Here is a 288,358-nt window from a genome sequence, read left to right as displayed (position 1 = left end):
ATTTAGACAATACATAGGTGTCTTTTTGCATCAGGATTATTAGAATGTAAATAGACTGTGAATAAATAGACTGTGAGTAAGGACCAAAGCAGCAATTTTCTGAGTAGAGGAACTATAATATAGTGCTCAAGAGGCTTAACAGTCTTTCAGAAGATCTTTTGCTTAGTTCTTTGTTCTCAGTTGGGTTCTGGATAGATAGACTGTTAAGAGGCAGAGATAGAAAACAGCAATACATCATTAAAGCAAGAAAAATCAAACATATTCAAGTACAACTTGAGAAAAGAAGTAACTATCAAATAAAATATATAGATGGTCCCCTGCTTTTGCAGGTAATGCGGTTCTGAAAATCTATAAGAGGGCTAACTGTGTACATTTTCAGAAGGCTGAAAACTACAAAAAATCTTTAGGTACATCTTATTGGTGTAATTTGAAAAATATGTCTAGCAATATGTATCAGTTCTTTATTTTTATTTTCCCTGATAAATGAACCTCACAGATAAGTGAACAAGCTAAAACTAGATAGTGTATTATTAAGGCCAAAATTGTGCTATTAGGGACATGCCTGATAAGTTTTACTTTTGTTAAATCACAACTGTTTATTAGGCCTATACTGTTTGTTTCAACAGAACTTTAATTTTTCTAACACACCGCTTCATATATATAAAAATTTTATATCAAAGTTCAACTGAATAGTTAAATTGTCACTATTGTTCAGAAAAAGAAAGCAATGGGGCCAAAACCGAGTTACTGGCCCTCTTCCTCTAATGGCTCAAAATAATCTTTTTCCAGCTGCTGAATATAACACCACCTGTGTTATTTGTGAGTGTCAATTACTGGCATGGAAATTATAGGTTTGACATAATTTCAAAAGTTATGACTTAAGGACTACCTATCATTTGAATATTTGAGAAGACATGTAATCATAGAATTTTGACTTTGCTTTTTAGTATTTAATGTGTTACGTGTTTAAGAGGTAGAAAAGAGCTGGTTAGTATGTACAGAAGATCTAAAATTTTTGCATCTCCAGGGTCTTCCATATCTCTATTTCCGGCCTGAATTCTGTTCTACACGAACTCTATAAAAAGGGTTTAGCCATCAGGGGTTTACTGCTCTTTCTCCATTCTTTTTTTAATTGGAGTTTAGTTGCTTTACCATATCGTGTTAGTTTGTGCTATTCTATAGTGAGTCAGCTGTACGCATACATATATCCCCTTCCACTTCGACCTCCTCTTAGACCACCCCCCACCCCCCCATCTAGGTCACCTCTGAATTGAGCGCCCATGCTGAGCTCCTGTGCTACCCAGCCGGTTCCCACTATCTGTCTATTTTACACATGGTAGTGTATATATGTCAAACCTAATCTTCCTGTTCATCCCACCCTCCCCTTCCCTCCGAACCCACGTGTCTGCTCTCTATATCTGTGTCTCTACTCCTGTACTGCAAATAGGTTCATCTGTGCTATTTTTCTGGTTTCGACATATGTACATTAACATATGGTATTTGTTTTTCCCTTTTTGACTTACTTCACTCTGTATGACAGGCTCTAGGTCAACCCACACCTCTACGAAGGACCCAATTCCATTCCTTTCTAGGCCTGAGTAATACTCCATTGTATATATGTATCATATCATCTTTATCCATTCATCTGTCAATGGATACTTAGATTGCTTTCATGTTCTGGCTGTTGTGAATAGTGCTGCACTGAACACTGGGGTGCATGTGTCTCTTTGAATTATGGTTACTCGGGGTGTATCCCCAAGCAAACATCTTTTTACTCTTAGTTTACTTGCTATGAGATGAGAATTTTCCAAATGTATTTTTAATAGGAAACTAAGCAGGGCAAAAGCTTTTAAAAGAAGCACAGAAATGGAATGAGTTTTACAGGGTAAGGACTTTCAACCCAAATCTAATCAAAATTTAGATACAGCTGAATCAACTCAAACATTGATTATGTACCCACTACATACCTAGCACTTTATAATGCACAAAGGATAATAGTGGGTCTTCCTTCTGGAAACTTCTATTCCGATTAGAGAGACAAACTCATAAATAAAGGAGCTGCTGTAATGTAGTAATGCTAAGATAGACATATGCACATAATACTGGTTTGCTAACAGGCTTGATGGAATATTTCATTTAAATCTACTAATTTTTCTCTCTCAGCCTTAATGTAATTACTATCCAGTTGTCAACTTCACTTCCCATTCCTGAAACTCGCTCTGTCTTTCAGACCTAGATCAGAAAGGTAAATGCACAGCACTTGTGCCATCACTCATATCTCCGGTGCCACTGCAGTTATTCTTTCCCCAAAAGTTCTCACAAGCTATCTTATATAGTGTACCAGGCAGCCATGAAGAGTAACTGGCATGTGAGATGTAATCTATCTGCTACCCTTATCTAGTTTTACTTCCACTAGTACCCTATTGGCAGAAGCTATTTGAAACTTTCAGCATGGGGTCTAATTTCTTGCCCAGTCAAAAATACATACTCTTTCATTTCTGTTTCAGCTTTTTGAATTCCCTTTGGGCCAACCACAAATTTATTTCCCATGTGGGGAATCTCAAGGTCCAAGGTTGTTTGGAGAGCACAGATAATTATGGTTTCCTACAAGCAATGAAAAATCACACACATCTTATGTGAGATATGTATTATATGAGACTGTACTCATATAATAATACTAACTAATATGTTTAATAGTAATACTAATTAATAGGTGCCAATAATACCTATATTTTGCAAATATGATAACTGAGGATTAGAGAGAGCCAGGATTGAGAATCAGGCAATTCCTTCTAACCTTTTGCTTTGGAGAATTAACCTCTCCAACAAGAACAACTTGATCAATTGGGATAAAAGCAAAGGACAGCAGCCAAGACACTCAGGTTAAATCTGGAGGTGAAGTCATATAGAAATCATAGAATTTTAAAGCAGGAAGGGGTTTTTCAAATTGCCTAGTTAAACTTGCTCATTTTACTGATGATGAAATCAGAGACTTTAAATGAACTACCCACATTTCTGCAGTCTGAGAAGAGCAGAACTACTCATTTCTTTTGTATCCCAGTTTATAGCTTTTATCATTCTAACTTTTTCAGTAAGTGACAAAAAGCCAACCCAAGATGGTGTATGAAAAAAAAGATGGGGGAGAAGTGGCATTATTGTGATAGATATACTGGAAAAAGTCATACAGGAATAGCTCAACTTTTGGAGTAGTTAAAAGCTGGCCTTAAGAAGCTCATCTCTCAGTCATAAATTCTGCAGGACAGACTTCATTCTCAGGCGCTATAAGCTGGTTCTCTTGTAGTTTCAATCTCGTATCACCACACACCAATCCTGTAGACAAGATCTCCTTTTCCTACAGTACAAAAATCCCAAAATTTAGTTTCACTGGCCTTGTTGGACTTGACTGGGGCCATGTGCATATCCTTAAACCAATTCACTGTGGCCATAGGAAGTAGGAAGGGTAAGATGCATTTGAATTACCTAGTGAAGTTCAGATTCCCCACTCCTGGACCCAAAAATAGATTCAATTTCTCTGAAATCACAGACTGAGAGTAAAAGAAGGTTAAATAAATAATTTTTTAAAAGTTGCAGTACTGTTAACATAAGAAGTAGGTACAGATTCAGTTCAGTTCAGTTGCTCAGTTGTGTCTGACTCTTTGCGACCCCATGAACTGCATCATGTCAGGCCTCTCTGTCCATTACCAACTCCCAGAGTCCACCGAGTTGGTGATGCCATCCAACCATCTCATCCTCTGTCATCCCCTTCTCCTCCTGCCCTCAATATTTCCCAGCATCAGGGTCTTTTCAAATGAGTCAGCTCTTCACATCAGGTGGCCAAAGTATTGGAGTTTCAGTTCAACATCAGTCCTTCCAATGAACATCCAGCACTGATCTCCTTTAGGATGGACTGGTTGGATCTCATTGCAGTCCAAGGGACTCTCAAGAGTCTTCTCCAACACCACAGTTCAAAAGCATCAATTCTTTGGTGCTCAGCTTTCTTTATAGCCCAACTCTCACATCCATACATGACTACTGGAAATACCATGGCCTTGACTAGATGGACCTTTCTGCTTTTTAATATGCTATCTAGGTTGGTCATAACTTTCCTTCCAAGGAATAAACGTCTTTTAATTTCATGGCTGCAATCACCATCTGCAGTGATTCTGGAGCCCAAAAAAATAAAGTCTAACACTGTTTCCACTGTTTCCCCATCTATTTCCCATGAAGTGATAGGACTGGATGCCATGATCTTAGTTTTTTGAATGTTGAGCTTTAAGACAACTTGTTCACTCTCCTATTTCACTTTCATCAAGAGGCTCTTTAGTTCTTATTCACTTTCTGCCATAAGGATGGTGTCATCTGCATATCTGATCAATAATCTTGATTCCAGCTTGTGCTTCTTCCAGCCCAGCATTTCTCATGATGTACTCTGCATGTAAGTTAAATAAGCAGGGTATTACAGCTTTGACTGTACTCCTTGACATCAAGGAGTCTTGAGTCAAGGAGTATTCCTTGACTCTGACTGTACAGCCTTGACGTACTCCTTTCCCAATTTGGAACCAGTCTGTTGTTCCATGTCCAGTTCTAACTGTTGCTTCCTGACCTGCATACAAGTTTCTCAAGAGGCAGTCAGGTGGTCTGGTATTCCCATCTCTTTCAGAATTTTCCACAGTTTATTGTGATCCACACAGTCAAAAGCTTTGGCATAGTCAATAAAGCAGAAATAGATGTTTTTCTGGAAGTCTCTTGCTTTTTCAATGATCCAGCAGTTGTTGGCAATTTGATCTCTGATTCCTCTGCCTTTTCTAAAACCAGCTTGAACATCTGGAAGTTCACGGTTCACGTATTGCTGAAGCCTGACTTGGAGAATTTTAAGCATCACTTTACTAGCGTGTGAGATGAGTGCAGTTGTGCGGTAGTTTGAGCATTCTTTGGCATTGCCTTTCTTAGGGACTGAAATGCAAACTGACCTTTTTCAGTCCTGTAGCCACTGCTGAGTTTTCCAAATTTGCTGGCATATTGAGTGTAGCACTTTCACAGCATCATCTTTTAGGATTTGAAATAGTTCAACTGGAATTTCATCACCTCCACTAGCTTTGTTTGTAGTGATGCTTCTGAAGGCCCACTTAACCTCACATTCCAGATGTCTGGCAGATAACAAACAGCAAAATCTACAAATTCTACATCTATCCATAAATAATAGTTGAAAGAATAAAGGCTAAGAGAAGACAAAAACTGCCTTTTTAAAAACATCCAAAAGACTGTCTTGAGGGGAAAAAAAAGATTAATCAGTTATCTTGTATTTCAAGAAAGAACTGAAGCAGTAGGCAGAGACAAGAATACGGATTCAATTCAGTAGATGTAAAAAACTTTCTAACAACTAGAGAGATCCAGTAATTGAACAGGTGGCATCATGAAGTAATGAGTTTCCCATAGTTGGAAGCCTTCAAACAGAAGGAGGGTGACCATCTGTTAGGAATGTTATAGAAGGGATCCCTATACTGGGTGGGAGGTTGTTCTAAACTGCCTCTTAGATTCCTTCCAACTCTAAGATTCTAAATTATTGAGAACAGCATGAATAAAAGATCCAAAAGTCCATTCAAGAACTAAATTATTCAACAAAAGGTAATAGAACTTTCAGCTATGAAGTCAAATCAACCAGACTTTTCGTGCCAGCCATCCAATTTTACAAAGAAAACAAAAACAGATATATAAAAATGGTTATTTTTAAATTACAACATTAAAATAAATTTTACAAGGAAACACAAAATCCAGAAAGCATTTTTAAAATTTCTCTTATGAATTTTATCTATATGTTCACATAATTTCACTTCTGTCAGATTTATCGCCTAAGTTGAACAGAGTTAAGTTCCATATTACTCTTTTTACCTTCCCAGCTCCTGAGATATAGGATAACTAAGTGGCTTTGTTACTATCAGGCTGTGCTTTTTCACTTAACATTATATTAAATATGTTTACCACAACGATATAAAATCTTCATCATTACTGTTCTAAGGTCTCATACATTTGATTGTTGGTATACCATAGTTTTGGAGAAGGAAATGGCAGCCCACTCCAGTGTTCTTGCCTGGAGAATCCCAGGAACAGAGAAGCCTGGTTGGCTGTCGTCTGTGGGGCTGCACAGAGGTGGACATGACTGAAGCAACTCAGCAGCAGCAGCAACAACAACATACCAAAGTTTTCTCAGTCATATCCCTATTGGAGGGTATTTAGGTTTCTCTCAATTTTTCACTATAGTTTTACCTTGAACATCAAACAGGTTTTTTTAACCTCTTTACAATTTTTTCCTAGGTCTGCACTTGGGCAAAAGGGTATGGATATTTTTATGATTCTGAATATGTTCCACATTCAGAATCATAAAAAAGAATACCATCAGTTTGTGGTGAACTAGCAGCAATTGATTTAACCATTTCCCCAAGACATTGTCCACATTAGGCTTTATTCAACATTTTAAAAACTGCTAACACTTATTAAGTAGCATTTTATAATTGTTTACATTTTGATTTTTTCTTTACTAACGAGTTTGAATAGCCTTCTCAACATTTTTTTTTTTAATGAAAACACAATTCTTAATCTACAATGCTACTGTTAGGAGGAAACTCATAGTACATGTGGATGCAAAGAAGCCACATCAGAAAAGCCAAGTAAAACAGTTAATGTAAATAGATTAGGTCCAAGATGGAATCATTCATGCTAAACCCTACCTTGGCAAACCAACACTTAACTTCTTTGATCCTTGGAAAAGGAAAGCTTAGATCAACTGATCATGCTTACTTGTCCAGCACAAGTTACCTCACCAGGCTCCAAGACACCTTCCTTTGCTCCATATAAGGGAATAACCCTGCATTAAATGGCAACCCACTCCAGTACTCTTGCCTGGAAAATTCCATGGAGTGAGGAGCCTGGTAGGCTACAGTCCATGGGGTCACAAAGAGTAGGACACAACTGAGAGACTTCACTTTCACTTTCAACCAATCAGCAAATGCCCCGTATAATTTTCCTGTTCCTGCTCACTTTGGTCTATAAAACCCTGTTAAATTATACAATTCTCTGAAGCTCCTTTCTATCTTCTAGATTGGACGCTGCCTGACTCATGAACGGCTGAATAAAGCCAATGCTTTTGTTTTTGTTTAGTCGCTAAGTTGTGTCCAACTCTTTTGTGACCCGATGGACTATAGCCTGCCATGCTCCTCTGTCCACGGGATTTCCCAGTCAAGGATACTAGAGTGGTTCGTCATTTTCTATTCCAGGGGCTCTTACCAACCCAAGGATAGAAACTGTGCCTCCTGTACTGGCAGGCAGATTTTTTACCACCGACCCACCAGGGAACAAAGCCAGTAAAATGTACTCAGTTGACACTCTTTAACAGAAGAAAGAATAGAAATTAATTCCAAGAAGAAGGGCAAATTTTTCCCTGTCCCAAACAGAACATCCTCTCTGGGATGGCTAGAGAACATTGAGAAACCATTGTTTCCACATATTTCTGATATAGCTTCCTTAAAATAAAGGAACAATAAAGGAAGTGAGTGTCCTCTAGCAAGTTCCTTTTCCTTTAAACTCACATGTTATCCAGAAAACATAATTTTTCCCGGGATTTTAAGATTCCAAACATCTCAAAAAGTATTCCCTATAGTGAAGGCTCTGCTAAATAGGAAAGAAAACAAACTTTAAAAATGAAAGGCCGAAATTAAAGTATAGGAAGCATATAATAACATCATAGTATGTCAAAATTAAACTGAAAAAATGAAGTTTGGCTCAGTTTCTACAAATAACTGCACTTGCTTCTAACACTATATTACTAAATGAGTACAGATTACTTTGATTCATTTTTCTCTCTAGAAAGATGTACACATGAGTGGAAGATTTAAAATAAGATATTAAAGGTGTGAAAGTGAGAGATTCAAAGTCCTTGTTCCCACAGCAACTGCACAAGACACATTTGCGCTATGCAGGCTACTCCTGAGAAAAGAATCTGGTTTTTGCCACTTACTAATCCCTAGGAAAACACAAGGTAAATACACTAATAAAACCACAACTAAAAACATCTATTTCTGCTTTATTGACTACGCCAAAGCCTTCAACTGTGTGGATCACAATAAACTGTGGAAAATTCTGAAAGAGATGGGAATACCAGACCACCTGACCTGCCTCTTGAGAAACCTATATGCAGGTCAGGAAGCAACAGTTAGAACTGGACATGGACCAACAGACTGGTTCCAAATAGGAAAAGGAGTACGTCAAGGCTGTATATTGTCACCCTGCTTATTTAACTTGTATGCAGAGTACATCATGAGAAATGCTGGGCTGGAAGAAGCACAAGCTGGAATCAAGATTGCCGGGAGAAATATCAATAACCTCAGATATGCAGATGACACCATCCTTATGGCAGAAAGTGAAGAGGAACTGAAGAGCCTCTTGATGAAAGTCAAAGAGGAGAATGAAAAAGTTGTCTTAAAGCTCAACATTCAGAAAACTAAGATCATGGCATCTGGTCCCATCACTTCATGGCAAATAGATGGGGAAACAGTGGAAACAGTGTCAGACTTTATTTTGGGGGGCTCCAAAATCACTGCAGATGGTAATTGCAGCCATGAAATTAAAAGATGCTTACTCCTTGGAAGGAAAGTTATGACCAACCTAGATAGCATATTAAAAAGCAGAGACATCACTTTGCCAACAAAAGTCTGTCTGGTCAAGGCTATGGTTTTTCCAGTGGTCATGTATGGATGTGAGAGTTGGACTGTGAGGGAAGCTGAGCGCCGAAAAATTGATGCTTTTGAACTATGGTGTTGGAGAAGACTCTTGAGAGTCCCTTGAACTGCACGGAGATCCAACCAGTCCATCCTAAAGGAGATCAGTCCTGGGTGTTCATTGGAAGGACTGATGCTGAAGCTGAAACTCCAGTACTTTGGCCACCTCATGTGAAGAGTTGACTCATTTGAAAAGACCCTGATGCTGGGAAATATTAAGGGCAGGAGGAGAAGGGGATGACAGAGGATGAGATGGCTGGATGGCATCACCCACTCGATGGGCATTAGTTTGAGTAAACTCTGGGAGTTGGTGATGGACAGGGAGGCCTGGCATGCCTCCCTTCATGGGTCGCAGAGTCGGACACCAATGAGCGACTGAACTGAACTGAACTGAAACTACGTTACAATTTGAGACCAACAGGTTATAGTTGCCTAGGTAATAAAAAAATCTTATATTTCCCATGGGAAACTGGCACTAATAGCTTTATGTATTTATTATTCATATTATGCAACAGAGTAAAAGGTCCCCCCCAATAAGATGCACTTGAAAGTATGTGATCTGTGACGCAATCTGAATAATGTCTTTTGTATAAAACACTACTACTGGGTTTTTGGGAAAGAGATGAGTCTCTAAATCTTTAAGAAAGACCAAAGTCTTTATAAACAAATGAATAACAGTTCAAAGAGGAAACTCATGCACTAAATAAAGAATAGCTAGTAAGAAAGAAGGTTCTGATGTCAGTTCTAGGCAGGAATCAGAGAATTCTGCCCAACTTTTGCTGAAAATTCTTGGGTTTTGCCAGGAAAAGGAGCATAGAATTCAAAAGAAATAAAATGGAAGCTTCATGAGAGGAGGATCCTAGACCCGAGTCTAATGTCTAGAGGTGTTCAATAAATATCTGCGAAATAACTGAAAGAATACACTTGTCAAAGAATCAAGAAGCCCAGCTCTTCAAAAGATCAGACATATACTCTAAAGCACTTTAATAAGACTTGTCCCCTAAGTTGAGCAGAGCTAAACTGTATTATTCTTTTCTCCTGGCATATACACACCCTGTGCCTTCTGAGTCCTCATGTATACCAGGAGTTTCTGCTCACTCTGTAACCTGACTGAAGTGTGCATAGCTGCTTGACTTACCAAGTTAAGAGATAAAAGTCAAAATAGGGTGAACTTCAAAATGTGCCTTAAGCTCCACAGAGTTAGTAGTAAAAGCTGATATTCTCTGTACCACTACACATACTCCTAAAGTTTTCCTAAAATATATAAAGTCATATTTTTTAATAAGAAGCACTACTAAGAGCCAAAGCAAAATTTTCAGAACAGAATGGCATGAGAGGAAAGCAATGAGGGCCATCAGGGAATGCTCTTGGCTTCCCATGGTGACATTTGTTTCTGATAACATTAAATACTTTCTTCCTGGAGTCTAAAGGCTTTTAAGAAAGGAAATAAATCAGATACATTTTCTTTCTAATTTGTGATATCCAAAGGCATATTTCCTGGTTTCTGCAGTCCTGACTACCAAAGCCAGAAAACAGGTCTTTAAAATAAACCTTTAGGTTCCTGCCTATTTTAATTCCCTTCTCTGGGCCTAAAGACATTTTAATAGAAGATATCAAATAACTCATTTTTCTCCATACCTAGGCATATTTACCTTCCATTGAAAGATAGTCTGCTATTATACCTATACAATAGTATTTTCTCAAAGTTCAGATAAGAGATATACAAAATTTGATATGGGATTTAAGTGCCCTTTCCTTTAACAAAATGGATAGGGGAGTCTAATGTGTATTTTTCAACCCCACTAAGCAATTGATGAAAATGAAAGAGGAGAGTGAAAAAGCTGGCTTAAAGCTCAACATTCAGAAAATGAAGATTATGGCATCCAGTCCCATCACTTCATGGCAAATAGATGGGGAAACAGTGGAAACAGTGTCAGACTTTATTTTGGGGGGCTCCAAAATCACTGCAGATGATGATTGCAGCCATGAAATTAAAAGACGCTTACTCCTTGGAAGGAAAGTTATGACCAACCTAGACAGCCTATTAAAAAGCAGAGACGTTACTTTGCCAACAAAGGTCTGTCTAGTCAAGGCTATGATTTTTCCAGTGGTCATGGAAAAATGACATGGATGTGAGAGTTGGACTATAAAGAAAGCTGAGTGCAGAAGAATTGAGTTTTCTAACTGTAGTGTTGGAGAAGACTCTTGAGAGTCCCTTAGACTGCAAGGAGATCCAACCAGTCCATCCTAGAGGAGATCAGCCCTGGGTGTTCATTGGAAGGACTGATGCTGAAGCTGAAACTCCAGTACTTTGACCACCTCATGTGAAGAGTTGACTCATTGGAAAAGACCCTGATGCTGGGAAGGATTGGGGGCAGGAGGAGAAGGGGATGACAGAGGATGAGATGGCTGGATGGCATCACCAACTTGATAGACATGAGTTTGAGTAGACTCTGGGAGCTGGTGATGGGCAGGGAGGCCTGGCGTGCTGCGATTCATGGGGTTGCAAAGAGTCGGACACGACTGAGTGACTGAACTGAACTGAAAGCAATTAACGCAGTTCTGAAACTACCTATCTAGAGACAAGATCACAGATCTCAGAGGCCAAGGACTCAGTTCCACAAAACTGCTGCCCTCCTCTTCCCCTCATTCCAACTCCACCCCACCCCCACACACTTCAGAGGTCAATTGCAAGTCCAGGTTGTAACTTGTGCTTCTATTAATATCAGCCAGCTATATAGTGAAAGTTCCCTTGATCACCATCTTTGGGTTCCATTATTTTGCTAGAACTGCTCACGGAACTCAGGGAAGCATTTACTTAACTATTTTATTACAAAAGATAGTACAAAGGATATGGGTAAACAGTCTGATGAAGAGGTACCCAGGGCAAGGTGTGTGGGACAGGATGCAGAGCTTCCATGCCCACTCTTAGCTGCCCCTCTCCCCCCATTTCCACCTGTTCACCAACTCAGAAGTTCTCCACATCCCTGTCCTTTGTTTCCGCAGAGGCTTCAGTATGTAGGCAAGGCTGATTAAACTCTTGAGCTTTGGTGATATACTCAACCTCAGTCCTGCTGCCCTCCCAGGAAATCAGGGGGTGTGATCGAAAGTTCCAATCCTCTAATCGCAAGGCTGGTTCTTCTGGGAATAGGACCCATCCTTAAGTTACAAAGGTGCTACCAAAAAGTTGCCTCATTAACATAACAAAAGACATCTTTATCCTTCTCACCACTTGGGAAGCTTCAAGGTTTTAGGAGCTCTGTGCCAGGAAAGGGGCAAACGCTATATATATATATATATATATATATATATATATATATATATATATATATATAATTCTTTTTATAAATCATAACACCACAGATAGAAAGAAAAAGAATTATAAACTAAATGTATCCCCTACACTGAGAGTGACATATTCTTACCCATTTATAGAAACGGACACAAAAGCAGATACACTACCTGTGCTCCCACGGCTCTGACAACCAACACACACCAGGGAAGCACTCAACAGAGGGACACCTTCAGACCTTCGGAGAGACACGGAAAGGAGGCAAAAGGCACGCAGTAGACATAGAATGTGTATTACTTGCAAAGGGTGGACAGGCCGCCAGCAGCATACGCAGGCACACGGGCAGTGCCAGGCAAAGCCAGAGGGGTCTCGCTGGAGTGTGGAACTCGGTGTCTGCGGGTGTTTCCCTCTCTCTCTCACACACACACCAACACACGCCGTCCTCTCTCTCTCCCTCACAAACGCACACATCCTGCCTCTCTCAGCCTCGCTCACGCGGTCCCTGTCTAGCAGGCTCTCACACGCAGTCTCTCCTATGCACACACCATCTCTCACACACAGTCTCTCACGGTGGTTGCACTGCACTCACACACAAAATTTCTCTCGCATAGTCTCTCACACGGTCTCTCGCGCACAGCTCCTCTCTCGTACACAATGTCACACACACATAGAGTCTTTTAACGTATACAGTCTCACACACGCTCCCCCTCCAGTCACCCTCACACGCGCGCGCGCCCTTGGCCCCGCCCCTCCGTGGCCCCGCCCCCCGGGCAGGCTCCGCCCCGGCGGCTGAGGGCGGGGCGAGCCCGTGACTCGAGGGGCCGAGCCTGGCTGGTACTTGTGGCGCCCCGGCCGGCGGGGCGCGCTCTGGAGGCGCCTGTCAGTGGCGAGCGCGGACGACCCTACGGCGGCCCTCGGGCATTCGGTCGCTGCCTCCGGCTTGGCGGCCGTCCAGGGCGGCAGAAGTTGGCGGTGGGATGTGCTCGGCCGGGCAGCTGCTAGGCGGCGGCGGCGGCGGCGGAGGCAGCGGCGGGGAGCGCGACGAAGACCGAGACGCGCTGGCCGAGCGAGCGGCGGCGGGGACCGAGCAGGAGTCCGGGGCGAGCCCGCGGCGGCGCGGGCGGCGGCCGCCGGAGGAGCGGGAGCAGGTGAGGCGGGCGGGGCAGCGCGGTCCGGCCGGTTTCCCGAGCCCCACGCGGTGGCGGAGGGAAGTGGCCCGGCGGGAGGGCGGCGCCGGGGCTGCGGTCGGCTTGGGGAGCTGGGCTCCGCGGCGTTCGGGGAAGCCGAACAGTTGACCCCGAGAGCAGTTGACGGCGCGCTCGGGGCGGGCCGCAGGGTCGCGTGCCTGGCCGGGTGCGCGCCGCCCTTTCCCACCCGTCTGGCGGAGAGGATTCTCAGGCCAGAGCCCAGGGAAGTGCCCTCCATAACGGTCACTTATCTGAAAGCCTTACATGTAAACACTCTTCCTCTTGGAATCGGTTCCCCGGGGCTGTGTTTTGGGGGCCAGCGACTCCCCTCCCGCCTTCCATCTTGGCATTTCTGAACACACCTAGCGCCTCTGTACGGTGTAGGTGTATTTCTGTAGCCATGCAGTCAGTGTCTGAAGGCATGTGTAGGAGCGACTGTTACAATGGATGTCTTGACGGGGACTCTCCCAGAGCAAGTTTTTCACAGGAACAGAAAGGAGATCTAAACTTCATTGAAAAACTGAAAAAGCCGGAAAATTGCTTTCACTTGTTACCAAAGGGGGAAAAAGCATGAGTCCAGTCATAATAAAGGAAAGAGAAGTTGGGCAGTTTTTGATACTCTGAATTTGCTTTCACTAAATAAAATATGGTGATAATAGGCATTATAGCATTTATCTTCACAATTAGGCAAGACGTTTAATGAAGGAAATTGAATTATCCCACATAGTGGGATGCATTTTCACCATCAAATACGGTAGACCTTCAAAAATACCTGAGATTAGTTTACCCTCAGAATCCCATTGAAGCGCATAATCCCATTAAAATTATCGTTTGCCTTTATTACAGGGTATACTGTTGAGATCAATTGATACCTGTCTCCTCTCATTATCCTTCAGCATCTTTTTGTCACATTTCACAAATTCCAACGTCACTAAGTGCATTAATAGATAAAGTATAATTTCTCTGCCTTGTGTTTAGGAAACAGAAATAACCGTGTGGCAGGCACAAAATATGCCTTAGCATTAGGTTTGCTCACCATGTGGAAGTGTAGTTTTTCATTCTTTTGACGATATAGGAGATGGTATCTGAAGCATATAATTGGTAGCTTTGAGATTTTCCTGACTAGTTTCCTAACGGTTTTCCCCCATTAACTGCACCATGACTCAGTAGCTAAAGGGCTGTTTCTTTTCACTCTAGTTGTTCAACTGGCAAAGTGAAGAAAACAGCAACAGAAACTCCCTGGGGCGGGGAAAATATATTTTAACTGAAGGTCCCAAAGTGATTTTCAAGTGGTTGTAAGGGAGTATGTAAAATACTTCATCTAAGCTTTTGTGGATTTTTCAGCAGCAGCAGCTCTGGTCTTAAGAGAATTGCTTATGGTACACAAAAAGGGATGAAACAAAAAAAGAATGAAACATATACCCTAGGAAACAGATATACTTTGCATACCTGCCTCTATCATTGTATGTCATGGAAATTTATTTCCCTATACTCCTGTGAAAATGTTATCATTTTATTTTTGTCACATAATTTATTTATGTACTCTAAGCCCACATACACAATACTTGAAAATTACACCTGAGATATACGTTCCCTCCTAATAATATATATACACCAAAGAACTTCTCATAAGTAAGTCAAAAATAAACGAGAAATTGATACAACCCAACCCATTGGGGTAAGAAACAAGCTTTTGTGATAAATCACTTCTTGGTAATGAAAGGTGTTAGTCTCAGTCGTGTCCAGCTCTTTGCAACCCCATGGACTGTATCCTGCCAGGCTCCTCTGTCCATGGAATTCTCCAGGCAAGAATACTAGAGTGGGTTGCCATTCCCTTCTCCAGAGGATCTTGCCAACCTAAGGATGGAAGTCTCCTGGACTCCTACATTGCAGGTGGACTCCTACATTTTTGCCATCTGAGCTATCAGGGAAGCAATAAATGTAACTTTTTTTCAAGTGCTGAAAATGAAATTTAATATGTATGTATATGCACTGTCTTGTAATGACAGTAGAGACATAAAGATATTTGAGGAAGAGGTAGATGAAATTAACAACTGTAAAGCATAACCTACGGAGTTGTTTTAATGTACTTTTCTTTAGGCAGATAGTGTGTGTGTGTTTGCTGCTTTAAGGACAACATGTAGACTCCAAATTACAAATGGAGTACTTTTGAAAACTTGGTTTGTAAACTTGTTGTTCATATTTAGAATTTGGAGTGAACTTTTCCATAGAAACAATGATATAAACAGAAACAAAACCAAAACTAATTAGATGGAAATGAGACAGAGGCCATCTCCTTACTGTCCTTTCTGCTTGACGAACTCAGTATTCCAGAATCTGAGTAGCCTCATGGACTTTAAGAGAGAATGGGTAGCAGCCGCCGCAGTAGTAGCTGAGCCTGCCTTATATCTGGACCAGGGTTATGGGTGGTGTCTTCTTGAGTGCAGTAGCTCCAGAAGGTGCCTGACTTTTGCTCCTCCAGCTCTTTCAAAGATTTCTGTCAGCTCGTAATTTTCTGTATTAAACCACTTTCTATTTCTAGTTCCTTCACAGTTTGCCCTTACCTGATAATTTGATGAAGCACGTTTCTTCCTTCGGCTCTTTCCCAGGCTAAAGTCTCCTCCACATACATCTTTCAGTTCACTGATTTTTCTTTACATTGTTGACTCACAAGCTCTTGCCCTTCCTTCAACCTGGAGGGCTCTTACATCAGCTTTGATTACACAAAATGTATCTTTGGCTCATTGTTATTATGATACCAGATAAAAATGGTATTTATTTCCTGTAGTACCAAAATACTTGTATTTATATAGGTGTTTTCTCAGTAGCTGAGATCTTGTCAGCATTTTTTTTTTTACAATTTATCCTTAAATCCTACTCCATCTGAGAGAAAAACTAAGGTTCCTCTGTCCTTCTGACCTGAATCTTTCCAGGTAGGATGACTGACAAGGCAGCCTGTGTCCTGGGAAAGGAGGACTTGAAAGACTGGATCAGGTTCCCCAGATGAAGGAACTGTGTCAAGGAATTTGGCCTCAGAGAGAAAAGCCAGGAGACAGGCAAAATGCCCAAGGAACTGAAGGGACAGGACACAGCTATCCCCAGTGTGTGTTGGTAACTGTGGGCATGAGAGATGATCAAAATAAGTTCTGACTCTGAATGCCAGGTCCCTTAGAGTCTCTGCTCTGCTGTATACCTAGAAAGTTAAAGTCTCCAGTCCTTTTATTACATTTATGTATGTAATGTGAGTGGCATCCACTTAGACATGTCATTCACAACCTGAATAACCTAAGATGTCCCTGCCATCTTAGAGCATAGGAAGGTACCGCTATTCTTGGATTGACTTTAGAATCATTATTTTTAGCTTTAAGGTCTTTATGATTATGTGTTATGTACTTTGGAAAGTGTAGAAATATAGAACAATCTAAAGAAGAAAAGAAGAGCATTTGAAATCTCACTGAGTAATATTGTGCTTGCTGTAAAATATGAAAATTTGGTGTTACTGCATTCATATATCTGTGTGTGTGTGTATACAGATACACACACATTTTTTAACAGGTTTTAATGTAATATTTGAATGTAGTATCTTGTTTTATCTGCTTATGTATATTGTGCCATTTTCCAATTTTATCAAAAATTTTTTGCAAAAATTATTTTTAGGGCTACTTGTCATTCCCCTAATACTACATATTTAATTTGCTTCAAACTCTCTTTTATAGATAACACTGTAATAAAAACCTTTGCTTATTAAGCTCAATCTTGTTGTCACAGTTCCTCACAGTTCTACCTTAGAATAAATTTCTAGAAGTGGAAGTCCTAGGTCAGTAAGTCAAACGCTTTGAAGTCTCTTGAAACATCCTAAAGAATTACATTCAGGAAAGCCTGCACCAGTGTACACTTCTGACATTAGTATGTAAGAGTGTCAGTTAGAAGCCATCCATGTCAGCAATGATTTAATTTATAGATTAATCTTTGCCAGTTTAGTAGGCAAAAATTATCTTATTGTCATAAGATATTGCTAGAGAGGTTTACTAAACCATTCATATATTTATTGAGCATCTGCATTTTTTTTCTATTTTAAAAATGTTATTTATTTATTTTTGGCTGCGCTGGGTGTTCCTAGCTGCACACCAGCTTCAGTAGTTGTGGCCCACAGGCTTAGTTGCCCTGCAGCAGGTGGACTCTTTCCATACCAGGGATTGAGTTTGTAGCCCCCTGTATCGGCAGGCAGACTCTTAACCTCTGGACCACCAGGGAAGCCTTGTATTTCTTTTTAATCATGCTCTTTGACCATTTTTTTCTTTTGGCATTATTGTAAGATATTAATGCCATATCTCACATGGCTTATAATTATTTTCCCTGCTTGCTATTTACTTCATAATTTTATGATGTTTTTGATTTAGAAATGCTTTAAATTTTTATTAGCCAAAGGAATACTTTTGGTAATTTCATACACACATTTTACACCCTCACACATGCACACACACACATATATATTTATATATATTTCTTTAGAACATTTTATCTAATCCTAGTTAATTAAAATATCCACCAATGTTTCCTTTATGTGTGTGTTTATAGTTTTATTTTTATTTTTTTACTCTCTATATTTAATCTCTTTACAATGACTTCATGTATTGTGTGAGGTATGGAGCTAATCGTTTTTTCCCCCTAATCACTGAATAATCCACTTTCTCTTTGGGTTCACAATCCTTTATAGTAGTTACAAATACTGAAATAAGCTTTTACATTTTTCTGCTGGCATTCTGAAAGGGATTTCATTTTCCACATCACATTTTTGCTGCTGGTTTTTAGCTATTGGTTTTTATATATTTAGTTTTAAACTAGCTACCTTTTTGAATTCTTTTATTAATTCACTCTTTAAGAGGGTGTTCGGAGGATGCAGCATGTTTCATATTATTTATTTATTTGGCTGCTCTGGATCTTAGCTGTGGTGTGTGGGATCTTCTGTCTTCATTGCGGCATGTGGGTTCTTCAGTTGCAGCAGGTCAGCTCTTAACTTGCAGCGTATGGCATCTGACCAAGAATTAAACCTGGGTCCCATGCGTTGGGAGTGTGGAGACTTGGCCACGGATCATCAGAGAAGTCCCTATTAATTCTAACACTAATATATACTAATATCTCTTAGACTTCTAGGTATATAATCATCCACTCTATAGATAAGGTTGATTTTGCTTTCTTGCAGATGGTAACACTTTATTTCTGCTTCTTGCCTTTTGCAGTCCTGGAACTTTCAGATAAGTGTTGGCTTTATAGGTATTTAAATAAATAAATGAAGGAACATGCATAATAGCATTTATCAAAGAATGTTCCACAAGATCATCTGTTTAAAAAACAGTGGCAGCAGCAGAAAGCCTTATACCTGCTCTTTGATCTGTCATTAAAGATATGATTAGCAGTACATATTCTAGATCCAGAATACCTAGGTTTGAATCCTCACTCTGCTACGTACTAACTATAACTTTGGGCAAGTTAATTAACCTCTTTGGCCCTCAGTTTCTTCATCTGTCTAAAGGGGAAAATAGTTGTGTCAACCTCACAGAATTGTTATATGTTACATACATACATGTATATATGTAATACATGTAGAATGTTAGAATGAAAGTGAAAGTGAAGTCGCTCAGTCGTGTCCGACTCTTTGTGACCCCGTGGACTGTAGCCCACCAGGCTCCTGTCCATGGGATTCTCCAGGCAAGAATACTGGAGTGGGTTGCCATTTCCTTCTCCAGGGGATCTTCCCAACCCAGGGGTCGAACCCAGATCTCCAGCATATAATAAGCATGTAAGGGTTAGCTTTTGGACCTAATTTTCAACTAGAACCCTAACTAAAAAGAAATCTGAGAAATGTTATTTGTAAGTTTTGCACACTCCGCTGTTAGAAAGCCACCCTAGGAAGAAGGAGGAATAGAACAGTGCTCCTCAGCTTTAATGTGCAGACAAAGCATCTCTTGTTAAATACAGGTTACGATTTCATTGTTCTGGGATGAGGCCTAAGACTTTGCATCTCTCCCAAGCTCTTAAAGTGAGGCTGATGCTATGCCCATGGACCACACTTTGCGTCGCAGGGAGTAATAAGCATGCCAACCCACCATACTTTCCCTTCAATATAGTATCAGTAATAGAAATGTATGGTAGTTATTTTACTTTTTAGTATTTCCCTAGATGGGTATATTTGAACTCTAGGTAAACTGTAAGAAGCCAACAAGCCTTGGTTTCCCAGGCCGAGTGATTCACTCTCAGTCTTACAACCGTCTCCTCCTAGAGCACACCAGAACCCAGGTCTCCAAACTCCAGAGCCGGTTTTGTTTTTGTTTTCAGGAATAAGAGCCTTCACCCATGATGGAAGAACAGTCTGATAAATCTGCTGCCCCCCTTTAGATTGTGTAGTACAAAAATGGATATCTGTTTGTACCCACTTCCTTTCACATCTTTTAAAAGCAGTCTGCAAACAATACTGTAGCAAGTTCCTTGAGTTTAGATGAACTTGGCCCTGAATGTAATCTAATTTCTTTCCATTGGGCATCTAGTCACTAGAGTAACTCCCAGAATAATTTTGTATATGGTAGATATCTTTTGTTCATTTTTGTCATTATTCAAGAATGGAACCTCTAAATCAATGGCTCATAGGGCAGTTAGACTCACAAGGGACACTTGGCAATGTCTAGAGACATGTTTGAATGTTAAGACTGAGGAGGTATAGTACCATTGGCATCTAATAAGAAGAGTCCGGGGATCCTGCTGAACAGCCTATAATGCACAGAACAGTCGCCTACAGCAAAGCATTGTCTGACCCAAAATGTCGCTAGTGCTCAATTGAGAAACTCTGCTCAAAATGAATTAGGGTTACAGTGGTTTGAGTTGTTGAGAATGCTCTACTGATGGATATTCCAGTGGATATGTAATAATTGTTTATTTTCTTGACACCTACATTCCAAACACGCAGTCTCCCAACAGATCTTTTCTTCCATCTTTTCTTCAAGCAACTCCTTATATGCAACTTTCTCCAGTTTTCTTTCCCTCTCTCTTGGAGGATGGAGGGAACACAAGGTGCCCACCAAACTAAGAAGGTATCTATAGAGACTCAAAAATGCAAGGCAGGCTGTTTCATGTAATCAGTGGATCACTGTATTATAGGGTGACTTCCTCACAGGGTGGGATTGAGGAGACAAGGATATGGGAGCATTTGCAGCTGCACTCCACACTGCCTCGGGGTCCCTGAGACAGTTTGACAGTTAACCTAGGGTATGAGGGTACACGCTTGGAAGCAGGAAGTGCCTTCCTAAGTCAATGTTTATGAATAGATAACTAGTCTTGTGGACACAGGGAATAAGTCAGTGAAGGTTTTCATCATTGTTTGGGGGCTACAGAGCATGAGGCCAACCTGGCCCTGATGATTATTAAACAATGCTGATTAGCTCCAAAGCCCTTGACAACAGAAAAATGACTTACTGCACAGTACAGTCCTGGGTGGGGTCAGCAGAGGAACCCTGTGGGCCCAAAATGGAGTCAGTTATGACAACAGCCACGTACTCTCATGTTCTTTCTCTGCCCTTGTTCGCTACTCCCCATCTCTTTTTCACCTCTCCTTACTGAGTGTCGCATTCTCCCCTTGTCTTTTATCCTTCCTTACCTCCCATCTTAGCCACTTTCTCTTCATCTCCATACACGTTCTCCACCACACTGCCTCCTCTGTTCTATAGACGCTGACGTTACAGAGCAATGGAAAAAGTATTGGAGTGTGACTGCTCTAAGTTTGAGTCTTGGCTTTACTGCTTTATTGGTCTTGTCATCCTAATAACTCAATCCCTCAGAGACTCAGTTTCCTCATGTGAGTGGTATAATTCTGTCTACTTAAAGTTCTTATGAGGGTTCAGGAACATTTTGTGTTATGAAAGACCAACCATATAGTAGGCCCTCAATGAATATTAGCTACCTGTTTTACCCTCATCTTCTCTCTCATCTTTTTTCTTTGGTTCCCTTCTTTTACTTCTTATCTAACCACATCATAGAACTATATTTTTAGTCTCTGTGATTTTCAGATGTATAGAATAAGTGTTATTTATTGAATAAAGTATTAAGATTTCCTAATCTGAAAATCAGATAAGTATTTCATATTTCTTTTTTTAAAAAGCAGATAATGTTGCTTTTTGTATAGATCTCTAGTATGATTTTTTTTTTTTCTTGTTGTGTATCACTGATCCTTGATGGGAAAAATACCCACCCTCCTGTGTTCATGGTTTTCTCAATTTACTGATCAGGAGAGGTGGCAAAGCAAGGCTAAAGGGAAAAACCAAAAGTAGTACTATGATATTAACCTTGCACTGAGACCTAAGTAGACTATATCTTTTTTTCATATTTCCTTTAAGCCTTAGCCACACTATCTTTAATTTCTGTGATCTCTGAAGTCATAGTCTTATCTTGCAGTAACAGCCACATATCTTCAAAAAACTTTGAGTCTCTACTAGTCATGTTTCGCTTCCTTAAGAGTGTGGTATGTTCATGTGTCTGTGTGTGTTTAGGGGAATTAACAAGATAATCAAAGGGTAGTTTCATTTGGACAGAGAAACTGAATTTCTAATTAAGTTAATGCAAAAGATACTTTCTGTCTTCTGATCTAATTTTTCCCGGATCCAGGGGGATTTTTGTTTTTTGTTTTTCCATTTAACGTCATTGGCAGCTATGCCTTGTCTTGGCTTAGGAAGAGGAAATGGTTGGCTTTGTTTGTTGCTGCTGTTTTCTTATGGCAAGAACTAGAGCTTATCTGATCAAAGGGAAAGCATGGTCCAAATGTTTTGAACTTTATGGAAGACAAAGGATAAAATTATTATTAATACTTTATATCTAAACATAGTGTTAAGCAAATTAAGTTTCCATTTGTGGTTTTTACTATATTCATTTGATATAATTTTTTCGAACGTTGGTGAGATTTTTTTTTTAACTCCCTCTTCCAATTAATCCAAAAACTTTGATTTTTGTCTTTTATCCTCGTCATCAAAATTTTACTGGGATGTGTGCATACCACCTACAGAGGCAGGGAATTTAAGATTGATTTCCCATGGTTGGCAAATTTCATCAGTTTGATTGAATTAATTATTCCAACTTATTCCATGGTTTTCAGAGGTAGTAAAATCTAACAGAAGCTGTTGTCATGCCACAAATTGAGAATTGAGAAAAAATTCATTTGTAAGGAAAAATGTTTGATTTTGGCTTCTTTAAATAAGCAAACTATTCCATCTGTGGTAGTAGCCAGCATACTTCCCTATATGTACAAGGTACTCAGTAATGTCACCAGAAACTTCATTTCTTTAAAGAAAAAAAATAGATTTTAGGGAAAGTACAAAAGGTAGAAATTTTTAACCTGCAGCTTGAATCAGTCATACTCTTCACTTCATGGCCTGTTATTATCTATCATTAGTTCATGCACAGCATTAACTTTAATTTATTTATTTTTTATTTAATTTAATTAATTTATTTATTCATTGCAGAACTGTTCTCTTCCACTGCAGTAGGCAACTCTTTTAATATACTTGGCAGATATGGCTGAAATTCTGTGTATATTTTTTAATACTTGGTGGTTTCATTTGTCTAAGTTTTTAACTATGATTTTAAATACTGAATTCTGTTGGTTAAAATGACAATGAAAGCAAATTTTAGTATTTCTCCATTTATAATAATTTCAAAAACTAATTCAAGAACTAGCTGATATTTTCAATGATTTGTATCCATCCTCCCAAATGGATACAAAAAAAATTTTTTTTCTCCTTTATTGGTTATATGTAGTTTAGTGTAAGATAAGTGTAAATAAATGTTAAAACTTTGCATTTAATTTAAAAGTGACAAATTATAAATGTAATAATAAACAAGTTATAAATTATATATGCTGCAGCTAGGTGACACTTTATATATTTAGTAAAATTTTATATTTAACATACTGTTTTTGTATATTTGTAGGAAATAAAACCTGCAGCGACATTTAGTATCCAGTAAGGAAGAAAACATGTCCAGCCTCACTGGAAATAAATGCAGATTAAAACTATTAGGAATAATATTTCACCTATCAAGTTGATAATGATTTTAAAAATAAATAATGTGGATTTAAAGAAACAGTTTATGAAATAACAATACACTGAAGTTAGAAGTAAAATTGGTTTGGTCTTTCTGGAAGGAAATCTGGTATGAAACCTCACGAGTTTGATCTACTGCTGTTGCCTCCCACTTTAAAGGTGTAAACACTGCAGAACAGGTAGGCTAAGTAATATATTGAAAGGATCACAGCTAGTACATTGCAGAGCTGAGATTCAAACCCATGCTAAATAACTATCAAGCTAGTGTTGGTTCATGAAATTAATTTAGTGAATTGTGAACAGGATAGAATAGGACAGACGTCATCAGAATGCTTCACATGTAGTATGAATGTCATTTTGTGGAACTTTAGTTTATATGTATTGTGGCAAGAAATAAAATATATTCCTTATTGTGGATCACAGTCAAAATCACTGCACTAGCCCAGACAGCTCAGTTCTGTCTCAAAGCCTCTGCCTGGGTTTTTTTCCCCAGATATTCCTTTGGCAAATCTTCATATCATTGGCTTAACTATAACCTCTCTGAGATCCCAGCTCTGCCTAATGTATAGAGAGAACCTCCAGTCCAACCCATCTTCCTCTCTGCTGTTACTCTGTTTTATTTTACTCATAGCTCTCACACTACTTGAGATTATTTTATTTGTTTGTCAATATATTTATTCTCTGCAGCTTCCCCACCCTCCCCTTCACAGGTTCACACAGGAAACATCTCCATGAGAGCAGAAATTGCATATGACAAATGCTTCAGACAATTATTTTGGCATCTGTGAGGTAGTATAGAGTCTATAAAATTTTCTGTCTAAAATGACACTGCTGGTATAAATGCAGTTGATGTTTTTCTTGAAGCAGTGTGGCTTCCCAGGGGAAACTTTCATAACAAAAATTAGTTTCGAAGAGAGAGAGAACTTTTTGTATAACAGGAACATACTCTATTGTCAGAATCAACAGAAAGGAAATGCATAGCTGTGCATTGAGCTAAGTTCAGTTCAGTCATTCAGTCGTGTCCAACTCTTTGCAACCGCATGGATTGCAGCATGCCAGGCCTCCCTGTCCGTCACCAACTCCCAGAGTTTACTCAACCTCATGTCCGTTGAGTCGGTGATGCCATCCAACCATCTCATCCTCTGTCATCTCCTTCTCCCACTTTCAGTCTTTCCCAGCATCAGGGTCTTTTCCAGAGAGTCAGTTCTTCACATCAGGCGGCAAAGTATTGGAGTTTCAGCTTCAGCATCAGTCCTTCCAATGAATATTCAGGACTGATTTCCTTTAGGATGGACTGATTGGATCTCCTTGCTGTCCAAGGCACTCTTCTCCAACACCATAGTTCAAAAGCATCAGTTCTTCAGCACTTTGAGCTAAAGATCCCTGTAAAACATTTGTAACTTAGGCAAAGATTGTGTTCCTTGATGTGCTGTATTTAAAAACCACAGTATCAAGAAGGTGAAAGGTTAACAAACAGGATCTTGGAATACTAACTAGCATTAATTTATGTAAGTGGTCAGAACTTGCTATTTTGTTTTTAATTTTTCTTGAACTAAACAGAGGAAAGACAGTAAATGAAATGTATAACTAACATAGGTTAAAATTCAGATCAGCCATTTCAATAATAGCAAAGGATAATTTTAAAAAAGAGGTAAAATTATAATGCACATTAAATATAAAATAAACACATGTTAAGGAGTTTATTTAGCTCATTAGTAGTGAGGGAACCAGACAAATGTGAGAACTGCTTCAATGGAGAAATCAGTCAGAAATGTATATGGAGAAAAGGTATGTTGAAATGAATTTACAAATGGCTGAGAGACTGACCTTTTCCATAGGTGGGGTGGGAAGACAGTTGAACCTCTAATGGAACAGAATTTGTCTATTAATAAGACTTATTTACATTGCTGTTGGTTATTTATAATTTACCAACTTCTAAAATATCTTGAAAGTCATAAAGGCTAAACATTCTTTTAAACGATGCACAGTTTTCCATGGAGATACCCGTGAGTTTTTTTACTTATTCTTAATTTTCTTATAGTATAAAAAAAGTCATTTCTAAAATGTGCTACACAGAGTAGATTAATTTGTGTATTGTGAGGGCACTTGAACTTTTCCTTTACAATGTCTCATGTTCTTGTGCTGCTGTAAAAGATTAATTCTAGTCTTCCATGGTAGTACTGTATAATATACATTGAAAGTACATGTGGAAATGCATGATTTATATGCATGTGAAAAGCAAGGATTGATTTCTAGTTGAAGTTCTTTCTGCTGAGTTATATAACTGAAATTAACCTGACACTACGATAACTACTGGGGCTTTCCTAGTAGCTCAGCTGGTAAAGAATCTGCCTGCAATGCGGAAGACCTGGGTTCGATCCCTGGGTTGGGAAGATCCCCTGGAAGAGGACATGGCAACGCACTCCAGTATGCTTGCCTGGAGAATCCCCAAGGACAGAGGAGCCTGGCGGGCTCACAGAGTTGGACACAACTGAGTGACTAAGCACAGCACAGCACAAGATAACTACCAAGAGCAAATTTTGATAAGAACAAGACGACTGCTCCGAGGATTCCATATTCATGTCTAGTTTTTATTCAGCACACAGATCTCAATTGCTTGCTCCTATCATTCTAGCATACTTTCTGCATGTGTTGAATGGTTATTGGTTTCACAGGTGATTATGTCTTCTCAAGAGTTTCATGGCAGTGTAGATGTTCATTTAGTTTAAGCTTTTAAATTTAAAGGAGGTCAAGAATGAAGTGATTTCTTCATAGAGAATTAGCCAGTTAATTATAACCATTTCTGGTATCCATAAAAATACTCAGTGGAAAACACATGAAAATAATACATGAAGAATAAATTAAAAGAAGACACTAAACTTCCTTTTGATTATTCAGTATGTGGTTTATTTAACAGGAGCATCATGAAGATGGCATAGTGATTCTGCCATTTCCGGAGGACAGTGTTTCCCCTTTGGGATTTAAGCGATTAAGTATTTGGAAGTCAGTCTTTGAGCACTCTGTATGAGGCTACTAATTTAAGACTTCAGTTGCTCCAACAACCTCACCATATACTAAAGACATTTTCATTACTCATTTGTATCATATGGAACATCAATTGCTTTAGCAACTGGTAATAGTCATTGTATTATAGGCAGTTTTCTGTATTATTTGTTTGTATTTCTTATTTGTATTTATTAAATATTATTTATTATTTGTTCCTTATTTTCTTGGTAGCTTTTAATTCATTCATTTAAAACATTTAATGAGCTCCTATTCTTTCCTGGGTAGTGCTGTAGACATCCAGAATACAAAGAAACAAACAGAAATAGGCCCAAATTAAAGAGGGACACAAAGACAGTGGATCAATGAACAAGTACATCAGTGAGTTATAATGCTATGGGAAAAAAAATAAATGGAAGGTTGGAAGGCGGGTAGAGAGTATGCATATGGGATAGGGCTGTTATTTTAAATAAAATGATCACAGAAGGGCTCACTGAGGTAATGTTTGAGCAGACACTTCCAGGAAGTAAGAATTACTTGGCTGTACCACGCTTGCTTTGAATCCCTGGAGGATAGAACCAAATTTGAGGATCAGTGTTGATAATCATGGTTACATCATTCCCCAGTCTAGACTCTCAGTTGTTTTTTATCCATCCCCCCTTCCAGGTTTCTATATTTTATTACTGTTTTATTCATTTGTTCCTACTATAAGGAAATTCAACTCCCTTGTAAAAAGATGAGAGGAAAAAGTAAATTAATTATGAACTTAAGTAAATTAATTAAAGACTATATATTTTTAAAAGTACATTTCTTAAGTATTATATAATCACACCTTATAATGCATTTGTTTAAATATTTTGCTTTCTTCTTAATACCTGATTCCTTTGTACTAAGGTCTTTAGAGATTTGTAGTACAGTTTATTGAGAAGAGCTCAGAATTTATGATCAGAAAATTCCTGTTTTCCAAAACTCAAATTCTGGCTAGTTGTCTACTTCTGAAAAAGTCACTTGACCTCTAGAGTCTAATAATACCCACCTTATGGTGTTTTTGCGAGGTGCAGATACTCGAAATATGTGTATTTAATAAGTTTATTGAACAAATGGCTAATAAGGAATAAAATGGGGATAGAATTTTATTTTTAAATGGGAGAGAATCAGAACTACAATTTTTTTCTGAAGACATTAAAAATATTTCACTAATAATTTTCTCCTAGCAAGGGTATGATTTAAAAGGAAAGAGTCTTCAGCATATGAACTATATAAGAATTAATAAAATCCTTAGAGTACATGAAACCGCCATCAAGAAAAACTATAGGGTAAGAAGAGAAGACAGACTACCCATAAGTTCCTGAGAAGATCCAACACAGACTCAAAGGGGAATGAGCTGGCAAAAGTAGACCAAAAAGGACAAAGGTGATGAAGACATCTAGAATAACTAGCAGTCTTCTTGCTTGTACTTCTGGGTTGTGCAATTTACTGACGTAGTGGACCTGTGGAGGAAAACCAATATTAAGGCAGACTATGAGTTTGGGACAGGGGATGCTGAGTTTCAGGTCCTCAGTGAAGAAGAACTAAAGAGCCTCTTGATGAGGGAGTGACAAAACTGGCTTGAAGCTCAACATTAAAATAACTAAGATTATGGCATTCATTTCCATCACTTCATGGCAAAGAGAAGGAAGAAAAAGTGGAAGCAGTGACAGATTTTATTTTCTTGGTCTCCAAAAAGTCCCTGCAGACAGTGACTGCAGCCATGAAATTAAAAGATGCTTACTCCTTCTAAGGACAGCTGTGATAAACCTAGACAGTGTATTAAAAAGCAGAGACATCATTTTGCTGACAAAGGTCTGTGTAGTCAAAGCTGTGGTTTTTCCAGTGGTCATGTACAGATGTGGGAGTTGGACCATAAAACCTGAGCACAAAAGAATTGATGATTTCAAATTTTGGTGCTAGAGAAGACTCTTGAGAGTTTCTTGGACTGCAGGGGGATCAAACCAGTCCATCCTAAAGGATTCAACCCTGAACATTCATTGGAAAGACTGATACTGAAGCTGAAACTCCAGTTCTTTGGCCACCTGATGTGAGAACTGACTCACTGGAAAAGACCCTGATGCTGGGAAAGAACTTGAAGGCAAAAAGAGGAGGAAATGGCAGAAGATGAGACGGTTAGATGGTATCATTGATTCAATGGACTTGACTTTGAGCAAACTCCGGGAGAGGAGCCTGGCGTGCTAAAGTCCATGAGGTCACAGAGAGTCAGACACAGCTTAGCGACTGAACAACAAGATCAGTTCAGTTCAGTCCCTCAGTCATGTTCAACTCTTTGCAACTGCAGCACGCCAGACTTCCCTGTCCATCACCCACTCATGGAGCCTGCTCAAACTCATGTCTGTTGAGTCAGTGATGGCATCCAACTATCTCACCCTCTGTCATCTCTTTATCCTCCTGCCTTCAATCTTTCGCAGCATCAGGGTCTTTTCCAATGAGTCAGTTCTTCACATCAGGTGGTCAAAGTATTGGAGCTTCAGCATCAGTCCTTCCAATGAATATACAGGACTGACTCCTTTAGGATTGACTGGCTTGATCTCCTTGCAGTCCAAGGGACTCTCAAGAGTCTTCTCCAACACCACAGTTCAAAAGCATAAATTCTTCAGCACTCAGCTTTCTTTATAGTCCAACACTCACATTCATACATGACTACTGGAAAAACCATAGTTTGGAGTAGAGGGACTTTTGTTAGCAAAGTAATGTCTCTGCTTTTTAATATGCTGTCTAGGTTGGTCATACATAGCTTTTCTTCCAAGGAGCAAGCGTCTTTTAATTTCATGGATGCAGTCACCATCTCCAATGATTTTGGAGCCCATGAGAAGAATCTGTCACTGTTTCCATTGTTTCCCTATCTATTTGCCCTGAGGTGATGGGACCAGATGCCATGATCTTAGTTTTTTGAATGCTGAGTTTTAAGCCAGCTTTTTCACTCTTCTCTTTCATTTTCTTTAAGAGGCTGTTTAGTTCTTCTTCGCTTTTTGCCATAAGGGTGTCATCTGCATATCTGAGGTTGTTGATGTTTCTCCCAGCAGTCTTGATTCCAGCTTATGCTTCATCCAGTTCAGCATTTCACATGATATACTCTGCATATAAGTTAAATAACAATATAACAAGGGTAACAATATACAGCCTTGACATATTCCTTTTCCAATTTGGAACCAATCTGTTGTCCCACGTCCGGTTCTAACTGTTGCTTCTTGACATGTATACAGATTTCTCAGGAGAGAGATAAGGTGGTGTGGTATTCCCATCTCTTTAAGAATTTTCCACAGTTTGTGTGATCCACACAAAGGCTTTGGCGTAGTCAATAAAGCAGAAGTAAATGTTTTTCTAGAACTCGCTTGCTTTTTCGATGATCCAGCAGATGTTGGCAATTTGATCTCTGGTTCCTCTGCCTTTTCTAAATCCAGCATGAACATCTGGAAATTCACGGTTCACATAATGTTGAAGCCTGGCTTGGAGAATTTTAAGCATTACTCACTAGCATGTGAGATGAGTGCAATTGTGCCGTTGTTTGAACATTCTTTGGCATTGCCTTTCTTTGGGATTGGAATGAAAACTGACCCTTTCCAGTCCTATGGCCACTGCTGAGTTTTCCAAATTTGCTGGCATATTGAGTATAGCACTTTCATAGCATCATCTTTTAGGATTTGAAGTAGTTCAACTGGAATTCTATCACCTCCACTAGCTTTGTTCATAGTGATACTTCCTGAGACTCACTTGACTTCGCATTCCAGAATGTCTGGCTGTAGGTGAGTGATCACACCATTGTGGTTATCTAGGTCATTAAGTTCTTTTTGTATAGTTCTTCTATGTATTCTTGCCACCTCTTCTTAATACCTTCTGCTTCAGATATCTACATAGAAATGTTGAATATGCAATTGAGCGTACAAGTCTAGAAATTTGAAAAGTTGCCTTAACTGAGAAAAATAAGAAAACTATGAATCTTTTATAAAAAGTACAATTCATTTTAATTGTTAGGGGCAGCTGCAGCTGTGTTTGAATATGGTGATTTGAGGACATATCTTTCCTTGTATATTAAGCATCTTAATAGCAAGGAGGGTAGACTATATGCTTTCTGTACCTCGCAGCACTTACCTTGCTCGTGGTAGGCATCCAGTTATTATTTATTGAATTGAACTGAATTGACTAAAGGATTTATTTTGCAAGCCAGATTATTGTGCAAGTCAAGGACTGTGAATTATGAGAGTTGGAGTTTAGTAATCAAAGATTAGTGGTACTAATCTTTGTACTCAGGGAAGACGTGACACACACCAAGAACAAGAGTGTGGTTTCCTGAAAGAAAGCAGCTGTTGGTCTGGCAAATCTTTCAGATCTGTGCAGGCTTGCCACAAGTAGGGCACAGCACATCTTGCATAAAACACAGGTACAAAATAGGCCGAGAGAAGATTGTAACTTTAGAACACGGCTACAGGCTTTATAACAGTAGGCAGAAAACCTGTCATTTTCATTATATTACTATTTACCCAAGACTAAAATAAGTAATACCCTTCATTATAAAATAAGGTCGCTTATGTAGATATATATATTTTTTGTAAACCCACATACTTTTATTTACAAGAATAAATTCCTACAAATTCTTTAGTGTCATAAATAAGGAGAAGCAGTTGAATTTTTCACTACTTAGTCCAAATGGTTGATTGATAACACAATAGACATTTATTTCATAAGAAACTGCACAGAAGTGGTTATTTCAGAATGCAAGGAAAAAATATCAGCCGAGTCACTGAATCATACAAAAGTGTAGTATATAAAACAAGAAGCTGTTATTATACAGAACACAATAAACCACTCACAAACATTGTTATGTGAGTGGCATTTTCATAGCTTTTTAAAAAACTGTCCCATTTATAAGTACTCTTAGATTTTCTGTGAGACAGAAATCCCATTATAGATCTTAGTAAGAAATTAATGATAAAACGCTAACCGTAGAGGAAAGAGGGAACTTAATTCTAACAAGGACGGTCCATATTTTTGCCTAGTTTTAGTGTACATAGTAGCCATATTTATTTTTAACTCTTTAAATATAATATGGAAAAGATACATAATAGCATAAGCAAGTAGAATTTTCAAACTTTCATAAAGCTATATATTTCCTTAAGCCTAGGATCAAACTTAAAACTCTTATGATAAAATTTAATTTTAAAAGGGGGCATTCCAAAGTCATAAATATTGACGATTCTTTCAATAGGAATGGTCAAGCAACTGGGACAACACAGTGGACCCAGTGGTTTTGAGAATCAGTCCTCACCTACTTAGTGCTTCAGATTCTGACAAGTGTCTTTTATTTTATAATGTCTTTGCCTTTCTTGATTTTGTCTTGGAAGGAAGTGTGATTTGCCTGATGCACAAATGTTCCAGTTTCAATCAGGATCTCCATATTGCTTCTTTTGCTTTAGGAATTAAAGTATGTTACAGTATAATCCATTTTTGTATTTAAATTTATGGATGCAAACATTTGGCATTATGAATCTTGTTTAACCTTAAAAATAAATAGCAACACCTCTAAGAAAGAATGATAGAGTAGGAAAGATTTGGAACAATAAATATTTGGAATTAGATGGATAGTTACCAAGAGGTGACGCCTTCCACTTGTGTAGGAGTACCAAGATGCTGAGGCAACATGATTTTGTAAGGAGGCATCTGAGCACAGTTTTTACCAACACCACCACCACATAGCAGCTTAAAAGAAGCAGGGAGACTGGAGGTTGCTGGAAATCCGAGAGTGCAGGAGAACATGTAGCTTATGAATTTGTGGGTGAATGTAGACTGTGGGTTCCACAAGTAGAAAGTAAATGGCTAAATCTAGAAGTAACCCAGAAGCTTTTAAATTTTATAGCTACTTTCTTCTGTCTATTTGTTTATCACAGTATGATACTGTCTCTTGAGGTTTTGCAAATGTGAGACTCCTGCCCATTTAAAAGAAAGCTACAAGATATTTTTCAAAACAGGTCTTTCTCTTGAGAGGTCTAGAAGGATGGTGAGGTGGATTGAGAGAAACAAAATTCTGATATTTTGGAGGAGGAGACATTTCAGGCTAAGTGAAAGTGAAGGTCGCTCAGTCGTGTCTGACTCTGTGACCCCATGGACTACACAGTCCATGGAATTCTCCAGGCCAGAATACTGGCGTGGCTAGCCTTTCCCTTCTCCAGGGGATCCTCCCAACCCAGGGATCGAACCCAGGTCTCCTGAATTGCAGGCAGATTCTTTACCAGCTGAGCCACAGCTGGTGGCTTTTAGTCTTTCAGTCTAAAATCCCTCTGAAACTGACTTCCAGCTTGTTTCTGTTGTTGTTCTTGCTGCTTCATTTTGCCTCTCCTTAATTACAATCAATCAAAAATCATTTTATTTAGAAAGCCAACCTTTCTGTGATCATTGGAGTACATCCTATTGTATTAGAAACTCATTGTTCATACTGTGAGGACAAGAACATTTCAAGGGGAAAGAAAAGGTGTTTATTTTCTGTCCAAATAAAATACATGTTTCTCTCAAGTGGTGGAATTAAGAATTCGATGTTGGTTTGGTTTTTAGTTTTAAAGAAAGAAAAATTTTAGTCAAATTTTATCACAATGAAGACCAGTTGCTATATTGTACAGTGAGTCAAATGCAAATTGCTCAGAGCTACTTTTAAATGACATTATTTTTATTGAATATAAATTAACCCAGACAAGTATAACTTTGAACTGCTGTTAAAACTGATGCATTAAAACAAATAGAATGTGAGTGATTACAAGAGTGATTTTATATTTATTTATAAGAGAGCTTACAGTGTAGGGCTTTAGAAGATGGGCTTTATGGCAGACTGTCTGAACACGTGTGTTAACTCTACCAGTTATTAGGAGATCTTGACTAAGTTACATAATCTTTCTTCAGTTTCCTTTATATTTTGAAGATTGAAGTACTTAAAACACTACCCAACACATAACAGATATTCAATAAATATTAGGGCTTTAAAAATGAATAATATGTTGTGAAATTCATTAAAAACTTCATTTAAGCATTATTTATTAAGGTATATATATCAGAGCATCGCCACAGAGGGCCTGCCTTTGAGATGAAAAGGAATAAAGAGGGAAAAAATCAGTCTCTTCAGGTAACTAAATGCTGAGGTAAAGATGTTTTAACCATGGAGTCAGTTTATAGTACATTAGTGCTATAAACCACTATTCTGTTATATAATAAGACAAAAGCAGTTAAACATGCTTATATCATTTTTAAAGACATCATCTAAATATTTGAAAACATTGCAGTCACTTTTTCTTGCCAGTTCTCCTGATTTAATTTTTTTTTTTACTAAACTGACATTTTGTTATCTAAATGCCAAGCATTTTGCAACTCTTAAACACATCATATTTTGCCTTAAAAATCTAGTTATTTTTATATAAATATTAACCTTTTTACTGAATTGTTAGCTTCTTGGAGTTAAGGGTATAGTCTTATTTATCTAATACGTTTTAGGTATCAGGAAAATTTTATTGAATTGGTTCTCAAAGCAGAAGTGTTTTGAAAGTAAAATAATTTTAAATGTTTTATTGAATAGACATGATAGCTTAAGATAGTCTTATTTGTTCTTACATATATTAATATGTTTATTTCTTTGTTTACTTTTTTCTTTCTGGACTGTAAAGATTTAATTATGATATGGGGAGTTAGAAAGGAGGAGATGATTTTAATGCTCACAACGCATTCTTGATTTACTTCTGACATTTCTTCATCTCTTACAAGCTTTTCCAGAGGGTTATAAATACTGCTAACAAAGAACAAAGTATTTTACTATGGTAAAATTATTTTAAAAAACAGACTTGGGGGTACAAAATTTAATGTATTGGAAGCAAAAAGGGAAAAGCAAGACTTTTCCTCTGAGATTGGAATTTCCAGTTAACTTTCCTTAGGCTTAGTTTTTTTTTTAATGAATCAATTACCAACTAAAATATTTGCTAGACTCTGCTGAGTAAAGAAGGAAAACTGCCTCTTTAATGGTTGATATGAGAGGAAATGAGAAAGAACAAGAAAGTCATTGTTTTTATTCATTTAGGCTTTATGTATAAGTAAATATTTAAAGTTTTTTTTAAGTCCTTTTAAAAAAAAATAAAGTGTTAGTGGGACCATATGATTAAAAGGGAACTTCAAGAGTTGAACTTTTATACCCAGAATTTGACTATCACGGCATATGTGAAAAATAAACACTCTTCAAAGTGCTTAACGTCCTACAGCTAATTCCAGAAAATCTGCTGAGTACTACCCAGGATCCCCTGGCTTATCCTTACAGGAATTATCCTTCAATACACCATCAAAAGTAATTAACATCCAGAAACAACCATGGCAGGACTTCCACAAAAATGGAGTAAGGAACTCAGCAGACTTTGTCCCAGCAAAATGACAATTTAAGAGGAGAAAATTAAAAATAAAATATCTTTTAAAATCTTTGGGAATCACCCTAAGAGCATACAGCAAGTGAAAAGCATTCATTTAAAAAAACCTACCATATCTAAGTAAGAACAGTAAGTATTTGAGACATTGGAGCCACAACCTAATCTATGACCGCCCCATCACAGTGCTGTTACAGAAGCTCCATCCCCAGCATGTGTGGCCAAGAAGATGAGGTTCCCCTGTCCCCTAACTCTCAGTCTAGGGCTAGGGTAGGGCTTCTCATCCCTTCCCCTATCCCCTCGCAGTTCCGTGTTACAGGAAGTCTGTTCCAGGTCGATGTGGCCAAAGTCTGTTCCAAGTCTCCCTTCCCCCCAAGCAACCCGCACCCTGAGCCCAGCCGCTGAGAACGCTGAGGCCCAGTTCCCCTGGCCCACATCACTAGAGAGCAGAGGTCCCACACCGAGAGAAGCAAGCCGGCCGAGAGCTGCTCCCCACCGCCTGTGCCTGCTTACGGAGCAGGACTGTCACTCTAGGGGACAGAGGCTCTGCCCCCAGCTGCCATGCAGTGGGGCAGGCGTTCTGCCCAGGGGAAAGGCAGGTAATAGAAATAAAGAGGTCTTTGGATCTGCCTGAGAGGACTGACTTCGTTGGGAAGAAAGAGTGGAGAACTCCATGCCTAATGGAGTGTTGAAACACCACTAATGGTGGTGTTGAAACAGTACAGATCTTGCTGAAGCGCAATTAAAAGGAGTCTGGTAGCCCCATAATACATGAAAACAACAGAGCAGCCAGAAGTTTTACAGAAAGAACCGGGGAGAGTCAGCCATGAAGAACCTTCGTGGGCTCATAGTCGCCTGTGAGGATCAGCAAGGCGAGTGTGCATGCGTGAGGCTGCACCTACCTGGGAGCCCTGCAGCAGGATGTGGGGCAGACTTGAAAGCATTCCCTAGGCTGCACGCAGACCCACCGACATAGGGCAGAAGCCTCAGTAAGAACAAGGGGCTTAATTACGACCTGTGACCAAACATTGACGAACGGCACACCACGCTGACCCAGGGACAGCTCCTAGGAAGCAAGCCTCAGGAATTTCACAATCCCCTGCGGCAGTTCGGAAAATGTATACATGCCCAAGGCTGTACCCTCTCATGAGCAGTAAGTGTAGGCACCTCCACGCTACCAGTCCCTGGCTGAATGTAGGGCAAAGAAGTAAAGTCTCTGAACTATAATGGCAGTTTCCAATACAGCCAGTGGTGAAGAATAAAAATAATGGCTAAGGAACCATAAGCACAACCTCTAACCAATAAATGGCTACACTACCCCAGGGACAGCCTCTAGGTAATGAGAGTAAAAGATGAAAACAAGGGAGAAAACATGAATAGGAACATCAGAGGCTGCAGAAGTAGTTCAGCCAAGTCACTAAACGAATAAGCAAACCACCACCACCACCACCTCCAGAGTAGTGGTAGGGGTCAGTATCTAGTGCTGCAAAAATATATCAGAAATGTCCAATTATTGAAAAAAGATTATGAAACATGGTATAAAAACAGGAAAATATGATCGATCCATCTATAGGAAAAAAAGTCAGACAGTAGAAAATGTCTTTGCTGGGGCCTAATGATATACTTAGCAGACAAAGACTTCAAAACAGCTCTTAAAGATATGCAACAAACTAAAGGAAGCATGCTTAAAGAACTAAAGTATGATGACAGTGTCTCATCAAATAGAGAACATTAAGAGAAATTGTTTTTCTTTTTAATTAAATGGAAATTCTGGAGTTGAAAGTACACTAGCCCAAATGAAAATTGAGTAGGCAGAAGATAAAAATCAGTGAATTTGAAGTAGAGCAACAGAAATTATGCAACCTGAAGAATGGAGAGAGAAAAGAATAGAAAAAAAATGAATAGAGCCTCAGAGAGTTGTGGAACATGATTAAACACATCAGTATACAAATAATAGGAATATTAGAAGAGAAGAGACAGAAATATTCTATAGAATATAAGAAATATTTGGGACTTCCCTGGTGGTCAAGTGGTTAAAACTCCATGCTCCCAAAGCAGGGAGAGCAGGTTTGATCCCTGGTCAGGGAACTGAGATCCTACATGTCGTGTGACATGGCCAAAAAATAAATAAACAATAAGAATGGTAAAGTAATTTTTTTAAAAAAATATAGAAAAATTCTAAGATATAATGGCTTAAAATTTTTTAAACTTAATGAAAAGCATTAATCTAAACATACAAGAAATAACAATGAAATCCAGACACATTATGGTCAAAATATTGAAAGAGCATGAGAAAGTCTTGAAAGCGGCAAAAGAAGAACAACTCATCACATACAAGGAAACCCCAGTAAAGTCAAGTCGATGGCTCATCAGAAACTTGGAGGACAGAAAGCAATAGGACAACACATTAAAAGTGCTGAGAGTAAAAACCTACTCACAATCCTATATCCAGAAAAATTATTTTTCAAAAATAAAAGTGAAACACATTCTCAGATAAAAACAATGTTTTGCCAAAACATCTATCTTATAAGAACATTTAAAGGAAATTATAAGGATGAAAGCAGTTGATAGTGACAGTGCTTTGAATCTACGCACACAGATAAAAAAAGGATTGGTAAAGGCAATTATGTAAATAATTACAAAAGATAGTATAATAGCACATCTTCTCTTGACTGTTTTAAAAAAGCAATTGCATAATGTGTATATATATAGTTATATTGTTGAGCCTATCACATACTGAAATATGTTTGACAATGTCAACACAAGATACAAAGGTGGAAGTAAAGTTGTATTGGAATAAGGAAATGACACCAACTGGTAGCTCACATCCACAAGAAGGAAGAAAAAGAACCAGAAAGGGAGGTGTTAAGAAGGCAGACTGTATACTAGCCAACAAAGAAGAAAGGTTAGAAAACTATAAATGCCTGAAATATTTAGGATTTAAAATCAATAGAACCCATTGATAAATTGGATACAGGAAATTAGGAAAAAGAAGGCTTTGCAGATCATTCTTTGAGTTTCTGACTTGTAGAAATTAAGGATAGATTTTATCCTGAGACTCTGTTCATTGAATGAAGACCAATTTTGAGCAGGAAAATCAGGTTTGGCCTTGGTTGTGTTGAATATTAAAATACATTCAAGGTAAGTGCTGCTGCGGTACAAGCTGTGTCGGTCACTCTGTGCGACCCCATAGACTGCAGCCCGCCAGGCTCCTCTGTCCCCGGGGATTCTCCAGACAAGAACACTGGAGTGGGTTGCCATGCCCTCCTCCAGGGGATCTTCCCCACCTGGGGATCGAACCTGCATCTCTTAGGTCTCCTACACTGGCAGGTGGGTTCTTTACCACTAGCGCCACCTGGGAAGCCCATATTCAAGATAGCCAAATGTAAATGTTGAGAAGGCAGTTGAATATATGGTTTTAGAGTGCAGAAGAAAGGTCTGAGCTAGATATAGTGTTTAAATAACTGATGTACTGGTGGTAATTGAAACTGTAAAATTTGAATGAGCTTATTTGGGAAGAAAATATGGAGAGAAAAGAAAGCTTAAGACCAGATGTTGAGTATTGATATTTAATAGCTAGGTTGAGGATGGTGAACTCACAAAGCAGACTGAGAAAAACATGGCCAGAGAGATAAAAATAGAACCGGAAGAATATAATACCATATAATTCAGAAGAAAAGAAAAAATTGTTGCTGTTCAGTCGCTCAGTCATACCCAACTCTTTGCAACCCCGCGCACTGCAGCATACCAGGCTTCCCTGTCCTTCACTGTTTCCCAGAGTTTGCTCAAATTCAAGTCAGTTGAGACAGTGATGCCATACAACCATCTCATCCTCTCTTGTCCCCTTTTCCTTCTGCCTTCAGTCTTTCCCAGCATCAGGGTCTTTTCTAATGAATTGGCTCTTCACATCACATGGCCAAAGTATTGTAACTTCAGTTTTAGCATCAGTCCTTCCAATGAATATTCAGAATTGATTTCATTTAGAATTGACTGACTTGGTCTCCTTGCTGTCCAGGGAACTCTCAAGAGTCTTCTCCAAAACCACAGTTCAAAAGCATCAATTCTTTGGCGCTCAGCTTTCTTTATAGTCCAGCTCTCACATGCATAAATGGGTACTGGAAAAACCATAGCTTTGACTATATGGACCTTTGTTGGCAAAGTAATGTCTCTGCTTTTTAAAATGCTGTCTGGGTTAGTCATACATAGCTTTTCTTCCAAGGAGCAAACATCTTAATTTCATGGCTGCAGTCACCATCTGCAGTGATTTTGGAGCCCAAGAAAATAAAGTCTGTCACTGCTTCCATTGTTTTCCCATCTATTTGCCATGAGGTGATGGGACCAGATGGCATGATCTTAGGTTTGTGAATGTTGAGTTTTGAGCCAGCTTTTTCACTCTCCTTTTTCACCTTCATCAAGAGGCTCTTTAGTTCCTCTTTGCTTTCTGCCATAAGGGTGGTGTTATCTGCGTATCTGATGTTATTGATATTTCTCCCAGCAATCTTGATTACAGCTTATGCTTCATCCAGTCCAGCATTTCGCATAATGTACTCTGCATATAAATTAAATAAGCAGGGTGACAATATACAGCCTTGACATAACTCCTTTTCCAATTTTGAACCAGTCCATTGTTCCATGTCCAGTTCTAACTGTTGCTTCTTGAGCTGCATACAGATTTCTCAGGAGACAGGTAAAGTGGTCTGGTATTCCCATCTCTTGAAGAGTTTTCCACAGTTTGCTGTGATGCACAGAGTCAAAGGCTTTAGCGTAGTCAATGAATGAAGCAGAAGTATGTTGGTCCTTTACTGGACCAGAACCTGGTGGTCCGGAGTCGACGATGAGAAAGTGAAAGAAGGAAAAAGGCTAATATTCCCTGGGTTACGCAGCTGGCCTTCGCGCTCCAGGGAATCAGCCAGAAAGAGAGAGAGAGAGAAAGACAGACACAGGGACCCAAGCTCTGATGGAGCAAAGGTGTTTTAATCAACTTGGTGTGGGCATATATACTATCTTACAAGGTAGTTATTCTCAGCCAAGATAAAGATTAAAATTCCAGACTAATAAAACATGAGGCGATCCATATTAAAGAGAGAGAGTTGTAAACAGTCACTTTTACCGTATGGTTCATAAGAAGGAAGATGGTACTTATCACCATATTGAAAAACTAACGAAGGAAATACCTGGATTCCTCAGCTCCGGGGAAAGGCTTGCCTTTCCTCTTAACTCCTGAATATTCAGGAATTAATAAGGAACAGAGGATTCCTGACAGATCCAAAACAGCACACAGGAAGCCTCCTGTTAAATGCTTCTTGACAGAAGTAGATGTGATTCTGCTTAGAAGTTGAATCAAATGAGAACTGAAAAACTTTGTCTTGTTTTGTTTTTTGTTTTTGGCCATGCTGCACAACTTGTCGGATCCTAATTGCCTAACCAGGGACTGAACATGAGCCCCCAGCAGTGAAAGCACACGGTCCTAACCACTGGACTGCCAGGGAATGCCCCCTAAAAAATCTCTTAGTTTATTGATATGGCAGTTTATTGGTAATCTTTACAAGACCTGTTTTGGTGGTGTAAAAGAACAGAAGCCAACAGAAGTTGAGGTCTGATTGGAAGATTGTTAGGAGCAATTCTCCATGGGTCTCTTGCATTGAGAACTTTTGTTAAGGACTGTTTTTCAAAGATATTTGCTAAATGAACAGACTTGGAAGATAGGAATAGTGTCTCCTTTCAGAGTAGAGGACAGATTGTTTGCGACCCAGTGTAATAAAGACGATGTCTCCCCCGGGACAAACGTCAGGCAGATTTGCTTACAGCCCATTATAAAAGGTGAGAGTTCCCTAAGCTCAAAGTCCCTCAGCTGTGACAGAAACACACTCCATGCCGCATCTTCTTGGCCACTCTGTCACCCTGTGGGACTTAAAGAGAACTAACGTCAGCATGAAACTCAGGCTGCTCCTTGTGGCATGAGTAGTGAAATCATTTGTCTGTGACCCCGGAGATTTGTGTCTGACACCAAGATGGGGATCTTGACTTGTAGGATGAAACAGGAATCCCCAGTCCCAGGCCTGAAAATGGGAGGTGAGCGGTGGGCCAGTGAGTGAGGCTTCGTCTGTGCTTACAGCTGCTCCCCATCTCCTGCATTATCAGCTGAGCGCCGCCTCCTGTCAAATCAGCAGTGGCATTAGATTCCACAGGAGCATGAACCCTAACCCTGAAGTCAAGGCAGAATATCCCGAGATTGCCACAAACTAGAAATAAACCTCACAGTAATACAGTGTGCTTGAATCATCCTGGAACCACCCCTTCCCCCACCCCAGCCCTGGCCCATGGAAGAATTGTCTTCCATGAAACCAGTCCCTGGTGCCAAAAACATTGGGAGCTGCTGGGGTAAAACATCAGTCCCTTCACAGTTCCTGACAAAGATAAAAAAATGGAAACAAGCAGAGTGAATTGTTCAAACAGCTTGGTTATGAAGAAGAAAAGGCAAGGCAGAGCTAGTGGCATTAATGGAGGAAAATCTAAGCATGTATAAATACTGATGAGAAGGAGCCAGCAGAGGGAAAGACTGAAGATACATGAGACAGAGGGGTAACGGAAAAGGAGTGCTTCCTTATTTCTTTATTCCTAACAAAAGAGAATAAAAGAAATGGACATAAACTTTGGTAGCTGATACATTTAGTACCACAAAGTTAAGGAAATTCTCTGACTTCTCTTTCTCCTGAGAAATAAGAGGTCAAGTAATTTGCTGGAGGAGAGGAAGAAAGAGAGAAGTAGGAGGCAGTTGAAGATTTTTAAAAGAGATCTGAAATAGCCCTGTGTAGAGAGCAAAAAAAAAAAAAAACGTTGAGCAGAGAAATGAAATAGGAATGTACTTGAAGATCTGTTTAGGGTTGTCATAAACTGTTGGTACCCTATGGTGTAACTTTCTCTAGCTCCACAGGCACTCAGGTACAGATAGAGAAAATAATTCTTACTTCAAGATTAAGGTTTCCCTGTGAGACAATGGAGTTTTAAATTTTAAAGAGATTTGGGTCATAGAACTCAAGCTGAAGGAGAAAAGTGAAGAAGGAAGAAAATAAGTGTAAGTGAATGTAAGTGAAGTCGCTCAGTCATGTCCGACTCTTTGCGACCCCATGGACTATAGCCTACCAGGCTCCTCTGTCCATGGGATTTTCCAGGCAAGAGAACTTCAGTGGGGTGCCATTTCATTCTCCAAGAAGGAAGAAAGCTAGTGAATTAAGAGAAGTTAGAGACCAGACTACAATCCCAGTAAAGTTGTAAAGAAGTCAGTGGGAGTACAGGTAGTCCCTGCTTTCAAAAATTTGCTTTGCACCACTTCACTTTTGTGAAACTTTGTACCTGTTTTTTGATGAGCAGAGAAATCCAAAGAGGATTTTTTCTTATAAGAAAAAAAAAAATGTAAAGCAAAAACAGCATTCAGCTTTTGTTTGTAGTGAACTGTTAGAGGCAGCACACATCCCAAGTAGCTAGAGTGACCACGCCAAGCTCCTTCCTCAGGAGCTACACTCAGCATCAGGCCACCAGGGCTTTGAATTGTGTCTGTGAGCATCTGTGCTTTTTCTCAATTTGTTTTGTGTATCTGTTATTAATACCAAGATGTGCCCTAAGATAATTGCTTCTTTGCTTTACACCACTTCAGTTTACTGAAGGTTTCATAGGAACACTCTACTTTTGGATAGCAAGGAAAACCTAGAGTTGAATAAACAGGTGAAAGAAGAGGTTGCAGCAAGATTTAGGAGTTGTTCATTCATTCGTTCATTTCTTCATTCATTTAATAAGCCTCAGTTCACAGGTTACCATGTGCTATTGGTCTAGTGGTTAGGATTCAGCACTCTCACCACTGTGGCCTGGTTTCAATTCCCAGTTAGGGAAGACCTTCTTCTGAGTTTCCCTACTGGTTCAGCCAGTAAAGAATCTGCCTGCAATGTGAGAGACCTGGGTTCACTCCCTGGGTTGGGAAGATCCCCTGGAAAAGGGAATGGCTACCCACTCCAGTATTCTGACCTGGTTGCAAAGAGTCGGACAAAACTGAGCAACTTTCACTTCACTTCATCCAAAAATCATTCCCCTTTTGCTCACTGTGCATTTATAAGTTTACCTTCTCAGTTATGATTTCCATGGACTTGGGTTATTGAGGCTGGCTCTGCTTGACAGCTCGGGAAGGTTAACCTAAAGTACCAGAAGAAATTAGCATTTTAGTCTTTACTCTTTATTCTTTTGTGTTATCTGAATACAATCACCATTTACCCATTTTTATTTATTTATTTTTTAATTGGAGAAAAATTGCTTTACAGTGTTTTGTTGGTTTATTCTTGTGTAGGTTTTAAAAACTTTCAGGAAGCTATATCTAAAATTTTCTACTTGCCTAACCCCATTATTATTTTTTAATATTATTAATATATTCTTCATGTTAATTATTGCTAGTAGCAATAAAACCAAATTAATGAGGAAGTTCTTGAGCACTATAATTAAGAACACAGGGCTTTGAAATTAGCTAATAATACTTATTATAATAAATAATGATTAAATAGCATAATGAATATAAAGCACTTAACACAGTATCTAGCATATAGTAAACATTCAGTTAATGGACGCTATTACTACTTTTCTTTTTTTTGCAATGCCATGAGGCATGCCTGATCTTAGTTCCCCAACCAGGGATTGAACTCATGCTCCCTGCTTTGGAAGGGTGGAGGTTTAACCACTGGACCACCAGGGAAGTCTCTAATGGTAGCTATTACTGCTTTTATCATCATCATCATCTAGTCAGAACTCTTAGTTCCAAGTGACAAAAATTCAACTTTTACTAGATTTTGCAAAATAGGGATTTATTGGCTCATGTTATTTTTAAAAAACAAACAAAAAACAGAAGTAGATGCCCTAGCTGGATTCAAGTATTCAAACAATATCCACTATGTCATTTCTTGGCTTTATTTTATATTGACTTCATTCATAGCAAGCTTCCTCCTCATTGTAATAAGATGCTCTACACCTTAGCAGCTAACCAGTTGGGGATGGGGGGATGCCTGTTTATCAGTAGTTGCAGCAAACGTCTTAGGTAGAACTCTCATTGGCCTGCCTTGGGTTATATGCTCATTCATTAACTAATCATGTGCTCAAGGAAATGAAATCTTCTGAGTGACCAGGCCTGGAACTTGGGGATGGGCACACACTCCACCAGAACACAGGAACCAAGAGTGGGTGGGGGAGGGTTTTCCCAAAGTTAAATCAAGATGGTATCAATAGAAGAAAGCAGAATAAAAACCAGACAGGCAAAACCAGCAGACTTCCAATATTACACTCAAAAAAAAAGTTGAAAGTGAATCTTGAATTGTTACCCACTCAGTGAAAACCTGTTTATAGAATGTAGCTTGTACTCTTCTTAAAGTGAATAAGCAGACTCTGCCATACTAATGTGCACAGATTGTTCCATAGATAAGGGTGTGCCATAGGAAACATCCCACCTCAACTTCTGTATAATTAAATTGTCATAACACATGAAGAAAAATACAACTGAATTTAATTATCACAAGAAAGATGGTCACTAAGGTATTAGGCAGCATGTTACAGTAGAGAGAGAACAGAAGTAAAAACAATCACAGGACATAATTTCTACCAAAAATGTAGTAATAATATTAGTTACCGTACATTGAGTGGTTTTTGTATGTATTCTAAAGTTTATCTGTTTCCTCATTATCACGCTGTATGAGATAGATAGTGATATGCTCCTTTTATACCTGGGGAAACTGACAGTCGGTGGGTAAGTAATTTACCTTGTATACACGACAGAGAAAGATTTGAATCCATCCTGCTTGCTTCCAAAGTCTTTGTTTTTGGTTAATAAAGCTATGTGATTTAACCTCTTATTTCTTCTTTTTGAAGTAAGAGACTTTAAATTACCTTTAAAGATTCTTTGCGCTCAAAAATCCTATGATTATTTCAGGGCTCACCTTTAATTTCTCATCACTAATTTTGCATATTTTTAAGAGATTTTCAGTCAATTATACACTCCTATGTCATTAATTATGGACAAAATAATATCACTATTTAATGTGCATGTCATGGTCTGTACTATTATATGATCATGAAGTAAACTGTTATTTGATAAATGTTCTTCCATTGGGACCTCACATACAAAGAATAAAATTTGGCAAAGACACAAAGTGATTATGTTAGAACGGGGGTAAATGCCATCTACATTTTCGTATTGGTGTGTTTTATGTGTGAAGTGTTTTGTGTGTGTGTGTGTGTGCGTGTGTATTTGGTTGGTTGGTTTGGGTTTTTGCCTTACTGCAATTCTGCCAAGCATATCTCCTCATTCTTGCTTGGAGTCTCTTTTTTTCACATTTGAATCTGAATTCTAGTCAATACTGAATGGACTATAAAAAGATTTACTAAACTGCTGCAAGTAGCTTTACCTTGTTTAAATTTTTATATAAGACAAAATTAAAGTTTGAGCAATTTTATGCTTGATAAGACTCACCTTCAAGTATGCTATAAACTGGAAAAAGATGTAAAGCACAGAAAGACACTGATGTTCATTTCACTCTGTTAAATGTGCTCTGTGAAAAATGACAACGTGTTTACATAGTTTTTCTTTTTTCAGAGATCAAATATGTAAAATTTCTCTGAAAGCTTAGCAGCGTTACACAGATGTTAGCTATTACTAATACAATACCTGGAGGGAGTGTAACACAGGGATTACTGGTGTGGTCGCTGGAGTAAGAATGTCTGAGTTCGTATCATAGCTCCTTCAGTTACCAAATATAAGTCAACGGCCAGACATTTAACTCCTCTGAAACTTAGTTTCCTTATCTGCAAATGGGGAAGATAATAGTGCCTCCCTCACAGCCTGTTGGAAAGAGGAAACAAGAAAATGCATGTACAACACAGTGCCTGCCACGTGTTAGCTGTTCTACTATGCCACTGATAATGCTACCGCTACTGCCTTACTCCGGAAATTAGAGACCTCTGAATTAAGTCAGGGACTTCAGAGTTCAGCTGTTCATATGAGCCTCTGCTCTTAAAATACAGTTGTTTAGGAATTGAACTAAGCATGTAAATTTTAGCTAACAGCTATCATATTTTACAATCTCTCTAGAATCTATACATATTTGAACAAATTCACAGATGTACTCATGGGGAAATAAAATAATTGATGTTGTTTATAAATTTTGTTTTTATTTTTGAGGAGTTTTTTGCCTAATATGTCATTATTATAGAATATTTCTGTTGTTCATTCAACAAATATTTATTATGAGCCTGCTAAGGGCCAGGCACAATGCAGTATAATAAGCACTCTTGTTCGAACTTTGGTTCTTGTCTTCAATGGCCTTACCCTTCCTATCATAGATAGTGACAGGAAATAGATATATAAAGAAATAATTTTAAAATTAAATATTGAGGTGGGTAGAATAATGGTTTCTCCCCCCTCAAAGATGTCCACATCTTAATCCTTAGTACCTATAAATATGATATCTTACATGGCAAAAAAGATTTTGTAGATATGATCAAATTTAAGGACTTTGAGATGGGAAAATGAACCTGGATTATCTCAGTGGACTAAATCACACGGGTCCTTAAAAACAGAAAACCTTCCCCTGTTATTGTCAGAGGAAACAGTTAACTACAGAAGGATGGTCTGAGAGTTGCATTGTTGCTGGATTTGAAGGTGGAGGAAGGGGACTAGGAGACAAGCAAGATGGACACCCTCTAGCAGCTAGAAAAAGTAATGATTCTCTACTTGAGCCTCCAGAAAGAAACAAGCCTGCCAATTTTGACTTATAACCTGCAAAACAAGTTAGAAAAAAGTGACACATTTGTGTCATTTTAAGTCACTAAGTCTGTAGTAATTTCATATGGCAGCAGTAGAAAGCTAATTCAAATATAATAAATTCTCTTTACTTAAGGTCTATCTATGGAGAAACAGTTCTTCTATTTCTCCTAAAGTGTTAAGAATCACTTTCCAAAGTTGTATCAGAAGAGCTTCAAAGAATTTTCCCCAGAAGACACTCAAAAGTCATCATTCCAAAGTAGATTACATGCCCTTTCCAAGGCCAGCTTCTCATAAAGGGCAGGGGATTACTCTTAGACTTGTCATTTCTGAAGCTATAGATGGGGTTTTCCTCAGGTAAAGAATGTGGACTAGATTAAGGTTTGGACTGGATTAAGGATTACGGAAAGAGTAAGTGGATCTTAATAACATCCACAACAAAACATACTGATAATTCCATAAAAATCTATAATTGCTTTGAGATTACAATTCTAAATTATACTTTGGAAAAAATAAGTCCATCTTTTTGTTTGGCAAGAAGTGGAGCAGGTAGAAAGTCTATCAGGATATTGCTCTAAAGCTTGGCAGTCACAAGATAAATTCTCCCCATTTATTCAACAAATATTTACTGATACAGAAAACCCTGCAGTGAGATTGACTGTAATGTCAGTGATTTAAGAATGTTGCCTGTTTTCTTTCCCTAGGGTTATTTGAAACTTTATCCAGTTCTTTGCTGAATATCGTTGATGTTCCCACAGAACTTTATTTGTGAAGATATGCCACTTTTAGGCATTTTTCTAGTGACTTTACTTTTTTCTTCTCCTTCAAATTGCCCAGATTAAGAAATGCTTCAGCAAGGTGGCAGATTTTTAGTAATTATTTTATCTGGTTGATAGGTACTTAGGGGTTCATTGTACTATTTTCTCTAATTTTGTGCTTGAAATTTTTCGTATTAAAAAAAGAAGAAGAACAAGCAGGCTGCCACAGCCACAGCCCCCCCAGGCCAGTCTTTCTGGGCCTCCCATTTCTAGTCCCCATCCCCCTAGCTGGTCCCCGGATCTCACACTGCTGCCTCCACCTGGGCTTGAGGAGTTAACTGAGCAATGCAACACCTACTTCTTCCCCTGAAAAACCCACAAACAGTTTGTAGAAGAATTTAAAATGAATCTTCAGAAAGAACTGTTTTAGATTAAGGTACTTGCTTTGTACTAAAACCACAAATATACTGAAAAAGTTTTTAAAAGCTTCAGTAACAGCAGAAAACCCCCAAGTACAATAAGTGCATAGGTTAAAAGAAATTAGAGGTGATAAAAAAGAAAAAAAAAAGCTAAATAAAAAAATAAAGAGGCCAAAAATGATACCAGCAATGCTAGACATTGGAGTAGAAGAGAAAGTTGAGGGACCAGAAGAATTACAAATTAAATCAAGAACTCTTTGAGTTCTATCCTAAAGAAAAGAAAGATCCTTAATCTCAGGTAAGACCAAGATTTTTGTTTTTCTTTTTTAATATAGTGTATTATCGTGGAGCACGTTAAAAAGTATGAGAAGCTAAGAAACATAAAATTGATCACAGCACATCAATGAAGGAAAATATAGTTCAGAAGTTAAAATACAAAAAATAAGGAAAGGTTAACAAATAAATTATAATTCACAAGTATAATTCATGAGTATATTATCAATATCAAAAAGCATTCATATAAATCCCATTTTATGGATTAGAAAACTGAAGCTCAGGAAACTGGAGTAGTTTGATCAAGGTCAGTCAGTTTAAGTGTTGGGAACCTAGGTTTGAACTCTCCAGATATCTCAACAACATTTTGCTCTTCTCATTCTTTTTTTGGTAGAAATTACAATTCAAAAGTAATTTATTAAATTATGTGTATATATTAACTCAAAAATAATTCTGGCTTAAACTTACATACATTTAACAATGATGCCCCACTGAGTCTCATATTTTCATTACATCAATGATACTGTGTTCTCAAAATAAATTGCTATTATATGGGAAAACACTGCCTTAAAGTGAAACACTTTAAGTGAAACCCTTCAGTGAAACACTGAAAATCATTTTGTCTTACTATTGCACATAGAAGTTAGATTTTTGCATTTTTTCCTTATGTAAGCTATTATGTAGAATAAAAAGTAAGGCATTTTTAAATGAAAAAATATTTTTATTTACTTATTGATTACTGGAATGATTAAGTTTTGGTTTCTAATAAAGGAATCTAAGTTTGATTCATGTGTTTGAAGTGTGTCTCAAGTTAAGTTAATTAACTACTTTCTGGCCTAGACAGCCTACTTAGTAGCTTTTAATACTTACTTATTATTATATGAAACGCTATACCCAAAGTCATCTTTTTAAACATGAGTAATTTTCTATCTTGCACCTACTATGAGCCAAGTATATGTTCAATAAATAATTACTGATTTGAATCATCACGCCTAAAAGAGATTAGGTTTAATAAATTATAATTACAACTATGTCACTGTGACATAGTTTTTCTTTTGTGACCAAATTAGGCGCTAGTGAAAAGAGAGAAACTATAGCAATTATTTTAGCAAAGAAAAGTTAATACAAAGAATTGTTAAGCAGGCATTGAAGAACAGGAAAGGCAAAAACATGGAGGCAGTGATAATCAAAAGATGTAAAAAATACCAGCATGATAAGCATTACCTGGAAACTTGTTAAGAAGTGCAAATTCTCAGACTCCAAGCCCCTATTGTGGCTTACTGAATCAGAAACCCTGGCCGTGGGCTTTCAAAGCCCTCCAGGGAGTCTAACGTAAAAGTTTAAAAACCACTGCACTAAGGTAGGCTAGAGTGCCACAGATAGTAACACCAGGAAGCAGCCACCACTCCTGGGCCTGAGGAAGCAGAAAAGAGAGAGAGAATTACTAAAACTGAGAAAACTGGGGAAGGCCCCATCACACGCAGCTGAAACTCAGACTTCGAAGAACCAATCGCTGCTCACCTGGTACTGGTGTTTCTGAGCTCAAAGGAGGAACACCATAGACCCTGGGAACCAGAAATCTGAGGGAAAGGAACCCACAGGTTTGATCTGGTGTCTTGGGAAGGCACATTGAGATAGTTTCTGCAGGTGTTGGGAAGTCACTAAAGTGAAATCAGTGGCTGCTGCCAGAAGGACCTACTACTGCCTGAGTGAACTGTCACTGGAGTGAGACCGAGAGGCTCCAGAAACCCATGAGAGGCGAACAAGAAAGAGCAAGTCCCTTCCCCCTCCTCTTGGTGTGCAGTGCCTCTGGCTCCTCTACTGGCAGAGCCTAACAGGGAGCCAGATGTGTTTGTAGAATTTCACAGAGTGGGGTTGAAGCTGGGAGATAGTAGCTTAATATCTGTCTACTAGAGATAGTAGTATAAAGACCCTAATTGTAGTAAGACTGAGAGGTAATAGAAATAGCACATAATTTTTGGTATGTGTAATTGGGTACACATGGACATTTTCTGGGGAACTGATACCTAGGTAAACTTTTAGGCTTACTATACAAAACTATTCCTTTGTGGGAGTTTCTCCTGATGCAATTAATAAGCACTTAGGACATCAAGGACCTACACTGAATTCTTCTTAGCTTCCCAGCCAAAATCAAAAGATCACAGCCATAATAGCTGAGAATTGTTCAACAGTAGCAGCAAGCTCTGTTCCGGAGAGATGAGACTGGGTCCTTGAAGTCTTAGTGTCAAAGGAATGGACTAAAAAGAAGCTTACTTATAGCAGGACAGAGCAATCCAGAGCCTGCCTCAGAACGTGCGATTGGTATAAAAAGGTTGTTCTGTAATCACAGTCATTGATAAGAACAATACGAACATGATTTTTCACTTAATAAGTTTTGTGCAATTCCAGGGAACTAGAAAATGAATGGAAATGATCAGCTACTTCCTTCATCTTGTAAATCAGTGTTCTAGTAGTTGAGTGTCCAGTCAGTGTCAAGACCACACAAATCAATAAATCAGTGCTTTCCATATTCTTGAAAAGTGATCACAGTCACAGCTGTTCTGGGTGACAATCAAAAGGAACATTCCCAGGTATTATTGAATGGTTATCAGAAGTATGCCCAGTACATACTCTGGAAGATAAAGAACTATGAAATGGTCATTACTCTTAAAAGACCTTCACCTGTTTCTCATTTTATGTTTATATTTTGTCTTGTTTTTGTTTTCCAAAGGATATTGAAGAATCACAAAACCACACTGGCGAGCCTGTTGGAGATGACTACAAAAGGATGGGGACACTTTTTGGTGAACTGAACAAAAGCCTCGTCAACATGGGCTTCACAAGGATGTATTTTGGAGAACAAATTGTAGAACCAGTAATAGTCATCTTCTTTTGGGTTATGCTGTGGTTCCTTGGCCTACCAGCCCTTGGACTAGTTGCTATTCTTTGCCTTGTCATTATTTATGTGCAGCAGTAAAATATGGCCAAATGAACTATCATTTGACATTTGGTAGCCAGATACATAATTAGTGAAGTCATATATTTCACTACATAAAGGCTGAAAAGTTTGCCTTGTTTCAAATTGTGTGTTGTTGTTTTGCAATTAAATTTGTAAGTTGATGTTTAAAATTAAATTCACTCAATTTTAAGAGGGTTGAACATATATATAGTAGCTTATTCGTAACTCTTGTTTCACTACTGTGATCTGTGCCCACTTTTAAATACTCCTATTCCCATGCCAAACCTTAAATAACACCAAAAAGTGAGCAGGGAAAGTAGGATACAAAATTCAAATCAGACAATATAGATCTTGTAAAAGCTCTAATAAAACATTTTAGAAAAAAAAGCATGAAACAAGGAGCAAAAAATTTTAACTGGAGAATTGCTCCTCACTTATCCCAACCAAATAAATCCATATTTTCTGGGAAATAACTTGAGTTTCCATTGTCCCTGCTCAGCCAAAACTAATGTAAATGACAACTTCTATACACTACCTTAATATTTTGATGAAAATCAGTAAAGCTAGCACATTTTCTAAAGATTGAAAAGAAATATATTTATTATAACTGAGGAAACTTCCCAAGTTAAATGTAACTTTTTTATAATGTAATACTTGGGCTTGGAATCACTTCAGTATATCATTTGGAGTTTTAGACACTTTTGGTGCTAATTAGTTTTTGTGAATTTTTAAAGTATCATAAGCCAGGTCCATAGTTGACTGTACCCCATAGTAATGAATATTTTCCTTGTATTTTTTCCTAGATAAACATTTTCAGTGTATTTTTTTCAGAAATTTACATTTTTATAATTCTTTTATAGCAATTAGTCTAAGATTTTAAAAATCTATTTCCTATCTTGACATGGATTTTCCCCCCAAAATTGATTTGTATTATGGCTAAAATTCTTTATTATTCATTTTTTTTTAAAGAAAAAGCTCATTTTCTTTAATATCTGTATTAGAAAGAACAGTATTACAATATAAAACCAAATGCTTAAATTTGGAACTCAGCAGCCAATTGTATCATATTCCTCTGATGCTAAAGTCAAGTCAGTAATTGGCCAGGCATGTTATTAATGTGTCTTATTTCAACACTTTGGGGTTTTATATTGAAAAATAGCATTTCTTTAAACATATTTAGAAAATGAAAAATGGCTTACTGATACTTTGGATTTTGTTAAAAAATCTAAAATCTTTATACTTTGGTCTAAAAAACTTTCTATGTAGACAAAGGATAGGTAGTTGAGATAATTATCTAGAAATTTCAGTTAAATAGAGGAAGATAGAGCAATGGGTCATTTTTATCTTTGGCAGGGTAATAAAGTGTGTAAAATGTTTACTGTTCTACTTTATAAAGTTTTTACCCAATCCTGTTTTTAAAATTTATTCTGTATGTCCTCAGTGTCTTCTATCCTGAAGCAGAAAAATGATGAAAATGTTCAATTTAGATTTCTAAAATTAGATTATCCTGAAAAACAGTACCAATCAGAGGGCACTAAAAAATATTATTCCTTTGTGTAAATACAGATCTTTTTAAAGTTTGACTTTGAAAAAAGACTTTGTACTCTATCATTGTGTTTTTACTGGGTTTGCAATATTTTTAATAGTAACCTTTATGAACCTGGCATAAGTGCAAGTTATTTGAAAAGGTGTCATTATTCATGTCCAGTAGAGTTGCAAGGTTTTCAGTAGAAGTCATGAGATTTTGTATATCTGCATTCAATATTAAAAAGTGTATTTCTTTGTAATACTACTAGAAGTTTTAATTTCCTTTTGGAATGTAAAAAAGAAATAGTATGCATAATAATAGCTCTGGTTCCACCAGTGCCTAATATTGAAAATATTTTTAAAAGTAATTTTTAATTGTCAAATACTATGCATCTGTACACTGCTGTTAATAGGATATATATTAAATTCTATAAAGAAATGAGATATTTTGATGCTATCTTTTCTGCATATATTATTAGAAGAGCATACCAACAAATCATTTGCTTTAATAGGGAAAAAACAAACTTTGCTCATTTGATGGAAATAAAGTATTTTCTTTTATGAAAAATATTAGAATGCAAATTATACTGATGTCTTGAAATAAAAAGAAACTGGTCATTTCTTTGGTTCATGGTATAAGGAATTAATTCAAAAACATTCTCAATCATTTCAATCTCAGATACAAGCCAATTATAGAAACTACTATTGCTATGAATAAAGAGATAGAAATTATAGTGCTATATTATTAGATTTGTGTATGTATATATCACTCATACCTCAATTCAAAAGGAAAAGGTCAAGACCTATAAGTAAACTGACTGTAGATGAATAAATCCATTTTCACTAAAGGAAAAACTTAAGTTTTGTAGAATTCAGTTGTCTCATATGCTGAACTGTTATATACAAGGTATTTTTCCATTCTTGGCCACCAGTCAGATCATTCTTAGTTCACTAGTGTGCTGGAGCCAGCTTACACTGACTTGCAAAAGCCAACTGTATACATTTAATCCCTCTTTGCCTTCAATGACATCAAGTTGGTAGCCTGACACTGAATATGAGGGGAGTATTTACGCTATAAAAATTGGCAAACACAACAAATCAGGGCTCTTTTTTTGTGGGAAGCCAGTTGTTAAACATGTATCATCAGCGCATCACTGATTAGCCACTCTAGAGGCCACATTTCCATTTCTGCTCCTACAAACATAAAGGAAGCATATCAAGGCAAATCCCCACAGACCCATCCAAAATTGCATTTGAATCTTTTCTATGTGGGTACTATGGACGATAGTTGTCTTCTGACCACAGTGTGTCTCTATTTAATCACATGTTTTGATCAGAGAAAATCTTTCTGGGCTATCACTAAGCTGCCAATCCATTAAAGACCATCCAAATGATCAGGAAGTAAGAAACAGTTATGGAACTGAGAGGGCAAATTACAGCAGAAGGTCTGTTGTAAAGTATTAAGCTCAAAATAAAGCTAGGTATTGAGCGATCAAGGGCTGTTTATCTGGTTTGTGATTCTATAATATAATTACATATTTTAGTTATTTATAGTTATTTTAATTATTAATTTTAATTATTTTACAAATGTTTATTGATTTCAGTTTATTTTAGAAGTTTTCATTGTGAATTAATGGCTTGACAGGATGAAAGAAGAATTTTAAAAATCGGACTTTCAAACCTGTTAGTACTTCTAGTACTAGAATTGGCCAAGGAGAATATAAACTAATGTACAAACTGTGGCTTCAGGATTATTGCTGGACTGAATATTTTCTAAGTCCTATTTCTCTGCCATACAGTTGTGTTCATTTCACATGCTAGTAAGGTTAACAGTCAAAATCCTTCAAGCTCGGCTTTAGCAGTACGTGAACCAACAACTTCCGGATGTACAAGCTGGATTTAGAAAAGGCAGAGGAACCAGAGATCAAATTGCCAACATCCGATGGATCACAGAAAAAACAAGGGGATTCCAGGAAAACATTTACTTCATTGACTACACTAAAGTCTTTGACAATGTGGATCACAACAAACTGGAAAATTCTTCAAGAGATTGGAATACCAGAACACCTTAGCTGTCTCCTGCGAAACCTGTATGCAGTTCAAGAAGCAACAATTAGAACCAGACATGGAATAATGAACTGGTTAAAAACTGAGAAAGGAGTACATCAAGGCTGTATATTGTCATGCTGCTTATTTAACTTCTATGCAGAGTACATCATGAGAAACGCTGGGCTGGATGAAGCACAAGCTGGAATCAAGATTGCAGGGAGAAATATCAACAACCTCAGATATGCAGATGATACCACTCTAATTGCAGAAAGTGAAGAGAAACTAAAGAGCCTCTTGATGAGGGTGAAAGAGGAGAGTGAAACGGCTGGTTTAAAACTCAATATTCAGAAAACTAAGATCATGACATTTGTTCTTATCATTTCATGGCAAACAGATGAGGGGGAAATGGAAACAGATACTAATTTTATTTTCTTGGGCTCCAAAAAATCACTGCAGATGATGATTGCAGTCATGAAATTTAGAATACACTTGCTCCTTGGAAGGAAGGCTATGACAAACCTAGACAGTGTATTAAAAAGCAGAAACATCACTTTGCCAGCAAAGGTCTGTATAGTCAAAGCTATGGTTTTTCCGGTAGTCATATACGGATGTGAGAGTTGGACCATAAAGAAGGCTGAGTGCCAAAAAATTGATGCTTTTGAACTGGGGTTGAAGAAGACTCTTGAGAGTCCCTTGAACTGCAAGGAGATCAAACCAGTCAATCCTAAGGGAAATCAACCCTGAATATTCACTGGAAGGACTGATGCTGAAGCTGAAACTCCAATACATCAGCCACCTCATGGGAAGAGCTAACTCATTGGAAAAGACCCTGATGCTGGGAAAGATGGAAGGCAAGAGGAGAAAGGGGTGACAGATGGCTGGATGCCATCATTGACCCAATGGACATGAGTTTGAGCAAACTCAGGGAAATAGTGAAGGACAGGGAAGCCTGGTGTGCTGTAGTCCATGGTGATGAAAAGAGTCGGACACGACTTAGTGACTAAACAATAACAGTTTCTCTGCCCAACCCTTAATTTTTGACATTCCAGACTGTTCTTTCACCGGTCTACACATTACCTTGGGCAATACCACCACTCCCATGGCTTCACTTACCATTTCATACTAACAGCTCTCGAGTCTGCACCTCCATTTCAGAGAGTTCTATGCAGGATATTAGATTCATACATTCAACTGCTTGCCCAACATCTATCTGTTCTTGTTTATCCCTTAGTACCCAAAATATAACATGTCCAGAAAAGGAACTCGGCACCTTTTTCCCAAACATTTTCCTCTTCCTGTGTTTTTAGTCTTAGCACAGTCCACATGTAACCTATCACTCTTTCACCTTGTTCTTTTAGCTCCTAGAAAGTGCAAGTGAAAGTTAGTCTCAACGGTTGTGTTTGACTTTTTGCGATCCCATAGACTGTAGCCTGCCAGGCTCCTCTGTTCATGGAATTCTCCAGGCAATAGTACTGGAGTGGTTTGCCATTTCCTTCTCCAGGGGATTTTCCTGACCCGGGGGTCGAACCTGGGTCTCCTGCATTGCACACAGATTCTTTACCAACTGAGCTACTAGGGAAGCCCTTAGTGTTTTACCTCCTAAAAATACCTTTAATCTTCCCACTTTTCTCCATTCACAGTATCACTAACCTAGTCCACACTGCCATCCATAGATTGCTATCTTAGAATCCTCACTGACCTCCTGCCTTCATTTTTCCATGTTATAATCAGAATAATTTTTCTAAAATGTGACTGATGTCCTTGGCCTAAATCTTTTCAATGACTTCTTATTACCACTATGATAAAATGCTTAGTCCTTAGTATAGGTTTCATGAACCCCTCGTGAACTGGTTCTTACATACCTTACCTCTATGCATCCACCTTGCCAAGCCTCACTCCACTGATTGTGTTTTCAGCTGAGAGCTGTACTTTCTTCCAGAACTCTTTTACCTTCTCTCTTTAGCTCCTCCCCACCAAATTGACCAGCACATCCACAGCTTTGAGGCTTATTTAGATATTGTGTCCCCTGGGGAAATTTTCTCTGCCTCTTTTAAATCCTGTTTTGGTATTTCACAGGGCTTCCCTGATAGCTCAGTTGGTAAAGAATCTGCCTGCAATGCAGGAGACCCCGGTTCGATTCCTGGGTTGGGAAGATCCGCTGGAGAAGAGACAGGCTGTCCACTGCGGTATTCTTGGGCTTCCCTTGTGGCTCAGCTGGTAAAGAATCCACCTCCGATGCAAGAGACCTGGTTTGGGAAGATCCCCTGGAGAAGGGAACGGCTACACACTCCACTATTCTGGAGAATTCAACGGACTGTATTGTCCATGGGGTCACAAGGAGTCGGACAGGACTGAGCAACTTTCACTTTCATTTTTCACTTTGATACTTAATGTGCTTTCCGAGAACCCTGTGTTTCCCCTGTCCACCTTTGTCATGTTATATTGTAAAAGTTTATGGTCAGCTTCTTCCATCAAACAATAGGCTTCACAGGCAGAGACATGTCTGTCATGTTCATAATTGCATCACCTTACACAATGACTGGCATACAGTATGTGCTCAAAATCTTTGTCAACAAATAAATCAGCTTCATTTATTCATATTCTCCCTAGAGGGCATTCACAAAGAAGACCTAGAGTTGGTTGTACTTTAAAGTTTTTTGACTCCCAAAATATACCCTATTTGCATAAAGAGCATGGATTGATTTATATGTTATCAAGAGCTGTTTATTCACTTTCAATTGAAGAATATTGCTGTTTTTTGCATACATATACAGTATTGCTACTATATGCTTACATTTTTAGAAGAAAAATGTATTTTCAGCGTTGTGCTTGATGAAATCACTATTTCTCCAGAACACAAATGGTAATTCATGCTACCTAAATTTCTTTTTTTTCCAGTATTTTTCAATAGATCTTTATTTACTAAACTTTAATGTTTTAAAAATCTCAGAAATGTGAGCAGGAATTCTCATGTATCTAAGCTTGGTATTTTAGGCTCCTGAATAAATTCACAACTAGAGTGACCTAGCTGCCCAGATTATATATGTTAAATAACATGTGTATAAAATACTTTGTTATTCTTTCTAATAAATAATGCCCTTTCACAGCCCTGCATTCTGAGTCTCCCTTCTGACTCCTTACATTGTTTTCTACTTGTCAGTTAATTGCTGCCACATCAACTGTGGGTATAGTCACCTGAAAGTAAAAAGAGTGTGTTTTCCTCATCCTTATTGCTGGAGCAGAAAGCCAAGGCCTGATGGATGTACAGCTTCCCAGACAATAGAGTACCGGGAAAATCCAAATCTAGATGAGCCAAGCTGTAGTTCTTCTTTAAAATTATTGAATGAACTCAGCAGAAGCCAGCTAAGATCCAAAACTTGGTCATTCAAATGCTTATTAAATTTGAATCATTATTTTTTCAGCAAAGTTCAATCACTTAACCTTTCATTGACTTCATCAGCTGGAATACAGTGATTTTTACCACAAGACCATCAACCTTTTATGTTATGGGTTTACCCCTGTATTACAAGAGGCTAGTGGATGGTATATTTTTTAATGGGAGATTTTTTTAAGGAAAGAATGAAAATTCTATATACAGTATACTTATTTGTACCATAGTTGGTTCAAAACAAGATCTTCAGAATTATTTTTGTGGGAGGGGAGAATGAGATATATAAAAACTCAATATTTGAGACTATGTGCCATCTACAGAACTCCCTTCTCTGGTCTGTCAATACATTTTCCTAGTTTCACATATATATCAAAAATATTCATGACTATCATTATTTTCAGCTTTAAAAGGCACAACAGTATTATGTGTAAACACACCATACAAATAAAGGTGAAGAAGAAACAATTAGGAAAACACTTAGATGTTGGTTTGTAAAGATTAACCTAAATTAACCCTGCACAAAACCATAATGAGGATTTTTCATATAAGGTTTAATATAACATTGTTTAATTGTTAGACCAGTGGCTTTCAAAGGTTTTAGTTTGTTTTGCTTCAAGGGGACTATAAGTAAGTGATTATGATAAAGCTTAGCTTTATCTACATAAACATAAATGATAAAAGCAGAGCTGTTTTAGTTGATTTTGCTGTAGGACCCAGTTCCCTGGGAAGTTAGTAAGCAGGAAATTTACTAGGGAGTGCTCTGGAGAAAGATTCTATAAAGCGAGGAAAAGAAGTAGGATGGGGCAGCTCAGTACAGTCACAGCAAGGCCTCGGTGAGTCTACTGGGTGTTCTCAAACAGGAATGATCCTTCAGGATTGACCTATAGTTGGGACGGCGGAGCCCTCTTCAGCCAGAAGAAACTGCCAGAGAGGACTGATGCCTGGCGGTTGTCGGCTAGCCGCATTCCAGCAGTCATCAGAGAAGACTGGGTCTTCAGAACTTTGGTTCTAAAGGAAGGATCTGAGCAGCACACACCATCCACACACACTCCCTTCTTTTCTCACCTCATCTTCCATAACCCAGCTCTAAAGAGTACAGTATGAACATGACTCATTTAAATCAAACTCACTGGTCAAGATACTTTTAAATATTTTTCAAGGGGGCTTCCCAGGTGGCTCTGTAAAGAATCTCCCTGCCAAAGCAGGAGACATGGGTTCAGTCCCTGGGTCAGGAAGATCCCTTGGAGAAAGAAATGGCAACCCGTTCTAGTATTATTCTTGCCTGGGAAATCCCATGCCCAGAGGAGCCTGGTGGGCCCCAGTCCATGGGGTTGTGAGAACAGAACACAACATGGCAACTAATCAGCAGCCTTTTTAGTCTGCTGAGTTGCCTGCTTCTGTTATGAGATTTGGCCGTTAGATTATGACAGTTTTAGTTGGCTAAACAGCATGCCCAGGATTCAGAAAAGGCTTGAGGTTGCTACGAATAGGTGACAGATGATTGACAGAAAAGCTCATTACTTAAAATCAGGAGAAGGAAATCCATGAAATTTTGTGTGCGTTACTGCTTACACCAAAATTTATGCTAGTAGGTCCCCCAGGTAGTGCGTCACAAGACATCAGGACAAACCATCTGGACGTGTCTTAGGAGCCGGGTAAGTTTAAGCCTAGACGTAGGTAAGTGCTTTCCGCTTTCTGGCCCCTTTCTCAAGTTAAAGCAATTCTAATCCTCAGACTTTTGGAGCAAGTTGAAAATAAGATTTCCAATGGTAGAGCAGAACTCACTTGTAAAGAAACCATATTCCCCTTGCCCCCAGCACACTGCTGCAACTGATTTATGACTTGGAGATTTGGCCCTAATCATGGCTTTTCTATTTATTTTTAGCACAAAAGGTATCCGCAGCCAAATTTGGTAATTCAGTAGGCATGAACTTTCTCCAGTCTTGGCTCAGAATATTTGGGGTGCCCCTAAGAGTATTTTTACTTACTATTTTTATCCCTGGAATTTTTGGAGTGAGCAAGATCAAGCAATGCAGTGGCCCCAAGCTGGTTATATACTGAAACTATAACATTGTTTAGGCATGATTTCCCCCTTTGGTTATAGAAAAATATATTAGAACAACGTACAAACTTTCAGAATGATCTCTTTATGTTAGACCTGAATTTAAGACTTGGTTCTGCATTTATTGTATCTAACTGTACAATCTGTGTAAGTCATAACCACATCTCTTTAAACTCCAAGATTCTCCTCTGTAAAATGGGGTAACTTTATGTAAGACTGAATAAATTATTGCATATCTTATCATAGTACCTTACACGTAGCAAGCTTTCAATAAATGCTAGTCATTAAATATAAACATCCACATATAAGACAGGATATTCTTCACTATCCATGGATATACTTGGAGCCATAAAAGATGAGTATTTTATTGATGCCAAAAGATAGCTAAATACAAGGGAATTCTGTTACACTGCTATTCACAGTTCCTCATGATTAAAATCTTCAGCGAATTATCTTATAAACTTCAACTATTAGTGCTTCATGAATCAAAATGATCACAAAAATAAGGAATTTAAAAAAAAAGAAGTAAAGGATGCAAAGACTTGAATAGAAATAAAATATGCTCTGTGCAACCACACCTTCCTTAATGAGATGTCATTTTCTCTAAACACTTATTTACTGCAATACCATACATGTTTTGTGCTTCTTTGCCTTAGTAAACTTAGGTAGGGAAACACACTCACCAGTGCATTCACAGGTCTGCTGTGGATCTGAAGAGTTTACAAAACGGAATCAGTTCTAAAAATACCTCTCTAAGTTTTACTCCACTGTATAGGCTAGGTGAAGTGAAATTGTTAGTCGCTCAGTCGTTTTTGCGACTCCATGGACTGTAGCCTGCCAGGCTCCTCTGTCCATGGAATTCTCCAGGCAATAATATGGGTGTGGGGAAAGATTTCCTTCTCCAGGGGAATCTTCCAAACCAGGGATCAAACCCAGGTCTCCTGCATTGCAGGCAGATTCTTTACCATCTGAGCTACATGGGAAGTTTTTTATAGTTTATAGAATTGCAAACTATCTTGCTTTGATTACAAAGAAATTTCAGGTTAATCTGTTGGGGCTTATATGTTATATTATGCTTTCAACGTGCACCAGGAATGCTGTCACCAAGGTAAATATACCTGAACCCTAGTACTCTCACATGCTTCCCGGCTGGCTCAGTGATAAAGAGTCCACCTGCCAATGCAGGAGACATAGCTGACGCAGGTTCGATCCCTGAGTCAAGAGGACCGCCTAGAGGAGGAAACGGCAGCCTGTTCCAGTATTCTTGTCTGGAAAATTCCATAGACAGAGGAGCTTGGCAGGCCACAGTGCATGGGGTCACAAAGAGCTGGACATGATTCGGCAACTGAACACACACTCTCACATAAGAAAACTAGTACATGCAAATATACATGGATACATTCTGTGCACAGGCTAGTGGAAGCCAGTAAAGATTACTAGTGTATAATGTTTAAAAGAGTATTATTAATTTGTTCATAAAGTCTTATCTTTTTAGTCTGTAAAAACACACTAAAGGCTTCAACTTATTGTTCCATCCTGGGTTTCTCTTTCCTAGTTCCTTTTCTTTTAAGCCGTTCTCCCTCCCTGAAAAGTGAACATTCCTCAAATCACACATTTATGGCTGTGAATGTTTTATAATAAGTTATGGCATATCTTTAGTGCCATCTCCTAGTGTATTTCAAAACTGGTTCTCCCACATTTCCCTTAACTGTCAGTTTACGCTTTCAGATATTTTTATAAGATGCTCAGATAGAGCTCATGTTGGCAAAATACAGCTCTCCTCAGGCATTTCTTCCTTTTTCAACTTGTAGGAAACATTTCTTGAGAGCTGCATGTCTAGCTACCTGAGCACCACAATCTTCTCCCTCTGTAACAGAGATACGGAAATTTTCCCGTCCTGCCATATCACTGACGCCCAAGTCAATGACACGGGTTTTTTCTACCAACTTGGCAAAAGACCTATGCTAACAAAGGAGACATTATTTTTGTAATGCAGAAAGAGTTAGACATAAAAAGACCTGAACATTAATACTTGTTTTACATTTCGGATGCCTTACTGATACCACTTACTAGTGCTAGGCGCTGCTGTTTCGTCTCGGCCAAAGAAAGATGAACTGCTATTAACATGATCCCTTTACCAAATGAGTCACTTCTCTCTTCAGCAAGGCCTGTCAGAAATGGTCATACCAGGAAAAAGATGATTCTAGTAAATTCTCGAAGTATATCTAAACTTCGTATTTAATCTCTTCACTACCATCCAGTCAAAGAGCAGGGCTGTCGCTCCACCTGCCCGGCTTCTCTATTTCTCCTAATGCTGACTGTGCCTCCAGTTCTATGCAGAGTTTTCTGCCTCCCAGAACCATGTTTCTCAACGCAGATTGCATTGCAAGATTAGATTAATCTTCAGAGGAGGCCTAGAGAATGGACAATGATTTTTTTTAGTAGGTTTGGCACATGGAATCAGAGCAAGACTAAAAGGAAACTTTCTGTGAGGCACCATCTGCTGCCAAGCTTTTTCTTTCTGGAACAACGAACATCATCAGCATGAATTCATGTTTAGCCTAATATAAATACAGATAAATAAAAACAGATAAAGATAAATAAATAAACAGATAAAGAAAGAAGTATAGATATGAGTACATACAAGAGGTTACTGTTGAAAGAGTTCAGGTCATGCCACCCCTAAAATATATCACTTGTGTACATTGATTATTTTGAGCTGAAAGCACTTACAAAGCAGCCAATGCTAAGGAGGTTTTCTCTGAACTCCCCTTATCTGCCTAAAGACAGATCCTCTAAAAGGAACTCAGTTGTCATAAGTTTCCTTGACAGGAGTTTCATCAACCAGGGAACACTGACTCCTGTCAGATTAGTGAACCTGACAGCCAGACAAGCTTTGAAACATACCACCAAACATATGTCCCATCTGTCCTTCTAAAAGCCCACTCACCCTCCCTAAAAATCATTTCCTCAACTGCCTGCATCGCTTTCCCCTACTAAGATGGCATCACGCGCGTGCTGAGTCGCTCGGTCCTGGCCAGTCGTGTCTGACTCTTTGTGACTCTGGGTTGTGGCCCGCCAGGCTCCTCTGTCCATGAGATTTCTCAGTCAAGAGTACTGGAGTGGCTTGCCATTTCCTCCTCCAGGGGATCTTCCCAACCCAGAGATCTAGCCTACATCTCCTGCGTCTCCTGCATTGCAGGTGGATTCTTTACCTGCTGAACCATCGGGGAACCCCAATTAAGATGGCATGTACGTTCTCAAATCTCACCAATTTAGGGGCAAAGGTATTCAATTTTATTTTCTGTGTGTGAAATATTAAAGTATAATGAATTTATATACCTTTATCCTGTTAGTCTGCCTATTGTCAGTTTATTTCACAGACACATATTTCCAAACTGAGAGCACCCAGAGGTAGCAACACCCCAGTGGTAACCACTGCGATAGCACACCTTTGTTTCTGAGGTCTTCCTCTCAAGACACCGGGGAAAATATTTGACAAATTCAGATTAAGGATCGTTCTAGAACATATCTGACTGGTACTCCTCACACCTGTCAAGGTCATCAAGAACAAGGAGATTCTGAGTAACTCCTCCAGACAAGTGGAGGCTAAGGAGACATGATTATTGAATATATGTGGTATCCTGGAAAGGATTGTGAAAGAAAAAGAACATTAGGTAAATAAAACCAAGGAATTCTGAATAATATATGTATTTCAATTAATAAGAATTTATCAATATTGGCTCATTAGTTGTGACAAATTACTATACTATAAATATAAGATTTTAATAGGAGAAACTGGATACGGGATATATAGGAACCATATGCATACTCTTTGCAACTTTTCATAAATTTCAAGCTATTCTAAAACTAAAAGTTTGTTTTAGGGTGGGACGCAGAAAACTGGGAGGGAGGCTCACAAGGGAGCGTGTATATGTATATTTATGGCTGATTCATGTTGTTGTATGGCAGAAACCAACACAACATTGTTGTGCAATTATCCTCCAATTAAAAATAAACTTTTTTTAAAAGTTTGTTTTTAAAAAAAAGCAATTTAACACATTCTACTAAATCCTTAGTCATGTCAGTAACTGTGTATTATCCCCTTTACTATAAATGTAATTTGTGTTACCAGACAACATGAGTTCTTAATAACTTCTCCTTTTGTCCTCTTCTTTCCATGTATTATTTTATAGTAGCAATACAAAATTCACAATAATTCACTCTTCTTTGAAAATTTATTGATTCATTACTTTCCGTGTATTTGACTAATGTTTAATAAGTTTCCAGGGGAAGGGCATAGGAATCTAAATGTTCTCATACAAAGCAATGAGGTCGTGCCCAAGAGAGCCTTTGGGTTTGACATATACTCCTGTACTTCTAGTGGTTCCTGCTGGGTGTGGGGTATACCTCCAGAAGGCCCTGAGAATGGACACACTGCGACTGTCTCAGAGTCTGCTGGCTCAGGGGTCCTGAAGAGCCTCACTCCTGTTGAGAATTCTCGCCTGCTCAGGACACAGCAAACTGGAACATCATCTCCTTCCACCACCAACCCCCAAAGAACAGCCTGAATCTCAGAGCTTACCCAGAAGAGAGTTCCTAGACTAGAACTATCTTTAAAACTCTTTCCAGAGAGACCTCCCAGGTTCATATTGATTTGACTCTGTGGCCTGAAGGAACCTGGAGAGGAAGGATGCAGGGATGGGTCCTGCAGCCTGGCAACCTTCTTTTGCACTCATGACTACCCGTGGAGGCATCCTCAATATATCTGCACCGAGAGGCCCTCCCAGGGGAGGATAACAGGTGCTGGGTACTCTCTCTAGTGTAAGGCTTTCCCAGGCTTGATAACTGCTTGTGACAGCAACACCTGTTCTTCTCATTAAGCTATCTGTGCTTTTTGAGAAGTCGAAACTATTTCTGCCTGAATATCTTCAGTATACTCTCTACCATTTTTTGAAAAACCTTTGAGAAGTATAGAGTCAGCGACTCTAACTATCCATTGGTGATTCTGGAGACGATCTGTACACTGAACAGGTGAAAAAGGAATTTTGCTTGCATATGTTCTTCCCTCCTGCCCTCAAGGAAGCCAGCTGTGCCTGGATTATTCTTGTTTGTCAGTGTAAGTTTAAGCACTCAAAGGGATAAGACATTACCAGATAAGGTTTAAAAAACATCTTGACCCTAGTTAAATTTAAATTAATTGGGTTATAGTTATATATTATGTATATAATTTATTATGAATATTTATTATATTTATTTAATTTTTAAATACATTTTCCAGAAGACATAGTAAGGTGTTAACAGTGGTGACCTCTGAGTGGTAGGTGTGTTCTTATTTAATCATTTTTGCTTAGTTTATTTTCTATAATGCAGTCCATGTCCACTAAAAACAAAAGGCTATTGTTTTTAATCTATGCTAATTTACGCATTTCTTGCATTAAATTTTTCTACCTTCTATCTGCTCCCTGGCTGACAGAAAAGTGATTTCTTTAAAGGATAATCTTTTAATGAAACAGAAAAGCTGCAAAAGTACATACCAAGAATGCTAGTAAACTGAGTTTTTACTCATTAAAAAAATGCTTCTCAAAGTTTTCCATGAGGTACTGGCCTTCAGGATGGAAATTTCCAAACTGTTTTCACTTACTACTATAAAAATTGCATGAGTGATCAGGCCTGAACACAGATGGGGAAAGTTGGCGATGCTTAGATGACAAAAAGGATAATAAGGCCCATACGCTGAGCTGTTTACTTTAGACTGCACCTGGTCCAAGCAGCCCCAAAGTGCTCCAAAGCCAACGTCATAATTGGTTTGTTGGGAAATGAGCTTAATGTCACAGAAAGGTCAGTTGTAACACCGAAAACCATCTGAACTGAGAACTTCTTAGCACTGTACTTTGAACACAATGTTTATACAGTTATTTTGTTCAACTGTTTGCATTGCTGTTGTTTAGTCACTAAGACATGTCTGACTCTTTGCAGGCCCATGAACTGCAATACACCAGGCTTTCTGGCCTTCACTATCTCCAGAAGTTTGCTCAGATTTATGTCCATTGAGTCAGTGATGCCATCCAAACATTCACCATGAAGTGATGGGACCAGATGCCATGATCTTAACTTTTTGAATGTTGAGTTTTAAGCCAGCTTTTTCACTCTCCTCTTTCACCTTCATCAAGAGGCTTTTTAGTTCCTCTTCACTTTCTGCCATAAGGGTGGTGTCATCTGCATATCTGAGGTTATTGATATTTCTCCCAGCAATCTTGATTCCAGCTTGTGCCTCATCCAGCCTGGCATTTGGTATGATGTACTTCCCTGATGGCTCAGATGATAAAGTGTCTGCCTGGAATGCAGGAGACCAGGTTCGACTCCTGGGTTGGGAATATCCCCTGGAGAAAGAAATGGCAACCCACTCCCGTACTCTTACCTGGAAAATTCCATGGACTGAGGAGCCTGGTAGGCTACAGTCCATGTGGTCGCCAAGAGTTGGACATGACTGAGAAACTTCACTTTTCACTCTACATATAAGTTAAATGACCAGGGTGACAATATACAGTCTTGACATACCCCTTTCCCAATTTGGAACCAGTCCATTGTTCCACGTCTGGTTCTAACTGTTGCTTCTTGACCTGCATACAGGTTTCTCAGGAGACAGGTAAGGTGATCTGGTATTCCCATCACTTTAAGAATTTTCCACAGATTGTTCTGATCCACACAGTCAAAGGTTTCAGTATAATTTGAAGCAGAAGTTTTTTGGAATCCCCATGGTTTTTCTGTGGTCCAATGAATGTTGGCAATTTGATCTCTGGTTCCTCTCCTTTTGCAAACCCAGCTTGTACATCTGGAAGTTGGTTCATGCACTGTTGAAGCCTAGCTTGAAGGATTTTGAGCATTACCTTGCTGGCATGTGAAATGAGTTCAATTGTATAGTAGTTTTAACATTCTTTAGTATTGCCTTTCTTTGGGATTGGAAAGAAAACTGACCTTTTCCAGTACTGTGGCCACTGCTGAGCTTTCCAATATGCTGGCATACTGACTTTAACAGCATCATCTTTTAGGATTTTTCAAAAGCTAAGCTGTAATTCTATCACCTCCACTAGCTTTGTTCATAGCAATGCTTCCCAAGGCCCACTTGACTTCACACTCCAGGAAGTCTGGCTCTAGGTGAGCGATCACACCACTGTGATTATCCAGTAATTAAGACCTTTTTTTGTGTAGTTCTTCTGTGTTTTCTTGCTACCTCTTGTTAATCTCTTTTGCCTCTGTTAGGTCCTTGCTGTTTCTGTCCTCTATTTTGCCCATCTTTGCACAGAGAGAGTATGTAGTTAATGCATTATAAATAAAGCTCATGTTATATTAATTTGGCTCCAAATTTCACTTGACTAATTTTGGAAGTTCTATATAAGGATTCTAATTCTTTTGTTTGAAATTTTTTTTCTCTATTTCATGAATCAAAAGAAATTCAAGGCAAAAGCAATGTGACAGAGACTATTCATCATCATCAAATATGCGTGTGCTTCTGCTCATGTCATCGCATTCCCTATAGTCAGGTTGGGGCCATATATCAAGTTCTAGTCAATACATTGTGAGTAGAAGTGATGAATGAAATAGTCATGCTGAGATGAGATTGTTAAAAGTCGGGTGTCCTTTTCAAGCCCTCTTTTCTCTCCCAAAGCAACTTTGAATAGTACATGTTCCAAATCTATAAGAAGATATCTCAATCATTATTGAACTATGTTGTGAATGCAAAGTAAATATTTATTGTGTTAAGTCTCTAAAGTCTGAGGATTAATCTATTAATTAAGCACAGCAAAGCAAAAAGTGACTAATTCATACTGCTGATACTTCAGTTAAATATTTAAAAGTACAATTTTTATGTCCTAAATAAATTATCTTTATCCTTACTAGAAAGTAAGCTATTTCAATAACAAATAAAAGCAAATGATACTAGAATATTTAAATCTAGTCAATGTAACATCATACTGAACCTCAGTTAATTGTGATCTAATGGGTAAGACTTAAAGAAAAATAGCTTCAAGTACAAAAAACCTTGAGGAAAAATTAATGAATGCAAGTCAAGCTCAGAAAAATCCAGGGATTAAAAGAAATGATAAAATAAGTTCATGATTTTATGTGAAATTCATTATCAATTGATGTTTTCTAAAGTTAAATCCATAACTTAAAAAATAATTCATGGAAGAAAAAAGAAAATATTCAGTATTTAAATAAGCACATTCCTAATTTTTGGAGGCTAAAATCTGAGATAAATAATGTTTTACACATGGCAAGACTTCGTTATGTACATACTAAATAATATAAAATTGGATTTCTAAGTCCAACCATTATTTTTTAGACATCTTTTCACATGTGTCTTTTGGGTTGGAAGATTGTTGAATAAGGGAGGTGAAGAGGATGAAGCTGTCGAAAGAACAAGTGAAAAAAATGGGAATTAAGAAAACTAGCAACAAGGAAAAATCAGGAAAAACTGGTAAAGCAGTGGAAAAAAGAAAGAGCTAGATTATTTTATTAATAAATAAAGGGGGAAAAGTGAGTATTGATCACAAATTCAATCCCATTCAAAAAGAAAAAAGGCCAGTGAATATGTTATTTTATTTTTTGCCAGCAGGTGGCAGCTCTCACTAAATGTATAACGGAGATGTTCTGCGTATTATTGTACTATTCTCAGGCAGACAATCCTGAGAATTTAATACAGGCTCTCACATGAAAATGGAAAAAAAGGAAGAAGCCAAAATTTTATATCAGTCATTTCTTTATACAGCACTAAAATAGGACTTTTCAAAATTGTTTAATTGTAAGAAAAATATAAAACAATTACCTTCTAGGGGTACAATAGAAACAAAATAATATTTCCTCTAATAAAACAATTTTCAGTTACTTCTTTAATTTCTTTTTGTTTTGTTTTGTTTGTTTTTGTGAACTTTGAGTTGTCAGAACGCATTGGTGTACTCTAGGTCAGATCATGAAATGCAAGGATTGGATGGATGGGACTTAGCATTATCCTAATCACATAAAAAGGGTTAAACACACACAAAAACTACTGTGTATTTCTCAAGGGTACATATATCTTTAAATAAGTATCAAGAAGGAATATTGAAAGGACATATATGCATTAGTTCTAATGTTTATGAAGGAGAGGGAATGGGATTAAGGATAGAAGATGGAATAAAATAAAGTATATTTCGATTTATCCATAAATATGTCATAGTTTCTGTTACTTTAGTAAACAGCATATTTTTATTACACTTCCAATTGCTTGTTATGGTACATACAGAAATATGGTTGATTTTTGTGTATTGACCTTATAGCCTGAAATTCTGCTAAATCCACTTATTGACATTAGTATTCTTTTGTAGATTCATTCAGATTTCCTATCTACAGGTTCATGTCATCTTTGAATAAAGACAAGGATTGACTATCATCAATCTGTATATATATGACGTCTCTCTCTCTTTTGTCTACTTCACTGTCTAGAATTTTCAGTTTAATAGAAATGGTGAAAGCTGACATCCTTGCCTGTTTTTTAATCTTAGCAATAAAGTATTCACTCTTTCATCATTAAGTATGATTATAGCTGCAGGTGTTTTATAGAGTTTCTTTATCAAGTTGAGAAAGTTTCCTTCTTTTCCTAGTTTGCTGAAAATTTTTATAACAGATGTTAAATTTTGTGAAGTACTTTTTTCTGTGTCTTTGGAAAGGGTTGTATGGTTTTTCCTTTATAGTCTGTTGATATGGTGAATTACACTGATTAATTAGCCTGAACCAAGCCTACAGTCCTGGGAGAATACAACTTTGTTATGATGTTTTATCCTTTTTATATATTTCTGGATTTTATTAGCTAATATTTTTTTGAAAATATTTGCGTCCATGTTTATGTGACATAGTGTTTTCTTGAAATGTCTTTGACCTGGTATCAGAGTAATGCTAGTCTCATAAAGTGAGTTGGGCAGTATTCTTTTCTCTTCTATTTTCAAAAAAATTTGAGTAAAATTGGAATGTTTCTTCCTTCTTCCTTAAATGTTTGGAGAATTTACCAGTGAAGCCAGCTGAACATGGAGTTTTCTTTATGGAGAAGTTTTTAACTACAAATTCAATTCAATCTATTGATAAAATATCTGCCATCCAACTGGGATGTTTGAAGCATTTATATTTAATGTAATTATTTATGTGAAGTGTGGAAGTGTTAGTCACTCAATCATGTCTGACTCTTTGCAACCCATGGACTGTAGCCCACCAGGCCCCTCTGTCCATGGGATTTCCCAGGCAAGAATGCTGGAATGGGTTGCCACTTCCTTCTCCAGGGCATCTTCTTGACCCAGGGATGGAACCCATGTCTCCTGCACTGGCAGGCAGATTCTTTACCCCTGAGCCAGCAGGGAAGCCCCATGGTGGAATGAAGAGGGTTCTTATTTCTCCTGCCCATCCTGAGCCTTAGGCAGGCCATGTGTGCCCGGGGCCTTGGGTAGGCTTTCCCAACCCTCCCAGCTCTTAGAATCAACCTCTTGAGAGTCCTGCACTAGAGAAGGTTTTCTGCCCCTCCTCCATCATCATTCTGCTCCTCTTGTTACTCATGGCAAAATTCATGGTCGGGCAGAGGGGTTTCTTGCCCTTCTCACTGTAGCACGTGGCTTTTGCTTCTGTCTCTTCCTTAGGAGCACTGTACCTTTGCCTGGGCCCTGGTAGTAGAATGGTTTCCTGCTCATCTCCCAGGGGTGTATAGCTTCTGCTTTGGATGTAAGAAGAGTCTAGAAAATGCAGAGATTTTCACTAAGGAGCATGCTCTCGGATCCTCTGGTCTGTACCCAAGATCATACTCATAGTCATTTTTGTGAACACCAGGTAGAGACCAGTGGAAAAGAACTGATAAATGAACGACTCCAAAGTTCCCAAAGACCCTAAACTGCCACTGGACTTCACACTCAGCCTTTAAGGATTTGTTAAAACTTCAGTTGTTTTCTTTTTCCTGCTTTTATGACACCAACCTCTTCCATCTGTGATCTGTGAAAGGTGAAACAGATCATACGTGCCATCTCTCCTTGGAGACACTTTAGAATTTATCTGTTTGCCTAGCAACCTCACTCCTTTGATAGGTTTGATAAATTAGGATATTACCTAACCTTTTCTCATGGTTAGGATGCAAGTGACATTTGTGTGTGTGTGTGGTAGGGAGATGTGCTAGGAGATAGATGGAACAAGACTGGCAAGATGTTGATAATTGTTAAATATGAGGGATAGCAGATGGAGATTAATACTTTTTTTTTCTAATTCTGTATATGTTTTAAATTTTCCAGAATAAAAATTTTTGAATAGTTGCTTGAAGATTGAAACACATTAGAGATTAGGCTTCATATTCTAGAAACTGCTTTGTAATTAATATTTATTCTAAAATAGAATAGTCCTTGATAAATTGGGTTTATATAGTAAAGGATTTTACCTCTGATAGCAGAAGAACGTTAGAAAGAATGGTGAGGAATTTGCCCTAATAATTAACTCATAAACTCTGATTACTGCATTTCCATCCCATGATCTCTACACTTAGCAATCTTCTTGTTTGCCAATGTTGTTAATTTCACTCAGTGTAAAGGTGTTAATTTTATTGTCAACTGAACTTTGAGTCTTTTGGTTACCAGCTATTACAGATACTTGCGAAGATTTCAATCATGGGAGAAAGGACCCCAATGATGAAAACTTATGAAATACTCCAGCCCATAAGAAAAAGATTCTCCCACCCCTCTTTTTTTCTTTTTTTAATTGAAATAGAGTCGATTTACAAATTTGTGCTAGTTTCAGGTATCCAGTTTGCAACTGCCACACCCGGCACCTGAGTTCAGGCCTGCATTGTTTAGCCTGCATTGCTGTTGCAGCACTACAGTTGGTCCCCGTGACTCTGGTATCTAATATATTGCTGTCAGAATAAGCTTCTTACCATGCTGCTCTAATTATGTCACTACAGAACATGATTTTAAAGTTCTGTGTAGCTCCATTGCTTGCCAAATTAAATACAAACTTTTCAACTAGTTTTCAAGACCATCTAAAACATCCCAAATCTTTCTAGACTTGCTTCACCCTAATCCTTTATTCATTCATTCAATAAATGGGCAGCAGTAACTATGAAGTACCAAGGCACTGTGCTGGAATGAACCAGTGATCTAATAAAGAAAATGTCTTTTTGAGTTCTGTAAACCACTCTGCAAATTAATCAAACTGAAGGAAGAGGTCATGGGAGCCTTCATTATATAACCGGTTGGTCAAAAGCACAGATAACAACCTCAGATTGCAATGGGCATAGGAAGCAGGGAGGGATTGGGAAGTCTTGTGCAACTAAGCCCTTGACTTGTGGAATCCAGTGACATCTCTAGGTAAAAAAAAAAAGGTAGAAATATAGAATACCCAGCTGGTGTCAAAGAATTGCTTGTTAGAGGTATGGGGAATCAAACTCCTCACCCTGCAACTTAGTATTGGGTGCTCAAAACTAAAAAGAACCCCTACTTTACAAACTGGAAAACTGAGGCAACAGAAAAGCTAAGTGCCTCGCCTGAGGCTACGTAAGTGGTAGAACCGGCATTACAAACCAAAGCAACTGGTTCAAGAGTCCACACTCTTAACTATGGAATTAATAGATGAGAAGGTAAGAGAAAGAATTACAAGCAGATGAAACAACACATGAAAATACCCTGTGGGCTTGCTGAGAGTGGGGCCTCAATGTCCCGGGTGGCTAGAGCAGAGAGGGGAAGTGAGCATGAAGATGTCTCTGAGAGGAAGCAGAGGCTCATCGCGCAGAAGCTTCCAAACCAGGCTGTGGAATACTGTCTACTCTGAGAACAATGGGATGCCATTTAAGTGTTGTAAGTAGGGACTAACAGGAGTTTTGAAGATATTCTGGTCTCAGTGTGGAAAAGAGATTAGAGAGAGGACTAGAGTGGGTGTGAATAAACTAGTTACTGCTGATGTTCACATGAGATACGTTGATAGGTGGACTATGATAAAAGTCAGCTGGAAGAAAGAATGGCAGGTTGGAAATACATGCCTTATTGCATAACACAGAAGTCCTTTTCTAGACTTTTGTACTTGGTCTAAATATTTCCCATAAGAACTCATCTCCAATCTTATACTGGAAGTCAACAGGAAAATAAATTCCTACTTTAAAGAGATAATATTAGATATTATGTTTTGTAGCTACATTCTGCTTTTACAAATGAGAAGAGGCATCCAAGCAGTGGTGTTAATACTTTAATAAACAATAAATAACTTGGAAAGTACTTGGCAGAACATGGCATGTATTAGTCACTCAGTAATATTTATTAGTTTTATAGTTAATGTTGCTATTTTTTACAACCATTATGTTAACAATAAGAATTCAATAGATGTTTATTCAGTGAGTTCTATGTGTCCGATGTTGGCCTAGATTTGGAATATAAAAATAACTAAAATACAATCCTATGTTTCAGCTCTTATGTTCATATCCTACTGATGATTAACTTAGTGAAAAGCTACATTACAACGTGGGAGGTAATTGCAGCATAATAAGGGTTAAAGCATTACTTTTAATTGTGTGAGAATCCAAGCCTTATTACACTCAATTGGTTTTAACATAGGGATTTTCATAGCATATACACGGTAAAAATCAATACTCAAAGCTAAAAGCTTCTGTGGTTCAAAGTTCAATAAAATAGTTATGCTTTTATTTTAAGAGCAATCTGGATCCCAGAGAAAATGTAACCAGATAATAGGTTATAAAACCGAATTTTATTTGGATTTTTATGACTGACTGGGAGAATCCATGCTTACAAGGATTGTTTTTGTTTAGATTAAGACCACAGCCACTTCATATTAAGTAAGCATGCATATGTGCTCAATAGTGTCTGACTCCCTGTGACCCCATGGACTGTAGCCCACCAGGCACCTCTGTTCACAGGATTCTCCAGGCAAGAATACTGGAGGGGGTTGCCATGCCCTCCTCCAGGGGATTGTCCCAATCCAGGGATCGAACCTGCATCTCCTTTGTCTCCTGAATTGCAGGCAAAATTTTTACCCACTGAGCCACCTGGGAAGCCCCACATTAGGCGTAGTGTTAAATATATTAAACCTGAGAAGGTTTTCTGATATATGTGGTAGAGGACATTTCCTTTCTGCTCAGCATCCTTTCCTTTGGATTAGTGTGGAAGTTCATCCATTCCATATTAATATTTTCAGTCCATGCAAAGCAGGTAAGACTGTCATGACTCAAACAAAATCAATTAAAATATCTCCAGATCATCAGAGATTTCATATCAGGTCACTAGGAGGGAGTGTGATGTTCTCTTTTTCTGAACAAATGACTTGTAAAATGAAGTAGATTTGGAGCAACAATAGGCATCTTTTCGTTATGGTCATCTCTTTCTAAGAAGGTCAGGCAAAGATGGGTAATCTGAGTGATGGAGAGAAATAGAGTCCTAAGGACATCATTTCAACCCTTGTATCTATCTGTGCCTTAAAGTTCTAGCTCTTCCCATCAAAATTTCCACATACATGAACCAAAACAATATGCTTTCTACTTCAGCTTGTAGGATTTGAGTTTCTTTTGTTTGCAACCAAATGATCCTGACCCCTACATGCTGGTAGTACATAACATTTATTGCTGTTATTATTTCATAAGTATTCAGCAGCAGTAATCATTATGCAAAACACTGTACAATATAAAATAGTTTTAGCACCACAATTCCTATCATCTAGGAACTTATTTAAATTAAGTCATAAAAATGAGAAGGCTATTCATTTGCCAGGAAAGAAGATGAGGTAAACAGAAAGGGAAAGATTGTGATCTCTCTGATCACTGATCTCTCTGATGGGCTTTTCCTTACATATTGCTCTTACCCATTCAGAGGACAGCCTGCAGTTATTTTACTAGATTAAATCAAGAATGAAAAGGTAGAATAATGTCTAACAAGAAGATAACTCAATTGCCGTATACTCATAAAACTAGAATACAATAGCAGTAAAATAAATGAACCACAGCTTCACACATCACATTGATGAATCTCGAACACGATGTTGAGTGACAAAGCCATTTCAGAAAACTATAAATAACACTTAACATACCACTAGAAGTATATACAGATAGAATATAATGAAAAGTGAGGAGATAATAAAACTAATATTCAGAATAATAGTTACCCTTCGTAGGAAAGGGGAGAGACGTTATTGGAGAGGCGCAGACAGAGGCTCTCAGAAGCATGGTTAATGTTCTATTGCTTAATCTGGGGTGAGAGCACACAGGTGTATTGATTCCTATTGGTGCTATAACAACATACGGCAAACCTAGTAGCTTAAAACAATAAAAGTTCATTATCTCACAGGCTGAAGTTCAGAAGTCTGAAATGGGTCGTATGGGGCATAAATTAAAGTGTTGGCAGAGCCGAGAGTTTTCTGGAGGATCGAGAAGAGAATATATTTTGGGGCTCTTCCAGTGTTCAGAGGCTGCTGTGTGTCTTGATTTCTAACCATGCTGCTCCAGCCTGCTTCTGTGATCACATGTTCTTCTCTGATTCTGACCTTCCTACCTCCCTCTTTATAAGAACCCTTACTATTGCACTGGGCCACATAGATAATCCAGCTATACTGTACACAGCTATAATCTATCCACACAAGTGAGGATTTATATGGCTAGGGGAAATACATTATATGGACTGGCAAGCATAGACAGATGTTGCCTGGAAGCACTGAGCCATTTGGTTTGGAGCCAGCCCTAGTAGGGGAGATTGAGACCACCACGGACTCAGAGACGGGGATAAAAGTCCATTATAGAGTAAACACTCATTTGTTGGCAAGTCTGTAGTGCAGGATAGGTGGCAGACATTTTTCTGGAAATCTAGCCTTGGCCTAAAAACCCAACACAATTTTAGAACTCACTAGGTACCTTGAACTGCAAGTAACAAATCCAAAACCTAAAAACTAATTGAAAGACAAATAAAGCAACCTACCACCTAATATCAGGAAAGGTACTGTTTTAGACTTGCTCCTTAGTTTCCCATGTCCAGCCTGGTGTTAGCCTCCTAGAACAGTGAAGAAAAAAGTGCTTTTGAAATTATATTTGGACCTAAATCATAACTTTGCCACATTTTTGTTTTGTGAGCTTGGACAATGCCTAACTATTTTAACTTCAGCTTTCTCATTTGTAAATCTAATTTCCTCACTGAGAAAGAAAAATGAAATAACTAATTTAAACTTTAAGATTCTAAAAGGCTATGAAACTATGTTTCTGTCCTTAATGAAACTGGTGTTGATGGTGAGGGGTTGACAGTGTTACCACCTTAACTATAATCAATAGAATAAAGACATTAAAAGAAAAAGAAAATGCTAGAACGGCATCATGAAAGAGGAGTCTGGTGGAGCGGGCCTTCTTTCCATTCAATAAATGACTAGCAAAGACAATTACATTAGAAATAATATTAATATTATACTAAAGCAATCTACCTTCTAGGCAGTCATCCTAGTTAACCAGTGAATCTAGCCCTTCTTCCCAGGTGCATAATTCATAAAATATGTTAATGCCACAGGAGACAGTTAACCAAGTCATGCTCATTCTCATATACACCAAACAACAAAAAACATGAAATTACTAAGTCGATGGTCTCAAGATTATGTTTCTAATAATTGCAGGCAAAACGCTAGCATGAGTTCACTTCTTGTCAAGGCTGTTGGTCCAAAGGCATGACATTATAGGAAAGGAGGAGAAAAGAGGCTAACTTAGAATATTATGAATGAGTCAACTAGTTATCAGTAACCTGAATTCAAACAAATGAACAATCTTACATCACATAAGCCACTTTTTTTGGCTGGGCTTCAGCACTTACAAATGCATTCATTACTCATTAGTTTGTTTATTCAACAGATGTTTCTTGATCATATACTAAGTGCCAAGCACAGCTTTTTTTTTTTTTTTTTTTTTTTTAAATATTATTTTATTAGTTGGAGGCCAATCACTTTACAACATTTCAGTGGGTTTTGTCATACATTGACATGAATCAGCCATAGAGTTACACGTATTCCCCATCCCGATCCCCCCTCCCACCTCCCTCCCCACCCGACTCCTCAGGGTCCTCCCAGCGCACCAGGCCCGAGCACCTGACTCATGCATCCCACCTGGGCTGGTGGTAAGCACAGCTTTAGTTGCTAGTGATTCAGTGGTGAGCAAATACAGAAATAGTTCCTACCCTCTTGGAGTTAACACTAAAACTTGTTTCACTTTGCAAATCAACTATACTTCAATTTAAAAAAAAAAAATAACAAAAATCTGTGTCACTGAATAATTGTGAGAAAGAACAGTTAATATACTCAAAATATTTGTTGTAATGGGAGAAAACAAAAGCTTCAGTGTCTACCATCTTTAATTATTCAAGCATTTAGAAAAGTATGGAGAATGACATAAACCTACTCCAGCTCTGGTTGATCTTGCCATTTTGTCTTGCTTTGTTTCTTTCTTTGGTTTAACTCTCCTCTGCCTGTATTTTTTCCCAATCTTACTTTGCTTCCTTCTTCCTTACATGTAGCTACTATCCTCAATGTTGTGCTTAACATTTCTGTGTGTTGAAAAAAAAAATTACTATATAAATTAGTACATTACGGTAATATTGTATATTTTGGAATTCCATATAAATTGTATTACACTGTACATATTGTTCACCAGCTTGCCTTTGTTTCATTAAAAATTTTATTGGAGATTTTTAAAAATATTATCATAGTACTAGTTCATTCATTTTCAGTGCTGTAGAGAAAGGACTGGCAAGCTTTTTCTGTTAAGGGCCAGACAGAAAATATTTTAGGCTTTGCAAGCCATATGGTCTTTGTGGTGATTACTCTGCGCTGTGGCACAAAAGTAGACATAAAGGACACACAACAATGAGGATGACCATGTTCCAATAAAACTTCATCTACAAAAATAGGCAGATCTGGGCGGTAGTTTGCCAACCTCAGCTGCTGAGCAGTAGTCCTCAACCTTGACAGTAATTAATATTACCCGGAGAGCCTTTTCAAAATACCCATGCTTGGTATTGAGGCTGAGCTTCCCAGGTGGCTCAGTGGTAAAGAATCCTCCTGCCAGGCAGGAGACACAGGTTCAATCCCGGGGTCAGGAAGATCTCCTGGAGAAGCAAAAGGCTACCCACTCCAGTATTCTTGCCTGGGAAATTCCATGGACAGAGGCACGTTGCAGGCTACAGTACATGAAATCACAAAAGAGTTGGACACAGCTTAGCAATTAAACAACAACAGGTACTGAGACTAATTCAGTTCAGTTCAGTTGCTCACTCGTGTCCAACTCTTTGTGACCCCATGGACCGCAGCACGCCAGGCATCCCTGTCCATCACCAACTCCTGGAGTTTACCCAAACTCATGTCCATTGAGTCGGTGATGCCATCCAACCATCTCATCCTCTGTCGTCCCCTTCTTTCAATAAACTCTGCGCTAAACTGAGAGTAATTGGGTGACTTAATAGTCTTAATACATAAAGAAGTTCTCTTTATATTGCTACCGAGCAAGGGCTCACTGTCTGACATGCAGAGAAACCAATAATATTACACCAGCCCTTGAGCAAAAAAAGGAGCTTGTGTGCAAAGTCAACTGGCATGGCAGGAGGCAGGGCTCAAGTCTTTCTTCCCAGTCTGGGGTTTGGTTAAACTTTTTTTGAATTACGGACGACAGGCTGGTATGTAGAAGTGCCAGCGGGGTAGTTTCCCATTGGAGAGCTTTGTGCTTAGTCGCTCAGTCGTGTCTGACTCTTTGCGACACCATTGACTATACAGTCCATGTAATTCTCCAGGCCAGAATACTGGAGTAGGTAGCCTTTCCCTTCTCCAGGGGATCTTCCCAACATTTAGCCATAGATGGTAAGGTACAGAATGGTGGCTTTTAGCACCGGATCTTCCAGGACAATGGAGCTCTCATTTCTGAAAGGGTTCCAGTGTTCAGGTTCCAAGTGGAGAAGATGTGGGTTCTGAGTGTTACTTGAGGGAGACTTTCCTTATCTGCAGATGCTCAGGTTTATGACTTTCAGTTTTGGCTCTGCTGTGTCTGCAAGACAACTAGACATCCATTTATCTATCGACAGAAAAGGACCAGTTTGAGCTGGTCCTGAAGTTACATTAACAATTTTAACTGTTAAAATATTGACTTATATTAATTTTTTCCCAATTCTCATATTGCCATCTAAGATTTTTACATAGTTACTAAATCTATTATCTCTTACTGGATTATCATACTTAATTAGGTTACACCTAATCCTACAATCCAGAAGAAACATAATATTGCAGTGATCACAACTGGCTCTGTGTTTAAGCTTCCTGGGTTCAAATCTCGATTCTGCAACTTAAGTTTTGAATATCTTCTTTGTGTTTTAGTATTGCCACTTGTAAAATGAGAATTGTAGTAATAATTCTATGACCCAAATGTGTTAATGCATGTTTATAATGCACCTGGTACAGAGGAAGCGGTATAGAATTTAGTTCTTATTTTTATTATAAGAACAAATGTTGTGTGCCTATGATGGAGGGTGTAAAAATGGTTTTAACAAAGTCTTCCAATTAAATAGAACTGAAAATAAATAGGGTAACAAAAGGGGCCTCCTCTGGCTTCAGACCACTCATCTAGGTCTGCTTAACCTCTCTGGCCTTGTGTCTGTCACAGAATGTCTTATGCTGGAAGAACTTGCAGCATCTGAACAGGGCCAAAGGTGTCCACCATTACTGCTATCAACTGATTTCTGTTTCATCAGAGCTTTCTCAGAGGCAAAGTCCTAAGGAGATCACAGTTTCTACAAGTGGTGATTCAAAGGTGAATCCAAAGGAGTGTCAGCCTGCAGCAGGTGGCCACAGCACTGGGGAGAGGGCCAGACTGGTGCTGGGTGTTTGTCCCCCAGGATACAAGCACTGCTCCCAGTGGGAGAGATGGCACTGTGGCCTGGAGAACGCTGCATAATGGGTGCTGGCACCCGGGAGCCACAGACACTGCACATACTGTCAGCGGTACCCACACGGGCCCCCCACCACAACCAGTGCGGGTGACGGGCTCAGGCAAGGAATAGGCCGGTCCTTTGGAGGCTCTCTGGGACATCCAACGGCAGTGCCTGGGAGGCAGGATTTGGCAGATGGGCAGGACTCAACTAAACAAACTAGAAACCAGTCACAGGGCTGGAGCAAGGTCCTGTAGCCTCTCTCTGTGCCAGGGATTAAGCTTTTAGTTGTTAGATTTTAGAGAGACGGGAAGGAAGGCTCTGAGGGACACTCCGAGGGCTTCTGTTGTGTGTGTGCTGCCCTGTCCGGCCCTTTGTGACCCCAGGAACAGTAGCTCACCACGCTCCTCTGTCCATGGAATTTTCCTGGCAAGAAAACTGGAGTGGGCTGCCATTTCCTCCTCGAGGAGATCTTCCTGACCCGGGGATCAAATCCACATCTCTTGTGCCTCCTGCATTGGCAGGCAGATTCTTTACACTGCGCTTCCTAGGAAGCCCCCAGAGGGCTTGGAGCAATAGCTATTTACCAATCAACACGAAAGTACCCCAGTATCTGAACAACAGTTGTGTGATTTTTTTAATATAACAAGTATAACAGCTCTTTTTATTTTGCTATGATTGCTGAACAATGTTTTATTTGGGTATTGGCTTATTTTCTCCCAGCACTTTGAGTATATTGCTCCATGGTCTTCTGGTTTTTATTGTTGCATTGAGAAGTCTTTTGAGGGTCATTATTCCTATAAATGTAATACGTTTCTTCTTTGGCATTCTTTTTTATTATCTTTATGATGCAGGTATTTTTCAGTTTTTGTATGATACGTCTAGACATGGATTCTTTTTTTCTCAGGAATTCTATTTTCCAAATTTGAGGATTCATTTCTCATCAAGTATTGATAATACTTCAGCTATTATCTCTTTGAGTATCAACAAACCTTTCTTTTCTTGTTTCTCCTTCTAGAACTCCTATAATACCTGGCCATTCTATTTCCTACTCTATTAACTTCTTTTTCATATTTCCATCTTTATGTACTAAATCCTGGGCAACTCACTCAGAATTTTTATTAATGCATAAGTTCTCTCTTAAGAAAATTGTTTGTTCCAAGGTAATAGTTTAAAGCATCAAAGAGGCAAACACTTTAATATTTTTTACTGATCCCTTCTGATATGACTTTCATATCACTAAATAACATGCTTTTATTGCTAGTTCTTGATTTTTCAGATATATAGGTATCGTATCTATTATCTATTGCTGCACAACAAACCACCCAAAATGTAGTGGCTTAAAACAACTTATTATCTTTCATAATTCTGTAAGGTGACATGGTGGTTCTTCTTCATGTGATAACAACTAAGATACTGAAAACTGGAAGGCTTAGATGACTCACTCTTGAAGCTGGCGATTTGTCTGGACTGCCAGTTGGAAGCTCAGCCAGAGCTGTGGGCAGAGCACTTCAGCTCTGTTTCATAGGATCTAACATGGTAGCCAAATTCGCAGACTCAGTTATTAAGTACATGCAAAAGTTAGGGCTTCCCCGGTGACTTGATGGTAAATAACCCACCTGCAATGCAGGAGACACAGGACACATAGTTTCGATCCCTGAGTTGGGAAGATACCTTGGAGGAGGGCATAGCAACCCACTCCAGGATTCTTGCCTGGAGAATCCTCATGAACAGAAGAATCTGGCAGGCTACAGTCCATAGGGTCACAAAGAATCGGACATGACTGAAGTGACTTAGCACGACTTAGCACACACGCCACGCACAAGTTAGGATTGCTATGTCTTCTTGATTAATTCAATTTTACCACAATTAAAACACCCCTCTTTACCACTGGTAATGTTCCTTGTACTGATATCCAATTTGTCTCATATTAACATAATCATACCTGTTCTATGGTTTAATTAGTGTTTGTATAATTATCTTGATCCTTACTTTTAATCTATTTCCACATTAAAAGTGCATCTCTTGTGAACAACACATAGTGTGATTTTTTTTTTAATCCAGTCTGTGAAAAAAATTCTTACTTTTGAATTGAAATGTTTAGCCCATTTATGGTAATTATTAATATGATTGGTTCTACTATCTTGTAATTTGTCTTTCATTTGTCCCATCAATTCTTCCTTCTTTTTTCTTACTTGCTGCACTTTTTTGGATTGAATTCTTTGTCTATTTCCTTGCTTTTAATATTCCTTTTTACTTCTTCCACGGACCTTATAGTTATTACTATGTGGTGTGTGTGGGTGTTTCGTTCATTGTGTGTCTTCCAATGATGGCCCTTAGGGCAGCGGTTCTCAATAGGAGGCAGTATTATTTCTCAGGGCACACTGGCAGTAACTGAAGGAATTTGGGGTTGTCCCCCTGGAGGTCATGGATACCATGCATCTGGTGGCTAGAAGCCAATGATGCCGCTAAACATCTGTAATGTACAAAACAGACCCCCGTGACAAAGAATCATCTGGTCCAGTATGTCAATGACGCTGAGATTAAGCAATCCTGTTTTAGGAGTTATTATATGCATCCTTAATTTACCATAGAAATTGAAATTATATTAAACTATTTCTCTGCTAACAGAGGGCTTCCCAGGTGGCACAGTGGTAAAGAATCCACCTGCCAATGCAGGAGATGCAAGAGACTCAGGCTCTATCCCTAGGTAAGGAAGATACCCTGGAGCAGGAAACGGCAACCCACTCCAGAATTTCTTCCCTGGAGAATTCCATGGACAGAGGAGCCTGGTAGGCTACAGTCCACAGGGTTGCAAAGAGTCAGATAAGACAGCACACACACACATACTGCTAACAGATGAATCTTACAACCGTATATTTCTACGTAGCCTCTCCATTCCTTTGTGCTACTATACAGATTTAACTAGTGCATGCTATAACTCCCACAATACATTGTTGCACTTTTTGCCTTATAAAGTCAATTTTCCTTTTAAATATTTAAAGAAAAGAACCAACGGTTTATATTTACCCACATTTCCAGCACTCTTCATTCTTTCTTATAAATCTGCATGTCCATCTGGTATCATTTTCATGCAGCCTGATGAGCCTGATGAGCACTTTTTATAGTAAAAATCTGTTGCATTAAAAATTGTTTATCAGAAAATCTGCCTTCATTTTTGAAGGATATATTCCCTAAATATAGACATCTAAGTTAACAGTTTTGTTTTGTTTTGTTTTTTCCCTTCTTTCAGCCCTTTAAAGTATTCCATTGTGGCTTACACTCGTTCTAATAAATCAGATGGAGTTCTTGCTATTGCTATCCTATAATGAGTGTTTTCTCCCTTGATGCTTTTTTTCTTTTTTTTTTAGATTTTCTTTTTATCCTTGATTTTCAGCAATTTGACCATGATATGTATAGGTATTGATTCTTTGTATTTATCCTGTTTAGGGTTTGTTAAGTTTTTCTGGATATATGGTTTGATGTTTTTCATCAAATGTAAATAATTTTTTTTGCTATTATTTCTTCTTCAAAGTTTTTTCTACCCAATTCTCTCTTTCCCTCTCTTTTGTAACTCAAGTGCAAATAGGTTGAACTACTTGATATTATCTCATAGGCTGTTGACAATCTGACTTTCCCCCCACCTCTATCTTTTCTCTCTTGGGATTAGTTAATTTCATTTTAACATTTTCAAGTTAACTAATCCTTTCTTCTACACTATCAAATCTGGCTGTTAAGACTAATGGATACTTTTAAAGAATATTTCCGGTATTGTATTTTTCAATACAATTTTTAGTTCTAAAATTTATTTTCTTCTTTTTAATATTTTTCTCTACTGAAATATTATATAGTTTCACCTATTGTATATATGCTTTCTTATATATGCTTCCATATTATAGTTGTGTTAAAGTTCCAGTCTATATAGTCAAATAGGTGGGTCTTCTCTTTGCTGCTGTTCAGTCACCAAGTTGTGTCCGATTCTCTGCGACCCCATGGACTATAGCATGCCAGGCTCCTTTGTCCTCCACTATCTCCTGGAAATAGCTCAAATTCATGTCTAGGGTCATCTCTAGGTCTACTTTTATTAACTATGGTCCCATTTTTTCCTGCTTATTTTCACATCCATTAAGAAATTAACTTAGATATTTATTTTAAAAAACACTGAAGACTAAAATGTAATTTGTTTTGTTTTGATTATGACCAGAGAGTGCTAGCCCATTCCTTAGTTAAGATGAGGGTGATTATTCAGATTATTCCGAGTTATGTTAAATACAGTCAAGCCACAGGATTTATTTTCAAACTTAAATTCACTCATAATAAGCCTAACTCCCCAACACATTAACTCTATGTCTTTGATTTTCTGTTTTTAAGTATTTGAGTTGGGAGGAGGTTGGGTACTTTCAGATATTTTTGGCTCATTTTTAGATTCAACTTTGATAAGGCTCAGAATCCAAACACTGTGAGGGTGTAGAGGAGTGTGTTTTTCAATACCTATTTTCCAGGCTTTACTACTTATTGCTGCTTCCCTGATAATATTTGAGTATAATTGGCATGTAGAGAGGGGAGAACCATCAACGTAGGTAATTTACTGTCAAATTTGGAGCTTATTCGGTTATCTATTGCTTCATCACACATTACCCCAAATTTAAAAGCTTAAAATTTGATATACTGACATTTGAACTGAAATAAAACAATACAAACTGAAATAAGACCACTGTATTATATTCAGGAACCATGTGAATCAGGCTGAAGGTAACCTGTCTCCAGGGAGCAGGAATCTTCTACAGATGGCTCCAATCACGTGCCTGCTGGTTGATCCCAACTGTTAGCTGAGAATTAAGCTTGGGATGATTCCAAACACCACCACATGACCTTTCCTCACACCATAGCAGCTATGGACTCCTTACCCTGCAGTGGAAATTGCAACATCGTGTATCCCAAGAGGGCCATGTAGAAGCTATAACACCTTCCACAACTTAGCCTCAGCATTCACATATCATTATTTTCACCATTGTCACAAATTTCACCAGATTCAAGGCAAGAAACATGAATACTACTACTCCATGGAAGGAATGTCATTGTCACATTGTAGGAAAGATTCTGCAGGATGGAAGATACTCTTGAGGACATTTTTGTTGAAAACGCAATCTACTATAGTTTTCTTCCAAATTCCTGTGCATCCCACAAGCCCACGTTATTGTCTAAATCTTGGTTGGTTTCTTCTCATCTCCATCTTTGACAAGCTAATTATCCATCCACCTGTATTTAGTCGGTCAGTCAGTTCAGTCACTCAGTCGTATCTGACTCTTTGCAACCTCATGGACTGTAGCATGGCAGGCTTCCCCGTCCATCACCACTACCGGAGCTTACTCAAACTCATGTCCATCAGGTCAGCGATGCTATCCAGCCATCCCATCCTCTGTCGTCCCCTTCTCCTTCTGCCCCCAATCCCTCCCAGGATCAAGGTCTTTTCCAATGAGTCAACTCTTCGCATCAGGTGGCCAAAGTATTGGAGTTTCAGCTTCAGTATCAGTCCTTCCAATGAATATTCAGGACTGATCTCCTTTAGGATGGACTGGTTGGATCTCCTTGCAGCTCTAGGGACTCTCAAGAGTCTTCTCCAACACCACAGTTCAAAAGCATCAATTCTTCAGCGCTCAGCTTTCTTTATAGTCCAACTCTCCAGGTGACTACTCCCAAATGGGAAATCACTGAGGTTTTCTGTGTATTTATGAATGCCTCATTTCTCCTTGAAAAGCACTGCCTCGGGGCTTTCTTGCATTCTTCATTCCTTGCTGACCTCATTGAAAAATATGACTTTTTGTTGAGGTTTTTCTTGTTGCTATGATTTGTCTTTCACGTCCTTCTACATCTTCACTGAAGCAGAAGTTTCTCCATTAGCTTAATTTTATTATCTTCATTTTTCAAGTCTATTGTTTTAATTAACTATTCTCTTGTATTCCTGCCTTCTTTTTATGACATTAAGTATTTTAAACATATCTTATAGTATCTGATTGCTTTATTACATTTATTCTAACAGGAATTTTTTCCTCTGCTATCCCTGTGTCTTGCCTATGTCATGGTAGTTTGTAATATGTGACTGCAGGTTCATTTTCAGTGTGGTTTTATATTTACAGAAGTCCTGTGCAAACTAGATGTGTTATCTCCCCCCAGAGAGAATCTGTTTTTAATTTGCAAGAAATCTCAAGAGTATCATTGCATCAAAACCCACTTTTTATGTTGATGTCTTGGCCTGGCATTTCAAGACTCTGAGGTTACTGTAAATTCCAGTTCCTTAACTATAAGATGAAAAGCCTTGTTTGGTTTTTTTTTTTCCTAACCCAGATCACATCAACATTAAAAAACTTCCTTTGTATCTCCCACCTTTCTTTGCCCTGTTTTCTGATGCTACAAATCAATTTTGCAGACTACTTTTCTCTTTTGAAGGCAGGTTCTATGTTGGGATCTTTTAATAAGAGTGCTGGAGGAACACCGCAAGGAAGGAAGAAGCAATTCATTCTTTTTCTTCTGTTCTATTCTCCGTATGGTGGCAAGCAAATCAGCAGGAAGGAACCCTGGGAGTGATCACCATAGTGGCCACCACCCTCCTACTTCAATGCCACAGAAATAGGTTCACAGGCAGACATGTCCCATGTAGCTTCTAAGTTACCACAGTAATGGGTAACATGTTTCTATGGCATTCACACTGTCTTCTCTGAGGTCTGAATGTCTACCATGTAGGGCCTTCCTCTAAATACCTAAATTTCTTCTTCATTTTTCCTCAGTCCTGGGCCGGTGGTGGCTCCCTGTAGTACCTACATCTTTTAGACCTTCGAGTTTCCTTCTAGAATTAACCACTACTTACCTACTTAATGATGCCTTCTGTTAAGTTCTCCCTGCTCAAATTACTAGTAGTTTCTGAACAGGCAAGAGAGGTCTGAAACAAATTACCCAATGGAAGCACTCCATATTAATCACATAACTGCTCTTATTAATCCCTCACTTTGTGAACTGTAAATGTTGAATGAGCAAAGAAGGAAGGAAATCACTCAATGTGCACTGTACTCAGTCATACTGAGCAACTAATAAAGCTCATTACACAACCAAAAGGGAGAATAAATGGGGCATTGGTGATTCAGCCAAGAGTTAAGTAATTTCCCCTTCTAGTTTTCCTTTTATCTTTAAGCCTGTCTCTGTATTTCTTTGTTCTTGGAAAAATCACTTAAAGGATCCATTTAGCTATTTACCTCTGCAAAAAGACCACTGCAGAAATTAAAGGCATTTAAGAAGAGTGATTTTAAGGAGCTAAGCCTCTCTTGTATGATAATGCAAAGGTGGTCTGCATTGTAGGCAGAGCTGGTTCACTTGGGCTTTTTTTGGAGAAATGTTTGAAGTTTGAAGTTAAGCTGTGAGATGCCTGCAAGAAACTAGCTTTAGTGCAACTTAATTTTTCACTTCATAATGCAGGTAAATATGTACCAAAAAACTAGGTAATGCTGGGTTAAGTCAAGCCTGGACTGGACTATTGGTCTTTTTACATAGTTAAGAACTAATGGACTTCCCTGGTGGTCCAGTGGTTAAGTGGTCCCAGTGGTCAATGCAAGGGACATAGGTTCAGTCCCTGCTCTGGGAAGACCCCACAGGTTGCAGGGCAGCTAAGCCCACGCGTCACAGCTACCCAGTCCATGCTCTAAAGCCCATGCTCTGTAACAAGACAAGTCATCACAACAAGAAGCCTGTTCACAACTTAGAGAGCAGCCTCTGTTCACCATAACTAGAGAAAGCCCATATGCAGCAATGAAGACCCAGTCTGATCAAAAATTAAAAAATAAAATTAATAACAAGACTTTAGGGACCATAATGATACTGGGTTATTGTGTTATGGTGAGATTTGGGGTTTCCAAGACAAAAACTCCTAGTTGGCCAGGGATGAGGTCTCCCTATTAAGTTAGTGGATATTCTCATTTTTGATCATCCTAGAAAGAGGCAGATCATGGGACAGATAAGTCCTGAGAGTTGGAGAACTCATTCCTGTTTAGGCCACACTTTCTTAAAGCCTGACTTCAAGAAGTAATGTAGGGTATGCCTGAATGCATGTATAAGAGGTAGAATTTTGAAAAAGCTAACTTTTTTTCACGGAATGCCAAGGATATAGCTACAAAGGAGAGAATCCTTGTTGATGAAAATCTCCTTTGGCCTGTGGATAATAGTAACAACTAATATTTATATTACATTTATGATATTACACATAATTATAGCATAATATACAGCACATTACAGGAATTATAGTATAATTGTATTTTGCTAAGGCCTTACTTTTATGTTACTAAGCATTTGATTAAATGCTTAATCATTTATAGTGACAAAGTCAAATATTATTATCTGCAGTGGGCATATGTAGTATCCTGTGCAAATTTTGGTAATTCAAACATGCTCCAGTGAATTAAAAGGATGCATTTACATCTATAAAATCAGTAGGCCAGGGTGCTAATGGGGTACAGAGAATTCTTCCCAAGCAGGGAAACCCTAGCCCCAAGAACAACATGATGGTAGCAACCAGTCTCAAAACAACAAAAGGTGATTAATAGTTAATATAGAAGGAGTTATGAGCAAAAAGAGATTCAAATTTGGAACTACATAATCCAAAAGACCGGAAAAGGCAATGGCAGCCCACTCCAGTACTCTTGCCTGGAGAATCCCATTGACGGAGGAGCCTGGTAGGCTGCAGTCCATGGGATCGCGAAAAGTTGGACACGACTAAGCGACTTCACTTTCACTTTTCACTTTCCTGCATTGGAGAAGGCAATGGCACCCCACTCCAGTGTTCTTGCCTAGAGAATCCCAGGGACGGCAGAGACTGGTGGGCTGCCATCTATGGGGTCACACAGAGTTGAACACGACTAAAGTGACTTAGCAGCAGCAGCTGCAGCTGCAGCAATCCAAAAGACAGTTCAAGGTACAGATTGCATCCTGATTTGACTCCAGAGCATCTATATGAAAAACTCCTGCTTTCATTGCAGGATAAACTATAAGACAGATAAGAACTTCTGAAAGGGATGGCAAAGACAGAAAAGTCCCACTACCTGGAAGGTGGGCAAGTGGTATCTCTCTAGAAGGTTGACATTAAGTGGCTATCATTGTAAATAATCTATTTGTGTCTCTTACTGGTAAGCTCAATATTGTGTCTGGGCAATTGCCATACGAATAAATTCTTTAGCTGTAATGAATGAAACATATATATCTTACCAGCATACATTTGTCTATTGTCTTACTGATTTCATAACCATCCCCAACTGTAGAGTTGAGAATCTGATGCTGTATCCGTTCAGCATACTTTCCTACAGATTCTCTTAAGGTGTGTGTCACTGTGTCTCTGCTGTGCTTGGTCACTCAGTCCTGTCCAACTCTGCCCACCAGGCTCCTCTGTCCATGGGGATTCTCCAGGCAAGCATCCTGGAATGGGTTGCCATGCCCTCCTCCAGTGTGTGTATCAATAATATGTTCCTTTTCGTTGCTAAGTAGTATTCCATGGAGTGGAAATTCCACTGGATTAGAAATTATAGTTTCTTTAAACAATTAGAGTTAAAGACTGCTTCACAAACACATTTACTTGATTTCAGGGGTGAAAGAGAAAGAAAATAGTCATTATTCAGGAAATTATTAAGTCATTCCACCAACAATCACTGATAACAGATTATTGGGCCAAATATATCCCTATACACTTGATTACAAAAAATGACTAAGACCAAAATAGGGTCAAAATGAGTTAAGTAGCAGGGTTAAGATTGAAACCCAGGTCGATGTAGAACTCAGGAAGCAAGAAAATGAATAGGTCAAAGAACATGTTATCACTAATAATTTTTTTAGTGTAACAATTTTCCTAGGTTAAATTAGGCAGTCTAAAAATGGACACTTCTGGTTAGTTAGCATCCTATCTACTAGACCATGCGTTTACTAAGTTACGCCTTACACCGGTTTTAAGGTCAACCAGAGACAAAAACCCAGTTTTAAAAAAACACTCGAGGACAGTGGGGCAAACCAAGTTGCATCAGAGTAGCTATCTCTTCCCATCTACTACTGTTCTGGAAAATACACTTGGACTGGTAAGTCTAGTGTCCCTGAATTATCTTAGGCCCCTAATTTATTTCCTCTAGATCTCCGAAATTATTTGAAGATTTGATTTTAAACAAAGCAAAGCCAGTAGGGTACTGTTTATAAACTTTCCTACAATGCTCACAGTATGGAGATTGAAACGCAAACTGGAAACCAAAGAGAAAAAATCCTTGATGCTTCAAAACAACCACAATCAGTTCCCTGACTATTTGCCACTTAGGGTGTAATATACACAAAACCTAAGCACACACCTCCCAGAGAAGTGCCCTCTTCAGGCCTGATCCCTCTTGACCTGGGGCTCACAAGGCTTTGGTACAAAGTTCGAAAACTGAGCCTTGCTCCTACGACACCGGACACTCTTGGGACCAGAGGCGAGTAACTGCAAGGTGTAAAGATTTCCTAGTCAGGTCAAGGTCCAACAGAACAAAAACACGCTCAAGAACTCAACTGCACACGCCAGTGCTGGCGGAAGTGACGTCGGGACAGTCGCCGCAGGAGGCGGGGCGGCCGAGGGAACGGCCTATTGGGGCCCGGGAGAGGCCGGGGGTGTGGCGGCGTCGGTGGCGAGGCGCCGGCCCGGGCGCGCCGGAGGGCGGGGACTGCCCTCCTTCGGCGGCGGGAGGCGGTCACTCGAACTGGGCTTGGGGGGCTGAGGCGACCGAGGGGCCATGCGGACTGCGAGGGAGTCCAGACGCTGCCCGGCCCTCCTCCGTCTCGCGGCGGCGACTCAGCGGCCGCAAGAGTAATCGCTGTCTTTGTTCCTTCCGTCGCCCTCGCCTCTCAGGCCGCCGCGCTCCGGCCGGCCCGCCCTCGGCCCCCGAGCCCCCATTCGGCTCGTGCCGCGCGGATGCGGCTGCCGGGCCTGGGTTTGGGCTTTGAGCGGGTGGAGGAGGAGCGGCGACGCCTGGACGGCATGCGATGGGGAACTGCTGCTGGACGCAATGCTTCGGACTCCTCCGCAAGGAAGCAGGGCGGCTGCAGCGTGTAGGAGGCGGCGGAGGGTAAGCCCCCGGGAGGAGGGGCCCGGCGCCCGCTGGCTCCTCCTATTCGGCCCCCGGCGGGGAACCCCTGTCAGTCCCCCATTGGCTTAGAGGAGGCTGGGAGGCCAGCGACCCTGGCGGCTGCACAGGCGTCGAGTGGGTGGTCGTAGTGGGGCCCTGGTCTGGAGGGGCCTTCCAGGGAAAGAGCTGGAGAAGCGGGTGGGGTGTCGCTTCTGCCGCCTCCGAGCGAGATTCCCGCTGGGCGCGCTGTCACGCGGGGAGAGAGTCACGGGAGGCAACGTGTCTGGGAAGCTCGGGGCACCCTCCCGAGAAAGGGCGGTGGAGCAGGAGGATCCACGGCCGCCGGAGCACACCCTGCGTTGAACTTAGGTTTATTGCCGAAGGTGATAGTAGCTCTGTATTTAATTTCTGTCTTTGGCACTGACGGAGCAGGTGAAGAATCTGCTTCCAAAAAGTTGATGTCTCTGAGAGGGTTTTTTTTTTGTTTTTGTATTTTTTAGTAGAAATCATTTGGATGTTGGAGGAAAATTAAGTTCCAGACATTGAGCAGTTAATTCTTCGGTATTTGCAATTTGCTAGGTTTCCGGTGGGCATTCAGATTGGTGATGCTAGTAACAAGAGAGACAGTGTGTAACTCTTTAATATTAATTTTTTGGAATTTCGAGAGGAATGCCATGCCCCGATTGCTACCCACAAACACTGTGACACCAGGGGAATCGCAGCCCTTCTGAAGTTCTCTTGATTAAATCTGGGATATGCATAGAGTTTTCTGCTCACACCATACATAGAATAATAGAATTTCATAATTATTCCATTTTTCTGTGTTTCTTTCATAAAATATTGAAAAACTTAAATGCCTTTGAAATTGACTTTGTTGTTGTGTAATATTTCTCAGGAACTCAAACTTAGAATTGAAAATCTGAAGCACACCACTTTATGTAAGAAATGACATTAATTTTGCACTTTCTGAAACAGACTGCCAAGTTTTCAGAATTTGTCCCATTTAACCAACATCGTTAGGTAATAAGATGTTCAACATACATTGAAGCCAAATGATTTATCGTTTGGATCTTTTGGTGATGTAGATCTAATATGAGTTACTCGTTGGTTCATCAGGCATTGTGTCACCTCTCTGATTCCGAGTAGCCTAGGGTATTACACTGTGTCCCTTGAATGAAAAATTAAGGATTTAAAGACTTTGGGCCTAGTTTTGTATTTTGATTTCCGTAACTTAAGGGCTATTACTGTTACAGGGGAGCATGGCAACTGTTTTATCTTCTCAATGGAAGTCATATAAGTTACTGCTAGTTTTTATTTGTGGATGCTCTCATTTAGTCCGGCTGCTTAAATAGTCTTGCCTTAGGACTAGATGTCACAGAATCCTTGACCTTGTTATTGTTTTTATTTATTTGTTTATATGTAGTTGCATTGTAGGATAATTAAAAATGGGATCTTATACCCAAATGAAGTAAACAACATTATGTTTCACTTCGGAGTACTTTATTTGGTGTCTTTGGGATTTGGGGTTTTTGCTCTTTCATGGTGATTTTACAAACTAAAAATGTTTTCCTTAGAGTATAGCATTAAAATTACAGGTTTTACTCCCTGGGCACGTGAACTTGGCAGCTTAGGGAAGGTAAGGGAAAAATCAGTGAACCATTGTCAGTGCTAATTGTCTGTAGATGTGCCATAAAATCTTAATAGTGGGATCTGTACTCATTTGGTTGTGGGCCAGACTTGAACAAACAAGTTCTGTTGAGGCGATGAGAGTCTATGGGTTGTGGACACTGTCATCTAAAACAATATAATGATGATATCCATCCTTCTGTTTTAATCCTTACATGTAGGTTTGGACAGTCCACTACTTGAATCTTCAATTAACTTATTGTTTTTTATTCATTTTAACTTTATTTTAGGAGCTTCTGATAAACATGCAGAGATAGGTGAATATAGCTTGTTTTTGTTTACAAATAAGGTTAAACTTTATCTCTCATTTTAGTAGTTGCTTTTTTTTTAATCACCTGGTAGTTCTGATTTTCTTTCAGGTATAGGTCTAGATAGTTAACTAGTAGTTCATCCAAGGACAAAAAAGTTGAGGAGCAATCACAAAAACTTGATTTCTGTTTGTCAATGTGATGACCTTAGATGAAGAATCCTGGGCTTTCTTAGGCCACTTGAAGCTGGGCATCACAAGGGTACGTTATAATCCAGGGCCTGGTTTTTGAGACTTGTAGATTTCCCATAAGTATCTCAGAGTCAGATCACTCGTTTTTCACTATCCAAGTGCAAAACCAGAATTCTCTATTTTTTAATTTGTAAAATTTTAGAGAATTCTGGCATTTTATGTTCTAGAATATGTCGACTAGTCAGAATATAAATATCAGTGTTATGACAGAAATCTTGCTACTAGTAAAGTTATTTGGAGGTTAAAACAAAGGAAGTTAAATATCTTTAAGGGATAACATTTAGACATCCTAATGAGTCATCCTTTTTCACTATAGGGAGTTTTCCCTTACCCATATAGTCTAGAGGGCTCCATCTGCTGGTCAGTTCTTCTTTTTTCTTGAGTGATAGGAGAAATCTGGTGCATAGACACTTAGCATGTTAGTTCTTTTCTTTCTCAAACTGAAGATCCCATATATTTTGTTGTGTTGTATTTTAATTCCCATTTTTATCTTACCATATAATGCCACATAGTGGTTCCAACTAAAATGTACTGTAGAAAGAAATGGTCATGTTTTATATCCCCTTGATATTTAACATGTGTTGGCCTTTTTGGCTCCAGCAGCAAAGTTGCCTTCAGATGATAGTTCACAATGATTTTTTGTTTTTTTTCCCTGGTAAAAATGTTTTTAATAATAACTGCCACCGTTTGATTACTTCCTGTGTTCCAGGCACTATTCTTAAGTATTTTACATTATCTCATTTATTCCTCACCACAATCCTGTGAGGAAGGTGAGTGCTGTTAGAGACATGATAGTTTGAGAATTAAAGGTTAGAAAGTTTAACTTGCCCAGGATAGCAGAGCTGGGAGTGCAGCCCAGGTCCTTCTGAATTGAGAGCCTTTATCCTTAACCACTAATATCATATGACTTTATATTAAACATTATAAAATTTTATTAAACATATAAGCATTATAAATATTTAATTGCCATATCTCATTATCTTATACGTTGTCACTGGAAGATCTTATGCATATATTTCAAAAACTTGGGGCTCTTTATTTTGTGTGATAGGCTGGCTTCCTTTTCTTGAAACTATCCTGGCTGTATTTCCTCTATCTGCCTATTAAATATGGAATTTTTCTTTGTCTTTTCTTTATTTAGTTCCCTTGATTTCATCCACTCCTGTGGTCTCACGTCTTCAGATCAGGGTTCTTTTCAGAGGCTCAGCACTGTGTTTTCACTTGTCTACTGAACAGATACCTTGGATGTGCCAAGGCTCCTCATATCATCTTATCTAAAGAATCTAACAGCTGTGTACCATTAAGTGTCTGAAATCATACATTTTCTTCCCCCCTAGATTTCTTCTGCTGCTTCATGTGTCCCTTGATCAGGGATTAGGGGCTCCCTTAACAGCTCCCATTCAGTCTCTGTGCTGTGAACTTCATGGTCTTCCAGGGGGAAAGGGGTAAAGAATCCACTTGCAGTGCAGGAGATGCAGGTTCGATCCCTGGTCGGGAAGATCCCCTGGAGTAGGAAATGGCAACCCACTCCAGTATTCTTGCCTGGAAAATTCCATGGGCAGAGGAGCCTGGTGGGCTGCAGTGCATGGGTTGCAAAGGATTGGACTTGCTTGAGCCTGCGCGCACCACTCTAAGTTGCTAGTCAGTCTCTGCTTAATATACACTGAACCTGTGTCCTCCCTCTGTGCTTCTTCCTTAAACTTTGTCTTTCAAAGCATCTGCTTAGTGACTTCTAGACTCCTCTCCCTGTTTATCTCTGTGCTTTGGGCCATCTTCCTTTCTTGTCGGTGGAATTAAACTTTCTAAAACCCATACTTGGCTTTCCCTGGCTTAATGATTTCCATCTGCAAACTATTTCCTACAGCTAAGTTGCTCAGACTTTTTTTCCTTCTGTGACAGATAATGAGTTGCATGGCATTCAAACATACAACATAATGTCCATATGAATACTCAGGATTATATGCAGGTCTGCATTTGGGTAAAGAGTGTGATCTCACTTTTTGTTCTCTCATTGAGAAAATCTTGTTGGAATATAAATCAAAATAACATTGAAAGGAAAACATTGACTCTATTCTAATCTCAGAAAACTTTAAGTCATTCATAAGCCTTAGTATTTTAACTTTTTTTTGATAAATGATAACCTTCCAATTCAGAGTAGTATGAAGTTCAGACACCTTAATCTACTTTACCAGCCTAATTACATTTTCCGTTTATAGTTCCCTTAGAGAATAGCATTAAAACGGCAGATTTTACTCCTTGTTCACGTGAACAGGGCATAGGCAGGGGAAATCAGTGAGAGGATCCTCTGCCATCCTTTGACTTGCTTATCCCAAGTGCCCTGTACACCAAATGGGCTCTACCTGCTTCTGTTTTCCTAACGTGCAGTGTTCTCTCTTGTGCCTTTCTATATGTGATATTTTTCTTCTTTTCCTGTTCTTGGTGAGCTTTTACTTATCCTTCAATATTACCTTCCCTGTGAAACCTTCTCTAACCCCCTGAAACAATATTATCTCCCTGAGGAAATAATATTTCCTACAGGCTTAAGTCTACTGTGTATTAGGGATTGCAAACTTTTTCTGTAAAGGACCAGCTAATACACATTTCAGGCTTTGCAGGCCATAACATCTCTGTTGCAGCCATTCACCATTGCCATTTTAACACAAAAGCAGCCATAGACAATATGTAAATAAATGAAGGTGACTGTGTTCCATTAAAACTTTATTAACAGAAACAGGCATTGGGCCATATTTGGCCTGTGGACTGTTGTCTGCTGCTTCCTGGTAAATGCAGTGGTATGAGCTGAGAGCTCTTCTAGGTCAGGGACTATGTTTTATCTTTCTTCATTTTTAGTATCTCATGTTTGTCAAATGAATATTACTTGTGAACTTGTAAGATCTGTGAAACAGTACGTATTCTTCTTTTTTATTTCTGAAGCTATCCCAAAACTTTGAAAAAACATTACACAGTGAAACATACATCCCACCAGTTTTGTGTTGACTTTCTTTTTAGAGACCATATAGAGTACCAATGAGAATTTTAAAATATTTTACCATAATATGTATTACTAAAATATAGTAATCATTAGTCATTATTGAGAGATTCAGTTTGGTTTTCTGCATATTTGTCAGCTTTGAGAAATATATAAGTATAAGATGTTTCTCTTGGAATTTCAGAAGTTAGGAAGGAAAACGGTAGTAGCCTGAAATGAGTATGAATTTCTTGGACATTCTGTGTGGTACCTTGAGGACTCCCCAGGGCTTTGTTCTGAATCTCCCTCTGTTCTTCCTTAATATATTTGCCTTCCATAATATACTTTTCCTGGCTGATGGCAGGAAAACACATGGTTTTACCTACTACCTGCATACTAATGAGCTCGGTCATCTCAGTCTGAGCCCTGAGTATCTTAATTGCCTACTGAGTATTTCCCCTTGGGTATCAAACAAACTTCAAATTCAATTTGTAAAGTTGAGCTCACCTTTCTTTCCTTCTCACAGTTCTTTACTCCTTTTTTTTTTTCATTTTTTTAAAACCCCAAGTGTTTTCACTACTTTGTGCCATACTTTGTGAATGGCAAAACGATATACAATTACCAAAGCCATGAATCTGAGAAACATGTTAAAGTCCTCCCTTTCACTCATTCTCCAAGTCCAAGTTGTCACGTTTTGTAGGTTACACCTTCTGAATGTCTCCTACCATTTTCTTCAACGGTTTACCATACTTCAGGATAAAGACTGAAATCTGTAATGTAGCTTTCAAGACCTCACATGATCTATTCCTTGCCTTTTTTGTTTGTTTTTGCCTCATTTTGTCACACTCTTCCTTGAATCGATTTCTTCCTTATTTACTTGGATAAATCCTACTTACTCATCTTTTTGTTGCCATTTCAAGGATTATTTCTCACAGAACTCTTCCCAGTCCGAGGATAAGTTCTCACCATAATGGAGCCATCTTCCTTATCTTGTCAGCCCTTCCTCAGGCTATAATTATACCTGCAAGAGTGTGCTTATTTGATTAATGTTCTTTTTCTGCTCTCGGTGTAAAGGAATACATTCATACTTTCTTTGCTTACCATTGACTACCCAACTCCAGGTTATATGCTTAGTATGTAGATGTTTAGTAAATACTTGTTGACAGAATTAATGTATACAGTCTTGATCTTTTCATTTCCCTTCGCCTTTGGTAGCTACTGCTGCTCCCCAAACGTTTCTTTCCACTACTGGGGGCCTGGCTGATTCCTTCTTCTTCAGCTGATTTTTGAATCTCTTCTTGAGAACATAGCCCTTTCAGAGCATGGTGGTTGTTAATTCACCTATGTGTCTGTCCCATTAGACTGTAAACCTCCTGAATCATGGGTCAATTTTTACTCATTTTTATATTTTAAATATAAATACATAGCTATGTCTGTCATTCGTCCAGAGAAGTAAGAAGAATTAGAAGGTTCAAAATCATGGACACATTAAGTGGCAACAGATTTTAAAAGAAGAAGGTGGTCAACAATTTCAGATGCTGCTCATAGACTGCAGAAGATGAATGAGAAAGAAAGAAAAGACCTCTAAGGTCCCTTCTGGTTATTGGTTTCTGCTAAGTCAGGCTTCTCTTAAAGGACAGTGACTTTTTTTTAATCCATGTTTTCTGTCTTCAACATGTTTAGCAGGAAGATTTGCCTCTTCTCTTCCAAGGAACATAATAAGTTTTCTGAACATCCATTCTTCCTAAATTTGCCTTCATTAGGGAGGGACTTATTTAACAGTAAATATTATTACTTTATTATTACCACCAATGTTGACACAGTTCTTACCTGGAAAATCTGTTGGTGGATTATTTCTTGAGATTTGAATGGTTAAACCTTCACTGAAGTATTTGATACTACTTGAAAAATGATTTGTCCATCATTGTCAATATAATAGCTTTTGCCAGGGCTTCTCTCTCTAACCTTTCCAATCCTCTGTCCAGAAAAGAAGAGTCCTGGGGAGCTTTTAGTTTTTAATAGACTATGGAACAAATTTACCATGATTCTTCATTAATTATTTATAATGTCAAACAGAAGATATAAGGAAAGACTATTATTTTAACAGATATTATACAGTAGAATATGAAGAAAAGAAGCTATAAGAATGTAGGATTTATGAGAATTTTTAAGTTATCTTTTACTTAAGTCACTTTGATATGAGTATTTGCCTGCTTTGCAAAATAACATGTAGAAGCATAAAAAAACTGTATTTCCATTCTGTTCTTGATGAGACTGATTTTGTCACAAATAAATGATTGTCTTGATATCTGCCTTGATAACACTGATAAATAGATATATATATAAGAATCACCACTTTGGTACCCCTTTACTTTCAGACTCTTACAAGTTCTTTTACTTACCATGATCATTTGTGGAGTAGGATAGCCTATCTTTTCTACCTCTTTAATATCCTTTACACACTTGAGTCAACTTTCACATCTTTAGCAACCGTAGAATGGTTGTACAGAAACTTAACATTACTTAGAGACAGCTCTCAGGGGCATGAGGATTGTGTGTACAGAAATGTGCAAGGATTGCTTTGGAGAGTTCTAGACTGTGTTTAAAAAGAGGCAAAATAGACTTTTGTTTTAAATTATTGGTGTTGGAACCTGTTTCAGCAGCTCATAATTAGTGCACCTGAATATACATGCTCTTGAATACAGTGGTGGATTGTTCCCCATTTTATTTGTCATCTTCCCCTTCCCTCCAGGGCTTATGACTAAATTCATGATGCACATGTGATGTGACTTGAAGCAGTTATTTCACAGCTCAGCTTTATTTTATGTGATACTGTGATTCCAGAGGGCTTTTGCAGCTTTTTACACCACTTTGTCCTTTTTCCTTTTCCCCCTCTGGCATTTAAGTTTTGGGTCTTGGATTTACCACATTTATTTTTTCTCTTGCACCTCCATTCCTGACGCTTGCTTCTTTTCTGTTACATCCCCATTGAGATTATGACACTTCTCATCATCTTGCATTTTCCAGTCCATCTCCCTCACTAGATGATTTTTATCTTCTAAATATTTCTTTAATCTTTTCATTTCTCTCAATGACACCACCCTAGTCCAAGCTGTCATTTCTTGCCTAGGCTCAAATTTTAATTGCATAATTATTCATACATCCCCTCTTTCTCTGTGCCTTTATCCCCAATCATTTCTCTATGATTCACATGGTTCCTGAAGTTCTTATGAGGACCCACCTTTTCTCTTAACTTAAAGGAAATAATGGTGTTTTCATTCCCCATATAGTCAGAGACAAATTCTTCATTAAAGGAAGAGTGTGATGATTGCTGAGGGAGAGCATGTAGCACATTAAGCATAAATCCTAATACCAGAAGACAGTGCTACTGGAAAACTCAACTCATTTCTGTTTTTATTTGAGAAATGGGGAAGACAGAATGGGGGCACTAGATACCTGGAATGTTAGGATTTTGTTTACACTACATGTTTCATGAATTATTACGGTAATATGATTATTATTATGGTAATAATACTATTATGATAATACCAAATGTTTTGGGTTTTACTAATTATCTCTTAATGGGCAATAAAACTGCTTTGCATCTGTTAGCAAATAAAGATTGTACAGGAAAAATTATTTTTTATTCTTTATGATAATAAACAGTTAGTCATGGTAATACACCATTCTTTTTTACTAAACCTGTCTGCCACCCCTGCACACATATACACATAATACAGAGTATTCTGACCTGTCCTAACTCCTAGATTTTTCCATCTCCCAAAGGGATGCTTTCTGTTAAAGAACCCTGACACATTAGGAACCCATAGTGTGAGTTTTGGATCCCCATGGGAGGATGGCGGGTGTTCTCTGCCATCAGTTTAGGCAACAATAACAGGATCCACTTTATAAGTGATTCACTTGTAACAGGATTCACTTATAAGTGAAGGTTTTAAAATTTCCAGGCACTTGCAGTAGTAAAGGAGTTTGAGGGACTCTGACCTGCACCAAGTTGTATACTGTAATAGTTAGAAGACGTACAGTTAATGGAATGTGGTCGTATCTTTGGAGCAGGTATTACATAAGAGACACTTGGACTGCATGTGAGTTTCACTAGTAGGAGCAGGAAAAAATGATTAGAATTTTTAAATTTTCAGCTTTATTCAGATATAATTGACATAATTGTAAGACATATAAAGTATGCATCATGGTGATTTGACATATGTATACATTGTGAGGAGAAATTAAAATTAAAGTCAATATTTGGCCCCAGTTGGAAAAATTAATTTAATGGATTATTTGGTTGATATATATATGAAGTATATTGTTCTTCATTTTCTTCCTCTTATTTTTGCAGGCCTGGTTTTGTATAAACATATATGATCCCACTGGGGCTTTCCAGATGGCACTGGTGGTAAAGAACCCTCCTGCCAGTGCAAGAGACGTAAGAGACACTGGTTCGATCCCTGGGTTAGGAAGATCCCCTGGAGGAGGGCATGGCAACCCACTCCAGTGTTCTTGCCTGGAGAATCCCATGGACAGAGGAGCCTGGCGGGCTGCAGTCCATAGGGTGACAGAGAGACACGACTGAAGCGAATTGGCATGCGTGCATGTGATCCCACCGTCTAGAGATAATCACTCTTAGCAAAACCACATATATCTTTTTAGATTTTTGTTGTTTTGTGGGATCATATATGTTTATACATTTTCTATAACAAAATTGGGAACATGCTCTTATAGATTATTTAACACACCAGTATTTTAACAAGATATTTTTCTTGATAATGAGATAAAATTTTAAATTTAATTGTATTCTATTCTATGTAATAAATATATATTAAATTAACTTACAATGACAAGTTTCATAACTGTTAGGACCAACAGAAAATTATGAGTTGACTAAACACTTAAACTGCGTTTAAGAATCTGGACTATCTGTATTCTTTTGTAAGTTTGATGTTTCCTTTTTGTAAATATAAGATGCTGTATATTGGAGAATTTAAAGTTGCTTTTGAGGAAATATTTTTTATTATATTATAAACCACAGTAACTTAGTTTTAGCATTATTTGTGATTTTTTAAGTTGTTATTCTGTTTTTCTTCCCAGATCCAAGTATTTTAGAACATGCTCAAGAGGTGAGCACTTAACTATAGAGGTAAGTAGTGTTGTAAATCTGATTGGATAAATGTACCTTGAGAAGGGCAAGAGGGACATTTTATTTTTTTATTAAGGGGGAAGGATGTGGACCTAAATTTAGCATGGACTATTTATATTTCAATATTATCCATGCTAGTGAAGAAGGGAAGAATTGGAGTGGTGGAGGAAGTGTGAATGAGGAAAACAAGTTTGCAGAAGATTAAGGTCCTGTTCTTCTAATAGAATTGCTTAAGAGATAGTGTTTTTGTGTTTTGTTTTTGTCTTTTCTGCCCTTCACAACTGAAGAAGAGGGTACTCTTCTATCAGTTACAGTGTCTTAGTAGGCTGTGAGGTTAGAGACACCATTGGCCTGCCCTAGTAGAGGTGTGACAGAATCAAAGCAGCAAGTTGATTTGAAGCAACTCTACAAAAAGAATCACTGAGTTGATTATCCTTTGTTATGTAAAACATAATGACAGAATCTGCCATTTGCTCAGTCCTTGCTATGGACCAGCCTTTACCATACAGTTTATAAATGTCATTGCACATTCTTGCTACAATTCTGTTGAACAGGTGACTGTAACCTTGCTTTATGGGTGAGAATCAGAGGCTTAGACAGGTGAAGAAATTGGGTTACATTACAATACTTATATGTGGCAGAACTTACAGCCAATCCAAAACTGCCTTTTATAATAAAGAAGCATGTGAATCAGGAATTAGATGTTTTTTTTTAATAAATTACAAACCAGCACAAAATATAAGTTCAAAACATTGTGAATTCATTGTTTTCCTGATCTTTAAACAACAAAACAATATTAACAGTAAAATACATTTCCTTTCTTTCAAGTAGTCATGTATCATATTATTTCTATTTAAAGTATAAATATTTTCATAATATAATTTAACATGATGACTTTTTATTTGGTCATTTGACATGATAGCATTCATCACATTATGATCAAATTTTTACATTTGTATCTCTAGAAAAACACTGTATTTAGAAATAGCAACTACCATCTTGATTTTCAGTGAATCGTTATATGAATGAATAGATGAATAAATAAAAACATAAGAGAAATTCTTGAATATCTTTTAGTTCTATTTCTTGAGGGACTTATAGTATTAATTCTTTCTGAACTCAGGTGAATTAGGAAATCCTAGCAGTGTGGACTTAAAAGATCCATGAAATAGTCAATTTGCCTAATTCAGATGAAAGTTTTGGTTTATAAGTTTCTGATTTATGTAGAAAATTGCTGTGATTTTCCATTTTCCTTTTAATAAAAGTCATAAATGATTTATTCTTGTCTTGGCTGTCTTGTTTAATAAATCAAATGAAATGGTGTATAAAGAGATACATATATTTTATCTTATAAAATAAAGGTATATTATTTTTCAGTCTAATGCTCTCCTAACTGAGCTAATCCGGCTAGCTAAAATAAAGGTATATTATTTTTGAAATGAAAAAGTGACTTAAAGTTTTTTGTGAGACAGGACAAATATTTAATATTTGTAATATTTAATGTTTAATGTAATATTTAGTATTACATTAATATTATACTGTTATTGATGTAGTCATTAATAATAATTATACCATTACATAGTTATTGGTTACATTAATGATTAATATTTAATGTTAAATGTAATATTTAATATTGTATCCTAACTAAATACAAGAGTTCGCTTAACCTTCAATACAATTCATCCTCACATTTTACTACTTAAAATATTTTGTGAGACCTTAGACAAATATTCATCTAACACTTTCTTTCTTGTTGTTTCAGTTTGAGAATCTAGTAGAAAGTGATGAAGTAAGTATTTTCACAGTAGTACAAAATCTAATTTGTTCTCATAGAGCATCTCACTAGTTCTGACAATTATTTTTTAACATTTTCATTATGTTATCTTTTCTTTTAGTTTTTATTTTTATTTTTAGTCCCTTATTTCCTTCTCTTACTAATTTATATTAGCAGATTACTCAGAGTTTTCTATGATGAAACATATGTAACACTATATATGTTTATACAGCCTCTGTAAAATACCACATATGTATATAATATATATAGTTTCATCTATAACTTACATATGTGTTTATATATACATATATTTAAAACAGGTTTTTACAGTATTCTGTAGAACTTGAGGAACTTCTAAAAAAGGTATTTCTAACATTTTGCCACTAAGTAGGTTAAATTCTTCAATGATCCAGAGTAAACCTTCTTTGACCCATAGTTTTCACAAATTTCTGAGGGTAGAATTTATATGTTTGTTTTACAATCACTTTCTGACTTTAGCCATTATCTTTTTATCAGTTTTCTTTTTGTTTATTTTTACATTTCACCTCATCTAAAAATCAATTTTAAGATGCATCCCAAGCACAGAAATGTTAAAATGAAGAAAAAAATACATTTTAAAATTAGTGCAATATGGTATATGTTTCTTAGGCATTGATATAGTTAGAGTTTTGTGTGTTAATTTCCATCTTTACTAATTATATCAGTTTGTGCAAATTACAAAACCTTCCTTGAGCCTACTTCTCACATCTCTAAAGTGAATGCATATAGAAGAGCATTGCAGGTTTTGTCTTTCTTTATCATTTTTGTTTTCTGAGGAAAGAGGAAAATATATTACACCAAATTTAAATTATTCTTTAGCCCAGCATTTCCCATAGTGTGTACAGGATACAAGTCTCAGTGTAAATTAGCATATTAAAGATTCTGAGAGGAACTATTAAAGAAATTGTTCAAGAACTGTTAAAAATTATTTCAACCTGTCCAATTTAGCATTTCCCAAATTAATTTGGGTATAAATCCATTTTTAAAATAGTAATACATATTTATTATCGTCTGGTAGAACATATTTGAGAAACTATCTTTTAACCTTTTGTTTTCCCTGTAAAATTTCTCCCAAATAGTTTTAATGTTTCATAGAATCTAGTTTCTTTCCCTTTTCAGAAATAACTTTAATTTTGTGTATTTTTTAAACAAACACTTAACATGGTATTTTTAAACTTTCTGACAAGTACTAAATGTAAGAGTTCTCTTAACTTTCAGTACAATTCATCCTCAGATTTTACTACTTTTTTTTAATGTGATTCCTTGTGTTTTCCTAAGGTGCGTTTTGTTGGTTTGAGTGTTTGCTGACCAGTCTGTTCCTCTCTCAGGTCGTAGTGTTTGGTTTAATTGAGTGTCATGTCCTGCTTTGTCGTGCTTTTTCCTAAGTTGATGTGGACCATTTGGAATTTTCTTTCTGCAGTTACTTAGTCATATATTTTAATTGTGGGATGTGAATAGCTCAAATATGTAAGAAATGCCTAAATTCGTGGTAATTATGTTCTGTAAAGTTGCAGTGAATGCTCTGTTAGTGAATACCAGAACACTACTCCTAGGGAAAATACAGCATTAGCTTCCTGCAAGCTTCTGATCACCTTTTATCAGCTAACAATGTATAACCTTGTTTGGTGCTTCTGTTTGACATCTTATTTTAATGTATACTATTGATTCATTAACTTTGAACTCACTATGCACAGCACTTAATAAATTTTGCCTGAATGTAGCTTATCTAACACATATATTTTCTCCATAAACTATATCATAACTTCTCGTGTGATTAGGAACAATAGATAGCACTTTAGCACTACACATGGGGGTCATTTTAAACAGCAAAATCAGCAACAAAAAAAAGGCGCAAAAAAGTGGCACTGCATAGGCTGCAAAGAGGACAAGACTGCTGAGACAGGACGGCAGAGCATCACCTTCTGCTTTCACTGGGAATGTGCATGTCAGGCAGCTTAGAGTTTGCTGCTCTGTTCTTGCTCATGAATGACCACAAGAGTGCAGGGAGTATTGGTTTTGATGTTACAAATAAATTTTAGCTCATTGGTGAATTTGCAGTTTTGGAATCTGCGAATAATGATCAGCTGTAAGTGATCAGAGCATAGCAAGTATGTTTGTCTAGTACCATCTTGAACCCAGAAGTTCATTTGGTATATAGTAAGTTATTAAAAAATTAGGAAATGCTCAACAATTGGTTGCTTTTTAATTAAGATTGATATTAAAGTAAATTCTGCCTTTGAGAAATAGTAAAATGTTAAAGCTTTTTGTTTAAAACACTTTTAGTAATGAAATCTGTTAAAGATAGATAAGCAGAAAATATTTTGACTAAATAAAAATTTTATTGGCTTGCCTTAAATAGAATTCAGCTAGTAAAATTTGTGTAATTGTTTAATTAATTCTTGTACAGGGAGAAAGCCCAGGAAGCAGTCATAGGTAAGGCGTTTTGTTTTTTTTTTTAAACAAACGACTTCCATATAAACTAATAAGCTTCTAAAACTCCAGACTGTGTCATCTGCTTGCTTTGATGCACTGAACAGTTTACATCTCAGGACCTTGGTTATTTCTTTCTGTAAGATTGAGATAAATAATAACATTTCAAAAGATTGTTTTGAACATTGAAGATTTTAATGTGCCTAAGTGCTTTCTTATTGAACCTAAGTTTTTATGTATATTTTAGTTTAAAAAACTATATTAATATCGATAAGTACATTTCCTTGAATTTTTTAAACTTTATACCCCTTTTCCTTCCTTAATGACATTCTGAAACTTGTTTCACTAATCATGCTTTTCACTTTGTATAAATAATACCTCAAAATACTAAAAAAAAAAAGCCCAGCAGAAGTTAGGGCTAGAGAAACACATGTAGGAGACATTACTATATACATTGCTGGTTAAAACCATGATAATTATCAAGACCTAAGGTTGGAGAAGATGAGGAGGTGGGGTGGTTGGATCATGGAGAGAGCATTGGTTTAGTGGTTTGGGGATTGAGTAGACGGACACTAGAAGAGGATTCAGAAGACAATCAAGAAGCAGTGGGCAAAAGCAATCAGGAGAGCACAGAAAGCCAAGGAAGGAGGTGGAGACAGACTAACAGATGGAGTGGAGGGAATGGCCAGCACTGCCACAGGAAACTGAAGTGATAGCATAAGGACTTGAAACTCTCTATTATATTTGGCAACACAGAAGCCATTGATTACCTGGTAATGAAGGCAGACAGACTGCCCTTGTTTGATAGGAGAACGGGAAGTGAGAACGCAGAGGTAAGAGAGACACAGTAGTTAAGAGCAAGCAGCTAGACTGCTTGGGTTCAAATTCTAGCTTTGCCATGAACTATATGACTTACTTGGACATAATCTGTCTTTGTCTCATTTCCCTTATCTATCTACCTTACAGGGTTGTTGCAAGAGTTAAAATTAGTATATGTAAAGCACATAAAAGCGAACCTGACACATAGCATCTGCCTGCTGTGCTGTCAGTCAGACTTAATTTCAGACATTTTGGCTGAAATGGGAAAGAGAAGGAGCAGTAGTTAGAGACAGGTATAGATCAATTGAACGTTTTTCCTTCTTTCTTCTTTCCTTTCTTCCCCGTCTTCACAAGGAAGAGAGGTGAAAACAGATAAGAAGAGCAGACTTAAGAGAGGTGCCAGTTGATGGTCAGTGTTCCAGAATTCTCTGGAGTGCGGTGGGACAGGAGTAGCACCAGTGACGAGTGAATCAAGTATAAGCAGGGTGGGTGACCCCGAACAAATTAAGGAATGCCACTTCTGTAGAGGAAAGACAGGAGAGAAGGGAGGGTAGACCTAGGTGAGAGGACTGGCAAGAAATGGAGGGATTTGATGGTTGGAGACATGTTTCCTCATGTCTCATAGTGGGGTGAAATTGACTTCTAAGAGAAAAGAGTCTGCATGAGGAACTTAAGGAGTGTGTATGTGAAGATTTTGAAGTAATTAGCATTATATATGAGAGGAAGTTGGCCACATATAAGTAAAGGGTTATTGCTAGGGGTAGAGGCCCAAGTGTATGTTTGATTTTTTCTAGCAGCTATCAGTAGGAAGAGCTAATCTTGGAAATGATCCAAAGTCAGACAGTGAGTAATCTGGGTGAATAAGGCATAAAGAAGGTTATGCAAGAAGGTGAATGTGTGGGTAAGAAAGTACTTCAGATTTGCCATGGGATCCATATTGGTTGTAAGTGAAGTGAAGCCAGAAGATGATCAGGATAGATGAACAAGAGAGAAAAGGGAAGAATCAAGGACCTGAGGTGGCCAGGGGGATTGAGCAGGATAAATAGGAGGGCAGTGGGTAAGAGAGTTAAGAATTCCAGAATGACGTGAGGGCTGATGTCAAGAGTATAGTGTACTGAGGTTTATATTTTATGATGCACATCTTGGGATATAGTCAAAAAGAACCAGAACCAAAGTAAAGGTACATGGAGTCCACATTTCTTTAAAGTTGATTGTAGTGCTAAAAAATACTCTTGATAGTATGTCATCTTCAACTTATGTACCAAATAAGTACATTAAGAAAAGTATTAGAATGTATGATTTTTTTTTTAGTCTTGAGTTGAAATCAGCATCGAATTGCTTTAGTACATTGTTAACAGTAAAATTTCAGAATTTCACTGATTTTTGAGTGTTTTATTTAAACTTGAACTTACCAGCACTGTTTGTTTGTTTTTTTTTTCATTTTCTTTCTCTCCCTCATTTTTCTGTGTAGGCCTCTTACTGAGGAAGAAATTGTTGACCTGAGAGAGAAGCATTATGATTCTATTGTTGAAAAGCAGAAAGATCTGGATATGAAAATCCAAAAAGAGGTGATTAGTCTTATGTTGCTGAAGTATATTTTATCATGTCTCTGTTTATAGGAGAAAGGTGTTATTAAATGATATATTGCATATGAATAGTCATTGGACCTAAATTTAGATATATGCAGATAAAAGTTATTTAAAAGTTAAAAAATTATTCAAGCCTATAATAATTTGGCTTAGTTTGGTTTAATTTATTAGCAATCATATGCTGCCAGTAAGTGAAGAGAATACATCCTTCTGAAAATGATCTTCTGAAGTCACAATTAGGCACTGTTGTAAACTACGTGAACCTTTGTGTTTAAGACTAAAAAATGATTGTGTTTCACAATAAGTGGTTCATTTTTTTAAATCTTTCTGTTTTTCTTGGATTTAATTACTCTTAGTAAGTGAACTAAGTACTTCTAACAGTCATAAATGTTCTGTTTATTTTAGTATATTTACAGAAATGGCCTGTAATTATATTTTTGCTATTCATTAAACTAAATGGAATTAGTCATATTCCATTATACATTTAAAAATAGTCTGTTTGGTACCTATTTAATGCTAAATTATTTCCAATTAATGATTTCAACAGCATTAACTTAAGCTACACAATAGATGCTAATATTAGGCTAAAGAAAAATATTGTGTTGGAATTTGATTTTTAAATTTGATTTGACTTGCAACAGATTATCACTAAACCAGTTTGTATGCTACTATGAATGGCAGGAACTTAAATTTGGAATTAATTTTTTAATGATAGTAATAAAATTCAGGACATATGTATCAATGTGACATGAACTTTGTGAAAGCTTACTTCACTTTGGTAGAAAATGATATGATTGACCTTAGTTTTGAAGACCTTGAACTAACAAGGGCCCAAACAATAAACTAAGTAGGGTGATAGGCATTGGAATGATTGTTGAGAATGAAGATCACTGCATATTCTAAAGAAAGAAATAGTCTTTTATTTATGCAAACTAGATGCTCTACTTTATAACTCAACTTTTAAGAATTCAGTAATATGTTTCATACGATTTGAAATACTTTGTAAAAAGAGAAATTGAAATAAACCACAAAAATTTCAATTCTATTATGCTTTGTAGAGCTCAATTCTTTTTTTAATAATTTCTTTTTATTTTATAAATAGAAGCATTTTATTTCTAGAGCAGTCAGACAGGTTCTGATTTTTGTTAATCCTTATGTTTTGTTCATGCACAGTTAGCCTTACGAGAAGAGAAGTTAAGACTAGAAGAAGAAGCTTTATACGCTGCCCAGCGTGACGCAGCCAGGGCAGCAAAGCAGCGAAAGCTCTTGGAGGTGAGGGAACGAGACCCCAGCATACACTAGGGCTGCTTTTCTCCTGATCTTCTCTGACAGGTCTTAGTTGGGACATTTTTCCCCCTAGAATCAAGGGCTTCTTGTTTAACAATGAATGTATTTATTCCTATACTCTTAGGAATTTTAAAGGCAAATCAGTGGGTCTTTAACAGCTAGAAGCGGCATCAAATTTTATACTTGACATTGAGCATTGTTTGGCTTTAAATTAGGAGAAGCTAATTCTTGTTAGGGCTTCCCAGGTGTCTCCATGGTAAAGAATCCGCCTGCCAATACAGGAGATACATGTTCAATCCCTGGGTCGGGAAGATCCCCTGGAGAAGGAAATGACAACCCACTCCAGTATTCTTGCCTGGGAAATCCTATGGATAGAGGAACCTGGCGGGCTGCAGTCCATGGGGTTGCAAAAGGGTTGGACACCACTTAATGACTGAACAACACCAATTCTTGTTTATCCCAAAGATGAAATTTACTTCTCCAAAATTCAGTATTCTTTTGGAAAAATAAATATATTTTTTGATGAAACACTGCGAAACTGACCTTTAAATACAATTTCTGCAGCATTTTTAAGTTTATTTTTGTGAAGGTTTTTTTTTTTTCACCCCCAACAATTTCCTGATAAGCTAAGTGATTTCGCCACATAGGAATACTATATTTTTCATCTTTGTGCTTTTGTCTTTTTGAGATTGACAATTTTGGTCTTGGGAAATCTTTGACATATTATCAGAGAAAACAACAGTTTTATCATAATTTACCATGTGGTATTCAAATATGGCATTCTCATAATGCCAGACAAGCTTAATATCAGACATTCATGGAGCCCTGGCAGGAGCTGTTTTGATTAGTTTACATGTCTTACCTTATTTAATCCTCACAACAATCCTGGGAGAAAGATAGTGTTTTTAATCCCCATTTCACAGGTGATGAAACCAAGGGACAGAGATACTAAATAACTTAAGATCCTACAGCTAATAAATGGCAGAGCCAGTGTTCAGGCATTGCTTAGCCAGTTTTCTGCTTCGTGTCTTCCACCACCTTTTGCCCGCATGAACTCTGCTGCGGTGTGAGCTGAAGTACAGTACAAGGGTTATGTCGCATAATAATTATTGTAGCTTAGAGAGACTAAAAAATCTTGTATCATGTTTCCGTGTGATTTCCATGTGACATGTGCTCTTTATCTCTCTTTCTCCTGTTTCTGGTGTTTTAACAGATTAATCAGATTATATGAGGGAGTTTTATTTTGTTTAGTAAGTTCTAAATAATGGAAAAGTTTTTAAATTAATTATCTTTTACTAAGAAAATAAATATTTTTCTGATTCTAATTTAACCATCTCTTTCTACTATAATTCTCTGCTGCTTGCCTTTTAAAGACTAAAGAGGATTCCATGTGCAGAATCTATTAGAGTTCTTGAGTTCTTTTCTTCTTGAATAAATAGATATGGGAACACATGCAGTCTGTACAGCGTCCACTGACACAGAGGATACACATTATGCGAATTCATTTGATTTTCACAAAAGCCCTATGAATTTGCTAGGGCAGTATTATAGCCATCTGTAATTTACAGATGAAGAAACAGAAAATATAGGACATGCCAGGGGCATACAACTAATAACTGTCAGAGCCACAACTCTTGACAGGTTTTCTAAATCCTTTGTTTTTATTATTTCTGAGTAAACTTAGCCAGATCTTTTTAGTTCTTTTATTTTATTTCTACTTATCTCACCCAGAATAGAACTTCATATACTGTTTTAACTGTTACTTTCTTGCTCCTCATCTTTCCAGTTACTAGAAGTTCTTAGGTGTAATAAGGAAGCTACCAATATATATCTTTAAAGTTATTTTTAATAACCCTATGAATATTCTGACCATGTAAGGATTATACACTGAAAAATTAAGAGAAATTCCACCCTTAAATAAGATGATATAGAAGTGAACAGTGATGAATTTAAGGAAAAAGACTTCAATAGAGTAACTTTTTAAGTTTTAAAATTTTGGCATTTCATGAATAGTTTTAGAAAATAGAATTTTACAGTAGAGTGATCTTGTGTCGCATTATGTTTCCAAAGCAAGAAAGGCAGAGAGTTGTGCAGCGATGCCATGCTTCCAACAATGGAGAATATCAAAGGTAAATAATGAAACATACTACTTCCCTTTGTGGTAGGAAATATTATTTCTAAACAGAACACATTTCACCTCTGGATGTTTGTATACATGTTCATGTGTGTGTGCTCCATAAAAAGAACAGTTGTTTCTCGAAGATACTGTCTTGTAAGATACTGAGAACATTGTTTCTTTATGTTGGAAAATCATCATTATTTATTTTAAATTAACTTTACTGCATTCCTAAGAGTGATTACATCTTTCGTATAGAATATGATGCAATAACACATTGAAATAGCTTTGGATAGATTATTCATGCCTTGCTTGTTTGTGTTTTCCTTAGCTCTTTTCTTAAAATAAAGTTTATGTGTGATCATTTTTTAGAAGATGTAATTTCAGTGTCACGTTTCCAGGAGTGTTTCCTGCTCATCCAAAGAACCTCGTTCATGCTTCAGTAATGTAAATTATAAAGTTAGACTTATGGCTAAGTTTTGGATTTGACTTCAAGACTAACCAAAATCTTACCAATATTATTTTCAGTTTATTGCTAGTATTAAGAAAAGTAAGACCTGTTTTGACTAGGGTATTCTGATTGTAAGTAATTATGAATTTGTGTGGAATATACCTTTTTTAATCAAAATGGCATCATTTAACTTTAGCCTGCATTATGTTGTATTGACTATGAATATGTAAAAAAAAATTCACTTTTATTACAGTCCAGGACCAGAAGATGACTTTGAATCTTGTTTGAGAAATATAAAGTCACAGTATGAAGTTTTTCGAAGTAGTAGTAAGTCTTTTAAAATATGTGGGTACATTTTAAGTTTACTTTATGCCACATTAAACAGATAATGGAAGATCCTGACTGTTTTTCTCGAACTTCCTGCCCTTCAATTTGTGTTGCCCAAATAACTAGCTCTTAAATATACAGTTTTATTTTTACTTTTTTAAAGGAGTTGGAGAAATAGAAACAAGCTCAGAGCTATAGAGAACAGATTTGTGGTTGCCAAGGGGGAGGAGGGGTGGAGGAGAGATGGGGTGGGCGTTTAGGACTAGCAGATTCAAACTGTTATACATTGAATGTGGAAACAGCAAGGCCCTCCTCTATGCACAGTGAACTATATTCTATATCTTATAATAAACACATAGTAGAAAAGAATATGAATATATGTATAACTAAATCACCTTGCTTTACAGCAGAAATTAACATGACCTTATAAATCAACTATACTTCAATAAAATAAATTTTAAAATAAATAAAAGGAGTTGGAGTAAAGAAAAATCTCAGGCTATTTCTATAGTTATGTATAGGGAGTCTGGCCCTCCTTTTTCCATTGAGTTCATCATATTTGAAAAATTTGTAATTCATTTAAATTTGTGTATTTACTGTGCTAGATGACAAAGAGTAAAAAGAAAGGGGGGGAAAACCATTTATACTATTTCTAACAGAAGCTTACCAATTTAATCATTTCAATAATTGTTTCTTATGTTAAATGGAGTAGTAGTATTTGAAGAGAGATCATTATTGCAAAATAAATGGTTCTAGTAAAGGAGTATTGTGTCACCATATCTAATTGGATTTGGTGTATATTCTAGGACTCTCATCAGATGCCACAGTTTTGACACCAAATACAGAAAGCAGTTGTGATTTAATGACCAAAACTAAATCAACTAGTGGAAATGATGACAGCACATCTTTAGATCTAGAATGGGAAGATGAAGAAGGTATTTTATGTTTAAATTTTACCTGAAAATTTTTATTTAATTTGTGTTAACTTATAGAAATCTACTTTGTCTTTTACTTTACTTAAACTGAAATGAATGCAAGGTCTTTAAAATTTCTTAGACTCTTACTATATTAGTGATTATCATTTGTTGGTGAACTGTTTAGAGAGTTGCTTAATTCTTAATGTTTCTTGAGATTTAGAAAGAAAATGTTATTTTTCATTTTAAGATTTTTGTAATGCAGCCGCTTAACTCAGTAGGAATCACTGCCCCCTTGTGAGCAACTTAATTAACTTTTGCTTCATAATGTGTGCTGCAATCCATGGGGTTGCAAAGAGTTGGACATGACGGAGTGACTGAACTGAAATAAATAAGCAGTTTGTTAGGTTTTTTGGTAGTACAAAAGCCATAACACAGACGTGAATTAGAATTTTACTGGTATGTCTTTCTAGCTGTAGTACTTAAGATAGATTTCTTAATCTCTCTAAGCTGCAGTTCATCATAAAAAGGGAATTATAAAGCTGCTTTAAAGAATGATTATTCACTGTTATATACTGAGGGTCTAAAAAAGCTTGGCACATAATAGGCAATCAGTAAGTATTTGAACAAATGAAAACATGATTGTGAGGATTAAATGAAATTTATGTAAAACTTCCAGCATGTAGTGTGACACATAGCAGGTACTCAAAATTGTAGCTAAAATGTGGATTTTGTTTAAAGCTTTTACACTGAATAAGGCCCAAGCCTTTATTTTTATTTTAAGAAATGTGTTTGTCACTCAGTCATGTCCGACTCTGCGACCCCATGGACTATAGCAGTCCAGGGTCCTCTGTCCATGGGATTCTCCAGGCAAGAATACTGGAGTGGGTTGCCATTTCCTTCTCCAATTTTAAGAAATAGGTAATCCAAAACGGAAGAACCAGTTGCAAAATACAGGACTTTAAGAAAAATAATAAACATTAAATATTTCTTAGAATTTTGAGATGGAATAGACCTTAGATATCCTTTAGACAAGCCATTAGTTTTATCAGTAGAGAAACTGAAAGACTTTAGCAAAGATTGCATTAATTCTCAACTAAACACCATTTCTCCAGCCCTATATTTTTCTTATTTAGATCCCAATTAGAAAATTTTAAATTTATTTTTATTTTAACATCTTGTTCAATTTGATCTGAAGACTTTTCAGGTCTTTTAATTGCTGCTTTTGTCATCCTCACTGTATATTAATTAAATTTTTAGATAACATGACTTTCAAGGTTATTATTCAAGCCATTATAATAGAATTATTAAACTAGACTTCATAGAGGACAGAACTCACTAGAAACATTATGATGTACAATTCAGCTTCCATTAGACATAGTATTATTCAATTAAATACAAATCCTCAAAATTATATTAATTTCCAGCTCCCATTTTTATCATGTCTACAAAGATGATTTAGTTTGCTAGGTTGAGTCTGTGATTTGAGGGGAGTCATAACAGTGATAGATTAAATATTTTTTTATTTATTATTATTGTAGGATTGGATTCTTTAAGCTCAGAAAACAAAACTATTGAATGTGTCTAGGGATTACTCTCTTATAATCTCTTTTCCTTGATTTTAATTCTGTTACTAGTGTTGATCCTACACACTCAAATTCAAGTCTCTTTTCTGTCCTCCCTCTCTTCATTCTGCCAGAATGATGTTTTTTTTCTTCCACGATTTTTGCTACTTTCACTTTACTGACCAGTCTCTTTCTGTTCAGAATTAGATCTAGAACAGTTTCCCCTAGAAATGTCTGTTTTGTTATGCTAGAGTCAGAATAGCAAAAGAGCACAGACCTTGAAGCCCAAGGGAATGGAATCACATTCTTGCCCCACCACCCCTGTAGCTGTGTGACCTCAGGTAAATCACTTTCCTCTTTGTGCCCTACTTTCCTCAGCTTCAGAATGGGGAATAGTGATCGTGCTGTATGCATGTATCTTCGTAGAGTGGTTGAGGGCCAAATCAGTTCATATATGTCATTTGCAAGCAGTGTTAACTGGAACCTAGTAAGTACTAGAAATGTGTATATTGTTACCATTATCATTAGAGTTATTACAACTCTGGGAAATGAAATTGTCATCTAGGTAGGAAAGAAGTTTGGTCCACACACTAATTTGGCCATATAAGACTAATAGCAGTTGAAATCCTCCACCCATTCTGCTTTACTTACAGATTTTCAGAAGTTTCATCTTATCAGTATTGCATCAAAACCATCCTTTGCTGAGTGCTAATGTTCACTGTAGGATTAGACTTTAACATTTCCCTTAAGAAGTCTTCCATAGGATTGTTGTTTTTGAGAACTTAAATTTTGAAAGATATTTTTACATTTATTTTTGGCTGCACTGGGTCTTTATTCAAGATGCAGCTCCTCTTCGTGGCAGTGCACCGGCTTCTCGTAGAGGCTTCTCTTGCTGCAGGCCATGGGCTCTTGGCATGCAGGCTTCAGTGGCTGGGGCTCACGGGCTTAGCTGCCCCGTGCCACGTGGGATCTTCCTGGACCACGGATTGAACCTGTGTCCCTTGCATTGGCAGGCAGAGTCTTGGTTAAGAAGAGTCTTAACCAAGGAAGATTGGACTTTACTGGACCACCAGGGAAGTCCAGGATTGGATTTTTTAAGTTAATTCACAGGTCAAGCCTGATAGTCTCAGTCTTTTAATAAAGTTTTTAAATCCTCACTGAGATTTCTAATAACTCTGCCCATATAATAGGAATGAATCGAATGCTTCCAATGAGAGAACGTTCCAAAACAGAGGAAGACATTCTCCGGGCAGCACTTAAGTATAGCTGCAAGAAGACTGGCAGTAATCCTACGTCAGCCTCTGACGATTCCAATGGGCTGGAGTGGGAGAATGACTTTGTTAGTGCTGAAATGGATGATAATGGCAACTCCGAGTATTGTGGATTTGTAAATCCTGTGTTAGAACTGTCCGATTCTGGTCTAAAGCAATATGATTCAGATCAGCAAAAACGATAGGAAAAAATTGTGTGATCTTGTTTATCAGTTATGACCAAATGTTACAAACCAACTAGAATGTATAAATGGTTGTGCTGAGCCTTTTTGTGAGGGGAGGTAAGAAACTGTTTTGTAAACGCTTATGAGAAAGGCATAGGAATGATAGGCTGCGTCTGAGCTGCTTCAGAAGTAAGTGCAATTTCATCATCTGCCTTCTGCTTTTCAAAACGATTGAATGGTCTGTCATGTTACTAATTAAATTTATTTAACTGTTTAGCAATCCTGTTTACTGTTTGTTGCTTTTCACTTTCTAAAAGAATTTTGTTGATTTTACTTCAAATGCTTTCTTAATCCTATTTTAGTAGCTAACTGTGAAAATATTAAGGCATTTTGTGTTCATTCTCAGCAGACATGAAGGGAGCATGAAGAGGGACTGCCAGATTCAGAGAATAGTGTTCCTTTTCCAGCATTATTTTTTCCTATGACTTACTTAAATTATGTCATCTAATAGTAAGCACAATTAATTTGAGTAGATGACCCTAAAGAAAGCCTGAAATATCAGTTTCTTCCTACACTTACAGCATATCCTAGTATATCAATGTTGATTCAGTCTGAACAAAGGATATGATACATTAAAATAATCTTTCAGAATTTGAACACTTGAAGTTAGTATCAAAAGATATTTAAGAAAATATATATACTTAGGTTTTTCACTTCCTTTTCTGTGTGTCTATAAATGAATGTTGAATTTAGTCAATTGATATATTAAATTTCTAGCTGTCATTTTAAAAAATTCTATATTTCCAGTGAATGGTCTTGAAAGATTTTACATGGAACATATTCTCTGTGCATGGTTTATTAAGAAAGGAAAACCTAAAAAAGGTAATACGGGTATTTCAAAGTAAATAAAATCCTTTCTGATACGAAAGAATCTCATTGATTTCATTAAGCTTTCCTTTGCCTTGTAATACAAGGCTTTAATAGGATGGAACTAAGTAAATCAATATATAACTGTATTTTATGATATACAGTTAACTTTTTTTTGCTCTAAAGTGTATGTATCAATTTAAAAGACCAACGATATAGGACACTCCCTATTGCTTGTCTTGATTTTGCTGAGGATTGAGTATGATTTTAGTAAGCAAACTTTTTTCAATTTTTCCTTACTTTTTTTTTTCTTGCAACAGTGACAGTGCATGTTCTCAAAAATATAGGAAGGTCCAGATATAAATAGTAACTTAAAGTTCTTGCTGTACTTTAAAAAAAATCATGTGGCCCTTTCAATATTTGAACAGCCGGGCCATGACATCTATAGTTTTGTCTCCTTTTTTAATCTCAGAAATAAATATGACACCTTAAATATGTAAATATATTAGGTAATGCTGTTATTTATGTCTCAACATAATTTAAGTTGTAGCTATGTCATTGGAAATATTTTAAAGATAATCTATATTCACATTGCCTGTGTTATGCTTTTTAAAGTTTGTATACATAAGATGTATATTTTTGGTTTGGCATAAGCTACTATTGTAATTTTTCTTGGCATTTTGTTCATAAAGAATTTTTTGAAGGAATGGTGACTTCTCAAAGATTGTGAATAAACACATTTTTACACTTAAAAATAATAAATTATTTGATTATTACTAGTTTTACACCATAAACATGCAACAATTTTGACTCCTGACACAGCTATTTTATTGAAGACAAAAAGGAATGAATTAGTAAAGCAGGATGGAACTAAACTTGAAAATGTTTGTGTTTGAACTGCTAAGAAAAGGATATCATTTTTCTTGCTTTATATATTTATAGAAAACACTATAACATTCATTTATTCAGCAAATATTGGAGAATCTACTATATCTGGTAGAATGTTAGGGAGAGTGAATTTTATTTGAAGTATTAATAGGAAGCCACTAATTTTTGTAAGCCAGAGTGTGCAGTGATAAGATTCGCATATATGAAAAATTCCTCTAGCTGCTCTGCAGAGAAGAGGCTTTAAAAGGGCATGGGTGAATATATGGTACTCCCAGTGGCACATGGGGTGGCTTGGATTGATAATTGCTGTAGGAATGCACAGCAGATTAACTGCAGAGGTAGACCAACAAGATTTTTTTTCCAGTTTTATTGAGATGTAATTAACACGGAGCACTGTATTGAGTTTAAGGTATGCAGCATAATAATCTGACCTACATACCTCATGAAATAATTATCACAATGAATTTAGTGAACATTTATCATGTTATACATATAAAATTAAATAGGAAAAAGTTATTTTTCTTGTGATGAGAGCTCTTAGGATTTACTGTTTTAACTTTCATATATAACATACAGCAGCATTTATTTTAATATATTTATCATGTTGTACATTACACCCCTAGTACTTATTTATCTTATAACTGAAAATTTGTACCTTTTGACTGCCTTCTTCCAACTCACCCTCACCCTCCCCTCCAGTGCTGTTAACCACAAATCTGATCTGTCTTTTTTTGTTTTGTGTTGTTTTTGAAATATAATTGGCCCACAACATTGTTAGTTCCTGTTACACAACATAATGATTTGGTATTTCTATTATACATTTCAAAATGATTACCACAATAAATCTAGTTATCATGTGTCACCATACAAAGATACTATTCCATAGTTATTGACTATATTCCCCACACTGTATCTTCATAGCCATTACTCATTTATTTTGCAACTGGAAGTTTTTACCTCATAATCTCCCTCACCTATTTCTTTACTGCCTTTACCTACCTCCCTTTTGGGAACCAGTTGTTTATTCTGTGTCTATGACACTGGTTTTTGTTATGTTTGATTATTTGTTTTGTTTTTTAGATTCCACATCTAGTGAAATCACACAGTATTCGTCTTTCCCTGACTTATTTTACTTAGCATCATGCCCTCTAGGTCCATCCATGTTGTTGCAAAAGGCAAGACTTTGTTCTTTTTTTGTGGTTTGAGTGATACACACACATCTTCTTTATCCATTTACCTATTGATGGGCACTTTGGGTGCTTCTATATCTCCGCTATTGTAAGTAATGCTGCAGTGAGCGCTGGCATGCATATATTCTAACTAGTGTTTTTATTTTCTTCAGATAAGTATCCAGAGTAGAACTGCTGAATCATATGGTAGTTCTGTTTTTAATTTTTTGAGGAATCTCCACACTGTTTTCTGTAGTGGCTGCACCAATTTACATCCCCACCAGCAGTGCACAAGTGTTCCCTCTTCTACACATCTCCACAGCTTGTTATAGATAATAGCCATTCTGACAGATGTGAGGTGATAGCTTATTGTGGTTTTGATGTGCACTTCCCTAATGATTAGTGATGTTGAGCACCTTTTCATGTGCCTGTTGGCCATCGTGTCGTCTTTGGAAAAACATCTTCAGATCCTCTGCCTGTTAACTGTAGGGTGATGCAGTCAGCATGGGGCCCTTGTGATCTGCTCATTTTGCATATCCATATAGCAACACTCAATCATAGCCTGACACACATCTTAGAAAGCCCTATGATCCTCCCTGGAACACGGCAAGATAGGCAGTCTTAGAGGAGCCACACAGGGCCATTTATCATCTGCCTCGCTATCTTGTTAGAAGGCTGCTGTGAGGCAATTTCTGATCCCACTTACTGGTTCCAGTGTGGCATGGGATTTCCACATACAGGTACAGTATGTAGGCTAGTAAAACTGCTTGGTTGGAGTTTACAGTTGGCCCCTCAATAACAGACCTACCCTCCACTTAAGGCATCTGTCATCTGGCCCCCCTGGTTCAGTGTCAGCTAGGAACATCCCTAGAGACCAGAGATGTGGGTCACTGACTCCATACTGGTCTTGCTTTCGCTGTCTGTGAGTAATAAGCTGTCTGTTTGAGCTCATTGCCTCCCTACTGGCCAAATCTGTGGAAGGATGACAGCCAGACCTAGCAGCTGCAGCTACTCTTGACAATAACTTATTGGTTTCTGACTTAAATATAGTAGGAGGTACAGGTATGGGAAATTAAAGTTCTGTTTTGGAAAGTTAAATTTGAGGTATCTATAAAAAACAGAAATGAAGATGTCAAGTAGGTGATGGGGATATATGTCTGCAGCTTAGAGAATGGGTACAAGTTTAGGAGTCAGTAATAGGTGAATAGTAATGTCATTATTCCAGCTGAGAGCCTCCTGAGGAAGCCAGCAGAGAAGCCCAAGTGCTGACCTTTAAAAGTCAGGGATAGAAGTCAGAAGCAGCAGATACGGGAGGAATTTGAGGACCCAAAGATCGGTGTCACCAGAGTCAGAAAAAGAGAGGAGTCAGTGATATCAAATGTTACTTGGTCACTGAGAGAAAGGACAGCTGCATCAGGTGGGTCTGGGGACAGGAATATTTGTTGATTGTGATCATTTTTTCAAATGAAAGAATGGAAACTAAGAAGTATCTTGTAAGAGATGAAGAATAAAGAATGGTCAGTGTAGGCAATTTATTTGAAAAGTTACTGTCAGACCTAGAAACGGGGTAACTGGAGGGTATGTGGAGTTGTGTGAGGGTTCAGATGCTAGAACTTTTAAAATGATATAACCAGCAATTACACCTGCTTCCATTTTTTTATCCAGTAATTGGAAAAATACACCTTTTTAGTAGAGGTCCGAGTTTTCATTTTACTTTATTTAAAGATGTCCTAATCATAATTTTAGAACACAGACATCTAAAAAAGACTATATCAAATATATTAACAGGGTTCTCCCATATTCATTTACCTGGTACCTCTGATTAATTATCCGGCAGTAAAGGAGGTCATTAAAGAGTTCAGTATAAAACACAGATTTCTAGTATCTGACTCATATCCTCAGGAAGTACTAAAGCTGAAAATGAAATTAAATTGGAAAAGTGATACTAAATTTCTGCATGAAATTTTTAATATTACAAACTAAAGGAGTCATTTCCGACACTCAGAAGTAAGCGGTACTGTCTTTTGTAATAAATCTTGTATATGCAACCATTCAGTACAAGGACCTGCTTGCGCTCGGCACTGTTCATAACAACATGTACTGTGTATAACGGTGTGGTAAGGTTTCTTCATACTTCAGTTCAGTTGATTTTCACAGAAACCCTTCAGAGGAGGCACTGTTTTTTCAGAAGAGGAAACTGAAACTCAGAGCTAATGACAGGTTACACAGGAAATGGTAGCTAAACCCAAGCAGTATGGTTCAGAGCCCACACTCAATACTACACATGCTTCCTTTCTGTGGAAATTAGAACAGAATTGTTCTTGAGGATTTTTTGAAGTTTGGAGGCTTTTTAACTATTAGACTAAGTCTGTCCTACTTTGGATGACTGAAAGATTGTTTTAAAGATATAAAAAATGATATTATTGTAAAAAGGCATTTTGACCTAAGGTGAAGTTCCACCATCATTGTTTTTGGGCCATGCTGTGTGGCTTGTGGGAATCTTACTTCCCTAACCAGGGACTGAACCTCAGCAGCGAAAGCAAGGAGTCCTAGCCGCTGGACAGTCAGGGAATTCCCACGTCATACCTCACCTTGACTATCTAACCTCAGAAGTTTCCTGTTTTACAATGCTACCACCTTGGGCTTCCCTGGGGGCTCAGTGGTAAGAACCCACCCGCCAGCGCAGGAGACCAGGCTTGATCCCCGCTCTGGGAGGATGCTCACACCCCCTGGAGCCTGTACCCCGCAGGCGAGGCCACCACAAAGAGGAGCTCGTGCACTGCAGCTGCAGAGCAGCTCCTGCTCAGCTCAGCTAGAGAAAAAGACCACACAGCAACGAAGACCCAGCACAGCCAGGAACAAAACATTAAAAAAAGTGTTACTACCTTGATATGGACTTCTGAGAAGTGATCCCGCTAACCATTAAGAAAGGTGTTGTGTTTCCCTGCATCTTAAACGGTCTCTCGGTAAGCAGTGCCAAGCTGGCTCAGCTCTAGTCCCTCAGTGACCTTCAACCCACAACAAAATGTTGAAACCAGCAACAGAACTAAAATGACTGCTTTCCTAGTTTTTTCACCAGTGTCGCGGCCCTAAATGCATTGCTTAAAAAGATACCACTGGCCAAATAAATATTTTTATATAGGTTGAATAGTAGAAGGATGAGTGATTGAACTTAGGGACAATTTGTATCAGCTAGAAGCCCAGGGAATTCCAACCACAGCTTTTCAAGCACTCCTCCTCTGTCATCACTTGAGATGGAAGATCTGATTGTTTCCATCAGGGTTCAGAGAGTAAAAGAGTAACCTCACCTGTTGTTTTAACATAACAATTACTATAAGGAATTAAACAGATGTTGGAGAACATTGGGAGGACTGATGCTGAAGCTGAAACTCCAATACTTTGGCCACCTCATGCGAAGAGTTGACTCATTGGAAAAGACCCTGATGCTGGAAGGGATTGGGGGCAGGAGGAGAAGGGGATGACAGAGGATGAGATGGCTGGATGGCATTACCGACTCGATGGACATGAGTTTGGGTAAACGCCAGGAGTTTGTGATGGATAGGGAGACCTGGCGTGCTGTGATTCATGGGGTCGCAAAGAGTTGGACATGACTGAGCGACTGAACTGAACTGAACTGGAGAACTGAAAAAGTTAAAAAGGGCTATTACATAGAAAGTGAAAGTCACTCAGTTCTGTCTGACTCTTTGAGACCCCATGGACTACACAGTCCATGGAATTCTCCAGGCCAGAATACTGGAGTGGGTAGCCATTCCCTTCTCCAGGGGATCTTCCCAACCCAGAGACTGAACCCAGATCTCCGGCATTACAGGTGGATTCTTCACCAGCTGAGCCACCAGGGAAGCCCAGATAACACAGACACAGCTACCAAAGATACATACACAACATATATAACTATTGTTAACACTAGTTATCTCCTGGTAATAAAATACTAGCTAACTTTTCTCCAAGGCATACTAGTTAAATACTACACTCAGAGCGTAAAAGTAATGCTTCCTCAGATCAGTCAATGCTGTAGATAGCAGAGACAGAATCTTCTAGAATGTAGTTATATAATCATATAGCATATGAGACTTCACCATTGGAAACCCCCCCCCCTTGTCATAAAGTTGCAGGTTCAAGAAGACACTGCCTGTAACACTGGCACCAATTAATACACCTCTCTACTTAAACAGCCCAAGAAAAAATCAGTTCCTGGGACAAATGAGTCCTCGAGAACTGAAAATGTTTCACAACTCAGCTGCAGTACGTAGTATCAGACACCAATATTTTTGTTTGCCCTCACCGCCAAACTATGTCATACCTTATCTAGACTGTCTAACCTCAGACCCCAACCCACTATGGCCATTGAGAAAATGCTTTTCCTTTCCACATGATCACTGATCGGAGCAGCCAATCAGTGGCCTGAGGAGAGTTGATCGGAAGAGGAGCACCTGGCCGAAGCTGACCCTTTTTCTTTGGGCTGGAATTGAGAGTAAGTCTCTCTTCAGGTGGCTGATCAGTAACATATAAAATCTGGGAGCTTCTGTTGGCCACGTGCCGCCACGTGGAGGTAGGAACAGAGGGAGAATGGAGCCAGCAGGCACTGAGGGACCCAGAGGGATGCATCTGAATTCACGGCCTCTGCCGGTGGCCGCCTTATCCCTCCTTACAGAAGTCAACAAATGGTTCTTCAGAAAGAGTCCAAAGAAAATGGTTAGAGAATCAGACTTTGACTTTATTAGGTACATAGCTGTTGTTAAAATTTTGAATTCATGGAGTTAAAAACCCTGTAGTACATTAAAAAATATTTAAAATTTGGTACACAAAATAATAATTCTAAACAGTGGTTCACTAAAGCGTTTAAAGTATCAGTTTCAGATACTGAATATAGAAAAGGAGAACTGTATTCTTGGGAATAAACACTATAATTCTATAGATAAAAAACAGAAAATCAAGGAATTATTGCTCAAATAAGTAAGTCTTCCCATATTAAAACCTCAATGGCACATAGACTAAAACACATGCCCTGTTCTAATACTCTGGTACTATAAATACCAACAGGCTGAAACACACATCATAATTTGCTTGCAGCCTTGACCTTAAAAACAAATGGCTGCTGTGAGATAATATGACCAAGCCAAGACATGATAACATACAAGTCAAAATGAAACAATATAAAACATAGGAACAAAATCAGGCATAAAAAGAAAAGAACATAACATTATTTTGAGAACACTGTTCCTTCATCATGAACATTACGTTTTGTACATTAATGCTCACATATATACACTTAAGAGAAATTCTTCATACATCCAACAATGCAACGGGTGACTCAATCAATTACTAACACAATTTGCAGACTTCAAACAATAATACCAGATCTCAAACTTGACAAACTTTAACAAATGACAGTAAAATACTATACTAAGAAACTTAGTAAGTGGAATGCCTATAAAACAAGTACAGAGTTCATCCTTCATAATTCTCTTAGCTTTCAGCATTTACCAGTCATTTTCACCCACTTCCATGGGAGAATTATTTTGAGTGACACAGGATGAATAACTGCCACACTCAGGCATGGGCTGTGGAAGCCAGCTGTTTTCTTGCAGGAGTGGTCTTTTCGACAAAAAAAACTGAATCTCAAAAAATTCTAATGACTGTCCATCTTCCTTCTCTACCAGGAACTGATAGTTGCCAAACCTAATCATGCATCTGTCTGGCAGATCCATTTTATTTAGGTAGCCCAGCTCTCTGTTGTCCACAATCAGATTGGTCTTCTTACTCATATTTTTAATTTCAAAAGAGACAACTGAACTATCAAACTTTCTAAACAGCTGTAGAGAAAACTGAACTCGAGAAACCTGTTTGTCCTGAAAGGTGTAATGACAGGTGTTAGAATTTCGGCCAAATTTCACCACTTCGCTGGTGTGGCGTTTCTCTCGGTTAAAAAACCTTATTGATTGGAATATTCCACTTTGCTGGTGGCCAGGATGGTAGAGAGTCATCTGCAGACAAGTCACTGTCTCTTCCGTGTCCGCATCCTCAAAACTGGACATGATGAGCACTGGAATCTGACCTGCCTGCAACAGTGAAATCAGCACATTAGTTCACCCCAGAGATCAGATTCTGAGATCTTTGATTCCAGTATTTCAATGAAAAGCTTTCCAATAGGTAACTGACTTAGACTCTAAGAAAACAATACATAGGCAGGATGCTTTCATTTAACTAGTAGATACGTGAAATCTTATACCAAGCCCCATATGAACTGGTGCATTATATTTTCTTCTCTTTCATTTCCAATTTGACAGTAAGACCATAATCTGGACAATAACAAGGAATGATTACTGATAAAATAATTTAGTGGGGGGAAGCATATAGAAACTTCAGTTCCTTTCTCACTTAAATAGGATGACTCGGGCCCAGACCAAACAGAACTGTCTGTACTTTAGAAAGAAAATCAGGAATAAAGAATCTCTTTGGGGATGGGAGGTGGGAAGACCGTTCAAGCGGGAGGGGAAATATGTATAATTATGGCTGATTCATGTTGATATGTAGCAGAAACCACACAACATAGTATAGCAATTATCTTCCAATGAAAAATAAATGAATTAAAAAAAAAAAAAAGAATCCCTTTGGTTTAAATCATCAAGAGGATATACATACAAAGAAAACCTACAGTTTACTAGCTAAATTAAAATTTAATGTATTATGAATTTTGTATTATTTTGGATGAAACAGTATGAATAACTGTCATACTCAGAGAAAGGCTTCTCTGACTAAAGAAATGTAGATGTTAGAAACAAATAACTGCAACATTTGTCCTTTATATCCTGATTTAGATTTCCAGTAGGTAAAGGATTAAAAATAGTAAGTACGTTAAAAGTTCATTTTATTCTATAATTTTTAGACACTACACACTTTTTATTTAAAAAAATAATCAATTTCCACAAGGTAGTTGTAAATATCATAGTCTGTACTCATCCTGGAGTTATTTGTTTTTGTCAATGGTTCCTAATGACTGAACGGATAAACCGTCATTTACCCCACGCAGCACAATCTAACTGTTCTTAACCACATCTCTCTAGAGTGCATGGTTCTGTGGTGACCTTTCCTCCATTTCACTGTATGTACCTTTAGTAGTCAGTGGAGTAGTTTAAGCAGCAAAACAAAGCAATTAGTTCCTAAAATCTGTGAAAGGTTTGACACAAAACTGCCACTTTAAAACTAATTTGCTTTAAAAGAATTACATGCACATGATTTAAAAATTCAAACACTTAAAAAAGATCTTTTTAAGTATCTTTCCTCTCTGACCTAATCATTTTTTTTATTCTTTCAGAGCCAACCATTGTAAAAGTTGCTTTTATCCCTACAGAATTCTTTACACAACAAGCAAAACTTTGTGTTCAGAGACACACACATTCTCTACAAAGAAAAAATTCTCTTACACAAATAGGAACATACTGTATTTAGTTCTAGACCTTGCATTTTTTCAGTTAATAATACAAGTGGGTGATCTTTTTCCATTTATCTATACATGTAAATAGACCTCAATCTTAAACAGCTGCATAGAATTCCTTTAAACTAGTGTGGTGATAAATTACACCAGTAGATGGAACGATGCTGAATGCTCCCTGCATTCTTTAAATACTATACAGTATTTACAGTGGGGTTCGGGGAGCAACAACCTTAAGGAAATCTAGTTTTACTGGTTTTTGTCTGCTGTCTATATTGGATATTGATATCAAAATTATGCTTGCTAAACAGGAAAAAAACAGAATGTTTTCTTTGCATGCTGTTGGCTTTTAAAGTACAATCTTTTCTTCTGTTTTGCATAGTTGTATTGCTCAAAAAATCAAACTCAGTTTATTGAATTACTCAACAAACGATATAACAAAGCAAAATTTTTTATTGATTTAGAAATATATTTTTAATTTGCTTTCATAATAGGTTCTTTCTTGACATTATTATATCATATTGCCTTAGCCAATCAGACAACAAATGCCCAGCTTAAGCAGAAAAAGAGAAGAATACTCAAAATCTTGGGGCCAGGGTGGTAAAAATTGCTATGAAACCAAAGGCAGCAAGAATTAACACACTGGTAGAACTGGTTAATCACCATGATTTGAAAATACTTTAATTATAATAATAAAGTCATTATTCAAGAAGCAGACACCTTAAAGGAGAATAATTATAACAAGTCATGAGATGATGCAATTAGTGGCTGACAAGAAAAGAAAGTGAAAGTGAAGTTGCTCAGTTGTGTCCGACTCTTTGCGACCCCATCCACTGTAGCCCAGGCTTCTCCGTCCATGGAATTTTCCAGGTAAGAGTACTGGAGTGGGTTGCCATTTCCTTCTCCAGAAAAAAAATCGCTGTTAAAAAGTAAAAAGCCTAAAAGGAGCAAGAATCTATCGTCATGATCTCCGCCTTGCCTGGGCTACACTGCCATCACTCAAATTCATTCTTGGGCTTTGCACAGTAACAGTTCCAAAAGGAGACCTGGATTTTAAAACAGTATATTCTGGATATTGGCTTTTGGTAACACCTAACTTTTGTTCTTGTGATCTTTGTATAACCTGTTAGCTTAGAATTTAGTCTTTTGAGCAAATCCACCATCAAGAAAATTTTGCCCTATACAGGCTCTTAACGCCAAGTACCCAGGGCAGGTATATTATTCACTGCAGAGGAAAAACCTGGCATTCTGGTTTATAAATCAGGTGACTCAATTCCCAGCTTTTGATGAACTTCTGGTTTCACAACTGTGACCCTCCCACAAACACTGAGGTAGACTGTTACCATCTGCTGCCCCTCACTACCAGACCTACCCCTACTGGTTCTGCCCCTTTGGAAAAATGATACTTCCTGCTCCAGTGTCAACCATATTAAAGAAATGTGAATGGAAGTAACATGGAAGCTTATTTACAAGGGTAGGATTTAAAAACCACTGTGTGGATAGACCTGTCTCTCCTCCTTCCACATGCCACATCAGTGCCACGGAAGGAGCAGCCAAGCACGGTCTCAAAGGTGAAGGCCAAAGACAGAACCATAAAGACCTATAATATGAGCAGGAAATCAACCCTCCTAAGCAGTTACTGAGCTATGATGTTCCCTAGCATACGCACTCACCTTTCTTATGAATGCATGAAATGATTATATAGCCCAACAGTAACAAGACTGCTACTTACTATATGCCTTTCATATGCCAGGCACAGTGCTAGCTCTTTATACATCAGTACCAGTTCAGTTGCTCAGTCGTGTCCGACTCTTTGCGACCCCATGAACCGCAGCACCCCATGAACCTCCCTGTCCATCACCAACTCCCGGAGTCCACCCAAACCCATGTCCATTAAGTCGGTGATACCATCCAACCATCTCATCCTCTGTCGTCCCCATCTCCTCCTGCCCTCAATCTTTCCCAGCATGGGGGTCTTTTCCAATGAGTCAACTCTTTGCATGAGGTGGCCAAAGTACTGGAGTTTCAGCTTCAACATCAGTCCTTCCAATGAACACCCAGGACTGATCTCCTTTAGGATGGACTGGTTGGATCTCCTTGCAGTCCAAGGGACTCCCAAGAGTCTTCTCCAACACCACAGTTCAAAAGCTTCAATTCTTCGGCACTCAGCTTTCTTTATAGTCCAACTCTCATCCATATGTGACCACTGGAAAAACCATAACCTTGACTAGATGGACCTTTGTTGACAAAGTGATGTCTCTGCTTTTTAATATGCTGTCTAGGTTGGTCATAACTTTTCTTCCAAGGAGTAAGTGTCTTTTCATTTCATGGCTGCAATCACCATCTGCAGTGATCTTGGAGCCCAGAAAAATAAAGTCAGCCACTGTTTCCCCATCTATTTGCCATGAAGTGATGGGACCAGATGCCATGATCTTTCTGAATGTTAGTTCTTCTTCACTTTCTGCCATAAGGGTGGTGTCATCTGCATATCTGAGGTTATTGATACTATCTGCTTTTCAAAATAACCTGTCAAAATCACCACATCACAGATGAGGGAGCTAGGTCTCAGAGGGTTTAGCTAGGTAGCCCAGGTCACAAAGCCCTGCCAAAGGCAGGATTCAAACACAGCAGAAATGCACAGTCTCTCTTGCCAACTACAAACATCACTACTGCCTGTTACCAGTTACTTCACAAACTACAGCAGCCAATCAACAGGGAAGAGGGCCATGGGGTGGGTGTGCCAGAACTAGCAAGACACCAGGAATCTAGTGTTGAGAAGAAAAATACACTGTTACTGCCTCCTTGTAGAAGAGGCTGTGAAGCACCAGATTACAGCAAGTATCAGTTATCCTTGAGCCTGATGTATGTATGTTGGCATGTCTCTAGTAATTATGGTGGCTGGTTAGGGAGCTCCAAAGTTAGTGAACCATGGTCTCAGACTTCAGGGAACTTAGAAACTACGCTATTCATTAATTTCCAGAGCTGCTGTAGAAGTTCCTTCTGCAAAGTGACCTGAATTTCTGACATTTCAGAGTGGTCAGGAGAAAAACAAAGACAGAAACTAACAAAAAAAAAAAATCAAAATAATAAAATTGGTGGCTCTGTTATTTAAATAATCACTAGTGTGCAGGTGCTCAAAAGTAGCTTTTTCAAATCTGTTTGGCCTAAGTTATCATAGAAACCTAAGAACAAACAGCTTATAGTGAGGGAGCTTCTAGAGAGGGAACCTGGGGTGGAAAGGAGGTGTTCCACTGCACTCTGTACCTGTGGGATTTTATACCATGTGCACCTAATATCTATTCAAACATATAACAAGTATTTTCTTTACAAAGTCAGAAAGCTTGTCATTCAGTCATGTCTGACTCTTTGTGACCCCATGGACTGTAGCCCACCAGGCTCCTCTGTCCATGGAATTCTCCAGGCAAGAATGCTGGAGTGGGTTGCCATGCCCTTCTCCAGGAGATCTTCCCCACCAGGGATCAAACCTGGGTCTTCCGCATTGCAGACAGATTCTTCACCATCTGAGCCAACTGGGAGGTCACAAACCACCTGATTTTTATGGAACTAAATGGAGTTGGAGATTATCACCAAAGCTAGTAAACCATGTTCTCTGACATCAAGAAGCTGTAAAACACTGGAATGCCATACAGTAATATTTGTGTTAACAAATCAACACATGACTTTGCAGACACTGAGCTAACAGGAAAGGAAAACTTGGAAGCACAGCAAAAAAACAGCTATCCTGACCCTCCTCACCAGGTCATCACCCAGCAGTGTGGCTCTGAAGACAAATGGGACGTTCAGCAGAATCAATATTAGATTAAGCAACAGGTCTTGCTAAAGGAGTCGTAAAAACCAAAATCAGCAGGCAGAAAGCCTTAGAAAAAGTTCAGTTTCTTTTTCCCCCAGAGATGGTGTCTTTCTCCCACTCTGCCTGATTGGCTTGTTTCCAGCCAAAATTGCTGCGTCGGATTCTCAGTGGCAGCGGACTTGCGCTGCGAGACTCAATTTGCGAAATTCCTTTCAATCTGAAAGCTGGAGAAAGTCCCAGAAAACCACAGATTACGTTTATTTTCCTAACCAAGCAGGCTGAAGCAAGGCAGAAAGACACACAATCGCGCGGTGAGCTACACTTCATAAATGGAATTATTTTCTGTTTACTGAAGGAGGGGAGCCTTTGCAAAGCACAGAAAAGTACAAGGAACACGCATCCCAATATTTCCTGTCAGTGCTTCTCCGCTCCATTTATAAATATTCCTCTATTTTGTAAAGCTAAGGTCACGCGGTAAACGATCGCCCGAGCGTCGGCCCGCAACCGAGCCAGCGGGAGGAGTAGGTGATGACTCCCTGCAACGCTCCGGAGGACTCCTGGACAGAGCTGCTCTCCGCAGGCGATAACAGACACGCGGCAGGCCCGCTTCACCCCGCCCCCGCGCCCCCCGGACCGCCACCTAGCAGGTACCTTGGGACTCGAGCGTCGGTGAGCTTCCCTTCGCTTTCTCAGTCGGCACCGGGCTAACGCGCGCGAGCCCGCGGAGGCCCGGGATCGCGGGACGCCCACCGCCTATCGCCAGGCTCGCTCACCGCGCCCACCCGAAGGGCGCCCGCCGGCTGTGCGGCACCTCCTGCGCTGGGGCTTGGGGTAGGGACGGGGGGACAGGACCGAGGCGGGCAGGGACGCAGACGCGACGCAGTCGGGGGCTCCAGGCGCCGCGGCGACTCCTTCCCCGACCGGCCGAGTGCGCCCCCTCCCCCGAGCCCAGAAGTAGATGGAAAGCGCGGAGGTTCCCGGACTCCGCCCCGCGCTCCGCCCACCCTGGCGTCTTCCGCGCGGCCCCAGCCGCCTTTTCAGGCTAAAAGCCCTGCCCCCAGGTCGGGTGTAAAGCGCGGTAAAGCCGGCGGGGACCCAGCTTGCCGAACAAGCGCCCCTCCGAAGAGGATGTGGATTTTGAAAAGGGGACGGGAAGACCACAACAGTAAGGGCGACTTTCTCCGGCACCCCCCGCCCCAAACAAACACATGCCGAGGGTGGGGAGAGGAGAAGGGCTGAATTAACCTAGCAAGCAAGCCAGGTGCAGGGCCCGCATTACTCTTTGCTAATCTTCACAGTCGGGAGATGCGTAAACTGAGGCCCAGAAAGTGGTTAGGTTGCGGGGGGCGGCAGGATTTAAACTCGCCTCAGAGCGCCTACGCCACCTCATGGTCCCCTCACCTGACACCCGAGCAGCCAGGGGCTTCCTCTCCGCGCCAGCCCCCTGAAGGGACTCCTCCCTCAACACCCAGCGTCCCGGGTTCCTGGGAACACGGGACCTCCCAAGCGTCTTTTATAACTTAGAGTGAACAAGGTGATACTATTTTCCTGCCTCAGGGAGAAGATTTGCGATGAACTAAAAGTGGAGAGAGCTTAAAGACAACAGGTGTCTAGAGGGAGACAGGAGACCGTGTGAGGAGGAAAAGGACACAGAACAGCGGCAGGAGGACAAAGCTTGAAGCGACCGAGGTCGTACTGGCCTATTTACTTCAGGACTTGGGAAGCCGCCCACCAATTCTGGTAAATGTCTGGTGGAAGCCATTCATTTGTCTGGGTTCCACCCTTGACTCCACAGTGCTTGTTTATGGGTCAATTTCTCTAGCCATAAAACAACAGTGATGCTTGCTCTTGCTTCACCACTTGATAAAGAGGTTCTGAGGAGGGGTTAGGTATTGAGCTCTCAGAGTTACGTATAATCAAGAACCTTAAGGCTGAGGAAGGATGAGTGCATCTGTAAGTGAAGCAGATTCCTGTAAGGCTGCAATCTTGTTCGTTAATCTTCAACACTTGCTATTTCTTCCCTGAGAGAGAGACAGTCACTACCTTTTTTCTGTCAACGAACATTAGAGCAGGTGGAAGATAAGACATGCAGTTTGACTACACCAATAAAGTCACACAATAAAATAATGTTATCTGAATTGCAGCATCTGATCTCTAACCTTTAAAATGAAATAAGATATGAAAATGCTCTATAAACCGCAAAGGATTATTTAACTCAGTGCTATTGATGAACTACAAAATAGACAAACTACTGAATAGACAAAATTAGACAAATGGTAAAATTCATGATGCTGAACATTATTCCATGTTTCTCTGTCCTTTAAGATGACTTATTTGATTTGCTAAATTACCCAAAATAAAATTTGAATAAGCCTTCAATTCCAGGTCAGACTCTAAGCTCAGTAATCCTTTCCTCCCTCTGACAACTGGTTAAAAACAATGGGCCTTAAACCAAAAATGGCTTGTGTGAGTTGAGAAACAGCCAGGAGTGCACATTTGAAAAGTTTTTGTTCCTTTGGTGCTGGCTACAAACTCCGGATTTCAAACTATACCACAAAACCATAGTAATCAAAACAGTATGGTACTGGACTTCCCTAGTGGTCCAGTGGTTAAAAGAATCTGCCTGCCGAGGCAGGAGACATGGATTCAGTCTGGGAAGATTCCACGTGCCGTGGGGCAAATAAGCCCGTGTGCCACAACTACTGAAGCCTGTGTGCCTAGAGCCTGTGGTTGGCAACAGGAGAAGCCCCTCGTAATGAGCAGCCCACACACCAAATTAGAGAGTAGCCCGCTGGAACAGCTGGAGAAAGTCCACACACAGCAACAGAGAATAAATTAATTAGTTAAAAAAATAAAATGAGTGAATGCCTTTTAAAAAAACAAACAGTATGGTGCTGGCACAAAAACGGACACATAGATCAACGTAACAGAGTAGAGTCCAGAAATAAGCCCATGCACCTATGGTCAATTAATCTAGACAAAGACTGTAAGAATATACAAAGAGGAAAAGATCATTTCTTCAAGAATTTATGTTGGGGAAAACTGGACAGTTTACATGCAAAAGAATAGAACTAGACCATTTTCTTATACCATATATAAAAATAAACTCATAATGGATTAAAAACTTAAATGTGAGCCCTGAAACTTAAAACTCCTAGAAGAAAACACTGGTCCTAGCAATATTTGTGAGGGGGCTGGGGAGCCTGTCTCCTTGCCTGTCTCCTCAGGCAAGGGCAACAATAGCAAAACTAAATGGGAGTACATCAAATTAAAAAGGCTTTGCACAGTGAAGGAAACCATCACAAACCAAAAAGGAAACATACTCAATGGGAGCAGATACTTGCAAATGACATATCTGATAAGGAGCTTTCATTCAGCATATGCAAAGAACCCATATAACTATTATAATAACATTTTCAAAACCAAACAATCCAATTAAAAATGTATGGAAGACCTGAACAGATATTCTTCCAAAGAAGACATACAGATGGCCAACAGGCACGTGAAAAATGCTCAGCATCACTAATCATTAGGGAAATGCAAATCAAAACTACAATGAGGTATCGTCTCACATATGCCATGATGGCTATTATCAAAAAACAAAAACAAGTATTGGCAAGGATTTGGAGAAAAGGAAATCCTCATGCATGATGGATGGAAATTTAAATTGGTGCAGCCACTATGGGAGTCAGTATAGAGAGTCCACAAAAATTAAAAATAGAATTGCCATAGGACTCAACATTTCCATTCCTGGATATTGATCCAAAGGAAACAAAATACAGATTTGAAAAGGAATATGCACCCCCAATGTTCATTGCAGTGTTATTTAGAGTAACCAAGATATAGAAGCAACCTAAGTGTCCACTGATAGATGAATGCATAAAGAAGATATGGTAAATATATACAATGTAACATAGTCATAAAAAGAAAGAAACCTTGGGATTTATGACAACATGGGTGAACCTACAAGGCATTATGCTACATGGAATAAGTCAGAGAAAGACAAATTCTGCATAATTATACTTATATGTGGAATCTGAAAAAAGAAAAGTGAAAAAACATAAAATGGAAACACTCATAGATACAGAGAACATACTGGTTGTGGTATGTTTTATAAGTCTCCAGATATAGAATAAATAAGTCACAGAGATATAATGTACAAGATAGGGAATGCAATAAACAATGTCATAACTTAGTTGATAAACGGTAACTGGACTTACCATAGTGATCATTTCATAAAATGTAAAAATATCAAATCATTATGTTGTATACCTAGAACTCATAGTATCATAAGTTATTTGTACTTCACTTTAAAAAAGAGATTTTAAATCACTAATATCTAAATTAGGCAAAGTAATTTGCTATATGTGCTTTACTTGTTTCTGTTTGTGTAAAACCACTAAAAGCATTTTTAATAGAAGAGGTTATTTTAAAGTTTTACTACAGGTTTTACTTGTTTTATTGTTATAAGGGTCAGAGTTTAAATAGAATAACAATAGCATTTACAGAGAAACATGAAATCATTCTTTGATAAAGAAAATGTCTTTGCTGTTGAAGGAATACGGTAGGACTCTCTGTGGTGGAAGTTTACTAGCTATAACAGGAAGAGGTTTATAAAATATACTCATCTCAAGCTATGATTTCTCTGAAAACAGTTAATCATAGGAAGTGCCCCGTGAAAATACTTCAGCCAAAGTAACATCAGACTGAAGAAAGGTAAGAATTCTAGCATGTGCTCACAAGCGTGCTCATGTGAAGGTACCTGCTAAAAGTCACTTTTGAGGCCCTCTTATGATTTCCTCCCTGGAAAAGAAAAAAACAACTTTTGTTTTGGTTTCAATGTGATTTTGTCATTTTGACAAACCCTGCTTTGATTCTGAAGTTTCAAGCACTTTCTCTTGCACTCACAACTACTCATGGACTGTAAACATCTTTCAAATTACACATAATGTGGTTAAACTCCTTTCCAGTAAGTTTAATGAAGGAAGACTTGAGGTGGCTTTAAAGCTTGGTTAGGGCTTCCCAGGTGGCTCAGTGATAAAGAATCTGCCAGCTAAGCAAGAAACTCAGGTTTGATCCCTGAGTGGGGACAATCCCCAGTAGAAGGAAATGGCAACCAACTCCAGTAGTCTTGCCTGGGAGATCTCATGGACAGAGGAGCCTGGGAGGCTACAGTTCACGAGGCTGCAAAAGAGTCAGACATGACTTAACACTAAACAACAAAAATAGCAAAGCTCGGCTGTAACTTCATTTGACACAGCCAAATGCTGTGAGTGTTGCTCACAGATGTACAGAGTAAGCTAATGCTTTCTGGATGGTTTAAACATTCCTAGGCTACTAATTGAAGAAAGTAGGGAAAACCACTAGGCCCTTCAGGTATGACCTAAATCAAATCCCTTACGATTATACAGTGGGAATAACAAATATTTTCAAGGGATTAGATCTGATAGAGTGCCTGAAGAACTATGGACAGAGGTTCATGACATTGTACAGGAGGCAGTGATCAAGACCATCCTCAAGAAAAAGAAATGAAAAAAGGGAAAATGGTTGTCCTAGGAGTCCTTACAAATGGCTGAGAAAAGAAAAGACACAAAAGTCAAAGGAGAAAAAGAAAGATACACCTATTTGAATACAGAGTTCCAAAGAATAGCAAGGAGAGATAAGAAAGTCTTCCTCAGTGATCAATGCAAAGAAATAGAGGAAACAATGGAATGGGAAAGACTAGAGATCTTTTCAAGAAAATTAGAGATACCAAGGGAACATTTCATGAAAAGATGGGCACAAAAGGATAGAAATGGTATGGACCTAACAGAAGCAGAAGATATTAAGAAGAGGTAGCAAGAATACACAGAAGAACTATACAAAAAATATCTTCTTGATCCAGATTACCATGATGGTGTGATCACTCACCTAGAGCCAGACATCCTGAAATGCGAAGTCAAGTGGGCTTTAGGAAGCATCACTACGAACAAAACTAGTGGAGGTGATGGAATTCCAGTTGAGCTATTTCAAATACTAAAAGATGATGCCATGAAAGTGCTGTACTCAATAGATCAGCAAATTTGCAAAACTCAGCAGTGGCCACAGGACTAGAGAAGGTCAATTTTCTTTCCAATCCCAAAGAAAGGCAATGCCAAAGAATGTTCAGACTGCCACACAATTGCACTCATCTCACACACTAGCAAAGTAATGCTCAAAATTCTCCAAGCCAGACTTCAGCAGTACATGAACCGTGAACTTCCAGATGTTCAAACTGGAATTAGAAAAGGCAAAGGAACCAGAGATCAAATTGCCAACATCCATTGGATCATCGAAAAAGCAAGAGTTCCAGAAAAACATCTACTTCTGCTTTATTGACTATACCAAAGCCTTTGACTGTGTGGATCACAATAAACTGTGGGAAATTCTTAAAGAGATAGGAATACCAGACCCCCTGACCTGCCTCCTGAGAAATCTGTATGCAGGTCAGGAAGCAACAGTTAGAACTGGACGTGAAACAACAGACTGGTTCCAAATTGGGAATGGAATACGTCAAGGCTATATATTGTCACCCTGCTTATTTAACTTATATGCAGAGTACATCATGAGAAATGGCAGGCTGGATGAAGCACAAGCTGGAATCAAGATTGCCAGGAGAAATATCAATAACCTCAAATATGCAGATGACACCACCCATATGGCAGAAAGTGAAGAAGAACTAAAGAGCCTCTTAATGAAAGTGAAAGAAGAGAGTGAAAAAGTTGGCTTAAAACTCAACATTCAGAAAACTAAGATCATGGCATCTGGTCCCATCACTTCATGGCAAATAGATGGGAGAACACTGGAAACAGTGACTGACTTTATTTGGGGGGGGGGGGTCCAAAATCACTGCAGATGGTGACTGCAGCCATGATTTGAAAAGATGCTTGCTCCTTGGAAGAAAAGTTATGACCAACCTAGACAGCATATTAAAAAGCAGAGACATTACTTTGCCAACAAAGGTCCATCTAGTCAAAGCTATGGTTTTTTCAGTAGTCATGTATGGATGTGAGAGTTGGACTATAAAGAAAACTGAGCATCAAAGCATTGATGCTTTCGAACTGTGGCACTGGAGCAGACTCTTGAGAATCCCTTGGATTTCAAGGAGATCCAACCAGTCAATCCTAAAGGAAATCAGTCCTGAATATTCATTGGAAAAGATGATGCTGAAGCTGAAACTCCAATACTTTGGCCACCTGATGCGAAGAACTGGCTCATTGGAAAAGACCCTGATGCTGGGAGGGATTGGGGGCAGGAGGAGAAGGGGACAACAGAGGATGAGATGGCTGGATAGCATCACTGACTCGATGGACATGAGTCTGAGTAAACTCCAGGAGCTGGCAATGGACAGGGAGGCCTGGCGTGCTGCGGTTCATGGGGTCGCAAAGAGTCAGATATGACTGAGCGACTAAACTGAACAATTGCACACAATAGAAAAAAAAATTAGAAAGTGGTGCTTTTTTGTGTTGCCTCGGAACCAGGTTGTATGATACTCTCCTCTGCTCAGTGCACTCTAAGCACCTTGGATACAGACTCACCCATCTAACTTACCCAGCCCAGCTCAGATGTGCAGATTCGGACTAACTCAGTTCAGAAGTGCCCCATCTCAGGCTGATGCTCTCTGCCAACCTGTGAAAACATTCAGGATCAACTGAGATAACTCAGCTCTTTTCCCAGTGTCCCCTAAATGGGGGACAAGAGTAGGTCCAAAGTATTGAGAATGAAGAAAAGCTACTCTGGACTGCACTTTCTTGCTGTCTGTGGGGTTAAGCGACTGCAGTTAAAGCAAGTTAGATCCAAGTGGGAAGATCTGCTGGATGCACCAGTAAAGCAAAAACCAAAGTGCAGAATAAAAATGCTGTATTTGTGGCAGTGAGGGGGGAGATGTCTGTAAATGCATGAACTATCTACAAAGAGATCCAAGAAATGGAACTGCAATATTGGTTAATCTGAGAGAAAGAATTTGGGAGACAGAGGGCAGAAGGTGAAGATGGAACAGATTTTTCATTGGGTACTTTTCCAAACTGTTTGAATTTCGGTCTCATTTGCATGCAATATGGTTACATGCGCGCGCACACACACACACAGTTGTTGTTTTCTTTAAAGAAAAACCAAGGCTTCCCAAGTGGCTCCAGGGGTAAAGAATCCTCCTGCCAATGCAGGAGATGCAAGACACAGGTGCATTGCCTGGGTTGGGAAGAGGTCCCCTGGAGTAGGAAATGGCAACCTGCCCCAGTATTCTTGGGCCTCCCCGATGGCTCAGCAGGTAAAGTATCCACCTCAAAGCAGGAGACACAGAAGTAAGTTTGATCCCGGGGTCAGGAAGACCCCTTGGAGGAGGAAAATGGAAACCCACTCCAGTATTCTTGTCTGAAAAATCCCATGGACAGAGAAGCCTGTCCACAGGGGTCGCAAAGAATGGACCGTGACTAAGAACACACATGAAAGAAGTCTACTGAGAGAAAATTCTCACTTAATTTTTTGATGTTCCAATATTTTTCACATGTGGAGAACTGCAATAAAATTCAGGCTCTCAAGAGAATGATCGGATGGCGAGAAGGAAACTGTCAGGGCACTTGAAGGATGGAGAGAGAGGAGGAGTCGGCCTGTCTCAGGGCATCGGTTCTGCCCCTCCCTGGACACTTGAGGGGGAGTTGTGTGGTAGGCAAGATTCTGAGATAACCCCCAAGATTCCCATCCCCAGATATACACAGTTTGTAAAATCTCCTTGCCTTGAATGTGGGCAGAATCTGTGAATTTGATAAGCTATCTCTCCTGTGAGGAGAGGTTTCTAATCAGTTGTCTTTGAATCTAAAAGGAGATTATCTGGTTGCGCCTGATCTAAACATATGAATCCTTAAAAGGGCTCAGCCCTTCAGGCAGTCAGAGACACAGGTCCCTGCTGGCCTAGAAAGCAAACATCCATGTCAGTCAGTAAAGAATCTGCCTGCAATGCAGGAGACCTGGGTTCGATTCCTGGGTTGGGAAGATGCCCTGGATAAAGAAATGGCAACCCACACCAGTATTCTTGCCTGGAGAACCCCCTGGACAGAGGAGGCTGGCCATCTACAGTCCATGGGGGTCACAAGAGTCGGACACTCTTTGCGCTATCTTTTTTTCATATCAGAAACTGCCTGCAGAGACCACATGGCCAAGAACTGTGGGAACTGTGGTTGACATCCAGGAGCTAAGAGTGGTCCCCAGTCAACAACGGCCAAGAAAATGGCAACCTTGGTCCTTTCTCTGGAATTCTACCAACAACCCGCATGGGCCTTGAAGGAGCCCCTGTTCCAAGCTTCATATAAGAACTGTAGCATCCTTAGCACTAATGTGCCCAGATTTCTGTCGGACAAGAACTTGAAATTATAAATGGGTGCTGGGTTGTTTTGGTTTTTTTGCTTTTGTATCCCGAAGAACCTTTATAACTTTTCTTTTAAATTCTTAAATACTTATAAAATGTCCATGCTCTAGTTATAATAACAGTTTATAGACATTTAAATGCATCTTCATTTATAAATATTTTAATTTATTTCATAGAACAGATTGTCTAGTGGGTGTTAAATTTGTGTTAATTTTTAGGTAACAATAGAACACTAATATGATTTTTTTGGCTAGAGGAGCCCAGTAGATTATGAGATCCCCAGTAGATATGATCCTGGAATCCCCAATCACTTACTATGAGAGCCAGAGGCTATGGAAGCAGGAAGAAAAGGGCCAGTTTGGGATAGTGAGTTGTTCTACCAGGGCTTCCGTGGTGGCTCGGACTGTAAAGAACCTGCCTGCAATGCAGGAGACCCAGATTCGATGCTTGGATCGGAAAGATCCCCTGGAGAAGGAAATGGCAACCCACTCCAGTACTCTTGCCTGAAGAATCCCACGGACAGAGGAGTCTGGCAGGCTACAGTCCGTGGGGTTGCAAAGAGTCGGACATGACTGAGTGACTGAGTAACACTTAAAACTTTTTTTTTCTTTGTATTAGTCATTTACTTTCTCAGTTTTGGGGAAATATATCAAAAGGGCTTTACCAAGATTTATCAAATTACTACTAATGAAAGCTTTTATTCCTTCACTTGAAAGGACACCTCTTTAACCCAGCAGGCTCAGAAAGGACTGAGAAAATTAAAAGTATTGGCATCAATAATTTTTTTCAATAAAACGTTAAACATTTACCAAACTTTTCATGTTCTTTTGTTATTTTTTGTCAGAATTTGGAGCACAGATTTATATTGAAGGATGATGTCCACTATGTGATGCAATTAGACAGTCCTCACTGTTAAATCAAGCAGACCGATGAGATTTTCTATGAGATAAATTCCAACCTCATTTTTCAACCCCCCAAAAACTTGGTAATATAGGTGTCCTCTTGACAAGCTCAGTTGTAGACACCAATTCTAAAATAGAGTACTGAATGGAGCCTTAACATGAATTTCTTTTGATAATAGATCAAAAACAATGTCATGTTCATTTCTTCTTGCTGACATTCTCTCAATGGACTGGCTCTCCATTCTGACTCAATCCAAATAAGGAGTTTTCTTGCACTTTCTTAAGAAGAAGGAATTTCTCTGTAGCAATACAACTCCCAGAACACCTTTCACTACAGCAATTCCTAAAGGGGAGTTTCTTATGGCACAGAACTGCCGAAGTCCCCGAGCTGAATTACACAATCAAACTCTGAGACAATAACATGCCATGTTTTCTTTTAAATCCCTACTTCCTGAAATGGAGGCTGTTTATGAGAAACAGTATATTTCAGGGAACTTGTGCTATAATTAACTTTTAAGAGTTAGATTTGCTGGTTTAAAGTGTATTTCCTCTTCCTCGAGATATGGTGAGTATCAGTCTTTTAATGACAAAAATGCAGTATGTTGCTGCTGCCAAGTCACTTCAGTTGTGTCTGACTCTGTGTGACCCCATAGACGGCAGCCCACCAGGCTCCGCCGTCCCTGGGATTCTCCAGGCAAGAACACTGAAGTGGGTTGCCATTTCCTTCTCCAATGCATGAAAGTGAAAAGTGAAAGTGAAGTTGCTCAGTCGTGTCTGACTCTTCGGGACCCCATGGACTGCAGTCTACCAGCCTCCTCCGTCGATGGAATTTTCCAGGCAAGAGTACTGAAGTGGGGTGCCATTGCCTTCTCCAAAATGCAGTATACGTAGGTATAAAAGAAGAATTTTTAAGGAAGTATTTTCTTACATTGTGATCCTGTTTGCATCCAGTGGTCTTCTCTACATTTAAATAACTTTGGAGTTTGTAGAACATTTGCACTTCTGAAAACTCCCTAGAAAGGGAGGAGGCGGGGGGGGGGGGGGGGGGGCACCTGTAGTGGTGTTAGGTTATTTGGAAGAGAAGAAAAGAAACCGGTTTTTTTTTTTAAAGGTTTAAATGATGGAAGTCCTCAAGTCCGGAGGCATGCTAGACCTGCTAGTGAAAATCTGGCTTCATTTATCACTGAATTGAAGTGTTTGAATAAGTAGTTGGGATTACTTATTTGAAAAATTAACCCTGGGACGTTTGGCTGGAGTATGTAGGTCATGATAACAGCAGCTATCACTTTTATGATGGTTCAGTAATTTCTCCAGGAAACAGATAAGGCTGCAGAATTACGCTTCTCATTTGGGAAGAACCAAGGGGAATTCAGCATATAGAGAAGTATTATGTAGAGGGAAAATATCTAGAAAAATTAAAATTCTTCGTATTTCTACTCCAAAGAGTCTTTCCATTCCAAAGCGTTTTCATTAAAATGCCAATTTTAGCATTTAAATTTAGGGCTCCAAATGACTTTGGAAAGCCATAGATTAAAAACCTTTAGAATTGTTTGGAATTTGCAGGTGGGTGAGTGTGCAAAGAGGCAGGATCAGAAAGGAGGGGACTTTATGTCACAACATAATGGCATCTCTGTACTATTAGCTTCCATCTGCCTCTGCCTTTTCTTTTTACTTGGTACAGCTAGATCTCTTATGAGAAACAATATCCACGTTTGGTTGGCTGATACTTTATTGCTATAAACATTTTTAATTCCTCACTTGTAATCACTTTTGCTGTACAAGTCCATACATGATGTTTCAGCATGGTCTCCACATTCTTTTGTTTCTCCTCTTTCTTCCCTGCGATCTAAAAAGAGCAATAGTAGTCGTACCACAGAAGCTGTGTTCCCCTAGGTCTGATTGGTTTGTCAACAGATTATGTGACTGGTGACTGTATGGTGTGCATTATTTGGGGTAAGGGTGGGTGTAGGTTAATTTACCACTTGGAAGACACACCAGACCTAATTGTCAAACCAAGTCTTTATATCCACTTTCTATCCAAAAAAATTTGTCTCTCTTCTCATCTCTTCTGTCCAAATTCTATCAACCTGTAGCTTCAAAGAAACAAAATACTTTAAATTATTCTAGCAATAATTTACTTTCTACTTCAAATGTCTTTTTGAACCTGAGATCAATTCTTCAATTCTTCAATTCTGGTGTCAGCAAGACACCAGAATTTTATAGCATCCACTTGCATGAGTAGGGAGACAATAAATATATAAAAATATTTTTTGAAGTTGAAAAAGCCATATGTAAATTATGATGGATATTATAAAATCCCACACAAAATAATACTGTGTAATGAGCACACCTGACTTGGTAAGCTGTAACACTCTCCCTTCAAGTGCTGTGTGATCTAAGCTTGGGTTTACAACCTGGAATTTTTATTAAGAGGAAGTGTGTGCATTTCAAGATATTGCTGAAATTCCATGGCTTCTCCCATTCCAAAAGAATTTCACTGACCCCTTTCCCAGAACACAGCACATACACTGCTTCTCCTGTCCTTTAATCTATTTCAGAAAATGATGGCTTTTCAAAATAAAATGTTCATTGGAAATGCTTTTATCTCCTGAGTTTTAAGTGTCTAGGTTGAAGAACTTTAACAGGACTGCACATTCAAACTTTTGGTGTAAACTAATTCCGCATTTCTTTTTATTGTATTTGTTGCCTCTCTATACTCTGTTCTTTGTTACTGATGTGCAAGCATGCTCAGTTGCTAAGCCGTGTCCGTGTCCGACTCTTTGGTGACTCCATGGACTGTAGCATAGCAGGCTCCTCTGTCAATGGAGTTTTCCAGGTAAGGATACTGGAGAGGGTTGCCATTTCCTCCTCCAAGGGATCTTCTCAACTCAGGGATCAAACTCCTCTTCTCCTGCATCTCCTACATTGGCAGGCAGATTCTTTACCACCTGGGAAGTCCCTTTTTATTGACAGTGACATCTGTTTCTGCAATGTTGCTTTGGAGATCACTTTGTTTCTAGAGTTCTGTGGGATAGACAGATTAAAAGTAAGAATACTATCTGATGCTGTCATTCTTCTGTGGCTGAAGAACAGAAAGAGATGATCATAGCTTAAATATCAGTTACATACTAATTTAGTTTGCCCAAAATATGGTATACAAACCACCAATTTTAGATGACACATATCCCAACTTTGAAAATTTGAGTTGTGCTTAGTTCAAGGTACGTTGAAAACGTAATTAGCTTTTAAAATCTATAATTTCATGGATATTATTGCTCAGGAAGATGTTAAGTAACAATACATTTACTGTTGATTTTAAGGAAATGATTAAGTAAAAACTATTACAGGTAATATGCAGATATAGTAAGGATTGTGAAGGTGGCATGTAAATGGCTAACGTTTTGGAAATACGGCCCTAACATGTTTGAGAAGTGGATATTTTCTGAACCAGTGAAGTATCTTTGAACTTCACTGGTCCTTGGTGACAGATTCCAATGTTAACATGATCTGTTGAATTGCCTAATTATAGATGTGCAAAATATAGATAGATAAAGAAGTGCTTTATCAAACTTATCAGATCTGCAGCCCTCACCACTTGTCATAAAATTGAAGAGATGCAGAATCTAGCTAATAGTTTTTGAAATAAGAATCATAGAGAGGATGAATTATCCAGAGTAAGCATTATGGCTCCATTCTTCCTGTTTCATTTAGTCACCATTATCTCTGAAATTGGGGTGGGGTGGGTGGGAATTGGGGAGGACATGATAAATATCTTCTAGGTCCAGGGCCATTAACATATCATGGTATGTGCCAGTGACCATTAAAATAGTCATACTGGCAATTTTAAGGAATTCATTCTAGGGAGAAAATAATTCTAAGTCCCATGGAGAACATGTAGCTCCTATGCTAGCAGACCAGTCTGACACTGATCCTCAGTTAATTCTGCTGAATTTTGAGAGATGTGAAGTAGAATCACAGGGTTGGAAAGGACTTTAGAGTCCTTAGCAAACCCTCCTAATTCAAAATTTATCCCTTTTCCTAACGTTCTTTTTTAAATTTTATTTTTAAATAAATTTTTTAAAAGAATACATAAAATTGTTTTATACTGGAGTATGATTTACAATGGTGTGTTAGTCTCAGGCGTACAGCAAAGTGATTCCATTATACATATATATATATATATATATATATATATATATATATATATATATATATATATATATTCTTTTTCAGATTCCTTCCCATCTAAGAATTACAAAGTATTCACTAGAGTTCCCTGTGCTATACAGGGGGTCTTTGTTGATTATCTTATTTTATATGTACTAGTGTGTATATGTTAATCCCAATCTCCTAATTTATCCCCCACCACTCCACCTTTCCCCTTTGGTAACTCTAAATTTGTTTTGAAGTCTGTGAGTCTGTTTCTGTTTTGTAAATAAGTACTTTTGTATCATTTTTTTAAGAGATCACATATAAGTGATGTCATACGATTTTCATCTTTCTCTGTCTGACTTACTTCACTTAGCATAAAAATCTCTAATTTTAAAAGTGAGTAAATTGAGGTCTTGCCTAAATTCACACAACTAGTTTGTGACACAGGCAGAATTAGAACCAGATCTCCTAATGTGTGATGAATGGAAAGAGACTGGGAGCAAGAGAACTCATGGGATTCTCCAGGCAAGAATACTGGTGTGGATTGCCATGCCCTCCTCCAGGGGATCTTTCCAACCCAGGATTCAAACCTGCATCTTCTGAGTCTCCTGCATTTCAGGTGGATTCTTTACCGCTGAACCACCAGGGAAGCCCCTCTAAATAATAATATAAATGTTTATTATTCAGGCTTCCCTGATGGCTCAGGGGTAAAGAATCCATCTACAGTGCAGGAGATGCAGGAGATACAGCTTCAATCCCTGGGTCAGAAAGACCCCCTGGAGAAGCAAATGACAACCCACTCCAGCATTCTTGCCTGGAAAATCCCATGGACAGAGAAGCCTGGTGGGCTACAGTCCACGGGGTCGCAAAAGAGTTGGACATGACTGAGTATGCACACATTCATTATTTATTAATGCATATTTATTAAGCATATTCTGTGCCGTAGTCCACCCCCTCCCCCCGCCCTATCTATGGTTTTGCTTTTCATGGTTTTAGTTACTCTTGATCCAGAAATATTAAATGAAAAAATTCAGAAATTCCTAAATTTTATTTTTTTAATTCTTTTTAATTTAAAAAGAAAGCCTTTTAGCTGTGCTGGGTCTTCACTGCTGAGGGGGCTTTTCTCTAGGTACTGGGGGTGGGGGAGCTCCTCTCCTCACTGCAGTGTCTTGTTGCGGAGGAGCACCAGCTCTCGGAGAGTGGGCTTCAGTAGCTGCAGCCCATGAGTTCAGCATTTGCAGCTCCTGGGCTCTGGAACACAGGCGCAATAGTTGTGGTGCCTGGGCTTGTTTGCTCCTCAGCATGTGGAATCTTCCCAGAGGGAAGAGATCAAACTTGTGTCTCCTGCAATGGATTCTTTACAACGGAGCCATCAGGCGCTTGCTAAGTCGCTTCAGCCATGTCTAACTCTGCAACTCTAGGGACTGTACCCGCCCCCAGGCTCCTCTGTCCATGGGATTCTCCAGGTAAGAACACCGGAAGGACTTGCCATGATCTCCTCCGGGGAATCTTCCCAACCCAAGGATGGAACACACATCTCTTATATCTCCTGCACTGGCGGGCCAGTTCTTTACCTTTGGCACCACCAGGGACAAACCCCTGAAATATTAAATTACCTTCCCTTTTGAGCAGCGTGAGGAAATCCTGCGCTCTGGCCCAGGCGTGAATCTCGTGATTTGAGTGTTTGTGGAGCGCTGCCCACTGTTAGTCACCTGGCGGCCTTCTTGGTTATCCAATACTCGGTCACAGCAGCATTATTTTACTTAATAATGGCCCTAAGGAGCCAGAGTAGTGACATCGGCAATTCAGGTATGCCAAAGAGAAGCCATAAAGTGCTTCCTCTAAGTGAAAAGATGAAAGTTCTTGACTTAATAAGGGAAGGAAAAAAATTGTAATGCTGAATTTGCTAAGATCTACTGTAAGGACACGCCTTCTATTCACGAAATTGTGAGGAAAGAAAAGAAAATTTGTGCAAGTTTGGCACACCACAATTTGCAAATGTCTTGACCGTAGTTTGAGCTTAATGTGTAGTTAAAGTAGAAAGGCATTAAATTTATGCAAAAAGTTATTTTGAGAGAGAAAGAGAGACAACATTCATGTAACTTCTTTTACAGTGTATTGTTCAATTGTTCTCCTTTATTATTAGCTATTGTTATTCTTCTGCTGTGCCTAATTTATAAATTAAACTTTGTCATAGATATGTATGTAGGGTATATACAGGGTTTGATACTGTCAACCAAAATTCGATTAACAATAAAGTTAAGAAGAAAACATTGTTAGCACTGAAGAAAGGAAAAACTTGATCGTTGCATTCCCACCTTTGAGGTTTGGATAATGTATTGGGCTGGTGATGAAGAAACTGCCTGCCAGCGCAGGAGACTTGAGAGACACAGATTCAATCCCTGGGGTGTGAAGATCCCCTGGAGGAGGGCATGACAACCCACTCAAGTATTCTTGCCTGGAGAATCCTGAGAATCCCATGGACAGGGGAGCCTTTATAATGCAGATGAACACTGCACACTAAACGGGGAGGGAGAAGGCCCAAATGGAGGGAGAATTTTATGCTTAAATTTTCTTGTCTTCCTTTAAAATATAAATTTTATCCCATCAGTTCTATCCATGGTTTCAGGCATCCACTGGGGTGTCTTAGAAACAATCTCCTGTGGATATGGGGAGACCACCATATGTCCCTCTTATTGCTACAAGGCTTATATACATTTATTTTATTTAATACTCACTACAGTTTGTGAGACAGGTACTATTATTCATCATATTTACTTAATAAATGGTAACAGTGATTATTTCCACCTCTTTGCTATGCTGTTAACATCATGCAATACACTTCCTCTACCTCTAATTCCGACCATTTACTAGAACTCTGCCAATTGTCTCTTAATATCCCTTCTGAGTAAGATGATACACGTGCCAAACCAGACTTCCCCCAGTACCTGCAACTATGTCTGTCCTTCACTTGCCTTCCTGACTTGAACAAATAACTCCAAAGGAGGTTCTGACCTCACCCCAGGCTCCTCCACCCCAGGCAGGCACCATGCCTGCCACGTACACAATAGGAGAGATCTTTTCTTAGGACCACTTTGATAAAAGTAGTAACTTAACAGTTACTACTGAGGGTTGGGATTAGTCATCTGTGTTAGGTGGGATGTGGGGGTCAGGCAAAGTAGTGAGGAAGTCTAGTGCTGAAGTAAGACTAACAGAGAAAACTCATGCAGAAACTGTCTCTAAGTTAACCATAGGGTATGAGTGAAAGAAGAGAAGGCAATGGTGACCCACTCCAGTACTCTTGCCTGGAAAATCCCATGGACGGAGGAGCCTCTAGGCTGCAGTCCATGGGATCGAGAAAAGTTGGACACGACTAAGCGACTTCACTTTCACTTTTCACTTTCATGCATTGGAGAAGGAAATGGCAACCCACTCCAGTGCTCTTGCCTGGAGAATCCCAGGGGACGGGGGAGCCTGGTGGGCTGCCGTCTATGGGGTCACACAGAGTCGGACACGACTGAAGCAACTTAGTAGCAGCAGCAGCAGCGTGAGTGAAAGAAGCGCCACCAAAATATGTACGGAGTCACAATGTTTTGTTAAATCACTTCTGAATGTATCCAGGCATCACAGTTGAGAGAGATATCAGACTGCTTGATTATAGTCAAAGAATACTTAAATTTTGAGAACTTACACTTTTTAAAACTTCATTATAAATATTGTAACTATGCAGAGAAATAATGCTATCAAACTATAATGCTTATTTCTTAGTGCGACCATGGGTAATTCTTCTTTTCTTTTTTACCATATTTTTTCTCCAAATTTTCTACAATAACAGTTTTGCTCTCATAATAATAGAATGTTTCAAAATTCTAGATTCTTAAAAAATACCTCAGAAATAACTGTGATACAACCTTAAAATATTTTATGATTTAAATACTTCTTGATCATGGCTTCTGGGAAGCATCTGGTAGGCTAGTAATAACTCTTATTTGCAAGCTAGTAGCCACCATGTGTGAAAAGGGAAGTTGGAGTGAAAGAAAAGCATTGCTTATTATGCAACAGATTTCAGAAGTTCCACAGCATCTTAACATCATAATTCCCACAAGTCACAGTTGTCAGAGGAAAAACTTTTTAGACTGAAGCTGCACGCATACAAAGTAAAAGACTCAGTGGACATGAGGGAACCAAGGAGTTCCCCTGGCCAAATTGTTCCCCAAAAATGCATCCCTTCCAATCACCCCATCTGCTTCCACTCAGCCTCTCTGACCACACAGTTCATCTAAGAGCTGGCCTTTCGTTTCATTCGCCTGGAAAGGTAGAGTCATTAGCTGAGGCAGATCAGGATTTCAATGTGGACATTTTTGAAAATGTGATGCTTATTGAATATCCAAGTGCACATAATCAAACAAACAGTTGAAAATGTGCTTCTGTAAAGTTGAAGAGAGGTTTGAGTAGGAGAGAGGAAATAGATGATTTTCAACCAATGCATGTTATTTAAAGTATTAGTCACTCAGTCGTGTCCAACTCTTTGTGACCTCATGGACAGTGAGCCCACCAGGCTCCTCTGTCCATGGAGTTCTCCAGGCAAGGCTACTGGAGTGGGTAGGCATTCCCTTCTCCAGGGCATCTTCCCCACCCGGGGATCGAACCCATGTCTCCTGCATTACAGACAGATTCTTTTCCGTCTGAGCCACCAGGGAAGCACATGTTATTTAAAACCATAAACTAAATGAAATCACCAAGGAGTGGATTTAGACTGAGAAAGCAGGAGGGCCAGAGACTGAGCCTTTGCACATTCCAACGTGGTGGGATTTAGGAGAGGAAGAGAACCAGTCAAAAGGGCCATGAAGGGCTAACCTGTAATGTCGGAGGAAAACCAAAAGACTGTGGTGTCCTGGAGGGCGGTAGAGGAGGCAGGGTCTGCGTCACATGCTGCTGGTGTGTTGACTAAGATGACGAATGAGAACGGACCGTTGGATTTAGGTATGTAGAGTTCATCAGTGACTTTAATCAAGGCATTTTCAGTAGAGTGATGGGACAAAAGTCTGATTGGAGTAATAGTTGTTTTCCTGTGTATTGAAAGTGAGGAACGGTGATGACCAATTGTAACTTCTCCACTCTCTCAGGGGACAAAGGAACATGAGTTTCTTCTGTTCTCTTATCTGGATGTTTCAGATAGCAAGCATGCAGCAATGCTTATGACACAATGCAGGAAATAAAAAAGTAGAGATTGTTTCTTACTGTGCTTGTTCAAAGGCCTCTGTGTTTATTTTTTTTTTTTTAACTAGGAAGTTCTTCTAAATCAGAAATGGATTGAAATCTAACACAGATTTGGGGTAAGTTTTCATATGAATCTTTTGAATTAAATTATTTTTTCCTAATATATATAACTCCTAATATATAACTTCCTAATATAACTCTATATAGTCACTGTAGAAAATATGAAAAGAGGAAAATAATCAAAAAGTATTATTTTAGAGGCAAAAATTCAATATTTTGGTGTATTTCCTTCTGATTAATTTTTATGTTTCCCTTATTTTTTAATTGGTGGAAAATTGCTTTACAATTTTGTAAAACAGTGCGAATCAGTCATAATTATATGTATATCCCTTCTCTCCTTAGCCTCCCTCACTTCCGCCTATCCCACCCCTCTGGGTCATCACAGAAAGCCAGGTTGGGCTCCTTGGCTACTGACTATTTTTAAATTATTTGCATGAATTGTGGTAAAATACACATGAAGTTTACTTTTATAACTATTTTTACATGTACACTTTTAAGTGGTATTAATTTACATTCACATTGTTGTGTTACCATCATTCCCATCCATCCACTGAATTCTTTCCATCTTGTACAGTCAAACAATCACTTTTCATTCTTCCTTCCACCCAGCCCTGGCAACCATCATTCTACTTTCTGTCTCTATGAATTTGACAACTCTAGGTACCTTGTGTGAGTAGAATCATGCAGTATTTGTTCTCTTGTGACTTATTTATTTCACTTAGTATGATGTTCTCAAGTTTATGCTTATTGTAGCCATTGTCAAAAGTTCCCTTTTAAGGCTGAATAGTATTCCATCATATGTATATACCACATTTCTCGTATCCATTTATCTGTCAATGGACATATAGTTTGCTTCCATCTTTTTTGGCTATTGTGAATAGTGTTGTTATTAACATTGTGCACGGATATCTCTTCAAGTCTCTGCTTTCAGTCATTTTGGGTATGTACTTGGAAGTGTAATTGCTGGATCATATGATTTTTCTATGTTTTAATTTTTTGAAGAACCATCATGCTGTTTTCCATAGCAGCTGTACCATTTTGTAGTCCCACCAACAGCGTGCTAGGGTTCCAACTTCACATTGTGGCCAGCACTTTTTCTGTTCCTGTTTTTTTTTATAGTAGCCATTCTAATGGGTGTGAGGCAGCATCTCATTTCAATTTTAATCTTCATTTCCTAGTGGTCAGTAATGGTGAGCTTATTCATTTCCTTAATGGTTAGTAACAGGAAGCTTATCTTTTCCTATGCTTATTGAGCTTATCTTTTCCTATTCTTGTTGGCCATTTGTATATCTTCGTTGGAAAAATGTTGAAGTCCCTTGACTAATTCTTCAATTGGGTTGTTTGTGTTGTTGGGTAGTAAGAATTCCTTGTATATTCTGGATATAAACTCCTCATCAGTTATATTATTTGCAAATACTTGCCCCATTCCATGGGTTTTCTTTTCACACTGTTTACTGTGTCCTTTGATGAACAAAAGTTTTTTAATTTGTTGTAATCCAATTTTTCTAAAAATGGCAGCCCCCCAGTTTTATTCTTCTTTTTAAAGATTGTTTCGATTATTTAGGGTCCCTTGAGGTTTTATATGAATTTTAGGGTGGATTTTTGCTATTTCTGAAAAAAAAAATCATTTATCCTCAGTGACTTTTTAAAATATAATTGCTATCATGCTGTATGAACTAATTTATATTCTATTTTTTCTTACTTAACATTATAATATAGTTATTCCATTAAAATATAGACATTAGTTCATTTTATTGAAACACTTCATAGAGATACTTTACAATGACTACAGGAAAGAAAATAAACAAATGGAAGTATACCTGAAAGATTAGAAAATATTTATGCTTCAAGTTGTGTGACCTCTGTATACTTTGGATACTATAATCATAAAAATGAGAAAAATTTTATTTGAGCCATGTCAGAGTGTTAAGATGCAATATTTACACTGAGTTGGAAGGAATGACAAGCAATCATATTAGTTTGAAAGTCTGTTACAATGTGTATTTATACTACTTTTGACCAAATACAACTCTGGAATTCATTTATTTACTCAGGAAACATTACTGAGTCCCTGTAGTTTTTGAAGCCCTGGAAACCTAGATTTAAATTAGGTATGGTCTGGAGAATTCCATGGACTGTATATAATCCATGGGGTCACAAAGGGAAGTGACATGACTGAGTGACTTTCACTTTCACCTTCAGGGAAAGGGAATAAATACTAAAATTTCATTAAAATCTCGAATGTGTCATAAGCAGTGCAGGATCTTAGTTCCCCAACCAGGAATGGAAACTGTGCTCCCTGCAGTGGAACCACAGAGCCTTAACCCCTGGACTTCCAGGAAAGTTTTGTTCATTTTAGAAAAGCAAATAAAATAGAATAATTGGGGCATTTGCTGGCAGTCCAATGGTTAGGACTCTGTGCTTTCACTGATGAGGGCACAGGTTCAATCCCTGGTCAGGAAAGTAAGGTCCCCTGCAAGCTGTGTGACACAGCCAATAGATTAAAAAATAATAATAATTTAACAATAAGGTCCTATGGTATAGCACAGGGAACTATGTTTAATACCTTGTAATAAACCATAATGGAAAAGAATAGGAAAAAAATAAATATATGCCTAACTCAGTCACTTTGCTAAACAGCAGAAATTGGCACAATATTGTAAATCAACTATACTTCAACTTTAAAAAATTAAAAAAGAGCTGAGTTACCTATCGAAGGTGACAGGAAGAGTGAGTGGCAAGACTGCAATACAAGCTCAGGGTTGTCTACCTCCAGCTCATGCCCTTTTCACTCTCCCGGGCTGCCTTTCAGCACTTATGACCTGAAAGGAGGCTGGAGTATACACAACTAACTTATATGAACAAAAAACTGTGATGGCACATACCTAACACTAGGTAAGAGTCAAGAAAGCTTTTAGAGAGGTGGCACTATAAAACTCAAAAACTGAAGATTTCACTAAAGATGGGGAAAATCGCCTTCGTTCATTCATTCATCTATTCACAAACCTGCACTGAGCTTCCCCCGTGTGTTAGTCACACGGCCAGCTCCAGCCGCGTGCTGGAGATTCAGAAGAGAACCAGTAAGACCCTGCCACTCTCAGGCCTCACAGTCTCTTGGGAGACAGTTAAGTAACCGATGTATAACAGAGCCTTTGGACCAAGCTCTGCCACAGAGTCAAAAGCGACAGAGTGCTGTGGGATGCTGTTCCGGAACGCGAAGGTCAAGTGCTCAAGGGCAGAAACTGTGCCACATTGCTTGCAGAGCTGAGCAAGGCAGGGTGGGCTCTCCAGGCCAAGATCCGAGGCCTAGACTTCATCCCAGCGGCAACAGAAGGCCAGCAGGCTTGCTAAGTAGAGAAGTGACGCTGTTCTGTTTTTAAGAAGCTATCTGGCAGACCCTGAGGGGTGGAGCGTGGAAACAGAGAGAGGCAGATAGCAGGAAAGCCAGTGTGAACTGGAGAGGACCTGGAACAGGCAGCAACAGCAGAGACAGACAGAGGGGAGACCACATTTATGAGAAGTTCGTCAGGCTTCGTCGGCTGTAGGATGTATAGTGAGAATAAGGTAGCAGTCAAGACAAGAGCATGAACAAAGGCTTCAGTTCACGTGTATGTTCAGAACCACTGCATTATTTGCTGGTGAAGGACCTCTGGAGCATTTCATAAACAGATAATACTCTTTTAATTACCAGTATATCTTTCATATATTTAGTCACTCTAAAATACTCTAATAGTTCAATAGATCTTTTGTTTTTCTCTCTCAAGGCATTTAAACATGCCTTGCAATGCTAGTGAGTGAGTGAAAATCACTCAGTCATGTTCGATTCTTTGCGACTCCATGGAACTATACAGTCCATGGACTTCTCCAGGCCAAAATACTGGAGTGGGTAGCCTTTCCCTTCTCCAGGGGATCTTCCTAACCCAGGGATCGAATTCAGGTCTCCCACATTGCAGGTGGATTCTTTACAAACTGAGCCATAAGGGAAGCCCTTGTTAGCAAACTCTTACTCCATAGCACAAGTGTAATTTTTATTGTTGTTACAATGAAATATCCTAGAGATGAAACAATGGATTATTTTTTTCTGTACTGAAATTCAAAACAATTAATGGATTTTTACTGAAACGGGTTAAAAAAAGATTGTTGGTTAGGTAAATGGTGTGTGTCACTATTCTAATGTTTCAAAAAAGTTTTCCAGTTTCTTACACGGTGACTGTCCTGTGATTTATTTATACTTTTTTTGTTTTGTGGAGTGCCATATTTGTTTTCATTCGTAAGTAAAAATACGCATGCGTGCACAGTCACTAAGTCATGTCCAGCTCTTTGCGATCCCACTGACTGTACGTATCTAGGCGCCTCTGTCCATGGGATTTTCCAGGCAAGAACAGTGGAGTGGATTGCCATTTCTTTCTCCAGGGGATATTCCCGACCCAAGAACTGCACCTGTGTCTCCTGCATTGCAGGTGGATTCTTTACCCCTGAGGCACCAGGGAAGCCCAAGTAAAAATGAACATGTATTAAAGAGTTATCTCATATGCCTAAGCTGTTATGTGCCACCAGAAGAGGGCGGCAGCGAGGCACTATAAAGAATAATTACAGATTCTTCAGTCACAGACTGTCAAGACCATGATTTGAATGAATGGATACATTCCTTCTGGCTAACATCCTAATTAACTGGCTTATTTTCTGAGCTAGAGACTAGGACATAAACATTGCTACAGAAATTTCAGAAAATCTGATGATCTCATAATGCAATGAGATGAGAAATTTATGGAAATTTCTATTAAAACTGATAAAGATTAACACTAAGAAATACTCTGAAAATTTTACGTCAGTTTGAAAAGAAGAGATTGGAGGATGAGTTAAAAGTAAGCATGCTGTTTCTTGTAATTTCAACAGTGTATGCAGAGAATGTAATAGTTTACAGAGACAATAAAAGGCACCTTATCTTCTTTGAACATTATAGATATTCATGAAATAAAAAGAAGCATTTCCAGTTTATCATATATGCAGTAAGCAATGACTGGCATTAATCAACTAACAGAGGCTGCCCATATTTAGCCAGTATCTTCTTTTAGAAACAGTTAACAACCACAAGTTTTGAAATTGAACTATAGTTGATTTACAATATTGTGCTCATTTCTGCTGTACAGTGAAGTGATTCAGTTATACATATATATCCAGATATATATCCATTCTTTTTTTAAAAATATATGCTTTTCTATTGTGGCTTATCACAGGCTATTGAATGTAGTTCTCTATGCTATTCAGCAGGTCCTTGTTATCTATCCACCTAAATATAATAGTTTGCGTGGACTAACCCCAGACTCCCACTCCATCCCTCCAACACACCTCCTTCCCCTTGGCGATCACACGTGAGCAAGTATTTTTTGAATACCTTTATGTGCTAGGAATTGTTTTCGGTGTTGAATATCCCAGGCTATAGGACAGAACAAAACAAGCACATTCCCTGACCTGTTGAAGGGTATAATATAGTGGGGAAGGTAGACTTTAAACAAAACCTCACAATTATTCATTAGTTATAGGTGAGAGAAAAAATGGAAAGCAGTCTACCACAGAGCCATAAATAAATTAGTATGGGCTCAACCCCCAAGTTGGAAAGTAAATAAAATTTTTAAAAGGACTCAAGAACAACTTCTCTGAAGTTCTTAACACCCATTTGTATTATCCATGTGTTTTAACAATACATAAAGTGGATCAGGTAAAATTTACAGATGTGTGAAAACAACATGGCAAAAGAGCATTTGGGTAGTTGATAAGCAGCAATAAAACACTTTGCCAATTTGAAGTGTTATAAAATGCCCCGAGCCTCCCTGACCACCTCAGTCAACTCCACCAGTCATCAGGCTAGCCTGAGCTGCCGCTGAGACTCTGTCCTCTCTTGATCCACTCTAAACTACAGATCCCTATCAAGTCTGAAAAACTGGTGTGTGATTATAATCCCCCTCTTCTTTTTCATTTGTCTTCATTGGCAGTTTGCCCAGGCTGTGAGCCCACTCTAGACCCCAATTCCCAGTTTTCCCAGGCTGTGAGTCCACTTCTAGACTCTCTAGCTGCCCTGTGAGTCTAGACCCCTTGGTTAAATTAGGTTATCTAAATTTCTACAAGCACTATAGACTTGTTTTGTCTCTGACCTCCATTGTATACACTTCCCAGACCCGGGTTCGCTCAGCTCTCTAGGCCCGAGTTAATACAGTGCCCCAGCTGACTCTGCCGGGGTCCATTATGAGGAACCATAGCTGGCTCTGAGAGATGCTTATCGACTCTTTTCTTCATCCTTAATTGTCTTTTCAATTCTCCACAGCACTTGTTTCAATCCAGGCTCTCTCTTTTCAAGCTGAATTTCCTCCTGCCAAATTTCCTTGTATCTGACTCATAGGTTACCAGATTATACATGGAAAATGCTCAGATTTTCTCTGAATCATTAGCCATTTGTTCCCCCTTCCATTCTGCCTCAGAAAAACAATATTCTACCTTGTATTCAAGCCTGCTCCTTCTGTGTTAAAGTGACATCTTTTTACCTTCTTTGTGACTTGTCTCATTATTCCTTGTCCCTTTCTTTCATTTCTCTTTTTTAAAAATTTTCCCTTCTGACATCATCTCCTTAGCCTGCACACATATTCAAATTGAATCATTCTTTATGAAATAGTCATTTCCTTTGAGACTATATTCTATCTTTTCCCTTCTTTTACAGCAGCACTTCTCAAAATAGTAGTCTATATTTAAGTCTACATGCATCCCTTTCACTTCCTTGTTTAACACTCATCCATCAACTTATGTCCTCTTCTGAAACGTCTGTTTACAGAATTGGTGGGAACTCCCAATCACCCAATCTAGTTGCCACTTCCTAGTCACTCTCTGGGGCTTCCTGCAGAACTTGTTCCACAGTATCTTGTCTCCGCAGTCTCCTGGTTCTCACACTTGGCCGGCTACTTCTTTTGCAGGCTACTGTTTTACTACTTGGCTTCTGGAAGTCTAGAAGTCCATGTCCTCTGCACACCCTAACTTTGCCTCCTTTATTCTCATGTAATGGCTTCAAGTATTGCCCCTTATTCCCAAATTTATCTCCTGTTCTAATCTCTCTCCTGGGTTTAACTCACATTTCCCACCTCTTGTAGAGAGCAGTTTCTTTGCGAGGTTTCAAGGGCACTTCAAACAGAACTCGTCTGAGCTCACCATCTCTCAGTGGCGTCCAGGCAGCCTGAACCACCTGCTGATTCCAGTCAGGATCTGAAAGATCATTTTGCCCATTGCTTTTGCTGTGTCCCTATCCCATGCTATCTGTCTGCAGTCCATCTCCTCACACCATTTCCCTTGTTTCCTATACTCTGCCTCTCCCCCATTTTTCCCACTTGTTACAGTTGCCATCCTTCAATGTTTGACTCTTGTTTTACCTTTGGAATAAATAATAACTGAACTAAATCTCCTCTTCCCTATTCTTCACCCATTCTTTGCTTAGAATTCAATTGTATCTGATCATACTCAGGCTTCTTTTGAGATACACCTTTGGGCTTCCTGTCTCTATCAAAGCCAGAGTCCTAAAAGGACTGGGACTGTGTCTTATTCACCTTTATATCTCTACTGCAAACCACGGCACATAGCGGAAACCCTGAACATTTTGGTTAGTTTGTGTTGCTGGAAGAAAAGTACCACAGATCTTAATTTTTAAGAATTGTTTATTTTGAAGAGCGAAGTTTGTAATATGCAGGCTACAAATTTGGGAGATTGCAGAGAGTACGAAAACAAATATATTGACTAAAGTTGACATTTTTGCCTTTATCCTATTTCAGTTGACACAGATTTTTAGGCAATTCTGCTCTGTAAGAGGCTTGTTTAAGGGTGATGAAATTCTTGGAAATCAAGATGAAGTCTCAGGGTCTGGGATTTTACTTTCCTTTCCTTAGAGTTAGTGCGTTAGCCTGGTACTTTTCCACGGCTGCTGACTGAAGGCATGAGACTCTTGGGTCAAAGACCAAGGACCTTACTACTCAGAGCGCAGCAAGTAGCATGACCATCATGTTGCCATCAGTTCCTCATGTCTTCCTGGGTTGCAGGAGTGATCCTGAGCAGTCCAGATCGATGCTGGTGTGTTTGTGTTGCAGCCGAGTCACAATGAGCTTGAGGAATCCTCTTTGGCCCAGAGGGAGACATTGCCTCACTCCTCAGAGTTGCTGTAAATACAACCTGATAGATAGCCCAGAAAGGAGAGATTCGTCAGGCATTCATGACATACCCCGGCGAAGGAAATGGCACCCCACTCCAGTGTTCCTGCCTGGAGAATCCCAGGGACGGCGGAGCCTGGTGGGCTGCCGTCTATGGGGTCGCACAGAGTCGGACACGACTGAAGCGACTTAGCAGCAGCAGCAGCAGCAGCATAACATACCCAGAGTCAGCCTGCAATGCAGGAGACCCAGGTTCAATCCTGGATTGGGAAGAACCCCTGGAGAAGGAATTGGCAACCCACTCCAGTATTCTTGCCTGGAGAATCCTACAGACAGAGGAGCCTGGTGGGCTACAGTCCATGGGGTCGAAAAGAGTCAGACAAGACTGAGCAACTAGCACTTTGTCCCCTGAGAAAGCAGTTCTAGATTTTAAACCCAATGAGAAGAAAAAAAAAATCAGAGGGTCAATGAGAATAAGACTTTGTAGTCTACCTGGTTTTATAGCAAAATTTCTAAACACTTTACCTCATGAGAAGTGAATCTAGGACTCATATATAAAATAACCACCAACTAAATCCAAACAACCTAAGGCAATGTCTTAACTTGCCAAGTTAGTATTACAGTAACTATAGTTTTTTACATCTGCAACCTTTTTGCCACATACTGAGTTTCTTTGAAAATGTTAAGAACTTTATACTCATCAGAGGGTTTTTATCAGGTATGACTTTTACTCTCTCAAAATGGTAAATTGAGCTGCAAATTAGAGTATGCTAGTAAATTGGATTAGAATTAAACACTTCCTTAGATTTGTGCAGTTGAACAAATGAAATATCTTTTCCTCTCAAGATTCTCTTGAAGGAAAGGAGTTAACCTGAAATATCTTATCAGCGTATAGATGTGAGGTACTTGAGACAGGAGAAGGGGACAACAGAGGATGAGATGGTTGGATGGCATCACCGACTTGATGGACATGAGTTTGAGCAAGCTCCAGGAGTTGGTGATGGACAGTAAAGCCTGGTGTGCTGCAGTCCATGGGGTCGCAAAGAGTCGGACATGACTGAGCAACTGAACTGAACTGAACTGACTTGAGACATGCAAGGTGGCAGCCCATACTTGAGAGGGGAGTTACTTTTTACATTGATGATTGTAACTCCTGTTTCCCAAGACCATATTAGCCCTGGTGACTAAAAAACTTAGGCAACAGTCACAAAAATTTTGTTATTGCCTATTTCGACTTTCAGCCTCTCCACTCCCCATTTTTTTCAGGATGTTTTCCAATCTTTACAAGTTCTACTGCTGCAGTGTCACTGTTGCTCTTAAAATTGGAGATGGACTGCTGCCAAGGTTCACAAATGTTTCAAGCAACTCTAGGTAATTTGAACTTCTAAGCTGCCACAAGTTGTTCAGACTTTTCAAGGAAGGCCTTGTTTTTTAAGATCTCTGATTCCCTTGCTCTCTTTCTCTTCCCTTGCAAGGAATGTCACCCAGGCTTCCCTGAGGCAGAGTTATAGGGCTTTTCAGTAACTCTTTCTTCACTCAGAGCCTTCCACTCCGACTCAAACTGGTTTCCAACATAGGCCGTATGTCTGGAGACCCTCCCACACCTCATGGTGAGTTTTCAGGCTTCCTGAGTTGCTTTCCTTTCCTTCCCTCGAGTTTATGGAAACTTTTATCATCCTTTTATGTTTGGAATTCTTTGCAGTAGAGATGACCATCTTTCCTTTGCCATTGCCAACATCCCATTTTCACACAGTTTGCTCTGTTATTCTTCCCCGACTGCTGAGGTTGTCCCATACAACCCCTACCACCACCAGAGTCATTGTTGCTTTAACTGATTGGACCAGGGATGGACAGGTGATGCCCACAGGTAATGAGCTGTGTGTTGTGCTAAGACTTTGTCTGTGAACTAAGGATGCTGAGACTGAGTCATTTTCTATTGAGCGCTTGAATCAGGAGGGCAAGTAAAGCCAGGGTGAGTGGATCAGATAAGGATGGTTTATAGAGAGAAAGAAATTAGACTCTGTCTATTCTGTTCACCTCTGTGGTCTTTGCATCTAGCATGGTGCCTGACACAGAAGGCTTTCAGCAAGTCTTAATGGAATGAATAAAGCAGACTGTGGGGTGTGTGTGTGTGTGTGTGTGTGTGTGTGTGTGAGAGAGAGAGAGAGAGAGAGAGAAGAGAGACTACTTTTGCCTCCTACAGCTTTCCATTTCCTGATTCCAATCCCTCATGAAGACAACCTTCTTTTTCTGCCCTATGTCCATGAGATATCCCTATGTCCATCCAATAATTTCCCCTTTATGCTAAAGTTAGGTTGGGTGTGTTCTATTCCTTTGCAGCTAAATTAAATCTAAGAATCTCCCAATTCAGTGGGCATGTCTCTACTTGGTCCAAGTGCACCTCACCTTGTGGGGATGAATAGAAACTCAACTTCAACTGGGAATAAAGAAAATGCCTCCCAAAATAAAGCTTCTTGATCTTCTTAAAAGGCAACCTTTGAGGAAAAACATGATAGAAACTGCAGATTGAGGATCCTTTTGGAGAGGGGGTCAGACTTTAGGCATTGTTGGTTGAACATGACTTTATTTAAAGTCAGTGGAGAGTGTCAGACATGATTGGGACACTTGCCAACCTAAGCTCCAGGTGGAGGAAGAACAGCGAATCCCAGCTTTACCCTGAACGCCGGAATGCTACTGGAGTGACTTGGTGATAGAGACTTCTTGACAGTTTCTGGTTGTACTCCTGGCTGTTGAATAGCACACCGTAGAAAAAGGTTATTCTTTCCTGCTCCCTGCCTGGGAGGACACATATAAACCTGAGAGGCAGGGGAGTGGTTGAAAAATTCATTGGCAATCATCATAGGCTTGAAACAAGAAAAAATGAAATACGTGGCAGCAGTATGGTATGTTTTTCAAGAGCATAGTTTTGAGGTGACACCAATGTCAAGGACCAACTCTCCAACTTACTAACTAGCTGTGTCATTGACTAAGCTGCTTAACCCCTTAGAGCTGCAGATTTCTCTTCTACACGGTGCAGATAAAAAATACTTATCCTTTAAGTGTTAGATTAGATAATGCCTGTAAGTTCCTAGGCCAATGGTACCAACCAAGTGCTCAGTAAATGGTAAGGGTGGTTAGGATAATTAGTGCTTTGTCATACAAGGATCAATGAAAAGTGTGTTATTTTCCTGTTAACTGGAAGGGAGATTGCATTTTTTTAAGTTTGTGTATGTGTGAGCACATGCTCAATCATGTCCGACTCTTTGTGACCCCATGGGCTGTAGCTTGCCAGGCTCCTCTGTCCGTGTGATTTTTCAGGCAAGAATACTGGAGTGGATTGCCATTTCCTACCCCAGAGGCTCTACACAGGGAGTGAACCCGCTTCTCTTGTGTCTCCTGCATTGGCAGGCAAATTCTTTACCACTAGTGCCATCTGAGAAGTTTAAGTTTAGAAACTTAAACATACTAAAACATGTATTTCATAGCTCTTCTTTACTGTTATCTGGCTTCCCTGGGAGCTCAGATGGTAAAGTGTCTGCCTATAATGCAGGATACCTGGGTTCAATCTCTGGGTTGGGAAGATCCCCTGGAGAAGGAAATGGCAACCCACTCCAGTATCCTTGCCTGGAAAATCCCATGGACTGAGGATCCTGGTAGGCTGCAGTTCATGGGGTCACAAAGAGTCAGACACAACTGAGCGACTTCACTTTCTTTCTTTTCAAAATAAATCCATGCATGTAGACAAATGTAAAAGAAGAGTCCAGGAAACATCTAACAAGACAGTAGTTATGCAATAGATAGCCATCAGTTGTGGTATCAATCAACAGCAGAGTTCAGTTTAGTTCACTTCACTCTCTCAGTTTTGTCCGACTCTTTGCGACCCCATGGACTGCAGCACGCCAGGCCTCCCTGCCCATCACCAACTCCCGGAGTTTACCCAAACTCATGTCCATTGAGTCGGTGATGCCATCCAACCATCTCATCCTCTCTCGTCCCCTTCTCCTCCCGCCTTTAATCTTTCCCAGCATCAGAGTCTTTTCAAATGAGTCAGTTCTTCGCATCAGGTGGCCAACATAGCAGCAGAAGCAGAGTAAACTCCCCCAAAAGGAGGCACATGTGAATTCTCATATGTGATCTTCTCAAGACCTTAAAAGCAATTGTAAATTATATGACCTGTAGATGGCGAACTTGGATAGGGTGAATATTAAGCAATGACTACATAGAAGAGAAAGCAGTGGTTTTTGTTTTGTTAAAGGGAGGACTAAGAAAAGTGAATACATTATTAAAAAGCTGCACAACCCACACCAAGCCAAAAGCATCCTTTGCCAACACACTGGGTTCTTGCTTCCAAGGGGACCATCAGTCTGAATGTCAAAATGAGTCCATCCTCAGTCATATGTGCTACTGACTGACAAGACTGCATTTGCTGGTAGAAATGTTTTGGTTGAGTAGCCATGCTGGTTGCTAGTTAGTTATACAAGGAAAAGGACTGTCAAGTAGGGAACATAAATAGATTTCTTGTAAATCTCTTGAGGGGTATAGAAACATTACCTTCTCAGAACATCCATAGGTAACATTCTGTATCTGAACCCACTGTGCATGTCCAAAATAGCCATGTCTTTTGATCTGTATATTATAAATAATTATATCCTCCCTTGCTCGATTACTGCCGCTGTGGTGTATTTGTTCTGTTTCCCTCCCCAAGGCAATTCTTTAGGGACCAGTTACCATTCTTTATTGATATCATTTCACTGGCTGAGGATTTCTAGAGCACCACACTTGGCGTTCAGGACTACTAAGGGAGCTCTGTAGTACTTTGTACGGTGTATGTGCTCTACCTACTAGATGCATGCGGGGTTTTCTCCCTCAAATTTCTATTTTGGAGTACAGATTTTACTATCCCAGGTCACAGCTCCCTATATAACACATGAGTCTGCAGGGAAATTAGTGTGACTTTCCAAAACTGCCTGCTCCTACAGTGGCCTGAGATGTTCTGCTGGTTCTTTCAGTTGTGAAAAAAGCTCAGCAACTCCCCCAGCATGATGGACTGGTGACCACGTGCTGCCTTATAAAACAGGGTCACTGTCTCTAAAGGGCCTCTCAGCTTGTGGGTCAGGTGAAGGGACATCTTTAGACTTCTGTGGTACCTCTGCCCTGTCATTTATTATGAGGCTGTAATTATTGTCTGCACATTGGCCTCCCCACAACTGTGGACTTCCAGAGTCCAGAAACAGCATCATATTCATCTCTTGATCCTTAAACAGTTTGTGTTTGGCACACAGTAGGTACTTACAGAAATGTTGAAAGAATTAAAGAATTAATATATGTGCTTGTGTAGGACAAGCATGCAGGAAGGCGGAAATGTCCATTTAGGGTTTAAAAAAAAGGAGGAAGATAGGCAACCTACCCATGAGTAATTGTACCAATGTTAGACAAATATTATTCTTAAGAATAGAAGAAGAGAAAAGAGCAGTAGATTGTATACAGCCTAATCCATTTATTTTTACTAGCCAAACTCTCAAGAGATTGACTAACATCCTGGTTAACTGTTGCCAGTGGAGAACACATCTCTCCAGAGATCGCAGTGTTTCCTAATTCCATGTATTTCATATGTTCATTTATTTTATTACACAGAGTACTAACCACTGTACAATCACAGGATCTTCACTCTAGGATCATAGCATCTTAATGCATATCAAAAGGAAGAGGCAGTTCTTCCTCTCTGCTCTCAGGATGAGGCAGTTCTGGTTTTCAGGTAGCTTCTAAAAGGTTGGAGTTAATCTAAGCTATGATAAATAGGGAAGTTATTTGAAAATCCAGAAATTGTAAGATCTTACCTAAGAGTTGGGTTTGGGTATAAAGGCACCTACTGGTGAAAAACAGACCATAGAGGTTGGGAGTGACGAACAGTGAGAAGCAGACCCTGAAAGACAGTCCAAATAAGAGGAGCCACACATCAGCCCAGTGTTGCCCATGGAATTGACAATGACATCTGACATAAAATAATGGGGATGGTCGAGGACATGGGGACCATGTACAGTGATGGGAGTAGGACTATTGTGTCTGCACATGATAAGCACTGAGGAAACACTGGTGGAATGAACAGGTCATTCTAAGGCTGAGCTGCTGCTAAGGGAAGTCATGAACTGTTTCGCTAAGGGGGCATTCATTTATAAACAGAAACTGAAGTGAAAAAAATGGGTAGAAACCAGTGCAGGAAAAGATAAAATGAAAAGCACTAATCAGAAACCATTCAGAAGAAAGGAAGGAAGCCATGTCTGGAAACCTGAATGAATGGATCATTATAATGGTGCTTATAAAAAGCTCTGTTTCCAGACAACCAGTTTAAAAGAGAAACATGCTATATAGTATGGTTTTCATCAGTCAGCAAAGTGTGTAAATTTATCTGGAAATGCATATTCATCCTTAGAAATAAATTTTAGAAAGAATTTATTGCATAGACATTTAAATAAGATAAGAGAACATTTGATAGATTTTGTGAAAGCTACATACATGTTATTCATGTACTAGAGTATAAAGATAGCCACCACCAATACAGCCTATGTAAAATAACAAGTGAAAAGGGGGGGGGGCACAAGAAATAGGTTACTGCATGAACATATACACTGCCATGCAAGCAAGAAAATATAAATATTGACCAAAGCCCCCATAGCAACTGATTATGATGTTACAATTATAACTTTCTTAATGTACTCTCAGTAAGGAGGAGGGGAAGGGTAGTCTGAGAGGTTCTACTCCTTCCCATAGAGAAAGCTGAGCATGGAAGAATTGATGCTTTCGAACTGTGTTGCTGGAGAAGACTCTTGACAGTCCTTTGGACTGCAAGGAGATAAAACCAGTTAATCCTAAAAAAAACTCAGTCCTGAGTATTCATTGGAAGGACTGATGCTAAAGCTGAAACTCCAATACTTTGATCACCTGATATGAAGAGCTGACTCATTGGAGAAGACCTTGATGCTGGAAAAGATAGAAGGCGGGAGGAGAAGGGGATGACAGAGGATGAGATGGTTGGATGGCATCACTGACTCGATGGACATGAGTTTGACCGAACTCCGGGAGATGGTGAAGGACAGCAAAGCCTAGCATGCTGCAGTCCTTGGGGTTGCAAAGAGTCAGACATGACTGAGCAACAACAATGATCCCATCTGATCTGTCCTTGGATGAAACATGCCACATATTGGTTATTGATTTGAAGTGTACGCCATTTTCTCTAGGCTAGTACCCCCACTTTGTAAGGTGTCCTCCAGCTGACTCTGTAACCAAGCCTTCAACAGACTATCACACTGCACTGCAAGGCCAGCTGCTCCTGGTTTATGGTAAAACCAATGAATCCTGTGGGACTCCTATAGCATTCTTGACCAGAAGCAGTGCTGTATGCATTGCTGTGGGTGAAATTAACTTTCAGTAAGTTCACAGAAAGTTTTGCTAATAGAACATAGCAGGGAAGTAAAATCTATATGCAGAACATATATCCATTCTGGTGAGAAAAATTGCTACCAAGTCCACAATGAAAGTGATTCAGTATAAATCACTCCACCCCATTGATCACACTGGGAGCTGTATGGAGAGCTCAGCGTGGGTTTCTGCTGCTGGCATTTAAAGCTTTCATTTGTGGTGGTAGTAGCCAGATCTGCCTTGGTAAGAAGTTCTCGTGGTTGAGCCCATGGATAACCTCCATCTTTGCTTTTGAACCTACTGAGAAACAGTGATTCTTGGGGAAGAGGACAGCTGACATTTGCAGTCCTGATCTTCCTGCCCGTTTGATTATTGAGTCTCCTCCGTTCACATGGGGCACAATATTCTCACACCTGTGAACCTATTTTAAGAAGTCCGTACATGTACCTCTACCCTAAACCTCCTGTCAATCCAGTCTTTTTCCTTCCTACTTGCTCATCATCAAAAGAAACCTTTAGACTCTATGTATACACCTTCACTATGGTGATCTTTCTCTCTAGGTAAAACGTACTAATAGATGTACTTCTTAAAGTTCTGCTTATCGTGAAGATCTATCTTCCTACTTGTCCTTCATCGTGACAGTGTGAAGAACTCTCCTGCAGCATGAATATTTTTATGGCTCTTTCCTGTATATTGTGCATAACCATTAGTGAGTCAGTCTTGAACCATTTCTTCCCTGCCCATATGTATAGGTCCAGGTAGAGGCAGGCCTTGCAGCAAGACTAGGTGCCATAAAACTTGGAGCCATTTGCTCATGAAAGCTTCTTGTGCCTCTAGAACTTGGTTGAATGTGATCTTGCAGGTGCTTTTTCATCTTGATGATGAAGAGCTGCTCTGCCCCTCCAAATTTAACAAAGTCAGAGTCCCCAGTCAGTTCAGTCACTCAGTCATGTCCATCTCTTTGCGACCCCATGGACTGCAGCACTTCAGGCTTCCCTGTCCATCACCAACTCCCAGAGTTAGCTCAAACTCATGTCCATTGAGGCAGTGATGCCATCCAAACATCTCATCCTCTGTCGTCCCCTTCTCTTCCCACCTTCAATCTTTTCCAGCATCAGGGTCTTTTCCACTGAGCCAGTTCTTTGCATCAGGAGGCCAAACTATTGGAGTTTCAGCTTCAGCATCAGTCCTTCCAATGAATATTCAGGACTGATTTCCTTTAGGATTGACTGGTTTGATCTTGCAGTCCAAGGGACTGTCAAGAGTCTTCTCCAACACCACAGTTCAAAAGCATCAATTCTTCAGCGCTCAGCCTTCTTTATAGTCCAATTCTCACATTCATATATGACTAGTGGAAAAACCTTAGCTTTGACTAGATGGACCTTTGTTGGCAGAGTAATGTCTCTGCTTTTGGTCATAACTTTGCTTTCAAGGAGCAAGCATCTTTTAATTTCATGACTGCAATCACCATCTGCAGTGATTTTGGAGTTCAAGAAAATAAAGTCTGTCACTGTCATTGTTTCCCCATCTATTTGCCATAAAGTGATGGGACCAGATGCCATGATCTTTGTTTTTTGAATGCTGAGTTTTAAGCCAGCTTTTTCACTGTCCTCTTTCACTTTCATTAAGAGGCTCTTTAGTTGTCTCTTTCTGCCATAAGAGTGGTGTCATCTGCACAGTTGAGGTTATTGATATTTCTCCTGGCAATCTTGATTCCAGCTTGTACTTCATACAGCCTGGCATTATGCATGATGTACCCTGCATATAAGTTAAATAAGCCTTGATATGCTCCTTTCCCAATTTGGAACTAGTCTGTTGTTCCATGTCCAGTTCTAACTTGCTTCTTGACCTGCATACAGTTTATCAGGAGGCAGGTAAGGCAGTCTGGTATGCCCATCTCTTGAAGAATTTCCCACAGTTTGTTGTGATCCACACAGTCAAAGGCTTTGGCATAGTCAATAAAGCAGAAGTAGATGTTTTTCTGGAACTCTCTTGCTTTTTTGATGATCCAACAGATGTTGGCAATTTGATCTCTGGTTCCTCTGCCTTTTCTAAATACAGCTTGAACATCTAGAAGTTCACGGTTCGTATGCTGTTGAAGCCTGGCTTGGAGAAATTTGAGCATTACTTTGCTAGCATGTGAGATGAGTACAATTGTGTGGTAGTCTGAACATTCTTTGATATTGCATTTCTTTGGAATTGGAATGAAAACTGACCTTTTCCAGCCCTGTGGCCACTGCTGAGTCTTCCAAATTTGCTGGCCTATTGAGTACAGCACTTTCACAGCATCATCTTTTAGGATTTGAAATAGCTCAACTGGAATTCCATCACTTCCACTAGCTTTGTTCGTAGTGATGCTTCCTAAGGTCCACTTGACTACGCACTCCAGGATGTCTGGCTCTAGGTGGGTGATCACACCATCATGGTTATCTGGATCATGAGGATCATTTTTGTATAGTTCTTCCATGTATTCTTGCCACCTTCTCTTAATATCTTCTGCTTCTGTTAGTTCCATACCATTTCTGTCCTTTATTGAGCCCATCTTTGCATGAAATGTTCCCCTGGTATCTCTAATTTTCTTGAAGAGATCTCTAGTCTTTCCCATTCTACTGTTTTCCTCCATGTCTTTACATTGATCACTGAGGAAGGCTTACTTCTCTCTCCTTGTTATTCTCTGGAACTCTGCATTCAAATGGGTATATCTTTCCTTTTCTCCTTTGCTTTTTGCCTCACTTCTTTTCACAGCTATTTGTAAGGCCCCCTCAGACAACCATTTTAGCTTTTTTTCATTTGTTTTTCTTGGGGATGGTCTTGCTGCCTGTCTCCTGTACAATGTTATGAACCTCCATCCATAGTTCATCAGGCACTCTTGTCTATCAGATCTAGTCCCTTAAATCTATTTCTCACTTCCACTGTATAAGAGATTTGATTTAGGTCATACCTGAATGGTCTACTGGTTTTCCCTACTTTCTTCAATTTAAGTCTGAATTTGGCAATAAAGAGTTCATGGTCTGAGCCACAGTCAGCTCCTGGTCTTGTTTTTGCTGACTGTATAGAGCTTCTCCAACTTCAGCTGCAAAGAATATTATCAATCTTATTTCAGTGTTGACCATCTGGTGATGTCCATGTGTAGAGTCATCTCTTGTGTTGTTGGAAGAGGGTGTTTACTATGACCAGTGCGTTCTCTTGGCAAAAATCTGTTAACCTTTACCCTATTTCCTTTTGTACTCCAAGGTCAAACTTGCCTGTTACCCTAGGTATCTCTTGATTTCCTACTTTTGCATTCCAGTCCCCTGTGATGAAAAGGACATCTTTTTTTTTTTTTTGGTTTTAGTTCTAGAAGGTGTTGTAGTTCATCATAGAACCATTCAACTTCAGCTTGGCATTAGTGGTTGGGGCATAGACTTGTATTACTGTGATATTGAATGGTTTGCCTTGGAAACGAACAGAGATCATTCTGTCATTTTTGAGACTGCACCGAAGTACTGCATTTTGGACTCTTTTGTTGACTATGAGGGCTACTCCATTTCTTCTAAGGGATTCCTGCCCACAGTAGTAGATATAATGATCATCTGAATTAAATTCCCCCATTCCAGTCCATTTTAGTTCGCTGATTCCTAAAATGTCGATGTTCACTCATGCCATCTCCTGTTTGACCGCTTCCAATTTATTTTGATTCATGGGCCTAACATTCCAGGTTCCTGTGCAATATTGCTCCTTACAGCATAGGATTTTACTCCCATCACCAGTCATATCAACAACTGGGTGTTGTTTTTGCTTTGGCTCCTTCTCTTCGTTCTTTCTGGAATGATTTCTCCGCTCTTCTCCAGTAGCATATTGGGCACCTACTGACCTGAGGAGTTCATCTCTCAGTGTCCTATCTTTTTGCCTTTTCATACTGTTTGTGGTGTTCTCACGGCAAGAATACTGAGGTGGTTTGCCATTCCCTTCAATAGTGGATCACATTTTGTCAGAACTCTCCACCATGACCCGTCCGTCTTGGGTGGCCCCACACGGCATGGCTCATAGTTTCATTGAGTTAGACAAGGCTGTGGTCCATGTGATCAGATTGGTTAGTTTTCTGTGATTGTGGTTTTCATTCTGTCTGTCCTCTGATTAATAAGGATAAGAGGCTTATCGAACCTTCCTGATGGGAGAGACTGACCGAGGGGGAAAGTGGGTCTCATTCTGATGGGCCACCAGGGAAGCAATTTAATAAGGGGTCCATCAAATAGCATCTACTTTGGAAGAGAGAGCACAGGTCTCACTATCAGTTCATTATACATGGCCAGATATTCAGTCTTTATCAGGACGCAGCAGGGAAAAAAAAAAAAAAGCAACTGTTTCTTGAGGAAAAGTTATTTATCAAAGAGGTGTGACTTTTCTCTCAATTCTAGGGGCTGTACTATTTTATTTGGGAATTCTGTAAGCTCAGTGATCTGCTTCAGAATATTGCGCACATTAGATTTCCCGGTCACAAGGTCTAACGGCTGGTGAAAACGGCTTACTCTTTAAACTGAACTGACTCAAGACTACTCCTTTGCTTTGGGCCCTCTTGAAATATAGAATCCTTATGGTTTATTCAGTAAGTAGGAAGGAGCAACACAAATATAATTTTATTTTTTCCTGTCTTATACTAAAATCCCATGAAATGTGTGTGCCTCTTTCTTCATGGAATTAGCGATACAAGGTGCGGTTAACTATCTTCTAGTTTGGAGGAGATATCTAAGTATACCCCCCGACATCTAGACTCCCAGAAACATCAGTGAGTTAGTAGATCTCTGAACTCTCATGGAATTTATCTCTTATACTCAGTGATATATGTGTCTTATCAAGGTGTCTTATGTATTTTACACTTTCTGACCAAATTGTGGTACCCAACCCTACCTCATGGATAGCACAATGAATCTAAAGTCTCTGGTAAACGTTCCCATGTTAATCATTTTGACCCAGGGGAGCTATGTTCCTTTCTCTCTTCTTAGTTTATCATTTTAGAATTTATTTACACACATATTCCCCTGGTTCCTACTGATACAAGTTAGAAAAAAATCATATAATTTTGGGGTGTGTGTGTAAACCTATTACTTGAGGTATGACTTGGTCAGACTCTTTTTCTGATATTTAGGTACCTCAGTTTCAAAAGATTAAACCTTAAAACTCGCTGATATTTTCCCTTTCCCTTCCTTCCTTCCTTTCTCTCTCCCTCCCTCTTTTCCTCCTCTTTTTTCCTTTCTCCTTTCTTTCTTCTGTTGGAAAATAGCATAAATTAGCTTTATTTATATTTACTTTTTAACCTAACATACAGTAAAATTGACCTTTAGTTTGGTCTTTATTTTATCATTTTAACACATATATGGATCTGCGTAACCATGATACAGTGGCGATAGATAAGAAAGTACCCTGCATAGATTCACTCATAGAGTAGGTCAAGGGAGATTCAGTAGGAATTCAATCAGTTAATTCAATCAGTGAGGCACAGGCAGACAGAAATTACAGTTGAAGGTATGAATTCTATCATGTAAAACAAAAATCTCTAACAGCAAGCAGGTTACTTCCTTGCATCTCCTTGCCCTGAGATGCAATTTCCTTGAGTCTCATTTGCCTCTTTTGTAAATAGAGATGATGAAAACTTAATGAATGAAACTTTGCTAAATATAGTTTTAACATCTTTGTATTCCTGCTCAGTCACTTCTGTCGTGTCTGACTGTTTGTGATCATATGGACTGTAGTCCACAGGCTTCTCTGTCCATAGAATTCTTCCAGGGAAGAATACTGGAGTGGGTTGCCATGCCCTCCTCTAGGGGATCTTCCCAACCCCGGGGACTGAACCTGTGTCTCCTGCATGGTAGGTGATTCTTTACTGCTGAGCCACTGGGGAAGCCCCTTTAACATTTTAGTTAAAGGGGCTGCAACTAAGGGGAGTTAAAAGCTTCCCTTTAACTAAGTGCCCTTACTCTGTGCGACCCCATGGACTGTAGCCCACCAGGTTCCTCTGTCCATGGGATTCTCCAGGCAAGAATACTGGAGTAGGTTGCCATGCCCTCCTCCAGGAGATCTTCCCAACCCAAGGATGGAAGGCAGGTCTCCCGCATTGCAGGCAGATTCTTTACCATCTGAGCCACCAGGAAGGCCCTTTAAAATCTTTATTGAGATACAATTTACGTACCATAAAATTTACTCATTTTAACAGTATAGTTTAATTCTTCTTAGTAAATTTACCAAGTTATGCAAATGAAACTTCAACTTGATCTTATGTATTGCCAGGATTAAAGGTGTACAGCTTGAAAATTTATAGCAAAATTTTCTTTTGTGTATGGAAGTGCTGAAGTTGCCCACAGTGAGAGAAATAATTGATTGCCTGCCTCACAGCTCAGTCACCTCAGAAGGGAAGAAATTGTCCCTGCCACATAGCAGGTATACACAAATCCAGGCCCATTTATTAATAACTCTAGATGGTGAATTCTGTCCATTGTTCTGTAAAGACTTTCTGGCACATGCTTGTAAAGAAAATAGCCAAGTTAAATAAGGAACTCTATTGTGAAATGTTTTTAACTTGCACACATGTTCAAAAATATTTGAAAATTACCAAAAAGAACTACTCAGGCAACAGTAAAGAATGTGAACAAAATAATGAAGGATTTGTGTTAGATGGTTTATAAGGATTATCTAAGTGAAGGTTGACATGGAACTGATCACAGAATCTGAATTTCCTGGAAATAAAGGCGAAAAGGGGCACTGTGATAAGGTTTAGGTTTTTGTAGTCTAATAAAAAGAAATATTTCCATTTGGCATGGAAACCAAAAAAATCTAAACCTCATCATATTGTCGCTTTTCGCCTTTACTCCCGGGAAACTCAGATTCTGTGATCAGTTCCACCTTAAGTAAATTAGGGCTTCCCCGGTGGCTCAGACATTGAATCTGCCCGCAGTGCAGGAGAACCTGTTCCATCCCTGGGTTGGGAAGATACTCTGGAGAAGGAAATGGAGCAACCCACTCCAGTATTCTTTCCTGGAGAAATGCCATGGGCAGAGGCTTGACAGGCTACAAAGTTCATGGGGCCGAAAAGAGTCAAACACGCCTGAGCAACTAAAAATAAAATAACATTAAGCAGTATACTAGACATATTCAACAGCAATTTTTACCAAGTAATTATTTTCCAAATGACAACTTATAAACCATTTTTGCAAATTAATTGTAATAAAATAAAACAAATATGATCAATTTTATTTGCAGTATAATTTAAGCATTAGTAAGGGAGTATCCTCAGTAGAAAGATGTACTCACTTCTTTGTTTCTAACTAAAGACTTACATTTTCTGCAATGTTGTACAACTTTAAGTTTGTTATAATTTGATGAAATTGGATTACTGGATTATCTATTTGCTGCATAAATAATACCAGCTAAGCCATCTTTGTCTGCAGGAAAGTGAGCTACTATAGACTACTGCACCTGAATGTTTAATGCTATCCTGTAAAAATAAGGGTAAAGAAAAAAAGACCTGTGGCATCACTGAGTCTCTTTCCTCTGATTAAGCAAGGTCAGATTCCCTAGACGAAAGATGTGGTTAGAACTTGATGCTAATCAAAGGACCAAAAACACTTGACTATAGTTCATTTGAATCTTAGTTGAAAAGATTGTGGATAGACACTTAGGAAAAAGTGAAATCAGCATAATATCTCCTCTTCAAGTACAGTCCAGCTTTCAGAGTGGTAACGTGGATTTCACCCTCCTCGTAATTCTCCTTGATGAAAACAGAAGGATTTCACAGCATAGAAAGCAGAGGTTTATGAGCCTGGATACAGACGGACACACAAGAGAACTCTGTTCCTCGTCTTCAAAGTGATGCAGCGAAGGCAGGGCTGCTGCTGTGGCCACATGTAATATAGCCTGTAACTCTTTAAAGAGGATTAGCTTTAGCGCGCTGGGAGCATTCAACATTGGATTTCACGTGGAGTAGAATATGCTAATGAAATGTAAATGTCTATGGCAAACATTGCATAATATCGAAAACCTTCAAAACTGAGCTTTGTCTCTTGCACAGTGGGAAACCAAACTTTATCATATCAGAAGAACAAGTAAAAGGGAAACAACCTTATACTTTTCTGCCTATGCATCTGCTGCTATAAAAATGAATTTAAATATATATTCACATATATTTATATTTAAACTAAGTTGCCATGTTAGTAGAAAAATCAAAGTTTAGTCATTCAAATGCATCATACTAGATCTTTGTCCAGAAATGAAATAATTTATCTTTGTAGAAAAGGATATACATATAATATGAATTTTTAAAAAACATTTAACTCTATTTTTTAAACACTATTTTAGGATCACAGAGGGCTTGCGGGGTGGGTCTTTTCCCTATTTCACCTTAAAATTTCTTGCTTGTGGTCCTTTTGCCTGCACAATCTTTCTGCTTGATATCTGACAACTGTATCTTTATCATAATTTTCCATATAGAGTTTTTACTACTTTCATTGGAAGCAAGTGTGAGATTTGATTAGTTTCTTAAAACTGTATGTATACTCAGTTAATATGAAAATTATTTTCACATATTTAGAATTTCAGAATATATCTGGCATTGGGAAGGTGAACTCATTATAAGGTGTGTGATTTGCAAACCATGTAACTGGGTGTAGCTCTCAGAATCCATACACGTGTTCCCAAAGATTGAAAGCCCCCTAAAGATTTCATCTCAATTACTAGGAAATAAAGACCCTGCACACACATGCAACCGGGTGTCGTGGCTCGATTTCCAACGCGTGATCTTTCATTAGTTACTAGCATTTCACTACACTCAACTGAATAGCTTAGATTCTCTTGGTTTTTGTTGTTCAGTAGTGTGTATGTGTTTTATATCTCAGTTTTGAAGGGTTTGTCTCTGTAGGCTTCAAGGGGTGGTAATACATATTCATGAAAGAGCACTCTTTCCAGTCCTTGCCACCACTGACAAAGCCTTAGCTGTTTCACACAGCAAGCTGACTGGGATTGTGTGTGGGGGCTGCATGGCCAGATTAGTGCAAACAGCAAGCCCACTTCTCTGCTTGTTAGGCCTTGCCTTCCTGACAATTTCCCCAATTGTCATTTGTGACAAGGCTGTCATTAGGTGATGGCTTCTTTTGGCCATTTTCAGATAAAGATAATTTCCTTAACTTCCATTTTATTTGACAACAAGCAGTTTGGGAGAGAAAGGAAGTGCTTCAGTAGTTTATGGATTAGGGTTTTGTCACTTCAAAGGCATCTTTGATCTAAAAATATGTGCTGTACCAAATTCATTATGTCTTTCCTTAAAGAGCTTTTAAATTTATTGATCTTCTCCTCAATTATTCTCTTTTTACGTCCAGTAATGATGTGTGAGATGGTAGTGTTGGGAAAAGCCTAAGGAGGAGTGTGGGGAAAATGCAGCCAACTGGTCACTTCTGAGGCTATTACAAGAACCAAACAACAGGTGCTTTTGTTTAGGGTCAATTCTCTTCTGAATCTCTATGCAGACAAAGGCCCCTCTGCTGTCTATAGATCAACATGAAGATATTATACCAACAGAATAAGACAGGATTATGTTTGGCATTGCAGCCTAGTAAAGATTTTGAAAACCTCACAATTTGTGCAAAATTGTGCCCACAATTGTCTTCATCCTCATCATTGAGTCCATGAGTTTTGAAAGCCAGCAAATGAGTAAAGAAGAAAGAGCAAGTGCTTCTTTGTGAACCAATAATTTGGCTTTCTCTAGAAGCAATCCTTGAGGCTCAGCTTGCTCAAGTTCTTATAATTGGATCATTAGAAAATCATACAGAGCAGAAAGTAAGAGGCTAAGAATCCATAAGTGAAAATAGACTTTAAAAACACAGGAAGATGAGCTTGTATGGTTAGGTATTGGTTCTCTTGTTCAGAAGGCCCACTTACCCTTTTTGCTCTCTTTTTGCCTTTGTTCTAAGCAATTGTTACATGGAATTACTATGTTTTAAACAACACCAGGGACAAAGGAGTAAATAGTTTATATCCAAACTGTCACAGTTAACAATTGTCTTCTAAAACGTCACATATAATAACCTCAATTGACTGTAGCACAAGCCACTCACTTCTATTTCTACAACTAGGAAAAGGGAGTTAAAACAAATGGCTTAAATTTGGGGGAGGTGTCTAACTATACTATTTTATTAGCCTCTTGACAGGCTATTTTATAATTTTCAGAGATATCTAGATGCTATTGATAATGAGTTCATTTCAGCAAATCATAACTTCAAAATCTTACACATTAAAAGAAATGTATAATTTTAAAGCATGATAAAGTCCCTAAAAGCAATGCAAATTGTTTCTTTTGAAAATCAGTTTCCTGAATTTCTAAAAACTAATAGAACATAATGCCTTTCACTTTGAAAAATCAGTTGAGAGGTTTGGAACTCAACCCTTGGGCCCTCAGTACTCTTCTCTGTAAAGTCAGGATAGAAATAGCTGTCAAACAATGTCAGAAATATTTTCCATGTGTGAGGCTATTTTATCTTTATTAAGAGGTAGATACGATTATTAGCTTGACTTTACAGATGAGGAAACTGAGGCTCAAAGAAGTTCAGCAACTTGCCCATTGACTCATATCCAGGAAGTGGTGGAGCCAGACGTGGGTACTTTGGGTTCAAAGCCTCTGTTCTTAGCCCTAGGAACTGGAAGACACAGGATCTAGAATACTCAAATAGTCATCTCCTAATTCCTCCTGGTCCTGAACAAGTAAATGTTCGTACTCATCTTCCCTGCTGTCTCTCTAGCTCCCCAATCCTGGTTGTCTGCTCCGTGCTGTCCAAGGAACTGAGAGGGTGCAAGGGGATTCTTATTCTCTGCTTAGGTCCACCCAGTTTTCCTTCCGCCTTCACGTTAAACACAGGGGGATTGGCCTGCCAAAATCTGATAAATTCAGACAGTAGGGTTCAGGGTTCATTTTGCTGTCTTTTCAAGGACTCTTCTATCACTTCTTGAAAGTTCTGTGAGGTAATTTATCTTGACTTGCTTTTAACCAGAAAACCTTGATTTTTCACTTCCTTGCGAAATCAGTAAAAGCTCCTTTGGAGGAGGAAAGGAACAGATTTTGAAGAAGAACGTTTTGAAGAGAGATCTCTGTTTTGTCTTAGAGTTCACCTGCTTCGTGACACGTGAATGCGCCGCATTAACTGGCAGACAGCAACACCATCAGCCTGCCTCGGAAGAGACCACAGTAAACACCCGTCTCAAAGAGACCGCGCTGAAATATGATATCAGCTGCAAGAGAGGGCCATCTCCTCCGGTCAAATGAGAAAAATCATATTATCCTCACTGTGGTATACAAATAGCGTGTAAGCCACATTCTCCATTTGAATGCTGACAATAAAGTGCTAACCTCACCGCTTAGGGCCAGCCTGATCCCGTCTCCAAACACAAACACTCTGCCTTGGTTTGGCTGGGGGCTGTGTCATGGCCTCCCCACCCCCAGCTTTTCTTCCCCCCTGTTAATTGGCTGAGACCACCAGAATTTGGAGGACACAGATGTCACTGATAGTTTTCCTAGGGAGCACATTCAGGCCCATCTGTTGCAGCCTAGAAGGCTGTTCATAGATCCACAAGGCCTTCATTTAATTCTTGTCAGAAAGTAATGTAAATCCAGTTTACCTCAGAGGTCGCAGCCGAGATTTATGCCAATGAGCCCCCTGCAATTTATACACACTGTAGTTGTATAGGATGAAAAGAAAGCCTTTCATGTTGGCGCATATTAACAAGAAAGCCTGCCTTCCGAGAGGGGCTTTTTGATTGAGGTTTCTCCTGATCTTAATGCAGCCGATGCCAGTTGGTATACCCAGCTTTAGAAAAAGAAAAAAATCTAATCTTTAAAGTTTCTTCTTTTATAAGAGGTAAAAGAGAAAAAGAGGAATCCTAGCAAGTGGCACTGCTATGTCTGTAATTATCTTTACGAAACAAAACTCCCGCTCACTTGGAGAATATAGTGTGACGGCAGAGCGTGTTCTGGCCTGAATTACTGCTGGTTGAAGTCTAGGGAGAATTCAGTTGTGAGCAATTGTCTTTCCAATGCGATAATAGTAGGAGTGACCATCTGAATTAGTCTCTGGCTTTTCAGCTGTCTCTCTCTAGTGTATTTAAAGAAAATTGTGAAATTTGATCAACTTTCTCTGGACCAGGCTGGGTAGAAATTGATTCATTAGTAAAATGGAAGCATACATATGTGATACACACATGTATATTTATAGAATTACTTTATTGGAAGTCCAATAAGAGTACCTAGAAGGGCTACTGTTAATCCTATCTTTCTATGTGTTAACACACTCTGAAATATTCAGGACTATGTCAGTAAGCTGGAAGGCAAATGGCTTTAAAAATACCCATGGGGTCAAAATCTTCTTGAAAGTTCTTTATGTGATCTTAAGACAAATTACTTAACCTCCATGACGCTCAATTTTCTTATCTCTAAAGTGGGAATAATAAAGCCTACATCAAAAGGGATTGTGTCTGAGGTATATGGTACATAAAGTTTAGAAAGTATTCAACCAATGAAAAATTCCCCTTCCACTCTGCCTTTTGGGATCAGCAAACTGTGGGTTTAGAATATTAGTTAACTTAGTTCAAATACCTGAACATTCAAATAATCAAAATACTTTTTCACATTTAAAAAGTTTTTGAAGACAGATGAAGTTGGAGATTTTTTTCTTCCATGGTTTTGAATTTTTGTTTTGCTTAACTTTTTAATTCTCTGAAAGTAGAATAGGAGCATGTCACCCAGTTTGGCAAAAACAGGCATGGCCTCTCTATTTACTCACAGTAGTTTAGCTTCTGAGTTCCCAAGACAGTGTTAATAGGGCATGAGCTTCTTGTGTTTTTATAGACAGAATTCATTTACCTGTGCTAATAGCTTTGAAATATTTGGTGTGATTGTTTATGTTCCACATTTGCCCCTTTGTTTATATTTTGCTTAGGATAATATTAAACTTGGAATGTGATTTCAAAGCACAAACTAACAGAGAAATGCAACAGCATACCCTACAATTTTATATGATGGGTGTGTAGGTGGAATAGAGCTGTGATAAAAAATACAGTGTGTTACTGGTAACTCATTAGGCAGACACTTCAAATGTACCATCACAGCCTGGACTTGATTATGGAATTGGATAAAGTCATAGCCTCACTTTACGGAGCCTTACTCCAAATCTAAAGCTGGGACTAGGCAGAATTAAAGTAATTTCAGAATTGTCTTTCGCTGCTTCTCAGAGCTCATGAAAGCCATTCCTGTTTGCCTGTGCTCTGTGCTCAGGTGCTCAGTCATGTCCAACTCTTTGCGACCCCATGGACTGTAGCGCACCAGGCTCCTCTGTCCATGGGATTTTCTGAACCCACTGGAGTGGGTTGCCATTCATATAGATTTATCTGTAAATATTTCAGAGTGTTTCCTTAAAAGATATGAACTTATATTTACAGTAACCACAATACTGTTATCTCACCTTTAAGATTAAGACGGACTCCTTAATATCATTTATTATGACTTAATATTATCACAATATTATATGATTAATATTTTGCCACCCTCCCTTTTAAAATAAGCTTGATTACTTGGCTCTCATGTTCCAAATTAGTTGTTTTGCTTCCATGACACAGTGGTTTCATGAACGCTCTTTCATAATTACTTTCACTGGGGATACATGTAGTTGGTATATTTTGTGGTATGTGGTAGTGTCTTCCTAGAATGAGAATTTTTCATCTGGTTGAAAAATAAAAGTTGAATCATTATTCTGCTCCTACCCCATCCTCACTCATTCAATTGGGTAAGTTTTCTAAACTTCTTAGCTTCAAATGAAACTGTTAATATATATGAAGGCCACTGTAGAACATGGACAGAGATGATACTGCTCTGGGGAGATCCTGCTGACCATTCATTCATACTATTCTTTCCCCATATGGGGTCTTGCAGATTTTGGTATGTGAGTATTTTTTAAATAAATGTTTAGCATTTTCCCATTTTGATCAGGGCAGACAAATTGCTGTATGAAGCAGTAAAAAGAATAAGAGAGGATTGCATTTTAGCCAGTATAACAACAACAACAAAAAAAGACAATGCAGTGCTTAATTTTTAAGTTTACTACCAATAAAAAAAAATGTTTCACTTAAAGAAATTCAAATGCTTTTTGTAATCAGAAAAATCCACTGTGCTCATAAATAATGACCTCACTTCTCAGTTGGCTGTATTGAGCTCTCCTGGGAGGAGATGTGTTTCCTCCCTGTCAGGATTAATCTATAAATGCAATCACCACTTAGACGTCATCAGATCTTTCCTTTCTCTTCATTGGTCCCCCTGGAATTATATTACTGCTTGAATAAGGTCAAATTAGGATACTTTTTTTTTTCCCAAGAAAAAACATAGCTTCTGTGTTTTCAGCACTTTAAAATTTAAGAATCAAGTCTGCTTTTTAAAACAAATCAGGTTATACATTTCTGTCACAGTATCACCATATACCTAAATAATACATTTTTTTTTTAGTGTGTTTATTGGTTTCTTCCCCACAAAATACAGGACACAGAGTGATCTCATGAAAAACCAGTGTATTGAATGTTTAAAAGCTTGTGTCTAACTCCGGCAGATAATCTACTGAGTTGCCATTTGAACTTGGACAAATCACTAAACTTCTGACTTTCTTTATCTTCAAATTGGCACCATATTACTTGCCACCTTCCCCATTGTAATCTTATAAAAATAAAATAATCAACCCAATTTTTCTATTTCCTCTTGTCAATATGTACTATGAAATACTTTTTGTTCTATAATAGTGGGAAAGATAGAATCAATTCTCTGACTTGTCTAAATTTAAGTAAACTCATCCTGTGGGTCACAATGTTGCTTTGGAATTTTTTGTAAGTTGAATTAGACACTCATTTTACTTCCCCAATGAGGTTATCTTTGAGGCTTGGAAATGTTTATTCTGTTTCTTGGTAACTTTCAAAAATTTGAAGTACAGTATATAACGGATACTCAATAAATGCTTAACTACCACTCAGGAGTTTGCAAATACTAGTCAGTATGTATCATTTTATATTTTAAAACTCTAAAAGTTAGTTATTAAAACAAAGCATTAAGGAAACAGTAGGAAACAAAAAAAAATTTTGCCAGTAATAGATTGTGTAAAAAACTAGTGTGTTTCACTTGTCTTTTCTGATTTACTAATTTTTTAAAAAACTTTTTTCTGTACCACTGTTAACTCTATACTGGCAAATAGTCCTTCATTAGCTAAAAGCAAAGAAGTGAACACCAAGTCTCAGATCTGTATTCTCTTTATTAGAGAAAAGAGGAAATGAGAGTTCTTCCCCTTGAGGAACTACCAAAGAAAGTGAGTGGAGTGGCTTAAAAACCATCAAGTTGTCCCCCAAATCAGGTGACTGACACGCTGAGCACATTTGTTCCGAGACTGAGTGGCATTTTACTCAGTAGCAGAACTCTTACAGAAAGCATAGAATCCTGAGATTCTAAAACTGTACCCATTTTCCAAGTCAGCCGGATGAAGAGAGGGCCTTCAGATTCTATGCAGGTTCAGAGTGGGCCTGGGTTTTTGGAGCCTTTTTATTTATTTTTTTGAAATTCATTTCTTTAAACTGGAGGATAATTGCTTTACAGTGTTGTGTTGGCTTCTGCCATACATCAACATGAATCAGCCATAGACTTCCATGTGTTCCCTCCTTCTTGAGCCTCCCTCCCACCTCCCACCCCATCCCACCGCTCTGGGTTTTCATGGGGCACCGGGTTGAGTTAGTTCCCTGTGCCACACAGCAACTTCCCACCAGCTAGCTATTTCACACATGGTAGCGTATGTATTTCAGTGTTACTCTCTCGATTTGTCCCACTCGCTCGTGCCCCCGCTCTGTCCATAAGTCTGTTCTCTATGTCTGAGTCTCTGTTCCTGCCCTGCAGATAGGTTCATCAGTACCATCTTTCTAGATTCCATACATATGTGTTAATCTATAATATTTGTGTTTTTTTCCCCTGTCTGACTTATTTCACTCTGTATGACAGTACTTTAGACTTTTCAGCTAAGATGAGCCATGCTGAGGACTCTGTGGGTTTGCACGTGTGGTGGGATACCTACCTCAAGAGGTGAAAGTGAAAACAAAAGTGTTCGTCACTCAGTTGTGTCCAACTCTTTGCCACCCCATGGACTGTAGCCTGCCAGCTCTTCTCTCCATGGCATTTCCCAGGCAAGAATACTGGAGTGGGTTGCCATTTCCTTTTCCAGGGGATCTTCTCAACCCAGGGTTCGAACCTACGTCTCCTGCATTGGCAGGTGGATTCTTGACCACTGACTGAGCCACCAGAGAAGCTATACCTCAAGAGGTAAATACCCCCAAAAGTAAGCATGCTATCTTTCCTTTTCTGACTCTTCTTTTTTTCTTTACCATCAGACAAAAGTAGCAAAATTCGGTTGTAAACTCCTTGTCCTACAGAGCCCCTTGCCGCTGGGTTGTCACTGTGTTAAAGTTTGGTGTGTGGATGTTGGCCCCACTGAACAATACTTTTTCCTTTTGGCCCTCAAAGCACGTGAGTATCTGAGTGCTGCTTCATCACGGTCACTTGCCAATGGAGGAAACACAAGTCTGTACTTGTTCCCAGGCCAGAAGCAGGCTCCCTGCCAAGATCCATCGGTTGTGGTGACTTGAACACACTGTGTGAGTCCCACGGCCACATGGAGGACTTCTATTCTCTCTGTTCAGGAGTGTGGTCTGCCAATCCCCGGCCCGGAGGCCCACCCCGGGGCCTGTGACACTGCAAGTGTGAAATACATAAGGAGCTCTGCCTGTGTCTCAGAGCAAGAAAGAAGATAAGGGGCCAGAGGTGTTTCTGTCTGATCAGTAATCCGATGGCCGCCCTTTCCCTTAGCTGCTCCAGGGCTCACTTTTCTGACAACTCAGACAGATGATTAAACCAAATGAGCTGGGTTTAAGAGGTTCTTTTTAAAGTAAATAAAATTCACATCTTTCTTCCTGAAGTTGTCTGACTCATCATAATATTTCAATTTTCTACGAGCATTTTATTCCTTAATTGAATGTGGATCCGGAGAATTATTTAGGGGATAATCCCATTATTACATGACTTTATACTGAGAAAATTATCAAGAACTTGCAGACTTTACACAGCCCAGCAATTTTTTTCTCAAAGCTATAAACTCTAATGAAGCCAACAAGGAAACCAAATCCAAAGAAAAGCAAATTAAGGAGGAACTGGGTGACCCTTTAAAAAATAAAATTTTATTTCTTGAAAATTGTACTGATAACAGTAACTGATACCTACAAAGCACTTTTTACATTCTAGGTAACATTCTTCATATTTTACAAATATTAACTCCATTGACCCTTTTAGCACTCTGCACGATTAGTCCTTTTACTACCCCTTTTTTAGAGATGAGGAAACTGAGACATGATTTGTCTAAGGCTGCTCAGCTGTCAAGTGGTGGAACTGAAATTTAAACCTAAGAACCCTGACTGCAAAATGCAAGTGCTTCACTTGACTGCCTATCGATGACTTATACAGTGAAACTGCAGTTCTTCATATCAGTACCTTTGTTTTTCTCTTCCAACAGTTTCAGAGTCCCCTCATCCCTTTTCTCCAATACAGACTGCTTCTTTGTGGGCCATCTCTAACTTCAAAATCCACATGGTTCTTTGAAAAATAACTCTCAGCTATGGGAATTATATATACAGATTTGAAAATATTTTGTTGCAAAATTAATCTTTATCTTCACATTTGCTGGCCTCATCAGAAGTACATAATGCTTCATAGCCCTGGCAATTTATATCATAGTACGCTTCATGCGGAGCTTCCCAGGTGGCGCTAGTGGTAAACAGCCTGCATGTCAACGCAGAAAACAGACATGGATGATTCCTGGTGTGAAAAGATTCCCTGGCGAAGGGAATGGCAACCCACTCCAGTACTCTCGCCTGGAGAATCCCATGGAAAGAGGAGCCTGGTGAGCTACCTTCCATAGGGTCACAAAAAGCTGGACATGACTGAAGCAACTTAGCACGCATACAGGCATGCATGCCTCATGCCGTTTCCATATAATTCATGACTGCAAGGAGATCCAACCAGTCCATCCTAAAGGAGATCAGTCTTGGGTGTTCATTGGAAGGACTGATGTTGAAGCTGAAACTCCAATACTTTGGCCACCTGATGCAAAGAGCTGACTCACTGGAGAAGACCCTGATGCTAGGAAAGATTGAGGGCAGGAGAAGAAGGGGATGACAGAGGATGAGATGGTTGGATGGCATCATCGACTCAATGGACATGGGTTTGGGTGGACTCCGGGAGTTGGGGATGGACAGGGAGGCCTGGCGTGCTGCAGTTCATGGGGTCGCAGAGAGTTGGACGCGACTGAGCAACTGAACTGAACTGAACTGAACAGAACCCCTGAATTCTTATCCTGATCTTTGCTTGTTACTTGACCTCTTTCTGCGTCTTCACCCCTCTTCATGGCTCAAATTCTTTACCTAGAGTTTGAATAGACAATATCTGCTTCCCCAAAGATAAGCCTCAGATTGAAGGCCCTTCAAATATGTAAGAATAATTTTGCCTACTCTGTGAATGGCTCCCAGTATCATGCAGTTCTGGATTTAAGACATAACAGAGTTCATATATGGGACTGCTCTTCCTTTATTCAGGGTGCAGAAATACAAAGAAAACTCACCTAGAAGGATCATTTGGAAGTCATAAGCACAGGAGACCAGAGCAGGACCAGATGGCAGGCCTGACTCACCTTGACCTGAGAAGTTGCTTTTCTAGCCATGGGGGCTAGGCTAATAGTTCTTCAGATGTCACCATAGCTGATGAAGTGGGTAACTGTAGCCGGGGAGTAAGAGCGGCAGACCCTGAAACAATGGCTTTTTCTTTTTCCTTTTCTTTCTTCCTGAGGCCAGCAGGTAACCTGTTTGTGACCCGGAACACTCTCATTGCACTTTCCTGTGCAGTCAAGTTTGATGAACACATGCAGGGAACTGGAGAGGGTGGTACATAAGAGCAAGAGAGAAAGAGGGAAGAGGCGGCGCTGGGCCCCAACCTCCCATTTTAACAAGCTGTGGCCCTGAGACTGGAAACCTTGGTACCAAAGAGCCATAGCAAAGAACTTCGTTTTCACTAATAGAATTTTCCAAAGCCTATTTCACTATTTTTTAAAAATCACAACACATTCCTTTATCAATTGAATGAAAGATAAATTTCTGTTCAGTCTAGTGTTTGTTAAACTAACAGTTCAAGCCACCTGTCTCATAGATTCTTTCAGTAGCCTGTGCATACCCGTGGCTTTCCAATACAAGAGCAGGATCTCTTCCTTGAAGTCGAACTTCATTCCCCAACTAGATTTCTTTCCTTCTCTTCTCTCTTCAACTGTTCCAAATCCTACCCTGGAGAATCCCCTGTGCAAGTGTGCCTTTCTGCTCTGAAATCCTGACCCTTTTACTCTCTTTTGATGAAATCACTGGCTCCAGTCCTAAGGGTTTATTACCTATGCAATACACCTAGACTTGAATTTCCATCTTATTATCTTTAGTTTTTTCATTAGCTATCATCTAGGTATCAAAAAATTGTGAAGTAGATGTACTATACACAGAACACAGTGAATATCCATAGATCAAACAACCAATTTAAGTAAAAGAATCTATCACTTCCTTTGAAATCTGTGTCCATATACCTGCGTCCCAACTTCTTCACTCTTCCCTCAGTAAATCCAGTGTTCTAAATTTTTAGTTTATCATTCCCTTACTTTTATTTGTAATTTTACCTTATATATTTGTATCCTAGGTATGTTGTTTAGCTGTGAATGTTTATAAATTTTATGCATGTATTCATCTGTGGCTTCCTTTTTCATTTCCAAGATTCATCCATGTTGTTGTATGTAACTGTAATCATTCATTTGCTTATTCTATTCAAGTGTATAATTACACTTCAGTTTTCTAATTCATTCTCATACTGATGGATATTCAAATTGCCTCCTTTTGTTTGCTCTTACAAACTGTGTCACAGTGAACATTTTTATACATATTTCCTCAACCCAGGTCCAAGAGCTTCCCTAAACGAGAGTATATGCCTAAGAGTGGACCCCAAGCCACAGTGTGTATGCATCTTTGATTTTACTGGATAATACCAAACAGTGGTGAATGGGAATAACTAACACTGACTGTTCTTGACAACTGTTAACCAACTTACATTTTTTTTCCAATCAAAAAGTTGTGAATGTTTTTTCATTGTGGTTTGAGTTTATATTTCTTAATTACTGATGAGCAAACTCTGGGAGATAGTGAAAGACAGGTAAGCCTGAACTGCTGCAGCCCACGGAGTCACAGAGAGTTGAATATGATTCAGTGACTGGACAACAATCACTGATGAGGTTGGATACTGTTCATAAGTTCACTGACCATCATGTTTCCTTGTGTGAAGTATTTCTTCAATTTTTTCGCTCATTCTTTTTCTTCTATGATCCTTCTCTCACCGGTTTACAGGAATTCTTTACATACTCTGCATAGAAATCTTTTGTCAGTTACATATGTTACAAATACTCTCTCCCAGTTTATGACTTGTCTTTTCATTTTCTTTTTGATGTCTTTTTATTAATGAGAAATGTGTCTTTCCAGTTAATTAAATATATCAATCTTTTCCTTTATAATTTGCTATTTTTGTGTTTAAGAAATTCTTTCCTAACCATGAGTCATAATCTTTTAGGTATTTTTTAAAGAAGTTGAATGGCTTTGTTTTTCATATTTTGATCTTTAATCTGACTTGTATTGATTTTAAAAAAACAGTGAGTTCAATGTTATATATTGAGCTCTGTAGTAAGTTTTCATATGTATTGGACTCCTGATTTTATTTAGAAGATCAATTTGGTCTATCTTAGTGCCAATTATTTTTGTATCAATTAAGGCAATTTTTTATTAATTATTGACGCTATTAATGCTTTTTGCCTTAAAGTCTATTTTATCTATTAATATAAGTACATCAACTTTTAGTTAGTATTTTTCTAGTATATCTTTTTCCATCTTATTACTTTTACCTTTTCTATATTCTTATGCTTTGCTAAATCCATGTAGCTAATTTTAATCTAGTCTATCATTATCATTTTCAGTTCAGTTCAGTCGCTCAGTCGTGTCTGACTCTTTGAGACCCCATGAACTGCAGCACGCCAGGCCTCCCTGTCCATTACCAACTGCCGGAGTCCACCCAAATCCATGTCCATTGAGTCAGTGATGCCATCCAACCATCTCATCCTTTGTCATCCCCTTCTCCTCCTGCCCTCAATCTTTCCTAGCATCAGGGTCTTTTCAAATGAGTCAGCTCTTCGCATCAGGTGGCCAAAGTATTGGCGTTTCAGTTTCAACACCAGCCCCTCCAATGAACACCTGGGACTGATCTCCTTTAGGATGGACTGGTTGGATCTCCTTGCAGTCCAAGGGACTCTCAAGAGCCTTCTCCATCATCACAGTTCAAAAGCATCAATTCTTCGGTGCTCAGCTTTCTTTATAGTCCAACTCTCAGATTCATACATGACTACTGGAAAAACCATAGCCTTGACTAGACAGACCTTTGTTCGCAAAGTAATGTCTCTGCTTTTTAATATGCTGTCTAGGTTGGTCATAGCTTTCCTTCCAAGGAGTAAGGGTCTTTTAATTTCATGGCTGCAATCACCATCTGCAGTGATTTTGGAGCCCAGAAAAATAGAGTCTGACACTGCTTCCACTGTTTCCCCATCTATTTCCCATGAGGTGATGAGACCAGATGCCATGGTCTTAGTTTTCTAAATGTTGAGCTTTAAGCCAACTTTTTGGCTTTCCTCTTTCACTTTCATCAAGAGGCTCTTTAGTTCTTCTCCACTTTCTGCCATAAGGGTGGTGTCATCTGCATATCTGAGGTTATTGATATTTCTCCCTGAAATCTTGATTCCAGCTTGTGCTTCCTCCAGCCCAGTGTTTCTCATAATGTACTCTGCATATAAGTTAAACAAGCAGGGTGACAACATACAGCCTTGATGTACTCGTTTTGCTATTTGGAACCAGTCTGTTGTTCCATGTTCAGTTCTAACTGTTGCTTTCTGACCTGCATACAGGTTTCTCAAGAGGCAGGTCAGGTGGTCTGGTATTCCCATCTCCTTCAGAATTTTACTATAATAATGATATATTTGAAATAATGATAATTTTGTTATCATTTTACTATTGTATTTAATTCATTTATCTTTATCAGAAGCATTGATATGTTTATGTTCCACTTTGAATTCCACTTGGATATGTAGTATTTATCATTCCATAATAATGACTTCTTTGACTTGAGTCATTTAGAAGTATATTTCTTAATTTTCCTTTTTCTTGCCTTCTTTTAGACTTTTTTTTTTCATTTTTTTCCTTCTACTAGTTTCAAAGTTATATGTTTTATTTTAATTTTTTTGGGATATTCTTAGACATTTTATCAGAGTCTAATGTTAATGTCTCCAATCCTTCTGACCAACTCAAGGATCTTAGAAAACTTAAATGTCAATCACTGTCCTTCTGACATATATGCTTGTTGTTTGTGTTTGTATATATATTTTTATATTTTTCATCCTACAAGGCAGATGTTGTTGTAGCTTTTTGCAATCACTGTTTGTTTATACTAAGCCAGTAACATACCACTTTAATGGTTATTATTTCTCCTTGAATCTCTGGCTCTTCACCTCTAATTAGTTTCCTTCTACCTAAAGTACTAACTATAGATGTATGCTTGGAACTGTTGATGTTTATTATTATTTTGCAGGGTTTCCCCTTCTAGCATATATTAAAGCTATCTATTCACTGTCTCCTAGTTTTCATTGTTGCTTTTAGGTAGCTATCTATTAATTTATTGTTATGTCTTTGAAGGTAATCTGCCTTTTCTCTCTGGCCATTTTAAGGATCTTCTCTATATCTTTTTTGCTACCTAGTTTCACTGTGATATTTCTAGGTATGAATTTTTATTTGTTTGAGTATTATGGGAATTCTGATTATTGTCTTTCTACTGGCCAAAATGTTGTTAGTCATTATCTCTCCAAACTTATTCTGCTTCTTTTCGTCTAGGACTCTGAATATATGTTAGAGCTTTTCCTTCAGTCCTCTGTGTTTCTTAACCTCTCTCGTATTTTCCATCCCTTTGTCTTTTTTCTGTTGCCTTCTAGGTGGCATGTTCTGATGTATCATTCATTTCAAAAGTTCTGTCTTCAGTCAGAACTAAATTTGATCAAATATATCCAATTCCTTACATTTAAAATTTTTAATTATTAAAATTAAATAATAGAAATTTTATGATTTTAATATGACTTTTTATAGTTTCTTGATCTTTATTCATACACTCAACATACTCTTTCAGTTCTTTAAACATGCATATTTTGTAGTATATATCTGAAATTCCATCATCTATAGTCTTGTGGGTCTAATTTTACTATCTGTTATTTCTGCTTTCATTCATCATTTCTTTTTACCTTATGCATTTTGATGGCTTTGATCAGGAGCTCATATTTCTTGGTATTTTATAGGTGAGAGTCTTTGAAACTTGGGTTGAAATTAGATTCCTTTAGAGATGATTATGTTTCAGTCAACCAGTTGGCCAAGAAAATCACCAACCTGGGCTTATTTGTAAATAATGTACTTCAAAATAATTATCAGCTAGAGGTTTTTTGGATCTGTGGCTTCGGATTCACAAGAGAAAAACTTTTTGGTCTCTTCCTTGAGGCTGCCTATTTTACATAGACCGTTTTCCTGGAAAGCAGGGGAAGAAGAGGAGAAAACATTTTAGCTCACCCCTATGCTAAAAGTGCAAGCTTTTAGGATCTCAGTTTTATGCAAGGTAGGGGGGTGGTCTCTTCTTATACTGCCCTCCTGGGTAGGGCTTTGGTTTTATTTCCTATCCTCCCACATGCCAAAATAGTGAAAACCGGTTTCAGCTCACAATGTTCGGCAGATATACTCAAGGCAAAGGTTAGCTTCTGTGTTAACTTTCTGGGTTCCAGTTTTTACTTGATTTTTTTGTCTTCTGTGCAGTCTTTCCTCTCTTGCTATTTCACTGATACACTTTAGAGATTTTAACATGCTTCTCCAGTATTATTAGTTGTTTTCAGCAGGAATGTTGGTCAGAGCATAGTCTTCCATACTGCTAGAAGTATAAGTCTACCCTTTAGCTGTTTGGTGGCTTAGAAGTTGGCTTCTCTTCCCTTTTTATGCAGTTTTTAAATGCTAACAAATGTCTGTCATGCAAACATATCCAAACAAGCTACACAGTTGTGTTACACTCCAATCAGATTTTTTTCTCTTTTTATTTACCCATTTCCACCACCAATCGCTTCCCTTGTGGCTCAGCTGGTAAAGAATCCACCTGCAATGCGGAGACCTGGGTTCAATCCCTGGGTTGGGAAGATCCCCTGGAGAAGGGAAAGGCTACCCACTCCAGTATTCTGATCTGGAGAATTCCATGGACTGTATAGTCCATGGGGTCACAGAGAGTCAGACGCAACCGAGCAACTTTCACTTCACTTCACCACCAATCAGCTCAAGAGGTATTATGGTCAGAGGTGACCTGTGGTGTGGCTCAAAAAAGGGTGAAAGTGTGGGAAAGACTGGATTGTCATTGCTAGGGCCTGATAGGAGAAAAACTTATTCCTTTTGTTTTATGTTGGATACCAGAATATATTTTTTCCTAAAAACAATATGATAAATAATTTTGAATGTAGATGAAAAAGATTTTTAGTATAATTATTCATGAGCACATGAATTAAATGAGTTCTGTAAGCTTGCTTGTAAATTTAACCAACCATTCATTGAATTCCAAAGATAATTTAAATTGAGCATTTAGAATACAATCATGTGTGATATGCTTTGTATAGTTAATTTTTTATATATGTATGTGTTATTCCTCTAATTAATTGTAAATTCCCTAATGGTAGAGACCATCTCTTTTACTTCTTTATGCTTCCCCACATCTTCAAGCCTAAGATTCTCACTAGTTGACTTGTCAGTTATTACTGAGGTGGTAGCCAATAGACCATGGAATACCTTTGGAGTTCTTTCATTTTCCCTAATTTATCCCCTAGTAGAGGCACTGATCATACAGTGGAAAAAACCCAAGAATAAATACCAAAAGAAATGGGGCTTTGAATAATTCACTGATTTTCTTCTTTCTAATGATGGCCAACTTGCCGGTTATTCTGTAACTTAGCCACTCAACTAAATTCTTAATCATGGATAAAACTAAAGTATCAATATGCCAAAATCAAATGCAAAATGTATGAACACATAGCCATTTGGCTATATGTATGCATGTGTGTCTTAAATTGTACAATGCTAACTTTGTTATTCTAGATTTGTCTGTTTGCATGTTTCATTGCTTTTTCTGGCCTCTTTCTATTTTATTTTTAAGGAAAAAATATAGGGGACATTAAAATAGAAAAAATAATACATAGATTATAAAAAATTTTGGGAAACATCCATTTTCCAATTTAGAAATAATGTATAACTCATAGAGTGTTGCAGTTCAAGGGGGGAAAAATTGATATGTGTTAAAATTGAAAATGATTCTTTTTATACGTGAAGCTGACCAAAATTTTCAGTGGGACTGTTGCCTGAAGGAAAATTTCCTGGGCTCCAGCCTCTGTTATGTCTAACAATGAACCATACAAATCTAGACAGATGGTTGGATTCCAAAGTGTTTCTCATATTACAGTATTTTCTTCCTATTGTCTCTCCTGAATTCTACAGGGAAAGGGGGAAATGCTGTAACTTTCAAAAAAGTATAAAGAATATCTTCAGTATAGTTTGGAAATTTACAAGTAACAAACATTCATTGTCTTGGAAATCTGTCCTTCCTTTTTAGACATGCTTTCTTGATTAAAATCTGGGTGCTTATGTTGGGCAGTATGATTTATCTTCCTTACTATATTGCTAGAAATAGATGTATTTATGTCTTTTCTTGTCTGTATTCCCTGTCTCAAAGTATGTTAACATCATCCATTCAGTTTTGAGCTATGGTGAGGCAGACATTTGGGACTAACCCTTAACAGCATTCCTAGCCATCCAACACCAAAGCTGCACCTACTCCATAAACAGTTCTCAAATCTGTCCAATTTTATATATTTCTGATGTCATCACTCTAGTCCAGAGTCCTGGTATCTCTCACCTGGATTATTGCAATAAGTACTTAACTGATCTACTTGCTGTTTCCTCCCTGCCCTCAGTACACAAACTATATTCAAAACAGGATGATCATTCCCAAGTGTAAAGCTGGTTGTGTTCCTATTGCTACTAGTAGTTTTCTATGATTCTTGGGTAAGCACAAAATTCCTTGCCTAGTACACAAGGCCTTTAAGAGTCCCTGCTTACCCCTCCAGCATCACTTCATATCAACTTTCTCCTTTTATGTATAGATCAGCCAACCTGACCTTCTTTCATTCCCTCTATACTTCCTTCTACTTTAGTTAGGGCTGTTCCCTACCATTTTAACTTCATTAAGTCCTGTTCCTCTTTCAGAGCTTGATTCAGGCATCACATCCTCCGAGAAGCCCCCTTTAACCCACCCTATCCTTACCCAAATGATTAGGTTAAGTCCTGTTGTTTGCCCTCACAAAAACCATGTATCTTATCTCTCTTTCACTGCACTTAGACAAAGGGAAGAGATTTATGATCCTGTGCATCAGGAATTAGGGTTTCAAGTAAGGAAACAAAAGCAAAGAAGAATATTTAGCAATAACCTAATCTCTAAGATTCAAGCCAACACTTCTAAACCACAGAGGAAAGTATGCATAAAAATATTATATTTCAGGGTTTTGAAAAGAGCCAGGAATTTTTCAGTAAATAAACATCAGATGTTGTTTAGCAATAGACAACCCTGTGTTCCTGAGTATGGAATTTAAGACTTGGAAAGATTTTAACAACTGTTCCTAATCAATCAGCTCAAAATATAGATGAGAAAAATGAATCTCAAAAGTGAATCTCAGAGGTCTCAGGCACAGATAGTTAATGGTAGAGAATGAAATGGAATTAGTCATTGAGCATTATTACATATATGTTTTCCTATTTCTAGTCCTCTTTTCTTCGCTACACATTCTTTCAGCTTAAAATATTAACAGAAACAAAGCAAATAAAATTTATAGTGAAAGACGACTGTCTGCCTTAAGAGGATGATACAGCACCAATAAAACATAACTATAAGCCTTTAGACAAAGGCGTGGTGTGCTAGTAAAATTTTATGTAGTACAGTTTTATTTCTTTGCACATAAGCTCTCATATTTTCTTATTACACTTCTCTTTGGGCTTCCCTGGTGACTCAGACGGTAAAGAATCTGCCTGCAGTGCTAGAGACCTGGGTTTGATCCCTGGGTCGGAAAGATCCCCTGGAGAAGGGAATGACTACCCACTCCAGTATTCTTCCCTGGAGAATCCCATGGACAGAGGAGGCTGGCAGACTATAGTCCATGGAGCCCCAAAGAGTCAGACAGAACTGAGCGACTAATGCTTCTATATGAAGTCCTTAAAAGGGGGAGAAAGGGAATCCCTTTCTTGATTTAACCTAGGACTTGAGGAAAATTAAGTGTCCTACTCACCCATAACTCATTCTGAGCAACATTTGTTCTTAACCTTCTCATCCAGCAACTGCATTTCTCGGTCTCCAGGTAGCTTACCGTTATAGTCACCATCTCCTTTTTACAGGGAATGGTGGAATGGGATATCATTGCCACATGGCCTCTTGCTCACTCTAGTCTGCTAATTAACTCTGACCAGTCATTATTGTTTAGTTCGTTTCATAGAAAAGCAAGTTAATGGGCAACTTGTACCACAGAAACACTGACTTATAAACACTTGAGCTAAAAGGGACACTGAAAACCGGTTAGTCCAACAACCCAATCCAAGCAGGAATACTTTCTGACACATCTTAAACAGAAAAGAAGTTAGATTTATATTTACATTTAAATGCTTCAAGTAACTAATTTCATGACCTCACTTATGTGAATGCTCTTTCAAGTAACAAGAACATTGCATGAAAAACCTCTGCTTGTCTTCTTCAACAAACACATGGCTGTCTTCACGAAACAAGTCTGTCACGTTCTAAAATTTCGCTTTGGCAGTTCCATCTGTGTGAAGTATGTGTGTGTATCTGTTTTAAAACCGAAAGCATAACAATTCAGGTTAGAATGAGAATTACAAAATTTAGATTTCACAGCTTATCCTTCATTTTCTGTTCCTTTTAAGTCATAAAATAGAAAAAAACAGAAAAATGCTTTCTTGCAATTTCAAATTCAAAACCAGCTTCTTAAAGTGAGGATAGTAGAGCACATTTTCCCCAAGAACAACACAATAACTCACCACTTTAATATTTTTAATGATTCCTAAAGCAGTAAATTATTGTGTTGCATGGATCTGCTAGGTGACAGAGGGATTCGAGTCATCCATACATCTGTTGTACTTTCTTCCTTTTCAGATTCTCTTGCATTGATAATAAGATTCTTAGTGCCATACAAGAGTGCCTAAGCCAAATGGCATCTCCACTGTCTATTCTGGCAAATTCAGAAAGAGAATAACTTCCTTTGTTTTGTTTATAATGTACATTTTTTTTAAAGGAAAGCAAAAGGATTTGTTAGCTACTGTGTATAAAATAGATAAACAACAAGGATCTACTGTATGGCACAGGGAATATGTAGATGAAATTGAATCACTTTGCTCTATACCAGAAACTAACACAACATTGTAAACCAACTACACGTGCATGCATACTCAGTCACTTCAGTTGTGTCCATTTCTTTGTGACCCTATGGACTGTAGCCCACCAGGCTCCTCTGTCCATGGGATTCTCCAGGCAAGAATACTGGAGTGGGTTGCCATGCCCTCTTCCAGAGGATCTTCCTGACCCAGGGATCAAACTCGCGTCTCCTGCATTGCAGGCAGATTCTTTACTGCTAAGTCACTGGGGAAGCCCAAATCAACTATACTTCAACTTAAAAGTGATTTGTTAATCAAGAGACTTTTGGGTATTTATTTGTCGGGCATTTTTTATACTGTCAGTGAGTTATTTTGTCCTTGAAATTACCTTGACTGCCATAGCTCATTACAACATACTCATATTTACATAAGAAGTCTCTCAGCTGTATGTGTGTTAAATGGGATGTAAGTAGATCTTATCCATATGATGGATCTAGGAAATTGGATTTTCTGGGATTTCATTTCTCCATTTTATTTGTCAATGTGCCTGGCAGTGAAGAGCTTTAAATTTGGCATCTGTCATTGCCTATTTTGGTCCAAATTATATGATGCTGAATACCACAAAGGATACTGCACAGGGGAAATCAGCAGTGGGTTATGAGAGTGGTAAACTTCATATTACTGTGTGCTTGTGTCTGAATATTAGAACTGTTAGAGACTTTCAGAGAAGCAGAAACTGGTGTGCCACTGGGATCCAGAGGCACTGAAGTGAAGTATGCAGAAGATACATAAATCATAGAGTATATTCATTTCATTTGACTCCATGTGATGCCACTGACTACACTGTGGGTGACCGGGGTCTGCCCCAGGACCCTCTCCCTTCTGCTCTCTGATGCCTTCGAGGTGCTGCCCATCTAGACCAGGCCTGCAATAATTTCACACCCTCCCCTAATAAAGTCCTCAGGGGCTGTCATGTATTTTCATGTGTTTGCTCTATTATCCCTCCCTGCTTGAGTCTTACAGATAATTGATGATGCTTCAGTTAATCATCTTTCCCCTTCTTTTGTTCACCAGGTACCTAAGGCTTGAAGGGGCTCTTTTATTGAGAATCGATGTCTTCTCCTAGGTAATTGATCACCGTAGACCCAGGGACACTTGACTCATCATCAAGAAAGGGTAATCGTCATGAATAATCAAAAAGCTGTAGCTACGCTGCTGCAAGAGTGTAAACAAGTGCTGGACCAGCTCCTACTGGAGGCGTCAGATATGTCAGAGGAGGACAAGAGGGAGGACGAGAGATGCAGAGGTGAGGTCCCAATGGGAGGCACTGGGGGCAGCGGGGAGCAGCAGGTTTGCTCTCCTTTAGCCTGTCTGAACGACACGGTCTCATCTCTGCCCTATTTTTCTTCTCTTGGCAGATGACCACCGAGAGATGAGTGGATTTCTAGGGCATGAATGGGACATGGGCTGCGGGTGGACGGGCAGGGGAGGAAGCCCACTTTGTTGCAGTGAATTGCTGTCAGTTTGAATTTTAAGCTTCAGTAAACATGAGGGCTACAAGAAACAGTTTAGTTCAAGAAGAACAAAGGGTCCAAGTGGGCTGGTGCACGTAAATTTCAATTATTAAAAAATTGAAGCAACTTCTGAATGGTGGTGCATACTTTTGTTTCAAACTAGGTTTTTGTGCCTCATCAGTTTCCATAGACATCTACAGTTTCCACAAATATGTCATGTCACCAGTCCCATCTCTCTTTTTTGACTATCGATTCGTTTCTCATGTTGTATTTACATACCATTTATAAAATAAATTTACTCAAACTAATAAATACTTATTGCATCATTATCAGGATTCGAGAATTTGGCATTTTTGCTCATTCATAGTTTGTACCATACATAGTTTTAGATGAGTCATTGTTTGGGAAATTTCAATCACAAAATCTAGAAAGTTAAAGCAATTCTAATTTCTTCTTTAGCTAGTTTTGGAGAAGCAACCTTCCTTCCTTAGATTTCTTCTTAGCATTCAGATAAATTTCCCTTCATTTCTATCAGGGTATCTCTCTTATGTGCTTTAAATATTTTTCTTTATATTTTTAGTTGACTGCTATTTGTTACAGAAACAAGATTCCCATATAAAAGGCACACTCCCCATCTCTTTTGTTTCTGTTTATTATGTAATGGGAAAATTTTCTAGGAGAGCCTTTTCTCCACATTCTTGTATATAAGTGCATATGTTTTTACAGGGGAACCTTCAGGTGCCTTTAGAAGTCTAATTTTGTGTAACCTGTCAGCCATGCTCTTTTCAAGATAAAATGCCCTGTGTCCAGTTGTTTCAAAACCTTAGTGTTTCCTTTCTTTACTGGCCAGAAACACCAGTGTCTGATTTTGCTCGCCCCAGGGTTGGTCCTCGTTCTCCCCAGGGGCAGTATGTTGTGTTCTGTTATTTCTCCTGAACGTTTTCTCTTCTCCTTTTACTACATCATGTCCTTTGTCCCTTCAGCTTAAATTCCTTTAAGTTTTGTGTTCTCCGTAGTGAAGACTCTGAACCCCTAAGCGGGAAGCATTTTCTTTTTCTTTCTCTTCTCTAGTGCCACAGAATAGGAGAAATAATCAGTTTAGTTCCAGATAAGGCAAATCACGACTGCAAAATCACTCAATTAGCCATGGCCCTCCAGGTAAGCTGCTTGGGGAAGTGAGAGATCAGAGAGGCAAAGGAGGCTCCTGCTCGTCAGGGGCTGACTGCTGGGGTTGGCTGAATCTGATAAACCAATGTGGGAGGAATCCTATGCTGAGCCATTGACAAGCTCGGCATTTGCCCATCGCCACTGCATGTTGCAGGGTCCACCCAAGCCATTGGTGCAGCTGGGCGCGGTCCGAGCACAGAGCCTGTCCCTGGCGTGGCTCCTGAGCGGCTCTAGCTCACGGCTCAGGCTGCCACGGCCACCAATGTTGTCTCCCGCACATGCTCCCAGAGAAAGGCATTAGCACAGGGTCACTTGGGGGGATGGGGCAGCAGGCGGACTCGAACGTTAACACTGGAGGTTTCATTCTTTTCCCTCCTCTCAACCTCATCGTTTTCCCTCAGAAATTGTCCCAGTCAGCATGGGTGACCAGCCTTAGAGACTCTAACCCCCTGAGATAGAGCAGGAACTGCAATCCAAATAGATATATATTTTAAAAACATATTTCAGGGACATCTTTTATTTCAGTATGCCCCACTGGACAATCCACGTCCAGGCATGACCTGTAGGGAAAGAGTGGTATGAGGAGGGAAAAAAAACTATTTATAACAAATGGATTTTCCTCATCACCATGAAGAAAATTTGAAAGTACTTAAAGCTATTTAGTGCCAAAACATAGTGAAATTCTATGAATCCAGAAATCACATTTCTTTTGTCATTTAACTACTCCTTTGACTCCTGAGCTTGACACTCATCGACAGACTGTCCAAATAATTGATCAGAATTGAAATACTTTGGAGAGTGAAAGGGCTCTGTTAACAAGCACACGATGACTACATAGGACTGTCCTAAGCAAACAGAACTGGATAGTCATCCTATTCATGACTATTTAGAAATATCATTTAAGAAATTTTTTCTACATGTACATCAAAAACATTTTCAGAGATTGAAGGTATGTCAGTGGTGGTAAGAAGAGATTGGGGAATCAAGTTGGTCTCCAACCCCCTGTTTTTGCTTTCATTAGAGGAGAGCCATTGCCCAGAGGAGCTTGGTGGTTCTGGGTTACTGAATGGGGCCGGGGGACAATGGATTCAGTGTGATATTTGTAAGTCATGCTTAGGAGCCAGCCCAGATCAGTCATTCATTGACGTAGCCCATGAGTTATCCCCTCAATGCCAAGCAGTCCCTCTCCATCAGGAGGCTTCCTTACATTTTCCCAGTTGGTGGCAAGGCACAAAAAGGCATCAGGAGCCAAGGCAGAGTTAGGTTTTCTCCCTTCTCTTCTTCTTTTTTTTTTATTCTCTCTCATACCTCTTTTGTCTTATTTAGCATATCTCATGTAAACACAAGACTAATCCTTTAACCATCATGGTGTGATTTACAAACACGGTAGGACATGATGCCTGTCTTCTGGAAGCTCACAGTCCACAGTCCAATGAAAGGACAGATGTGGCTAGAGAGCAGTGAGATGGGTGCTGAAAGGAGTGTGCTCCTGTGGGTTTGAGAATACTCCTGAGGAGCATCTCAATTCCACTGGGAGATCATGGCAGGGCTGAAGAGAAGTGGCAATGTCTACACTGAATGCTGAATGGAATCAGCGGGCCTGAGCTTGGTCATTAGACAGTTGAGGCAGGACAATGCCTAATATGAAGACAGGATATACAAAAGCATTAAAGAATTTTGTGTGGAGCAATGTCCTAGTCCATCTTGGTTTTAGCAAAATGGGACTCAACAATGTGGAAGATGAAATGGATAGGAGGAGATAGAAGACAATGAATCAGGCAGGAATTACTGATGATTTAAAGAAATAAATCGATTTTAGGATCCACGGAATTTGATAACCAGTTAGACTCAGGGAGGAAGAGCAAAAAGTCTAGACTGACTTCTGGGTTTCAGACTTGGGTGACTCAGTGAATGGTAGTAGCATTCATCAACAGAGAATAGAGAGGGAAATACAATATTTAGGAAAAAAGGTGATGAGTTCAGTGTTAGATATACTGAGTCTGAGAGACAAGCACTTAAAGATGTATTGCTGGCAGTTGTGTATACAGGTCCATGATCTCATATTCACAACGCTGGTGGTCACATGTGCTTCAGAATTCAGAATATTTTCAAACGTTAGAAAGGGTAGTATGGTGCATATACCCTCTGTTATACTAACACTGCAGTAGAAGCTAGGGGCAGCACCATCAAACATTAAAATTTTCAGGGCAAAATATTGACTGATCTCACCATAGCAAGATTATAAATAAAAAATCTAGTTTCCAAAGCTTTCTAGGTTTCCCAAGTTTGGATAAGAGATTATTGACTTATATTTTTAATTAAATTTGATGTCTCTTAAGAGATTAAATATATCTTCTAAAGTGATACAAGGCTATTTCATAATAAATTGATGTGGGCTTTTTTATATTCATTGTCTATATTCAGACATAGTCCACGGTGAAAGTCTGAGGCGAGGTGAGGTCTTAGAGGAGTAAAAAAGAGATTGATTTGCTGCATTAGCCACAAGCCCAAAATGCCATTCCATCTCAGGCCCTTTCTCATTTTACAGGAAAAATAATATTTCCTTCATTCCTTTCTCTGATTCTTCATGCAGAGACAGTCACTGAAGTGCTTTACTTCCTGCTAAAACCTTTCTTAATGCCTGACTACCCCAATTTACCTGTAGGGCAAAGTAGATGAGAGCCACCCCCTGACAGATAGCTTTTTGCTATTATTCTTTGAGTCAGAACACCAGGTTAGGCCAGCCAGTGAGAAGTAGGGGAAAAAAAATTGTGCCACTGAGGTGCTTCATCATAACATTGGTAACTCAACAACCTTTTCTTCAACTGCAATTTCCTTACCTGAACTCTGACCTTTTCAGCCTCACTCCCCAGCGAGTTAAGAACCCTGATCCAGGAGGCAAAGGAAATGAAATGGCCCTTCGTGCCTGAAAAGTGGCAATACAAACAAGCTGTGGGCCCAGAGGACAAAACAAACCTGCAGGACGTGATTGGCGCCAGCTTGCAGCAGTTACTGGTAGGAAGACCACACCAGCTGTTCCTTGATACCCCCAAGTCAGGCATTTAGCCTCTAATTTTGGTGTAATAGATTAAATTTCTTTGAAGCATAAGACAGCCCCTACCCTTACGGTCAGCTCTGCCAAATTGACTAATGTTGGGGGGGGGGGGGGGAGCTTTTCAAAGAGCTCTGTTTGCCCATAAGATCTTCTGTTGGAAAGGCAAATCAAGTAAAAGTGGAGAAGCGTGGTCAGTGGGCCAATGAGAACCTGTCATGCTGAAATATCTGCATATTCTTGGTGGGCTGGAAGCAGTAGTTTTGATTCCACCATGCTTCATTAGCATTTTCATTTTGAAATGCTACTTTCTAAGAGTTGGGTAACTAAAAAAAATAAACTCAGTCACTATTTCATTCATGTGACTTGGTGTCTAAGCTGTTGAAGCTTGGTATGTCCCTTCCTGAGTCCTGCCTGAAATCCTATTCTCTCCCTATCTCCTCATGATTCACACTGTTTGGGAAGTATTGTCAGTTATTGGCATTATTATTCCTTAACTCACTTAATGGAAATGAATCCAATGGGTACCTCTACCCCAGAGAGGAGAGAGCCTCAAGAATAACATGAACTCTGATTGGAGCTCAGATTTCAGGCTTAGGTTCTGGGGATGCTTCCATAAGTGCCGATTTGCTTTTTGATAGTGTCCCCCCATCACATTCTCTAAGAAGAGGCTCTGTTAGCTTGTATTTTTTTTTTTTTACATAAAATACAGACATTTGCATGGAGACCAAGCATTACAAGTGATGATAAGCTCTTAAAATTTTTATTTTATTGGTTTACATGGGAATGTGTTTGGGGGTCATCCCAAAATAAATGTATAAATAGACATTATCTTTGTCTATCAAAACAAAAATCCAGAAAGACCCCCCTGATCTTTGGAGACTTCAGTGAAACAGTAACCTCCTCATCAATATTTCCCACCCTCCAAAAAACAGACTGAATTTAAACAGACTGAGGACCACAGGCAAAGGAAAGTGAATACTTTGAACAAATCTGGTGGTGAGCCAAGGTTTTTAAATAAGTGTGCCTGTTATTTGTGGAGAAGTGGAATGGAAAACAATTATAGTGTATATATCATTTTGGGTTTATAGTATGCTTATATGTGCATCATCTTATTTAATTTTCAAAATAGCCCTCCAGTGATTATTCATTATCATACCCATTTTGCAGATGACAAAGTTAAGGTACAGGGAGATTAACTTTCTCATGGGAACAGATTAGTGAGTGGTGAAGCTGTGACTCAGCTCCTTCCTCTGTCCTACTCCAATTCTCCCTCCAGAAGCCCCAAGGGGTGAACTTGAGAGCCCAGGTGGGAACCCTGAAACTTGTTTACTCTAGTGCAAGCTGTAGGCTGTAACTTTCCGCAATGATGGAAATGTTTTATATTTCTGTTGCCCGATACACTAGGCCCTGCCCTTGTGTGGCTGTTGAGCACCTGAAATGTGCTAGAATGACTGAAGAACTGAGTTTTTAGTTTTATTTCATTTTTAAAATGAACTTCTACATACATACTTCCATGTGGCTAGGCTACTATTTAATTAGATGTGCTCAGTTTCTCAGCTTTGGCCAACTCTTTGTGACCCCATGGACTGTAGCCCTCCAGGCTCCTCTGTCCATGGAATTCTCCAGGCAAGAATACTGCAGTGCTTTGCCATTTTTCTTCTCCAGTTGCCATTTCCTTCTGCACTAATTGGATAGTGCAGCCCAAAAGCAGTGCTGCTGTAAGTTAGACTTCCAAACAACAGCACTTAGTATCACCCAAAAACTGGCTCAGATTCTTGGGCCGTATACTACTCTTACCAAATGAAAAACTCTCCGGGTGAGGGTCTAGCAATCAACATAGACAAGCCCTTCGGATGATTCCGATGCATGTTAGAGTTTGCGAATGACTGTTGGAAAGAGAACAGGGTGACGATTGATAGGACAGCTCAAATAAGTCCATTAGGCTGCTTTAGCCCATAATGTGTTTAAACTGGGAGCTTTTTGAACTCTGAGCATCATTTTCTTTAGCTTACCCAGGAAGCTATAAATTAAAGACAGAGAGCCTGAACAAAAATGTGAGAGGAGAAGGGCTTTGAAAGCCCTGTGTGCGTCGGCCAGTGGCATATAAGCACTATCTATATAAGGCTTCCGAGGAAGGTGAGAGCGTGGTGGCTTCACAGAGGAAGTGACCCCTGCTTCGACCTTTGAGGCTTAGAAAGTTCCTCGGGATTTCCAGCATAGACTGAGATGCAAGCACATCCCTGTGACCAGGGTTTTACGCCCTTCATTCCATTCACGCTTACTAGATCGCCCTAGGTGCATTCAAAGCTGGTAGTGACATTGACCGAAAAACTGAAAATGGTGTTTTAAAGTCTTGCTGCCTTTGGGGGTTAATGTGAGTTAAGAGACAAGCTGCTCATCGTTCTTGACTGTTTCAGGAGCCCATTCATTATTCCTTCTACTTTCCCTCTATATATTGCACAGATATCACAATTGGGGGAGCATAAAGTCACAGAGAATTTAAGAAATTTATGCCCTGCTCACAAGGTCACTCAGGGGCAGCTCTAGGAATCAGCCCATTAGGCTGCTTTAACTCATAATGTGTTTAACCTGGGAGCCTTTTGAATGCTGAGCATCATTTTCTTTAGCTTACCCAGCAAGCTATAAATTAAGCAACCACACCTCCCAAAGAGTCTTGAGATGCTTTCTTATTGTGTCAGACCCCAAGTGCACAATGCTAAACCACTCTGTTTTGTAAATACGGAGAACTGTAGTGCTATCTTAGCTTGTCAAAAGTATCACAAGGAAATTCCATGATTTGTTTTTGTCCCGTTATCCACTGGTTTCAATATCACATTTTACCAAGGCTGGAAGGACATGTTATTATAATAATAATTAATTGTGAGATTCTATTCTTACATAAATAAAGGTTGCTGAGTTTTTTTTTCAGTTATCTCTTCTTACAGTTTTTTTCGTAAATATAAATTTCCACGATACTTTTATGCCTTGAAACGAATCCTTCTCATAAAAAATTTCCCTTCCATTTTAAAAATTAGCATTACATTTGGAGTGTAAACACTCTCTTTAATTCCACAGATAACAGAGCAAAGTTAAGCGTGAAACTGTGCTGAGTGCCTGAGTTGGTAAAATGAAGGGTCATTTCTAATGTTCCTCACTTAGGTTTAACTTAATTAGCAAAAAAATCATGTGTTTTGTGCTCTGTTTTCTGTTCCACAGCCTCCTCTGTTTCCTCCTTCGCCTACTTTCCCATCCCCCCCCCCATCTTTTCTCCTTTGCTGTGTGGCCACAGACAGAAATTTATGGCAGGGGCCAACCTCCTTTACCCTCCACACAAAGCTTGCTGACTTGAGAGAGTTTGTCCTCTCTCTCCCTGAAAAAACACCTGCAGTACGCTCCCCGAGAAACCTGGAGAGATGGGAGATTAATGCGGCTGTGATAGCCGGTCAGTGTTTTGGGTATTATGCCCTCTCCCCAGGTAGATGGGTGTTTTCCGAGATGATACCAATTATTTATTGCTGAAACATCTGTTGATAACTGCAGCTGCCCTTGTGAAACAAAGCCCATCGCAGGGTCACAGGCTATAGGGACGTACAATCTTACCTCATGCTAGTTTGAGACTATTCAGCAACACCCTGAAGTCCGTGGGCTACCGTCATCTGTAGTGTCTCATCGTGCCATAGAAAATACTTTGTAAACATTGCCCTACCCTGCCCTAGAAGCTTTGAAGTATTATTTCATCTTCATCGGTAATTTATATTCCAGTGCCATTGTACGGTGGGAAAAAGAGGGGGAACCTTTTTTGTTTTCTATCTAATTGTATATCCCCTGACACTTTGACCTGTATTATTAGTATTAGTCAGAAAAAGGATTTTCTCCCTCTCTTATTTAAAAATAAAATTTCAAGGGAAAGTAAGCGCTCCTTCAGCTCCTTTCACTCAAAACAATGTTTACACTCTGAGAGGGAAAGATGAAAAGCACAAGCAATTTTTTTCAAGTATCCGAGAAGGGCATTTCAGTTTTTGAAAGAGAACAGTAAGGCCCTTATAAATATCATTCAGAAAAACCTTTGATGGATTTTTCAAAAAGTATTGAACGCTTTTAGCGTTAGCTTCTGTTTAGCTTGGTTTGGGTGGACACAGCAAAATTCTAACTAGTAAAACTGTCCTTGCTCGTGAGATGCCAAGATACAAAGGCCCTGGCCTCCATGTGATTGCCAACTTTTGTGATTTCTTCAGTAACTTGTACACTCCTGACAAGGACAATGTCTACATAATTTAGAGAAGATGTGAAAAGAAAACTTCTGAAAGGGAGATTACGGGCATGTCTGGATTTGCATGTCAGTGGCAGTTGGGAGAAGATGGGGTTGCCAGGCCAAGACTTGTTTCATAGACTGTGGCTTTGAGCATTCCCTGCAAATTTGGGGGTCCTAGTGCTGGGAGGGACTGGCCTCTCCCCAACTCTACTTCTGTGGGGGAGGAAACCTGAGTTTAGTGCGGCACCTCTGTAAGGAGACCCACTGCAGTCTTCACAGGCTGGCTCACTAGTACAAGGAGATGAAGCAGGCTCAGAATGAGGATTTTTTTTTTCACTTCCTTTTCAACTTTACAACCACGAAAATGGGTAATCTGATAACCTTTATTCAGCAGACATTTTTGGAAATATCTGTGCTACCTTGCAGTAATTTTAAGAGAGATTAAAAAAAATGATTACTGGTTTTCTTGTGCTAATATGGTTGGAAAATGTTTGTGAGTGGAGTTTGATAAATTTAGCTTTCAGAATATTTTTTAATAAGTCTCTTTAGATATTCTGGGTGCCTTTAAGTTGATATTTTAGATTTTGAACTACTTAAAATATTAAACGGTCAAGAATTAAAACATGAATAAATGTAAGAATTGCTCGTCACAAGATTTCAGGGAAATATTTTGAAAGTCTAGTGTGAGTAACCTGGGAGCAGAGAGGTGAAAAAGGGCCTTTAGCAAAAGATAACTAAAGTATGAATTTATTAGAAAATGAAATGTCAAGTCAAAGAAAGATATGCAGCGTATGAAGACTAGGTAAGAGGGTGAGATGCTTTCCATGGGAACAATAAAATTTCTTCCATGAATAAGTTCTGGGTTAAAAGAGCATCTTAAAAATCATTTTAAAAGCATTTATTTCAGATAACAGTTTTCATATTAATAATAGAGAACTCAATACCCATAATAGATATAGATACATTTGGGATTATGATTTGTTCAGCAACTGATTTTTCTCAAATGAGGTTTTCATCTTTAACTATGGCCTTGGGGTTTTAATAACTAAAATGTTCTTCATCAGAATGCAAAAAGCAAAGTGAATATAAACTGTATATTTGTTCATTCATTCAGTAAAACTTTACTGAGTGTTAACACATGCCAGGCATTGATATAGATCACCCAGAGTAATGTAAGAAATAGAAGACCTAATTCATGTTCTGGAAAAACTGCAAGAAGGGATAGGGCAACCCTTTGTCAAAAGTTTGCTTATTGGCATGGTCCCTTCCATTTACTGAACACCAAATGTGTGGCAGGTACTCAACACATGCTCTTCTAATCCCTACAAACTTGGCCATATGACCCACCCTACCATTGAAAGGTAGATTAGAAGTGATGACGTATCTCAGTCCCAAGCAGTATAAGCCATTGTGTAGTTCAGCAGTTGGAAGCTTTCATTTGCTTCATAAACAGGAGAAGGGCTACTCCCTCAGTCTGGATCCTGGAAAGGGGCAGAAGCAAAGCCTCAGAGTTGGATCCAAACTGCACCCAAATGTGAAATACAAATAGCCACCAAAAACTTTACTATTATAGGCCCTGAAATCTGGGGGTTATCATAGTTTTCTCAAGTGTTATGGGTTGATTTTTTTTTCCCATCAAAATACTTTGAAGTTCTAACTCTCAATGCTTCAGAGTGACTTTATTTGAAAATAGGGCCATTCAGTTCAGTTCAGTTCAGTCACTCAGTCATGTCTGACTCTTTGCAACCCCATGGACTGTAGCTTGCCAGGCTTCCCTGTCCATCACCAACTCCCGGATCCTACTGAAATTCATGTCCATTGCATCAGTGATGCTATCCAAATTCATCCTCTGTTGTCCCCTTCTTTTCCTGCCTTCAATCTTTCCCAGCATCAGGGTCTTTTCCATTGAATCGGTTCTTCACATCAGATGGCCAAGTATTGAAGTTTCAGCTTCAGCATCAGTCCTTCCAATGAATATTCAGGACTGATTTCTTTTAGGATGGACTGGTCGGCTCTCCTTGCAGTCCGAGGGACTCTCAAGAGTCTTCTCCAACACCACAGTTCAAAACCATCAATTCTTCGGTGCACAGCTTTCTTTATAGTCCAACTCTCACATCCATACATGACTAGTGGAAAAACCATAACTTTGACTAGATGGACCTTTGTTGGCAAAGTAATGTCTTGGCTTTTCAATATGCTGTCTAGGTTGGTCATAACTTTCCTTCCAAGGAGCAAGCATCTTTTAATTTCATGGCTGCAGTCACCATCTGTAGTGATTTTGGAGCCCCAAAAATAAAGTCTGAGACTGTTCCCATTACAGATGTAATTCGCTCAGATAAGGTCATACCGGAGTAGGATGAGCCCTTAATTCACTCTGACCTTATTGGAAGAAAGCCATGTGAAAACACAAAGATGAAGAGAGAATGCCATGTGATGGCAGAGGCAGAAGGTTATGCAGGTTGAGGTTATATAGCTACAGACCAAGGAATACCAGGGATTTCTGGCAACATCAGAAGCTGAGAGAAAGGCATGGAACCTTAGCAGAGCATGACTCTACGGAAACTTTGATTTCAGACCTCTAACCTCCAAAATTTTGAAATAGCACATCTCTATGTTGTAAGCCACTCCATTTGTGGTACTTTGTTATGTCAGCCACAGGAAACTAACACACCAAGTGAAAGCTGGCTTGTGCACATGTAGGATATGAGGAAGCAAGAAGTCTCTCAAATGGCTTCAAGATTCTTAGCATGTCATCTTATATCCCTACAGGAAGGAAGGTGAAATAAATCACAGTTAAGAACAGAATTTGTTCCAAAGAATGTTTCAATAAAAATAGTTTCTACAAGAAAAAAAAAAATGTAGGTTCTAGTATCTACTGTATTATATCATCCCTAAACATGACTGGAGAAAGTAGATTGGAGAAAACATATCACAATACAACAGCCCACTAAAAATCTCTATTTGCATGTTCCAGACAGCTCCACCCCAATAGGTCAAAACCTGAACTCCTCATCTCCCTGCTCCTTTTCCCTCCACCAATCACATTTTATCCTCCTCCAGTGGCCACATGTAATTAAACGTTACCATGAGCCACCCAGTCACCCAGATCAAGACTTAGGAATCATCTTTAACTCTATCTTCACCCTCAACTCTCATATCTCATTGGTTATCACATCCTCCTGATTCCCCCTTAAATATCTCTCAAGTACATCTTCTTCAACCCTACTGCAGCTATTCTGGTTCAGACCCTGTCATCTCTTTCCTAGATCATATCCAACTCCTCTCCCTATCTAGTCATGTCTCCTGTATCATAAGGATAGTAAGGTTATGCTGCGGGAAAAAAAATCCAAATAACTCCAAAATTTTAGGGGCTTAAAGTAAATAAAGACTTGTTCCTTGTTCTTCCTTTGTGTCCATCTGAGGGGACAATGGGGGGAGCTCAGCCTTATGTCACTCTTCCTCAGGGACTCAGCTTCCTGGAATGCCTATCATTTAAAATATTGCTGAGTGCTATGGCAGGAAGAAATTGTGACTTGCATAGTGGCTCTTAAATATTTTCATACAGAAGTGGCCATTGGTCAGGATAAGCCATGCAGTCACACCTCACGTCAAGGAGCCAGGGAAACACAGTTTACCAAGTGCGCAGAAGGAGGAGACCCAGAAATAGATGGGTGGACAGTCCCCATTATTGCCATGGCTCCACAAGCTTTCTCTGCACTGTAACCAAAGCCATCTTTCTAATATTGTAATCTGACAGTTTTTCTTGCTTAAATCTTTGGTGTGAGGGCGGGGGAATCTCAGTTAATTTAGAAATAATAAATAACATGTATACTTTACAAAAACACCTAAAGCTAATCCTGAACAATAAAATCTAAATAAATTTGGATGAACATTTTTATTAAAGTGGTTGGATTACAAGTTAATTTTTATATATTTCTTTAATTCCATAATAGACATCTTTTACTATTATTTTTAAAAAAATTGAGAGAAAGAGAAAAGCATATGTTGTCCAGTTGTCCTTAAATCTAAATAGGATCAAATATTCAAAAACCTAAGTAAAGATAGTAAGGTAATGTGCATCACTTCTCTAAAAGCAAAAACAAATACTTAACTCAGATTCTAATGGAAAAGCTTATGCCATTAATTAAATGACATCGACCATGCATCTTTCCACTAATAAAATGAGGATTCAAAATGCAATGTTCTTGTTTCTGAATCTTTCCTTTTCCCATTTGATGGCCTGCTATAAGCTAAGTTCTCCTGTTAAGTTTTTGAAGATCATTTTAGCACATATGTGTGCATACACATACAGACACCTATGGAATATACATATATATCTATATAATTGATATTCATAATACAAATTATTTCTTTATTGACAGATAGAATACCAAAACTGGAGGGAAATTTTGTTGTTCAGTTGCTTAGTCATGTCCAGCTCTCTGAAACCCCATGAACCGTGGCGCACCAGGCTCCCTATCCTTCACTATCTCCCATAGTATGCTCAAACTCATGTCCATTGAGTCGGTGATGCCATCCAACCATCTCATCCTCTGTAGCCCCCTTCTCCTGCCCTCAAACTTTCCCAGAATCAGGATATCTTTCATGAGTTGGTTCTTTGCATCAGGTGGCCAAAGTATTGGAGCTACAGCTTCAGCATCAGTCCTTCCAGTGAATATTCAGGGTAGATTTCCTTTTGGATTGACTGGTTTGATCTCCTTTCTGTCCAAGGCACTCTGAAGAGTCTTCTTCAGCACCACAGTTTGTAAGCATTAATCCTTTGGCATTCAGCCTACTTTGTGGTCCAGCTCTCACATTCATACTTGACTACTGGAAAATCCATAGCTTTGACTATATAGACCTTGTTTGTCAAAGTGATGTCTCTGCTTTTTAATACACTGTCTAGGTTAGTCATAGCTTTTCTTCCAGGGAGGGAAATTTAAAGGTCATCTATTTCAAGCCCATCATATGATAGATAGGGAAATGAAACCCAGAGAGAGTAAGAAGTGACTTGCTGTAAGTTACACCCCCTGTTAGTGGGAGCAGCAGGACCTAGCACCCAGGTTTCTGAGCCTGAGCCTGGCATGTCTTCCCTGAGTCTACACAATTCCATCCTTCACACACGGCTGTTATGGAGCCAGGGCAGCCTTTCCCCAGTGCATTCCTATTGTCTCAGCTGTCCTGTAACCTGCCCTCTTTCCTCTCCGTTAATGTGATTTCACTTTTTTACTCAGTGCAGAATTAAGACAGAAATCTTAAAATTTTCAGTAATCAACATTAAAAAACTTTAGTTTCTTCTGCTGAACACTATAGTCCTTCTTTTGAAAAGGAGCCAGACAAAAGGTTCAGGTCCTTTAAAAATGAATTACATTTAATACGTAAAAATTAAGCACCAAGAGAATGAAACCTTCAGAGAATAAATATTAGTCCCAAGGCCTATGCGAATTCAGACTTTAAGATAGAATATGATTAAAATCACCAAGGATTTAAACCCTGCTCTAAAACTGTGCCAAAAAACTACCCCTTTTAATACGGTACTTTCAAGTTTCAATGGAAGATAAATTAAAATGGTGACTTGTCCTTAGAATTCTACTGATGAAACTTTGGTTGCCACAGAATCAGGCATGCAAGTTATCCCTTTGATGAGGACTAACCCTATGGCATGAATTGCATGTCTCCTCATAATGAGGCCCAAAAGCTGAGCCAAGTCTTGGTGGAGTTGATCAAACTAAGACAAGTGGGCAGAGCAATCCAGTTCACAATGCAGAAAACGAACAGATTGAAGTGCTGGGCAGAAAGAAGAAAGTGACGACCTTCAGAAAATGATCAGTCCTTAGGGATGTGCTTATTCTGTCCTGTCAGCAAGAAGGATAACATCACCTCCTACATTTTATGTTAAGTAAATTAAGGAGGTTGAACAATATTATCTCTAAATATATATATATATCTATATCCCCACATATCTGATGCTGTTTATATTGGTTGAACTACAGTGTTATGTTGTATATCAACAAGCACCAAATACTGACAACTTCATGTGATTCTATGTGATATGCTTTTAACAACATATTAATTTGATGACAACCCTGCAAATAGAACTGATTATGCCCATTTTGCTGATGAGACAATTGGCTCAGAGAGCTTTAGAGATGTTTCCAATCCACGCTACAAAGTGTGGTTAAGCTGGGATGTGACCCTTAGCCTCCCCTCTGTGCCACCCGCCTCTGCCTGCCACTATCCCTTCATGATGTAGAATCGCTTGCCTTGCTTATTAAACCAACTTGCCTCAGAGGGCAGAAACCAAAAAATTTTAAGCTCAACAAATTCAAAGATATTTGAAATTACTTCTTTCTTTTTTTGGATGTGTTTGTATAGAACAAAAGAAAAGTCTTTCACTATCTCATTGATTAATTCATTCTGAATCAGTTGTCTGCAATTTTTTTTTACTGATCATTGGTAAAAACTTTTGAGCAGGCACTCTAATACACATTTGTTTGTTTAATAAAGTATATGCATGTGCATATGCATGTGCATATAACATTACTATGTTATATATTTCTATAGGATAGAAATTTAAGAAAAACAAAACAAATATTAAATTAATATTTAAAATAATTTTTTTAAAACTGAATTATTGACACAAGAACCTTTCTGTTTGTATTAAAATTGTTCTTAAATATGATTAACTATTTTTTAAACTCAGCTTAGCACTGCTCATTGAAAATATGGCTAGCACAGTTTATTTCAGTACTTAGTTCTAATGACTGTAATAGTTGAAAAAATTATGTCTCAAAGGTATGTAGATCCAATTAAAAGAGGTAGGCTATGATTGCTAATTCACACTACTCATATTTCAATCCATCCACCAATTATGAAAAGTCATTTGTTGAAATTCAGCTAGCAAATTTCCACTTTCCTTAATGTCAGTGGTATGTTTCTGCAAGGTAATCAGAAGACATTACGTTTTTGTTTGTTTGTTAGTTTTTGAAATTACTTTTTAACAAAGGATGTCGAAACTCATTCAAATTCTTCATTTGGAAGATGTTTAAACAGGTTGAAAGTTTCCCATTTGTGTCAGTGTTTTTCATATAGATACTTTCTTTTAAAATGACAATGCTGAAAACACTTCCAGTATCATTATCTGGAAAATATTTGCAGAATACCTGTTGGGTAACATACTGTTGTCAGCTACTTGTCATCACAGAAAGGCTAGTAAATTTGGAGCACTTGTCTGTTTCCATTAGCAGTAATCACACCTCAGATAAAACTTATTGGCTGTGATACTGCCAAAGTGGGCTGCCCAGGTAGTTCAGTGGTAAAGAATCCACCTGCCAATATGGGAGCACAAAAGACACAGGTTCAGTCCCTGGGTTAGGAAGGTCTCCTGGAGGAGGAAATGGCAACCAACTCCAGTATGCTTGCCTGGAGAACCCCATGGACAGAGGAGCCTGGAGGGCTACAGTCCACGGGGTCACAAAGAGTCGGACACGACTGAGTGACTAACACACATGCTGCCAAAACACAAAACCAGCACTTGTCTGTTTATAAAGCAAAGATGTCCAAACTCTTTACATTTGACTATTGTTTAAAGACCTTTGCCTTGAGATTTTTGTAGTCTTTCTCTCTCTTATTATGAACTATTCTGAAGTGTCTTTGATTTCTGGTAATATAAACTGCGAATCTACTTAACCAGGTATAACTGCAATATAATAAATTGGAACAGTTCAATAGGTGAGTCCTCATCATCAGCCCCTCCAGGATGAGGAATTCCTCTGTGCAGTTCGTCATGAGTCACCATCTGATATACAGGCAAAGGAAGGGGTTATGGTCTACCCACTTTTTAAAACGTTACAGTAAAGCTTACTTTCTTTCTCAGTGGTAAACTTTGGTGGAAACTTTTAAATTTTTCATTATATTTTGAGATATGAGAGACTGATTCCACAGACCTACCATCAGTCCACTCTCAAAATTATGTTATTCATTGTGTATCTACTAAGTGCAAGGCACTTTATATATTTTTCTTTAATTTTCTCAGGAATCTCTGTGGTTTTATTATCCTTATTTTATATATAACAGAATGAAATTTAAAAAATTAAGTAACTTACTTAGTTTGGACAATGAGGTCCACAGCAAGTAGTGCCTCAGTTCACTCCAAGCCCAGTAATTTTCACTTGCCCACAGTATCTCCCCCTAGTAACTGATTTGACTCTCTTCCTCCTGAGAATAGTCTCAAACAAACTGACTTTTTTTCCATACATATGTACAATCCATCACATTTTGAAAGTATTACCGACCCAGTTCTAGAACTTTCTATATTTCTTTACCATGTAAATACTTAAAGTAAAATATGTTTCTTTCATGGTTACTGAAAACCTTCTATCATGTTCAGTTCAGTTCAGTTCAGTCGCTCAGTCGTGTACGACTCTTTGCGACCCCATGAATCGCATCATGCCAGGCCTCCCTGTCCATCACCGACTCCCGGAGTTTACTCAAACTCAGGTCCATCGAGTCAGTGATGCCATCCAGCCATCTCATCCTCTGTCGTCCCCTTCTCCTCCTGCCCCCAATCCCTCCCAGCATCAGGGTCTTTTCCAATGAGTCAGCTCTTCGCATGAGATGGCCAAAGTATTGGAGTTTCAGCTTCAGCCTCAGTCCTTCCAATGAACACCCAGGACTGATCTCCTTTAGGATGGACTGGTTGGATCTCCTTGCAATCACGAATTATTCCCACTGGCACTGTATATAAAATTGAAACCTCTGCGCCTCTGGAGTCATTGTCAAGTAGAATATTACAGGGGCATAGGAGTCAGACCTCTAACGTCCTCTCTCAGTAAGCCTCACATTTTATGACTTTGAACACAGGACTACAGCAGCCTCTCGTCATTCTTTGTGTAAGGCCAAATCTTTGCTTAATATGCTTAAAATGCACATAATTTAGATTTGGTTATGATTTTAGTAATTTATGGTTGAGATTCTAAATACTGCTCAAGGGACTGACTGAATCAAGATTACCTGTGTGTCTGTATATCTGTGTGTATCTGTGTGGGAATGTGCATTAGCTGGGGAGGGAGAGAAAGAATGAGGAAAAGTTTAGCTTCTAAAATTGTTTTCCACAAGTTCTACTATCCAGAGATTCTGATTTAGTGAATAACCATTCATACTTTGTGAATAACTTCCTAGTTTAGTAGTATGAGATTTTTTTTAATGAGGTTTTATTATAGCAAGGCTAACCCTTACTGTTAAAACATTTATTTCTGCTTTGCTTATATGAATGTGATTCTCTTGGATAATAAGATTATAAAGTGACAAATCAGTCTATTTGTTTCTCTAATCCATAGCTTTTAAAATTGCAACAGGCATAATTAAGCCCTCAAACCTTTCAATGATAATTATTACTTTAAGAACAAATGAAAAGTCCTAGGGACAATGAGGTCCAAACAGCTCTTTGTACTCTGTGTCTGCCACTATTCTAGTATGTGGTTTTAATGACAATGACAATGACAGTCTTGATGAAATTAAAGTCATATAGGTAGGGATTAAGGAAGCTGACTTAGGCTGGACTACCTGGGTTGGAATCCTAGTGCTGCCTCTTATTAGCTTTGTTATCTTGGGCACCTTACCTAAACACTTGGCTTCCATTTCTCTACCTCTACAATGGTATAACTACCCACTTTATAGATTGTTTAGAGGATTCAGTGAATGTATAACATGGAATGCTTAGAACGGTGTGTGTTGTTCAGTTGCCAAGTCATGCCCGACTCTTTGCAACCCCATGAACTGCAGCACACCAGGCTTCCCTGTCCTTCACCAACTCCCAGAGCTTGCTCAAACTCATGTCCATCGAGCCAGTGATACCATCCAACCATCTCATCCTCTGTTGTCCCCTTCTCCTCTTGCCCTCAATCTTTCTCAGCAATCAGGGTCTTTTTAAATGCGCTGACTCTTAGAATCAGGTGGCCAAAGTATTGGAGCTTCAGCTTCAGCATTGTTGCAGGAAGGGGGACCCCTTCCAGGGCCCAAGAGTGGACTCCTGTCTAACACTTGGAAATGAGTTGTCTGAGGAGACACACACGCTGACAAAGCAAGAGACTTTATTGGAAAGGGCACCCAGACAGAGAACAGGATAAGGGAGGGCAAATTTACAATAATGGCTTGAATTAAAGTGGTTGCTCTAGAGGAGATGAAAAGTGGTCAGGGCTTGTCATATTTTCAAGGTGGGAACCAGCTGTATAGCTGAGCTGTGTAGCTCAGCTCAGTACTCTGTGATGACCTAGAGGAGTGGGATGAGGGGGTGGGAGAAAGGTTCAAGAGGGAAGGGATATATATATGTACTTATAGCTGATTCATAGTGTTGCACGGCAGAAACTAACACAACACTAAAAAGTGATCATACTCCAGTTTTTTAAATTAACTAATTTATTTTTTGGCTTATGCTGGGTCTTCACTGCTGCATGGGCTTTCTCTAGTTGCTGCAAATGGGAGCTCCTTTCTTGTTGCGGCAAGCAGGATTCTCATTGTGGTGACTTCTCTTGTTGCTGAGCATGGGCTCCAGGGTTCACAGGCTTCGTAGTTGCAGTTCCCAGGCTCCAGAGCACAGGCTCAATCGTTGTGGTGCACGGACTCAGTTGCTCTGCAGCATGTGGTATCTTCCCAGAGCAGGGATTGAACCTGTGACCCCTGCATTGACAGGCAGATCAATGCAGATCAATGCAACCACTGAGCCACCAGGGAAGCCCTATACTCCAATTTTTTAAAATAAGTCTTTTTTTAAAAAAGGTATAGCCAGTATCACTTGCAGATGGATTAATATAGAGTATGAGAGAAGAGCCACAAACAGAGTGAAAACTCTATAAAGTTTTGTCCTCAGCAAATGAAGGAATGAGTGTCATTATTGAAATGGAGAAGCAAGTACAGAAGAGAAATTAAAGTGTTCTGTTTCAAACATACTAAGTTTGAGATATGTAACTGACATCCACATCAGGCTATTTATTTTGTAGGCAATTTCGTATACTGCACAGCACTGCAGGAAAAAGACTCAGAAGAGTATTTTTTTTTCTTTTTTAACTTAATTTATTTTTAATTGGAGGATAATTGCTTGACAATAGGATAGTGTTTTAGTTTGGAGTTGTCAACATGAGTCATATTTGATGCCAGGGGACTGTCTAAATGAGTGTGTGCTAGAGAACGGAAGCAGTCTTAGGACTGAATCCTTGGGCTGTCAACATTCAGAGGCTGGAAAAGGATGTGCCAGTAAAGTAGACTGAGCAGTCAATGAAGGAGAAAGAAAACCAGGAGAGTGTGAAATACTAGAAGTCACATGAATAAAAAAGGAGGGATTGATTGTCACAGCCAAATGCTTCTAGGAGTTTGAATAAGATGAGGATTAATAAACGATCATTGGATTTGGAGGCTGTTGGCAACCTTTAAAAGAATGGGTTCAGTGGAGTGTTGGGGATGAAAGCTATAGATTTTTTAAAAAGTGGGAGGCGTGACAGTGAGTTTAGACAACTCTTTTGAGATTGACTGTAAGGAGGGACAGAGAAATGGGACAGGTGCTAGAAGGAGAATGCTGGGGACTGGGTATTTGTACCCTTTCCTCCCACATTCATAGGCTGAGATCCTACCCTTCAAGGTGATGGTTTTGGAGGAGGTGATTTGGGGAAGTGATTAGGCCTTGAGGACAGAGTCTTCATGAATAGGATTAGTGCCCTTAAAAAAAGGTTCCAGAGAGACACAGAGAAAAGATGCCACCTGTAAACCAGGAAGAACACCCTCACCCAACATCAGATCTGCTGGTTCCTTGGACTTCCCAATCCCCAGAACTATGAGAAATAAACTTCTATTGCTCATAAAATACCCAGTTTATGACATTATTGTTATATCATCCTGAAAGGACTAAGAGGCATATGGTTAAGGAAGGACTTTTTAAGATGGAAGCTACAATGTTTGTATGCTGATGAGAATGATCCAGCAGAGATGAGGAAATGAATGATGCAGAAGTGAAAGAAAGAGTTTACAGGCATCATGTCCTAGAGTAAAGAAGGCAAGATAGATTTGAGTATATAAGTGGTGATTGGTCTTAAACATGCCAGTAGGGGTAGAGAGAACACATGAGTTATAACACAAGCGGGTTGGCAGATTTGGGGAAGAAAATAAGGAAGCTCTCACCTCACTGACTATTAGTGAATTCAGAAGCCAGGTCATCAGTTGAGTAGAGGAGGTTAAAGGGGCTGTGGCAGCTTTACGGAGCAAAGGTGTAAAGTAGCTGGATTGTCTGGCCATGCTGAGGGCCAGCTTCAGGTTATGGTCATAAATTTAAAGTGTTACAGTTGTGTGTTTTTCTCCAGTCACATTCATTTGCTTAGGTAGAAGCCCAGGTTAGGCAGAGAATTAGATATAATTTGAAAATATTAAGTGACAATAAATAACATTCATCTTCTCCTCCTGTGTTCAGAACCTACTGAAAGACAGACGTAAAAGAGCAACCTTTATTATTCTAAAACAGGAGAACGTAGCTTTAGGTTTTTGGGCAAGTAGTTGGAAAATTCTTCACGCATCTTGTTGCTGCCAGGCCCCTTCCCTTTTTGTAGAGCAGGGAGGAAGATTCGAAGAGAGGAAAGAAGAAGGTCTGCGCCTGCTGTGCCATTCCCATCAGAAAACTCACTCCACTCCCATCAGGGAGGTGGGAGGGAAGGGTGGGGAAAGAGGCTAAAGGTGAGGGACAGGTGGTTTCAAAGCTGGGATCACTGGAATCACCTGGGGATCATTGGTATCACCTGGGCATGGTAAGGAGCAATTGATGCCTGGGCACACGTCCAGAGATTCTGATTTTACAGGCCAAGGGTGCCATCTGGGCATCTAGATTTTTAAAAAGCCTCCTCCGGTGATTCTAATATGAGGCCAACATTTCCCCTTAACAGTAAACATGGTTAGACTTGCCAGACAAATATGGCGGAAGGAGAAAGTGGCAAAGGAATCAAGGATGCTTATTAAAAAGCTGTTATGAAAAAAAAAAGCTGTTATGTTGATGCACCATGGAATTTAAAGGGGCAGGTGAGGACATGAGGGACTGATGGCATAGCCAAACAAACAAACAAAACAGTAGGGTTAGCAGACAGTGTGGATATCCCCAAAAGTGTTGCGGAATCACTGAAGTTGGGCTATCCAGGAAGAAAGCTGGGAGAATAGGAGATAAAGATCAGAAAATCAAATGGCAAGTTCTGACCACGACTAAGGTTGAGCATAGAGCAAGCTCACTGGAGACAAGGAGGCACGAGAGACAGGGTAAATCATGTGTGCCGGGTAAATCATCAGTATGGAGCCTGAAATCACCAAGAATGATGACGGGAGTCATTGCGGCCATAGCAACCTGGAATCCAGAAGACAGGTGCAGGTCCATAGTACTCAGGGGCCATGAGCCTCACCAGCATCCTGGTGGATCTATTTCGGTATTGCTTTCTTTTTCTTTCAACAGACAACACAATTCCATTCACAGTAGAGGTGTGAGAGGGAGGGTAAGAAAGCAGGGATAGATGATCCAAAATATTATCTTCAGGTATTAGGATCAAGAAAAAGGTTATATCAATAATTCTTTTCTGAAAGTGCTTGAATCTGCATGTTCCACTGGTAAAATGGAGGAAAGATTGATGAAATATTAATAAGCCCTGAGCATAAACTGTAAGAAAGTTCAGGATTTTCCCCTCCTCCTCCTCCTCACGGTTCAGTGGGTGAACAAACATGGAGCATTTGCGCTTGGTCTTCCCTTGACCTTGAGGAGTCCATTTGGATCCGTTGACTGTTACTCTGCTTTATTGTTGACACGTAACTATGTAGGCGTCAATCACTTTTCATTTGTTTATTCTGCTAATTCCTCACCTCGGGACGTTTCTCCCTCTCCCGTTCCCCTGCCTTTTTCCTATCTCCCAATTTGCTATGCAGCAATAATTTCCCTTTACACCGCGCCTGCCGATTGCAATGCCAGATGGCTTTGGTTCTGAGTCCCCTCACCCAGCCCCCCTTGAGAACAGCTGCCATTGTCATTGCTGTGAACACATCACGGCTTTGAACCCATAGCTGGGACCCAAACTTGATGCTCAGCACTGGGAGCGGCTAGCGTTAGTGCAAGGGACTATGAAAACTGCACACACTTTTCCTTGCTGCTGCTCAGCAAAAGAACAGGCTCTTTAGCATTTTTCCAATCATCTGTGTATTGAAATCTCATTGTGGAGTTTAATTCCTTTACCACCTGACTCAGCTTCCTCGCCACGAAGTTCCCCTTTGCACCATAAACTCAATTAGAACCCCATATTTCCCATCCTGAAAACAGATGTGAAAAAATGTGGGGTATGTGTGTGTGCACATTTGTAAGCCTATCTTTAGAAATCCAGCATACACACTGCTTTGTCTGTGTCCATATATTTTCATTTAAACAGGTTCACTCGACAAGAAAAACACAATTTAGTGCCTATTTGGACAAGCTTTCTCTTAAGTCAGCCTCTGAGCAAAGATAAATGAATAGAATTCCTTTTTTAAAAAAAATCTTGACTTATGCTATATTGGTTCCATCACTAAAATTCTGTTACTGTGACACCATCTTAGAAGATTTTATTTGTGAGTCCTCTGTGATGGCAGGTCAGTCGTGGGCCTAAAAACCCAAACAAAAAGACCCCTGAATCAAATACCGTGTAGACCAATATGCATTTCAAAGGTACTGCCACGTAGTCAGTGGGTTAGGGTTTTTGTGTTGTTTTCTTTTTCTTTCTTTTTTGGGGAGTGGGGGAGGGAAAGGGGCTCTCTTTCATGTTAATCTAATTGTGCATAACCCAGGCACAGTTTGCCATGTAGGGAAACTTTCTCTTCGGCGTCCTTCCCTACCACACACCCGGGGCCCCCTTTCATTCTTCCCCTTCTGAAGTCAGAGTGCTCCCCGGGCAGACACTTGGGGGAGATTCCCAGGATGGTGATGTATTCGGCTTTGCTGCTGAGGAATTTACTATCCCCTCACTTGGCAGCAAATGAAAGTGGGTATTAATTTCTCAGAGTGCTGGTAGAAACGCGAGAGCAGGACTGCAAGCATGATACCCACCCAGCTCTGTATGTGATGCACAGCAGGTCGCCATTTCAAAGGAGGGAGAGGAAAGACAATGACAAGAAAGAAAAGATTCCCCTGAGTTGACTTTCTCTGCATTTTGCGTCGTTAGGTTTTGGAGAGAGATGCGAAAGGTTCGGGCCCTGAGCGGAGTTAAATTAATGCAGCTGTGGGGACGCCAGGCCCTCCAGAATAGGATGCTTCGTTTAGATTTTCCACAATGCTATTGAAGTGCTTATTTTCCTCCTGAAGAGACACAAACAGATGCAAACTTCTGTAAACACTTTAGAAATGAATTCAGAGAGTTTGGCCTCTCAGCAGTGCTCAATAGCTGACAGAAAAATGTCTAATTAGTGCAAGTGGAAATAATAGGGCCACTTGGATTCCTTCCATCCTCCTCCAAGTCTACTTTTCCAAGGAACTCAAAGGGCCTTTGTCTGGCAGGTCACCCTCTCTCAGGCTTTTGTGCTCCAACCTATTAAGAGTGGAAGGGGGAAAAATAGATGAGGCAATGTTCTCTGCTCAAATATATGGCGTGTTCACGCAGGACACAGAATAGGGTGTTTGCAGCATCCTTTACAGGTGCTCGGGGGGGATTCCTCCATTGGCCACAGCCAAAAGCAGCTCACCCGTGCATGCTGAGAAAGCTGTCTTTCAAGCACCAGCTTTCCTTCACCAACTGCCATGGAGCCTGCTCATTTTCCTTTTCTTTGCTCAGTTTCTAGTAATATCACTCCTTAGACAGGGCAAAGAGAAGAAAGAAATTAAATGAGAGGCTTCACCATTTTCTGAGATAAACCTTAGAGATGTTACAGGAATGATCTGTTATTTCCTTTTTGCTCTATTGAAAACGCCACTGACATTTATTTTAGGAGTCTATCTTCGCTTGTTGCTATTTTGCCATACAGGGTAATGGGAGCACAGGGATTAAATTCTCTTCCCTACTTTGTACCCCTTCATCTATGAAGCACCCATAATGTGCCAGGCTCTGTGCTGAACATTTGACCCACCTTTCTTATCATTCTCAAACAGCACTAAAAATCTATATTATCCACATGTCACAGATGAGGAAATTGAAACTCAGAGAGGTTAAGTAACTTGCCATGGCAAATGAATGGAAGACCTTGGACATAATCCAGATACTTATGGTTTCATCTCAGACATTTTTTATCCCTAGAAATGAATTTGGATCATTTTTATATCTCTGATGTCCCTAACTCCACCTAATTTTTACTATACCTTCTTGAACTTAAGAAATACAGTTTCGAGTGTCATTTGGGGTTCAACTTCTATTGATTTCTTTTCCTCTTTAGTATAGACTTCTTTCATGCCTGCTAATTTTTGGCTAGATTCTAGGTATTATAAATTTTACCTTATGATATGGCAGATTCTTTGTGTGCCTGTAAATATTCTTGAACTTTTTCCTGGAACTCAGTCAAGTTAGGAAATAGTTTGATCCATTTCAAGCTTGCTTCTAAACTTTCAGAGTGGGCCAAGAGCCACTTTCTCTGAAGTTAATTTGGTCTCACTACTAAAGCATTACATTTCTGAACATCCTACCCCATGCCCTGTGAACGACATAATTTCCTACTCTGGCTGGAAGAAATACAAACTACATGAGGCTTGAGGATTATTTCCTCTGTTCCAATCAAGTGGTTCTTTCCCCAGTTTTGGGTGGTGTCTTTCCAAACATGAGCTGATCAGTATTCTGAAGATTCAAGGGGACCTTCTGCAGATCTCTGGATTTCTCTCTTTGTGCAGCTCTCTCCTTCTGGTACTTTGCTCTGTGAACTCTGGCCACCTTATCTTCCACAGACTCTTAGAAGTTCCATCTCCTCAACTCAGGAAGACCACCTCACTAGACTCACAGAGCATCCTTTCAGCTGTGTAAGGAATGCCCAGTTGGAATAATCTCCAGTTAATCACCAAATTATCATTTCATCTCATGGTACATACCAGCTTTCACTAGAGAGGTTTAAAATACTGAAATTAAAGTTCATCTCCTGGAAAGTTTTCTTTCCCTTATTTTAAAATACAAAACAAGAACACTCTTTTCAATTGGGATTTGTTTTTATTTGCCCCTGTTTTTCTTTTTTTCTTAGAAATTTTTTAATCATAATACAGGATACAGCTTCCTAAGAACCACTGTTTGAACTCAGTAAGTGAAGAGTTCAAGCTCCAAAGACTCAGATTCCTATGCCAGATTCCTGTGCGGATTAGGCCCTGCCCAGAATCACCTTGAGCAGACACAGGGGGCAAACAGAAGAAAGACTGACCCTCAAGAGACTTGAGTTCCTCAAGTATTAGCTGAGGTTGTGAAGAAACTGAAGCTCTGTGCACTGTTGGTGGTATTGTTGCAGGAAGGGGGACCCCTTCCAGGGCCTGAAACTGGGCTCTTGTCTAACACTCGGAAATGAATTGTCCGAGGAGACACATGTTGATAAAGCAAGAGATTTTATTGGGAAAGGGCACCCGGGTGGAGAGCAGGAGGGTGAGGGAACCCAGGAGAACTGCTCTGCCGCGTGGCTCGCAGTCTTGGGTTTTATGGTGATGGGAATAGTTTCTGGATGGTCTTTGGCCAATCACTCTAATTCAGAGTCTTTCCTGGTGGCGCACGCATCGCTCAGCCAAGATGGATGCTAGTAAGAGGGATTCTGGGAAGTGGACGGACACGCGGTGTCTCCTTTCAACCTTTCCCAAACTCTTCCGGTTGGTGGTGGCTTATTAGTTCTGTATTCCTTATCAGGATCTCCTGTCATAAAACAACCCATGCAAATGGTCACTATGGTGCCTGGCCAGGGTGGGCGGTTTCAATCAGTGTGCTTCCCCTAACAGTATTGTAAAATGGTGTAAACTCTATGGAAAACAGTGTGGCGGCTCCTCAAAAACTTAAAAATATAACTACCATTTAATCCAGCCATCCCACTTCTTGGTATATATCTGAAAGAACTGAAAGCAGGGCCTCAAAGAGATATTTGTACACTCATGTTCATAGCAGTGCTATTCACAATAGTCAAGCTGTGGAAGCAACTCAGATGACCACTGACAGATGAATGGATAAACAAAAACTGGTATATTTTGTTATATTCCATACAACATTTTAAAGGAAGGAAATTTTGTCACATACTACAACACAGATGAACCTTAAAGACTTTATGCTAAGTCAAGTAAGCCAGTCACAGAAAGACAAAATCTGTATGATTCACTAGTATGACATACCTTAGAAGAGTCCAATTCATAGAAACAGAAAGTAAAACGGTGGTTACCAGGGGCTAGAGAGAAGGGAGAAAGGGTTTGTTTAATGTGTATTGAGTTTCATATTGCAAGATTAAAAAGTTCTGAAGATCTAATTTACAATGTGAATATACTTAACACTACTGAATGCCATACTTAAAAAAAGCTAAGATGGTAAATTTTATGTTCTGTGCTTTTTACCACAACAGAAAAGGGGGAAAAAAATGATAGAGACTTGAGTTCCTTCCTGCCTGACCCTGACCCTTTTGATTTGGTAACTTTGGAAAGTCGACCTCTCAGTCTCCGTTTCCCTACCCTACTTAGATTTTGTAGTTACTATAAATATAAATGAAATCATTTGTGTAAACATTTTTCATAAACTATATGGTCCTACAAAGATGGAAACCATTATTGTCAAGGAGGAAAGGGAGGAGAATCAGTCCTGGAGAACAGACCTGCCTCTGAACATTGCATCTCACGTAGGTACTCTTACCCAGAATGAGAATGAAGAGCAGAACTCAACATCAGGCATGCACCTCAAAGAGAAGGGGCTCACTGTGGCTTGCTGAGTCCCCTCCACAGGGTCATGAGCAGGGTGACAGGAATAGAGCTGCTGTTTCAAAGAACGGTTTAAGAGAGCCTGGCAGTGGCAGATGCTGCACGTTCTGCAGATAGCAGCTGAGGTTGCAAACCAAAGGGCCGTATTGTTGTGCACCTAATGTAGAGGGGACTCTTGATCAGAGACTCCATATTAAACAGAGCTGGGCATATATAAAGCCAGCAATTTCCTTTTCTATCTTTAAATTTATGTCTTACAAATGTCAAATGACTGACTTGTTCTCATTTTAAAACTTGTGTTTTTCAGATTGATGGTTTACTTGACAATCCTTAATAGAAGTTTTGAGCATTTCAGTTTTAGTTAGGCATTTTTGGTTGAGTTAAACAGAGGCACACAGGCAAATTCATAGAATAGGGTGTCCATTATTATGAAGATACACATGGGATGATAAAGGAAGCCTGTAACTCTAATAATAGCATTGGTGAAAATGTGGATCTGGATTCATAGTCACATTCTTGGATCTTCACATGGGTGTTATACATAAATGTAGCTTAGCTAAACTCTACTCTCTGCTTCTTCCTATCCTGCAGCAACTGGAAAATTCTGTGTTTCTTAGTTTAGATTGATAAATTCATTTTTCAATCCAGGCCACAGAGTCATGGGCTAGGTATGAGGTAGGTACTCTTAGGTTAGCCTTCAGCTGGTGGTAAGATGAGGAGAGGGGATCAAGGTCAACACAAAACGTTGCTGCTTCAAAGGCAGGAGCTGTGGGCAGAGCAGTTTCCTTTAGAAAAGGTTATGTGTGTTAGGTGGACTTCCCAGATGGCACTCGTGATAAAGAACCCGCCTGCCTAGGCAGGAGACCTAAAGAGATGCAGGTTCGATCCCTGGGTGGGGCAGGTCCCCTGGATGAGGGCACTCTAGTATTCTTGCCTGGAGAATCCCCTGGACACAAAGAGTCACAAAGGTTTCGGACACAACTGAAGCGACTTAGCACACAGCACACATGGTGTGTTAGGTAATGATTAACATTGGGGTCTTTGGGCAGATCCCATAAATAACAACCCTCTTACCCTCCTAAGAAATAAAACAAAGGAGTTAGGGAGACAAGAGATTAAATATTACCTTTAATTCTGACAAAGGCTAACTTGGAAGATACAGCTAGGTTTTAGACCAAGGGGTTCTGCTAGATGAACCCCAGAATTATGCTGACTTCCCCATTCAGTCACAGAAATTACCAAACCAAGCAGAATACCCCACATAGGATGGTTTTCTAGAGAAGGCCTGACACAGAAGAGCAGAGAAGAATCCCTGTTTCCTTCAGACCCTTTGATCCCAAAAGAAAAAACTGAGGAGCTAAGCAATGCATGCCCAGTTTCTTCCCAAGTTTACCAGTCAAAATCATCCCTCTCTCCTGGGGCAGAATAAGTAGAAAGAGGCCAGGAGTGCTACAGTAACTGAGGTCCCTGCATGTGGAAGGAAACATCAAAAGGAGAGAAGAGATATCCCCCTAACAAGTGGTACTACTATTAATGTCACAATTTCAACAGTGATCAACTAAGAACAAAAGGACAAATGCAAGAGCACATTATCACTTTTTAAACTTAAAAAACACAGTAATAGGTTAAAAGCCTTAACAAGAATGCATTAGTTTGAAAAGAGAAGGATTATTGTCATGGTTCTTGGTAGCAAAGTATAAATGAAAAGAAATACTGAGTTGGCCAAAACATTCATTTGGGTTTTCCATAGGATGTTCTGGAAAAATCCAAATGAACATTTTTGGCCAACCCAGTAGGATTTGGAGTCAGAATGGGAGAAATAATTCAATTGGATGATTAATTATCAAATAGTGATTTTGATAATTAGTTAAATAGAATCTGCCTCTTTGGATTTTTGGTGATAATTAAATAAATTAATACATATAAAGCTCTTAGCACTGTGCCTGGTACCTAATTTTGCCCAATAAATGTTAGTACTTATGTGATGAAGAAAGCAGTGTTTGTATAAAAAGATTGTGGTAGGAAGATGGGCAATGCTTACAATGCTTTCTAGGCTTCATATGTGAACTAACAAGCCCAGAAAACATTCTATTTGATTTAGTTTAGCAAATGGGTGATAAATTCACTTATGTTATTAGTTGTATGACTTTCAATGTCTTTAGTGTAATAATGCCTTTAATATAATATCTTGGCTTCCCTGATAGCTCAGTTGGTAAGGAATCTGGCTGAAGGTCAGCTGGAGAAGGGATGGGCTACCCACTCCAGTTTTCTTGGGCTTCTCCTGTGGCTCAGCTGGTAAAGAAGTTGCCTGCAATGAGGGAAACCTGGGTCGGATCCCTGGGTTGGGAAGATCCCCTGGAGAAGGGAAAGGCTACCCACGCCAGTATTCTGGCCTGGAGAATTCCATGGACTGTATGGTCCATGGGGTTGCAAAGAGTCGGACACGACTGAGTGACTTTCACTCACTGTATAATACCTTAAAAGCCCTAAATATGGTGTTTTTCCATAAAACTTTGCCTCATTTAAATCTCTATTTCTCACTCTTTGTTATACTTTCATGTCTGTTTCTTATTTTATTCATTCACTAAACATGATCATATAAATATAAAACATTACCTAGAATTCTATATTTCTTATTAATTAAAATGTAGGTAGTAAATGAAGCAGGGTGTTCTGAACTGATGTGGAAAGCTATTCTAGATGTTATGATGACTGAAGAAACCAAATAGCACAACAGTATGTCTAGTGTAATCTCATTTAGGAAGGAAAGGAAGGAAAAGAAAGGGAGAGAAAAAAGAGAAGAAAGAACAAGGGGAGAAAAGGAGAAAGGGAGGAAGGAAGTAAGGCACCGCAAGGAATCAATTAATGTCTACATATACATAAAAGGGTAGAGGAAGTTCTGGAAAGATCTCTGAGAAACCATTATCAAGAAGAACAAGAATGAAATTGGTGGGAGGCAGGGGGAAAATAAGGTAGGGCATCGGGAAGCAAAGGGGCACATTCAATTTTGACTTGGTATTGTTTGGATTTTTAATAACAGGATATATGCATCTTACCACCTCTATAATTTTAGAAATGTAATAGGGAAAATGGAATAAAAACTAGTTTCTCCCACAAATGAATTGGGATGACGACGATGATGATGACTGTCTTTGGGTTCAGTCGCCTACCATTTCCTCTCCTAGATGTAGGTTTTGTTGTTCTTTTGATCGCAATACCTAGACTAGCCTGGTCCCAAGACTGCTCTCTCTGCTGCCGGGCGCTCTTTCGGCCCCGTTGATGGTGTCCGGTGGATGTCCCCCCAGGCGTCCCTGAAAGCCTCCATCCTCGCCCGGGACTGCGCCACGGCCGCCGCCGTCGTGTTCCTGAGCGACCGTCTCCTGTACGGGCTCGACGCCTCGGGCCAGCTGCTGCGGGTCGCCAAAGCGCTGCACAGGCTGCAGCCCGCGACGCCCATCGCCCCGCAGCTGGTCGTCCGCCAGGCCCGAATCTCGATGCACGCAGGTAGGCGTCCTCTGGCGGGCCCCCCAGGTCCCGGCGGCGCCCGCTCCGGGGCGCGTCTGCCCCCGGGGCTCCTCGACTTCCGCGGGGCCGGCGGGAACCGAGGCCCGTGGGCCTCCCCTTGCCGCCTCCCGCGCTCCCGCCGGCCGGCCTGCCGCGGCGCCCTTCCACCCGCCTCTCGCCAGCACAAAGGCCCTGGCATAAAGGGTTTCAGAGCCAAAAGCAATAGAGAAAATTGTGAAAGGGGGTGGAAAATACTAATTGGAGCTTTTGTCGTCTAACAAATCTGTCCCGCTGCTTTCAAACAGGGGTATCTGAATTGCTATACTTCTGACCAAGAGCCTTTAAAAAGCAGATTAGAATTCTACTATTTTCTCTTAGCTCTCCTGTCTCCTTTCTGTAGGGCCACTTGACTATGCTAACAATAGAGCTGACAAACCCACTGAAGTAATTTGAGATTTTTTTTCCATCACTAGGAGCACCGGTACAGTACCTGATTAGGCCTTAAAGTATCTTTTTTTCCCCTTCTGTCACTCTGAATGAAATGAAAAATGAGGCTGACATTCTAACTGAGGCTGTAATGTAGAGGAGGGCTGGTGGGGGCAGGGGCCTGCTCTGTGTTACTGCAAAGTTCACTTCCATAGAATTCTTGAATTATTTAAGTTACTGATAACCATAAGATTTAGAAACCTGTAGCCTGCTGTACTCATTTCCAAGACTGAAAGGGTAAAGGACAAAAATAGAATGCAAGTTGCCTCTCCCAGAAACAGAACTGGCTCATTTTTAAAACTGAGTTTAGTTATTGCTATTGTTTTAATAACTCTGGACTTGAAGAGGTTAAAATATCTTTTAACTACTTCATTTCCTTTGAAAAGGAACTGTACTGACTATACTGAATGAGACAGTTGCTGAATACAGAGAGGGGCAGAGATAAAAGGAAATGAGAGAAATGGGCTTGTGGAGGCTAACTTTTCAAAAGCCCAAGCTCATTCACTCTCAAGTTCTTGCAGCTGTGTGTAAATTGTACCCAGGTCTTATTATATAGTTTTCTTTTTTTTTTTTATTATATAGTTTTCTAAAGTAACCACATCAACAGAGTTGAACTTAGGGAAAAAAAAGGTCTTAATTCAAATGTCCATAATTGGGGACATTTTCATAATGTTTGGGGTTTATCATCTTTAAGGTATGAGAGAAACCTAACCGCTAATATTCCTCCTGACAGCATCAGATGGAATTATGTGTCAGCAGAACATTCTATGGTGAGGCGGTGGTGGCACCCAAAAATGAGGGCTGGGTGTTCTAATGTTTGTTCTCATTAAATAGAACTTGGAACAGAGGGCATGTTTTATAATACACTGATTTGCTGTAGTGTGACTTGTTAATCACACTCTCTCACCAAGGTAGTATAGAACTTTTCTCCTGATGAGGGGTTAAGCATTGATATCATCATGAGCAGTACACTTCTCTGCCCACATATCATATGTCTAAGGTAAAAGTCCTAGATCCTATTCTCCAGCAGTTGGAGTTGTCATTTCCTCAAAGATACTGCCAGAAGTGCCCGAAGAAAACAAACTCAGCCTCGGGATTAGGTGCTTACTTGTAAACATCTGCCCCCAAACATCTCTTGAGCCTCTACCTACGCTGGGTTTCCCAGAGAGAAAGGGAGACTTAGAGCAGGGGCGGTGTCCTGGAAAGCAAAGAAGGTACAGGGGAAGGGCATCTCAGTCCCCAGCATTTGGGAAACCCTGATGCAGGAGAGGCGTGTGTGTGTGATACTATACGGGTAAGGAAATAATACGAGGGGACAGCACAGTCTTCCTGTTTTGCCCTTTGACCCAGCCTTCCTGGTATCCACTCAAAATCCATTCCAAAGGTCTTAAGTATTCAACATCATGAGATTTCAGAGGCAAGAGAGGATGCCCTGGGCCTGCTCAGCTCACTCTTGCCTGAAATTAGACAAAACTTTTCAAGCCACAATTAGAGATAATGATTCAGACTTACAGTTCCATCAACGTGGAGAATGCAGAATCTTCTCCCATTACATAACTATAGTAAGTTAAATGTTTTTAGATGCACGAAAGATAGATGTTCAAAGTCAGAATAGTAGATTACTGCTCCTGACACTATAGCCAAAGAGATTTACACTTGGATACAGTCTAAGGAAAGGGATTGCCGCTTTAATTCCTGTGCAGGGACAGGGCCTTGGGCTTCATAGGTGAAATATTTGCATAAAGCTGGAATTCTTAAAAGTTTGCACAGTTATGAAATGGGACTGAACAGCTCTACCAATCCAACCAGAGAAGTGGGGGAGGGAAGCTTGCTTTCTGCCCAAGCTCTGAGATGGAAACCAAACATATATATATGTAGTTGTTGTTGTTGTTCAGTCACCCAGTCATGCCTGACTCTTTGAGACCCCATGGACTGCAGCACTCCAGGCCTCCCTGTCCCTCACCATCTCCCGGAGCTTGCCCAAGTTCATGTTCATTGTGTCAGTGATGCCGTTCAGCCATCACATCCTCTGATGCCCTCTTCTCCTTCTGCCCTCAATCTTTCCCAGCATCAGAGACTTTTCCAATGAGTTGTCTGTTTGTATCAGATGATCTAAATACTGGAACTTCAGCTTCAGGATCAGTCCTTCCAGTGAATATTTAAGGTTGATCTCCCTTAAGATTGACTAGTTTGATCTCCTTGCTGTCCAAGGGACTTTCAGGAGTCTTCTCTAGCACTACAGTTCAAGGGCATCGATTCTTTGGTGCTCTGCCTTCTTTATGCCTCCAGCTCTCACAACCGTACCTGACCACTGGGAAGACCACAGCCTTGACTATAAGGACCTTTGTCGGCAGAGTAATGTCTCTGCTTTTCAACACACTGTCTAGGTTTGTCATCGATTTCCTGCCAAGAAGCAATTGTCTTCTGATTTCATGGCTGCAGTCCCTGTCCACAGTAATTTTGGAGGCCAAGAAGAGGATATCTGTCCCTACTCCCACCATTTCCCCTTCTATTTGCCATGGAGTAATATATTTGTATATATCCATCCAAAAGAAATAGCAACAAGTCTGTGCCAGGTGTCTGTGTGGAGTCTGAATTTACCCACAATGAATCCCCCACCAAGTAATTAAGAGAAAATTAGTTCAGTACTGAAATTTCTGGGACCTAGTGGATCACGTACAAGCCTATGCTCCAGAGAAACATCCACACTCCAGAGGTGTCTCTTAATGTCCAGACCAGAAAGGTACACAGTGTCATTTCTGCCACATCCTTTGTCCACAGTAGGTCACAGGGCCAGTTCAGGCTCAAGGAGAAGGAAAATAAATTCTAGATTCTACTTCTTGTTGGAGGAATGGCAGGGTCACATTGCAGAAGAACATGTGGGTTGGAAGAGATTGTTATGACCACCTTTGGAACACACTCTGCCACAGTCAGGTATATGTCTGTGTGTGCCCTGTAAAATAGGGTGGTCAGGGAAGGCCTTATGAGACAGTGAAGTGCTATTTGAGCAAAGACCTAAAGGAGAAGGGAGCAAGCCTTGTAGATATCTGAGATAAAAACATTCCAAACTAAAATAATTGTTAATACAAAGACCCTGACATGGGAGCAAGCCTGGCAGGTTCAAGGGATAGTCAGGAAGCCACTATCACCAAAGTAGGAGTGAGGATGAAGGAAAGAAGGTAGAGATGAGGTCAAAGAAGTCCCAGGGGCCAGACCATGGAGGGCTTAGAGGGACCTGGAAGCAGAAATGAATAAAAGGATAAGTGATTGCGATTCCTGCTTACATTCATAGGTTAGGCCTATGCATTAGGTTAGGCCTATGAATTCATAGGTTAGGCCCCTCCTGTGTGGTGTTGATGAAGTCAGTGAAAAGTTTACAAAGAACTTCTCTACCAACCCCCTAAAAAATTCCTTCCTGATAATTCTATGGTGGTTTAGTCGCTAAGCTGTGTGCAACTCTTTGCGACTCCATGGACTGTAGCACACCAGGCTCTTCTGTCCATGGGGTTTCCCAGGCAAGAATCCTGGAGTGGGTTTTTTGTTTCAACTTCTCCAGGGGATCTTCCTGACCCAGAGATTGAACCTGGGTCTCCTACATTGCAGGCCGTCTCCTGCATTGCAGGCGGATTCTTTACCACTTGGGCCACCAGGGAAGCCCTAATAATTCTATAAATAGTCCTCTTCACTTCACAGGCAACTCAACTGTACTTTTGGACTAGAGTCCTGGCATAGTTTTCACAAGAAGGATATGCAGCCTCTGAGAAAGGTTTGCCTATACTTCTCAAGCCTTACTCTGTATGAATGGGTTATTTATTCATACAAATGAATGTGTGTGTATACATATACACATGTGTATATACATATGAGTCTAATCACAGGTTCAGTTACTACATAACTTCCCGTCTTACCAATTCCTGAAAGCTTCGTCTTCTTTTTCACTTTTGTGTGTGATGTGGTTACTGATTTTAAATTTTAAAATAGGATGTTTTCCTGTTATAATGTGTTAACCTTAGAGCATGAACAGCAGTAGTATTTAAAGCACGTGTTCAAAACTGATAATGTGGCATTTGGTTGCTTCTTTTCAGGGAAACTTTTAAAAGCAGAGTATATCCTGAGCAGTCTAATAAGCAACAATGGAGCAACGGGTAAGGTGCTCTCGTATCTTCACCATAACCTTCACGCACTGTCCCTACCGGAGTTCCAGCTTAGAAATAACCTAAGAATCTCGTAGTTACTGTACGCTGGATATTCCCAGAACTCCCTGGAACTGGCTCTGCCCCTGATGAAAGAAGTTGCTTCAGTCAAGCAATTTACTTCTCTGTTTCCATTTTCTCTTATGAAAAATGAAACCAAAACAACCACATCTTCTAATATTGCCCTGTGGAGTGGCGTGTGGTACCTAATCAGCATTAGCTGTGAAAGTAGGTGACTCCCTGGGCTTCAGAAAAGGCTCAGCTGAAGCTTTGTAAAGAATTGTGAATGGAAATTGAGCCTGTAAGTTCAGGAGAATACACTTATAGTTTTATATATTTAAGTGATCTGAAAAATAAACTGTATTTGGCTACAGAGAAAATGTAGTAAAAACTTATTTTGAAATGGATTTCTTAGACTAGCTAATCATACATGAAAGGAAGGAAGTCCTAATAGTTGAGTAACAAGTAATTTAAGCCTCAGATATCTTGTCTGAATTTCTGGGCGCTTAAGCCAACAAGTTTCCCAACAAGTTGAACACAATTCCCAGTCAAATTTTTTATTCCTTTTTTTTTTGGCTGTGCCATACACGGCATGTGGGATCTTCGTTCCTGGACCAGGGATTGTACCCATGCTCGCTGCAGTGGAAGTGCAGTATCCTAACCACTGAAGCTAGGGAAGTCCCCTAGTTGACTTTTAAGCTCAATATACTTGGATATAAGGTCTCAAGCTCCCTGAAACTTGTAGACATTTCCAATGGGAAGCCAATTGGAAATAAAAATATTGACCACATACCTCTCTTCTGTGGCCACCATCACTAACCTACAATATGCATTATTCCCCATCTTCTGCACTTGCCAACACACACACATATGTAGATAAAAAGCCAGGGAGAAAGTAAGGGGGGTCAGTGTGGTAGAGAATAGTGAGAGATTATAATAAAGAGCCTGAGGATGTTTGGCCACTGGCAGTTATCAGGCCCCAGCTTCTTCCCTTGTGCCCCACACCTGGACAGACTGAGCTTTTTTAAAGCTCATTTATCAGTAAACCTTGGTCTAGCTTGTGGAAACCTTTACCCCAGCCCCACACCCAAATCAAAATAAAAAGAGAAGCCACCCACCACTCCCTTCACTTCAGTCTAACGGACCAGCTTAGGTGCCTTCCCTGCCCTCCTCAGAAAGGCTCGTTATGTGAGCACTAAATCTTTTCATATCCCCTCGGTGCATGTGTGGAATCATCAGTTTCAACATCCAAACCAATTTTGGGTGAATGGGATGGATCCTGCCCTTCTCTCAGGAACCACGAGACAGTTGGGGGGACACTGTAGTTAATTAACCTGGGAAGCCTTGGAGGCAAGACCATTGAGGATGAGCCCTGAAGTAGGAGTGAGAGGGAGCAGAATCCCAGGTAATGGGAGTGACAAGTTCAGATACCATGAAGCAAGTGTGTGTGTGTGTGCGCGCACGCACGCATTCAGTCATGTCTGACTGTTTATGACCCTGTGGACTGTAGCTCACCAGGCTCCTCTGTCCACAAAACTTTTTAGGCAAGAATACTGGAGCAAGTAGCCATTTCCTACTCCAGGGGATCTTCCCAGTCCAGGGATCGAACCTGCATCTCTTGCATCTCCTACATTGACAGGTGGATTCTTTATCACCGGCAAGAGTTGGCTGCTATTATAAGGGACACAAGCAGAGCCCAGTTGGTTATGGGGAGAGGTGGGGACCAGGCAGGAGTCAACTCCCATGAAGCCTTGTAGGTTATAGCAAGGAGTTTAGACCTTATTCTACATAGAGAAGAGATTGTCTACTGAATCCATGTCACATGTGTTCATGAAGGCTTCCATGTACATAGTTTTATTTCACCAGGCTGTTTCTTTAATAATTCAAGGCCAAAAATTTTTTTCTTTGCCCCCCTCTTTTATTGTAGGTACCTGGCTGTACAGAAATGAGAGCGACAAGGTCCTGGTGCAATCAGTCTGCATTCAGATAAGAGGGCAAATTCTGCAGAAGTTGGGTACAGTCATCCTCTCAAGTCTCATTTACCAAGTTTGGCTAAGAGATTCCACTGTGGACTTTTCTCATTGTATCTGGTTGATATTGTTCCATTTCCCTTAGTTTTCTCATCAAAAGGAGACTGACACTTAAGATGCCAGGAATATTATGAGCATTAACAAAACAAAATAGTTTTCTGGTGAGTTTTGTTAAAGAAACTTATGTTTCTATATTGTGACTTTTCTTGGTACTATTTCTGGCATCTGGCTGTCAGTTGAGCAGGACTCCATGTGATAAGTGACTCTCTTATTCTAAACCTATGCTGACAACTGGGCTTCCCAGATGGCACTAGTGGTATAGAATCCACCTGCCAAGGCAGGAGATTGCAAGAGACACGAGTTCAGTCTCTGGGTCAGGAAGATCCCTGGAGTAGGGAATGGCAACCCACTGCAGTATTCTTGCCTGGAAAATCCCATGGACAGAGGAGCCTGACAGGCCACATACCATCCATGGGGTTGCAAAGAGTCAGACATGACTGCATGCATACACACACCCTGATAACTTACCCATTTATTCCTCGGAGGGCATTTCTGAGTTTTACTAGCAAAGCTTAGAGGACCTTAACTGTATTTTAAAATGCAAACTAATGTATTTGAAAATTTTAAACAGAAGATGGTAATTGTTATCTTGAAAATAATGGAGATAATCATTTATATATTAATATATTTCATATGCACACATGTGATATGTAATATTTCTTACTATTTCCCTGTGAAAGGGAAAAATTATCCATATTAAACCAACCAGAAAAGCAGATTGTTGTTTTTCTAGCAGGTTGCTATCTGCTCATTGCTGTCAGTCTTGTCTAGTTGTAAATTTTCTTTCAAAATGCAAAATCATCTTTCTGTATTACTTTTTTAAAGTATCTTCTAAAAAAAAATAATAATAAATAAAAGTATTTTCTGACACAAGAGCACAGATACTAGCAGTTTGTCCTATCTCCTTTTTTGCAGGGATGTGGTATGAAGCCGCAGAGTTAATATGGGCCTCAATCACGGGATACCTGACACTTCCTCAACCAGATAAAAAGGTTATTTGTCTCGTGTTTATTTTCTCATTTTCTGTATTTGCCTTCGGAAAGTTATTACCTTATGGCACAATTTATCATTTATGATAAAATGAGTTTATCATTTATCAATTTTATTGGTTATATTTTTGTTGATTCTTCTGCTTTATTGACTATGCCAAAGCTTTGGACTGTGTGAATCACAGCAAACTGTGGGAAATTCTACAAGAGATGGGAATACCAGACCACCTGGCTGCCTCCTGAGAAATCTGTTTATAGGTCAAGAAGCAACAGTTAGAACTGGACATGGGACAACAGACTGGTTCCAAATCAGGAAAGGAGTATGTCAAGGCTGTATGTTGTCACCCTGCTTATTTAACTTATATGCAGAGTATGTCATGAAAAATGCTGGGCTGGAGGAAGCACGTGCTGGAATCAAGATTGCTGGGAGAAATGGCAATAACCTCAGATATGCAGATGACACCACCCGTATGGCAGAAAGCAAAGGAGAACTAAAGAGCCTCTTGATGAAAGTGAAAGAGGAGAGTGAAAAAGTTGGCTTAAAGCTCAACATTCAGAAAACTAAGATCATGGCATCTGGTCCTATCACCTCATCACAAATAGATGGGGAAACAGTGGAAACAGTGACAGACTTTATATTCTTGGGCTCCAAAATCACTGCAGATGGTGATGGCAGCCATGAAATTAAAAGATGCTTGCTCCTTGGAAGAAAAGCTGTGACCAACCTAGACAACATGATATAAAGCAGAGACATTTCTTTGCCAACAAAGGTCCATCTAGTCAAAGCTATGGTTTTTCTAGTGGTCATGTATGGATGTGAGAGTTGGACTATAAAGAAAGCTGAGTGCCGAAGAATTGATGCTTTTGAACTGTGGTGTTGGAGAAGACTCTTGAGAGTCCCTTGGATTGCAAGGAGATCCAACCAGTCCATCCTGAAGGAGATCAGTCCTGAGTGTTCATTGGAAGGACTGATGCTGAAGCTGAAACTCCAATACTTTGGCCACCTCGTGTGAAGAGTTGACTCATTGGAAAAGACCCTGATGCTGAGAAAGACTGAAAGCAGGAGGAGAAGGGGATGACAGAGGATGAGATGGTTGGATGGCATCACCGACTCAATGGACATGAGTTTGAGTAGACTCTGAGAGTTGGTGATGGACAGGGAAGCCTGGCATGCTGCAGTCCATGGGGTCCCAAAGAGTCAGATACGACTAGTGACTGAGCTGAACTGAACTGAACTGAACATGGACATAGGACCAGGATGGACTTCCCTGGTGGTGCAGTGGTAAAGAATCCACTTGCCAATGCAGGAGACTCAGGTTCAATCCCTGGGTTGGAAAGATCCCCTGAAGAAGAAAATTCAGCCCTCTCCAGTATTCTTGACTGGGAAACCCCATGGACAGAGGAGCCTGGTGGGCTACAGTCCATGGGTCACAAAGAGTCAGACATGACTGAGCACGAGCATGAATGAAAGAACAATAGGGCCAGAAACATTTAAAAGCTCCCTCTCTGTCCTGCTCATCCTTACTCACAACTAGACTCCTGGCCTGTATTTAGTGTTTCTCTATATATTTGCAACTATCTGTTTGTATATTTATTTCTACTTATCCATTTATTTCTACTGGTATTGATTTTATTATATATTTAGCCTTTACCTCATTGCATAACAAAGTTGGGATGGCTCAATTGCATTCTGTAAAATCATTCTCCTTTGGTTAAGTGGGGAAAGACCTCAGCCATTTACATAGCATCTTTATTTGAGAAATTGAGAAGCAACGTTAGCTTTCCTTGATGTACTCATCCTCTGTGACTCTGTGAGAATATTCTCCTCGTTAACTGAAGCTTTGGGTTACACATTTCCTTGAACTGTGTCAGCAACGCTGCTGCCTACAATCCTTCTAACGACACAAATGGAGTTGGGCATGGGGACTCTTGCTTGGGTCAGTTCTTTATACCTAGCATTGTGGACAAGTTCATGTTGACGATCGAGCAAAGCCCCGCTAAGAAATAGCTGAGTTTACATTATGCCCATGTCCTCAGGATATGATAGTCTTTCAAACCCAGTGACATCCAGTCGAGAAGTATCTTCAGAGTCATAATAACAAATGATAATAATAAGCAATGGTTCATATGGAGGGCTAGTCGTTGACTTTGGGACTTGAGAGCAAGAATTGACTGTAAGTTCCTCATCTGTGTTTTGTTTGTATTTCCTTACAGGGCATTTCCACGTCACTAGGTATATTGGCAGACATCTTCATCTCCATGAGCAAGAAAGATTATGAAAAGTTTAAAAGCAATCCTGACATTAACCTGGTAATCATCACTTGGCAAAACTATGGTGCAGAGCGGCATCACCTCCAAAACTGTCAGTGTTATTCTTGGCTAGTTCTCTCTTCAGGTGTCAGGGAGCACAGTATCTCCCCTCTTCGAGTAATGTGAACAAGCCTGAGGAACAGCTCCTATGTTGTCCCATTTGACTTTATTACCCCAGCACTTAGCACAGCACCAGACCTCAGAGGGTACTAGGGGAAAAAAGACTTGATGAATGAATGAATGAAAGAAATCAAAGTGATAAATGCTTTGAACCCCATGATTTCCTTTCAGATTATCACATAATTCAGTTTCCACACTTGGACTCTCTCAATGACAAAGTAAGAGAGTAATAACTTTAAGACTTTAATTACAGTCTGTCCAAATCACATCAGTTGCTTGTCCAGGCTTCTATCTGTAATAATAATGATTATGAATGTTTATTTATTGTTTTATAGCTCAAAAAGTGTGTGTACATATGTATGTGATCCACTCACACCACATCTACGTAGGCATAAGGTAGAGCAGAATGTGTCACTCCCATTTTAGAGGAAAGTAAACTGAGGTCTAGAGAAACTAGGTGACCTCTGCAACCTGCACAGTCAGTAAGAAAGAGAACTGGGAGCAGAAACCAGATCTCTAACCCGTTCAGAGCATTGCACAGACGTTGACTCTTCTCCTGCACTGCTCTCAAATTGACATTTTTAATTGTGTCATCAACATTGCCTTTTTTCAAATACCAAAACAACAGTAGTAACTGTACTCAGTACTAATTAGCATAGCATAAGAACCCATATAGCTTGCTGCTTCTTCTCTGAAGCTTAGCAAAATGTTGCTTTTGCTATCAGACAGACCAAAACACAGGAAAGGGGTTATGTTCCTGTTCAGTGAAGTTCTCTGAGGATTGTTTAAAACTGCAAACTGCCCTTCCGCCTTGGACCTCCTTGACCTCTTCTTGCTGTATTTTTCTCTGGAACATTTATTGCCACCTCAAATATTACACATTTTACTTATTTTGTATATTGATTGATCCCCTCCCCTTGGAAAATAAGCTCATTGCAGGCTCACTGTCTCCTCTCTCCTTCAGGACTAGAACAGTGCTTGGCACATGGGGATACTCAATACATATTTCTGGAATAAATGAATGAATCTTAATTGCTATGCAATTGTACGTTAAAGGCTTCTTTGCCAAGAACAATGCATAAATCATTAGTGAGTCTGACTGTGAAACGCTCACAGTTCTATGAACAGAGAGCTGCATGATCCTCTGAAGAAACTTGTCTGAATTACTTTGCGTGGGCAGGCACTGTGAATGTTGGCACGTGTGAGGCTCTCTCTGTGGCACAAGTTGGGGATGGATGGTGTGTGGGTGTGGGGGAAAGGATGGTCAATGCCCTGGGGTCTTTACCCACTTATTCTTTCTTGGCATTGTTCTGAAATGGTTGTGATAAAGTGCAGGGCACCCCTCAAAACCTTAAAAGAAAAGCAAAGGAATTTTATAGCCTGTCTTTTGCTAGTGGGTAAATCATTGTCGGCAGTACACTCGGCCTCTTGTTTTCTCACAGCACGCTTGGCCTCCTGTTCCCTTGCAGGGCCTGCTGAAGGAGTTTGACCACCACTTGCTGTCAGCCGCTGAAGCCTGCAAGCTGGCGGCTGCCTTCAGCCCCTACACACCCCTCTTTGTGCTCACGGCTATGGTAAACAGGGCGTAGCCCTCCTTGCTCCTCTCCCCAGAGACAGACATCACCAGGGGAGGGAAGAGCCTAACCCTAAGATAGGATTCGTGTGCATCATTAGATAATTGTGAGCAGACTTCATGTTTGTAGAGGTCATATCCGTCAGAGTAGTGACATCCTGCTGATGGGGAGCTAAGTTACTGCAGCCGGAGGATATGATACTATCTGCTGTAGAACAAGGGCTCCCAAGCATGTCTGCTGCTGCTAAGTCACTTCAGTTGTGTCCGACTCTGTGCGACCCCATAGACGGCAGCCCACCAGGTTCCCCCATCCCTGGGATTCTCCAGGCAAGAACACTGGAGTGGGTTGCCATTTCCTTCTCCAATGTGTGAAAGTGAAAAGTGAAAGTGAAGTCACTCAGTCGTGCCCTTTCAAAATACATATTCTTTGGCTCTACCCTAAATCCACTAAATGTAAAGGCCTGGTATTCTTACCTAGAAATCATTCATTATGGAATACCTCCCAGGTGATTCAAATACCCAGAGGGATTTGGAAGCCACAGGTCTATTGTTTTGACCATCAATAAACAAATTATGTGTTTGTATATAACAGAATTGTTACGTCCATGTCCCATGTTTAGACTCTGTTTGCTAAAACTAACATTAGCAACAATGACAGCAATTTTATCATCTTTGATCAAAAGTATCAGGGCTACAGTAGGATGGAAGCTAAAGCTAATTTCTTACCCCTTTGTGCCAACCAATTACATATGTCCTAGTCCCATCCCCTGAGGCATCAAAAAGATCACAGGTCCTTGACTCATGTTTATGTATTTTTATTAGAATATCCATGGCACATATTTTTTTAAAAAAAGAAAAAAACTATTTCTGATGACTGCCCTCCAGGAATGAAAACTTTCCCTGATTCACTTCTAGTTTCTAATTCAGTGTCTGATTTTGTATCTGATGTTTTCCTCAGAATATTCGTGGCACTTGCCTGTTGTCATATAGTAGTTCTAAGGACTGTCCTCCAGGAATGAAAAACTCACATCTATGTGAAACCAAAGAAGCCTTTGAAATTGGCCTCCTCACCAAGAAACGTGATGAACCAGTTACTGGAAAACAGGAGCTCCATAGTTTTCTTAAAGCTGCTTTTGGTCTCACCACTGTGCACCAAAGACTCTATGGGGAGATGGAGACTGTCCAAACAGCAAGTCAGCTCTGTAGCGAAGCTATGGGAAAGCTGTATACTTTCAGCAATTCCTCCGGAAGTCAGGAGAGAGAAGCTCTCTCTCAGGAAATCATGTCTGTTATCACCCGGGTGAAGGAACAGTTACATGTTCAAAGCTTCTCAAATTTAGATGACAAGTCTTATGTTCCCGAGGGATTCAAGCGTGGGCTAGAGAAGCCCATCTTACATGGGCAAGTGGATTTCCAAAAAATCCTTGAAACCTATTCACAGCACCACACTTCAGTGTGTGAAATATTTGAAAACACTTGTGGAAACCACAAAAATAAACAGAAAGGTATGAAAACAGGAGTCTGTATCACTGATCTAAAAACAGAAACAAAAAACATAGATACCGTGAGTGCCACTGAGGACAGACCACATTTTGAAAAAGGCATAGTAATATCTTCCTCCCGAATTGCAATGAACAGTCAGGAGAAACTCAGGAGGATGGAAAGGAGAAACTGGGCCAGTTCTGATGCATTTCGAGTCTCCGTGGATGAAGATGTGGAGACTGAAGCTGAGTCAACAGACCACAGTAGTGGTGGGGGAGCTGTTCTGAACAAGTCTCTGAGTGACAGCCAGAGCTCCAGTTCTTGGAGCAAGTTATCAGAGTACAGATCTTCTACAAGCTGGGAGGAAGTGAATTATCACGTTGATGATGTGTCCGCCAGAAAAGAGCTTAGCAAGGAAGGGCATCTTGTGGACACTCAGTGTTCTACTGCCCTGTCAGACGAGCAGGAGGTGAATGGGGCCAGCAGGGCTGAGCATCCACTGTCTTCAGAGCTTCATGGTCTCTCTCTCCAGGAGCCCAAGGATGACAGATTAGAGTCTTCTCAATGTCAGCTGCACAAGTCCATGCCCTTGGCAACCTTCCCACCTCATAACACAACAGACATTTCATTGGCCTCTGGTGGAGGGTGGTTTAAAGGAGGTAGGCAGGAAGTTGGAAATGTGGGGTCCAGAAATACTTCTGCTCATTCCAGACCCTCATTTTGTTCTGCTTCTTGGACTTCTGATTCTGGTTGGCCTAAGAACATGACCACATATCCTTCCATCCAAGAAGAAGAAACCTTTGAAACAATTGATGAGTTTCGAGAAATCAATGGTGACGCCAAGCACGGTGATGAAGAAGAGAAGAGAGAAGAAATCAAAGGATGCACAGGTCCTGCATTTAAAGATAGCCCCTGCGGGGTTGACCCAGAAGGAAAAATAGCAGAAAGAGCAGAAGATATTCCCGTAGACTTCCACTCAGTCGTGGGTGAATCTCTGGACAAAAGTTCCACAGTAGCATGTAACTCTTTCACTCCTCACTGGCTTGTTCAAAACCCTAACTCAGGAAAAAACGGTCAGTCAGTCAAAGAGCAGGGCATTGACCCTGATGCCTCCACAGTGGATGAGGAGAGCCCGCTGCTGGGCACTGCAGATGTTCACACCACGAGCACATGTGGCTGCCCTAGATCGTGCACTTGGAAGCAGCCGCACATTCAGGGAGCCCAGATCCCGAATTCCTCAGTAAGCAGTAAGCCTCCCAGCCCTGTCCTCAGCGAGGACTGCACCACCACGGAGGAAGCAAATGAGCCTGGAAACCTGCTCAACTGCAGCCAGAACTCCAGCTTGTCCTCACCTTGGTGGCTGAAATCACCAGCAATTTCCAGTGGTTCTTCTGATGGAGAAAATTCATGGTCTTTTCTGAATTCCAGTGGAAGTTCTTTTGTTTCATTGCCAGGAACGACAAAGCAGGCGATCCTTGAGGCCCGCACCCTGCAGCCTGATGATTTTGAAAAACTCTTGGCAGGAGTGAGGCATGACTGGCTGTTCCAGAGGCTGGAGCATACAGGCGTTTTTAAATCCAGCCAACTCCACGGAGCACATAGTAAGTACGCCCTTTCAGGAAGCATCTCTGCTTGTTGAGGGCCCTCTGAAGTTTCTGTTCTGTGGATCACTTAAAGCTCATGAAAGATATAGACACCTGTGATGCTTTGTGACTATACAGAGAAAGATGTAGTTCAGGGGCCTCTTCTCTCTCTGTGTGATGGACTCTAAAGGTTGCAAAGAATAGAGACTCGCTCAGGCTGCCTCACACATTGGAGATGTGCTTCATAGGCAGTAAGTAAGGGAGGATCTTATAGAACGTGGGAGCAGTCATCAGTCAGGTTTGAAACAGCTCTGGATGCCATATATACTCATTGATCATATATACTCCATTGATCCTCATTGCCACAGCTGGTTTTTCTCTGTTTCCCATTCAAAACCCCGGGGGGTGGAGTTTGACCTAGTTACACAGCATCCTTCTAGCAGACACTCGCCATGTCCGCACCTATGCTGAGCGGTTTCTTGCCAGGCGCTGCATTGATCGTGTGCGTTTAGCAGCTGCTTCTGGCCTCAGGAACAGCACGGGGAAGCCTGAACCGGGGCCTCCCAGCAGTGTGGCTAACCCAGCTTAGAAGTGGTGGAGAAGCTGGGGAGAAGACCAAAGAAGGTTCTTCTCTTAGCCCAGAGGATCACATTATAATATCCTCCAAGGTACTGAAGAATTATTTGAATGAGAAAAAAAAAAACTATTGCAAAATGCCTTTCAGAGGAAACAAGCTATGTGGATTGCTAAGCACTGGATATACTAAAGTAGTAGTTCTTAGCACTGGTGCCACATGAGGATCTCCCAGGAGGCTTTTAACTCTTTAAAACTTCCAGTCCCTCACCCCAGAGATTCCAGTCTCATGAGTCTATGGTGTGGGTCCAGGCACCTGTATTTTTTAAGAGCTCCCCGGTGATTTTTGTATAAAGCCAATGTTAAGAACTTCTGCTTCAGAGTATCTCAGTGTTTTACCTGTCACCTTAAAGTCAGAGTAAAAGATCAAATTGTTGCCAAAAGAAGCCAAATTTTCTAATAATGGCTTTTCCCTGCTTTCTATGAGAGTCTGCAGTTTCAAAGTCCCATTTTTGAGAGTTAGGGAGCTGCTTTATTGTTTTGTCTGTGTGCCACTTTATGGGTGAAGAAGCACATGGGAGGAAGCGAGCCCCAAAGCTGAAGAAACTGGACAAGTTATGCATCTGCTCCTTGCTTCTTGCCTTAGTTCACTGCCCTTTCTACATGTGTGGACATGCAGTTCGCCTTCGTTCCCTTCCCCAGCTTCTCTGAGTCACCCAACCCTGAGCATCATCTCTCCACAACCTCAGTTGTCTCCTTCCTCCCCATCCCCCATCCCAGACCTGTGGGCTTGCCTCCCTTTAAGTACTCTCTTCTCCTGAGGCTCCTCTTCATGTATTCATTACCACAGCCTGGTCACTGGAGGTCCTTGTCCACTTTAACTTGGGTCTCAAAAGGTTGCATTTCTTTCTTAGGATTCATGGTGGTCTTCCCCCTCAAAGAGATCCTTTCTTGCTCGCTCTGGTCTTCCTTTCTTTAAGGTGAAAACAACCCTTATTTTTTCCTCTTTATCTTTTTCTTTTTCAGTTGAGTTTTCATCTTTGTACAGGAGCTGTATTTTCTCAGTAATTCCTGGACTTTCCCAATTTAAAATATGTAAGAGAAAATTAGGTTGAACTTTCATATGTAATCTAGGATCCCTGGAGTTGTCAGGAACTTTTGGAGTAAACTTATTCAACTGACTTCTATCCACGTGAACCCACATAGGTAGCAGCCTCTTTTATTCAAGATTCCCAGATAATCAGAGGAAGGTGTATTCACATGTCACTTGTTTTAAGATGGTCTCTGGGCTTTTGCTGTTTGAAAAGCCCTTTTATTTTTCATTACTTTCATACAGAAGCTCTGGCCTTAATACCTTGCCATCACAAACAAGAGATTTTGTGAATCAAAGGCAATTTTCATTGTAATTTCTCAAACTTTACCTTCTTATTGTACTTCACTAACTTTTTAGTAATAGTCATGGAAGAGGATAAAATTTGAGAAAATATATTAAAAAGTTGAATATTTCAAATGAACACAGATTGGTACCTGTGTTACAATTCATCTTATCCATGAATTACAAGATCTTTTTGAAAGATAAGGTCAATATTCATCTTCTCTTTTATTCAAGGTGCTCTTTTGTTAAAATATTCCAAGAAATCTGAACTGTGGACAGCCCAAGAAACGGTTGCATATTTGGGGGACTACCTACATGTGACGAAGAAAGGCAGACAAAGAAATGCATTTTGGGTACATCACCTTCATCAAGAGGAAACTCTGGGCAGGTATGATTTAAAAACATATATAATCATGTATAATGGGCTGATTTGTCCCTTCTGTTAAGTAATTGTTTATGAGACTATAAAAGGTCTGGGAAAAGTGGCTAAATGTTTCCTAACTCAGCTCCTTTTCCTCTTCCTCGTTAGCTAATTAATAACAGTTACCATAGATGGTTGGGTGGCATCACCGGTTCAACAGACATGAACTTGGGCAAACTCCAGGAGATGCTGAGGGACAGGCAGGCCTAGTGTGCTGTAATCCGTGGAGTCACATGTAGTCCAAAAAGTCAGACATGACTTAGCAACTGAGCAACAACCACCATGGATAGAGAGCCCACACTATGTCAGTCACTGGGCTGGATGTTTTATATACATGATTTTAAACCCCTTGGAGAACATTAACCCCATGGTACAGATAAGAAAAATAGAGTTTCTTGCCACATGACAAGTCAGAGAGTCTTGAACACTCTCATTGAAAATGCTGGCAAAAAAGACTAGCTAAACCATGCAAGCCACACTTCTAATTAAATGAGTGAGCCTGCGAAAAGAGGCACAAAACTCCTCTGAGGCCAGTAATGAAACATATTCAGGGATGTAAGTGAATGCTGAATCCTTAAGACACCTCTCTGTAGAGGTTTTGGGCAGGGGGTGGGATGAGGGAGCAGCTAGTGACAAAAGTTACGCATGAAAGGGGATGAGTGGAGAGACCACTGATATAAAGCATTGACTCAGGAATGGCTATATCCTCAAAAAACAAACAAACAAAAAAAAAGGTTAATTAAAAAAATACCATGTCACTGAAGCAAATAACCTAGAAAGATTTTTTTGCTTGGCCTTAATTCTTGATGACAACTTTAAGCAAAAACTCACCTGCAAATTAGTGATCACAGGTGGTCCTCGTTTGGTATAAGGCCTAATTTTATACCATATGTATATTTTAAAGAACCTATAGAGCAAGACTTTTAAAGTAGACCTTGCTCTTTTCCCAAATCTAAAAAATGTAAGAAATAAATAGGAAGAGAAAAAAAGTGAGAAATCGGGAAATTCTTAAATAGTAGAAATACATTTCTTGAAAAGGATGTTGATGATAATAACAATAGTAAACATGTAAATTTCATGTGCCAGGCCCCTGTTTTAAGTAATTTATATACTAACTTAATCAATCCTCACAAAACCCGATGAGGTAGGTACTGTTGTTATCCCCATCTTACAGATGAGGGAGCTGAGACACAGAGATATTAAGAAACCTCCCCAAGTTCGCACATCAAAGTGGTGGAGCCAGGTGATACAGGAATAATTGTGTTCCCCTCCCACCCTAAATTCAAGTTGAAGTTGTAACCCTAAGTAACTCAGACTGTGATCTTACTTGGAAGTAGTCACTGCAGATGTAATTAATTAAGATGAGATTAAACTGGAGTAGGGTAGGCCCAGAATCCACTACGACTGATATCCTTATAAAAAAGAGGAAATTTGGAAATAGACACACACAGGGAGAATGCATGTGAAAATTGTAGCTATGTGGCCACCAAGCCAGAACTGTCTGGAAAAGTTGACAGTCTGGAAAAGCTCCTTCCCTTGCATCTTCAGAGGGAGCATGACTCCGCTGACACCTTGACCTTGGACTTGTAGACTCTAAAACTATTAGGAATCAATTTCTGTTGCTTAAGCCACCCAGTTTGTGGCACTTTGTTACAGCAATCTTAAGCAACTAACACACCAGGATACATGATAGGAGGATCTGAGATGGGATATAAAAGAGAGAAGAAGAGACATGGAAGATGGAGCAAGAGGGTCTTACATACATCTGATCAGAAAAAGACAACAGAGCAAATAGGAAAGAAATATTATTTTAATAAATCATTTCTGATAGTTTTCCAGAATTGCCCAAATATATTAATCTTCAAATACAGAAATCACAATGAATCCTGGATAGTATAAAAAGTATTGTACATATATTAGGAAGTATTTGTAGAGATGAAGAAAGTATTTGTAGGATAGAAAGCAAGTATTTGTAGAGATGAAGTAATCACAAAAGGAAGGGGGAGGGAAAGGCTTCTGATTCATCTGCTGACCTGTATAAGGTCATGTTGCAGTCAGCGAAAGATCTGGTTCCAGAGTCCATGCGTTTTCCAGCACCCTGGCTGGTTTTCTAGACTTACCCACATCTGGTGAACTGCTACAGCAAGTGAACACTTTCTCGTATAAGGAGAAAATAAATCGGTGTCACCCCTGGGTCGATGTATTCATCAGGGTTCTCCAGAAACACAAAACCAATAAGATGTATGTGTGTGTGTGTGTGCGCGCGTGCGTATGCTGTGCTGTACTTAGTCACTCAGTTGTATCTGACTCTTTGTGACACCATAGACTACAGCCAGGCTCTTCTGTCCATGGGGATTCTCCAGGCAAGAATACTGGAGTGGGTTGCCATATCCTCCTCCAGAGGACCTTCCCAACCCAGGGATTGAACCTAGGTCTCCCACATTTCAGGCAGTTTCTTTACCATCTGAACCACCAGGGAAGCCCAAGAATACTGGAGTGGGTAACCTATCCCTTCTCCAGGGGATCTTCACGACCCAGGAATCAAACTGGGGTCTCCCGCATTGCAGGAGGATTCTTTCCCAGCTGAGCTACCAGGGAAGCCCGTGTGTGTGTGTGTGTGTGTGTGTGTGTGTGTGTGTGTGTGTGTGTGTGTGTGTGTGTGTGTGTGTGTGTGTGTGTGTGTGTGTGTGTGTGTGTGTGTGTGTGTGTGTGTGTGTGTGTGTGCGCGCGCGCAGAGATTTATTATTAGGACTTAATTCACATAATTATGGATGCTCTCAAGTTTCAGCATCTACTGCTGACTGGATATTCAGGAGAGCTGACGATATAAACTTCCAACCCAAAGACCAGTGGGATTGAGACCCAGGAGGAGATGATGTTTCAGTTCAAGTCCAAGAGCAGGAAAAGACCAGTGTCCCGGGTCAGAGGCAGTCAGCAAGAAGAATTCTCTCTTACTTGAAATAAGCTCAGCCTTCTGTTCCATTTGGCCCTTCAGTTGATCGGATGAGGCTCCCCCACACTAGGGAGGGTAGTCTTCATTACTCAGTCTATTGATGTAAATGTTAGACTCATCCAAAACACCCTCACAGAAACACTCTGAATAGTGTTTGACCAAATATTTGGGCGCCCTGTGGTCAAATCGAGATGACACATGAATTTAACCATCAGGCAGCTAGTATGAATTGTGTTCCATTGTTCAGCGTGCTCTTACAAAATTATCTGAGTCATGAGATAAGATAATATTAACTAAGACAGAGAAAAAGTAACATCTCTCAAGCATTTTTGCATCTCTCTCTTAGTCTCTTCTCTCTTACTCTAGAGTAGGATCACTCTGCATTTCTTGCTGTGGCTTTTCTGCATTCACAGATATGTTGGGAAAGAATATAAGGAGCAAAAGGGGCTCTGGCACCACTTCACTGATGTGGAGAGGCAGATGACCGCACAGCACTACGTGACAGAATTTAACAAGAGACTTTACGAGCAGAAGATTCATACGCAGATATTCTACATACCATCCTCAGTATTGCTGGTAAGATTAAAGAAATCAGGGGTATGATTAAACGCGTCTAGAAGTATATTTTGAGGCTTCCCAGGTGGCACAGTGGTAAAGAATCCACCTGTCAATGCAGGAGACTTGGGTTCGATTCCTGGGTCGGGAAGATCCCCTGGAGAAGGAAATGGCAACCCACTCCAGTACTCTTGCCTGGAGAATCCCATGGACAGAGGAGTCTGGTGGGCTACAGTTCACAGGGTCGCAAAAGAGCTGGACGCGACTTCGTGACTGAACAACTGCAGTGCTCCTAAGTGGCGAAGCCTGAGTTCAAAGGCTAAGATCTGCTGACCTCAAAACCCATGGCTTTCACCATTGTTATACTGTCTCCTGTTTCTATTTTTCAGATTTTAGAAGGCAAGACAATAAAAGGATGTGTCAGTGTGGAACCTTACATGCTAGGGGAATTTGTAAAATTATCAAATAACACAAAAGTGGTGAAAACAGAATACAAAGCCACAGAATATGGCTTGGCTTATGGCCACTTTTCTTATGAATTTTCCAATCATAGAGATGTTGTAGTTGATTTACAAGGTATGTGAAACTGGGAGTTATTTTTTATTTTAGTATTATTTATATATAAATGTGAGGTTTTATAACTAGCTTTGCTAGTTATTATTTCAATAGGTTATTTAATGCACAGGCTACTATTTGGAATGAATCAGTCTTGCTGTATATACTAAATGATGCATGGGAAAATTTTCTAAAGCTTCTACAAGTGTCTAAGGGCGTCAGATGATCAGTGAGAAGATCTGGCTCACATTTTGTTGAGCTTATTTCTAGAGCAAATCCATAACAGTTTTCTTTTTTAATTTTACTCAGGTGGATTTGGGTGATGTGGGTTTCTTATGATTGTGTGTTTTAGTATGTCAAAGTCTTCCCACACTTTCTTTGCTCTAGCCCTTTACCTTCACTACAGGTGTGATATTGGGTTTCATAACTGGGATCATTATGGAACAGCAAGCTGTATACCTGAATCTAACTTCCTTTAAAATCTGCACTAATATGTAAATTTTGTTTCAGTTTGGTATTTTATCTAACAGAATTACTACCCATCATTCTGTACTTTATTTAAATGATAAATGAGTCTTGTTATGATTATTTCTAATAATAATCCTCCAAGATTTTTTCTATCCCCTATCCATCACATTTACCATCACTCTGTGTTATATATTTTGCTTACTTATATCACTGATTGATCTTCACAAGAATGTGACACCAAATACAGAGATTTTTTTACTAACTTGTTCACAAAACACAATAGTGTTTTACACAGTGTGTACACTCAAATATTTGTTAAATGAACAGAGGAATCTATGAATTAATGAGTAAGGCTTTAAAGAAACTTCTGAATCATGAAAGAAAAAATATTCAATGGGATTTAATAATTTAATAATTTATATTATTAATAATAATAAATAATAAATAAATTTAATAATTTAATAACACTAAGTGTGTGCTACTGCTAATTCCTTGAAAACTGGTTGTCTGGGCATATCATATTTGACAAATTTAATTACCCAATATTCAATTCTTCTTAGACCAATAATTGGAATATGCAACACCAGATCCCTTAGCAGGAATTTATTAATCATCAACCATAGGGCTTCCCTTGTAGCTCAGCTGGTAAAGAATCTGCCTGCAATGAAGGAGACCTGGGTTCAATTCCTGGGTTGGGAAGATCCCCTGGAGAAGGGAAAGGCTACCCACCCCAGTATTCTGGCCTGGAGAATTCCATGGACTATATATAGCCCGTGGGGTCACAAAGTATCGGACACAACTGAACGATTTTCACACAATAGGATGACTAAGTTACAAAATGGCTATTTCACTATATTATATTTTTTCTGAAGCACTTTGCTAAAATTTATAGAGAATTTAATTCTCAGACATATTTATTTCTTTTTTAGGTTGGGTGACTGGGAATGGAAAAGGGCTCATCTACCTCACAGATCCCCAGATTCACTCTGTTGGTCAGAAAGATGTCACTACCAATTTTGGAGAGAAAGGAATTTTTTACTTCTTTAATAACCAGCATGTGGAATGTAACGAAATATGCCATCATCTTTCTTTGACAAGACCTTCAATTGAGAAACTAAATAATTCATAGACTGTCTGGAGTGGTAGTGACCACTCAATGCTGCTCACCAATGCTGGGCTCTTCTCTCCTTCCAGACACACAAATTATGGCCCAGCCTGGCCCTTGGGTTCAGGTGGGGCCATGGGACTGGTTCTAGCTAATAATTTTTGAGAGGAATTGAAGAGTATCTTCTTCAGGCTGATATTCAATTGCCAGTGCAACACTTACAGTCTCTTTCCCTCTGCACAATTGCCAGAATACATCAGAAGTCCCACAATGAGAAAAACACAGGAAGGAGCTCCAGCTGACCACGATGAACATGAAGCACATCTGAGAAATAAGCTTTTCTGGCTGAAGCCATCGAGATTTGGGGACTTTAGTCACTATCCATCAAGACTGATACTTTTAGCGTTTTTCTTATTGATTTAGGAATTCTTTATAGATATATATTAAAGAATTCAGGCCTTTGTGATATGCATTCCAATTTTTTTGTCTTTTGACTTTGTAAGAAACTTTTTTTCCATGCAGAATTTGTTTTATACAGGTGAATTCATCAGTCTTTTATTTTATGGTTTCTAGGTTATATGTCATCCATAGAGCTTCCCTACTGAGTTTTGTTGTTGTTTTTTCTCTTTTATTTTTTTAATATTTATTTTTAATTGATTGCTAATTGCTTTGCAATATTGGTTTGATTTCTGTCCTACATCAACACGAATTAGCCATAGGTGTACATATGTCCCCCCGCTCTTGAGTCTCCCTCCCATCTCCTGCCGTTTCCACCCTGTCTGGGTTATTACAGAGACCCAGTTTGAGTTCTGTGAGTCATACGGCAAATTCCCACTGGCTACCTATTTACGTGTGTTAGTGTATGTGCATCCAGGCTACTCTCGCCATTTTTCTCCCCCTCTCCAGCTTCTCCCGCACTCTTGTCCATAAGTCTGTTCTCCATGTCTGGGATTTTGTTATTTTTAACCCTTCATATTTTCTTCTAGCACATTTACATTTGCAGGAGATGTGAGGGAAGATGGCCACCACAGTCCGCCCTTGCACCCCACAGATGTGCTGCTTCATACAGGTTTGGAGAGCAGTGCTTCCACGATCTTGCTGAAGTTTAAGAAGAGATTGGTGAGATACTCCCTCATTGTACTTAGTCTTGGGGACTGCAACTGGTACACACTCTCTCCTTCCTCCACTGTTCATTCTAAATTTCTCTTAACTATTACCTCAACAGATCCTAGTGCCTTATCTAGTGATGTGACTCAGACCTGCAGACATGAACGTTCTCAGTTCTGAATTCTAGATGGTTGCACCTTTCTCAGTTTGAGGTTACTGCACATGTCTGTCTACAGTTGCAGCTAGAGCTGGTGCGAGCCACCCCGTTCTCTTGCCGTGAACACAGGTGGCTGACACCTCCAGCCTGCTCCCCGTCCGGATCCACCACTGTGGGCTCTCAGCCAATGACCGAGTGAGACATGAGCGCCAGCTCAAAGTGCTTCTGACAGGGGGTGGCACAGAATCTTCCCATGGCCAGACCAAAACTTTCTCAGAACTCTGCTGTAATCTCTGCTGTGACTTCCCCTCTGTTCGCCCTCCCCTTTCACAGGGCCAGACCTCCATCATGGTCTCCCTGCATACTCCTGTTCTCTCTCATTTACCCTTTATAGTCATTTCTCTCAATAAATACCTTATATGTCTCACATTCCTTCTCAGCATTGCTTCTTGAAAAACCCAAACTTAACTTTATTAAAGAAAATTTAAAAATTTTATCCTATTAACAAAATAATGGGGAAAATTCATCATTTCAAAGGTGAAGAAAAATTATTTAATAACGTTGAAAATCAATTTATGGTTTAAAAAAAAGCTCATTGCAAATTAGACATAAAGAAAAACTTCCTGAATCTGAAAAAAGGTATTTTAACTTTTCTTTTGAACAGCAATATCATAATTAATAGTGAAACACTTCAAAGTTTTCATTTGAGAAAGGGAACAAGCAAATGTGCTTACTATCCCAAACCTATCCACATCTGGAAAAATCAGAATATATATGTATACATATATATGTAGTCTCCGCCCCTGAAATCTGGCACAGAGCTCTTAAATCCCTTGGAATTTCCTGATAGGCAGGTCTCTTGTTATAATGAGGTGACTCTATACCTCTATAATAAATCAATAATAAAATAACATTTTGGGGACAGTTAGGGATTTTTTAGTTTGTGTTGAGTATTAGACAAAAGTTAATGAAGTGGTGTATTTTAAAAATACAAAAGCCAAGGAGAAGTGGAGAAATGAAAGAAGCTTGGCTCTTTCTTGATAGTGTTGAAGCCAAGTAGAAGGGTGTATAAGGATTCATTACACTAATCTTTCCCCTTTTATATACATTTTTAAATATCCACAAAATTTTTTTAAAATGTGAGATCGCATAAAGGAAAAACTATCAAGAAAAATCCAATATATGTTGGACTGAGTAATTCTACTTCTACAAACCTCTAATGAGGAAATAAACAGAAATATGAACAAATGATTATATACAAGTGTCATAACTTTGCTTATGATAGTAAAAAGCAAACAATTTTTCAATAGCTGAGAAATAGTTTACATATTTAATTTATCTGTATTAGTATTATTCATTCATTTAAATCATATATTTTTTAAATATTTAATTACATACAAACTTTGAAGTAAAAAAGCAATCTCTAAAACAGCATTATAGATCATAATTTTAGTATATATATGTATGCAAATAGAAAAAATAATATATGTATAATACATGGAAATCTTCATTGCGTTCTTCCCTGGCTAGTGAATTTGTGGTAGGGAATTTTATTTTCTTCTTTATCATCTATTTTTTCCAAGATTTCTGCAATAAGCATGTATTACTTATATCAAAAAATAGTATTTAATGAGAAAGTCACATGATTCTCTTTTTCAGTAGGAAATCCACATTATCAGACGATCATATGGTGCTTTCCTCTCTAGCCCACTGCTACTCCCTGCCCTGTAACACACGCTAGGAACACCGGATTGCTTATCGAGTCAGTTTGTAATCCACCCTGAGTCCTTCCACCCCAGCATGGAGACGCTTCGTGACTTGATAAGTGTTTTCATGTTTTTCTTTATACGGACGGGGACAGTTCCCCCCTGTATCTTCTCATCTTTGAATACTCACCTCAACCAACACCTCCTTCAGAAAATCCTCCCTGATGTCCATCATCCTCATTCCCTCCCTTTCCACAAGCTTGGTAACTTACCCCTCTTTGACCTCCCCAAATAGCTATACAAGTATCAATGCACAGGCCCAGTTATCATGGAAGCTAATTCACTCTTGTGTCATATTACCTACACTATAGGAGAATTATAATTCATGTTTTACTACATGACACATACCCCAAAACTTAGAGGCTAATAACCGCATATATCTACCATCTCAAAGTTACTCAAGATGAAAAATTGGCGAGTGGCCCTGCCGAGTAGTGCCGGCTCAAAACCTCTCCTGAGGTCCGCTGTCGGACGTCAGTGGGACGGCACTCACCTCAGAGTAGGACTGCGGCCAGAGCGTCTGCTTCCAGGCCCTCTCATGTGACTCTTGGCAGGACGCCTCTTCCCTCATGGCCGGTGGCCAGAGGCCTTAGTTCTTCACCACACGGGCCTGTCCGTACGACAACATGGCAGCTGGCTCAAGCCAGGGCAAAAAGTCCAAGGGTGAGAGAAAGTGAAGTCACAAGGTCTTCTATAACCTAGCTTCAGAAGTGACAAACCATCACTTTCATAGTCTATTTGTCACACAGACCAACCCCAGTACCGTGTGGGAGGAGGTCAAAGGGCGTGGCCAGCCAGAGGCAGGAATCGCCTGGAGGCCAGCTCGAAGGTGACTCTGTCTCACTGGCCTAACCTGAGTCTTGGGCCCCTTTGTATCCCCCACTGCACACGGGTATTATACAGTCTGCTTAACAGCTGATGGTTCATTTTTGTTTAAAAAGTGAGTAAATGAATGAGACATCAGTGGCAATTCTATGTATTTTCTATGCTCAATAAGTGCTTACTAGATAACTACCTCTTGCTACAATAAGGCAAGAGGCAACAATAACCTATGTCTTAATTATAGAAGGAAAGAATATCTGAGCTCTCCAGCCTTCAGAAAGCCATTCTCCAATAAGGTGAGTTGCAGGTAGGTAAGTTGATGGACAGAAAGATGGGGAAAGTTGGAAGGAAAGAAAGGCAAAATTCCCTCCAATCCTACCTCTCTGTTTATAAGGAAAATTATTTTGCTTCATTCTGTTTACCTTTTTCTAATTTCTTTCCCCTATTCTTTAATTTCTCACAGCAAAATCGATATTAGGAAATTTTCAAGTAATTTTTAGAAAAATTCCATTATAATTTTTCTGAAACAAACTAAATCATTTTCATTGTACTCCCTTGTGTATAAAGTTGTGAAATGACAATATTTTAAGAGCTGAGTTTGAGGAGTTGAGTTCAATGTAAGGAGACTTAATTTCTGTCCCTTCAGACATCAAAAATGTCAGATTTTAAATACTGTCTTTCAGCACTGCTATTGTTTTGAAGATGATGCTTGTTCTGTGCAGTTTGGATATACAGATGTCCTCTGCCTGAACAGTTCAGTAGAAGAAACTAGGTGTAAAGTGTAAGAAGCCAGAGAGAGTGAGAGAAAAAAAAAATAAATCTCTTTATTATGGTGCATAAACCTTCAGTGTGAGGGAGCTTTGCAGCTGCACAAGGAGAAAAATGCATTCAAAACGATAATGCCAGTGTGAATAATCCTTTCTCGAATGCTGCTTGCAGACTGCTCCAGCTTTGTGAGGTGAACTTGAACCAAGCCTTCAGATTGGCCCCCGTACCCAGTGCACACCCTGTCTATCACCCCGGGGCATTCACCATCTTGACTGTTGTTTAAAGAGAACAAGCAATCCATCATTGAACCAGGGAGTCACTTTCTCATAGAAAAGTAAAATCAGCATGTGACACTACTCAGCCCTAGTGTTTTGCAGATTAAAATGATACATGGCGACTCACGTGTTCCTAGGAAGATTAAGTCAGTTATCTTGTTCCGCTGCCCAGACAAAAGAATTCCCCTCAAGCAGTAAGTGAAAGCTTTACAGAAACTGAAAAAGTTGGGCTCAACTGTACAGTGGTAAAACAAAATTTAACAAGAAGATAGAAACAAGAATGTTACTTTACATGTAGGCAACTTGCCTGCAGAAGATGGTACAAAGAAGAATCCATCCTGAACAGGGGGGCTATTAAATCTTTGTACAAACCTCTGCTGTTTGAGGTGCCAATTTTATTACCAGAGATGGATACACAATTTATTGTCTGACTGCCTTAGCAATTGATTTAAATACAGTGAAATAAATGAGCAGCCACTGGGCCTGGGGCAGTTAGCTTCCTAAGAGTAGGTTACAATCCTGCAGCTACAGTATCCAGTTATTAACACTGTTATTCCATTGTGCAATCTACACAGTGATAAAATTTTTAATGACTCCCATACAGAAATGAGTTCACAGTGGAAGGCTGGGATTATAGCCTTTAGTTCACTACGCTGAGGCAAGTATTTATTGTATTACAGAAAACAGATTTTTAAATATTTGAATCTATAGCAGTAATTTTCAAAAGGAAGAAAACTAGAGTAAGTATCAAACTGAGATTAACTAAGTGCATTAATTAAAGTCATCATAAGAAAAATTCATTTCTCTCTAAATTTTTTAACTTAAAATAATATTAAGGTTTAGTGTGTGTTCTGCCATTTAGGCCTTACACTGAAAATGACACATGAGAAAGAATTCTGTTTACTTTTAGGTCCTCATGAATTTTAGGCAACCCTGTTGTTAGAAATGTCTGTTTTTACATTTTGCCTATACTTTGCCACACCAAATTTTATTAAATGGCACAGACCATTTTTCTAGTCAAAAGGGTTTCAAATCAAAGAATGCCCTATTTTGTAACTTTTAACTAGATTTTCAAATGTTACTTACTTAGTAACCATCTATATGTTCTATACATGTCCTGCAAGAACAGATGATAGTGCTAGAGAATATATGTTTTCTGTGCCAAAGACAAACACCCGATTAAACCTTCTTTTCCTACACAAATCACCAAAGAGGAGACGGACTATTTAAACACTTTTGTTAGACATTTGACATGGTCTTTTCCAAATAACAGAAGGACCCACAGAGCCTGGCTTTGAAGGGCCGTGTTCCCAACGTGTTTTCAATAGGGAACATTCTCCCCGGGCTGAGCACCTGGATCGTGAGCAGCGTTCCCTTGGGCCGGACAGCAGTCACTGAGGCACCTGCAGCGCAGAGGATGGGATGAGGGACGGGAGCCTCTGGCCAGCTGTATCCTTCCCCAGCCTTCAGGGCATGTCAGTGCAGCAGCCAGGCCGGGCCAGACTAGCACACAGGCAGGCATCATCTGAGTGGCTTTGCCCCTTTGCCCCACTGTGGACGAGTTAGCAAGATCCTTCAATGGGTGTAGATAAAGGTTAAATGCAATGGAGCCCGGGGCTGTTGAAACATGCCTTGTACAAGGGATCAAAGCCATAAATTGTACTGACAGAGGCAATTTAAATTATCAAAGTCCTAGGACTTTCAGACAAGCACCAAAGGAGACTATCTGAGATTGAGCTGGATATTAGTGAGAGCTCCACAGTTCATCATGACCTTGTGACAACCTACCGCAAAGAGACACGAGCTCGTCCCTCCTGCCTCTTCTTGCCACTCCATCCTGGCAGCCCAGCCTTTGCCTTGTCTGAGCTGAGCAAGGACACACACTCAACAAGCGAAAATTATTCCTAAGTATCTTGAGATAACATAATCACATATAAAGTCAAATTAAATTTGGCATCTCTAAAACTCTGCGTTGCTAGGTATCAGCTTGTATTACATTTAACTCTTGGTTACCAGAGGGAAGGGAAAATTGCAAGCAATCAAAAAGAAGTCTATTGTTTTAGACCCTTTCTATACAGGCCAGTAACATGCTGTTGTTGTTGTTGTAAAGTGGCTAACATAGCAGCTGATGATTGGGAAATTGAGAGCTTCAAGTTGCCCCATATGTCAAGAGATGCCAGATTTTTGTCAGTAACTTAAAAATTAAAAGATTGAGATGAATTAAGTGCTTTGGTCACTTGATATATGTCAGCTGTTTTACTCCCTTGGTGATTTTTGAAAATGTGCCCAAAATACCTTGCTCAGAACTCCTACCAGAGTATATCTCAAATGCTAAAAGGGTGAATTGAAAAACATATTCAAGAAAATTTAATGTTTTATAAATTTTAAAAATCAATCCAGTCATCAAGAAAATATTTTTTTTCAGGAAGCATTTTATAGTTTGGTAGAGCTTACTCAGGCAATTACTAGAAGAGAGAAGAGACTCTGCCCACAGGTTTGTGTATTTATTGTAGTGTTTTCCTTTGGAAAGACTAATTATATATTTCATCCTACTAAAAATCGATATTCCCTTTTGCCTCTGCAAAATAACGCTAGAGTTATTTTCTTTTTCAGACACTTAACAACATCATGTTTCTTATGAAAATAACTAAGACTCAGAGAGCCACAGGCACCTAAGTCTAAATTCAAAAGTATGACCTTTCAGGAAATACACCCACTTTTTTTTGAGAAATTTGTTTAAAAATCCAGACTCTGAATAGCTGCTTCTCAATTGGAAAGGTTATTTTAAGTGCACTGTTCACAGTATTAACTAAAAATGACCCTTGTCATCACTCTCAGCATGTGGGACGGAAGAAACAAATGAAAAGACACACCCAAAAGATGGTTTCTAGAATAGGCCACTTGGATAATAGATGAGACCCTGTGATTGCGGACCACATGGGCGCCTAGGGCATTGTTCCCGCTGTGTGTGTGAGGGCGCTGGGTGGCTTCAGGATAACAGGGCTGCAGAGAACTGCAGCAACTCACTGGACCATCATCCCGAGGAGTTGAAAATCTTGTCTAAAGTTTCCTGGCTAAGCACACTCCCTCAGTAACATGTTTCAGATTTCGATGTTGCATTTTTGTGATTATAAATTCCTTCCTATGCACATATTATGGGGAATAAATCAAGAAAAATGTTTTCATTATATGACGTCCACACAGTTTCTTCGCCTCGCTGTTTAGCAGTTGTTGGGAAGGACTTCACTAAGCAGGTTGTGCTCTGTCCTCGAAAAATAAACAGAGTTAAATTATAGAGCCAGCTCCTTGTTTGCCAGGGAGGTTGGAAAGAGCATCCTGTCTTCACTTTTCTTCCCATGTTATCAAATCTCCTGCACCCTCTCCTCTTTCTCCCTTCCTGCCTCTCTAAAACCAAAAGTATGGAAATTAAAAATCAAGAACTTCTGGCATTGAAATGATACATGGGGCTACACACATTTTCTGGTCTTTCTACTTCTGGGAAACAAGTTTTAAGCACCAGCTGGTGGTCAGATGGTCCCTTTAGGTCTACCTGCAGTCACTCCCATTATGTCTCCTTGAAGGGAAGCATCTGGTAAAAGAGTGGTTATATACCCCAGCTCTGCCACTTACTAGAAGAGTGGTACCTAGCCTCTCAGACCCTTTGAGTTCCCATATGTGAAATGGGTGTAAAAAGAGACACCTTGGAGGGCTATGAGGATTGGAGGTAACACATGTGAAGGACTTAGTCCAGTGGCTGGCATATCTTGGTGTTAAGTAAAGGATAGAATTGTGTTATCATTATTATCTAAACTCTTTTCCCTTTGCAGTGCTGCTGATTTTCCCAGCCCCACTCTCACTGTTAGTGGCCAAGACCTCTTAACTACATGTCATCTCCCCCAGACTCAGGGAATAGTCTTGCTTTTAAGAAGTCGTTTCTTTTTAAAATTTTTTTTTATTGAAGTAGAGTTGATTTGCATTGTTGTATTCATTTCTGGTGTACGGCAAAGTGACTCAGTACTTTCTTTTCCATTATGATTTATTACAGGTTATTGAATATAGTTCCCTGTGCTGTATAGTAGGACCTTGTTGTTTATTTATATGAGGTGCAAGAATGCATACTCATTAATCCCAAACTCCTAATTTATCCTTCCCTCACCCTCTTTCCCCTTTGATAACCATGAACTATCTGCTATGTCTGTGAATCTGTTTCTGTTTTGTAAATAAGTTCACTTCTGTCATTTTTTTAGTGCACAGATAAGTGATATCATATTTGTCTTTCTGATCTAATCACTTAGTGTGAGAATCTCTAGGTCCATCCATGTTGCTTCAAATGACACTGTTTCATTCTTTTTGACGAGTAATATTCCATTGTACAGTGTATATGTACCAAATCTTCTTTATCCATTCATCTATCAATGGACATTTAGGTTACTTCCAGGTCTTGACTATTGTAAATACTATCACTATGAATATTGGCGAGCATGTATTTTTGTGAATTAGAGTTTTATTCCTGAATATATGCCCAGGAGTGGGATTCCTGGATCATATGGTATTAATAAAACTACTTTTAATTTTTTAAAGTGTCTCCATACCATTCCCCATAGCCCCTGTACCAATTTACATTCCCACCAACGATGTGGGAGGAGAATTCGCTTTTCTCCACACCCTCTCCAGCATTTGTTATTTGTAGACTTTCAGTATTGACCGTTCTGACTGGTGTGATACTTCATTGTAGCTTTAATTTGCATTTCTCTGATAATTAGTGATGTTGAACATCTTTTCATGTACCAATTGGCCACATATATGTCTTCTTTGGAGAAATGTCTATTTAGGTCTCCTGCCTGTTTTTTTTATTGAGTTATTTAGGTTTTTGCTTCTAAGTTGTGTGAGCTGTTTATATATTTTGGAAATTAACCCCCTGTTGGTAGCATTGGTTATAAAAGTATTTAGGAAAAGTCAGTTCTAATCAGGGTATGAAGAAGTAGGAAATGTAAATAACAATGGAAACAGTAGTAGGTTCCATTCATGTAGTTATTTATTGGGTTTTGGCCAAAAAGTTTCTTTGTTTTTTTCTGTAATACTAATATTTATTCACCATTATCATGTTACCTTGAAATACATTTCAGTTGTATCAAATTACTTGTTTTTTAAGTCAAAATCATCTTATATTGGCAAGTTCATATGATTCAGCCTAAATAATATTCAACATGATCCTCTTGTTCCATCTCTCTTCAACCTCACCTCCCGGTAGCCCCACATCCTCCCAGCCCCATCTGACTGCAATTCCCCAGGTGTGACATGCCTTCCTACAACTGTTTCCTGAGGCTCTTTCCCATGCCAGCAGTATCCTCCTCTGCCTCTGCTGGGAAACTCTTACTTGCCCTTCAAGACTCAGCTCAAGTGTCACCTCGTCAAGGAGACCTTCTCTGACTCTTCTCCTGCTTCCCTCTAGTTACACATGCACACAAATCCACACTTGCACACACTTGCAGAGTCTCCATTACATCATCACAAACCTTTTATGGTGGGACCTCAATCGCACAGTAATTACTTGTTTATGTATCTGCCTCCCCCATTAGATTATGAGTACGTGAAAGCAGAGATTGTGAGTTCATTTTGTCAGCACCAGTGCCTAGACTAGCACTTGGTCGTTAATAAGGCCCTGTTGAATGAAAGAATTAAATCATTAAAAATCACAAGATTAATTAAGAGTGTAGTTTTATGATTGACCCATTGGGGCATAACTCCTGGTGTAATACAGTATTTAACGTTGTGCCATGCACATTGCACGTGTTCCATAAATGTTTGTGAATTGAATGAATGAATGATGGCAGGTGAAAAATCTCTTAATTAGATCCAGAGGGTCCTCTTTATTTGTAAAATCCAAATAAGAAAGGCGTTCTCAGACACTGAAAAAAGCTCTGCCGCCATCTTTGTCTTACAAAAGACTCATCTGAATGATAATGAGTGTGAAAAATGGATTAGCTCCTCGGTGGACAGGGTTTTTTTCTTTATTTGTTTGTTATTTGTTTTTGTTTTTTGTCTGGGTAAAAAAAAAAAAGATGAGTGCTCCATCACTTAGGGAGATTTAGTCCCCTCTTATTTTCCATGATTTTGATTTTAGTGTTTAAAATTAAATTATTTTGAATACATGAATTAAAATTATTTTAAAAATATAATGGTTCCCAGTGTTGTATTAAAATGTTGATTTTTATCATTATTTGATGCATCGGCCAATAATTTGACTCTGGAGAAATTGATTATTACTTGTTCTTGGATTCTAGTGATAAAGCATCATTATCTCAAGGAGTATTCTACTATTATGTGGTCACATTTGTTGGTTATCTAATTTTTAAGATGATTATTATAAATGTTGTCCTTATATGTATTATTACATAATATGCTTCAAATAAAGAACTGAATTATTATAAAAATAAGCAATAAAGAAGACCTAATTTATTGGTTTTGGCTCGGAAACCAAGTGTTTTAAAGTACATTAAGAAGGGTATTTTGCAAGTTTCTTTAATTAAAGACTGTGGTTTGTCCTTTAGCCAGAGCAGCTAAGCATCATTGAGATTAAGGGTACATCATAAAACTAAAATCAAGTAAAATAGACTTCAGAAAAAAATTTTTGAGGGATAAAGAGGACTTTTAATTGGGTTAGTATTGGATTTATAAATCAAATTGGAACTCTAATGAAGTGTCTGACTCTGACTTTTGATATTTGCTGATTGACAGCGATGAAGCCCCACCACTCTGCCTTACCTCTCTGTCCCACATCTGGACAAGCTGTCCGGAAAGCCCAGGTGCTATCTCCTTTGGCACCAGCAGGAGGTTAAAAGCACGAAACCCCAACCCATGGAAAGAACTCTCACACAAGTCTCATCCTCTAAACACCATAAAACGCTAAGCCCATTCTTTCAAGCCATTCTGCCCTCCTTTGGGAGGCGGCCTTGTTCTTCCCAGAAAACTTCCTTATGTGAATAATCTCACACCCTTTGGTACATGTGTGGCATCACCATTCTTGACATCCAGGCTGTGGATGAGGCAGGGTTCCATTGTGCATCTGCAGACTGACCACAATAGGGGGAAATTGGCACTTTTTAGCCATGTGAATATTCTGATCCATGAGTACCATACATCTCTCCATGTACTTGAGTCTTCTTTAATGTTTCTCATAAATGTTTTCTGCATGTACATTTTGCCCATATTTTATTAAATTTTTCCTAAGTAGTTTATATTTTGATGCTATACATAGTCTTTGATGCTGTACATAGTATGATTTTCTTATTTCAGTCTAGCACAGAGAAATGTAATTGAAGTGATATCAGCAGAATGGCAGAATAGGAGTTCTCTACCTTCTTCCCTGCACAGTACATCTACTTTTGTAATCATCCACAGATAAGAACATCTTTGTTAGAGCCAAGAAGTCTGGCAGAGAAACCCCAGCATGTCATTGAAACTGAAGAATCCAAAAATAAACCATTGAAGAGGTAAGAGGAATAGTTTCACTTTGACCACGTCATTCTTCTACTAAGGCGCAGTGCCAGGAATGACCCCCCACAGCCAAGATTTCTTTCACCAGGAAAACTGAGAGCACGTGTGAGTACCTGGATTCTCCAGCCAGACAAGATGCTACCCAAGAAACCCACTTCTTTCTTACCTCACCCCGTTAGTACTAAGGTAATCTGCAAGCTTGCGTAGTTGGGAAAATTTGAGCGTGTACCAGCCAGGACTCAGAAGTCATCACAGGGATGCTGCAAACGGCTTCATGCTGCTCACTGATCCCCAGATCTTCATGCTGCTCACTGATCCCCAGATCCTGTCAGAAAGCCCATCTGTGAGAAACCACAAATAACATAAATCGGAAGCATTACCCTAATACAGCTCCCCCTCACTTTGCAAAAGAGCCCTTCCAAATTATGTATGTGCATTTTAATCAAGGCCATCTAGAAATAATCCTTCATATTTATCTGCACTATTTCACTCCACAGTTTCTGAATGGCCATCCTAGAACTAGTGCCAAGCTGGTTGTGTCAGAATCGTTCTAGTTTTTAAAAAAAAGCAGATTCTGGGCTCCAGCCTCAATAAGTCTCATCCTATAGTAAGTCTGGAAAAGGAGCTGGGAATTTATAAAATATAACACAAGGGATTCTAGTGGTCAGCCCCGTTTGGAGACAATAGAAACATCCATGTTTCCTGGAAACCACATTGGCCGTATTAGTAATGGAAGATAAGCTTGTGGTCAACTGCAAGTCAGTTTACTTAGCGTTATTCCACTCTTAGCATGGTAGATAGTATTGCAGCATGTGAATGTGCCATGCCTTGTTTAACTTACGCCCTATTGATGAACATTTAACTTGATTCCAAACTTTTTTCTACAAGTAATACTATAATAAACATCTGACTGTGTGTGTGTACTTGTGTATGTAAAGACAGAAAGACAGTAAGAGACAAAAAAGAGTATTTCTGTGGGTAACTTCCTAAAAATGGAATTTCAGGTTCAAGGGGATATGCTTTTCAATTATTGAAACAACCCCTCCAAAACCACACTATATAAGCTCCTCTCTTGTTCCATGATGTATAATATTATCAGAGGATGAAATATTTTATATCATTCTCCAAAGAATTATATTAATTATAGTTATTAACTATAAATAATGTCACTCAAGTCAACAGTAGTTATGATTATTCTAGATTTTTACTAATCTGGATTTTTATACTTAAAATATTATGTATATTTGTTTCTGAACCTTGCCCCAAAGTTCAGCATGCCAAGTGCTGAGACCTGGAGGTCTGAGGCAGAGAAAAGGTTTATTCAGGAGTCAGCCAAGTGAGGACAAAGGAGACCAAGTCTCAAATCTGCCTCCCCCCAGGCAAGAGGCTGGGAATATTTATGGGATAGAGCTGAGGCATGGGGAGCATGGAGAAAGGTGATCAAAAACAAGGAAAATGTGAGATAATGGTCCTTCCATGTAGATTCCAAAGGTACAACTCAGTTGCAAACCTTTTCATGGGAAGAAAATGGTGGGGTTAGCACGATGTGAGGGTGGAGTTTTGGGGTTTCTGATGTCACCAGGTCACCAAGCGGACACTTGAGCATGCCCAGCTGGAGAGTCAGTGGTCTCAGCCAGCCAAAACCAGCTCAAACTAGACACAGCTGAGCCCAAGTTCGCGAGAGAACATCTTGAGCAAATATTGTTCAGGTGACGTGACCCTTGGAGGACAGGCAAGTTGTTGCAAAAATACTCAAAGGGAAGACTCATCAGAGAAGGTAAGTCGTAGTCCATTATATATTAAGCAATTTATAGTTTAAAGGATAGCTGGTGACTACCCTTGGTTTCATATTTAGTACACATTTCCAAAAAATAACAAAATAGCAACCATTTGTTGGGACTTCCTATGTCCCAACCACATTCTGTGTACTAGCTTACTTAGCTCTATTTAGAAATAGGGAACCAAAGCTAAAGGTAAGGTGACCACACAGCTAACAAATATTAGAAGTGGAGTTTGAACCCAAGCTAACTGATCCCCAAACCCGGGTGTGTGATACTCTGAGTATTCAAATTTAATTTTCTACCTTACTGTGACAGAGCCATGTGAATTGTATGTGTGATACAAGTGTATTACAACATACATGGAAAGGCCTTATGGTCACCTCAACCTGTTGAAACAACTGTGTTTACAGAGCACATATCCAGAACGGCTAACTCCCACCTAATCCACCATCTCCTCTCTCAGGTCTTCTGTATGCTCTTCAAGGCTTCAAAAGATTCTAGGTATGGCTGGGAAAGGTGAACTATTGCATTAAAAAAAAAAAAGGATTGGACAAGGCAGACATGTTAATAATGACCACATCTATCTATGACAGGGGCCGAGGGGAGGGTTAACATTCCAACTCCCTACCTTCTTCTTCTCAAACAAAGGAGGGGAGAACTTTTGAGATGTGTCATAATTGAGTATACATATAAATAGGAATTTGGAACTGATGGTTATTTGTCTATAAAAAACGTACTTCCTTCGTCAGCATTAACTCAACAAATACTTATCGAGCTCCCCCTATGTGGGAGGCACTGTTACAGTTGCTGGAGATAGTGTTGAAGGAAGCATGAATATGCATACACAACACACACACACACACACACACACACACACACACACACACACACACACACCCTCATAGATGTTCCAGGGAGGGGAGACAAGGTAAGCAAAATAAGTTAGTAAGGTAGTATACTTGTTGGTGACAGGTGTGAGAAAAATAAAGATGGCTGAACCTTTCCAAAGCAATGTACACAACTGGACAAGAATTTTAAGAATCATATATGTATTCAATACATTGTCTTTAATTGAATTAATATCTAAAAATAAGCCATAAACTTTTAAAGGAAAAAAATCATATGTTGACGTGGATCTTTCCAAGTCTCTGCATGATAAGGTGAAAATCAGATCTCCGTACTAAAAGATCCATACTTGTATTACTTTTCATGAAATTCAGTGACAGGGTAGTATACTTCATCCAGCCTTTGGAAAACAAGGAGAGGAGAACATTAGTTCATAAGGAATTGAGCAAAACTCCAAACTGCCATGCTTGGGGCTGGTTCCTCCAGGTTTTACTACCTCTCCTCTGCTCTAGAGCTCTCTGCTCTGAGACCCACCCTTCCCCCTCTTCAGCAAACCAGACCATCATGTTAATAAGAGTTGATTTGTAAATAGCGTCTCCCTCATGCCATCTCCACCCCCCTTTGGCCAGGATCCTACTTTTCTGCTCAATGGCACAGATGCGGCTTTGAGCTGACTGGGACCAGGCAGCTATTAGCAGCAAATCCAGTGAGGGAAATTAATGAAGGGGACAACTAATAAAAGACAGCTCAGGACAGCCAGACTAACTTGCTCCGAGCAGTAATTAACTTTTTTCTTTTTTTTTTTTTTCAGCTCATGAAGGTAAATATGCCATCGGCACTGGTCCAGTCTAACTCTTCTTTATTAAAAAGGAAAGAGCAAGAGCATTCATGGGGAGCTGAGACTTAATCTATTTTTCCCCCAAGAAGAACCATTTTAAATTACTTGTGTGATGTGTTTGTAGATCCGTGATGCCCAAATCAAGATATACCTTTAAAGATGAGAGAAAAATGAGGCAGATGAAGAATTACGAGTCTCTGAATAAAAGAAATTGTCATCTTCTACTTGGAGACAACTTGAAAGAGAAGCTTTTTTTTAAAGGTTTGCTTTTCTTTCCTACCTAAAATGATTGACTTTTTCTGTTCAATGCAAATGCTGACTAAATACAAGATTGGATTCAAAGTGCATGACAAGTCTTAGCTGTCACTGTTAAATATTAGCCTAGCTTGAGGGACATTTCAGTTGCCTTGCTCCAGCCTCCATCTTCCTTTTTTAAAGACACAGTTATAAAAGGCAACTTAAAATTTGCTTTCTTCATCTATTTTTAAAAAATCGACCCAGCAGTTCTTCTGAAAATATGTCTTCTGAAAATATATATATCAACATAAAACTGTTCAGGTTTGTCCAAAGTGTTTCTAAAAAAAACCTATAGTATTTTATAAAAAACAACAGCAACAAAAAAAAAACTTTGAAAGTCAGAACTAGAAATATCTAGTTTTATCAGGCTGAGAGACTTACCACTGGTCACATAGCCAATCAGTAACAAAAAAGATCCTTATCAAAAATTCAGTGCTCTGGCTTCCCTAAAACGAGAAGCCTCATCACATACTCTAAAAAGTTAATAAGCTGATTTTGGTACTTCAGCTAAATCTGTAATTTATCGATATAGTTCCCTTATAGGCTTGGATATAACAAGATCAAATAACATTTCATTTGTCATTTGAGTTCTATCTAAGCATCCCAGGAATCAATTTACTCTTCCATCTAGCCTCCAGAACCTATGGTACCATGTCAATCACACTCAGAGTTTTGTTGTTGTTCAGCCACTAAGTCATGTCCGACTCTGTGACTCCATGGACTGCAGCACACCAGGCTTCCCTGTCCTTCACTGTCTCCTCTAGTTTGCCTCAAACTCATGTCCATTGAGTTAGTGATGCTATCTAACCTAATCCTCTGCTGCCCTCTTCTCCTTCTGCCTTCTATTTTTCCCAGTATCGGGGTCTATTCCAATGAGTCCACACTTCGCATCAGCTGGCCAAAATATAGGAGCTTCAGCTTCAGCATCAGTCCTTCCAATGAATATTCAGGGTTGATTTCCATTTGGAGAAGGAAATGGCAACCCACTCCAGTATTCTTGCCTGGAGAATCCTTTAGACAGTGAGGCCTGGCGGGCTACAGTTCATAGGGTCGCAAAGACTTGGACACGACTAAGCATGCAGGAGCACATTCTGGATAGGATGTAGCAAATACATAATTATGTGCAGGATTCTCTCAAGGATAGACGGCTTCAAACAATAGATGCTCTCCCAGAAAACTGCCTTCAGGCAATCAGTAACACTACATAAAGGAGAGTACAGCTCCATACTGTTATTTCCCACAAGATAGCAGAAAGGCTAGGTGTGGTGAATAAAAGGACTTCATACATACTTACTTCTACATTAGCAGCATGGAGAAATAAAATTAGCTTATTAAAATAAAATAGAGAAAATGAGACACTAGATGCTTCAAAAATAAAATAGCTTTTATTACATAAGGTATGTAAAATAGTCAAATTCAAAGGACCAGAAAGAAAAATATTGGTTGCCAGAGGTTGGAGGGAAGGGGATACAGGGAGTTGTTGTTTGATGTGTGTAGAGTTACAGTTTTGTAAAATGAAAACGTTCTGGAAATTGGTTGAAAACACTGAATATACTTAAAACTAAACTAACTGTGCAGTTAAAAATGATAAAGATGATTTTAAAAAATAACTTTTAGAATGGCTATAAAACTTTCTTGCATATCTAAAAATAAAATTATCTTTTATAACAGAATCTTCAAACTATGAAACCCTATGGACTGTAGCCCGCCAGGCTCCTCTGTCCATTGAATTCTTCAGAAAAGAATACTGGAGTGGGTTACCATGCCATCCCCAAGGGGATCTTCCCAACCCAGGATTGAACCTGAATCTCCTGTGACTCCTGCTCTGCAGGCAGATTCTTTACCACTGAGCCACCAGGAAGCCCCATTCAGAGGTGAGCCACCAAGTTTTCGGACTTTCTTTTTGCTACAAATAAGTTATAAAGTCTTCAAATAAATATACATCCATGTTAATCAAAGTGGGCTCTTTATGATGCGATAACAACCTTCCAATCTTCATGGCTTTTAACTCGAAAGTTTTTCTCCCTCAAGTAACATCCACTGTGAGTTGAGGTAGACACTTTATATACTCTTTATATGATCACCCAGAATTCCAACCAGCTTTGATATTTTGGCCTCACCACTCAAGAGAAGAGGGAGATAGAGACCACAGATGAAGTCTCGTCCTATTGTAAGGGGCCTGAGCATGCCCAGTAGGGTTAGAACCACATTGGTAGAGACAAGAAACGTCCTCCACAGTATCCAGCAGCAGGATTTTGTCCAGATGGAATGAAATGAAATCACAGGCTTTAAGAATTCTAGAATAGAATAAAGATGGCACCAATGAAACATGTAGGAATATTGCCAAGTGTATATGGGAGGCGCTATCACGACAAGAAATAATTCTTTTCAAGCAGTGATACAATGCTGAAGGGCAGTGGCTGATGGTTTTGATGGTTACAGATTCCATGAGACGCGGTGAAGATGCTGTGTGGTATGCTCATAGCTGCTTTGTTATGTTTTTTGAAGACTCCCAGTCCCTTCAAGTATGCTATCAAAATTCTAAAGTGTGTCATGACAAGGGTGCCCACTCTCACCACTACTATTCAACATAGTGTTGGAAGTTTTGGCCACAGCAATCAGAGCAGAAAAAGAAGTAAAAGGAATCCAGATAGGAAAAGAAGAAGTGAAACTCTCACTGTTTGCAGATGACATGATCCTCTACATAGAAAACCCTAAAGACTCTTCCAGAAAATTACTAGAGCTAATCAATGAATATAGTAAAGTTGCAGGATATAAAATTAACACACAGAAATCCCTTGCATTCCTATATACTAACAATGAAAAAACAGAAAGAGAAATTAAGGAAACAATACCATTCACCATTGTAACAAAAAGAATAAAATACTTAGGAGTATATCTACCTAAAGAAACAAAAGACCTGTACATAGAAAACTATAAAACACTGATGAAAGAAATCAAAGAGGACACAAACAGATGGAGAAACATACCGTGTTCATGGATTGGAAGAATCAATATTGTCAAAATGGCTATTCTACCCAAAGCAATCTATAGATCAATGCAATCCCTATCAAGCTACCAACGGTATTTTTCACAGAACTAGAACAAATAATTTCACAATTTGTATGGAAATACAAAAAACCTCGAATAGCAAAAGTAATCTTGAGAAAGAAGAATGGAACTGGAGGAATCAACCTGCCTGACTTCAGACTCTACTACAAAGCCACAGTCATCAAGACAGTATGGTACTGGCACAAAGACAGAAATATAGATCAATGGAACAGAATAGAAAGCCCAGAGATAAATCCACGAACCTATGGACAACTTATCTTTGACAAAGGAGGCAAGAATATACATTGGAAAAAAGACAACCTCTTTAACAAGTGATGCTGGGAAAACTGGTCAACCACTTGTAAAAGAATGAAACTAGAACACTTTCTAGCACCATCACAAAAATAAACTCAAAATGGATTAAAGATCTAAATGTAAGACCAGAAACTATAAAACTCCTAGAGGAGAACATAGGCAAAACACTCTCCGACATAAATCACAGCAAGATCCTCTATGACCCACCTCCCAGAATATTGGAAATAAAAGCAAAACTAAACAAATGGGACCTAATGAAAATTAAAAGCTTTTGCACTACAAAGGAAACTATAAGTAAGGTGAAAAGACAGCCCTCAGATTGGGAGAAAATAATAGCAAATGAAGAAACAGACAAAGGATTAACCTCAAAAATATACAAGCAACTCCTGAAGCTCAATTCCAGAAAAATAAATGACCCAATCAAAAAATGGGCCAAAGAACTAAACAGACATTTCTCCAAAGAAGACATACAGATGGCTAACAAACATATGAAAAGATGCTCAACATCAGTCATTATTAGAGAAATGCAAATCAAAACCACAATGAGGTACCATTACACGCCAGTCAGGATGGCTGCTATCCAAAAGTCTACAAGCAATAAATGCTGGAGAGAGTGTGGAGAAAAGGGAACCCTCTTACACTGTTGGTGGGAATGCAAACTAGTACAGCCACTATGGAAAACAGTGTGGAGATTTCTTAAAAAACTGGAAATAGAACTGCCATATGACCCAGCAATACCACTACTGGGCATACACACTGAGGAAACCAGATCTGAAAGAGACACGTGCACCCCAATGTTCATTGCAGCACTGTTTATAATAGCCAGGACATGGAAGCAACCTAGATGCCCATCAGCAGATGAATGGATAAGGAAACTGTGGTACATATACATCATGGAATATTACTCAGCTGTTAAAAAGAATTCATTTGAATCAGTTCTAATGAGATGGATGAAACTGGAGCCCATTATACAGAGTGAAATAAGCCAGAAAGATAAAGAACATTACAGCATACTAACACATATATATGGAATTTAGAAAGATGGTAATGATAACCCTATATGCAAAACAGAAAAAGAGACACAGAAGTACAGAACTGACTTTTGAACTCTGTGGGAGAAGGTGAGGGTGAGATGTTTTGAAAGAACAGCATATATATCATCTATGGTGAAACAGATCACCAGTCCAGGTTGGATGCATGAGACAAGTCCTCGGGCCTGGTGCACTGGGAAGACCCAGAGGAATCAGGTGGAGAGGGAGGTGGGAGGGGGGATCAGGATGGGGAATACGTGTAACTCCATGGCTGATTCATATCAATGTATGACAAAATCCACTGAAATGTTGTGAAGTAATTAGCCTCCAACTAATAAAAAAAAAAAAAAATAATAAATAAAGTGTGTCATGAATATCAAAAAGTGGAGAAGTCCACCATCTATGAATACTCTCCTTCTGCTCTCTTACAAAAGATCTTGTAACATCACTTATTTTACTAGGGCAGATGGTGGCTGCACCATGCAATTAAAAGACGCTTGCCCCTTGGAAGAAAAGCTATGACCAACTTAGACAGTATATTTAAAAGCAGAGACATTACTTTGCTGACAAAGGTCTGTCTAGTCAAAGCTATGGTTTTTCCAGTAGTCATGTATGGATGTGAGAATTGGACTATAAAGACAGCTGAGTGGAACTGATGCTTTTGAACTGTGGTATTGGAGAAGACTCTTGAGAGTCCCTTGGACTGCAAGGAGATCCAACCAGTCCATTCTAAAGGAGATCACGCCTGGGTGTTCAGTGGAAGGACTGATGTTGAAGCTGAAACTCCAATACTTTGGCCACCTCATGTGAAGAGTTGACTCATTTGAAAAGACCCTGATGCTGGGAAAGATTGAAGGCAGGAGGAGAAGAGGACAACAAGAGAATAAGATGATTGGATGACATCACTGACTTGATGGACATGAGTTTGAGCAAGCTCTGGGAGTTGGTGATGGACAGGGAAGCCTGGTATGCTGCAGTCCACGGGGTCACAAAGAGTCGGACACGACTGAGAGACTGAACTGACTGACTGGAAAAGAGCACCACTGAAGAAAATTGAACTTTGTTGTCTTTTTAGTGGAAAGAGATAGAATTAGCAATTATCTGGAGAACTATGAACCAGGTAGTTATCACCATAGGGATTTGCTCCACCCTGCTTTGTAATGCAGTATCACCATTACCATCTTATACATGTTATTATCATCAAAGACATAAATATCTGAGAGATTCAGAATAATGTAAAGGTGAGGGGTCTCTGACCTGTGCCTTTATCAGCTCAGCTTCACCTACTGTAGCTTAGAACCATGTTGCTCTGAAAAAAACTCTAGGAAGTCTTGACAACTCTCCCCAATGTAAGTGAACAGAATAGTCTAAGATTCCAGAAGTTTTATTCTAGTAGAACTGAAACCCCTTTTAAATTATTTGCTCACGGAGAAATAAAACTGTTTTCACTACACTCTTTCTGATTCTTCCCAGACTGAGGATGTCAGATGGACTCTCCTAGGTCTTCTGAAAGTGATAGAAATTTCTGTTGCAAAGCCATCAAGAGCTCTGTTAGTAAGGTTTGTTGCTGCTGCTAAGTCACTTCAGTCGTGTCTGATTCTGTGCCATCCCATAGACAGCAGCCCACCAGGCTCCTCTGTCCCTGGGATTCTCCAGGCAAGAACACTGGAGTGGATTGCCGTTTCCTTCTCCAATGCATGAAAGGGAAAAGTGAAAGTGAAGTCGCTCAGTTGTGTCCAACTCTTAGCAAGCCTACCAGGCTCCTTCATTCGTGGGATTCTCCAGGCAAAAGTAGTGGAATGGGGTGCCATTTCCTGCTCCATAGTAAGATTTGTCTTCCTTCTAATTCAGAAGAAACACTGGGTTTGACCTCAAAACTTTTCAGTGGCTTTACTGCTCTACTAGCAAAATTCAAGTTTTCTTATTTGTCTATTTCAAGCTGCTGCCATGGCAGTTTTGAGTGAAGGAAGATACTAGTTTAGACAGATTTGATTCTGTCTTCTTCTTCTTGATCTTGTTCTAGGCACTGTGAAATGAAAGAAGTATTAATGCATTAATGCAATAGTCAACTGAAGTTTATGGTTAGACTTTCTCCATACATTTTCAAAGGTATATTCCAGGTTTTACCTCATTTGATTTCTTTTCCAAAATTATCTGGAAAGTAAGGCAAAAATAATTATATCCTCACACTGAATCAATCTTGTACATGTTTGCATGTAGTGTTTCAATTTATGGAAAAAGTTGAAAAAACACAATCAAAGTTATCCCAGAATCTCTCATTTTTTAATTATTTCAATGCGTAGCAAGATTTATATGTTAACAGAAAGAAAGCAACAGCAAGCCCGTGAGGCTGTCTTTTGTCACATCGGCACTAGTTTGGCTTCTTTCTGCTATTCTTATACCAAGGAGGCAATAACCCCCCTTGAGAGTCATAGAGCTGCCTGCGGAGCTCTGACAGGGCATAGAAGCCTTTATGCCAAAATACAATGCACAAAGGGATCATAAACACATTTGGAAAGGAAGATGACCTCTTTGTCACAAGGAATTAGGCTTTACTGCAAGCTGCTACCATGGAAACCAGCCCCCCCCCCCAGCTTTCTCTACTTATTTTGAAGTTTCCTGTTCCCCATATAACATGGACTTCAGCACTTTTACTTAATTGTTTCTAGATCAAATAAAATTGGTGAAAGGTTTTGGTTCTTTGCTTCATGGTTTAAAGTCTCCAAGTATGCCTGCAGGTCCTGAAGAAAAACAAGGAGAAAGTAGTGATGAAGTCATTAGAAAGGAAGGAAAAGTGAAGAAAAATACTGGAGTCACGGTCTGTTCTACAATTCAACAAGATCAGAGCAGAGATACACTTGTTATTAAATCTTTCAAAGACCAGCTACAGTCCAACAGTGTCTCTTAGAGATGTGTCCTTTGAAATAATTTTAGCTTTTTGCCTCTCGATTTCTTACCTCTCTGAAATTCAGTACACCCTATAGTGTCTACAGAGCTACTCTCAAAGTCCAAACAAAATTACAAGTATACTGCCGCTGGGGGAAAATCTTGAATCTTTTATTTTATATGATACAAAGAAAACCGATTGTTTATACGGCTACAGCCTTCAAAAGTAAAAAGAAGAGAATTTATAATGAGCTAAGCAACCATTGAAGCTCTGCGTCCAAAAGCTGGTGAAACATTTGAAGAATGGCCCGGGGTCCAGCTCAGAGAGATGCGGGGACTGGGAAGACGGACAGGTAGTGGGACCCGGTGGCGCAGGTGCTTCAGGGATCCTTCTTCTTTTCCTCTGGAGTCTCCCCACTCCCGCCCTCCCGAAATCCTGGACTCAGGGCGGGGGAGGCTGTGCGTTTCTGCCACAGGTGAAACCTACCCAGCCTGGAGATCAGAGCTGGCACCTGTCCAGTTGCTGGGGCAGCCCCGACTTTTTAACGTAGTGTTTCTAATAATCCAAGCTGACTTTTCCCGATTTGCGCTTGAGGGGCTGGAGAAGCTGGGCGCAAGCGAAAGCAGACAGCAACATTCGCATCGCGCCCCTCCTCCCGCAGAGAGAGAGAGAGAAGGAGAAATCGTTTATTGTAGCGCACACACACCATCAGGACTCTTTCCCACTCCATCTTCCGACTCCCGCCACCTTGCAGGGAAATCGCAGCTCCGGCCACACTGGCTTTCTCGATCTGCTTTCCGGATGAGTGAATTTCTTTGCTCCTCTCGCCTGTCGGGAACCATCTGAAACTGCCCCCAAGTCGCGTTCCCAGGGTCCCTCCCCACTCCGTTTCCACTCGGAAACCGAAGAGCAGCTCACTTCGGCATCCTCCAGAAGACAAACCGCATCCAGTCATTCATCTGCGGGTGAACATGAAGGATGAGCAGAAACCCAGAGGTGGGCCGCCAGGAGAAGCGGGAGCGAGAGGAGTACGGTGCTGGGTAAACCAAACCCGGAAAGAAAAAACGGGTGAGGAGGACCGCTCTAGCCGACCTCGCCCCTCCTCGGCCCGGGTGGACCCCTGCGGGTGCCCACGGCGAGCCACGTGGAGAAGCCCCAAGGGAGACGCAAACCGCGCCCCCTCCCCCCCAGGGTTTTGGAAAAGAAACTGCTGGGAACAATGACCCCTGAAGGACAGAGGGAGGTGGAGGGGGGTGAGAACCCTCGTCCTTCCCCCTCCCCCCGCTTTTGGACATTCCTTAGGTTTAATCATTAAAGTGGATCCTTTTTAGAAAGGAGGCAGCAGCTGAACAGTGCTGTTTCTGACAATCTGCCACACACTGTCAGTGAAGTGAAAGATCTGGACCGAGCTTGGTTGCCTCGCTACCAATAGCGGACTTGGGGAGACCAAGCCTCCGATTTCTGGCTACATCAAAGCAGTGATTATGCAAATACCCATTTTTTTTTAAAAGAATAAAATGGAGGGGGAATTATTTATCAAACAATGAACCCCCTGCCAGGGCGGGAAACAATAGATCAGACTAGATAGCCCTTCTAGCCCCAGGCTGGGGGAGAGGGAAGGCGGGGAGGGGGGGGTTATGCTGGCGCCCTCACGTTTTATTGGTCTAACCTAATTTCACTAATTCTCTTTTCACACATTTTCTTTGGCGGATTCGGAGGCCAGGACTTTCACGCTCCCGGGAGCGCCCTGCATTGGCGCGATTCAAGGGCTGCCTGCTTTATTTAATTAATACATTCAAAGCTCGCCTGGGCCCGGAGAGCCTGAGGGTGGGGAAAGACCGAGGCCGGGCGTGAGGAGGAGGCGCTTTTAACGGGTTCCAGGTGTCGACGCCCAGCAGTCACAACCGGCCCAAGGCTATGCGATGCAGGGGGTGCACGCGGTGGGCGGCAGCGGCTCGCAACTTCCAGTCTCTCCAGCAGACCCGACCTTGCCGCGGCCGGGAGCCCGGGCGACCCAGAGCCGAGGGTGGGCGCGGCAGAGGCGGGCCTCGGGCCTAGACTTCCTCTACGGGTAACGGGACCCTTGCTCCTTCCCGGCCGAGGCCGCCCGGGGCCTTCAGACGCCGTCACCTCCTCCGGGCCCTCGGGGGTCTCTTCCCGAAAGGGCGCCCCCCCGGCTCCTGCCCAGGGCTCCTGGGTACTCCTCCGTCTCCTGCTTCGCCTGGCGGCGCTCCGTTTTTTCTTTTCCTCTTTGTTCGCCCGCAGATGAATGTATTTTAAATCTGGTGAAGGAAAATCAACCCAAAGTCCTGGGCACTTCAGAACAAGTAAATACAATCAATGCCTGAAGCCTGGCGGCGCCAAAGCGACGATCCACCCAGGGCAGAACCATCCTCACACTTCGCGCTTAGGTAAACGCGCCGCCGCCGCGCGCCGCTGGCGCTGGGAAGATCTGGCAACTGTAGCGGTGTGGGACTGTCATCAGAACAGTTCCACGGTCTTGCTTGAAACGTCTCTCAGCAGAGGGCTCCGGAAATAGAATGGCTTGGTTTAGCTTGCCCAGGAACCTACTTGGTGCAGATAAACCAGGCTGGTCACGGGGCAGGCACAATGGGGGAGGGACGAATGGATTAAATCGAGGAGCGACTGTATTCCCTTCTGCTGAAGCTGCGATCTGCAGTTCTCATCCTTACAGCGGAGGGAAGAGGACCACTGGGCTTCAACCCACAGACTGTGGAGCTTGCGGTGGGTTGGGAAGGAAAACTCCTAGTGCGAAGTGAGGGAGAAAGAACATTCTTAATCGCTAGAAGTGCTTAGACGCCATAAAGAATAATCGCACCTATTTAGCGTAAAATAGGGCTTCCCTGGTGGCTCAGTGGTAAAGAATCTGCTGCAATGCAGGAGACCCGGTTTCGATCCCTGGGTTGGGAAGATCCCCTGCAGAAGGGAATGGCAACCCACTCCAGCACTCTTCCCTGGAGAATCCCATAGATGGAGGAGCCTGGTGAGATACAATCCGTGGCGTCGCACAGAGTCGGACACGACTGGAGGGGCTAAGTAGCAACAGCTGTGTAAAGAAAGGAAGGTGTGTTGCAGATAGAGAAGGGAAAGCCTGAGTGGAGATCACAGGGGGTAGACGGAATTCCTCCCATATATGAGGTGCTTCTGATGTGGAAGAGGACCTGCGCACTCTGGCTGAACGAGACCCTGGCCCTGGAGTAACTGTGCGGAGGCCGCTGCTAGATTCAACTGGGTCACAGGTTAAGTCATTAGCTGTATTACCATTAATCAACACTGTGACTATTGAACCCTCTCTCGATCCATGCCTCTCCAAATAAGCCATTAGGATCACCACCTAGTTAGAGGATTCCCATCCCCCCTCCCCCCTCCAGTCAAGTTTTCCTGAGTACCTGCCCCTGAAGAGTTGCCTTCCCAGACCTGTGTCAGGAACCTGTTTCTTGACAAGTTCTCACAATAACCATCACCATCACTAAAAGAGCAGTGATCTGGCATTAAAACTGTGATGTTTTAGAATTCTCATACCACAATTGCTTGGCTTTTTAAACACTAGAAACATAGAAGTGTAAGAGATATATCTCTTTCTCCTTATTAGATAATCAAGAGTGGTTAACAATATAAAATCCTTAAACTAGAAGGGGTTTTCCAACAAGTCTCCCTTACATCCAGAGATGAAATCCAAACAAATCTTGGGTTGGTTCTTTATTAAAAATAGATATTCAGTTATTAAACACAATATTTCTACATGAACAGAGAGGAGGAGTAATCAGGACATTTTAGAATGATCATGGGTTTATGCAGAGTAGTGGAGGATTTGCTTAAACCAGAAGCAGATATGAAATTCATGAGGCAGGGGGAGGACTATGAACAACCAACATTTCTTTGCAGGCATGATTTTTTTTTTTTTTTTTTTTTGGCTTGTGAAGTCCTGGCCACTGTTCCCTAAGGGACTTAAACCTAGAGTGTGGTCAACCTTCACTTGGTCATCTTTGACCCAAGGCCAGTCAAAGAGCATTGATTTCTGCTTTGGAGACTGAGCTGCAAGTTACAGAGTTATGTATCCTGCAGATTAGGAAACCATTTTTGCTTTCTTTCTGAAGATGTTTTGACTATGTAAACCGTTTTAACAAAGACTGAATTGGCTAACATGAAGTCAGCTTCCAATAATGAATTTATTAAACACTCTGTTATGTCACAGATATTACAGATCACTGTCCAGTCCCTTTTGTTTACAGATGATAACTGAAGCTCAAAGTGAAGTGTAAGAACCATATTTCTACACACTCCGTCTAGATAGCTCAACTAGACTATTTTTTAAAAGCAAAATTTCTGAACTTTGGTGCTCATCATTAATTATAATTTAAATTCCCAAAACTTTTTTTTTAAACTAAACCTGTTTGCTCAGAAATTGATTTCTTAAAAACCAAGCTTTTATTTGTATGGAGAGTTACACTTTTATGCAAATGTTAGTGTCTTGAATGTAATTCAGCTTCTTGTGATTGTTTAGACCTTATGTGTCAATGAAATCCACACAAACATTGACAAAAAACAAAAACAAGTACTCTATTCAATTTGATACAGGGAGTTAAGAAAAAAATGAAACTTATTCTTCTAAAAGCCACCTAAACAGGAAAAGTAATAATGAAACACACAAAAATTATGAAAATTAGATACTTTATTTATAGTTTAATCACAAGAACAATTTTCTTGTTCTTTCAAGACGTAAATACATACTAGAATAAACTCTGTAGAATATACAAAAAATACATACTTTTCCCTTGAAATTTTTCTTTATAATAAATAGAAGGAAACACGTGTGTGGCTGATCCTGATAATGCTCCGTGTCTGCTTAGGTTTTCAGTCTGTTGATTTATTTTTAATCTCTTGAAAGAATGGGGGAGTTTCTTCTCCCCTAAAAGGTCGAGATAAATAATTCATGAAGCAATCCTCCCTCCTGATTTTTCCGTTTTCCTCCACATTTTTCCTTTTGATAGAGAGTTCAGCCTAAATTTCCACGCTTGCATTCAATCATTACAAAGCCTACAAATTATACAATGACTTCTAACCTGGCCCTCTAACAAAACAACTTTTTCCCCCTTATAAATCATAAGAGACAGATGGCAAAATGGAGAAGAAAAAGGAAAGAGAAGAGCGGGACAATAGGCATTGTGACGAATCTGGGAAACAGAACAAAGTGCACATCAGAGAGGGAAAGTTTGGTTTGACAGGTGAAATTCCCACAGCCCGCAGGCAGCACTGGGAATAAAGCAGATGCCAGCCATTGCAAATCTGTGGATAATATTATTACCGGTAAAATCATTCAGATGCTAAGATACATTTCTTTCTACTCGACATTAACATCTCTATGTAGAAGCAAAGGTGAAGGGATCACAGGAACCGGTTGCATTCCCCCTGGGAGATTCACAGAAATCGCACCGAGAGGGCGGGAGCTTCAGTCCGCTCTACGAACTCTTCAGACATGTCACCTTTATCTCTTCCCAGCATCTTTTTATCTTAAGTGCCTCCCCCCTCCCCACCCCAAACTCTAGAATCCTCTTTGACAATAAGCTCCATCACACCAATAAATTAGAGAGCCCGGCTGAACTAAGGAAGCCCTTAGCCAAGGAATGCAACAAATAACGAGTAATCAGACGGCTACACATGCTCAGAGAATGAGATGGTTTCCGGGCAATGGGAAGCGGGGGGCACGAGGGGGGTGGGAGGAGGGCTTGATCGGGGGCAGGAAAGGGTACCCACTATGGCCTGGCGTGGGTAGCAGAGATGGCAGTTCTAGATACAGTCCCTGACTATGGGGAGCTGAGGCGCGTAGCGGTGCTTGTCTGGAGGTGGGGGCTGCCAATAGTCCATGTCTGAACCCTCCGGGCTGGCGGGAGATAAAGTGCAGCTGTAGGGGGAGGTGGAGTTGGAGGAGGCCGAGGAAGACTCCGCGGGGCTGTTTGTGCAGCTCCACGTGGAGGCGGGCGAAGGGCTGTCTCCGCTGTTGCTCAAGGCGGCACTAGCGCCTCCCGGGCTCAGCAGGACGGCCTCGGAGAAGAGCGCCCCGGGCAGGCCGCCGCCCCCACAGTGGTCAGCCAGGCGCAGGGTCTCGGTGAGCGCCCATATGTAGTTGTGGGCGAAACGCAGGGTCTCGATCTTGGTCAGCTTGGCGTCCTCCGGGAATGTGGGGAGCACCTCCCGCAGCGCGTCCAGCGCCGCGTTGAGATTGTGCATGCGGTTGCGCTCGCGGTTGTTGGCCTTCAGTCTCCGGGTCTTCTTGATGCGCTGCACGGTCTCGGCCGTCTTGGCGCCGCGAGAAACAGCCCTTGCCCTCGAAGGGCGCCGCTTGCACTCATGCACCACACCCAGCAGCCGCGCCGGCCGGCAGCCCTCGGCTCCTCCCGGCGAGCCGCCCAGCGCCGCGGGCGCGGCCTCTGCCCCAAGCTGCCGCCGCGCTCCGCCCGCCGCGCCCAGCTCCTCCTCTTCCTCCTCGTCAGCGCTGGAAGACAGAGGGGTCAGAGCCGCCGAGGCGGGGGAGGCCGAGCCCAGCAGCACCAGCACGTCCTCCTCCTCCTTTAACTCCAAGGTCTCGGATTTGACGAACATCCTGGAGAAGAGAGCAGAGCGGGAGAAAGAACCAAACGGGGCGTGAATATAAAGCTGAGATGGGCGGTCAGTGTTAGCGGGACTTACTGCTGCGCGCCCGAGAAGGCCCGCTCGGAATCGCGCCAAGGAGGAAAGTAAGTTGGGGAGGAAACCCTGCCCGTGTTCTCCCAGCTCGCGGGCGCCCCTTGTTGTGACCCTGTCGCCAGCCAACTGGGTTCCGAACTCTGACACGCCCTGACAGCTGTGTTCTCTCCCGGGAAGGGACTGCGACCCCGCGACAAAAGATTCGTCGCGAGCGAAGGGCGTTCGGATGTGGCGGGACGCCGTGCGGGAAACGCCCCTGAGTTGGAAGCCGCAGCGCCGGTACTTACTTGCTTCTCTCGCTGAACGTGCCCCGGCGTCGCTCTTTGGCGCGTGCTGCGGTTCTCCGCGCAGCCGGGAGCTCAGCGCTGCTCCTTCTGCCGGCCTGGAGGCACCCGGCCTGGCGCTGCGGCGGCGCGGCTCCGCGGGGGACCTCTGCGACCGGCGACTTTGCCAAGAGCCCCGGCGGCCTCGGCGACCCGCCCGAGTCTCGTGTGTGGTGCTGGTGGTGCGTGTCTGTCTTGTCAGTCAGTCCCTGGACGCGCGGCTCCTGGCACGCGACTCCCAGGCACTCCAGTTAAAGCGAAGCTGCTTGTGGTTCAGTGGCTGCGTGTCTGGCACACGACTCTCCTTAAAACCCCTTATATACCACCCAGAAAACAATCAGATCTGCCCCCGGGGCCCCCAGCTCCCCCCACCCCAACCCTCGGCCGCCGCCTTCTCCTCCCCTCCCCTGTGCCGGCCCCCCTTCTCCCCCGCTTTTCCCTACCCGGCTAACTCTTTTCATTGCATTATCATCATTCATTTCTTTCTTTCTTCACCCACTCCCCCCCCCCTCCCCTGGCCCTGCCATCCATCCATCCTCCTCTTTCCGTCGCCCCCCGCCTCTCTTTCCCCCCTTTATCTAATCAGCATAACATGGTTCTAAAGCTCCCGTTGGAGCTCGAGGCTGCGGTCGGACTGCTGGAGCGGCGGCCCCGGCTCAAGCTGCGGCTGTTGTCGCCGTCGCTGCCCATTGTGATTGGTGGCTCGCGCTCGGCTGGAGCGTGCCGCTAATTTATTAATGAATGGAGGTCGCGAGGCGCAGCTGGCCAATCAGGGCGCCCCGGACTCCGGGAGGCCTGCGAGCCACGCGCACAGGAGCCCGCTCCCTTTCAGCGGCTCATTAGGGGCCGGGGCGCTGGGGGCGGGTGGGGAGACCGAGGCGACCGCCCGGGTCCCAGTCCTCGCGGCCGCACCCCACCCCCGTCCCGACGCGCACGCGCACGCGCCGCAAGGCACCCGGCGCTGTCTGGCCTCTGAGCTCCCGGACGTCGGGATCCGAGAAATTAGTTAATAGGGGTCAGAATCCCAGGAAAAGTAGGAAGCCCTCTGCTGCAGCCGGACGCCTCTTGGCAAAGCTTCTTAGGAACGGTATCAAATAGGAAAGTATTTCAAAACGCTTTCCTTTGGTTAAAGGAGGCATAGGGTATGGCTGGCGAGCTGTGGTCACTTGGCGGGCAAGCATGTTTAGGTTCCAGAAAGTCTGACGCGGAAGGGTGGCCCAGAGAGAGGAGGCTGGAGGATTCACAGAGGCGTCTCCTGACGGGGATCTCGAGTGGAGGAGCAGCTGATGGACTTTTAGAGGAGGTGAAGCCGAAAACACGCACATATTAGAGCTAAAAGGGGCCTCCTCATTTTACGTGTGATTTTGCACCATAGGGGATTTTGGTTTTCGGTGAAGGGTGGGGGGCGTTTGGGCTGACCCCTGTTTATGGTGGGGCGGGACCGAAAAGGGCTTCTTGCATCGGTGGCAGCGGGAGGAGCGGCCAGCTTGTAGCTCGGCTGAGCGAATGGGCTGCGTTGACATTTCCATGACCTCTGCTCCGCGCTGGGGGGCGTTGTAGGGACATGGGGCCCGTCCTCCCGATTCTCCCGGCTTTTCAATAGGAAAAAAGAGCTGGAGGGCTACTGGACCTCGGAGGGAACTTGTTCTGAGTTGCTCAACAGCCTTCCCTCCCTCCCTCCCTCCCTCCCTCCTCCTCCTCACGCCCACCCTCTTGTCGAAGTGGCTGACTTCTTAGAGCCACAGGACCCAGAAGTGTGTGCTGGGCCGAGTGTTAGATGGTGTACGGGTAGCGGGAATGGATCTGGACTCCAGTAGATTGCAGAGGAGTTTCTTTTGCAGATTAAGTTTCAGCAAGGCGCAATGGGAATGTTAAGATTTGAGAAGTGGTGAGAGAAAAAGAATGTTGTCTGTGGTCTCTGTCTCGGATTGTAGGAATTGGAAACAAGCTGTATTTCAGAGAAGGGGACTATGAAAGTGGGCATGGTTTTAATTTGTTTAATGTTTTCTTCAAGGAGATAATGAGCAGGCTTGGAAGGCATAAAGTAAAGAAAATGAAAATTAGAATCTCATGAAAGGGACTGCTACCCGCTGCAGTTATCCAACCTCAGACTTCTTTGTCTTGAAATTATTTGAAAATTGCCACAATTTTCACCTTGCTGGTTGATACTTGTGCTTTGCATCTCCCCCCACCACACACACACACACACACACACACACACACACTTTAAAAACAAAGTCCTTAAACATAATAGCATTATTTCCCCAGTTCCCTTCTCAGTTCTTTTAGAACAGCTTAATTTCATGTGGCAGAAGTGCAGATATGAAACAAAAAAGAAAGGAAATGTTTAGTCTCTTCAGAACACAGCATCTGCCTGCCCCACCCTTCTTTGGGTGTCTCTCTCTGTATCACCAACCTGCAGAATAAGAATGCCGTAGAAGAGTTTGTTCAAGAAAAAGATGCATCAATAGTGAAAGATACCAAAAGTGCTTACCATGGTTGATGCATAATTTAACATTGTTTTATAGGATATGATCACTGAGGCCAAATAAATAAATACTCTTTACAGTCCCCCTAAAAGAAAACTTTCTAATGTCTTGTCTAGTCAAAAATTGAAGGAACACATGGGAATGGATGCAGGATTTTTGTATTAATTTTGAAAGAAATAGGATGAGAAAGCTGGGTTCTGAGGAAATGATCAAAGACTGCTAAAAACAAATACTGGAATGATGGGAGATATTATGCAGTGTCAGCTTTTACATACCTACATCTCATGGCAGGAGTGGCCTGCAAAGAAAGACAAGCCAATAAGTTAATGTAATAGAAACAAAGGAAAGTTTACTTTAGTATCAGTAGAAACATACTTCTTTAGACAGGTCTTAAATTTTTGGTCTGACTAGGAAGTGCTGGGTTGATTTGATTATAAAATATATTGAGGAGGTAAAAACAGAATCAAAATCCAGTTAAGTGGCGGCTTAAAGGAAAACCTGATGAATTGTGTATAACTCCAAACAAACACCAAGATCAAGCTGATTTTAATGTTTAGTGCTAGTGAAACACTCAATGGATTTCTTTAGATGATTTTTAAGACTATTTCGGTGTCTGACCACTCAGTTTTTATTTTCTTCCAAGATTTTATGTTTGGAAGGCACTGAAAGGGTACATGCTTTTCTTTGTTAAAACCCAAACTTCCTATACTGTCTGTAAGAAGTTAATAATGAATATTTAAGAGTATCCTGTGCAGATATTTAGTAACAGCAAAATATTATTAGGGTAAATTGCACATTTCTGATTCTGGAAATTTCCAGGAAAGGAGATTCTTTCCAAAAGGAAAAAATATGCAAAGAAACATAAGCTTGTGTACATATTCAAATGACAGAAATCAATCTCTAATCTATGTAGCTATGAAGGGATCATGGAGTTTATATAACTATTTTTTAAAGTAAGGAGTTGTTTGGCTATATGCAGTGAGTGGTTTGTATTAGATTACTGTGCAAAAGTTGTTTTGTTTTGTTTTTTTAATTACCCCCTATATTATCTTCCAGCTTCCCTTGTAGCTCAGTAGTTTAAAAAAAAAATCTGCCTGCAATGAAGGAGGCCTGGGTTCAATCCCTGGGGCAGCAAGATCCCCTAGCAAAGGAAATGGCAGCTCACTCCAGTATTCTTGCCTGAGAAATCCGATGGACAGAGGAGTTTGATGGGCTACAGTCCATGGGGCTGCAAAGAGTTGGACACGACTGAGTGACTAAACAATAACATTATCTTGGAATTTTAAGAATTTTGGTTCTGCTTTTGCTTTGTAACCTTCAAGAAAAGCATCACCGTTGATAATATTTCTGAAAATATTTCCTACTATGAAGAGTATTGTTTTTTAAAAGAAAAGAACATCAAGAACTATTAACACAGTAGTGCAATTCTGAAGTCAGCCATTCACACTCAGTCGCAAAATTTTATTTGTTCCACATTTTGCTTGGTTTTGCTGAAAGAAAGCAATTTCGATTTGTACTCAGATTTGCAAAGACGCGGCCAGTGCCAGATATCCTTAGCTGGACTCTTCTAGCACTCTTTTAACTTAAATAAATTCAAGAGGCACTTGTGTGGTCTCAAAGATTGTCCAGATGAAACGAGGCTGAAATGTTATGCGAAGGGGGAGGGGAGCGCGTGAATAGCGTCAGTGAATTTGGTGACCGAGGGCCGCTCCTGTCCATTGCGTGAACTGTCCTGAAGGGTCAAACTGTTCATCTTCAGCCCCTCTTTCAGCGTGCAATCCCTACTTTAAGAGAACAAAAGCTCAAAGCAGGCAGTTATCAAGAAATGGGAGCCCAGTGATTTAAACTCATCCCCAAGCCTTAAAAAGAAAGGAGGCCCGAGTGTGTGTCGGGAGAGAACAGTGAAGTAAGGGGAGCAGCGAGGGGGGGGTGGAGACCTTTAGAAAGTCTTTGTTGTTTTTAAGAAGCTTGAACTTTGAGACGACCCAAGAGCCCTGAAGTTTAGGGTAGGTGTTGCTGTGGGGCCAGAGACTACATCCCATCCACACTTCGACCTCACAAGTGGCCGAAGAGGACAAAGGGTCACCCGCCACACTTCTGCTGCTGCAGGTGAATGTGGGGGAATGGGTGTGAAGAAAGGTCCTTTTCCCAGAAAGCGCAAGAGCATAAGTTTGCCTCCCGTCCCCAGGCTCACAGTAAACCGTCCTGCCTGCAAGGAAAGGGAGGGGCTCTGCTCTGCTGAAAAGGACTAGATGATGCGTCTGCCAAGGATGGCTTTGTAGCCTAAAACCTAATCCACCCGGTTAGCTCTCCGAAAGGCGGAACGCTGGACAGAAAAAGTTAGCCAATCCTGAATAGCTTTAGTTATTTGTTGGGGACTAGAAACAACACCCCGGTTTCCAGAGTGGGTGAAGACCGAGTGGAAACGATTAGCCCCCTCCGCTCCCCCCGCCCTTCCCCGCGGAGGGCTCCTCGCCACGCCAGAGTTCATTACTAGTGATGAGCAGATGGTGAAGCGCTGGGAGGCAGAGTGGGCTCGCATTTTTGGGGGGTCCCCTTCTGTGGAGCCAAGGAGGTCGAGAACAATAACAGTGTAAACTCATCACCCCCTCCCTCCCCGCCTTACTGGGCCCCTTGTGCGGAATCCTCAGTGTCACCCTGGATCCCTCCCTCGGGTCCTGTGGGGGAGCGCTTGTCACCCTCGTCCTGGGGAGGTCGGAGCTGGGATGGCGCGCGGCAGCTTCACTGCGCCAGCCCCTCCCCCTTCCGCATTTGGGGATCGGCGGGGGGAATCTACAAGAGGAGGTGCAAGGCAGAGAAGGTCGTAACCCCCCTCTCTGGGGACCCTTATTCCCTTGCACTAAACCCGTATAATGTGTTTTGGCGCCCCAAGCCAACCATCCAGGGAATCCAGCTCGACGCACGAGGTCTTGATGGTGTTGAAATTCACCCGGCAGGTGCAGAAAGGCTCCCTTCCTTTTGCGCCCTCTCTGCGCTCTTCCCAGCAGCTCCGGAGAGGCAGGCTTCTCTGCACTCCGTAGGCGACCCGCTGCCCGAGCAGTCCTCTTCTTTCCCACGAAGGAAAGAAGTCACTGTAGGAGATCTGGCCAGTCTCCGCCAGCTCTCTGATTGTTTTCCCCAGGTAAGGGGAAAAGAACAGCCGGCGCCTGAATGGGGGGGCTGGGGGCCACTAGGGAGAGAAGCCCCCCCACCCCCTCTGTGCCTGCAAAAAGGGACATTGGCTATCCAGGGGAAAGTGCAAGAAAGAGAGCACTAATCGCTGAACCAGGAGACAAACACGATTACCAGCTCCGAGCCTTGAGTCAGAAAGTCTCATAGACTTTAAGATGTTAATCCCCGGCATAATCCTTCCTTTGGCGTGTAGGAATAGTGCAGCCACAAGAGTTGTTTTGTTATTTATATTGGCGTTTAATAAAACTCAGCCAGTGGTGAATGGGCTGCCCACTCTCCAATGGTAATTAATTCCCTATTTCAGTGACCCAATTGTCCTGGGACAGAGCTGTGAGCCCGTCCCGGTGCCCCGGTCCCTCTTTGTGCGGATACACGGCCCTCGTGCTTCAACAGCTATGGAAACTCATTCTTTTGATGTCATTCAAGGAGTTTTCCTTGGGCATCTTCTAAACTTCAAGGACCCTTTTCTTTCTCCGTTTCATGAAAAGCAGTGCGAGCTTGACCACCTCTGTAGAATTTAATGATTTGCTGAAAGAACTCTTTGGGGTTTGTGTAAGGAGTTAGACAGAGAGAAAGGAAATTTGGCAGCCTGCTCTCTCGCAGGGACAGTCCCCAACCTGAAAAACACAAAACTCATTCAAAGCAATGGAAAAAAGATCTGAAAGCTGATTTTCCCTCTCCTCTCCCCACTAAGGAAAAATGTAACCTCCCCAAACACTGAGTTCTCTTCTGGAAATTATTGTTTGTTGATGATATAAGTTAAAAGGGTCAGGTTGGGATGAATAAATTCGAATCTTAAGCAGAGAAAGTTCTTTAATTTGTTCCTTTGGGAAATACCATCTTTCTACCTTAACGCATTCATTCAGTCATCCCTCTTTTATACTTACACGGGCAACCAGGGTGTGCCAAGCACTGCAGCAAGCCCTGGGAACAACGCCTGCACAGAATAGCCACCGTCCCTACCACCACAGAGCTCCCATTCACATCGGGAGACAAAAAAAATGAAAAAGCTAACACATGTCAGAAAACTGTGTTAGGTGGACAGTAACACTGCAATGTAATGTCAGAGGAGAGCAAGGCTACGTTTTATTTTCACGGATCCAAAAGGATACTTTAGGACACAAACCATTTGGGGTCGACCCTAGCACCTGATCAATTCATCTTTTCTTTGCCCCCAAATTTCACTCGCTCGCGGAGTCCGCGTGGCGAACGCACCGGCAGCTGCGGTCGGCGGGGCTTGGCCGCGCGACCATGCGGCGGCCGGCGCCACTTTCCGCGCGGCCCGCCGCCGGGCTCCAGGCCGGGAGGGGGCGGCCGCGGCGCCGGGGAGCCCTGCACAAGTAGCTCTTCTATGTCTTTATACGCACTTCCAAAAAAACTTTCGCGAGTCACAGAAACAATTCAGAATTCAACTAAGAAAATACAGAGTGAACCATATGGCCTGGGTGGCTCGAGTCGGCTGCATTTTACTCCAGACAAAGAAGGGATTGAGAGTTGAAGGAAAGGAGAAAAAAACCAACTTTCCGGCTGATGAAGCTGTTGTCTGGAGGCAATGATCCCAAATCTGAAGGCTTTATTCCGGCTCCGACGGAGACGTGATATGTCATATGATTAGCATCTTTCATATTTACAAGAGTGGTATGGGCTGCCAGTCTTGAGAGAAAGGCTAGAGAAAGAAGGGGGCATATGCTGAAATGGATTTAGCATTTGAAAGAGAGAAAGGAGATCGGATAAATACACTTAAACGAGGATTTCGTTTTACTCCTGTTGAGTTCTAATGGATTGTTGATTGAGATTTTAGGGGCCTGGAACCGAGGTGTCAGCAGTAATTTAAAGAAGGCATTCAGTCCTCCCGCGCCTCTTTTCTCTATTTCCCCCTCTCACCCCTCCCACCCTCTCTCATTTACGCCTTCAAGCAGTACCGGGGCGGGGAAGGCTTTTAAAACAAAACACAAAACAGGATCTCAGGCTCGGGCGCTGGCCGAGGCAGCCGGAAAGCGGCTGGGTTTGGAGGCGGCGCCCCCTACACCCCACGGCGGCCTGGGGGTGGCACCTGAACGCCTGCAGGTCTGGCTGCAGGATTGGGGCCGCTGCGCGCGCGGCGAGGTCCTGGTGCCCCCTGGCGGGGTCCGCGGAGGAGCCCACACCGCGCGGGGCTGGGCGACGTTTCGCATCCCTCTTGGGATGCGCTCTGGGGCCTTCACCTCTGGCTCCGGTTACGAGCGCATAGGCTCGGCCACTTCTGACCTTCAGGCTCAAAACTGTCGATGGTGTGCTTCTCCGAGTTGAAATAAACAGACACGTAAGACACCTCCCGCGGTAGATCTGAGGGCTGCCAAGTGTGAGACAAGCGGGCCTGGGTCCCAAGACTTCCGTTGTGCGGATTTAGCTATTTAGCAGCTAGAAGTGAGGCCAAGACTCAGTACTTTGGGGGAAAGCCCTAGACTCCAGACTAGTAAAAGAACCTTTTATGCGCTTGCTGGGAATACACTGTATCTATACCGATCAGTACTTCTCCTCCCACCTAGAGCCATTTCCAGAGTCATTCTCCAGACTGCTAGTCGCTCCCCTGGTATTTTTTTATTTTCTTCCGAATTGGTGTTCAGTGCCCACTTTAGCTAGATGTCGGGTGTGTAAAATGTTGGGGAAGGAATGCGGGAGGCTCCAAGTGCAGTCGCCTTAGGCCTCATCCCCTGGATCCAGACAACCAAATTCCTATTTCCCCTC

General features: G+C 39.9%; 6 protein-coding genes across 16 annotated transcripts; 4 read left to right on the top strand and 2 right to left on the bottom strand.

The window, feature by feature from the left end:
- The first annotated feature begins 12,892 nt into the window (after positions 1-12,892).
- FAM241A (family with sequence similarity 241 member A) lies at positions 12,893-52,785 on the top strand. Its single transcript, XM_065907433.1, has 2 exons — positions 12,893-13,211; positions 50,740-52,785. Exons 1-2 carry the CDS (start codon positions 13,041-13,043, stop codon positions 50,983-50,985), a joined length of 417 nt encoding a protein of 138 aa, XP_065763505.1. The 5' UTR covers positions 12,893-13,040; the 3' UTR covers positions 50,986-52,785.
- Positions 52,786-90,631: 37,846 nt separating this feature from the next.
- Positions 90,632-116,381, top strand: AP1AR (adaptor related protein complex 1 associated regulatory protein). Of its 3 annotated transcripts, XM_065907324.1 has the most exons (10): positions 90,632-91,047; positions 101,307-101,355; positions 103,118-103,144; positions 105,576-105,601; positions 107,889-107,985; positions 109,180-109,278; positions 111,364-111,422; positions 112,114-112,187; positions 112,994-113,122; positions 115,857-116,381. In XM_065907324.1, exons 1-10 carry the CDS (start codon positions 90,965-90,967, stop codon positions 116,120-116,122), a joined length of 909 nt encoding a protein of 302 aa, XP_065763396.1. In that variant the 5' UTR covers positions 90,632-90,964; the 3' UTR covers positions 116,123-116,381. The 3 variants fall into 3 exon arrangements, with proteins under 3 accessions (XP_065763396.1, XP_065763397.1, XP_065763398.1); XM_065907325.1 differs by lacking the exon at positions 105,576-105,601 and having other exon boundaries at positions 90,990-91,047; XM_065907326.1 differs by lacking the exons at positions 90,632-91,047; positions 105,576-105,601 and adding an exon at positions 91,234-91,430.
- A 7,366-nt stretch (positions 116,382-123,747) lies between these two features.
- On the bottom strand, positions 123,748-131,264 carry TIFA (TRAF interacting protein with forkhead associated domain). The gene is made up of 2 exons (XM_065907424.1): positions 130,941-131,264; positions 123,748-125,105 (listed from the first exon to the last, which is right to left on the bottom strand). Exon 2 carries the CDS (start codon positions 125,079-125,081, stop codon positions 124,527-124,529), a length of 555 nt encoding a protein of 184 aa, XP_065763496.1. The 5' UTR covers positions 125,082-125,105; positions 130,941-131,264; the 3' UTR covers positions 123,748-124,526.
- ALPK1 (alpha kinase 1) lies at positions 130,573-250,048 on the top strand. Of its 9 annotated transcripts, XM_065907415.1 has the most exons (17): positions 130,573-130,600; positions 130,751-130,936; positions 131,847-132,029; positions 150,011-150,058; positions 195,408-195,587; positions 199,823-199,977; positions 226,455-226,653; positions 231,225-231,284; positions 233,260-233,346; positions 234,338-234,414; positions 236,626-236,721; positions 238,311-238,415; positions 239,373-241,497; positions 243,662-243,815; positions 247,215-247,377; positions 247,746-247,932; positions 249,309-250,048. In XM_065907415.1, exons 5-17 carry the CDS (start codon positions 195,467-195,469, stop codon positions 249,506-249,508), a joined length of 3,729 nt encoding a protein of 1,242 aa, XP_065763487.1. In that variant the 5' UTR covers positions 130,573-130,600; positions 130,751-130,936; positions 131,847-132,029; positions 150,011-150,058; positions 195,408-195,466; the 3' UTR covers positions 249,509-250,048. The 9 variants fall into 9 exon arrangements, with proteins under 9 accessions (XP_065763487.1, XP_065763491.1, XP_065763490.1 ...); XM_065907419.1 differs by lacking the exons at positions 130,573-130,600; positions 130,751-130,936; positions 131,847-132,029 and adding an exon at positions 141,310-141,407; XM_065907418.1 differs by lacking the exons at positions 130,573-130,600; positions 130,751-130,936; positions 131,847-132,029 and adding an exon at positions 141,314-141,457.
- Positions 250,049-277,636: 27,588 nt separating this feature from the next.
- NEUROG2 (neurogenin 2) lies at positions 277,637-279,567 on the bottom strand. Its single transcript, XM_065907622.1, has one exon. The coding sequence runs from the start codon at positions 279,541-279,543 to the stop codon at positions 278,731-278,733; it is 813 nt and encodes a 270-aa protein (XP_065763694.1). The 5' UTR covers positions 279,544-279,567; the 3' UTR covers positions 277,637-278,730.
- Positions 279,568-279,575: 8 nt separating this feature from the next.
- LOC136148124 (uncharacterized) lies at positions 279,576-280,680 on the top strand. Its single transcript, XM_065907584.1, has 3 exons — positions 279,576-279,677; positions 279,805-280,396; positions 280,537-280,680. The coding sequence occupies exons 2-3, from the start codon at positions 279,854-279,856 to the stop codon at positions 280,678-280,680; spliced, it is 687 nt and encodes a 228-aa protein (XP_065763656.1). The 5' UTR covers positions 279,576-279,677; positions 279,805-279,853.
- The last annotated feature ends 7,678 nt before the right edge of the window (positions 280,681-288,358 follow it).

The sequence above is a fragment of the Muntiacus reevesi genome, chromosome 16 (assembly GCF_963930625.1).
Source record: "Muntiacus reevesi chromosome 16, mMunRee1.1, whole genome shotgun sequence".
Taxonomy (NCBI): domain Eukaryota; kingdom Metazoa; phylum Chordata; class Mammalia; order Artiodactyla; family Cervidae; genus Muntiacus; species Muntiacus reevesi.
Note: the sequence above shows the minus strand (reverse complement) of the source record. Positions and strands in the feature narration are given on the sequence as shown.

Coding starts and splice junctions, on each gene's coding strand:
- FAM241A (XM_065907433.1), top strand. CDS start 13,041: ATGTGCTCGGCCGGGCAGCTGCTAGGCGGCGGCGGCGGCGGCGGAGGC. Junction 13,212..50,739: donor CGCCGGAGGAGCGGGAGCAG/GTGAGGCGGGCG, acceptor TGTTTTCCAAAG/GATATTGAAGAATCACAAAA.
- AP1AR (XM_065907324.1), top strand. CDS start 90,965: ATGGGGAACTGCTGCTGGACGCAATGCTTCGGACTCCTCCGCAAGGAA. Junction 101,356..103,117: donor GTGAGCACTTAACTATAGAG/GTAAGTAGTGTT, acceptor TTGTTGTTTCAG/TTTGAGAATCTAGTAGAAAG. Junction 109,279..111,363: donor AGCAGCGAAAGCTCTTGGAG/GTGAGGGAACGA, acceptor ATGTTTCCAAAG/CAAGAAAGGCAGAGAGTTGT.
- TIFA (XM_065907424.1), bottom strand. CDS start 125,081: ATGTCCAGTTTTGAGGATGCGGACACGGAAGAGACAGTGACTTGTCTG.
- ALPK1 (XM_065907415.1), top strand. CDS start 195,467: ATGAATAATCAAAAAGCTGTAGCTACGCTGCTGCAAGAGTGTAAACAA. Junction 226,654..231,224: donor CCGAATCTCGATGCACGCAG/GTAGGCGTCCTC, acceptor GCTTCTTTTCAG/GGAAACTTTTAAAAGCAGAG. Junction 241,498..243,661: donor CCAACTCCACGGAGCACATA/GTAAGTACGCCC, acceptor CTTTTATTCAAG/GTGCTCTTTTGTTAAAATAT.
- NEUROG2 (XM_065907622.1), bottom strand. CDS start 279,543: ATGTTCGTCAAATCCGAGACCTTGGAGTTAAAGGAGGAGGAGGACGTG.
- LOC136148124 (XM_065907584.1), top strand. CDS start 279,854: ATGTGGCGGGACGCCGTGCGGGAAACGCCCCTGAGTTGGAAGCCGCAG. Junction 280,397..280,536: donor CCCCCGCTTTTCCCTACCCG/GCTAACTCTTTT, acceptor TTATCTAATCAG/CATAACATGGTTCTAAAGCT.